Source organism: Zonotrichia leucophrys, chromosome 10 (assembly GCF_028769735.1).
Source record: "Zonotrichia leucophrys gambelii isolate GWCS_2022_RI chromosome 10, RI_Zleu_2.0, whole genome shotgun sequence".
NCBI lineage: Eukaryota > Metazoa > Chordata > Aves > Passeriformes > Passerellidae > Zonotrichia > Zonotrichia leucophrys.
In genome coordinates this window covers 9,324,764-9,609,431 of record NC_088180.1, presented here as the reverse complement: position 1 = coordinate 9,609,431, position 284,668 = coordinate 9,324,764, and the positions used below count along the sequence as shown (strand labels likewise).

At 40.3% G+C, this 284,668-nt stretch overlaps 1 protein-coding gene across 15 annotated transcripts; it reads right to left on the bottom strand.

Moving 5' to 3' along the window:
• Positions 1-43,626: 43,626 nt before the first annotated feature.
• On the bottom strand, positions 43,627-253,121 carry SEMA6D (semaphorin 6D). Of its 15 annotated transcripts, none has more exons than XM_064721737.1 (21): positions 252,605-252,675; positions 227,411-227,463; positions 173,130-173,210; positions 58,250-58,391; positions 57,759-57,870; positions 57,104-57,164; positions 56,936-56,998; positions 56,748-56,849; positions 56,437-56,527; positions 56,040-56,159; positions 55,503-55,591; positions 54,543-54,760; positions 54,303-54,434; positions 53,951-54,106; positions 53,696-53,869; positions 52,838-52,978; positions 52,661-52,738; positions 51,781-51,872; positions 51,380-51,436; positions 49,401-49,568; positions 43,627-47,313 (listed from the first exon to the last, which is right to left on the bottom strand). In XM_064721737.1, the coding sequence occupies exons 4-21, from the start codon at positions 58,356-58,358 to the stop codon at positions 46,010-46,012; spliced, it is 3,267 nt and encodes a 1,088-aa protein (XP_064577807.1). In that variant the 5' UTR covers positions 58,359-58,391; positions 173,130-173,210; positions 227,411-227,463; positions 252,605-252,675; the 3' UTR covers positions 43,627-46,009. The 15 variants fall into 15 exon arrangements, with proteins under 15 accessions (XP_064577807.1, XP_064577812.1, XP_064577806.1 ...); XM_064721742.1 differs by lacking the exon at positions 252,605-252,675 and adding an exon at positions 157,627-157,664; XM_064721736.1 differs by lacking the exons at positions 227,411-227,463; positions 252,605-252,675 and adding exons at positions 188,329-188,412; positions 209,907-209,973.
• Positions 253,122-284,668: the final 31,547 nt, after the last annotated feature.

Below are 284,668 nucleotides of genomic sequence, written 5' to 3'. Positions count from 1 at the left end.
CATTTTCGCTAAGACTGAGGACAGGAAGTATTGAGAGAGTTTAAGAAACTGTCCCTCTACAAAGCAGAGTGTTAAAGGTTTTAAAGTAATTAATGTCTCTGCAATTGTATATTCTTTGTGGAACAGAATGATGGATTTAGAAATGGCTATATAGAGTGTCAGTAGAGCAAATAATTCACTAGAACCTTTGTGCCACTGCAAATTCTAATAGCACATCTCCCCCACCTTTGTAATGTCCCACTGAAGTCAGCACGACTTTGCAGACCTGTGTCATAGAACTGAGTCTAGAAGAGGGATAAACACAAATATTTCTGGAAAAATGTTCCAAGAATAACATGGGATTACATATGGAAGAGGCATAGAGAATGAGGATTTTCATTGCACTTCCAAATAGGGTTAGACTTGTTCCCTCTCCTTTCTCCAAAACATCAAATTCTCAAAAGACTCATTGAAAACCCTCTTCCCAAATAACTGCTCATATTTTCATACTTCCCTTCCTTTATTTGCCATTAAAAATGTCTAATATTTATAGGCTGCCCAGAAGGTCTTGCCTCTTTGCCCGTGTAGCTTGCTGAGGTGTTTTTCATGTGCAGGGATCCAGGCATGATCCCTCCAGGGCATTGCTGCTATTCCTCACACTGAAAAGGTATCAAACGATGCTGGTTCCTTTTTCTTGTGCCTCTTGTGCTCACTGATATTAAAAGAAGTACTTTCCAGCCAAAAGATGAAGCCTAAACTCACCCCTCCTGCCCAGGCCACCTCTTTTAGTGTGGTAGGAGGCAATAGAGTGGGCTGAGGAGCAGCTGTGACAAGCTGTGCTTCAGAAGTGGATATTGCCCTTCCTTAAAGATAAGATATTTTCTGTCAGTTTTGTGTTTGTGTGTGCATTGTGCAAATGATAAATGTTGTCCATTTCCAGAGCATTTCCTCTGCTGAAGGATCCCAAAGCTCTTGACAAAATTGCTCACATGGAGGACTGCCGAAATTCAGTTAAACTGTTCTTGAGAAACTCTGAAGTTGTTGTCTTAAAACCCACATAAAAGCAAGTTTTCAGTTTTTCAGGTGTGGCTTGAAGATGAAGTTGGAATTACAAATCCGCAGGCACTAGATTCCCTCTCAAGGAAGGGAAAAAACAGATGGAGTTGCTTTTTGCGTGTGCTTGAAAACAACAAAATCTTGTCGATATTTTTCGTTTAAATTTTCCTTAATGGCTGGTGCCAAGAAGAAAAGTGTGGAGGGAGCAATGTTGGGGCAGGAAAATGTTGTGACTTTTACTGGCAGAGAACTATTTGAATGGTATTGACAAAGAACACAGTGCAAAAAATGTGCTTGAGCTAAGCAGAGTGAAAATGTTTGACATATTGGCAATGCAGCACAGGGTTGGGGGGGTGACAGATTAATGTTGTATTTCACAGTCCGAGCTAATGCTCTATGCATGCCTCCATATGCTCTTTGTTATTCCACACTTTTGGAAAGACAAACCAGCTCTGGGTTAGCTAAACCTAATCACTGCTTTTAGCACAAAACCGGCTTATTTTTGATTTAATTGGTTAGGTGCTAGTGGAGTAAGTCTAAGTAAGCTTTAAATAAACATCTTAGACTAAATTGAGAGCATCATGTAGGAATTTGCATTATTTTAATTAAAATCAATTAATTTTTTAACTGAATCAGGGCAGCAGTGAGTGCAGGAAGGAGGGAGTCATTCCCAGCTCAGTGATTCACAGCAGCCTGTGATCATGACCGTGTGGTCTAACCTTGAGAACATGTCATGGCCAGGCCTAGTGGCTCTGGGTATGCTTGGAAAATCTCAAGGCGTAAGGCAGAGATTACAAGAAGTTAAAAAAACAACCCATGAGCCCCTTAAAGCTCCACCTCTTGGCTTGATGCTCTCCTTGCCTGTCGGCTTCTGGCCTGCTCCCTGGAACAAGTAACAAAAATGAGTCTGCTTCCAACAGCAGAGTCTAGGAAGCCAGCAGATACTTTTCAACCCTCCAGATATGTTAAAAGAATGGGAGGTAGAGGACTGAAATGGAAAACAGATGATAGACAGAGGCTGGCGAGAACAGGAGGAATGCAGTGCAGGCAGCCTGTTTGTCTCGGAGTAGCTGGTGTGCCTGCCCGTGGAACTGGTCAAGTCTGTCAGCACTGCCATCAAATGATGGAATAGTAATGCACCTTCTGGAAGGTGCTGAGCGCTTTGGCTTTGTAGCACTGCTTCATGGCATCACAATGTGGTCCATTGTAGAGTTTTTTGGGAGGAACCTGCAGAATGCAGAATTTCATGCAGTCCCTGCAATGCTTGGTGAGATGGGCGCGTGTATGAGAACCGGCTTTGAGGGTTTGTGAAAGCAGAATGCTGCCAAGAAGGCTCCATGAGTTCTCATCTACAGACCCCCCCCTCCAGTCCATGGTTGAAGGTGGTTCTAAATGGATTTCATCTGTGTTGAAAAATGTGCACAGATTTGTGCATGTTTATATGTTTTATATCCAGAGCTGTTTGTTGTTTCTAAGGCAAAGAGTTCTTCTCCAGAGTAGTTCCCTATTTGTGCTTATTTCCTACATAAAGAGCTGACAACAGCAGATTAATGATGAGAAGTTTTCTTCTGCTGGCCCGACACCATATTCCTTAACAGGCACTGGAACTACATGTTAAATGGCAGCAAAGGGAGAGCCCACAGTGGGAATAGCCATGGAATTCAGATATCAACACTTTCACTGTCACGTTGGAAGTGATGTGACGCCTCTGACAGAAATAACATGGGAGGTATGGATCTGCTCTTTGAGGTCCAGGCAAGTGCAAACGTGAAGAGAACACAGTAAAGAGTTTATCTGAGCTCCTTTTAAATGCAAAGCAAAATGAGCAGTGCTTGATTACAGCCATCTGAGAGTGTGGGATGGATGGCTGACTGAATTCAGAAGGCTTTGCTTTGGAAAGACACCACCTGGTTCTTCAGCAAGAATAGCTGGAGCATATTGCAGTAACTACATAGCTGTAAGTGTGTGAAGAGGCTTGTAACCCCTTAATAACACTGTGTGTTTGTGTAGTGATCCCACCCTTAAGGAGCTCATGTGAGGAGAATAAGCTGTGATGACACTTTAAGGCCATTTTTTCTGTCAGTATAGTGCTGTTTCTGTGTTGGGAGACATCGTGGTGCTGCTCCAGACTGCATACCTAACTGCAATAGCAATGCTGGTAGAGAAGCAATCTGCAGTCCAAGCAAACAGCCAGCATGCAAAGTGGGTCTGCACTGCAGCAGGGATGAGCATCAGTCACTGGGGTGGGCTGCTGCTTCTCAGGGAGCTCCATCCTGCTCCACTCCAATGCTGTAATTGTAGTTCCAATTTTTGTGGAAAAATACACGTCTCTATCCATCCCCACTCCTCAAAGTCTCTTGGAGAAGCTTGAATTCTCTTCTTGTGCTTGCTCGACTCAGAAACCATAATGTACTTTATCACATACTATACCTTGTTTGAATGGAGACAATTTAAAAATTTTAAACATAATTTTCATTAAAAGAAAACCAATGGAATTAGGCAAGGAAATATTCTGTTTACTCTCAGGCTTGAAAGTAGCTGTTGACAGACAACGCAATTTAAAAAGAGAAATGAGCTTCTTCCCAGGACCTTTTATAAAGAGGCCTTGTCCAGCTCAGAATTTGGGAAATGAAGTCTATTTTCTGCAGCTTGCAGTTGAGGTCAGTCAGTCTGTGATTGCGAGTATCTCTAGACTTTGGCACTGTGCTGATTTAAGCCCTAGGGCATGCATTTAAATTGTCACATATAGTGTGTCTCATACTGACATCTTCTTCTGTAGAAGTGAAGGATAATACAGCACTTGTGCTGCAGAATAAGACAGTGCTCTCTCCTCAAGCATGAAAATTGTCTGCAAATTTCAGACATGTTTTCCTTGATTGTGGCGGCTAATCAAGGCAAAACCCAAAGTTCATTCTACTAGGGGATGAACAATGCTTGGCAGTGTAGTGAATGTTAATGCAGTTAATTATTCCTAATGCTGTGTCTGTCCTCTGAAGAGTTCAATATCTCTAGACAAGGCTTTAACGATCCACAGCCACCCTGTGGTTTCACCCAGGGAATATTGCCTCTTCAGACCAGTTTGCAATGTGCTGTCCCTCAGTCTGTGCTCTCCCCTTGCTTTGTGGCATGTCACATCTGTTATGGTGAGATTGGGTGGCTGGTTTTTAACAGGCTTTGTTTTCTTACAGAACTGTTATATTGTGCTTTCTATTGTCTCTAGACAATAGAAATTGCCTATAAGCTTTTGATACTGTTGATTTTGGGGAAGCTTAAAAAAAAACCAAACCCAAACATTTGCCTACATGGGGGAATGGAAATAGTATTTGAGGTCACCATGGTGCTCAGTGTTGGTGGAGTCCCTAGGACATGAGATAGCCTTTACAGACTTGTACACTGATGGGGATAAACTATCTTCAATAACACCTGTTTGCTGATACAATTCTACTGTAATTTAATCATTGTGATATCTTTCTCTAGGTTGTGGCTTCTATTAGATCTGCATAGTCTAGAACTTTGTGTTTGGGAAATCTTCATTTTAAAGTCATATGTCACTACGTATAAGCAACTTCTCTGATACTTAAAACAGTTTCTGAGAATACTAATTTTTAAATATTTCTCAAATCAGCTGCCTGACTGTATTTCTTTACTTGAAAACTCTTTGAATTTTCACTTCTGGGAGAGGTCCAAAATTTGTTTTACCCTGAGCATACTGTCTTTGCTACAAAATTATTGGCAGACCATATTTCTCTACCTGAGAGTCTACAGGGCCACATCCTGTAATCCTTTTTGTGTTGTAATTTTACAGCTGTGTTCATTGTTATTTTTGTTTTGAAAAAGCCAGTGATTGGAATTGCCTTAATTTGGGAAGTTGACCCCCTCAATGACTGTGTGGTTTGTTGACAGCTGAGTGTAGTTTTGCCTTCATCAAGAGCTTCATGCTCATGGAGTGTCTCAATTTTTGTGTTCTGTTAAAAACTACTACTTAAAAAAACATCTAGAAATGTCTCAGGCATCCTAGAGGAGTTTTTATTGGAAGCTCTCATGCAAAACTTGGAAGTAAAAAAATGTTTTCTTTATCAAGAAGTCATAGTTAAAAATTGGCTTCAAGGGATAGAGAATGATTAATGAAGCTCCTCTTCTTTAGTGCACTAATCCTTCTTGAAATTTAAATGTCTGCTATGGAAAATGTCCACAATTTGGAGTGAATGATTTATAAAAGAAATTAGGCAACAAACAGGGCTTGAGGTTTCTGTTCAGAGCAGAATTAAAAAAGCTTCTATAATTAAAAAGTATTATTATTTTATTTCTAAGTATTTTTCTTACTGATTTCTTGACATATGTACTGTTAATTAGGCAGTAATGATTTTCTTTCATTTGCACTGCAAATTACACCAATAATTATGCTTTTATTCACAGAATATATTTTGTTAACTGACCTTGGGTTTAGAGTGGAATACAAAATGAGAAGGAATTGTTGCGTTCAGTTGATGCTTTGATATTCCTAGGGAGTTCTGCTTTTGCTAACTTTGAATTTTAATTTTGGAGACACCAACAAAGATATACAACAGAAAGGTTTTAACGAAGTATATTACTTTGACAGAAGTCACTGGGTGCTACAATTAATTCTCACCAGTAGATCAATGCACTTCATAAGCTGCAAGTCATTCTGACAAGATGAAACAAATGCAATCGTTAGTGAAATCCTGATAATATGGAACACCGGGCTGTGAAACTGGGTCAGTTCGTGTCTTCTTTGAAATATTTTTTCCCTCCACAGTATTTCATACTTGGCTTGTGTTGATAATGTACTTGACGTCTTTGGTGAGTGATCATATGCTAATTTAAAGTCATATTGTATAGGCAAATTCAGAGTAACATTGAGAGATGTTTCAGCAGGTTGGCAAAAAACAAACCAGTGAAGGCGACTTCACTATTTTTCTGTTAAAATGTATGTTTTTTTCTATTCTGAAGAACATAAGAGTAATCTTATTTTTGTCCTTTGAAGATAGATATTTTAATAACTTCTCGCCTGTCCCATGAAACGCTGTTTTGAAATTTTTAGGGCACATTATTTGGAAGAATAAGGTCTTCTTTTAGAGGGCTCATCCAGACCACTACAGCCAAGTGCTAGGACTGCTTCCCTCAGGAACATCCATGGTAATTTATTGGCCCCAGTCTTCCTGGTGATGTCAATGGTAAAAGGATTGTTGACTTCAGTAAGAAAGTTCCATTATCTTCAGATGTTGCTATCTGGATTTTGTGATATTTCTTGGAGCATATATGCAACTTCAGGTGTTTGCTACTCAATTCTGTTGTGCACTTTCATTAGGAGAGCGCATAAAACTGCCATGCCCTTCTTCATATATTGTTTATCGTTTTCCATCCTTGCCATTTCTCTACCACAGGTTTCTTGCGGACTTTCAGAGGTGAAGAAAATGTTTATAAAGGCTTATTGCACAGAAAGGTTTCTAATAATTGCTAGTATGTTGTAAACTGTTTCAGAAAGTAAGAAATCCCTTTTTTGTTTCCTGTAAAAAAAGTTTGACTCAAGGTTAGATATCTGTTTTCCTGACTTACTGATGTATTCCATCTGTCTGTGTCTCTCCCTTCTCTCTCTCTCTCTCTTTTGGTTTTTTTTAAAGGTGTGAATTCAGTGAATATTTGCTGAGCTGGCTGCTGGTGAATAATAATAATAAGAGTGCCTGGGGTATACTATATATTTAATTAGACAATATAAAAATATAATATTCTGAAAGTTTTAGACATCTGTTTCTGTCTTATGTTTGCCTCTGATTTGCACCAGTTATTAATTTTTACTTACCACTTCGGGAGAATAAAAAAAAAGGTTTAGATTAAAAGTACTGCTGACTTAAGAAAAAGATAAAGATGTAGATGACAACAATGAAGATATTTATTGGCACTTGTCTGTGCTAATAAGCCTAAGGTATTAAACTGGTAGGACACGACCTAGCTTCTTGACTTAGCTTTTTAGAGGTGCTGACCAGTGAGGTCCCTCTTAGCCCCACAGATGAATCTGCTGAACACTTGGCTGCTTATGTTAAAAACACCCCAAACATGCAAACTCCGCATAGGGAATAAAGTCAAATTAAAATCCACAGATGAGGTGTTTTATGTCACCTTCTTTTTCTATCCTTTTTCTCAACAAGTGTTTTTGTGTGTAGTATAAAATGGCACCTAAGAGACATAATGAGGATAAATCTCAGGCCGTGTAACTATTTATTGTCCTTTGTAACACAACAGGAAGAGTTGGCAGCTGCTCAGTGACAGCTTTCCAGATCACACTGTTTCTGGTAGACTTACAGCCCAGGGAGACCAGAAGCAACCTGGCTCAGTAGGTTATGGCCTTTGCAGCATAATTTCACTAGGCAGAGATTGAATGGTGCAATGTCAGCAGTCGTGGATGCTCTTGGGAGGACCTTGTTAAGTACGAGGTACTGTTAGCATATTATCAGATTTGGAAAGAATAGTAAATAACATAGTGACTTGTAATTTTCTAGTGTTATGATAATATAGCTGCAACCTGATCATGTCCCCTTTCACAGATTTGCTCGCTTCCATGGCTGAATTTTTGGTGAGCCTCATGGGACTCTGGTTACAAACCCTCTTGCTTGTCACCTGCATGGAAGTCTAATTCTCTACTCAGTTACGAGTTCCAAATAGCAACTGCCTCTGACTTGGGATACTGGCATGCTGGTAATAACAGACTACCATTAAAATTCCAAGAAACCAAGAGAAAAGCACTTGCTTCCATTGCTAGAAGATGTTTAGGATTTTATTTGCTGTTTATTTTGGGGTATTTGTGGTGGGTTTTGTGTATGTTTTTTGTTTTCTTTTGGGTTTTTGTTTGTGGTTTTGGTTGGTTGGTTTTAATTTTTGTTTCATTTTCTTTTTTAAAGAAAAACAGACATTTTGCTAAGCAGATATTTTAAACCTTCCAAATTGTCCTGATAAATTATTACCTTCTCTCAGTACTCCTTGCCCTTCAGGATTTTCCACTGTAGTGTGTTGTCCCATATATTCACTGAACATTTGCGTTTCAGCCAAAGATATGTGTGTGCACTGAGGGAAGTGCTGAAGTGTTGCAAGCCATTGTTTGGCACCAGGAGAAAAATCCAAGTGCTGTGCTGTACTTTCAGATATAGCCCAAGCAACACAAACTCGTGTGAAAATGGAAGTCTTTGAAATGTGAATGGGTTTCTTTGGGTATCATTGTCCTGTCTGCAACTGAACTTCATCGGGGCACAGATGTGTGGGGCGGGGGGGCTGCACTGGGACGACTTCTCGTGAGGGTTTCTTTTGGCAGGCTAGGAAAAATTGCGATGTGAATAAAGGGAACTTGTTTAGTTCGGGTGAAGACTCTATTAATGAGACCCATTATTCCTATTTTTGGAGAGTGTTAGGTTTTTTTTAAGATATATACAATGCTGTATTATTTTTAATTACAACAGCATTCACTGGTCACTTTTATCTTAGTGTGTGAATTTCTAATTATACATGTTAGATGAGTGATCTTTACTGTAAATAGTAATGTGGTTTTCTTTAACTTGATCTCTCTGTACTGGATTCTGTTTCATTGTTCACTTTCTTCATCACAGTATCTTGCTTATTTTATCTTTCAACAGACATTTCTTTACATCCTCTCACATGGCCCTCCCCTCCCCCTTGTAACTTTTTGAAAAGGGCTTTATCTGAGCAGGCAGTTTCATTTGTCTTTTGATCTATTTTTTGATGGATGTGCATTCACTTCTGGTAGTAAGCCCAGTACTGAAGTCTTTATTCAAGGCTAAAGTGTGGGGGCTTGATAGTGGTTTCTGGTTAAGGCTCTTACCTACAGTTTCCTAGAGCTAATGGGAAACTTGGAGACCAGAGGTGTTGGCTGCTTAACTGCAAAGCTTTCGAAGGTTTTTCAGGGTGGATATTGGCAATTTCCAAAATTTGAAGTGATTCCGTTTGACACCTGAATACACAGCATTGGTAGCTGCTTGCCATTTCTAGAAACCTGTTTTTCACCCCTTGTGGGCCCTTCAAGATGGAGCATTTGCCTTGCTCCAGTGCTGGATCTGTCTGCCCGTGCAGCTGCACAGTGAGAAAAGGGCAACTGGTACCTCCTGATGGTCCCATGGTGCTTCATCACCCCTGAGCTCATCTTTCCACGTCCTTGCTGAAGTCTTCTGAAGAGCCAAAAACATGAATCAAGAATGTAGAAGCTGGGGCAGAAAAGTGAATTGTAAGGTTTGTAAACCCAAGTGGTATGAACACCAGCTTTAGGAGAAGGAATTGAAGTCCTGGAAGCAAACAGAAGAATCACTCATCACTTGGAGATGATAAATAGGAAAACCAGCAGTCATTCAGCCTAAGCTCCTCCCTGCATGTCTAAACCAAAATAAAGCTGAATTGCAGCATGACCAATGATTGGGAATTTAGGTATTTGTTTTGTTCTGGTTTTCAGATGCAAAATCAAAGTAAAATCCAGTTCTCCTACACAAATGCTGTACAAATGTGAATGACTTAAACCCAGCATTTGTATATTAAACAACTTGTTTAATATTGTATTAACATTTGGAGAGCTACAATGAAGCTTTGAGGTTAATATCCCACTAAGATGAATGGGAGATGTTCATACCTCGGGCTGCAGATTCAACAAGACAGCACAGCACTGATTTACATAGTGAAGGCTATATCTTGGCAAACAAGAAGGGCTGCAGACATCGTTTTTCTAAAGGGAAGCTTCAGTTCCAGGGAACACCTTACAGACTGCAAAAGGCCCCAGATCAGGAAGCCACTGGAGCTGGGTAGCCCCGGCTGTAACTTTAAACAGAATGACATCAAATGGGCCTTGCACTATAAAAGTCGAGATCTCAGCCAGGTGCTTCATACTCTTGTCTTGAGACTTTCTTTGCTTCCTCTTGCCACCTTTCCCCAGAACTGATTTTCAGATAGGAAATGTAGGTCAAGGATCTGGTGACCTTTACTGACCTTAATGTTATGCCCATTTTTGTTTCCTTTTTTTAACTGCTGTCTCCTTATTTGTGCTTAATCTTTAAGATTCTCCCATTCTTCCATCTGTTTTTTATTCTCGCTTATCTTGATGTATTGTAACATTAATTCTTTTTCTTCCTTAGTGCCACATTTTTCCCCACAGGACCTCTTCCACTAGCCTGTTTTCCTGTTTTTTGTCCTTGCTGTCTGGCATGCTGTAATTTTTTATTATGCATTGTCATCCTAAGGATCCATCCTCTTTGCACAGCCATATGTATAGATGTGGATTTTCTTTAGATCTCCCCCACATAAGCTCCCCTGCTGCAGAGTAAGGCTTTCCTGTAAATCCCAGGATGCTTCTGCCTTAAGCACACAGAGGAGCAAGACAGCCTGAATTTTGCAGTGAGGTCAAATTGCAGGCATTGTGCCTGCGTGTTTTGTCGCTGAAAGCCTTCATATTCTTTCTAGCACACACTGGCTTGATTTGGGCACCAGTCTGGAGTGCAAAAGATTGTGGCTGCATTTTAATTCCAGCTGGTTACATCACAAACTCAAAGCATCGCTGGTTAGCCTGGCTGGGGATTCAACAGAGGCTGGGAAGGGAATAGCAGAGGCACTAATGCTGAGGTGCATTTGATGGGGTTTCCCCAGTAGCACCTGCTTGTACTATGCTGTATATATTGTTTATGTCTTTTGTCACTGAAGTCAGTCAGTTCTTCTGAGTAGTTAATACAATTATCAGCTCATAGCAAGAGAGGCTAAACTGATTATTTTTTTAAAGGACTTCTGCTGGTGAATTTTTCTTTGCAGGGCAATGTCTTCATTTTTTACCAGTCCAGCTTGTGTAATTAATTACTTGGTCACAGATGAGTCATAGAACGTGAAGATTTTGTTTTTCTGACATATATTACTACATACCTTGATTTCTCTCTGTAGTACCTCAGTGGAGCTGGAATGAGGGTCACACACACTGTTATTGACTCCCTGTTGCATTGCTTTCAGCAGTTCAACCATCACGGTATGTCACACAGCCATGCATTTGAAACTCAATATACTGACTGTCTAATAAGCTTCATTTTCTGTGCCACTAGCTTGTGTTCTATAGTGTTGGTTTCCCAAGCATGGTACTAAGCAATTTTAGGAAATGCTAGTACAACTGTAGCAATTTTCCTCAATTTGTTCCTGACAAAGAACTCGCTTCAAAATTGAGTTGGCTTTCTTTTTGTTTGAAACACTGGTAGACACAATTAGCCTCATTAACCCTGGTTTCTGTTTCATAACAGAAAATTAGCCTACAATCACTGGCTTGCTGGAAAACACTGTTGTAATTAGTCCTCAGCAGTCTGATATGAAAATCCATTGCATTTTTAATTTCTCTGACATATACAGAAAATCTGCCTGATCTCTCACTTATCTTGGGGATTGAGATAAAGTCAAGGACCAAGTCCTTGGCTAGCTTAGAGCACTGTTGAACAGACTGGGCACACATCTGTCTAGAGAGTCAGAGGTGTACTGGTCTCACCGTGCAGGAGGGCGGGAGGTGGTTTCTGGAGGTCCTCTGCAATTCTGACCCTTCAAAGAGCACAAGACCCAAATAAGGACCACTTAAATCGTGTCCCCACTAACTGGATGTTTTTCCTTGCCAGTCCTCCCAAAATGCTGTATTATTCCAGATTTATTGCAGAGTAGAGTTCAACTTTGTTCCAACTCTGAGATTGTAGTGGCACTGAAGCCATTTTTTAAAATCAGCTTTGAGATGAAGCAGCTTAAAGGTGAAGCAGACTAATATTCTTAAGCCTCTGTAGATAATCTGAAACTGGTTGATCAAAGAGATTTATCATCACCTTTAGGACCTGTAAATATATCAATGAGTTTGATTGTGTTCTCCTGAAATAGTTAATTGTTTCAAGACTGTCATTCCAATCAGAGAAGAATGCAAGAGTTCATATGGGTTGCTAAGTCATTTGCTGGGATATTACTCAGAAGTTCACAGAACTAGTGCTGTGGTAGGGTGACGTGTACTAGATCAAACCGCTGTGAACTGGTGTTCAAATTGTGTCAGGTTCTTACCCAGACACTGTGGAGCAGAAATAGAGATCTGTGCACACCTGTATGTGCAGAAATGTACCAAAGGATTCTCCTGGAAATTTGGGTACCTCAGGCTAAATTACTTCCCGCTGTGAGATGGCAAAGGTTTGTGTGAATCCAGACACCTTCACTTGCCTTAAAAGCAAGAAGACAGCTTTCCTTATTTCGAATTCAGTGTGAAAACTCGAGGAGTAATTCCTAATCTAGGTCTGTCCTTTCCATGCCTCTTGTCATCCAGGAAAGAGAGATGGTGAGTGCCAACCTCTGACTGTGTCACGAGTGAGTTTAGTGAAGGACTTTGAATAAATGTTTAGTATTCTAGTGAAAGACAAGAGAAATTATTTGTATAATTAACAGCATCTTAATTCTAATATGCAGGAAAGAGCAGGTTTGCAAAATCTTCTAGGGCTGCTTGTACAGTGAGGAGCTGAAGACTGAACTGCGTCATTTGTGGAGGAAAGGGACTATCCCACAAGTCTCTAGTGCCTAGTGAATTTTTTGCCTAAGGGACATTTTTCTCCTGGATTAAAGGTTCCTCTTATTTCTCAGTTCTCTCTAAAAGCATGTGACACCCTGGAGGTGTCTCCATTTGAATTATCTCAATTGCTTCTGTGTCCACTTGGACAGTGAAGAGAAGCTGTTCTATCTTGATAGATATTATATCTTGATAGCTGAACTGCAAATGAGGAATTCTGTAATTCAAGTTCAGGTCACTGCATATGTTTATGTTCTTAAATAACCAAGCAGTAACTAAATAAACAGTAATTTAATTTATTAGATGCCCTGAGCATTTATAGAAAAATGTTAGGGAAATTAATACGATCTTGCTTATTCCACAAAGAAACACACAAGCACTGACAAAAAGCAAAGCCTTCAAATGCCATGTTCAGTTCATTCATGCATGAGGCACCCTGTGTGCACAGTGGAAGTGTTTGGAATGTCAGCCAATCAAGTAGTCTAATTGGCTGAACTACTTAAGTGGGTCTTCATATAGAAATAGGTTTTAACATTTTTGTGTCACACTTTAGCTCCTCCAAAGTATGCCTGAACTTTACTGTGCTTCCAGCATGCTGAAGAGTTTTCTAAGGCCTCTGTCTGGAGTTCTGCGTGATATGTTGAGCTGTTACCTAACACTTCATCTAGCTGAGAGCCCCAAGGCACACACCTCCCTCAGAACCTGATCTTGGGGGAGCTCTGGAAGTAGTCCATGCATAAGACATGGTAATAGCTCCTGTTTCTCCTATTCCAGTGTGGCATGGTTGTGCTCAACTGGACTTCAGGGTACCTGCATTTTCACATCTTCCTGCAAGAATGGATTTGGAGCCCCATTTTTGCTTGTGCCAACACAGCTATACTGCCACAGCATATGTGAAATAGCCTCATCACATGAACAGTAGGTGAGACGTTCAAGTACCAGAGGTCAGCTGAATGTGCCACAAATTACAGGTAGCAAGATGAGTGTGTAGGGCTTCAGTTCCTGCTTGCAAAAATACATCAATATGGGCTCCAAGCAATGTTCAGGTAGGGGTGTACTCCTGTGAAGGAAGCACATCCTTGCCAAGCACACAGTGGGGGATTCACACTGTGCAGTGTTATCAGTCTGCAAGGCTGAAGAGCAAAGATGATAATTAGAGTCTCATGAGCAGTGATTTCTATGTTGTACTCCCAGCTTCTTCACTGATTTTTTTTTTTTGTGATGAAGGATAAATCATCCAGACCATGTAAATCAATTCACTCTTCTGTAAAATGATTATTCTTGGTAGTTTCTGATTGCCACACTGTGCTGCATGTGACTGTTTGAAAGATGCCTTGAGATGCATGAACATTTCTATATAAAGGCAAAGCACTATTAAGTGTCTGTTTCAGAACAGAATCAAACTCTGCAGGGGAGCAGTTTCCTGTGCATGCACACACTCTATCACTTGGCCTGTATTTGTCAGCATGTGTTTGTCCATCCTCCCTTCTCTTGTCTACTCATTTGGTTATTTCACACTGCATTCACCCTAACCTGAAAATCAAGAGATTAGGTTAGATTATTTCAAAGATCTGCAAATGTAGTAGAATGCACAAGAGGCATTTTTGGCATTATTGTTCTGTGCATTTTGTTCAGATAATTAAGCATGGAAAGGTCACCTTGTGTTCTAACAGAAAGCATAGAGATATGGCAGAGAGAAAGGCCAAGTTTCAGCAAAAACACTTTAAGGAGAAAGGATCAGCATCTGACAATATTTATTACTTCTTTAGTGTTCCCTAAGATGCTGTAATACAGCAACCCTATGCCTATGCACTTAGTTTTCAAAAGCTAAATATAAAATATGAAATTGAATACAAGTTCAGGGCTAGGCAGCTCAAAGAGTGCACAATGGTGACAGCCATTTGGCCGTGTTTATCCTTTGGGACACACATCCAGATAAGGTTTGTTCAAAGCACATCAGCCATGGCACTTTGTAACTCTCAAGAAGAGGCCACATAAGGAGGTCCTTCTCTTGCCATGTGCTTATGTGCCTTGTCAATATCATGTCCTTAAATAAATTAAAAAAAAAAAATTAAAACCCCCAAGCAAAAAAACTTTTTTTTTTCTTTAAAGGAATCAGAACAATGGAGAGAGTTGGACTATGAAGTCCCAGCAACTTTTTTCCTGAAGCCTTTCCCATCTCAAAGGTGCTGCTCTGTTTTCACTTTGTACTTGTGGTTTTCTGTATGCAGCTTAACCCTGTTCATTATTCGTCTGGTGAATGCTCCCAGTGCAAGCCATTGACTGGACTCATAGGTAAGCTTGGTCCACCTTGCAACATCCAGAAATCCCTTCCTGAGTTATGAACATGGAGGAGGGATTCAGAGGGTTGATGTTCCCCCAGCAGCTTCGGGGTATGAAGTAGGACCAGATGTGAGCTGTTGTGCACACACACAAAACCAGTTTTTCCCTGTCTGACCCTTGCAGCAGCAGAGGCACTAAAATAGCATAGCTATAGTTTCTTGAGGGTGATCTGTGCTCTCAAAGTAGCTAAGATTGGAAGGTTGTATAGATTTCTGTTTCATGTTGGACAAATGAGTGCAATGGATGAATATAATAGGAATCCATTTTTCTTCTGTTCTTGGCTCTCACAGAAGATATTTAAAATTCACTCTTAGGAGACCTTCTTGCCTCATCTGTGATTGGCAGGGGGACTGTCTGTTCTATGCAGAGCTGTAATTTATTTATTCCTTCTATTTGTGACCTGGAGTTCTTTGAGCATTTTCCCTCTCTCATGGAAAAAGTAATTCTCTCTCCTACTTCAGTCTTACATCCTTTCTTATGAACACTTGGTAAAGATTTCATTTTTCTGCAATCTTTTTCATCTCTTACTAAATAACCCTAGCACTCTCTTAGAGTCCTGCTGACATTTTGCTCCTTATATACATGAAAAATTCTTATTTGTCTTTATTCCTTGAAAATATTTTCTACTCTTCCTTTCAGCCTTTCCTAGCCAGATTGTATTCTTTTAGTTTTTTTTCCAGCACTTGCTCACTTATCGATATCACATCCCTTGTCTCATACACCTTTCATATCTTTTAGCTACACATGCATTCATTTTTCTTTCTGTGTCTGTTTTTCCTGTATTTTACTTCACTGGATGGCCTTTGTTCTTCTAAATCTGCTGAATCACACAATGCTCCAGTCCATTTTTGGCTTTTCCAAGGCCAGGAAAAAAACCTATGAGAAAGGAAATAGTGAAGGCTTGGATTGCATCGTGTATCTAAAAGGAACAACTTCAGAAGGGCTGGCAGGGTTTCAGCAAGCAGTAGACCCTTGGTGATGCTTGTCCTCAGTGAAACTGTGATCATGTTTAAAGCTAAACTCCAGCACTTGCTTTTAGGGGTAAATGTTCCGAGAGGTTGGCTTCCCTATGAAACAGGAGCAATGTAAGTATCTGGGTTACTCTCCTAGATTCCTTCATGGAAAACTCACAGTTTGCTTGTAGATTTTTTTCCCCCCAAAAAAAGCCTGCTTGTTCTTCTTCTCCCTCTCTTTCCTGAGATGCTCTGCTTGAGTGCCCCTATTGACTCTGGCAAGACAGAGCTTCCACTTGGCCTTGTTTCACTCTGTTTCAGCCTTAACCCATCCCTGTGATTTCTGGGTCAGCTTGTGCTTGGTATGTGTGCAGTGTCTTGCCTGAAGTTTTTATGTCTCTCCTGATCAGGCCTCAGTATGTGTTTGCAGAGCTCTGTCACAAAACCAGAAATTCTTGAGTTAAAAATGCCAATAGAGCTTCTTTTTGTGACTCTATTCTCTTCAACCCTGCTACAGTGGCACAAGCAGATTTTCCAACAATGCAGGTAATTGAGCAGGTATTGAGGACTTTGAAAGTTCTCCTGCTTACCAGATAGGGAAGATTAAAGGAGGATGATGGTGCTTCCACAAACCCTCTGACAGTCATTACATGGTCTCAGGTGGGACTATCCCCTCTCCTGGTTTTCCATTTAACTTTTGGTTAAACCACTGTATTCTTGGAAGAGGACAGGAATGAAGCTACAGGGAAGCAGAAGAAGCCTCCAGTGAGATGCACTCCTCGCTGAAAAATCTTTTCCATCTCAGCCTCTGATGCTGCGAATTCAGAGCCGGAGAGGAGACAAGGCAGAAAGCCAATGGTTCAGGCTGATAGAATTTAGTCTTGCAGTAGAGGAAGAATCCCATTGTCTGCAACCACATAATCATCTTGCACGGTGTGTAATGTTTATAAAGAACAGGAGGTCACATATGGCTGGCTGTCAGCAAGAAACAGCAAGCTTGAATTAACATTAAAGGAGCTGAGTACTTAAGAAATAATATAAGTACATATAACAAAAGTAAATTGTTTCAGCTGTGATAAAAGAACAGTCTTTCCTTCCTTCAGACTTCACTCTGTGTTTCCTTCCTTAATTTCTTCTGTCATGTTAAATTATTTACAAAATGCATCCTGGTATTGAAAGGGTAGGACCTAAAGCAGCCAGATTCTTTACTAGCTCTGTGGATTAATTTAAAAAACCAACATAGACTTACAAAAGAAAAAACTCTACTAGCCTTTTTAAGTACTGCCACATCTAAAAAGAGGTTTAGGTTTGGAATACAGAGTGCTGTTGTACAAACAACTCATTTTGGGACAATTTCAGAAGCTCATGTTACTCCCTTACTGGCCTAAGCAGCCCCCATGGTCCAGTTGTATGATATCGGGGATGGGAACAAGAGCTGGATATAGATAACTAGGGCTGGCTAGCCTCAACTGTGTGGGGTAGTTGTAGGCAGGAAAGAAAGAGCCAGTTCTCAAGGAAAGAAAATCAGGCCAGGAAGAGCTGCAGGCTTCCCTCTTCATCTTCTGGTGCTTCCTGGGGCTTAGGGGTGTCAGTGTACAATGCTGTATTCTAACACTGACTGCTGATTATTCAAGTGACTATCAAAAAAATTACACTGCTGAAAAGAATATGCTGAAAATATAGTGCCCAGAAAATGCCATGCACTTCAATGGGGAGTTTTTGCCAGAGGACAAAAGGCCTGGGGGCTGCAAGAAAAGACAGAAGGAAGTACAGAGCCTGTGCTTCCCTGGGGGGAAAAAAATTAATTAATTTATATTGATTATATCCCTAAAGCACTATAATCTTTTTTCTGTGTTGTTCAGATCTTGCTCTTTCTAAGCCATGGAGAAGACAGAGAAAATGATGAAGAGCAAGGCAATGGCAGCTTTACAAGGAACAGACAAGATGAAATATGGACTTGTCCATCCCTTCCATTCTCTACCCTGCCTCCCACTTACCTTGTCACTACCCTCAGAGCCCAACACCAGAGGCTGGCCCAAGCTGAGGATGGCAAAGGGAATGGAGGGTGGAGAGGGATGGCTGGTGACTGAGGGGTTGCTTCCTGATAGCTGGGACTGGGCTCCTAAACACTTTGCCAATGATGATCAGAGCCCCCTCAGAGCACAAACCAGCTTTCTCTTCTTTTCTCTGCTGTATTTTCTTGATTATTCATGATTATCTTTATTGATTTGAATAAACTGTAAATATAGGCAAAGTAATGAAAATAATTTTCAGTTGAGATAGCAGCTAGAGAAAGCAACAAAAAAAGGGCTTGCAAGATCCCAGTCTGACAACTGGAGTGTGAAAGTGGCTCCCACATTGATGGGTCACACAGAAAAAATGCTGTTCCACATCACTGTTCACAAACCTCTCACAGTTATTCACCAGCAATTCTGTGTCCATATCCTTACCCCTGCTGCTCTTTCCCAGAGTCTCTGAGCCTGGAATAAGTTGGATTTCTGCTGATCCATTGGATCAGGGTGAATTCTGGCAGTCCTGCAGGAAGACTTCTTACAGCTTGTACTTTCTTGTAGTTTACTTCATGGCCTTTTCTTCCTAGCAGGGCAGGAAAGGTGAGGAAGAGGTACAAGGAGAGAGAGGTTCCTGCAGCGTGCCCGGGGCAGTGTGATTGCAGCTGTCCCTTGCCATATGAGAATGGGCATGTAGGTGACAGGCCTGATCTGCTCTCTTAGCACTGCTTGGCAGAGTGGAATTATGCTGTCTTGAGCAAGGCAATAACCCTTTGTGTAATTCTAACATTTTGAAAGTGCTCCCTATCCATGTTGCAGATTTGCAGGGAGCTGCTGTCTGCCTCCTCCAAACATGATGATCAGGACACGTTATTTGAGTGTGGTGTGATGGCAGATGCAGCAGATGCTACATTACTTTCTTATAGAAAAATAATATTTTTTTTTTGTGGTAGGGAGAAAAACTTCATTCAAAACACAAGTCACCAGAACGTGAAATAGACAGTATTTTAATCCTACCTTATGTTATCATTGTGGTGACTTTAGTTACACTTCACTAGATAAGTAAAACTTTTCCCATCTATTTAGTGTACTGGCTGACCAAGGTTCCTCCAGTCCTGGCTCTTCCCCATGGAGACAGTCTGCAGTAGCTTTGTTATCTGTCTCATCCTTCCTCCTCCTCCCCACTTTTGTCCCCGGTTTCCGGCAGAGCTCTGCCAGCCCAGCAGTTAGCCTGCCCCACTCTGCATCCCCAGCTGCTCTGCTCCCCTCTGTCCACATTTGGTTCACTCTGTTGAGACCAGGACCTTGGCATGTGTTTTACCCTGGGATCTGTACTTTTCTCCATGGTACTATTTATCACATTTTCTTTCTTTCTTTCCCAGTTCATTATTTATTCAAGCATACAATTCACATCCTCCCACAGTGGGGATTAGTGAAGGGTCCTGCTTGGTAAATGGGAGGGTTTTTTACCCATTTGCTTTGTATCTGTGGTGGTTCTTTCATTGCTGAAGTCACTGTTTCTGGCACTCCTGTGATATCCATGCTGTGATCCCATTCAAATGAACTCCTTCACATTCTTGTGCCTCTTCTCCAAATGTTGGGTGTTGTCTGTAGGTTCATGTGGTTTTTTTTTCACTCAGCTCCAGCTATAGGTTCCTTGCACCTTTCCCCTTTCAGTCTTGTTCTTCATGGTAGTTTACATTCTCTTTCCTGCCTGCAAAAGAAGAGGACTGTCCTCTCCCCATCAGTTCTGGTCTGGACTGACTGACTTCCTCTTGGCAAGTCCAAGAGGATTTCTCAGAAGCACTGGTGCCGTTATTGGATTGGTCCAAAATTTCTCTCTGTTGCCAGAAGCCTCTTTTGCAGACTGTTTCTAAACACAACTCTGAAATGTTTTAATCTTCCACGGTTGCAGCTCTGCTCCTGTCTCTGTCACCTCTCCCCACTCAGCCTTCTTTGCCCAGATTAAATGAGAGCTGTGAAAAATGTCATCTTCTTTATGACTAGCCCTGACCCAAAAAAGTTCCCTGCTCTGACAGCTGCTTTCTTTTTGGCAGCCACATTACTGTCTGCAGCACTTTTAAACCTTCTCCACTTGTATCACACATTCCCAGAGAAATTCCAGCTCTGACGGCACTTCTAATTGGTTTGTTTTTTCACTGTATGTCTTATCTTGTTTTACTCCAAGTGCTTTGTGTTGTCCTGAAGTTACCCTGAGCCAAAGAGGGTGGCAGGGATTTGCCTCATTCAGTTCAGTGTCCAAGCTCCAGTACCCTGGCATGGTGTAACATGAGAATTGGCGTAAATGGAAAATCAGTTTCAAATGGCTCATGCCAGTGCACGTAGCAATGTGTTGACTGCAGACAGTGTGTAGTGTGGATTGCACAGATAAGCATATTCTCTGCTATACCATCGTTCAGTGCACAACCTGCCATGACTGTAGGTATCTGCTCCTATACAGATGGACTAGTTCTTAATGCAGTTCTGTTTTCTGTAATGATCTCTAAAGTGTTCACTGTCTTTTTGATTTGGTCTTTTGTAGCCAAATCTGTCTCAAATATACCATGCTCCATAGGTATGTAGGAAAGTCAGATGGCTCTGTAAGGGCTCCTCACCAATTAAAAAATATCCCCTGTGGATCAATACAGTCAAGTGCGGTAGTTTGATCCACCAATACATTTATTTCCTGCAGCACAGCCACTTATTAAAGTTGCTGACCATAAGAATGGAAGGATTCTCTTTAGGAATTAAACCACCACCGAAAAGTCCTTTAGTGGGGGACATTCACCTCTCTCCACAAACAGCTCAAGTGACTGAGGAGGGCTGGAACTCACCTGCAGAAACGAAGAGCGGGTTCTCTGTAGGTGTTGTTCCAATTTAGACACTGAAAAAATGGCCTCTGGCCTCTGCCCTATATGGAAAAATAATGTGGGACCAGTGGATTTGTGTACACGTGGAGCCAGCATGGAGGAATAGAGAAGCATTTGTAAAGTACCTCCTTTACTTGCCTGGAGCTCGAGAGCTGTACCTGTTTATCACCACAGCCTGCACTTGGTGACATCTGCAAGGCACCATGCTGTGCTGTCAGACACTCCCAAGCTGGCTCTGGGGAGGCTTGAACCTGCCCATTGTCAAACTGCCCCAGATCTGGAGTCAGTTCAGAGCTGGCTGGGCTGGGAGGCTCCTCAGCATCCTGCCTTGCAGGGAGGACAAGCCTGCTGTGTTCCATGTGCTCTGTGCATCCCCAGGTGCTCCTAAAGTGTAAGCAAATGTCACTGCATGGCAGCGCCACAGCAGCACTGGCGAACAAGTCAAATGTCACTGAACTAGCAGTGATACACATGGTCTTCTGCTGGTCCAGAGTGGTTCACAAGAGAGCTATTCTGCCTTGACAGCCCTGAAAAGAGGACTAATGCCTACTGCTGATTGCCAGGGTTTTCTGACAGCAAAGCAAAGCACTTTTTAAAGACAATGACTTGTTTACTTTTCACTGAAACTTGAATTGAAGATATTTCATAATAGAATTTGAGCAAATTTACCAGATGTTTCATCCTACTGTGCTTTTCTGGCAGGTGTACAAGACATAATGCTGAGTAAGGCTAATAAATCAGGCTGCCTATGAAAGTCTTGGGGAAGGAATACAATATATATGCCTGAAACACTGGAAGATCTTACCCCATTGATCCTTGGGAATTCCTGATGTTTCCTGTGCTTTTCTTAGACACTGATCTCAGATACAGGAGGGGAAGGGGGTCCTGTTCTGTACTTGCAGCCTATGGTGAGACATAGCTTTGTCTAACAGCACTTCTTGTACTGGCATTGGAGATCACAGACATAAAAATGATTAATATATTTCTAGAGTCAGGCAATTATCTCTCCAGCTGGGAGAGAATGGGAAATAGGAGTTTAAGGTACATTCAAACTGGCTGTGACCCAGCGAAGTACTGTATTGCTCTACAAAATAATATTCCTTTCCTCATTTGTATCTTTCTCTCCCACTGCCTCATACCCTGTCCTTTTGCTTTGTTCAGTTTCTACTAATCTCTTTGCTTCCTTGCTGCCTTATCCTGCTGAGCTCTGCTGGTTCCCTTGGAATCAGGAAATAAAGCCACCCATAGAAGATTTTCTTCTTTTGGGGACTTGCATTGCATGTGCTTACCACACAAGGCTGTTTTAACTCCCCCTCTCTCACAGAACCCGATTCAGTTTACTGACCACTGTCTGTGCAAGTTTGGGGCATTCAGTCTACTCTTGCTTTCTTTTCTATAGGCTTGCTTTTATTTCCTCTTACTGCACTTCTGCCAGCTCTCTAGATATTCACCTCCTTGTTTCTCTCCCTACATATCCAGAAAAAGCAGATGAAGTTTCCACACCATCTCCCAAGCAGAGGAAGTAGTACAGGAAATGCTATTTGTGTTTGTCTGACTGCAGTAGGAAAACATATATCGAACTCTTCACTGAAACCCACAGAAGCAATACTTGTGCTAGTGATACCTGGTTCACTAGGGTGTAAGAGGCTTTGGGTGACAGCACAGCATCGTGTCATTCTATCCTTGCTTGGAGTGATTTAATTAACATGCCCCTCAAATCCATCTGCTACTGAAGGTTGTGCTAGCTGGAGTCTTGCAGTGCTGCTCCTCCTGCACGGTCATTTTTGAGGATTCTCCCTCACACCAGGGTGAGAGTGGTACCAGGCAACCCCTCTTTTAATATGGGAGATGTGAAATCATGATACTCAAGAAAAGTATTCATTAAATAAAAGCATGGTCAGATATGTACCCACAATAAACAGATTACCTTTGAGTAAAGTTTGTCCATCTGAGTAGCAGGGTCAGGGAAAAGAAGCTGCATTTTTAAATCAAAATCATACACTTTAAAAATGTTCTGTTATTCTGTGTGTTGCTTTTATCTGAAAATTGCAGGCATTTGTGATTATCTGTCATTTTATGTTCACGCAGCTGTTTTAATTCTTTTGAATAGGAATAGGTCACAGAAATTTGCCACATGGCAGTAATGGCAGCCATCTCATCCAGCATGTTACAGAAGAATGGAGAGACAGGGAGTGCTATGGCAAATTGACACACTTAGAAAAATGCTGTAAAGCCATTCCAGTCTGTTTTTAATGCTGTGTCACGACAGCCTATGCTCAATGAATTGTAGGATTTTCAAGTTATCTGTCTGTGCAAGATGAAGGGCTGAGCTGGCTGTGCAAGGATTAAACCTGTGCCTCTTTTGGCAGTAGGTATTCCTTGGCCTCTGCAGCAGCTTGAGGGTTAAGGGGCTGGAAAAGGCAACACTGACTATCTTCCAGCTCCTCAGGTCTTAAAACCATCAATACCCGAAGTTATTGTGATATTCAGCCTGTGTCTGCTGAGTGAGTCTGCACAGTTTGGGCACCACTCCAGCTGCAGCTGCTCTTTAAAGTTGAAAAAAAAATGCTTGGAAGGTGTTTGGGTTTTGTTTTGTTTTTTTTTTAAAAGTATTATTTTCTCAACTTTGAGAATAATTTGGTGTTGTGTCTCTTCCCCTTACCCCTTCCTTCAGCAGCAGTTTCAGTTTAGCTTGTGTCCCACCACTCATACTCTCACTGCAGCCCTAAAGGAGCACAGACCAAACCTCAGCAATTTTCAGCAAGGCCACAGAGTCGTTGGAAAGGTTCCCACTGCCTTCTTCAGTGAGCTCTAAAAGGCAGACTCCAGCACTTCCAGTACTGCTGTAAATAATGTCTAGAAGGGGCCGGGTAAGGAATAGGGGGTACACACAGCCTCGCTTCCAGCTCAGCTTTCATTTCCTTTGTCTCTTTTAAGAGAAACAAGGGAGCTAATTTCATGTAACTTGGCACATCATCTGATTGCTGGGCCTTTAGGGGTATGTTTGGGGCTGTCTCTCCCACCCACAGGATTTCAGGCTCCAGGTTTTACTTGGAGGAGCCAGAGAGGCCTCTCGAGTGCCTGGCGGGGAGAGCGCAAAGTGTTAACTGCAGAAGCAGCACTGGAAACAAGGGCAATTTTCTGGCTTTGATCTGTCGCTTGGCAGTTCCAGGAGACAGGCTTGTCTGGGGCTATCTCTGCAGCAGAGTTTGGAGGTGGCTGAGAAGGCTCTGCCTGGGGGATCAAAGTGCACCAGAGAGCAAGGGAGCACAATATTCTCTGAAGCAGGAGCTGCAGAATATAAATGCATTGTTGCTCTCTGCTGGGAAGCCAGCAGGGAGGATGAGCCTCCCTGTTGTCCCTCTTTCTGTGGATTTTTCAGCAGGTTAAATTGCATTTGGTTGTTAAGGACTGTGAGTACTGAGAACAAGTGCTGCATCTCCAGCTCAAAGGAAGGCAGTGTTGTTAGGGTGGGGTTAGTAGCCAGATGAAGTGGAAGATGTTAAGTTATTGATAACTTAATGTATCATTCCCTTAATTCAACAGAAGGTGACAAGGAGATGAATTAAATATGGAAAACAGACATGAAAGAACTCAAAGAATGTCTGTGTTCTTGTTCAACTCTAAGGTACAGAATGCATGATTTCATGCAAATCAGACTTCATTTATTTTCTCTTTTGCTTCTTCAGTTAAATATGAAATGAGAGCAAGAGTTTTTTTTCCAGCATCCCATACCTAGTAAATTCATTCTGGGAATGGAGGAAATAGAGTGAATATGATTCTGGACAATGACATTGCCAATGATCCAAAAATATTTGCACTGGGTGACCTGCATAGTCTCTTGAATATAAATGAGCCACAAGGGAAAATTTCTATTAAGAGCAAATGCAGTAGCTAAAAGGGTGATATAACTGAATTAGAAATATGCAGAAGGATTAAAGCTTGCTGGGTTGTACACAGGATTAAGTGAATTGACACACATGGAGAAAATAATTTCAATAATTAACAGGTTTTTGTTCTTCAGGAATTTTTCTGGGAAACACAGTCATAATTGTCATACTATACACAGTAAGTTACTACTGTAGTACAGAAAGATGGAACATATCCATGTGGTAAAGGGTGACTCGTAATCATATTGTTATGTGAGACAGTAAAAAACAGACGTGTGAAACAAAATTAAACTTAGCATGTTCAAATGGGTCTGTTACCATGTGTAACATACAATCTGTGGGACACCTTCAAAATGAGAGACTGCTCACTGGGTTATCACACAGCACGTTGTCCTTCAGGTTGGCCCTCGTTTACCAGTAATTGACTGAAACACATGCAGGGCAGAGAATGTTGCTGAGGTCATGCAGAAAGGACCTGAATTTCTTGGTTATCTTTCCTTTGAAACCCTCTATGCTGTTCCTTTACACAATAATCCTGATGAAACTGGGCCAAACAAAAGCAGTAGCTGGTGATCCTGTTGGGATGTAGGTGGTTGTGGCCATTACTGCTCTTCACCTGCAGTCTAATATCTGCCTAAGCCACGAGCACTCCTCTCAAAGTCAGTCAACCTGGGCCATCACAAAGGCTTACAGGGGTGGAGTTTAAAAGCCAGGAAGCTGGACCAGGCAGATTGGTGAGGGCTTGTCTGTCTTCTCACAGTTTCAGGCTTCTTGTATTGTTAGTGCTTGGTACTTTACTGTCAGTCAAACTGGTTAGGATTAATGTGCGTTGAAGGTTACACCTCTGTTTTTATAGCCTTACAGCTTTCCAAGTCACTCTCTGCCACTGAATGTTTTCATGCATGGTCTACAGCAAGTGTCACTCACCTCTTCATTGGCCCCTTTGAGTTCTTCATTGAAGCCAAGTGATTGAATCTTTCTAACTTACTGGGACAAGGAGTAGATCTTATTTCCCTTTTTACCATGACACAGTGTTTGCTTTTAGTAAATAATAACAGTGACAACTTGATCATTAATGGGCTGTTAGGTGTGCCTTATAAGACCAAAGCTGTACAAATTATGTTTAGTACATATGCTTAATCTTCCTATGTGGCACTTGAAGTTGTTAACCAACATGTAATCTCTGGTGTTGCAGCACCTGTGAGGAAGACAGTTTCTTGCTGAACATTTTAAACAGCAAGAGTTTCAATACCAACAATTCAGGTAAAGCATCCTTTCCAATAGCAGTAAGTATAAAAGATTGCCCTGAAACTGTTGTGACCTGCCTGTTTTGCATGGCTTGAAGGATTGGCAAAGTGTTTATTTGAATTGATAGTAATTAAAAAATGCTCCGTGACAAAACAACTGTTATTCACATGATTAAGAAAACCACTAATTGGGGGGGGGGGGGGTGAACAGCAGTCAAACAAAAGCGGTTTGACTCCAGCCCTGCAGTTGGTGCCAAAACATTGATGGGCAACATACAACTTTTAGTCACTGCATACAGGACTCTGGAGGAATGAAGGAAGGCTCTGATCCAGCATTGCCCAGTGCCTTCTTTGAGGCCATTGCAGTGGTGTGCAGAGAGGGTGGTTTGCTGGTTAAGGTGTCCTTGGTAGTACAGGTCCTTTCTGGTGAAAGAAAATGTTTATGATAGTGAGTAAGGATTTGATGTGGGCTTAGTTTTACAGTCTGTTTGCTTTAGTAAAACCTGAGGAATTGATCCTAAAAGTGCTAAAGGACAAAGGTAGAATGTTGTGCTAATGATCTTGCAGGATATGGCAGCAGTGCTCTGCTGTATAATTTTTTCCCCTTCCTTCATGTGCCTCCAAATAGAACCTGAAATAACTGTCTGTTGTGAATAGTATATTGTATCCTCTATTGCCTCCCAACAGCAGTCACTTGGGCTACAGGGGGCTGTTTAGGGTGTTTAAAAAGGGAGTTGGGTTTTTTGTTGCTCTTGTCATCTATGCAGGGATTTGGATTTAATGCTAGAAATGTGTTTAGCACAGACAGCGGGGCTGCAAGGCACTGTGCCTCTGGGGAGTTCTTTGCACAGTTTTGTCCTGGGTAGTATCCCACAGAGATGAGTTTTACTGTCATAGCCAAAGGAAAGTGTGAACCTGCTGGAGGAACACTGTTGGAAATTGCAGTTCTCAAATTGCAGAGAGGATGATCTTGAGCAGTTCTGTTGCTATGTTGGAGGGCATCAGGAATGGTCAACAAATGGCCTTGACCTATGGTGCCAATGCCTGCTGTTGAATAATGGTAACTGAAACTCAAATCACTTGAGTTGTAAATTAATTATAAACTATACTGCTGAAAGCAGAGTAGGAAACACTTTTCTTTATGTGAAAGGTGAATCAAATGCTGGTTGGTTGCAACAGAGCAGGAGCCCAGGTGAGTGCCTGAAAGCTCAAAAAACTATACAGAAGATGGCTGTGTCACTCTGAGTGTTGAAGCCCTGCTGAAGATTCCTGCAGCTTCATCCAGGATTTATGCTCCAATAAGGGATGGAGCTTCAAATGTGCATATCTGTGCTCTGGCAGTTTGGTGTATGGGGCTTTGGATCCCCTTCTGACATGTGCAGCCCTTTTCTGAATTTTGAGCACTGTGCCTAGATGGGCTTCTTGGGATGACACAGATGCAATTTATGAATAATTAATGGAATTTCAAAAATTCTGATTGTGCTGTCTGGGGAAATAGACTAACTACAGTTTGCTCCATTTAAAAACAGAAAGAAGTTTTTATGTTAAAACCCCAAACCATATTTGCATATTCCTGTGCTCTGCTATCTCACATCTCTTGCTCCCTGTCAATAAACAAGATCTTTCAGTAGGTTGCTCAGTAAGAAAGTGTTCCACATTATTTTCTGCAGAGGTTTCTGTTGAAGTGGGCTGGCTGTAAAGAAGCAGCAACTCCTTTACATTCAGTAACCATACCATTTTCTCTATCAGCATGGAGCATTTGACTCATGTGCCCTAGAAAATAACTCTTCACTCCCACTATGTGCTCATATACTGAGCTGAGATCTAAACCTGACCTTCAGTTCTGGGATGCAAACTCATGATCAAAGTCCCTGGATGCAGGAGGTCAGTGTTCCAGCATCCTTACTCTCTGGGGTGAGAGTCCACTATTTAAAGAGTAGTGTTGCGAATTCAAAACAGGTTAATGCTTTCCAAGGTCTAGTGAAGTTACAAAAACACACTACAAAAGAGCTTGTCTGCTTTAAATAAAAGCTTATTATAGAGCTCAATCTTGTTTCTATTAAGGTCAATAAGGGGATCGTGCTTCTAAATTTCACCCAGTCCAAGTTGGAGGCTTTTATAAGGGGGGAAAAAACTTCATGTGAAAAATTGAGATGCTTGTTTTCCAGCAAAAGCTGTAGTACCATTTGTACAGTAATGTGATGCAAGGATACTCTTCAGGGAGCCTTTTTCATAAAAATACAGAAATGGTGGTTCTGTCTACAGCCTTCTCTCCCACACAGCACCTTGGACTATGCTGAGTACTGGGCCTTATGAAGCAGAAGGTGAACCCTCCACAGGATTTTACATTCCCCATGGCTGAGGGACTGAGTTTTCATTGCAGTTAACAGCAGAGGGGACAAGTAATAGATTAAGTCAGATCTGGGGCTGTGAATGTGTAGCAAAGTTTTGTGTGATTTAATTCTCTTAATTTGATACTCTCAGAATGTGCACAATCCAGAGGTGATTTGGTTGTAAAGCTTGCAAATCGGCTCACCTCCTCCTGTAATTATCAGACAGTCTTCTGATCTATCAGCATGCATAAACTGGGTATTTGTATGTACACAGGCATCCACAAAGCATAAAACTTTTGAGAATTTTGGCTCCATTTATTAGTAACTTTTTGTTTCATGATTCTTGCTCTGATTTCTTGTTTGTTATTCCCTATTTTCCATACTGGAAACAGCTAGTAAAGGAGAAGTGTCTCCTAGCTTTTGGTATTCAGGGAGAGATTGTGATGAGGAGGCTGGGATTTCAGATTTCTGCAGAAATCTACCTCTGAAACCCATTTCTGACAGTGCCTCACTGTCACATGGCAGCACCCTTGGCTGCAGTGAGCTCCACTCATCCAGAGTGCCCTGACTTGTGAGTAATTTTTGTGTTCTCCTTAGCTACCTAGGGATTTGTTCAGTGCTGAGGAGCATATATTGAATGTATCCTGTTAGCCATATGGCTTCTCCACTGATTTTCATGGTGGCCCTCTGTTAGATCTCTTGTTGCTGTGGAAAAACTCAGTGCCTCGGAGTTTTGATTCAGGGATCATAAAGACCTAATGTCAATTTCCATGAAGGAGAGAGCAGCAAATGATTCCTGGCTGCATTTTGCCTTTCTTTTGCAGTGTATGAAGACAGGGAAGTTTATAAGCTTATTGTTATTTCAAATTACTTGGTTTGTTCTGCATAACATTTTTTATGGGTATTTCACAACATTTTTGGACATTCTCAGAAACAGAAACTAATATCAGGGTATGACCAAGTAAAGAAAATGCTTGTTCCCAAGTTCCTTTCTGTAGAAATTAATGAAGTATTTTATGGGGAATGAATTCTGAATGTGTTAATTTGCTGATTATCACCAGAGATTAACAGAGAAGTGTCAAGTGCAGTAATCCCAAGACAACAAGGAGAGATGGAGAACTCAGCCAGTGCTGTTTTTCTCAGCTCTCTTCAGGCATTGACTTGACTTGTCTGATCAGTAGTCCTGGCAAATCCAGAGGGACTGTGTACTCATGTCCCATGGTTCCTCTGAGCACACATGCACAGCAATATTCCTGCCCTAGGTGCCTCTTAAAATGTTAGGTGTTACCTTCAGAAGATTGTTTTCCTCCCACATAATCTCAGCTTTACCAAGGTTGGATCTCCTTCAAAGAGAGCAGCCTTCACAGTCCTAACAGGCTTTCATCCATGTGGCTTCTCGCTTTCCCCCTCCTCCTTCTGCTCTGCAGCTTGCTTGGATGTCTTGCTGCCTTGGGAGCTCAAGACCAAGGATTCTTTCAAGCCTTCTGTCCTAGCATGTAGCTGAATGCATTCAAAGACTCCCAAATGTGACTGGCTGTGAGTGTATTGCATGAGATGGGCTGAGGGCTGTACCTAAGCCACTTTCAACTCTCTCATAGTTCTCCCCATCCCTACTGGCCAAGGAAACCATACATCCTTTTCCTGGTAAGTAAGAAAAGAGCTCAAAGACTTACCCTGTGGTTTCCTTCCTACCATTAAATAGATCCATCTCTATACATCTAATACAATTTTCTTTTGCAGCTAGTCAACTCTCCTGATTGTGCTCTTTGCTGATCTGGTGGTTATTTTTGTTGCCTCTGTGGAGAGCTGCTCTCAGCACACCCAGAGCCAACGTTCCTGACAGGCAGCACAATCCTGGAGTGCCTTGGCAGGCTGCCTGCGTCTGTCCTGCAGGCCCTGGGGGGACTCTCACACGTTTTGCCGCTTACTTTCCTCTTTCCTAGAGATCTAACACAATTTTGCAAGTAGTCACTTGGAGCCATATTTCCCTTTGCCCTGGAATATTTTTTATTTATTTTTAGTAAACGTTTGTCAGTATTTCTAACATTGTGCCTCCAGCAACGTGGCCTGGACTGGAGCCACACAGCAGTCTGACAACCTGTTAGGCGAGTCTCCTATCAATTAGGCTGCAGCTGTCATTGGATCTATTCTCAGCCTCCTTGGTACGTGTTTGCAAATAACAGGGGCTGCTGTTTTGCAGCTCTTGATTTTTTTTTTTTCTCCACAGCCAGTCAAGAACATTTTGTCCCTAGAATTCCTTCTGTCTCCTTTGTTTTTGCTTTCTAATCATCCTCATTTTATTCTCCTAAGAATATATGCTTATCGAGGATATTATTGTAAGTAAAGTGTCCTCACTCTCTTTTATGTAATGCACAAAACAAGGAAAATGTCCCCCAAAGATACAAAAAAAGGAATATCTTACCCAAGGCTATACCTTGATCCTTTAAACATTTTCAGACTCTCCAAAGCATCCAGACTTCTTTTCTACCTGTGGGGATCTGCCATTTTGAAAGCCCATATTGCATGGAAGCTCTCCATGGGGGCTGCCTTGTTTCTGCTGATGTCTGAACTTTGAGGTGATAGTGTGCTTTATTATCAGGTTTTCCTCAGCTGGAGATAGAGTCCCTGACAATGTACAATCTGTTAGAATTTCTTCTTATACCTTCTGCAATTTACAGGTTTCTCTTCTAAAATATAATGAAGATGGCTCTGTAATTTTTTTTCCAGATGTTACACACTGCATGCTGGTACTTGATGCTAATTTTTCATCCAGCAATCTGTGGAGTACAGCCCAGTTTGTATTAGATAGAGGAGCCAGGCTTAGGTGTATAGTTTCTTCTGTTTTGCTTCCATGGGAAATGGGAAATCAGAATTAGGTTGATCAAGGAAGGCAAATGCACTCAGGGCATTTCGTCCTTGGGTTAATTGAAAGACAAATTTTGATATAATTTTTTTCATAAGCCCAGCTCCATTTTTGCACAAACTCAGTAAAAACTGTTCCTCCTTCCTCCCAATCCAGAGGTCCTAACAAGAGATCTCCAGCCAGCTTGCAGCTCTGGAGGCAGAACCAGCCCATCATAGGCAGACTGAAACAGTTGAGTTTAGATCAGCTCATGCTTAATTGGCTGAAGCCCCTGTGCCTGCCTGGTGGGAAGCTAAGGACAAAAGGGGCTTTTTTTCTATCCCCACAAAATAGCACACAATAATGCAAGAGCCTTCCCTATAATCAGTTATGTGTGCTCTGCAAGAATATCCACGAGGAGCCCACTCAGTGCTGTGGCTCTCCATTCAGAGCCATCTTGAAGCTCTTTTGTATAAAATTGTTCCATGCTGGCTGGGTGGCCCTGTGAAGCTCGTAGGCACTGTAGGTGTTTACACAACCCTGCCTGGCAATGCTGCGCCCAGGACAGGAAGGCTTCACCACGATCCCAGCTGCTTTGGGGCTAGTGCATCAAGGCTTGGGGCAGCTGGCTCCTTGAAGGGAGCCTGCAGAGCTCTGGGCAGCCACTCTGTAACGAGAAAGAGGGGCTTCTCTGGGGAAAATTGGGGAAGCCAGAGCACACAGAAGGGCTATGCAGGGCACTGCTGGATTGTCTAGGTGCATTGGCACCTCAGAAACACCTGAGAGCTTTTATGATCCTCTTCCTAGGAAGGGTGGCTCTAAATCCTTTAGGAAGCCTCTATTTAGACTAGGATCTAGGCTCCAAATTCAGGTGTTTCATGAAATACTTGTTGGAGATAGATCCTGATGAGCAGTGCAGACCTCTGGGCAATCTCCAGCTGAGATATTTAAGGTTTCTCAAGTACTTATAATGAAGAATGCATTTCATATGTATATAGAATTCCACATTGTTCCTGCTCAGCCACTGAGCTTTCAACTCCTTGAAAGTGTAAGCATAGTTAGAACAAACTGCCATCCTGCAGACAAAGCTTACTTGGCAAGAAGATGTAGTTTATGCAGTATTTATGTTCTCCTGGTAAACAAAGACAAGTAAAATGCTATACTTGTTAACACCAACTCAAAGGGAAAGCAAATGATGGCACTTGCTGTAATCATGTTCAATGTTCTGAAGGTGTCTCTGTTTTTCACCTTTATTCTAAGCTCTTGTTTATAATTTGCTGCTTTTTTTTTTTTCCTTCTGTTTTAATAGTGTGTGACTGCTTCTGAGAATGCAGCCTACGACTTTGTTTCCAGACTATATTTAAGGAGAAGGGTTCTCTCTGGATTTTACAGTGATAATATTGAGTGCAGCAGGAACATTGGTTAAATAAGCAGGAGAGGCCAGAGCTGACTGCTTTGGTGTTCATTTCGTTGTCAGCTGCCATTGGAATAGTGTTCAGATTAACGTGATTACTCTTTGCAGCGGCTGCAAGTTCACAGACCAACTGTGCACTTGTATCAAAGTCATTAGAATGATTTTAGTCCAGGTTTCCTACCAGAATTATTTATATAAAATGCAGTTGTAATTCTATACTGGCCATTTACACGTGAGGATTTCTATTTCAGGAAGCTTTGGAAATAGCCAGGATCTTCAACTGCACCCTTTCCAAAAGATACAAGATCCTTTTAACATTTAATGATGACTGAGAAGGTGCTTAAAAATAACTTAGAAGCACAAAGCACATTAGTGTGGTCCCACCAGTTATAGGACCAGACTAACAGTTAAATTTTGGATTCTGTTGGCTTTTTTTGTCCTTTCTTGCTTCATGACCTGAGGTGAATTGCCTGGTTTTCCTTGACAAATGAGCTTAATACTTATCTGTTGTCTATATTTACGTTATTAAATTTAGGAGGCGATAGGATCTGAATTCATCCTCTCTAAGGAAAGAACTGTAAAACTCTGTGGTTGTCAGGTAGTATAAAATATATCCTTCTACTTGACTGCACATGGTATTATCTGCTGTATAATTTGCTGGATATCAAGTCCATTTCACATGCACAAGGTCCCTGGTTAATGATGGTATAAGTTCTTTTGGGAGGGATTATGCTTAGGTATAGATGTGTAAAATAGTGAATATAATGACAAGCTAATCTTGACTGTATCATTTATGCTTTGCTAAAATTGATACAATATAGGTAATCAATTAGTCCCATTCTCCTGCGTGCTGCTAAATGGAACATGAACAGCTCATAATGGGCAGCAGTAAACAGACATTTGTATGTACACAGGTACCCTGTGCAGTGAAAGGGGCATGCAGGAGACAAGGTACTGAACAAAACAGCCTGCATAATACCAGGCTTTCATTTAAAGGAAGAAAAATGTTGCTGAAAGCTGCAAGATTATTAGCATTACTATGCATGAGCAGCAGTCAAAAAAGGTGTTACTAGAGGAAGAGAGACATTATTCAAGTGTCTAAGAAGATGGACCATCATCAGCAGTGGAGAGAGAAAAGCTTCCAAAGGAATAGCATAGCATTTCAAACATTAAATTATAAGGGGACTGAGGCTTTAAAAGGTATGTTGGAGTTTCTGCATTATTTATAATTTGAGATTGCCTTTCTCCCAGATGCTCAAGTTTTGTTCCATTCATACAGAACAGAAAAGTCCTTCTCATACTTCTCAGCTTCTGGACAGTGAAGCAGCTCTAAGTTTTAGGATGTAATTTACTCTAAGAAGACACTGATTACCTGCAGTGCTGCATTGGGCTGAAGCTGCTTCTTGGGAGGGTTGGGAAGTGAGGAAAGTTTGACTGCCATTACTCTGGAGCTTGGGAACAGAGGGCTTGAAATTCTGCATTATTTTGTATTTTTATTGCATCCATGCCTATGAGCTCCAGGCACTGACAGGATTTCACAGAGCTGGGTCCTGTCCTTTCCCCAACACAATTTAAGGTCTTGTGGACACCTTCTTTGAACCTAGTGCACAGCTGCACTGACAGTGCAATCACTTAGAGTACAGAAGCTCACACTAGAAAAAAAAAAAAAACCTGCAAAAATATAACTTGTATCAGTTGCCTGAGCAAAAGAAGCTGTATTGGCAAAAATAAAGTTTTTTTCCCCCCTTTTGCTCATATTATATCTGTGTCTACATTAGGGCTTTTGCTGGCATAGCTGAAAAAAATCACAGCTAGCTGACAGGGATATGCTGACAATTTTTTAAAATGGATGATGGATCAGTGTGTGTTTCTGTATGTGGGGAAGGGGGAGGGGTGAACCCAATTTAAAATAGAAGTTTCTAAAATTGGTTTGCACATATACCCTTTAAATGGCAAGTACTACTACCCTTGCCAATAACTTCCTGCTTCCTGGCCCTCCTGTCCTCACCCAGCTCAGACTCCAGCCCTGTATTCCCCTTCCCTTGCACCTTGTCTGCTCCACAGCCTGGTGTGCCCAGCTGGGGACTCTTGTGTGCTGTCCTCAGCTCTCCTGCCCTGGCATCCTCCCACCTTCTCTGGTGCCTCTGCCCCCACCTGCACTGAGGCTCTTGCCCAACACCTCTGCCGCCACCAGCTGCCCTTGCTCCCTGAAGTGGGAGTTTTTGCCTTCCTCCCAAGGCCTCTGTTGGGTTTGAGGGCTCAGGCTTTGCATGCAAACAGAAGTGCTCCATACACACTGTGCCATTGCAAAATGCTTCATTTCCTTCAGCCAAGCTGCATATTAAGCCAGAGAGCAGACAGATTTCAGTTTCTAACATGAAGACTTTCCAGAACATCTGGAGAATATCTTTAGGAAAAGATGGAGCTATGGTAAGCTCCCAGGACTAGAGGCACGAATGTTGGTTATGTTGCTGTTTCTCCTGACTAGACAATTACTATGTTTGTGTTGTTCCCTCACTCAGGTTGGTTGGTCCAAATGACATAAAAAGGTGTTTTATCTACTAGCTGCTGGGGAAGGAATTGATCCCATGAGGTCTTTCCATGTCATCTCTGGACAAAAGTTGCTGCTTTGGTGCCTCAGATTCTCTATGTAAAAAAAATGAGACTTCACAGTCATGGGGTATGAACCCTAATTTTATCAAAGTAGAGTGAAGTCCTGTGATGGTTGAGTCTGAAAGTGCAGGGAGCAGAAATTAGCTGTTTCTCAGATGATTAATACTCCTTTGGAAGCACAATTTTGTGAAAATAGGTTGCTAAATAGGCTTCAGATGGTGTGAGAGAGTGAGGGGTGAAAGGCAAGCATGCTCCTGAGCAGACAGCAGCCTGGGAAAACAGGTTCTTGAACCACTCACATGTGAGGATTTATAGCCAGCACCCCCAGAGTCCTTACTGATGGTTATTGAAGGTAATTCATAGGTTATGCACCTGGAAATGTAGCATATGTAATAATTTTTTTAAAAGAGCAGTGAGAGGACTTGTTTTATTTTTTTTTTTTTCTGAACATGAAACTTTAAGCATTTAAATAGCTTTTAAGTAACTACCCAAGCCCATTGGTATAAATTATTTGTTCAGAGTTTAAACTGACATTTCATAAGTATGTTAATTGATACCCCACTAACTTGCTATAGGTATCTTCCTAAGTGCCAATTATCTGCCTCAACATTCCCCACAATTTAAGTTTGTTAGTAAGAAGCTAATTATACTAGTTTATTGCTGATGGAATTACATGAAGAGTAGATTTCACTCTTACATACTTATTAGACCTCAGTAAGTGATCCTTAGCAGTCTGTTGCTATTCAATTAGCAAGTAATAACTTACTTAATGAATCTAATTGAAATGCTTATTTCAGTCAGGCACCTCATATAAAGTGCTTTACTTTGAGCACTTTCCTGAGTGCTAGTTGTGTTTACTTAACAAGAACTAAATGGGGCCACTGAGGAGAACTCAAGACTGTGATGAGAACTGAACCAGTGTTAGTAAATTCCTGCCAAACATGACTAGAAGCATCTGCCAGGTGATTTCTGTTTTACTGAAGTATCACAGGAATAAACCAAGACTTCTGTGTCTCTGAGGATTTCAATCCACGCAGAGGATTCTGCGGCATGAAATTCTGGGAACGCATCCTCCTGCAGTGGATGTAAACACACTGGCTGCTCTGCTGGGAGCTGCACAGCTCAGCTCTGCTGCTCTGCATGGATGCTGTCATTGAGTCCTTGTTCCAGTTCAACTCTCTTAAAAACTCACTCCTTCTCCCTGGGAGCCAGCACGTTTGGCTTGAGATCGATAGAAGTATGATGATGGGTACATTTAATGATCTAAAGCTATTGGTATAATTACAGCCCAAAAGGGGACACAACTGAAGGGTTTTATACTGTTCAATGTCCTTCAGTGAGACTGACACTAAATCACGGTAAATTTAATCTTAGCTCACAAGCATGACCTGCACTGAACTGTTGTGAGTGACCGCTCCTGGGCTGAGCAATACCCAGCTCCTGTGTAGAGACAGGTCCCTAACAGCAGTGACAAGGGGGTGTGTGCAGGGTGTTGGGCTGCACACACCGTGCCTGGTGAGCTGTTAGGTGGGAGGGCTGAATTCAACTGGGATTTTACAGTCTAGGAAAGGATAACCTGCTGTGCTCATTTATGGCATAGTAAGAGCCAACAATGGTTGGCTTCTGAAGCTGTTTTCTGCTTTAAGATTAAAAGTGTGCTTTCTTCTGTAATGAGGATTTAACAGACAAAACTTGTGTTTACGGATAAATGCCAGGGTATCTTCCCAAGCACTGCTAACAAATTATGCCATTTGGCAATATTAGTGTATGGGCAGTAACCTTTTCTCAAGAATTTTTAGCAGATAGATTTAGTGTCAAAAAAACCCATAAAAGCTGAAATATCTTCTCCAGTATATCAGGTTTGTTACCAACCTTTTAATGTATGCCTTCTACTCATTGAATTGAAAGACCTTATTGATCTCTTTGCAGCTGAACTGATTATTGGGGTAAGAGAGAGACTTCGTGAAAGAAGGCAAGAGAAATTATTCATTTAACATATTCTCATTTTAGTAAACTTCCATTTAACCTCCAGGGTTAATTAAAAAAAATTGCTGGTTGGCTGGCATAAATTTATTAAATCAGACAGAAACTGGGTTCAGGCTAGTACATTTAATGTCAACGTTTGTAATAATCTTAGGGGGAAAAGAATTCACATAGACTTATTAGTATTCCAGAATTGCTTTCTTTTAAAACAACAACCATAACAGCAGAAAAACTCAGTGAGGACAGTGACCCCCAAAATGGAAACAGATTCTGTAACCCTGGATAAGTAGAGAAATTCTTTAAAAAGGGACTTCGTAATTCTGTGGTTATTGGTTGGAATTCTGTTGTCATCAGGAGTCATTAGCTAGTCAGTGTCTGTAGGGCTGGGATTAGGGGATGTGGTGTGTTGTCCAGTGATGCCATGGGTCTTCCCCATGTCTACAGGGTGAATGTTACACATCAGAGCTGGCGACTTTGGTAATGTCTGAGCAGAGAGCAAGGATTAAATAGGCCTAACAGCTGAGGGGATTTTCAAAGGCATGAGTGGCATTTAGACATGGATCCTCTGCTGGTTTCTGTCAGTTTTCCAGATTTGCTTTCAGACCCCTGGTTTGGGTCTGTTGTCCCACTGCTCTCCCTGACTTTGTTATGGACAAGCTACTTATGGGTGTTTGATGGAGTTCTGGGGAAATTTTCATAGAGACAAATGTTAATACCTGAGTTACACTGATGAGAGGGAGGAGCCCATGCTAGATAGGAAGGACTTAATAGGGAAGCATCCTGGAGAAGGTTCTGCCTTGTCATTCATGCTGTGACAACCTTGGGGGTGAGACTGGGACATAACAAAGGTGCAGTCTCCCATTTTGAAGCTGAGCTTCTCTGATCCTGACTCCACTTTGCAGAGGGAAGTGGGGCTGGAGTATCCTGCAAAGCAGCTGTTCAGGAGAGAAGCCATCATTGGAAGGACTTGGTGAAAAAACAAACAACTACTAAAATAGTGAAGTGCAGCTTCAGTACAGGTTAGTTATTGTTCTGTGCAAAGCAAGTTAGACTATGTTTCAGAGAACACAAGGAGGAGTGTAAAGGCTCCAGTACTGGGTTTAGATAGAAACTGCTGATTGTTGGCTGGGTGGCATTTGTGCAAGATTGTATTAGAAGCCAACATCATAAAGCTGTCCATTCTGTCAACCAGAGTTTCAGGGCAAACATTTTCTCCTTCCTCCTGCCATCAAGGTGAGATGACAGGTTTCTAAATGGTTTTCATATGAAATGTGACAAAAAGTATGTTTTTGACAACTGATCTTGCTTTGTGTCCTATGTGATATTCTGTTCCTCTTGGTCTAGAATACCTTTTGTAGTTGGAGCCTTTTGAGACGTATCCCCTCCCTCAGAGTATCGGGAGCAATTCTACCTGGAGTTTGATTCCTGTAGAAGAGCAAATCCAGTCTTTTACCCAGTACTACAGTTTCACTGAAGCAGCAGGGACTGGCAAGGAATGCTTGTAATATGGAACATATCATGTATAGTAAAATGTCATTTTCAAGTACTTTCTGAACTGTCGTCCCAGTAATGAAGCAGCTCTGAAATATCACATGACTTTCTCAGTGTGTTGCACTCTGTCTAACCTTGCCTTTGATCGTGATGTCATTTCAGATGAAAGGCTCGCACGGAGAACCGTACGCTGTGCATTAGGAGCAGCAGAGATCCTCTGGGATCTGAACAGAGAAGGACTGTTTGAGATGTGCACTCTATGCTTGTCAAAGAGAAGTAAGTGCTGCAATAAAAAGAGTAGTTGGATATCTAAACTCCCCTCAGTCTGGGTAGAAGGAAGACTTCACCTGTCTGCTAGAAGACCCACCTAATCTGAAAGTTCTTTTAGGAAGGATTTTAAGGATGAATAATCATTTTTACTGTCACTCAGTCCAGGGTCCTAGCTCAGGTCAGTGATTTCCTGAATGCTTGAGTGGCTCCAGGTGGCCCTGCGTAAGCAGGGGGGCTTGAAACAGACGATCTTAGGTCCAATCCAACCTCAATCATTCTGCAATTTAGTGATTTTGATATTTAGATGTGCCTGACTTACCAGAAGAAGTGAAACAAACTCAAGACACCTTGTTCTGCTTCTGTTAGCAGCAGGAGTGCCCTCCCAGCAGTCTCAATGAGTTCTCTGGGTACCTTCACCTGGCTTTTCTCTTGTGCCTGGGAGCTCAGCATTTGGCACCTTATGCCCCAGTTGAGTCCAATATTTTATGGGATTTGCTAGTGAATTTAAAAGCAGACTTGCAGCCACACACACTGAGGTCCAGGCATGGCAAGAGAACTCCACACACAAAATGTCAGCTGGCCCAAGCAAGCCTGTTCAGTTCCCATGATGGCACCTGCTGGAAAACTCTCCAATGACCAGAAAAAGCAGGTGATTCCAACAGAGACATTTTTCTTACCCTGAAGCCTTGATCCCTATCAAACACTTGTGGCCAGAGATGATGTGGGGGGCTGCAAATGCTTTTCTGCAGATGTGCCTCCCATTTTCCTTTGGCCTTGCTCACACCTCTTTAACATTTGCTGGGGACAGCTGAGTGAGTGAGTGCAAAGGCCTGGCCCATGCAGCTCTGCCATCTCCCTGGGTGGAGGCAGGATGTCACCCCAGCAGCAGTGACAGACACTGAATGTCAGAGCTGCATGCACAAGCTTTCACAGAAATCAATTCTCACACGCCACATTAATATTGGAAGTGCTTCTCTCTCACCTAATTGTTGGCCAGGCACGATAACCTGTGACTGATGGCCATTCATAGTTATACAGCACAGCCTGATCATAAAAATTTGCCATTAGTCTCTAACAAAAAAAACATCTCAGGCTGTTAATTGACCAGCATGTATTCCTGAGGAAATCAGAGTAATCACATGGATATTCAGTGCACAGAAAAGGAAGGTGCAGCTAGCTTAAGCATTGCTTTTATGATTCATCTGCTCTGATCTGCTTCTGATTATTTTTTCCTCATGTGAGGCCAGTATTGTAAATCAAAGAATTTAGAAGTAACCCTGTGCTTGAAGTGACCCAAATTAAAAGCCAGTTGCCACCTTTCTTCTCTTACTAGGCAGCTGTCCATTTCTGTGCAGGAACAGACGTATGTTAGAGGCTGTCAGTACTGCTGCAGAAGCAAACCACTGAGCTCATGGACTGCCTCTGCCAATGGCTAAGGTCAGCTACTGGAAAAATTTACAAACCAGCTATTAGAGCCAGGTATGATCCTGCAGAAGGGCCTCCACTGAGAACTGGTATTCTCTGCTCATTTTTGTGCAGTTCAGTAAGTCTCTGCCCTGGAAAACAGCTTCTCATTCTCAAAACAAGGACAGCAAGATGTGTGCAGGTCAGTTTGGGGGTAGGGATTTATTTTTTTGACCATTAAGGTTTTCTGTCATAAAATTCCTTTTATGTTGACAAATGGGGATCATTCCTGAAAATAGTCAGGACAGCTTGTCTATGTGGTAGATTTTCTTCTCCTCCCCTACCCTTAAAGCATTACAGGAGCTTAAGCAACACTTCTGTCTGACATGGAGGGCAAAGACACCAGTCTGATAGGAAGGATGCAGTGCCACAATTGCAGACCAAGGAATTCTCAATCCTTACCTAAACATGGGGACTCTCTGACACCTCTGCTCTGGTCAGCAGCCTTCTCTGTAGGACACAGGCTGGGATCTAGTTACAATTTTAATGAGAAGAGCTCAGAAAAGTTATTAGTGACTGTAGGAGAAAAGCAAGTGAGGAGACCATAAATCAGGCCCTCAGATGAATTCAGAATGCACTAATAAAATCAGAACTTCCAATAAATTTTGTTTCAGGCAGAGTGGAAACAGTTTCTCAGTGGAGAGTTTGGGACAGATTATAATTTCAGATGTGTGTCAGGCCAATGCAATATGCCAGTGAAAATGTTTGCAAGCAGGCAGCAATGGCTGGACCAGAGTCAGGCCCTCACACCAGCTGAACTTTAGCAGGGTTGAATAAAAAGGTGAGAATCTCTACTTCTCTAAGCAAAGCTGAATCTAATTAAATATTTAATGTGTGGTTTTTTTCTCCCAAATCCTTTGCTTTCTTGCTCTTTCATACTGTGATGTGATGACATTTGAACAACAAATGCAGTCTTGGCATGTTGGTCTCCTGGTAGTACTTTTTATATGAAAAGCTTGCACATCCCAGCTGAAGTCCAGATGCTGCATTTATGAGGTATTTTGTCGTGATCAATTTTTAAAAAATATTTTTCCATGCCATGAAATTAATAGGCACCTGGGGAAATACCAACCAACTCTTCCCTACTCCTGCAAATACTAACCTTTCCCAGATGGGAAGGTATTTCTCTTTCCCTTTATTTACCTGCAAGATGTCCTTGCTAGCGCTCAGAATCACAGAGAGAGAAGGAAGCATTAGAAGAAAACAGTACAGAACACACCAACTGCACTAAACCCACTGCATTCTGAGGAGCCATTTACTGCATAAACCCTGCATAATCTTCCCAGGGTCACAGAGTGAGTCATTAGCAAGACAGCACTAAGACAGAGGCATCCTGATTTTTCTAACTACTGTGATTACTTTAAGACCCCAATTTAAAAGGCCATAGGTTTGTTCTGGCAGTGCAGTCATAGAGATAACTGCTCACAGCTTTACAAATTGGTTTTCTTGCAATCATCTCACTAGCACGGTCCTGCAGCCCTTTGGTGTTTTGCCTGTGTTCTGTTCAAAACTATTTTTTTCTACAAAACCCGAAGCAAGCCAGAGCTGAGCAGGAGCCTCTCCTCTTCTGGCCCGTGTCCACAGCTGCCCTGCCCCACATCCCTCAGCGCTGGGACCTCCCCTTGCTGGGGTGACCCCAGGCACAACAAGCACCCTTCATGTGCTCCTTTATCACCTGTGGCTTTGGATTGTTCCACAAGAGAGACCTTAGGATGCTTAAAACCAACTGGCTCACCCAGGAAAGCATTGAAGGAGAAAAACTCTTTTCTTGCTAAACTTTTCCTCAGTGCTGAAGTTCCTTTTCAGAATGGGGCTGCTGTAAGTGGCTGCTTTGGTATTGTCATTGGATACAAGCCATCTCTGTTTGTGAAGGGAGAGTTTTCTTGTACGTATTTTTCTAACAAATTCTAAATATTTATTTTCAGGTATTTAAAAATAAAAATAAATAAATAAAACATGATATTTGCATGCACCATGTAGCCCAACAGAGCAGCTGGGAGATGATGGTCTGGCTGCACCCATCCAGCCAGCACAGCACTGGTTAAGGGAAGGCTGGTTCAATACAGACCAAACCATGGAACCCCAGAAAATGGTCACTTGACATATTTTAGATAAAATAGAGACATTTTCTGAACAAAAATTATCCCAGGATTTGTGCTGCAGATGCACTAAAACAGCTATTTGTAATTTTCTCATGATGACCTTTAATGCCTGGCTGAAGATGACTCAGGCAGGTACAGCCCCTCCAGAGGGAAAGCCTTTAGCCACACTGCTGACACTGGTGCCAAAGGCATAGCTGATTTTAAAGTGGGAAAGCAGCATGTTGTGAGAGCTGTGTGTGTTTGATGCTTCATTTCATATAAGAAGACATCCAATGAAGAAAACCCCATGCTAATATAAAAAAGAGAATTTTTTCTGTGGTACTAGAAAATATATATTGAGCCATTATAGCTTTGGAACTTTTTAAGCACCATATTTCTTTTTCCTTCTGAATTTTGGTAAGATACAACTAGGTGCTGTTATAGTGTTATAACATGCACAACAATTTCAAATGATTAATACCTTGACAGCATAATCTTGTAAAAAAATCGTTTTTATCCACTATCTAAAATTAACTTTTAATTAAAAGAATGTTATATTTGTTTTCTGATACTAAATTACCTTGATTATTTTAAAATTCTGTGGGATGTTGGCACATACTAAATATACAGCATCTATTTTTCTGTTGGGCTTTAGCTGTCTGCCTGAAATGTGAGTTTTAATTATTAAGCATTAATAAGTATTTAGGAATGTCCTGCTATGTGAGTTAGCAATTAATTTGGCCAGGAATTAGCTCTGTCTTTGGTAATCTACATTGTAGAAGGAACACACTACCTCCTTTCAGAACTGTATATATTTGCACAAAATTGGTATTTTTTTGACCTTAATAAGAAAGGTTTGCAGGAACTAGAGCCCAGCTGGAACCTGGATGGAGCCCCAGGGATCAACTTCAGTGCATGGTGTTGGTGTTGTGTGGGCAGCCCTGACTCTGTACTGAGCTCTGCCACCACATGCTGGTTACTCTGATTTTTGTATTTACCTCAGAGGGCCAAAGGTCACTGACAGCCCCTGACTCTGCCCCAGGGACACGGCGCTCAGAGGGGCTGAAGAGGACACACAGGACCCTGGTGTGTCACCCCAGCCTTTGCAAGTCCTGCAGCCAGGCAGCGACTGCGCCCTCCTTGCAGAGCTGCTGCAGGCAAACACAGATTTCCCCCTCAGTAATCCCACAGCACATCTGCACCAATAATGAAATTACACACTCAGTACATGGGAATATTTTATTTTGACTTTACATGCGGTGTTAAAAACCCAAAGAACGTATTATTTACACATCCACAATACAAGTTTACAAGATATCTATACATGTTAAAGTACTCTATAGTAATAGAGCAGCTTCATTTAAGGGTTACTTTTTTTATGCCGTACCATTAAAAAAGATACAATCTGCGTTTACCTTTGCACAAATGGATAAAGCATCTTTTATTATTAAATTAACAGAATAAGGACTAGGTTGAATGTTAGAAATTTCAACATAAATACTGAGAGAACTCACATTACCATCTACAAGGCAGCACAATGTTACAGGAGGTTATCAGGGTTCACATACATTTATCTTCCGGGTCACACAAGTCTGTATTAATATTTGTAAAGTGAATTCGGATCAGTTTGTGTCTTCTGACAACTGAGTACATTTTAATAGTTATTAATCTGTAGTGTTTTAGTTGCAAGACAGAAGTGTTCAGGAAGAAAGATCATTGATTTTTGGATCCAGAGGTCTCAGGAAAGAAATGTCCCTTACAGCCTTACAAGAAAAAAATGACTACTTCTATCCTTTATTCTTTGTTCTGTAACAGAGATCCAGTTTTTAGTGACTAACCTTTTCTCCCCTTTGAACACATAATATAAATCTCCACCGTCTCTGAAACCTGGTGCAGTTATTTGTCCCACTAATTCATGAATATTCCTCTGCCATGGTTATTTCTATAGTTATGTTCAATAAACAATGTGGTAGTGTGTAGTTTGCAAGCTAAAATAGCCATCTGTGTTGAACATCAGCTGCAAGTGGATACTGTAAACCCTACTAAATAGCTTACACAACTTTAGCAGGTGTTCCATTACCCTGGAAACCTCATTTGATTTCACATTATAACTGTTTGATCCTTCAGAGAGCTGGAGTGGAATGTTTATCATGGTAAGGTGATTTAATGCTGCTGTCTTCTTGGATTGTAGGCTGCCTTTAGTTACCATTAATTATTCTTGTGTTTTATCTTTTTTTTTTTTTTGGGTGCTGTTGAGAGGTTTTACAACTGGCACTCGGGAGATATGTGCTATAGTGAGAACACTTGACAGATTTAATTTTTTTTTTAGTACTTTTATCATTTGCATGAATAAGGCACAAAATGCACAGATTCAGGTAAACTCACACATAATATTTACAGAATATTGTCATTACCTGCATGACTTTGGAAAAAAACAAACATTACTTTACACAACAAAAACAAATTGATTGCACTACTGTTGAGTTTTCACAGACTGCTTCTGCCAGGCCAATTAATGTTTCTCCTTTTTTATTGACAAGAGTCTATCAGCGTGTAGGGCGTTATTAAATGCAACAAAAACGTGACCTTCTCCAGTTACACCGGCGTTTGCCAAGTGAACTGACAATTAGCTGCCCTCAGTGAGAAGTACAGGGGCTCGAGTTCACAGTGGCCAGGTATTGGATGGAGGCACTGTGGAAACACAGCAAAACTCCCCCATTCCAGCCCAAAACACTGGATTTGAAATGCACAGCTCTGAATCAAATAGCAGCATAACAGAGTTATGAAGAATTAACCATATCTGCACTCTTTGACTGGGTGGCTCTTTGATCCAGGCGTTCCCCTCGGAAGGCTGTCAGAGATGCGCAGTTCATCCGTAGCTGGCTCCAGCTGAGCCCAGCGGGCTGCAGAAGGCAGAGTCATCTGTTTGTTCAGTCATGCTCAATGTAAACAATTCCATAGCATAAGAGATGCAATGGGAATCTAAGTACATCCTAGTGTGTACAGTACACACACACATCCACACACACGCACAGCTTTATCTGTGGCAAAAACAAAATGCCACACACATGGAGAGAAAAAAATAATGCTACAGTTGGGCCAGAGACTTAATTCCAGCAAATTGATTATTAACCCAGCTATTCATTGAGACATTACCATTTTCTGACATTTGTGCAAGAGGCAAGGTGAATGCATACATAGTAAAATGTTCACATTTAATGGGAATGACCACACTTAATGGCAGTCTAAAATGGAACCCATTTTTCAAGTATTTGCTTACTGATTTTTTCCCAACAACTGTTGTTTAGCTATTTAGAACAGTAACGTAGCCCCCACCCCATTGTGCTACATGTCTCCTTAGCTCCAAACAAAAGAAATGTAATGACCAGCACTTTCCTTTGTTTTTTTTTGTGTTTGCTTGTAGCAAGTACATGAAGTCTTGCTACAGCTACATGTGGCAAGACACAGATGTTGCTCAAGTAAAGACAGTTTCTTTGGCCACTTTGTTCTCCTTACTAACAAGCAAGTCTCTGCCTTATGTGTCTACCACAACATCATTTCAGAACCTGTACAGGTCAGTGCCACACTCATTTCAGCACAGACATGTCCTAGTAGCTGTATTTGTTCAGTGGTCTGACTGGTGTCGTCTGAGGGACGAATGAGGGTTTTGGTGGCACGTCAGGTTTTAGGGAGGGTGTCCTCTTTACTCCTGTGCGAGGCAGGGTGCCATTGCTCGTGTAGCTGCTTTGCCTGGACAAGGAAGGCTGGAGGTGAACGCTGACAGGCGTCCCTTGCATGTAGTCCATCTTAGTGCCTGCTGTGGGAGCCATGTACCCCCCACGATTAATACTTGGCTGTCTGGATAACAAAACACCATTTGGTGAGTTCAAGTTTTTAGGAAGGGCAGATATTGAGTGCCTCTGTGAAGAATTTTTGTGATAACCCCTCTGCCTTTCCAAAGAGGTCATTGGTACTCCAGGAGTGGTGGGAACATCCACTCGTTTTGTGGGACTGTTTCTTGGTAGAGTCGATGGAGGAGAGTATAAAGACGCCTCCCTGTTGGGAACCTTAGGTGGGATCTCAGACATATTGCCCATTGGATCCAGCATTAAAGTCTGGTGGGCCACTTGAATATCTCCCATAATTGCTTTGGGATTATTAGTAGTTTCATTTAAGTGTTTCAGAAAATCATTCAGGGTGTTCCTGGAATCAACAGATCTCCTGTGGTCTCTTTTGCTGGATGATTTTGTAAGTGGATGATCAATATGTTGCATCTTTTTGTCTGCCTTGTGTGCATTAGAATTTGAGAAAGATGTGTTGTAGTCATGGGTAGCATTGGGAAGAACAATAGCACTGGGAATATGTCCATGACTTAGAGGAGAGTGGGGTGGAGGACTAGAAGGAAAAAACTGAGGGCTTTTCAGGGGAGTTTCCTTTCGTGAAGCGTTGAGGTTACCGTGCGCTTTGTCCGACTGACTCTTCATAGCCTGCAGAGTCTTTTGTTGGAGAACTGGAGTAGATTCAGGAGTTGGAAGTGCAGCTAATTCTGGAGGCTGTCCCCTGTGGTCCATCATCATGGACTTGGTATCGCCATTTGGAGGCAACTCCTTCCTGCTGGTCAGCAGGTTTGTGTACAGTTTGGGTGAATCAATGTTCTGCTGATACTCCTTGACAGGGCTGTCAAACAGCCCATTCAGTTTGGCAAAGCTCCCGCTGGAGTCAGTGCAGGACTGAGCTGATTCCGCATCTTTGTGTATTTTCCTGGATTTCCGCACAAATATATCCCGGTAACAGTAAACGGCCACTCCCGCAATAAAGGCTCCCAGGACAAATGCAGCAAAGACACAAGTGATTAGGACATTCATATGCACCATTTGGTTGGACTCTCCTGATTGTACTTCCCACCTCACACCTGCAAAAGACAGGCAGGATATCATAAATCCACAGCTATTTCATACTGACACATTTCAGAAGAAGGCACCCTTCCTCATGGAAGTGTCTGTTAAGTGTTTTTAAGTGCTCTGGATGTGGTGTTGCTGTAACTCAGTAGGATCCTGCAATCTACTCCACTGGTGAATGCAAATAATTTTATAAAAATTATAAAATGACTGTGTGTGCACTGACAAGGCTAAACGAAGACTGTCCATTTTCTCTGTAATGAGGAATGCTTGTTGCAGTTTCTCTCCTTATATTGTTTTGTTTAGCCTGTCCCCAAATTTCCTTTAAGGCTCAAAAATAGGGGCCTTATGTTATTAACATTAATGATTTCTGCTGGAAAATTGAGGTTAGAAGGTCCTACTGGGCCAGACAGCAATTAATAACTCATGGATGGGTTTCTCTCTCACTTTCCTGCCCAACTCATAAATCAGTATCGAAGGAGAGACAGGATTATGCAAATGTTGTGTAAAAATGTATAACATATATACTGCATTGTTACAGCCACGCTAATGGAATACAGTAGAAAACTTGTAAACTATTCCACTCCCAGGCTGCTGGTCCTGGAGTGGCACACCTGCACTCATTATACATGTCCAAGTTTGAAGATAGATAATGTGATTCTGTTTTAGAGCACTGATTTTTATTTTTTACCAATAACAAACATAATACTTGCATAACATTATAAAAATAACTTAGGTTAAATTATTAGAGAATGTTAAAACTTTTAGCTTAGACCAAGAAATTGAATATTTGATTAATTTTTTTATTTGGGTATTAACAAGCTCCCTTTGATTTTTTTTTTTAGATTTTTTAAAGCAACCACAGACATCTTGCAGCTAAGACAATGTTAGTTTTTAATGAAAGTAATTCTGTTGCTATCCCAAGAGATGTTAAAATGAAAGAGCAAGAGGGAAGGAACAGAGTCACTTTTTGTTAGAGGCAAGGCCTTTGAATATTGTTAATGTTCAGGGTTACAGGTTTTAATGGCACTGTGCAGAGGCAGAAGGAAAATATGAGTAAAGTTCACTAATAGCTATGACACAAAATGTGATTCAGAACCAAGAGCAGATGATAATAAAAACTTAAAGCAAAACAGAAAATAACTGCAACAAATTAAAATGACAAATGCACGGCCATAATGGCTGATAGGAAACCTGATATGTTTTGTGAATGGTAATAAAACAGAAATGGTTTTTGGCTGGTGAGATTTTTTCAGTAAGTACAGAATTGTGCAAACATGTCTGTCACCTTGTTGTGCTATGCACTGAGAGAGACTTGTGGTAAATTTTGGTTAGGGGATTGGAAGCTTCTCAATCCTGTGGTTGACTGCAGTAGTCCTATTGAATTAAAGTCTCATTGCCATAAGAACCTAATCAAAGGCTCACTTAGCTGAAAGAATGGCTAGAGAAAGATGAACTACAGGGAGATTTGGTTTCTTGTGTTCAGCTTAAAACCTCTGGATGTCTCAGTATGTACTGAGATTATCTCTAAACTGATGCTCATATCCAGAGGATAAAAATTCAGCAGTTTCCTACTCTGACTCTTGCTCAGGACCATGTTCCAGCAAGCAGAGGTTGGGATATGCCCCATTTAACACACAGATGTCTCATGGAGCTCTGCTTTGTGATCTGTTTTGCCACCACCCTCAACCCAAATGAAAAAAACCCAAAACATAAGCAACCATTCATGAGGACTAACAGTCTAAACCAGTGTTTAAGTTACTGCTTAAACAGTTTAAGATTGGAAACAATAAATGGAGGCACAGAGGGTAATTTTTTAATGTATCCAGAACTGCCATTGATTTCAAGGGGAGTTTTGGACCACTCTAGGATTAAAAAGCTGAGCTTAGAATCTGTGTTTCCCATTATAAGCTCTAAGCAGCACTTTGTCCATGGGATAAGTAGGTATGAAAAACATGATTGCACTGTCTGCATATTCAAAGGAAATGGGTATAAAATAGAGCCCAACAATCATAGCTCTTACATTTAACTTAAGCCTTAGACAATGTTGAGACTATCAGGTTTCCATTCAGCTGCAATGTATTCCCTGGTAAGGCCTTACCCTTTGGGACACCTGATAATGGATCAGAATAATCAGAAGTGTTTGGGTCATCTTGAACTACAAATTTCCGAGAGCCAGTCACTTTAGGTTTCCAGGAACCAATCACTTTAGGTGATATAACTGGGATACTTGCCATTGTGGTAATGGAAGCTGAGGAGAACTCCATGTCTGTGGTGGCAAACAGATTTTTATTAATGTGTTTCATGGCACATCTAAGCTATAGCTGGACACAGTATTTTATGGGAGTTACATGTCAGAGCAAAATGTGACCCCCCCCTACACTCTGCAGAAGTACAGATGGCTGATTAAAATCAATTACTTCAAAACTGGAAGTATGAAAATAGTACATTTACACTTCAACAGCTGCTAGCCAAAAAGCCAGAGAAGTCAACTGTGAAAGCAGTGCAAAAGTTAAAGCAAGCAACTGTGGGGGTGAAAAGCACAACTTAGTCTACTTAATTGCTATATTCTTCACTGGAGACAACATACTTGGCTGCCTTTTAAACATCAAAAAAAAAAAGAAGTTACTTGGAACGATGCACACTCATGACAGGTTATGCCTGAGAAACCAGATCAGCTCCATTACTGCTATTATGGTATACCAGGAACTGCTGAATGAGCCATTTCTGCAGGTGGGGATAAAAGGAATGTTTTTAACCCCTATTTTGTAATGGCTCCTAAGGAACAATCCTGCAGAGATTCTGGCTCCTCTGTAATGTTTGCTGAACAGACCCACCACAGCCTATGTGAAAATGCACAGAAGAGGAAACTCATAAAATTGGGTTTACAGTCCAGTCTCATTTGCACCCTTGAGTATTTTGTGTTCACTGTCCCAGTAGGTTTAGGCAGGAAAGTCTATGGCTTGAGATCAGACTTGAGAAATGTACTTCAAAAGCACACTCATTCAGGACTTAAAAATAAGGTTCAATTGTATCTGTGTCATAAAACACCACTTTGAAAATTCAGTTGATAAGCACTCATAAAGCCAGGCAGCATTTCTGTGTGACAGTTTTGTTTTGTTTTGTTTCCTTAAGTGAGCTTCTAACTTGCATTGTGGGTAAATAGATCTGGAAAAATATTTGTCTCAAACGTTACTTCTTGTCAAGTTACAGAAGTGAAAATGTCAGAAATCAAACCACCAATAATGTTCTTGTGGCACTCTTACAAATTTAACATACAAATAGATTATTGTCCTATTTGTCAGTCAGAAATGTGCCCTTGGTTTGAAAGTGAAGGCCCAAGTTCCAAAAGCAAAGACTGGAAAGTAAGGCCTGAGTCTTGCTCCTGTTGAAGTCAACACAGGTTCTGCTCTTGAGTTCAACAGAGGAGCACTGGGTGTCCCTGAACACCAGGGCTGGTGGTGAACACCTTATTAGAAAAATCACTGGAGGAGAAAAGGATGCAAAAGTCCATCTGACAACAATGCACAACATTTTTTTGAAGCCACTTTTGTCTACACAATTTCTCATTCAGCTACACAGTTTGTGATGTTAAATTTTTTTCCACTAGCACAAACTACTTAAAGCATTTCAAAAATAAAGAAATACACATTTTAGAAAATGTGTATTTGTGCAAAAAGCTTGCTGGGAAAGAAGGAAAAGAGAAAAGGAGAGGTAAGGGGGAAGATGATGAAGTTCTGCCATTCATCTACTAGAGATGACCAAGAGGGGCATTCACAAACACATGGCTGGGGATCAAGAGTAAAGCTTAGTGGACTTCGTGCAGTGAAGATGTCATCTATGTTAATCAGGCTCTTTAATAAAAGATGTCTCAATAAATAATGAGCTGTTAACATGCGGCTACACAGGGTGAAGTGCTGAGTGAGAAGAGTCTGACTATCTTTACCATCAGTGGGAACATGAGTAAAAGCACAAAAATGGAGGATTGCCAACTGTGCAAAAGGAAGGAAAAAAGGGCTGAAAATGCTGAACTGAAGGAAAGTAAAGGTCATTAATTCAAAAAAATTAAAAAAAACTAACCAGATGTTGGGTCGCCAAATATTTTGTAATCTGGTGTAGCTGTAGTAGGCAAAATTTCTAAAAGAATTAAAGGAACAAGTAATCAGTAAAAAGTAACAAAAAGAAAGCAAAAAATCTCAAACCTGAGTAATGGAAAATAAAAACTAAAATATCACTGGTTACAAAAAATAAATTCTTCGATACTTTGCTGTAGACCCCAAATAGCTGTAAACTGGTGAAGGAAAGAGAAAAACTCTGCCACCCAGGACTAAAAAGCTCAGCTTTGTGAACATTCACAGTAACACCAGGTGATGTGTTCATCATGTTACTGAAAAGCTCATCAGAAATTTAACATCCACAGTGAGGTGTGGCCACAGACTATGGTGAGACATTCCAAAGGAGCAGCAGTGACTGTCCCTTACCATGGCAGTCCCCAAGCTGCGCCGTGTTGCCGTATTCGACATCTTGGACGTATCCTCCAGTGCTGTGGTTGTATGAAACAAACAAAGAGAACCTGCAATTAACAGTATTAGTAAGGATACAAATGGAGATTTTTTTTTTCCTGGAAGCAGCAGATGGAAATATATACAACAGCCAGTGTATGGCCCAAAGAATTGTACAAAATGTACAGGATAGTCCGGCTTTAAAACTATCTCTGTGTGCTTATGCCAGGAAAGAGAAGAAAAACAATCCCATTTTTTAACAACTACATCATGTCTTCTCCATTGGGCATGCTCTTGGGTTTAGATACAACCATCCAATTATACCAGTTAAAATTTGCACTGGCCTGCTACAAAGGCCTCTTTTTAAGATACAGCTGCTAGTGCACCATATATTACAGACTTGATTTGTGCAAAATGCCTTTGGTATGCATATATAACACCCCAGCTCCACTGCAGAGGCACAACCTTGCTCTTCCCACTGTGAATCCTGTGCTTTCATATTTGCAACTGCCTGTGCCCTGACCACGAGCATGTCTGGGAGGGGATACTGTGTCCTGTCCTCTTGGAGCTGCTCAGGTTTGCATGCTGCAATTTCTTGCCTTCCTGCTTCCAGCTGCTCTTCCTACAGGTCTGCCTGTCCTCCTACACATCTAAAACTCCCCCTGAATGCAAGTCTTCACCCAGTGGTTCCAGAATTAGGCCAGACTTAGTATTCAGTTTTCTTACAGATACAATCCACTGGGAAAAAAAATCTTTAAAAAACCAGAGATTTAGTAACTGTGCAAGGGAAGAGCACAGGGCATGAGCTCGTGTAAAGCATATTTAGAGATGCTGGGCTAACTTAGAAAGGAGTACTTACAGCATGCCTGGTGTCACTCTTCCACACGCCTCATGGTCTAACCAGCCACAGTATGGGTCCCGTGAAGCAATACACGCCCTTGCAAGAGAAAAACCCCAAAAGATCATGCATTTTTAACTTCCTTCCAAAGAAATGTTGGTGCCCTTGCTTTAGGGGGGATCAGGAAGGGAGCCATACTTTTTACATGACCCGTGACGCTCACACCGACTCAGGGGAATTCTAACGACGCAGCTGGAGAACGCCACGAACAGAGCATGGTGGTCTCTGTCCAGCTGGAGGGAAATGACTCTTCTGTCCTCCTCGCTTTCTGCATTACACCTGGTCAGCAAAAACAAGAGCAGGCCACTGCTTTAGTGACTGTAGTACTTTGTGCACTAAACATTTTATTTATTGTCTGTGTAGCTACTGAACAGAAACTTCTCACATACATAAATGTAACCTGTGACTCTTTGCTGAGACATTGCTAAACAAACCTCTGAGTTATCAAATGCTGGATTCTGGCTCCTGCTAACATCTAGGTGAGAAGTTTGCAGATCTATGTAGGAAAAAAACAATCTAAATCCATTTTCTTTGTTTTCTCAGTCAGCATAAGTATCATGAGAGAGCAGAACAGAAGTCCTGTATTGGATGGCTGTAGAGTTTAACTGGAATGCTTCCACTCCCAAATTCTTTGTGCCAAAAAATAAACAACTAAAATGATCAGATATTGGTTATACACTATCAGCCACTCTTGAGCAACCCTCAAGATAAGCACAGATCATTTCTTTTTAACATCACCAAAGACTTCTGAAGTTTCAGAAGTATTTGCGGGAGAATTAGACCATGTCACTGACGTCACTGGATAGGAATTAGATTGTTCATTCAACCCATGCAAAATGGCAAGTGACCAAATACTTTCAGGTTATTCAACATGAGGAACATGATGAAATGACAAATAAGTGGTGATGTTGGTGATAATGAGCTAGTTTACCATAATCTTTTTCAGCTAGGTTCCAAGGACTAGATGAAGAGCTTAGATGTTCTGGTAATACTTACTTTGCATGATTATATGCTTCAATCTCTTCCAGTAATATGCTGTCATTCAAAGAAAAAGGCCTGGTCTTTGCCAAGATTTTAAGTACTACTCCTGCTTCGGAGCCAACAAATATGACTGTGTAGTTCTGGTAGGGTCCAGCAGCGTGGTCTACAGCAATTGCTGTCAATCTGTATCTAGCAAGACCAGAAGGCACATCATTAACAGCAAGTTGTCTTGTTTTCCTTTTCACAGGTGTTACCTTTGAACTGTCATACCTGACACGTGTTTTGGTAAACCAGGGCTCCTCAGTGACTGAGGGAACAGCTGAGTCCATCAATGGATGAGATTTGATGAAGGAGAGCGTTTCGTCTGGGAAATCAATGGAGGTTTTGTAAGCCTCTGCTAGGCCATGTTTTGCACAGCAGCCAGGTCTGAAATGAGAACAATATTGTTTTCCTCTTGATATTTTAGTTAATGAGAGAAGGCAGCCGGTTAATGAGCATCCTTATGGCTGAAGCATCAAGCTCTGCTTTGGGTTTTACCCAGCGAGGCACTCAAGAGTGCAGCTGATTTAAGGTAGCTCTTTACAGGGACAATGTTATGACATTGTGAGTAAGAACCTTTTACCTTGGCTTTGGTACTTTGTCTTCAGGTACAGCTGTCCAAACAGAGTCAGGAGTCTTTTGTTCTTTAAATCTTCCTTTGAAGACTTTCTCAATGTCATCCATGCTGAAAGCACACACTGCTGAACCAGGGATGCTGTAAAATTCGAAAAATAGTTTCAAGAACTCAGATTACAATGGCACCAATCTCAGTGTAAGAGAGAACCTGAGATCTGCCTTTGATGAAAGGTTGCTCATCTCTTACCTGTTGAGCTGTGTGGTGAATACACCCACAACAGTGGGCACTCCATTGATTTCTATGATGTCTGTGATGGACTGCAGAACATCAAAGTAGAAAAATGAATCCCCAGGAACTGAGCAGTTGAGCCGAGCTTTCAGAAAGGATGTCCAGTGCTTCTCCAGGACCCTTTGGGAGCCCCCCATGTCATTTTTGCAGATGCGTGCCACACGGGAATACACAGCCTGTGAAAGGGAAAAAGAAGGAAAAAGGGAGAGAGGCTTGAGAGATGCAAGGGAAACAGTGCTTGTTTCTGAACTCTTAATAAAACACCAAGATAATGTTAACAGGAAGCTGCCATTTATCTGCACAGAGATGATGAAAGCAAATGGTGTTCAGCTTGTAGTGCACAGGCATCTTAATGTATCACCAAGCAAATGCATCTCCACAGTTTGCTCCCACCCTTTTCACCTCCAAAATCATATTGTTAGTGAGATTTAAAGACTTTAATTAACCATGTGTAAGGGATTTAATAATTTATTGTAGAATATTCTTCCATGGTGAGGCATGAGTATTATACTCTGTTCTGGCATGACTGAATTATTCAATATCCAGGGACATTAGAGAAACTTCTTTGAAGCTCTCCTTTTGTGTTGTTTTCTTTTGTTTCTTTAATAGGCCTGAAAACACCCTCAGCTTTTCCAGTACTTGGCACAAGAGTTAATGCAACAGCAGCACTGAGGCAACAGCACATTGAAAGACACCTGTAGCGAGCTCACTGACAGTGAGAACAGAAACAGCTTTTTGGTTGAAGAATGCACTGCTCTAGTTTGCTTTTTCTCCCCTCCCTGTAAATTATAACCATGGTAAAACTGTGCAAACTTTGTCCTAGTTCCTTCTTCATATTATGAACTGTACTTGTTTCTGATGCTGTTTTAGGATGAGCTCCTTCTGCTGTGACTCAACGCTCACGGTGCAGACACTGACCTTGCCTAAAGTGTTGTGCTCCACAGCAATTTCTCGGAAGAAGAAATAAACATAGTTCCCATATTCAATGGCATGGAGGAAGTGTGGCTCTGCAAGAAAGAGCAAGGAGAAGTTACTTCAAAGAACTGCTCAATGGGCACATGACAGTGACACTGTGAGACTTGGCAGCTCCTGCCCAGGTCCACACCAGCCAAGGTGAGCTCCAGTCCTACAGGTACTTCAGGATGTCCATGTACAGGTGTACTGGAGCTCAAACGAACTTCAAGTCTTTAGCATTGGCTAATGTACTGTAACAAGGCCCCACAGAAATTGTATTACAACTAAGGTATTTTGTTGCTACAAATTCATTTGTTGAAGGATTTAACAAAAATTTTATCTGGTTTTTTTTTGCATTATGCAGCTTTTTAATATTCTGAAAGCCTCATACATGCTGACATTGTAGCATATGTGTAAACCAGGCTGACTGTGAATAACCTGACCTTCTGTGCCCCTGAAATGACATTTGCCATGTGTATGGGAAAATACTCCCCAAATTACCTTTTATCCATTTGGAGTCATACTTTATTGTTCTTAAGGCAGATCCATCCCCCATGCTGCGATAAATAACAGCATCACTTGCCAGGAAATCTGCTACTGTTGCCGAATACAATTTTCCATCTAAAATGGAAGTTGAAAACATGGTATTAAGAGGCCTTTAATAATCTACAAAATTCTGACTAGCCTGTATTTTTCCCCATTTCTTTACTGTCACACTTCCCCAGACTGCTGTAACCTATTTATTAACAGGTCAGCTTCTAATCCTTTGGAGGCCCTTTAAAAAATTTAAGAGCAGGGGCACCATGACACCTTTAGCTTTCCTGTGCTTGCTTTAAAAGCTCTCTGTCTCCTTTGGTGTCATTAATCATTTAGACTCATTACAAGTAAAAGTTCTTACCAGCAAAGAGGGCGACATTGGTTTGTCTGGCATCAAATGGGCATCTTGCCAAACCACTAATTTCCTCCCCATCATACTCTAATGTATTCAACTAGAGAAGAAAAATAAATGGGTGATAGTGTCATTTCTATTTTGTGCACTGGCACAAAAGCAAAACATTGTCTTTCCACAAAACTTAATTCAGCACATTGGCTTCTGTCTGTTTTTATTTCACCTTGAAGCACTCTCCAGGCACACTGGATGTATTGGCTATGGCATAACCAGTGCAAGTAAAACCAGAAACAGATTAACGACATCTTTAGTACTCTTACCCGGTAGTATCTGCACATAGGGTTAAATGCATTTGTTCCACAGACAAACACCATCTCATCATTTCTTGGAACAAAGACTTTAATGAAGTTATGGCATTCATCCTGAAAAGAGAGTAAGATGTATAAATCACAAACTCCATGTATATAATAAATACTAGTGTCATTTTTCTATAATGTGCTAAACTTACTTTGTGTTTGCCTTTCATAGCACAGTTCTCTCTGTCCTGCTGCTTTGATCTCCACGTTAATTTCTGAAAGGAAATGGAACATTTGAATTCCTTGACACAGCAAATTCTTAAAACAACCCATTAAAATGAAAGAAAACACCTCTCCCTTTCCAGCAGGCATCTACTCACCTTGCTTGGGATAACTTCTGATTTTGGAACTTCATTTAAGTTTACAGTGTAAACCTGGTCCCTGTTTGCAGAGTAAAAAGACAGCAGTAAATTCATTAATTCTGTGCCTCTTTATTTGATAAGCCAAATCTATTTTCAGAATGTTATGTTAGACCAGCAACTTCTATGAAATAGAATTCTGTGTTTAATGTAAATGGAAGAAGGTTGTTCATGTGTAACATGAGGTGGCTTTGATTTTTATTGCTGTGGTCCTGAGATAGCACCTGCAGTGTCCAGCTGTCCATCCCTGTCTGCCCATTCTGCTGAGGACTAACCTGGGCTGTAAATATATAAGTGTGTTATCCTCACTTCCTACAGCCCTGATGTGTCAGTCCAAGTTTAAAATGATCAGGAGAGGTTTTTATCAGGCAGGGCAGTAATATAAAAGAGGGAAAAGAGCATTTGATCATTGGTTTAAGCTTAACTACAGTAACTGCAGCCTTCAAATCCAATTTTCATGCACTGGCCATAGATATGGTATATTTCTCTGGGAAATTCTGCCCCAATTCTAATTTTTATCATATTCTGCACACTTTTCTAAATGAATTTTACACATAAATGCAAAACCAGAAGAGAAAAGAATTTTAATCTAATGAACTGAATGAAGGAAAATTACCTGCCAGTGATATAAAGTGTGTCTCGAATTTTCAACATTAGTTGGAAGTCCAGTCTGTGCTGAGATTCATTGCCTGAAGGGCGTCCTCTAAATACTGGATATTGCCTTGAATCTGCAAGTAAAAATGGGCTACACCATCACTCAGGATTATAGAGCTAAAGAATCAATATATGGCATTGATTAGCTGTATATACTAGGTGTAGAAGGGTTTAAACTAAATTCCTTGAGTAATGTCTTGAATATAAATGAGGAAAAGATGGCTAATGTCAGCAAATGTTCTTTTTCCTGAAATTATTGCTGTATTTCTGATTGCTTTTTTAAGAAAATGATTAAGTGTTCTATTAAAGATACAAAGCCAGTAAACACATTTCAGTTTGAAAGGAATCAGATTTTTTTTTAATTTCCCATGGTGGGGGGCAAGGAAAAAAAAATAAAATCAACATTAGAACTTTTTCCCTGGTGTTTATCAGCACTTGATGCAGATTACTTACAGTGGTAGTCCACGACGTTGATGGGGTCCTCGTCTTCGGGGAAGCTGACGGCCCGGCAGGGGGACAGGCTCAGCAGTGTCACCAAGGCACAGAGCACGGGGAGCCTCATGGCTGGGGACAGGTGACAGCGCTGCTCAACTACCTGCACACAGGACAGGGACACAGCGGTGAGGCTGCGGCAGCATGGGACACTGGCAGCAGGGGACACTGCTGGGAAACTGCTGCGTGACACGGCCCCGCTCCAGGCTGCTCTGAGCCATTGATGGTTGCTAATTCTTAGCTGGATTTGCAGGCATTTCCAAAGAAATGACAACTGTCAGCCCATTTAATTCACAGAATCGGAAATAGAACATACAGGCTGCTGACCTGGCAAGAAATATTGTCAAACTTGGGATTAGAATTTTAATTAAACTGCAATCTCTTTCCATCCTCTCAATCACCAAATGTCATCCAACACACCCTTTTCCCATGCAGCACCTAAATCTCATCCACAAAGCGTCATGACACACACAATGTGTCTGAACATCCCTGCTGTGTTTAATGTCATTGCTTGTTTCCAGGCTGTGCCATCTCAGTGCTCAGCCCAACATCCCATTGTCACAGACCTGATGCCCAGAAGCAGGCACCTGATGCTCTGCCTTGTGCAGTGACTTACACATGTGCAAAGTAAATGCAAAATGCTGCCCCTGCAGTGTGACAGCACTGTCACACACTTCACAAGGGTGGCAAGAGACCCAAATGGGGATGCAATGCTGAACCACCTTCCCAAGATGCCACTTTCCCCCTCACTCCATCTCCTACTGTCAAAGGCTTCAGAGGCTTTCACCTGGGGGTTGTGTGTGTGTGCTCTGCAGATCAGACAGCACAGATCATGACAGCACCACAACATTAGACAACAAAGCTTTTAAGAGGGGAAGGGAAACATAACTTCTTCAATTAAACCACAGGGATATTTCAGTGAGCAGAATGTAACTACTCAAGTTGCCATTTGGGTAGGATGCGAGAAAACACATCTCAAAGTGAAATGCGATCCTTAATGACTGCAAGTGGACTGGGCAGGGGTCATATTTCTCATTAGAAACCTGGCAAATGTAGTATTATTCCCTCCTCCAACCTTTTGGAGGCATTCATTCAGCCCCGACTCACAGGTCAGAGCTCTGAGTCATCAGCTCAGTGCCTTGCAGTTGCTGAAATTGGTTATTAAATGCTTTGTCTAAACAGAAAAAAAAAACCAAAACCTTTCCATTTTAATGTTTTAAGACTTTCAGTGAGAAGAGTATGTTGCCAACACAAAGTGCCAGACCTGATCCAGCAAAGCACAAAAGTATTATTCATTTAATAATTTGAAAAGCAATTAAAAAACCCCTTCATAACAACACTTAACCTTTCAGTAATGCTTATGGGGGATGAAAATGCTGTATTTGTTCATTGATCCTATGGCTGGCTAGGGGCAGGGCTTCCTCCTTCCAGAGGCTGCTGAGCTGTCAGTTTGGGCTGCACTGTGAGGAGAGCAGCTGAACGCCTGGGAACATTTGGGGATGGGGTGGGGGTGTTGTCTGGATGCCTGCCCATTACAGACTGACCTGGAAAGCAGCATTTTCACTGTTAATGATATTTCTGTATCTCAGTCCACCAGTCCAGAACGAATGGGCTGTGCTCTTAGTCAAGATTGATGAGTGCAGTGGTTAATAAACACTAATGATTCCTGGCACTTTCCCTCTGCTCTTCCTTGTCCTGACATGGCCTCTTCAGCTGAAGCATCTTGCGTTAAATTACTAATGAGCAAACTTAAAACAAACTGGAATTAATAAAGTTAGTCAAATTAGTTCTTTCTTGTGAAAGCACCATTAGAGCAAAGTCCTGCAGCACTGTGGCTCCCAGACACAATAACAAATCATTAATGCTTACACAATCTTTTTTTTTGGGGCTTTTTGTAAGGAAAAGCAAGCTCCAAAGATCCAGCCCAGTCCTTTTCCAGTGAAAGAGAAAGGGGAGGCACATAAACTGCACGTTGAGTTGGTGCACAGTAACATCTATAAGGTGCTTAGTAAAAGTCTTCCCTGAAGCCTTGTTTTCTTGGAGAACAAATGAATACAAATTGCCAAAGAGCAAGAAGCTCTCCCAGACATGTAGGCTGCAGTCAGCATAGAAGATGAGGCTGCTTGTGGCCCAAATCATGACTCAAAGAGACCCTGGCCCAGCTTCAAACTGCACACAACTTGCAAACTGTACAAGTTCCACCTGTACCAAGCAGGGGCATGTAACAGGAAGCTTCTTTTCCCTTCCAGTGTTCCATCTGGGAAGAATAGACTGGGGGGACAATCACAAATCTTCCATGTAACCTGCCTTACAGAGGCAGATACTGACTTCTGGACTCCAGGAAATGGCTGCAGAAAAAAGGGCAATTTATATTTGTTTTTAGGTCACAATTGTCAAAGGGCAACTTGTTTTTAGGTCATGATTATCATGGCCAATATGCAGCAAACTGTCACAAAAGCAAACAGGAAACAACTGAAATGCCAGGTAAACAAAGTATCAGTTCTCTCAAACAGATTTAAATTTCAGGCAGGGTATCAAGCTCCCTAAAAGAATGCAAAGTTTTGCAAATGTAAATCCAGAGGATGTGTTTCCCCAGAGGTTGCATTCAGAGCAGAAACAAACTCACATTCCCCCCAAAACCCTCAAACACCTCAGGATACTCTAGAGATGAACCCTGAGAACACACAGGACAGGAATAGTTATGTTCAGCAATCTTTTCTAACTAAACATCATCTGTTGCAACTCTTTATCAAAGAAAATACTGACATGAAGAACAGACCTCGGTCACAACAAGACAGAAAAGCAGACAGAGAGTTGCACTAGATCAGCAAACCACAGGTAATCACTTCTCACCAGCCAGGCAACAAGTACAGATTTCTTTATTATTTTGCTTGGAAAATTACTAAAAGAATATTAACAGTAGCTCTGCTTTCCAGCTACATATGAAAAGAAAATTCACCTGCTTCAAGAGGCTCTTAAATGCAGCTTTTATCTGGTTGGACACAGGCTCGAGATCAGAACCACTGCAGAGAGAATAAACTGGGAAGAGCAGCTGTTTCCTGGATAATCAGAAAAATGGGCTCCATCTAGCCCTTGGAGCAGGGGTTTATGACAGCCAGGTGTAGCCTTCTGGTAGACACAGATAGACTGGTGTGAAAGACGTAATTCCTGCCACATTCAAACCTTTCAGTGGAGGCCACTACTGGGGACCACAAATAACAATGCTGAAATATCTGTTAGGCCTGAAATAGCTGATTACGAAATGCTGGCAATGTCTACCTTCAAGAAAATGCAGAAAACATTCATACTCTGGGTTTGATTATTTTCCCCTGCCAGGATTCAGCCCAGTCTTTGATTAATTTCTCTTATAAATTGCATTCCTAGCATTTCTGCTAGAAAACAATCCATGGCAAGTGCAATGTTTGGAAATTACCATATTGCTACCCTTGTTTTGCAGCTGGGGAATTGAGGCACAGATCAAGGCTGACTTTGTGGCCCAGGCCAAGCACCAAAAAAACTTTTTCAAAGGTTCTGAGCTGCTTGGGGTCAGATGCGCCCCTTCCCTGCAGCATGGGCACACTGAGCAGTGTCCCTCAGGTGAAAATGGGGTTACAGATCAGAGCTCCTCTGGCCACGTGGCCTGTGCCATAATGAGTTGTGTCTGCAAGGAGAAAGAACTAGAGGTATAAATGTTAACTGGTGGCAATGTTAACTGGTTGTTAACTGGTGGCAATGGCAAATGTTAACTGGTTGTTAAGGAGGAGAGCAAGCTGCCTGAGACAGGCCTCAGGGAGATGCTGTTGGTCAGATGGGAGGCAGGCAGTTGTCCCAAGTAATAAACTGGCTCTTTGTGGCTGCCACCTTTCAATCTCGGATAGAAATCCCATCCTTCAATTCCTGATTGGGGGAATCCAGAGAAGCAGGATATAATTCCTGTTAAAATATGAGCCTGCCTTCAAACAATCACACACGAAGGGGAACAGGCTGGTGTTTCTTGCCCATTAATCTATTCCAGCCTTTGACAACGTGCTGGTGACGCTCCATCAATCATCTTTCCGTGCACTGCCACGTAAAAGAGAAGGGGGAAGGGAAAGGGCATTCAGCCAGCTGGGGAGAAGCAAAATATAAAATGGCTCCAAACCAGACTGATGCAATATTTTCTACTTACTGGAAAAAAAAAATCTTAAAAATTTTCTTAACACGATAAATGCTTCCCAAAATGCTAAGCACAGACAGGAGTGCAGTACAGCAAACCCAGGCTCAAGTTCAAGACAGGTCAGAGCAAAAGATACATCCTAAAAGTGTGGAGAGTTTGGCAAGGAATGGAGGAAAGGGCTGCAATAATAAAAGCTGACTAAATGAATACATCACCTTCCTGCTCCACCAGACCCAGGCTGTAGGGTGAGACCAAGGATCCCCTCTGTGCTTGTAGTACAAGTTGGCCATAATGTTGAGGGGGGACAGGCAGAATTGATTAGTAATATGCTGAGCCTAGTCAATTTATGTTGATGTGGTTTCCCACAATCCCAGCTGACTGGACTTGGACAAATCAGGAAATCCCTGCTGTCCTCTGTTTCTTCCTGCATGCAAATGGCTCCCTGAGGGCACTAATTAGTGCAAAGGCACTGATTAGTGTCTTTCTCAGATGGCACCTTCTGAAATTTTGAGCATGAAACCACCCAAATAATAAAAGTCAAGACAAAACAAAAATTTTTTTACTGCTGCTTGTTCACAGATGTTCAACAAGTTTCTCAGGGCCTACAGCTGAGACTTCAGTCCCTGATGCAGAGCAAAGCTGATCTTGTGCAAAACTCAGCAACCTCCAGTGAGCCTTCAGACAAGCCCTGCTGAGGGGCTCAGGGCAGCCTTGGACGGTGGCTTCAGGCCCTGAGCCCTTGGCCAAAGCAGCACCTTGCAGCTCTTCAACCAGAAGAACACTCCAGCAACAAAGATCTATTGGCCAGGCTAGAGCAAGGCACAGATTCCACCTGCACCCAAACAAAGGCTGAATGGGAACTCACTTGTGTTTAGCATCTCTCCCCTTTATTTTGGATGCAAAGGACTAGTGCAGAAAGGATAAAAATCTTGTTTACTGCAGTCTCAGGGATTATCAGGGATTATCTTTTGATGTACAAATCACTTATGGTCTACAGCAGGTAAAAAACCCTACCTGGAAAGGGTATGGTTCAAGTTCTGGGCTTCATGAAGGTAGAGGCCTGCAGGCAGTGACTCTGCTTAGGGGGGCTCAGGATTTGCACCTGAGTTTACTTTACTTGCTGATGGTAACTGCTGCCAGGTGGGAGAAGTTCAACTTGAGCCAGCTGCGAGAACACAGCTCACCAGTGAGTGCAGAGTACACAAAGGGAGTGCTGCTCAATTTCAGATTGTCAACCAGGTCAATCCTTTCAGAAAACAAAATGTTCAGAAGAAAATACATGAAGGTGGTACAGGCTGCCTTCAGGGGCACCCTAGACTTGTAGAAATGTACACATTGGCAATCAGAGATGCACCAGAACATCCACCCAGAACAGCACCTCATCCCTGCTGTGACTGGAGTAAAACTCCAGAGCAGAGCCACACCTTGGGGAACCAGGCAAAAGTCTGTTTTAGTAATCAAAATAGGAAAATGGAACCTTTTTGTACCATCTGAGTTGAAATATAAAACCAGCATGGCCCAGGGTCTGGTGTTTCAAACTCTAGAGGGGGAGCCAACAATTCTTTTTCCTATCTTTATTTTTTGGTCTTGGTCTTTTTTTTTAATGTCTTACTGTGTGAAATGTGTATGATGAGTCATTTGCTTACAAGCCAGAAAGTATTCCACACAGAATGCAACATTTGCCTTAAAAATCTGTATCAGTATTTCTGATAGGAAAGGCAGGGGATTAGATTCCCATTTTAGGTCATATCTATACATAGGTTTTCCAATGATGCAATTGCATTATAGTGTGGTAAGTCCTCCCAAAACAGGGATACAACAGCATCAATGCAAGTGTGATTTTCTTTATAATGTCTTCTTTTTAATGTCATTCCAGTATGTGTTTCTTCTAATGAAGGCTGACTTCAATAAAGTTCCTGAAGGCAATGCCTGACACAGAGGTTTACAGTACATTCAAATCTCAGAGATTCTCTATGATGTGATAAATCCATGTTGTGGAATTTGGTAACTGATTATTTCAGCTAATTATCACATAACACAGGAAAATATTTGTGGCTATAATGAAAGAAAGGTACTGAATTCTTGCAGTCTTTCAGGAACATGAGGCATGATTTTGTATGAATGAATAGGAAATAACTCTTTCTGTCCTATAAACATACACCCAAATGTAAACTTGCAGTATGCAGCCATCCTTACTTTTTATAACAACTTTAAAGTCTGCAGCTCTGAGGAAAAAAAAATTAGGATATTTAGAGCTGAGATATTAATTGAGCATGAAAGTGCAAATAACAGGTCTGTTATTTTAAGATAATACTTGACTTCTTTTAAGGATTCTGCATTAACACCTCTTGATCTATGCCTAAGTAAAAAAAGATAGTTTAATATTAAAGTGATGAAACCCTACCAGTGAGTATCACAGCTTTCATCTTAATTGGCTTATGGCACTGCCAGCTACACTTCAGTTGTTTGCAGGCTTTGAACGTTGCAGCAAGCGCACCCCTCTTGCTCTAGAACAAGTTGACAGAACTTGCAAAATGGCTGGGGTGACTTTTAATGATGCAAGTGTTTAGTGGTTGATTAGAAGCACTTTGAGGGCTAAATTCTCCTGTGATCAGAAATTTACATGAACACCAGATAGTTTCAGCAGGAAAGGAAATAAAATGCTAAGCAAACTGTAAACGATTGCCTCAATTATGGTTATTTTAAGTTAATTTTTGAGACTGAATGTTAACTACCTTCTCTTACAAGGTTGACATGGAAGTCCTGCACCTGAAACCAACCTTGGATTTCAGCTCACATCTATGGTCACATCTGTTCTGTTTTGCAGAGCTCCTGCAGGACATGCTTTCCTTGCAAGCTTGCCAGGGCTGGGCTATCAGTGATGGAGTGCAAGGTGCTTTAATGCCAGCAGTGCTCTGGATCCACCATTTTAGCAGACTTGCATTTCATTAATTCAAACTGTTCATGCCCAGCTGGGACTGCCCTAGGATATACTAAATTTATTTGTGGAGGTGTCCACAGACTGGTGCAGAGAATGTCAGTACAGTGACCTCTGTTCCATACTCTGGGCACTGATCCTCCATTAATTCACAGCCATGGGCAGCAGGAATTCCTACCCTGGCTCTGACCCCAACCCCAGGAAAGCAAAGCCACCCTGCTGGGGAGAGCAGCTGTGGCTCATCAGGGTGAAGTCCTGAACACCTCCAGCTTCCAGTTGTGTCAGAGGTGTCTGATGCTTTTGATTAATGTGTTTTAGACCAAAATACTTTTATCCTGAAAACTAGGGAGAACCTTTAAACCATAATGGCAATAACCTAATTATCATCTGAAGTACACACAGGCTTGGATGTAGGTTCAGTAACACTCAAACTACCTCCCCTGGCCTGAAACAAAAGCCTAAAACCTGACCAAAGTATCACTTTTCCCCCCTCTAGGAGGGTTGGCTGCAAGTGTGGGTCAGTGCTGTAAGTGAAGGAAGTCAGTGTTCTTCCTGGAAGCCTGCAGATCATGATTTACATAGCAAAACTGCCACTCATTTCAGCATGGTTAGGCATCATCTGATAAGGTAACTCTGAGACAGGAATAAACCAGTACTTGCAGGTGAGGACACAATAAAGGTCTCAGGCACAACTTGCACAAGTCCAGCTGACGCCACAGCCCAGGGAGTTGCTGGCAGCCCCTGGGCCTGCTGTGTCCCAGCCCTGCAGAAAGCAGTCCAAGCAGTCAAAGCAGCCTTCCTTCCCCTGAGCAGGGCTGCAGCCCCATCCTGAGATAAGTGCTGCCCATCTGAGGCCTGGCTGGAGCCCAGGGTTTGCCTACTGCATGAGGTGAACGGGATGTTTTGAAATGGAAGGGAGGTTTGGGGGAAGGAATATGCACCAACAAGCAGGGCAGATGGAGAAAAAAGGGATTTGAACTGTGGAAAGGGCAAATCTGCTGTTCAACAGGCTGTGCCTCAGACAATGTTGCTGTCAACCTCACTCCAGAAAGCATCACTTCTTTCCACCCACCATTCTCCCCTGCTACAAACACCCCTCCAGCATCTCATCACTGTGCCTTGCTGGAGCATGGCTGGCTTGAGTTGCTGCTGCTGGGGAAAGGCTGCTGCATGTCACTGCTCTCACTCCAGAGAGAAGGTAAATGGCTGCGGAAAAGGGAGAGACGGGAGAGGACTCCACCGGCAAGAGGCACGCGAGAGATCTTAAACACTGTGCTGGTATTCTCTGAGTGCCATTCTCAGGGCTGGAACAGTCAGCCAGCCTTGCCTGCAGGAATACTGCCCACAGAGACTGGGGAACAACGTGCTTTTAACCAGCCTTGCCTTTTCTGCATGGACAAATCTGGTAGCTGGCCACCCAGTCACCTATTTGTATATGCAAAGCATGTGCTCTGCCCCTTTCCTGGGCACCATCAATTACATGCACAAAACACAGGCATGAAAACCTGGAGGAACCTTGAGCTCGAAGTTAACAATTGCTATTATCTTGTTAGGATTAAAGATTAACTATGCCAGTAAAAGGATGTGTTATGAAATGTCTTTCCCAGGCTTACAGTAAATAGAGAGTTTCGTTTTCTTGGTTTTATTTTTTTTTTCTTTATCTCAAAGTCTTCTCAGGATTTAGAGTAATTATTAAAAAGGGCTGCTTTTATTTACCATAACACCAAAATGTTGTCACTTGCCACGTGACTGCTCATACTTTCATTTGAGATGTCGTGCAGAAACACATGGAAATCTGGTGAAGGCAAACCAATTTTAGAACATGTTCCGAGCAATTGTTTTGCAGCACTGCCCTACAGTATGAAGTCTCTTCCATTTCTTAAATTGCCTAATCAAATGCAGACTCTGTTCCAGTCACGCTAAATTTTCACATAATGGCAGAAAAATACTTCTTTCTAGCCTAGCACTGAACAGTTGGATCACATTATCACATTTGCTGCCTTTGTAGTCTCCAAGTGTGTATGTGTATGTGTATGTATATACATATTCACAGGGGAGGGGGGAACACCGTGCTCATGTGACACCCCGGGGATGGTCAGAGGGACAGGGACACACCTTGAGAGGTGCCTGTGCTGAGGGTCTCTTGGGGGGTCTGGCTTACCAGAAACACAGAGCAGTAGGGAAAAATTTATTTTTATGTATTTAAAAATCAGATGTATTAGTGCAGCATTTGATCTGGCAGATTCCTGGCCCTGCATTCTGTTGAAGTTATTACACTGATATAAATGCACTAAGGTAAACTGCACCTATTTGTTGCCAGTTTGGGGCTGGAGACAGGCCTGGAGAAACGTGTGCCATGGCTCTCCCTGCTCTGGGTCCCAAGCTTGGGCACATCCCTGTGCTGATTTGGGGAACTCCGCACCACAGAACTGCCCCCTGTGCACAGAGCAAGCACAGCCTGCAGAGCCCACCCATGGCAGTGTCTGCAGCTGGATGCAGCCATGCTGGGCTCAGCTCTCCCCCCTCTCTGCTTTACTTGGGCTCCATCACCTCATAACAACATTCACTCTGCAAGACAGGGAAATATTTGCATCACAATACTTTGGCATTTTGACTTGTGAGCCACAGAGAAGTCACAGATCAGACCTTTCAGAGTAAAATGTTAAAAAAATATATATTCAAATCAGTAACACATGGACTGCAAGTGCTTGAATCAAGGTCAGAAGGAAATCTCTGCCAAATCAGGGAATGAGACTTAGGGCTTTAAAGCTTTCTATTACAGCCTGTTCCATTCTCTCTTCCACACTGGCCTCCCCAGATCCCCAATACAATTACAATGTTTCCTTAAATCCTTGGGTTGTCATAAGGAATATTAGCCAGTGTAACAACATGACAAGATAATCATACCTATCCCCCACACTATTTACGTCGCAGGTCTATTTTTCTTACCCCTCTGTGCCAAATATTTAGGTTTGTGCTGGCACAGCTTGCTGCTGAAGAGCACTGTTCAGCCATGAGCAGCGTTTGTTATGTTTTTGGTGAGGATGAAAACCTGATGATTTAGGGGGAGGAAAAGCCATAATCCACTCTCACAGTAAAACCTGTACAGTGGTATGCAAGACAAAAAAAATTTCTATCCATACCCTTGCAGGAAATCAGATTAATCCCCAAAGCATGAGATTTGATTATTTTTGTCTGAGGTTATCATCAAGGAAAAAAACTACATAATGCTAAAAATATCCACACAGCTTTTACTTTATGAAGAAAATATGATTTACTGAGCAAAAACAAATTACTGGCTTTTCGGTGTTAATCTTTGATAAACACGTGCTGGGTTAAAGAAACTGTCACAGAGAGAAGTTTGCAAATTGAAGGAAATCATTCAACTCTGCAAGATTATTTCCCCCCTCCCTTATTACTCCTTTCATGAGACACCTGGGGACATTGTTCACACACTGTTGACAGCTTTCCCACTACTGCTTTTCCTCTGTTATCTGCTCCCTTCTCTTCAGCACTCGTCCCCAGGTGGCAATACACAAAAGAGCTATATTTGCAAGGGGTGCCAAAGCTGGCTCTTGGACAGCCATTGAAGAGCAGAGGGCCCTCTCCTGCCTTCCAGGTTGGCTGCTTCAAGTTGTTTCCCCTGGGCCCTGACCCAGCAGGCAGTGCTCTGGCATTTCCCTCCTGGGAGCTGCCCTGCTCAGGGAACACCCGCACTGCCTGCACTGCCCTTTGCTGCTCTGGCTGGAGCACCAACAGGCAGAGCCACGCGCCCTCGTGCTGGGCTACATTCAAGGGCCATCTAAAATTGCAATACTTAGCCTTAACTATACATGGAGGTTTTTTAAAAATTAAATACACATTCTTCTTCTCTGTGGTCTCCCAAAACACAATGGTTACACAGCCCGATGGGGCATGAAGGGGTGCACACAACATGGGAAGGGGGTACCTAAATGGAGGTACAGCATAAACAAGGGTTTGACATACAAGCATGAAGATTTTCTTTCAACCCCAAAGTGCATCTGTCATGACAGACAGACACAGAAATAGCAGCAACACTTTGTGCTGGTGCTGCAGTCCCTGCCCACCCCCAGCGCCCGGGAAGCCAGGCAGCAGCACTTGAGGGAAATACCTTTTGTTTCACACCACAATAAAGCCCTGAGGAGGGCTCTACCCAACATAGGTGTGAGCTGGTTCTTTACCACTGCTTGAGAAAGCAGAGTCCCAGCTGCCATGACCATTTGGTAAAATAAAGATGAACTGTGTAGCTCACATTAAGAAAAACCTATTGTTGCAGTAATAGCTGAGCTGAGTGACCGGCAGATCAGCTCTCATCTCTTCTGAGGTTTCACTCCCACCGCTGGTGGGCAGCCAGTCTGTGATGCTGCTCCCCACCACTCACTCGTTACCCTTCTAGATGAGCAACTCTGTGCTTGCCTCCCTGCTGTCCCTCGCACACTTGAAGAGCCCCCTAGCAGGCATCTGCCAATTAACTCCTCATTCTCATCCCAGGCTCTCTTCAAAGCTCCCCTTTGCCTCTGATGCCAGAGCCCGAGTGCCCCCTGTCCCCGACACACACGCAGCTCGGCTGTGTTCAGGTGGCTCTGCCCCAGCACAGCCGCTGATTATGCAGGTCAGCACGGCTCTCCTGCTTCCAGAGGCCACTGCCCGACTGTACCCGTCTGCCATCTCTTCTTTTAAACCATCCACTGTGGGAACAGGATCCATCCCTTTCATTCTGTGTTTTCCCCAGTGCCCATCCAATTAGAAACTGAGCTGCGATTTGGCTCTTAGATGTAACGGTTAAAAAAAAGTAACGGCAACAACAAACCTTTCTGCAGGGAGAGTCTCTGTGTGCAAATACGACCTCTGTTATGTTACCAAGGTCAGGCAGACCAAGGCCAATCTGCTGTGTGAGAATATAAATCAAAGCTGTCCAGTGACTGATTTCGTTTACAAGGTTTGTAACCATTCTGGACAGAACAAATGTTACTTGCTTGCCTGAGCTCCTTGCTCCTCCTCTTCCACCGCCACTTCTTTGCTCCTCCACTCCCACCAAGCCCCTCCCTTCCCACTAATACCTCTTGACCTCCTTTGCTCTTGAAAGCAAAAGTTCTCTTCTAGCAAGAAAGCAGTGGATCACACATGACAGACAGCCATGCTAGGTCAATTTATTTAAATTATGCAAAAATCTCAACAAGTAAAATTAGCATAGAGTCACAAGTACATTCACCTGCTGGTTACCTGCCATTCAAAGCACACGTCAGAATTAAAACAACAAATGCCGTAACAACTTCTTTCCTATTGCATTCATAGATCTGCAAAACAAACCAAGGAAAGCATCTGTAGCAAGTATTAGAATCTGGGCACAGATCCTGTGAAATCACATGGTTTCCGTTGTGGAACTAAAAAGGCTTCTACAAGAATGTGTGAAATACACAGCCGAAATTCTCCATTTCTTTCTGTGCTCCTTGGCAGTTTGTGTGGCTAAGTTAAAGTGGCAAGTTCTGTTTCTGTAGCTGGCACTTCCCAAGCTCACCCCAGTCTGCACACTGAGCACACACAGGATGCAGCCAGCAAGCTCCCTCTCGAGTATGGACAGAGTTAATGTCATCCCACTCCAAACAACAGGTTGCTGTCTCCAAACTGGACCCTTGAAAAGCAGGAGTCCAGCAGTTGCCTCACTCCCCCCAGCTATTCTGCAGCTCTTCCTTCTGCAGGTGTGCACACCGAGCTGCAGTGGGGCTGGGCAGCGGCACCAGAATGAAAGAAACTTCATGTTCTGGATGTTAACTTTAGTTACCATAGCCAGACAATGCTGCCAGTGGCGTGGAAGAAAAAATTGCTGTAGCCAGCTGTGCTGTTCACAGTCGGGTGGTTTCTGTGTAGCTCCAAATGGTTATGGAGCCAGTAGCCTGTTGTGGCCAAGGACAGGATGATGGATGGTCTACACACACTGTCCAAGCAGGGAGAATGGCAGAAGTTCACTTCAGGGTTGTTAAAATGCTAATCTGGGTTACTTAACAAAAGCCGAATGGAAAAGAAAAGTTATGGAAATCAATACTACTCATATGTTGTATATATGCGCCGCAGATTTGATTTCTGTGGTTAACACAAACATTTGACTTTGGAAGTGGGACAATTCAACAGTCATCCTGTCTGAATAAACTGAACCAACTTCTGATATTAGCTGTACTGTAATTACTGTCAAGCCACGACGAGGGAAAGCAGGCTATGGCAACAACACACGGAGCTCCACAAACAGCACGGAAAGGGCAGTAACACTGTTCTCACTGCACACCTCTTCCATGTGACACGGGAACAAATCACACCCCACTTTCTTTTGAACTCAAGGCTGGCAGCTATTCACAGAACAAATAACAGCTTAATAAAATGGCTTAGATGGATTTTAACAGTAACTGCAGTAGCTTATCGGATGCATAAGAAGGGATCATCTGTTCGAGCAGCAGTTTTGACGAAAGCAACATTTGAACTGTTTTAATTACATACAGAGTTGCTAAGACTGAAAATAACTTGTGCTACCCAATGCCAGTAATATGCCTTATTCCATCTTTTCTTAATTACTTGTGGAGCAAATTGTTACTTTATCAAGTGGAAAGGTATCTGATTTTATCAATCTGGAATTGGAGGTATGTTCAACATATGAGTATGTAATCAACCATCATCTCCTCTGTTCAGTTAGCAAACACACAGCCTAAACCTTGAAAAATATCAGAGACTGCAACATAAGTAAGCTCCACATAAGCTTATACAGGCACAGAAGCTGTTGAAGTACCTGTTTCCTTTGTCTTACCAAAAAAGGCCAGAACTGAAAGAGTCTCTGTCATACCACTTTCCCACACCTGATGAAAACTGACCATATTCACCCCTAATCTCCACTTGACTTCAGATTTCAAACTGCTTTTTATTTTTCAGAAGGACAAACAAACATAGCATTTCAACATTTCCATGCAGGTTCTGTCCATCTAACTGGCTACACCTGACTTCAGGGGGATACTGAGTCCTGTGTTAAGCGCACTAATGTTTTGAAAGAATTAAAAACCCATAAAAATTCAGAACTGAAATCTGAATGCGACCAACTGTACTTAGACCGGAAGATACACTATTACAAATGCCTAACATACACTTTGAACTGAACTTCCAAGGTGGACTTTTCCTTCACACAGTCGGTCCTGTCCTCTCATGACAGGACCGACTGGATCAAAGATCAACCTCGAGTGAATTGCATCTATAATTAAGCATTCCATGTAAATGTGCTCTTCATAAATAGACAGCAAAGTTATGGCGGCTCCAGGGGCTGAGATATCTGCTCTAACAGTCAGCTCAGCTCCGGCATTCCCAGAAACGTTCAGATGGTCCAGCTCAAAGGGCGCGGGAGGCTGGGGGGAAAACCCGCAGCCACACAGCTGGTTTGTGGAGCTCTGACAGGGCCATCACTGTATTCCTGGCACACACTCCTGCATCACACAAAGCACATTTAGAAAATGATGTTATCTCTGTTGCATCTCACCATAAAGGAGAACAGGTAGTGACAGACTGCAGGATATGGGGGAGGAAGGTTCACTGTAACTAAAGGTGCAGATGAAAGTGAGAAGCTGGTTAAATAAACCAACGTAGAGCCTCTGGGTTATACTTTTTTGGCTGTCTTTCTGAAAACAAATCTGAGCTACATAATTCAGAATGCTAATAAATTCTTACTACAAACTTTTCCTTCCCAATTTAAAAAAACACGGAGCTTTACATTAGTTAACACAAAAACTGCTGAAGTTCATAATTATATAGAGAAGAAATCAGAGCACTAAGCTGGCAATTTGTTTTTATCTAAGCCAGAGTAAATGTTTATACAATATCTGCCAACATAACAAAATATGCCCGTCACTTACAACATTAAACATGATTCCATACAGCTTAATTTACTGAAAGGAACTCAAGTAGACTTCAGAGGTGCACAGAATTTTATAGTGTGAATAAAGCAGGGAAAACGTCCATTCTCTTTTGCCACAAAAGTAATTGCAAAGCTTTACAATGAGCTTCCTGTTGGACTTGGGAAAAGGAGAGAACCTCAGAAAATTCTCTGTGAAAGTATTTGTATGTGAGAGCAACAGACCAGCAGTAAATGCCTCTAAGACAGTAGGAAGCTGTTTCTGCAAATAATATTTAGGGAACATTAGTAAGACCAACAACTTGAAGCACAAACATATCCCAGCAAAGATGCATGGGTTTTTTTCCCCCAAAGGGAATAACCAGGAGAAAAAAATGCCACACATTTACAGAGCACTGAACAGCATTCTGGAGGAAGTTTGCTGTAATTCCTGCACATTATGTGTGAAGCGTGTGTGTGTGTGTACATGGATAAGCTACAATACCATCTGTACAGCAAGTGCCACATATGTGAGCATTATGAACCATCATTGCTGCTGCTATGCTCAAAAGTAAATGTATTCTAAGCCACACACAAATACAAATACAAATGACTTTACACACTGAGGGCTGAATTTTGCTCAAATTACTCACAGGCTAATGCCTGTGCTACAGACATAATCTTGACCAGAAGTAAGAAACAACCGAGAGATTGGCAGAAGCCCACTAATTTAAGACCAGTTATATTCATGCTAACAAGTGGGATTTCCACCGGAACTACAATTTTTTCAACACATCAGCCTAAAGCAGTTAATCCAATTTTTCAACTCACAAGGTAAAAACACAACAAGCATAAAAAAAAAAAACCTCCACAACCACCCCACAGCCTTTTAAAATACAGGCGTAATAGCCACCTAGATATATCTGTGTGACCTTTCATTTCCATTCATCCTTATAAATAATAAAGAAGGCTTTAAACCCTTTCTAATTACTCCTTGAAAGCAGCTGTATCGGTTTCTGCAAATGAAACGCCCCCACCCCGCCAGAAAAAAAAACCAAAGTTTCCCCGCTCTGCACCTGAGCATTGTTTTCGACAGGAGGGCGGGCGCGGAGCTGCCCCTGCCGCGGCACGGGGATAAGTCAGAACTGACTCCAGTATTTGTTTCCATCCATTATTGATGGGGAGCTGGAAACGCGGCTCCCTCTGCCTCCCAGCGCCCGGCTGCTGCCGGGGAGCCCGTAAATCACGGCTCGCCAGGCTCCCCGCCCCGCCGGCAGCGCCGAGCCCCGGCCCGGCCGGCTCAGCCCCCGACGCGGCGCCAGCCCCGACTCACCCCAAGCGCCCCGGGGCGACTTCGCCGGGGATAAACCCGACAGCTCCGCTTCGGCTGCCCCGTCTGCGGCCGGCGCCGGCTCCCGCCCGCTCCGCTCGGCAGCGCCGCCGCGCTCCGGCCGCTCTCCCCGGTACCTGCAGCCGCCGCACCGCTGCCCGCGGCCGCCGCCCGCCGGCGGGGCCCGCTCCGTCCGCCGTCCCCCGCCGGGCGCCCCATCCCGGCGCTGCGCTGGGAGCCGGGGCGGCGCGGGGGGGAGGCGCGCCCGGCAGAGCCCACCCCCGCTCCACCTCCCGCCAATGGGTTTATTCTCGCCCGCGCCTCGCACCGTGGCGGCCCCCGGCCCGCGCCCCGGCAGCACCGCGCACAACTTTTCGGGCTCACCGCAGCGGGAGCGCGGCCCGCGGCCGCCGGCGGAGCTCGGCCAGTCGCGCCATGGCGGGGCGGGACCGGCACCGCCCCGGCCGCTGCCCCCCGCCTCCGCCTCCCCGCCGCGGGCAGCGCCGGGCGCCGCCTCGACACCGACAAGGGCCCCGGCCCCGCCGGCTGCGCGGGGCGCCGGCAAACTTCGGCCGTAGTTTTACCCCTCCCAGCCCACCTCGGCAAACCTGCCCCCGCCCCGAGGCCGCCGAAGTAAACAGCTGGAGCGAAGCCATCGAGAATTTGTTTTGTTCATCGTCGACGCCACCTTCGCTTCTTAAGACAGAAATTTTCATTTCTATTTGGGAAGAAAAAGTCATTGCGAGCAATGCAATTTTGCGAGCTAATGAGACTCGATTTTGCAAACGAGTACTTTGCGTGTGGTGCTGGGGGGATGTCCTTGAAATGACATCTTTTTAAATGCCTGTCCAAAATCCCCTCAGATATTCCAGAAACAAAGGGTTTAATCCCAGAAATGAAGTCCAGGAAATAGCTGTCACTAATTCATTTTTCTTCACATGAAAGATAAATTAATTAAGGCTTAAAGTACCATGGAGTATTTTGGATGCCCCTGCAAGGGAAAAAAAAAAAGGATTACTTGCCAAACTGTTTCATCTGTGTTTTTTTAATGGAAAATAAGAAAAAAATCCAAGTAAAAGTAATTCAGATTTTTGCTGGGGAGTATATTTGCGCAGTTCCCAAATTCCTGTGCCTTAGCTGAGCACTGGCTCCACAGCAAAGCCTTGGGCTGGTTGCTTCCCACAGCTCTCCTACCCCTCTGGAAGACAAGCACTGATACTCCCAAGCAGCATTTTGGGCTGATCTGGCAGGTTTTTACACACGCACCACTCACAGCGGGAGCATTGCCTCTTGAGAACTGATTCATCTAAGTAAGGGCGCCAGGATTTGGCCCATAGTAAATTCTCTTTAGAGATGGTGCCAACAAAATCTCCCAGCCATGGGAATAGGACGTTTTTGGCAACTCAGTCCCCCTTGGCTGTCTCTCTCTGATGTTTCCTAGTGGTGACAGGCTAAAGGCAAGATCATTATGGGCTTCCTCACAGAGAACACAGCACAGCTATGTGGCACCCCAGGAGCTGCTGCCTGGTTAAAGGTGTAAGGACATTATTTTCTCTTTCTGATGAACAGCCCTAATCTGAAAAGCATCAAAATTTGCACAGTGCATGAAAATGCCACGATAGAGACCACTCGCTTGGTTAAGAATTGAATCACAACCTCAGGAGAACAAAGCTGGAAGTGTTTCCAAAAGAAGGATTTGTTTCACAGAATAGCTCTGTGGCCTTTGCACTGGAAGTGAGACACCCAGAGCAGACCCACTGTGGTGGGGATTTGTGGTGGGTATAGATGGGTGCCTAGGTGTAAGCTACCCACACCAGGACATTAAAAATGTGGAATTTGCTCCCTGGCTTTTGAAACTCCTGATGGTAGTGCCAGCCAGGAAAACTGCAGTGCTGGAAGAGCCACTTATATTTTCATTCAATGCACCCCTTTTGTGACTGCCATGTAGAAATTGCTCCTTGAGGTTGTTCTGCTGTCCCTGCTGGGGAGGTATCGGGTGCCCAGCCCTTGGCACTGCTGGGGCTGTGGCTGTGTGCTCCCCTCTGCTCTGACAAGGGCAGCCTGTGGGAAGGGACCTTTCTTCCCTGCCATACCTCCGAGCCACAAGCTCACTCAAGGTTTCCATATATCAGGATGAAAGATTAATATGGTTTAAATCTCCTTCTGCTTCAATTAGGCAGGTGACACAATGTTGAGAATGAGATCGCATTCCCGTAGGGCAAAGGGTTTCAGCTAGAAGTAGAGCATTTTAGAGGATTTTGGTACAGCCAAGACTAATACCTTGTGTCTACACTTATATATGGTAGTTTATTATCATTTCAGAATTTGCTGCATGGCTAGGAACCACTTTATGTAAGGATTTAAAGTATGTGCATTTACAATATGTGTGCAGTCAGGGAATTACACAGCCACAGGTTTTTAAACACAAATATATGCAGGCTCCTATTGATATGATAAACTATCAGTAACATGTGCTGCAAAGCTTCTTAAATCCTCATTGACACAACAGACCACTATTGTGTCAATAGTGTGCAGATTAATGGGGTATTGTCAGGCTATTTTAGGCCTTAACTTTCATTTATTCTAAAACTTGTTCTTCATTGTAACTCTTAACCTTTGGATTCTGCCAACACATTTCTTGTCACAAATATACTAATGGAATTAAAAGAAACCTGGCTTTTAAATGTTAATTACCCCTAGAATGATTGATTTGCAAAAGAAACACATCAGCAGGATCTGAAAGTACAGAGGCAGAATAAAATGGACTGAGTGTCAGCCCAAGAGCCTGGAATGCCCGGGGACCAGCTTTGGCTTCAATGAGACTGTCCCTGTGTCCCAGGTGGTAACAGAGCACTCACCCACCTGGTCTCATGGGCAGGGTGTACAGGTGATTCCTGTCCAAAGGACTCTTCACCCTCTAAGTGCTTTACAGACTTAAGCAACTCTTGTTCATGAATTTGAAAATATAAGCAAAGTGTTAAAAATTTACCTACTGGTAACAGAAGCACCCTGTGTTAGAACAACATACCTATTTTTTTATTTATTAAAATAAGGATAATACTAAACTGGTTTTAAATCAGGCATTTAGTTCTGTTTGAATGCCTCCACTGGGTTTATAACCAAAGCTGAACTGATTTCAGCAAGTAGGTGTGTTGATTGACATCACCACTTCAGCCACATGGTGATTTGGTGAGGAAGTGCCAGTGCACAGTGCAGGGCAGTTAGCAAGTTGGGGAAACCACCTTCAGATCACGGTAGCTCAGGAAGAGTTAGCTCAAATGGCACAACCCTAGGAAATACCAAATACTGAGGGAAATGGAATTGACAATTTACCCCTGGCTGAGCCAGAGCTCCATCAGTGACTCAGCATGCAAACGCACGGACACAGTGGTTTCTGAATGAAATATCAAACTTATATTTTGAGGACACGTTCATTTAAGCTGTGTCATTTCCAATAAAAACAGCAAATGTCATTTACAGGAGGATGGTCAAATCACAGCAGTGCCAAGAAGTGATGATGTTTTACCCTGAGTCATTTTGTTTTAGCTAAATATTTTCTTCCTCCCTTCTTTTTTCCAGTGCATACAGACATCTGCCTACTGCAAGGCATTGCATAGAAGAACTGGGAGGTAATTTAATATGGATCGATACATAATTCCTGATGAAGTAGACATGCAGTTTTTATATTCACTATCCTTAAATCTAAATTGCAAAGTGCGATGTTATGACTTACCTTTACTGTAATTAAGTTTGATAGTAAAAGAGAATAGAATTTATTTATTATGAGTGAATAAAATTAGTTGGACAATTTAAGATGCTATTCAATGAGTAATGCTCCCATAGAAAGGGTAAACATTTGTCTGCCTGATAATAGTTGTTCGTATTAACAGCCTAGAAAAGTTATTTTCATGCAGCTCTGGTTTTATGTGTCTTCTTGTCTTCTCAATATCCTGGGAGCCATTGCATGGGGCAGGGCAGGCATGTATAATACGTGAATAAATGTAGGACAATTTCCAAGAAAAACAGGCTTTTTATCTCTATTGATTGGTGGAGAATTCTCTCCTTTGGACTTTTAAGAACATAAATGAAGAAAATAGGAAGATCAAGCTGTAATGCCTCACAGCTCATGACCAGAACAGAGTTAAAGCCACATAAGCTGAAACTGATAACCCATTATGGTGTCAGCCTGCACAATGCAGAATTCCATGTTTCCTATTGCTCACCTCTGTGAGAGGGATGCCAACCATTCCTGGCTTTAGCACCCCATCTCCATGAGCCCTTTCTGTAGGTGTTGCCCTTCTTTAGCCACTCATTCCCCATGGCTTAGATCCTGAGAAGATGGGTCTTTAATCTGCCCCGAGTGCATTTAAATCATATCCCTGTTCAATCACCCTAAACCTTGTTGCCAGGGGGGATATTGGTGAAAATCCCAGTGTTTGGCTGGCAAAGCAATATAGCTGAGCCAACCATTTTCCTTCTCTGAGTCCTGAGCTTGCAGCAGTATCAATGCAAGTCAGAAGTGAGACATTTCAGAACACTGTTGCTCATGATTTACACCAAGTGGTTAAAAATAGCAAATTGCTAATATAACAAGCCTGTGCTGTGTTGATACAGACAAATAATTGTTCATAAGTCAAGTTTTATTTAAAGAGGGGTAAGTTTAAGAAAAGATGTAATAAATTTATCCATGTAAATAGTATCCAAGGTATCACATGAGGGTAGTTCTTTATAATGCTTAAAAGAGAGAAGATAATTTTCTCATATTTTCCAAATGATGGGAGACCCCTCTTTTCACCCTTGACAGCTGTCAGAAAATTATAGGAGGTGCTTTTAAGCAATTACCATTTTGTAAAATATAGGGAAGAGAGAAAACAACTCCAGCACTTTTTTATAGCATCTTCTTGGGTGCTGTATTGAGAGTCGTGTTTAAAGCATTTCTGACTGTCAAGAATTCATTTTAACATAGAATCATTTAGGTTAGAAAAGACCTTTAAGATCACTGAGTCCAACCATTAGCAACATCATTGTTCCCTTTTTAATATTTTTCTAATCTTCCTCCTCATTTAGAGGGATGTGCAGAAATCTCAGGCTGTATGCCTGTCACTTGAAGGTGTAGTGATAATTTTTTTGCCAACACTGATGCTGGGCTGTGCACCCCAACTTGGCAACTTTGTCCTGTCTCTGTAAAGGACCAGCATGTGCATGTGCTTTCATTCCTGTGATTTAGCTTCCTGGCTGGTGGAAGAAATGGGCTCACACTGTTATTCATGACCACCCACCATGATCTGACATCAGTTTGCCTTGAGAAGCCCACAGAACTACCTCTATATTGAATATTTAAGCGATAAATCTAATAGCTGCTCTCAGGCAAAGGTCCACCCCAAATTCAGTGCGTTGGCTCTCCAATTCCCCCATCTGTACTCTGGGGAGACAGGGGAGATGTGCCAGTAATGAATAAAAATAATTGGAAAACAAATAATTTTTTTAAAGCTTTGTCAGTATGCTGCATGGGTCAGACAGCAGGGATCCTGCAGGATCCTGTGCAGATGAACCTGAGACAGTGGAAAGCCAGAGACTCCTCCTCTGCTGAGGTTGTGGAGAGAACCCCATGTCAGCAAAGGCAGAAGAGACACAGACCCAATGTTTGCAACATGTTGTCCTGTGTATTTTACAATTTGAAATGTGCCTAGAGTGAAATCTGGATGAAATGTGCTTGGAGTGAAATCTGGATGACTGTATGTCAAAGCCAATAAAAGGGATTCAAGCATAAACATAACTGGGCACAGTCCTGTAAAACTGGTCTTTCCTGCCTGTAAGCTCCCCATCAGGCTTAACTCTGAAAAACCAACTCTTTCAGGCCAGTGGTTCTTGCAAGGATCACTGCAATAGTAAAACATGATTTATTCCTGGTCCTTGCAAAAGAATCATTTTGTAAAATAATCCCAGTGAGGGGCAGCTGTACAGGGCAGAGAGCTGCCAACACCAAAGCCAAGCTGAAGGCATTGCCATGGTGCCCTTTGGGTCCAGGTACAGAGCTGTGTATTGCTCACTCCCCTCAGCACTTTAAATGTCTGCAGGAATGATTGAAAGCAAACCAAACTCCATTTTCTGTACAATTATTAGCTTTTCAGTTTGGTGTATTACAGCACCCGTCTCTTGATGGGGAATTAATTCAAAACATCTAAGGTAATATCATCAAAATACTGTAATTAGATTTAATGGCACACTTCCAAGATTAATAGGTGATCTTCCTCACAGCCTACAATTTTAATTTCCAAAATTTCATTTGTCATACTGCTACTCAGTACAGATTCACCATCCCAGTGTTTACCTACACTTTTCCTCACTAGTAGTAAAATGTGCTGCCTTTTCCAGGCATAGACAGATGAAAAGACGTATTAGTAACAAATCTGTGTTCATGGCATATAATCACAAGATGACAAGACACTTAATGTTATCTATTTATATAGTATGTATAGCAACTTCTGTTACACAAAATCACTCTTCAGTCCCATTTTAGGGGATTACCTAATCCTGTAATTGATTCTGTGTGATGAGTCCCTGTTGTCCTGTGGAGACCCATTGACCTTCAGAACAGGAACAGGCCTGAAAACATTCCATTATTTCACTGGTTTTTTTAATGTGTAAATTACAAGAATATATAGGATGAGAGCAGATGTTTTTATCTGTTTATTTACTTCACTGGGCTCAGAATTCTAAGTGTTTTATGACTTGACCAAGAAGAAGAATTACTCCCTATCAGTAAGAATGACCAAAGACATGATTGATGTTTTCTTTAAGGTAAATCAAATATTCCCACAGAAATGTAGCCAATCATACACGTTCTCAAACAGCTAAGAGCTACAGTAAAGCTACTTTCTACTGTAACTGTCACATCTCAAAACTTGCAAAGGGATGAAGCAATTGCTCACTGGTTATAAATACCAGCAGATTAGTTTATCTATAGATCTGTATCATGTTACTCATTCCAGAGTCCATAAAATCCAACATGAATCAGCTTGACTTCGTACACAAACAATCACATCCTACACAAAGGTGCGTCCTCCACAGGTAGCATCTCATGACATTTTAGAGTCATGGAGGTTTTAGTATTACAGAAAACAAGTAATTGGACATGTGTGCATGTGCAGACAGACACACACAGACACACATAAACCTTGCTCCTTCACTGTCCCACCAAATATAACTCCATGGATTAAGGCCTTAAATAAGTCTCTAAGAATGTAATTTAGTGCAGTCTGAGTCCCCCTTGGGCAAGCCTGAGGGAGCTCCTTGGGCTGTCACAGCTCAGCAGCTGTCCAGCCTAGCAGTGACTCAGGAGCCAAAACCCTGCCTCATTTGGGTGGCAGTGAAACAGTTGTAAGGGATCAGACAGACATTATCCTTGGATGAGGTAGGGAGGGTGCTTAGAAAATAGTTAATACCAGTAATTACTAAGAATAGAAAGGTAAACAAACTGCTTGAAAATTTGTATCGGAATGAATTCTGAAATAAAGCCTTACCACATGGCATTCCTATCCAGCAAGAGGGTAGACTCTTATCCTAGGTAAGAAGAAAGATGATCAAACTCTTTACTTTTACCTCTGTGATCCACAGTAAAGTCCATGTCCTCCATTCAGTAATGACAGGAACTGCTGCCTGTGGCATATTACTCTGAGTTTCTGCTTAGTGTGTGCCCCTTGACATCTCAGTATCTGACTTCAGCCTAGGATATTTTGTTCTTGAGACATAGGTGATTACCTTCAATTAGTCTTTCGACACTTACAGCCTTGTCTAACATTACTGTTTGTTTGAAAAAAATGACTCCTAGCTTTGATGTACCTCAGTGTTCCTTCTTGTGTGCTGGCTGTGGGCTGCAAAACCCTTTCTGTTGAGTAGCTGTAACAGAGCCATCCATGAAACCTTTCCTTTCTTCTGTTCTGTGCTTTGCACGTTTGTGCAGAAGAAAAATTTCCACTTATGGAAGGTGAGCACACACACTATTCTCTGTATATATTCTCATACTACTCTCTGTATATTATATCTTCTCTCTATATGTTCTCTGTGCTGCTATTCTCTATAGTAAGAGGCAGAAGTGAGTGCAGATTGTTTGATCCTTTGGAGTTACTGTTGCTCCTTCCCCCCATCAACATTTGAAATGTGCGCAGTGTCTAAAGTCACTGATCCAGGGACATATCCTACTGCTTTCCTTTGGAGAATGCAAGATGACACATTTTCACCTTTGAGGTGACAGCAGGTGACAATGAGATAGGTGGCCCATTTCAGCCCCACATTGTCTCACTGATCACAGTATGCCAGCTGCTTGTATGACTGTGCATGTCAGCCCACTAATCTTGAGTGATGCAAAGCTCCACAGAGTCTGGGGAAATACCATTGTCTGTGACAACTCATGCAGGAAACAGTCATGCAAAGGAGCTGTCAAGGGAGGAGGCTTGCTCTAGGAGAGGGGGGTGTGTGGGGTCAAAAGTGTAGAAAGCACTTTGGATCCAAGGCAATATAAATTAGCCATGGCACCTATTCTATCCTACAAAATCTCCTATTTGCATCACATGCTGGAAGAATTAACATTGCAAAACCATACAACAAAGCAACAGCCAGTAATAATCAAGTTATAACTAAATACTCTGGATGGTGCTTGACTTGGAAAAACAGGCTCAGGTAGGAATGCCAACAATATTATCTGACATAGCTGGAAAAAAGAGTAAGCTGTGACATCTCCATTCTTGGCAAATCACAGAGACTGCTGCAGGCACTCTGTTCCCTCTGCTGCTTGGAGTGATGCAGTCGTAGCTGCTGTCGCTGTTAGCTACAGATCTCCTCTCTTCTGTGTCTTTGTGGGGAAGAGGAGGGCATGAAAAGTGGTTCACTACTTGGGAAGCAATGGAAGAAACAGTATTTGTGGTTCCAGTCAAAGTTTTCCAGCTCCTTTTATAGATTTGACTTTTTTTTTAATTAGTTGCATAACAGGGTGCCAGGATTTAGCAGCCATGTTACAGCAAATAAATAATTTTATAATAAAGTCTCTTCTGTCCACTGGCCAAAGATAACTACAGGTTATTCTCAGCTTTCTTATCAAAAGCTGTTTCAGACTTGGATATTTTATCTGAGTACTTCAGATGCTGCCTGAACATCTTCCCACGTTGAGAAAAATCTCAGTGATTGTTTATTTTGTGCATATGTACTTTGCATGCTGGCAGAGAATGCCTAGCTGGTAATTTCTCTCCCTGCCATTATTACCCATGTATGTGCACCAGGCCAAGAGCTCAGCACCAAACCAGAGAGGGATGGAAAGGTCTCCCCCTGAGTGTGGCCAGACCATGCAGAAACACCCTCCGTATGTGAGACCAGCTGCATGAGGCACAGGCTTAGCAGGCTCCCTGCCACCTGGCCAGCCCTGCTCTGCCCCAGGCACTGCCAGGGCAGGAGGGGAGTGCAGAGAGGGGGAGACAGGAAAGGGGGAGAGAGCAGGCTGTCCATGCTCAGCCAGCTGACTGGGGATTTGCAGAGCAGATCAGGGCCATGGCCAGCCCTGGACTCCCATCACGTCACACTGCCAGGACTCAGGCTCAGATGAGCTTTGGACATGTCAGAAGAGGCCATATGACTTCTTACTACAGACCCAAGCAAGGAGCTCTCTGCAAGGTGAATCATCTATCAGTCCTGCCCATCAGTAATGTCATGGCACTGATGTCAGGCTGACAATTTAGATTCCAAATCCTTCCTAGAAGGATCAGGATAGCACATGTGCATGTGTTCCTGGGGTTGTTGGCCATCTGGGCTGCTCTTAAAGCCATGTGGTTTTACACCCTGCCCACGTTTCAGGCGTCCTGTATCTAGAATGGCACTCGGGAGAGCTGCATGTGTTAACTTGCTCTCTGATCTACACCCCTTCATGAACTTTTGACAGTGACTAAGTCTGTGTTTTCCCTAGGATCTTCAAAAACCTTTCAAACAGACCTGATGACAGAAAGCCTCTTGATTTTTTGTTGGGACTGAGTGAAGATCCCTCTGTTCTCTCAGATGCCAAAAGAAAAAAAAAAAATATGAACTGTACTTTTCAAATGTCATCCTGGGGAGCCAACCCTCAAACTCTTCCTCACATATAAAATGTCCTGGCAGGATTACCATATAATATCCATTGCAGCAGTGGAAAATATCAAAGGATCATGGCTTAAAATTAAACAAAGCAGCACCCTTTCTTGTCTCAAAAGCAATACTATTCCTCTTCCTCTTTTTCCCTTCTCACTTGCAATTGCCATGCAGTTTGATAAAGTGGGATTAGGTATCCACAATAAACACTCCCATGTGAGGCCAGCAAGAGCAAATGGAAGCAATCACTTTACTTTTTAGCCCAAACCTTCTGTTACTGTAGCAAATGAGATTTTTCTTTTTTGCAGCTGACTAGCAGAAACTGATTTAGGCCCTTTGCACTTGCTGCCAGCAAGTGTTCCCACTCCAAAAATAGCCTGCTGAAGAAAGAAGTGTCAGTTGCTGTCTTCAACAGGCTGCTTTCTAAACCCATTGTTAGAAGACACCTACTTCAGCTGAAACCTGGCATGTCACCACGCTGTGGGCAAAGTGCCATTCCAGCAGATGGGCAGGGGTAGGCAGTGCCAGGAATCCAGTCTGGATATCAACCTTGAGTAACAAGGTTGTATTCCCATCTGAGGATGTCAAAGCCTGGAGCTGTGCTCTACCTTAACCTGTGTCCTTACACACCTTGCTGCTCACACACATCTATGCAGTATTTGAAAGGTTTCTGTTTGATTTGCAGCCCATTCTGCTCTGTTCCACTGGCACCAGGTTTAGGTTTGGGATGGGTGAGCCTGGCCTGCCATGCTCTGCAATGAAGGTGTGGGCAGGACCACGTGAGCAGTGCTTGGCTTTCAGTGCTTTTCTACCCACTGTGGCATTTAGTAGCAAATACGTGGAGAACACCTCAGGGTGCTACAGTCAAGGCAAAAACTTCCAGAAAGACCTCAACAGCTGTGGAACAGTGAAAAACCACAATGCAGGTACCTCTGAGTGGAGCTGCAGGAGTCCAGCAGAGGTTAATCACAGTGCTCCAGTGCCCCTACAGTTAGAGTGAACAGGTGCCCACGTGCCAGGTGCAGAGAGCAGTGCTGCAGTCTCACTGTTCCAGCCTCAGAAATCCCCACTCTCTCAAGTGCCTCACAAGAGCATCTGGCCTCGATGAACTGGGATTCATATGCCACAGCCTCGTGAGACTGACATGACAATGAAGTCTCTACCTTTCAATGTGTCTTGTACCAGAAAAAGCCTCTTCTCTCTAGTGAAATGCCAGCCTGTGTGTGGAGACTTTATCTAGGTTCTTCTGTGGTACCTGTTTGTGTTATATGTCTTACAGTGTCTCAAATTAAAGCCTGTAAACTCTACCTGCATCTTTTCAAAATCTCGTCTTATATGTCCCATGAAACTATTAGTTTAGCTATCACTTGGTATTAAAATTTAAAAGGGTCACTAAATGCATACTGCTAGAAGGGAACAACATTAGTTACACATTACCAGAACAAAACTAAATTAAGAAACAGCTCATTTCCTTTGTACCATCAATATTTTACTCAGCCATAGCCTGGATGCTTGTACTCACAAAAAGGAATTAATCATTCATGTGCTAATGTACATCCATTTTTTAAAAATCATCACTTAAGTAATCATTTTTGTGTGTGCTCAGATGTGTGATGCCTGCTTATGAAAGTGCAGGAAAAATCAATACAAATTAAATAAAATTTAAAAGGTGGATATCAGTGAAACAGATGCAAAAGAGTCCTCCATGCAGTAAAATTGTAATCAAATTGCTGTAAAATTCTGTTAGTGAGTCATAATTTGAGAAAGATACCGGTCTAATGCTAAACTTATTTATATGCCGTGCTATCCTCTTCATTTTGGTGCAAGCATACACAATGCAGTTCATCACAGATTTTGTCTTAAAACATGCATAAAACTGAAACAACAAAATCTTTACTGCCATCTAATTGGGTACTGCTGTTTCCCAGGAGTTTATTTACCGAGCACCACAGTGATTGTATCCTAACATCATCTGTGTCTGCATATCTGGGGGGTTCCCAAAGCCCTCCCCAAAGTGAGGTGCAGGAAGTCTTGTGGAAAGGCTCCCACCCAGGGCAGGGCAGCACAGGGATCCCTGCCTGGTGTCCCTGTCACACGCCAGGTGTGGGAAATGAGGCACTGAATGGCTCAGCAAAACCAAACTTCTCCTCTCCTGCAAAGTGTCACACAGCCTGCAACATGCACCCAGCACACATCCCAATAATCAAGGTTTCATTCCCCCAGCTCCCTGGAAAGGACTAACTGTATCTCCTGGGCTGGATTTGCTGCTGCCTTGGGCTTGTCATTTACACCCATGGAAAGTGCTCCAAATCAAGAGGCCTGCTTTGCTCAGATATAAATTACAGCCACTTTACTCAGCTAGAAATGTCTGTCTAAGGTGAAAAGTAGCAAAGAACAGCAGTTAGTGCTGGCTGCACTAAAAAGAGTTAAGATGGTCCTAGCAGATTGGAGCCCATGGTCCCAGGGAAATTAAATCAACTTTTACTAAAGATGTGATTGCTTCTTTTGGACTACCTACATCAGTGAAAGAATATGGAAAAGCTGTTAAATCCCTGCAAGAACACTGAATTTCACAGAAGAGCAGCACAATACTTAAAGTAGAATTTGGGGTAGCAGTACTGTAGGTTTTTTCTTCTATTGCTTCAGTAATTTTACCGTGATGTATTTTGATGAAAATATTTTAAAGAAGAACACAATTACAATTAGAATACAATTTAAAGAATCTCTGTGTTTATGAGACAATAACACAACCTGCAAAATAAATTCCAAGGCCAAGTTGTCTATTAATATATGGTATGGCTTCTTGTGAGTGACTAGAGATGAGCTGGAACAATGCTCAGGGAAAAGCATGAGAATGTGCACCTTGACTCCAAGATTTGTGCTCCTTTTTCAGGTAAGAGCTGACATTTGGACTGAAATGGAGAAAATGATCCAGCAGGCAATACTTCTATTTTGCAGAAACTTCTGAGAAACTAAGTAGTGGGTTCCCACTCATCTCTTCACCAAAAGCCATGCTTTTGGGTATTTAATTTTGAATAAAGGATTTTTTCTTTTTTTCTTTTACTCTTTCCCTTCTTACTAGTTCAAATCTTCTCCAGATGAAACTTTTGTGATAACCACTGTGGCCCTCTGAACTGCTTCTCCCTCAACAAGACATCATACTTGCAGCCGTCTCATCTGCAAATGTCTGAGTACATGGCAGAAAAAGAGCACAGCAGTATGATGAGCTTACTCACAGTGGAAAACAGGAGCAACATGAGCTGACCATGATTTGGAGATGCACCATGAATGGCTGTATTTTAGCAAGGAACTGAGAATTCATCTTTTCTTTTGGAGAGGTACCTGGTGGAGCTGGCTTTGGCCACAGCTGAGGAACTCCCTGAGAAGCCAGCAGGAGCTCAGTGCACACTGCTCAGGCAGCAAACCAAGCACACAATGTACAACCCCTGGCAGTGCAAAGCAGCCTGGTGCTACAGTCCAGGACGCAGCTAGGAGTCCATAACCTGGGAAAATTGGATTGGTTCTGCTCATTTTATTTCAACCCAATTAAGGGGCAATGCATCCTGAGCAGTGTACGAGGCAAAAAAGAGTTGCCAGATGAAGCATCCACCACGTCTGAAAGCCACTGCCAGTTAGACATGCAGGACAAGAACTTTTGCAATTACACAAACAGTTAAATAAATATGGATTTAAATTTCTCATTTTTATCAAATTCAGCTGTTGACAAGACCTCAGCCAGAGGGAGGAAGGGGACATCCAATGGTTTATAGTGGAGGTGACACAGAATCTTTGCATGAGCTGTCTGCATGGAGCTACCTGACTGCTTGAGACTGAAGTTGCTGATAAGAATGTAAAGTTTGACCTACAGTAGCTTCTTTTTCTGAGTGTCTAATGGACTGGGTTTTTTTCCCAGTTCAGAAGTTGCAGGTGGGCTGGGGATCATTTGAGAGAGATTCAGCTGTGGACCTCCACCACTCCCTGTGCAATGAGAGTCCCTGCAGAGAAACCAGAGTGGCAGTTTGCACAGGTGTAGAGAATTGCCCCAAATCTATGTGTGTGCCTCCACTATCTCAAAACACATACACATGTGCCTTCTTTTGCTTTTGCTTAAATTTAGTAAAGTGTCCTGAAATGCACTTAATATGGTTTGAAAGATAAAAACGTCTCTGTCCTACTTGTGCCAGTTTATTGCTAATGTGGGCAGGTGATTCATCAATGGATGAAATGAGATTTTCAAGTTGTTTTAAAATGATGAGGTAGTTTTCAGAGCTCATGCAGTTTGTTACTAGATACATGATTTATTAATATATTTGTCAAATAATGTATTTGACAAGTTTTAAAAACATTTCTGGATAATTGCTTTTATAACTCATCAATCTTAAAAGCGGAGTAGCAAGATAAGGTTGTATTTTACAATCCGTATTTTTCCATCCGTATTTTTCCAGTCTCTCCCTTATCTTAGCCCAGTGCAAGGGATGGAAATGTAAACACTGGATACATGATTCCCCAAGATTTTTCTTTGGTTTACTGTTGATTGTCTTTGTTCAGGACAGACTCAACCTTGCAAGCTAAACTAACCAAGGAGATTGGCCAGTTTCAAACTTCATAATTGATTGGTGTAACTGTGATTTCTTTCAGCACCATGGGACCTGTTAATAGCACTTGGAATATTTTGGTTTGATCTCACTCAAAACCATATATAAATGTGCATCTATTCCTTACTGGGTCCTGTTCAGAAATATAACTTTCAGGATTAAAGTTGCCTATTAAAGACTTGATTGAAAGATGGGTTCAGGGCTCAGACACATGCTCACTTAACAAAGCAGATGCAGCTTTCCTCAAGCTGTTTGTTACCACCTGCTTGTCAGACACTGTGTCCCACCAAGGGGTGGATGGAGCAGGGTGTGTGAGCCCTTGGTAGCTGCTTCAGGGTGATGTCCTGTGGCTTAGCTGAATTCCCTGGATGTTCCCTTCCATCTGCAGGTGGCTGAGCCATGAACATGCACTCAAGGACCACTGACACAGAGTGAGCAGTTTTCACATGAGCCAGAAGACTTCCCAAAGTGTGCTGGGCAGCCCTGAGGTTCTGCTGGGGCAGAGGAGTCTGCCAGAACCAGGGCAGGCCCAGGTGCTCAGGCTGAGCACACACATTCCCTCCCACGTGCTGATGCTCATTTCCAGGCCCAGCTGCTTTTTACTGCCCCTCTGCCAAGCAATTGCTCCCCATAACTGCTGGCAGAACACAGCACGTGCCTCTTCCCTGTGCTCTCTGGGCAAAATCAGGCAGGCAGCTTAACCACCTGCTAAACTATTTAAACCTCATGTAGTTTCAAAGCCGTAACAGCCTAGCAGAAAAACAGGGATGGCCTTGGAGACCATTCTGCTGAATAAAAGTGGGGGAATTTCTGACACTTGATTGGTAGCTGGGAAAAGTGAAGCAGTGATGCCTTAACCACTTAACCCAAAGGAAGGGTTTGTTAACTGATATTGTGGGTTCACAACCACTTTTCTGAGACTACTGGGCAAGGGGGGGAAGAGAGAGATGGGTTACACTCAGATGTAAATCTCTGCAAGATCAGCATGTACACACCCTTCACAAACCTGCTCATGCAGCTTGTGTATCAGCCTACAAGGAGTTGCTGATTCAGGGTTTTCTTAATAACAAAACCATATTTTTTGGAATTTAAGTTTTGGAACATGATGCAGCCTTCTAAACTCTCTTTTATTAAAAAATAAACTAGAACAACATCGAAAGCATAGCACCAGCCAGTGCTGAGAAGGCAGACTATTATATTGAGAGCAAGAGCATATACATTGAATAAACTTCATTTCTGAGATGTGCCATACTCAGACCCAGCCCTGCAAACACACTCCCACCAGGTTTACTGGCATGGCAGAAAGATCCTGCCTGATCCAGTCCTTACAGACAAGGTCCTTCCATCTGCAAGAGCTGTTTTCCTACCACTCTTTCTTAGTATTTCTCAGTATTATTCACCAGTCAGTTTGATTTGTGACAGTATGTTTTTATATTTTTATATACATTTTAAAGTTACCCTTGTCTTTAGCTGTGGTATTGTCATCCAAACAGCTCAGAAACACCAGCTACAGCAGGAAGGGTGAACAGAGGCACTTCGGGAACTAATGAGAGTGGGGAGATCTGCATATTGAGAGCAGGAGCAGCACACACAAACTGAGCCACCACCACCAATGGGCAAGATGATTGCTGTTTATTTGAGGGGAGAGAAATGAGTTATAACTGGCTAAGACACTTTTGTTTTCATGAAATGCATATTTGGCTACAGCAAATGGCTTCAAATCAGAAAAGTGACATTTTTGTGCTGGCTGTTTATAAACAGGATGTAGTTAGTGTAAGGCACCACAGCTGCAGTAACTGCAGCTTTTCAAGGCCAGACTGAAATGTATCATACTTTATCATTATTTTTCTCATATTTGCTACACTCAAGGCCCTGCAATTTTATAGGAAGCCAAGAAAATAACTTGTCTGTTGGCACTTAACACTATATGGCAGTTCATTGTTTTCAAGAGAGTTTGTATTTTCACCTGAAACTTCATTCACAGCATCACAGACCCAGCCCTGTTTTTGATAGTCAATGTCAGTGCCATGAGCTTTACTAAGTTCACAACTGAACTCAACAAAACTGAAAATATGAAGAGTGAGTTCAGCATTAAGAGTGCATTTAGCTGAGATGAGAGTCAGAAATTCAAAGCCAGCTGCTGACTGCCAATGGGTGGGAATGGGCAAGGAGAGGAGTAGCAATAAGGCAATGGGGCAGCAGCACAGGTACAGCTTGCTGGAAAGTCAGATGCAGCTTCAATCCAGATGTCTTCCCAACACTCATGATAAAGTTGGTGGGAGTGGTTTGAGGAAAACGCCTTTTTTTATCTCTTGCATAAGTGTTTAACAGTAATTCTTGTTTCCTACGAGAAAAACATTGTGGAGACTAGTGGTTTTCTACAGGAACCCCCCCCAAAGATGTGGGACTACAGTACTGAGAGCTGAAAGCAGTTGCTAGAAGTTGTTTTCCAAATTGGTATACACAAAGTTTGCTTTTGACTCCAGTAATAACTAAAGCAACTTATCTCCTGCCAGAAAAACACATTTCTTTCCAACAGAAAACTGCAATGAGTGTGCTGTGGTCTTCATCATTCTCCAACTTCCCCTCTGTGGACAACATTGAAAAGGCCAGCTTTTCTCAGTTGTTTTGGTTCCTTTTTCTTCCCTGTATCTGTCACTGACACTACTAATAAGTTTTGAAACAAAAGGACAATTTGTTACTTTAGAATTAGCACCATGACTGCTCTTTGTATGGAAATAAGGTTATTCTGCTCTAATGAAATTGCTGAGCTGAATGCTCAGTTTGAAGTTCATGACCCATTGAAATTATGATTTATGGAACTTTCTTGAAAATTACCTGTGTTAACATCATATGTAATGTATTTCTATCACTAGACCTTTGGAAAGAGTTTTCTTTTGCAAGATTCTTCTTGTTTGTTGGAAATACTTTATTCCCTCAATACTGTCCCATAGGAGGGTTTAAAATTCTACAGTACGCTAGAGACCTCTGAAGTTTCTGCTTTCAGATAAAAGCTTGACAGTGTCCATGCTCAGTGCACTTGTATGGGTGCTACAGTGGAAAGCCTTTTTTCAGTACTATCACCAATTTACATTTGGTCTCAGCTTTGGAAAGACAGGTCATATTGTCAAGATCTGCACCAAGATGTGACACAGAAAGTGGTAAGAAAAAAACCTGCAAGAGCTACCACAACAATTCCCCTTGTCTTCTAGTCTGTGCCAAATGTTAAACCTGTTACATGAGAAGACAAGGAAAATCAATGTGGGATCAAAGAGTCAGGTGGGAGATCATGGTGTATCAAGAAGCATTTTGTTTTGGAGGATTATGATATGAAAAGCAAAAATAAATATGTGGAATGAAAAATGCTGGGGAATGAGAATAGTGTGGTGTGGAATTCCCTCTTTGTCATTTTCACTGAATTTCATTCATTGAAAGTGCTCAATATATGGCAAATATTTGAGAGACCAGTGCCAGAGCAGTATTTTGTATATTCTGTAGATGGAAGTGTACTGGGAATCTGGTCAGCAGTGTAATTGTTTATATTCATTATAAACAATCTGTGTTATTTGGCAACAAAACCTGCCTTTCTGAGTTGACTCTCATAGCTGCTGAGATAGTTCTATCAGCTGGTTGTAATTTTACTTTGGGGGCATGCAAAATACATTGTATTTCTTCCAAATTATCTGTGGGAAAAACATGAACAATACACCGAAGGCCCCTCAGTCTTGTGGGACCTCTCTTGGCCCTTTTTCAATACTCTTTAAGGGCCATAAGAGGATGCAGAATAGGTTTAGTTTGCATGTGTCTTGTACCACTGTTACATACATCTGCATCTTCTTCCCTGGCTTTAATACCAACTAATCTCATCTCGAACAATGACAGCAGATAAAATAATTAAGAAAACTGCTACTGAGGGTAGAATAGGTCATAGAATAGGGTGAAAAGATCTTACTGTGAAAAGTTAATGCCCTACTTGGGTTAAAAGATGAAACAAATACTATAGAAGCCCTTTTCTGAGCTTTCCACACAAGGCTGAGTTCCTCACAGATGTGTAAATGTGGTTTCTGCAACATGAGACCTTGTGTTTGTCCAAGCTACCCTGTACCTGAAGGACCTCTTGTACCCCATATAAATATGTACTTGTGCTCCTACCTAGAGCAAGGGGAGCATAAAAGGTTTTCTCTCAGGTGTTTGGGAGGGAGATTCCCAATTATTCTCTATTATATAAGGAGGAACTACATCTTCTCTCACTTTTAGAAGAGTATAGAGAAGGCCTCACAATGAGTTACCCAGTAAGTTCATGGTTAGGATCTTTCACCTCATGGTCTCAAATCTGCTCAGAATGGGTCAAAGCAAAAACTCAAACCATGAACTTTTACATCCCACATACCTGTTCTAACTACTAAGAACTGGTCACTTGAAAGGAGATTTTTCTGTCACTCTTGAGCTGTTCCAATTTGTAGGAATAATTAAATATTATCCAATTTAATGAGAGATGGATTCTACAATCCAGCAAGTTTGAGCATTCACCTTTGGTGTTGATGATGCAGGTTTGAGTCTCTGCTCCAGTGACTCATCAGAGTGAACAGGCACAGCTGAATTGCTGGATGGGGATTGCTTTTGCTTGATTGACATTTTTCTATGAAAAAAAGAAACCCTAAACCAAACTGTTTGTTGAAAGAGGGCAGATGAGCTCTGAATGAGCCCCACCACATCCCCACTGCCTCTCTGGCCACAGACCTGTTCATACTCATGCACAAATATTATGAGAGCACGTCCCAGGCATGTGTTATCAAAGAGCATTTCAGCAGCAGGAGCAGCTTTAGCTGCTCTCCCGTGCTGGCAGCCTCCTCTGTGGGGGAATGTGTTTGTGCTCACACCTGTGCCTGCAGATCACAACTGCACACAAACATGAAAGAATTTTTCCACGTACATTAGGTGCTTTAAAGAAATTCCTATAATCTTCTGTTTTCCAGTCTTTCTCCCCTTGTCTATTTTTGCTAAGCCTGTGCTTGTCATGCCTGCAGGCTTCAAACTGAGGAAGACTTTTATTCTGAAAGCAGCTGTTTCTACTACAGGAGCGCCTTCACTCTGGCTGTGATCTTCCCTGTGCTCTCAGCTTACACCCAGGCTATCCCAGCTCCACTGAGTTGACCCAAGGACAGAATTTAGCTCTGGGGGCTGGAGGCTGAGCTTTTGCTCCCTTTTACCAAGTCTGACTCTCTTGTCATCCCTCCTGCTTTTGGAACATGCAGCAAGAGCTTCTCTAACTTTTAATCGGGCAATTTCATTTGTTCAGTACTTGAAGAGCAGGATTTATTTACCGAGGATTTAAATTTCTCCAAAGTAGAGAGAAACTAAATAGCGCTGCTCTTTAAGCATGCCTCCACATTTAGAAAGCATTGGGTTACACTTTCCATTTGAAGCTTTTCTTCTTAAAAAATAATTCAGCCACCCCTCCTGAGACTTTCCTGGCACTGCCCGCCCGTAACCCAATCCTCCCCCATCAGGGAGCACAGCCCGCTGCCTGCCAGGTGTGCAGGCAGGTTTGTCACATGAAAGACTTGAGGCATAACTGCTGGCAACATGAGCTCTGAAAAGGGATTCAAAGAGGGCTTTATATATACTTAAGTGTAAGAGATGTGCTATTTTGCTAATGGGATTCAGTACCTATATTTTACTGTAAATGCACCTTTAAAAGCCCTGAATAAGAAATTAATTTTATTGACTTTATGGATGGCTTTGGGTTGTAGATAGATCTCCTCCCACATGCATCCTTTGACATCTTTCCTTTACCTGACAGCTATCAGATCTAGTAGGAGAAAACCACCATTTCTATTTGAATGAATTCTCTTGTTATTATAGTGTCAGGCACTCAGCATTGTCTGACCCTGCAATCTAGAGGCCCAGAGTGTCTCCAGTCCTGGGGAATACTTCTGAAAAATAGTGATAACTAAGATAATAATAATTCTCAGCACTCCTGTAAAGCTTTTAATCCACTGATCTCAACCCGATACTGGTACTTACTACTAGAGGAAAGTTAAATTTGTGGCATGAGGGATCCTATCATTTGAAGCAGGAAGCCTGCAGAACAACATGCACTGGGCTGTTAGAAAGGACAATGGTCAATTGTTTTGGGTAACACGCTGATCTCACTGCACTTAATAGCAAAATTACTTCACTGGAGCCATAAACACAAAAAAGCTTTGGCAAAAATATTGTCACGGTCTCTGTATTCAAAATATGCCTTTTGTAACAAAGCACTGCACACTGTAATGCAGATGTTTGCTATTTGATGCTTATTTTGTATGTCAGACTATTTTTTTACTATGTGGCTTCTTTGTCTAGTTTCTTTCAAATTTGAATATACAGAGATACAACTTTGTAAAGAAAGTGAAATATTGTAGAAGTACTTTGCAAATATTGACATTATGTCAAATTGATTTACTTCTACATCAGATTTTTTGTTTACATTTTAAAGAAATTCAAGAAATGTCACTTTTTTGGCACCAGTATTCATGGCAAATAGCCTTCAAAGTGTCATTGTTGAGATTGTGATGAAGAAAAACTTTACATTTGCATGTGCACACGCTGGTATTTGCTCTAGAGAAGTAGGCAAACACATCCAAGTAGGAGGAAGACAGCTAATCATGTAGAATTCTGACAAACTAGCTAATCAATGCTATATGACTAGCAAGTACCTTATAGCCTCACCAAAAAATTACAATCAATCCAAACAGCTAAGAATTGGGGGGAAAAAAAAATCTTTTTTTAAAAAAATAAGTTTGCATAGCAAACACTTCTTAAGCAGCTGTGATTTATTTATGGATTTTCTACAAACAGAAGGAAAAACTAGATTTCCTTGATAAATGACTTATTGTTAATTATTCACTGAGTCCCATTCTCCCATTTACTTTAATGAACTCTAACATAGTGAATCTTAACACCCAATATAAAGAAAGTAAATTTTCACCCTTAGTGCAGTGTGAATGGCACAATTGCTTTATTCTTTTATTCACAAAGTGTCAGTCATTCATTTCAGCTCTGCATCATTCAATAGAACTAAGATGTGCAGTGAATGTGATTCCAGTCATGTCATCCTGTTAGTGCAAAGTGATTCTCAATAGCACTTGACAGCACACTGCTGGATTGGCTCAGTGCGTTAAAACAAACCAAATTATTCTGGTTTTATGTACATATCACTACTTGTTGACATACCAGTAAATTGTTTTAATAGCCTCTACTTATGAAGGTGTATATCTTTGTAGTTAAATTCCAATACATTGTAAAGTATACTTTTCATGGAAAATATTACTCTCTCAAGGAAAACTGTAAGCACAAAGTTTAGACTCAAAAAATGCAGTGATGGTAACTGTTTTATGTGCTCTTTGAGCAGCCATCACGAGCTAAACGTGTGTGACAGAATCGGGAGCGAGTGGCCCGAGACAGCTTTGGAGCAAGGGGAGTGTAACGTGCTGCCAGCTACAGCCCAATTAAAGGGTCTTCTGCTAAGCTACTTGTGGCCAGAACTGCAGCCTTGATGAAAACCAAACCAATATGGTTTTTTTACACAATCCTCAAAAATAATTTCGTTTAAGCATCTTGAGATCAGATTTTATATCTTATGTCAAACAAAGGAGATGATGAATACATGCCTCAGTTAATACCGCCTTCAAGAGAAAGGTGTGCACTGGCCTAGCAAAAATATAAATAAATCCACAGTGATGAATACTGACACTCTTTACTCCGTTTTCCCTGCCTCTGCTTTCAGCTCCATGCTGCTATGCCAAGTCAGACAGAAAATATTATGTGTCCTGTTTAGGAAGATTGAGCAGTTTCCCCTACTTCGTGGTGGTCCTTAAGCAGGAAATAATTCATCTCACTAACCTTTATGGACTTCAGTGCACAGATGACTTGCTGATGTTTTTAATTGGTTCAACAGTACGAGTTTGATGTGGTTTGCTACACTTGCTGCTTTTGTTATGAAGTATCAAAACACTCAGAAGTCTTACACTGATGCACATCCGACCTCTCATCTACCCACACAGCTGTTACTGGCTTGTGGTTTTCAAAATTTGATCAGAGGGTTCTTTCAGTTACCAGATGAATTAAGATTCATTCATTGAGTCCCAATACTGAGGGGCAAAACATGTTGCTGATGCCAGACAGAAACTCTGGCACTGGTGTATCTCACGGAGGTACCTATTCTTTGCTTGATTGAGTTCATATCCACCTCTCTATAGGACTTGGTGTCATCTCCCAAAACAGCTGCACCTTTGCCACTTAAGCAAGTGATCTGACTCCTTTCAGAGCAGAGGTAATCCTAAAAGCCCTAGAAAACTGCTGCCACAACTCTGAATATATTCAGCATTAGAAATTTCTGAGCTACATCTACTTTGGAAGGGAAAGAAGGGAATAGGGTGATGGGGCATTCCCAGAGTGGAATGGGTCACTTAGGGTCCTTTTATTTTAATATTGTGCAGCTTTTAGCTGGAGAACCAAAGTCATGATACAAGGGAGACATATGTGAAAATCTTACAGAAACAATCTGCAGGGTGAAGGAATGCTCAAAATTACTAATTTTAGCTGCAAGCCCATTGGTATGTTTTATTCTACAGCATTGATTGGGAATCACTATGATCAGGGAAGAGCTATAGAGCTACAATGGTTTGTATTTCACTAGCACTGATCAAATCTGGTCTCAATAAGCAATTCAGGTATCTAAATAGCACTGTTGTCCACTTTGCCCTTCTCGCCTGAATGTTTATTTTCTTAGCAAAGCATCAGACATCTGGAGAATTCTTAGTAAATGCATGCTTTCTGAACTTTTTCTGTTATTTGAGAATGTATGAAGAGAATATCAAATAATAGAACTGTATAAGTGATTGTGTTACTGTTTTATTTTATTTTCAATAAAATGATAATACAAGTCCTCTACAACTGCCACAAAACTGAAATCTGAGGATTTGAGGAGGTTTGCAAAACACCCAGAAATGAAACCTGATTGGTTACAGTCCCTCATGTGATGGGCTCTCTCCTTCAGACCTTGTGGATGCTTTATAAAAGACCCTCAAATGGCTAATGGTACATGCACAAAGTGCAAGATTCACCCTCTGCACAGAAACTATTCATTGTCTCCTAAAGCCCAGGCTGGCTGCAAGGATGCACTATAATCATTACAAAGAGAAAATGGGATTTGTTTACATTTCAATCACTGATTAAACAATACTATCTAAGATAACAATCTCACCTGGACTAGGGAAAGGGTAGAGGGTACACAGCTCTGTACACAGAATGCAGAAATCAGAGGCCCTTTTGCTTGCATTTTTTATGATGGGAATTAGATAGACAAATAATAATGATAGTGGCATAAGTGCAGTGGAGAGAATTCACTTCTGCAAGAAAGAAGCCAGACCACACCCAGCTTCTCTCATGCTATAAGCACAAATTATTAGGCACATGCAATTCTTGTATGTGTGAAACAAAGTGGATACATGAGCCAATGCAAATATTATATTTGCATTAGTATATTACACTTACTACAGACCAGTTGTGGCAGGAATATTATTATTTCTTTTCCTTTACATTAAGTATTATAACATTCTTTGAAGAATACCTAACTGATTTGGCTTTGTTCTTATTTCTGTTTTTCAAAGTTGAAACTTGTTCCCACTAAAATCAGTACATTTTAATTTTGGTTTCAGTGGTATCAGTGTGCAGACCCAGCACACTCTGCTTGCAGAATACTGTATTTATCCAATTTTTGCAGGCTAGTAAATACTATTGATCTCCTCTGCATAAAACATGTGGCCAGCTAAAGGGTGCTCATCTTTATTTAGAAATGAGCATACTTATTGGCTGAACTATTTAAAGGGTAATATATTCAAATATGTCTAACATGTACTTAGCAGCATCAGAGATTTTACAAATTTCTTAGTTTCTCATTTTTTAAAATGAAAGCACACATATACTGTAACAGCAGCAATGCCAACATCAACTGCTGCATTCCAAACTGCTCCTGTTGAATAAACTGATGGAAGGGAAGACTGAAGGAAAAGGGAATAACAGGGTTAGGCACAGGGGGAATGACACATCCTCAGCATGCTTCTGGTCTGGTCACTTAGACATGGACAAGCTTCCACTCCTGCTTCCAGAGGTAATGGCTTACTCTGATCAACCAGCTAAGCTTCTTCCACAGTCAGCTCACACCTCTAACCCCCCAAGCCTGCACATTCTGCACAGCAAGGATTTGCTTTGCCTGAGAGGAAGGGGGAGGCACTGTCACAGCAGCTCCACTGGCACACTGGAGCACTTGCAGTCGGATTGGAACAGAAGGCTGAGTCTATAGAGAATGTGAGCCCAGAACTGTGACTTTTTAAAAATCAGGATGGAAAAACAAACTAAATGCAAAAAACTTTTTTTCCTCTCCAGATTTTCACATAAAATCCAGTCTGAAGTTCATTAAAGTAAATAGCTTCAATAATCATTGACTCAGGCAGTCTTTATATCCAGAGCTGAATTACAATTCACTATTAAAAATTTCTGGAGTGGAACCAACCCCAAATCTCTGACCCACTGCTAATAGCCTGCCTGAAAATATTAATCCACCCTACTGCTCCACACAGATCATACAACAGGGAAGCTGTTCACGTGAAAACAGAGCCTCAGAGCAACCTCCTGCTTGCATCCCTTTCTATTGTTTGCTTTTAGTGTTGGCTTATTTTGCTTGCTCTATTGTTCACTAAAGCTGTGACAAATTACTTGCATCTTAAAATTCTCTTGGCTCCCGAGTGTGGTTAGGAGAAATTAGTCACTCTTCCCATGAGTGATGAAGACAAAAGGTGTGACTCAGGTACCTAACTCCAGCCACAGGCACTGGACTGGTACATGCAGCTGCAGGGGTTTTACAGAAACACAGAGCCCAGTGCTGGTGGGAGAGATGGGTGCCCTGAGCACAAATCACAAAGGTCACTCCTTTCCCTCTCCTGGAGGCTCCTTCAGGTCAGCCAGCTCAGCTGTGCCTGGGAGCTCCCCAGATTTATGCCAATCAAAGTGAACTAGCTTAGCTGGGAAAGGTTCATTTGAGAAGGTGCCTCTTTCTCCTGCAGATGGAGGAGTGCTACAAAAGTGAAGGTACTCCAGGAGACTGAAGCATTACAGCTGATATTGAAATATGGCATCACTCTTGCTAAATTATGAACAAAGCCTCACTGATGATTTTAATTTCCGTAACATCACTGTGAACTGAAGAAAGCTGTCTTATCTTTGTGGTCAGCATAAGTGCTGGTTTTCCTTTTTTTTCTTTTTTTCATTTTCCTAACTAGTGTATTTTCACAATCTGTTAATTCCAACTCATGAATATTTATTTTAACTCCACAAAACCAGCAACAGTTGCTTTCTGTTGCAATTACTACAAAATGGTGGATGGAGAATTTGATGAAGAGGAAAAGGATGTGGAAAAAAGTAGTTTCTCACTTATTCCAGCTTGATCCTTTCTCAGGCAGGAAATGGAGATCTGGGCATTTTTTGTGGACAGCTTTAATTGCATGACATGAACAATGTGGTCAGTCTCTGTTGGATGCATTGTTCCTATGAAAATTTGCAACAGTGCAAAAATGTAGGGATTATTTAAACATAATTATCACTCATCACAAATATTTAGATATCAATTTCATAAATCAAAATGAAATGTGTCTATGTGGATCTACTGCTTTCAGTAGCCTTAGAAGCTTTTCAGAGAAAGATGATAGGGACACACATGACCATCAGACTCCAAGCACAAAAATTACAAAATGCCTCCCAGCTCAGCTGTGACCAGAAGAATGGGATGTTTCTGGGAGATCTTCATCCATGGCCAGATGTTTTCACCCCCATTACTGAGCAGCTTTGCAGCTTTCAGATGGCCTCAGCAAATCCCTAGATCGCCCTCAGACTACTGGAGGATGACTTTAATTTGCATGTTAAAAGATAGGCAGGCTTGCTTTATGGGTTGTTTTTTCTGCAGTCCCTCACAGTTTGTCCCAGAGATAAGATCTTCCCTGCAGATGGCAAGAAAGAAGAAATGGGAATTTCTTCTTTGCAACCGCCTGTTTGTTCACCACACCATCTTCCAAGTGCCCAGTAACTCTCTTGGCAAGCAGATAGACACATACGTACACAGTTAAGTGCATATATATATGTACACACACACACAGACACACAAAAATACATTAATGGAGAGGTTTTTTTCATTCAGTTGCTGATCAGACCTCCAGGGGAGCCTGACCTCAGAACCTTTTCTTTTCAATGAGCAGGAGAATGTCTCAGGGCTATAAACATGCACTGTATAACTGCATAATATTAGCTCAAGGGCCTGCATATTGCAGTAGGAGTGGAACGAGCACCTAAACGTGTCTGCTTTTGGCAGCAAAAAGAGCAATTAGAGAGGCTGCTGGGCAGGACACATCAGGCAAAACAACATCCACCAGAGAGACAGTCCCCTTAAAAGGACAAACCTGGCTAAGGCGACGGCTGAGTCAATCACACAACATTCATCTAACTGGATTCATCTGCTAATAGGACATTTACATTAATTAAACAGTTTGAAAATCATTTGTGAAGTTTGGTTATTGACAAAGTGAAAAAACAGAACCTACTCTGTATGCCTTGTATCTTCCTAAATTAGCAACTAATGAAAACAAATTGTATTTAAAGGATTTTAATATTAATTAAGTTAATGATGACATATTCCAAGTAGTACACTTAGAATCAGTCTGTAATAGCAATCTAACAGATGTTGGCATTTTTATTATTAATTATACATTTCATTATCATGCGATGATTGTCAAACAACATTTGACAGCAAAAAATGTATAAATGATTCACACGTTTTATATTGTAAAGATGATACTGTGCTTGATTTTATAACATGCTGGCTTTAATATGCCAGATGATACAAAATATTCTTTGTTTTAGCAGCCTGGAATACAGACAGCTTCTGCAGAACACCAAAGACTGACTAATCTAATATGGGTTGAAGCTCTCAAAGAAAAACAAAATGAAACAGCTGTCACATTTGAAAGTGAAGCATGTACTTTAAGATTACCTCAAGTAGCAAAAGAAGGTAAAAAATATCAATGTGTATATTTAACAAGCATCACTTGCCTCTGTCATTCATCTGGTTATGAAACAAATATGTTGAGAAATATTGGCGCTAACAAGTTGCCATTCAGTCAAGATAAAATTGGGGAATGATTTATGCAATATTTGCAGTGTGAGTGCGTTTTACTTAGAATTTGTTTAAAATTCACAAAGTTTCATCTTTAAAATGAAGCACTGGAGTTATCTTATTGATTTCAAATCACATTACATGTATCCTCGAGAATGCAATTTCAGCAAAGTCTGCTGTAGGTACAGTAAATATCTTCAAAAGAACACTTGGGGAGGCAGAGTAAATCTCCACTGCATGTCTGAGCAGACACATCAGAGCTCTCCAAATCAACTACCAGCACACTTATCTTTATAATCACCCAGGATTTTTTTGTTTTTATTTTTGCTTACTGTTTTCTAGCTCAGCACAATCTTTGTTCATTGAATAAGTGTTAAATACTGTAAATGACAGTTCTCTGAGGGCCATGCAAGTCTCCAGACATCATTCAATCTAATACAATCAACCAGTAGTAGCATCTGAGATGTTACTGAGTCACAGTCTGCTTGATTTTTTTAACAGAAAGGCTCATTTAGTAATTGTTAAACAAGTCATAAACACTCTTGCCAAACTCCATCACTTCAAAAGGCATGACTGGTAAATGAAAATGGATCCAAATTACCCTCTCTGCTTCTGCAGGGCACGAAGAGCTCGGACACAGTAATAATTCTGTCTTCCCGTGTTCCTCACGCACACTCGCCATTTCAGAATTAAGTTTTTGCAATGATCTCTTTTCCTCCTTTGTTCAAGTTTCACAGTTAGGCTATCTTTCCCATTCTGTATTAGCACAGTTCACAAGAAGGCTATTTCAACTTCGTTTTTTAACACTTATCTGCCTAAAGTGCACATAATGTATGTCTGAAATACAGCCATTATCCAGAGCTCTGACTGTAGCAGATTACTCTTAGCTGACTCACTGAAAATTGTTTAACCCTAAAAACCTGGGGTTTAGTCACAGAAGTGTTTCTAAAATTTTATCAGATTTAAATGTATCAGATTGATAGAATAAACTTAATTTATTTTCAATAACCAAGGGACATTGTCTCATTGAAAATATTGGATTTTTAAGGTCATGGCAACAACACTGTGGTTGCTCCTCAGCAAGTGGCAACTAAGCCCACCAGAAGGACAGAGGCTGCATCAGCTGGTCATCTGTGTTCACACCCTTTTCAATTATTACTGTGCACAGATGTTAAATACCGAATTTCTGTTTCTCACTGCTATGAATATGCTCTCTTCATGTCTCTTGCATAGACAATGGAAAGTGAACAATCTTTTCCACACAGTATTTTCCATGCAGTACCATGATACTGAACCACTGGGCTTCCAAGTGCCCTGGAGGCAATTTGATTTGTGGCCCCCACTCTTTTAGCAGAAGATTTGCTTAAGGCTGAAGATAAGAAGAAAAGAATATTTGCACTGATAATTTCTAAGTTGTACCATTGCCTGAATGTTCTGTATTTGGAGGATTACTCCTAGAGGATCTATTTAGAGTTTGTTCTGCTCTGGTCTTTTTATGTTTTATTTACCCTGTGCCTGTTTATTATTTGCAAAATACACAGAGCAGGGAATCTCCAAGGGTCACTTTCCATTGCTGCCCTCTGCTGCATTAGCAGCAATCTGTTCTCCAGCCCATGCAGAAGCTGGGCATGATTCAAGAGCATAAAGAGAAATTTCTCAACAGCTGGTGGCCATAGCTTTCTCAGGCCATGAGGGCCTGTAATAATCCTCTTGGAAACATCCTAGGCCATTCCTTGTTTCTGTTTGCTGTGTGGGTATCACTGTTCTGTCCTGGACACTGGTGTTTGGCACAGGGCACCACCCCTCAGCCTGGCCCTACTGGTGGCACACATCCAGTGACATGTTCTGACCTGACTGCCCGCAAGCAGCACTGAAATTCAGTGGGGAGCACATCAACATCTACTTTCATTGCATTTGACTCTCTATCATGAGGAGCACTGAGAACCTCTTATCATAAGCAGTTACAAGAGTTCTTCTTGCATTTCTGAGCCTCAGCTGTACCAGGACCTGTCAGATTTCCAGCATAACCTATAAACTGGCTGAAGCTGAGTAAACAAATTATAGTGAATTTATAGTGCACAAATGTAGCCTCTCACTCTGTTTGTGATCTGTCAGTGAATATTTTACAGCTTGTTTTGCTTCATTCAGAAGATTTTGGCAAGTAATTCCATGCTTCTATGTGGTGAGTTTTTAGCAAGTCTTTGGGATATTCCAGTCTCAAGGTGTTGACAAATTTTCATGAAGGTTTTCATCCCTTTCTTTTCACTAGGTGTCAGTTAGTATTAAGCTTGCTCATATTCAGCATTACACAGTACTTTCTGCCTGCCTTTTTTGTGGGTAATGAGAAATGTTTCCTTAAAACATCATGAAGACACAAACATACATTACAGAAGGAGATGTCAAAGGAAAAAAAAAAAAAAAGCCCAACAAAACCAGTGGCCATTGTAGTAAGATTTAACTGCAAAATTGAGTCAGAAGCACAAAATCAGGCTTGTAACCTTAAGGTCTTTCTTAGAGTGAGGTTTAGCTTGTTGTGAAACCTATCTGACTAAACCTTAACAGAAAAAAGTGCTTAGATATTCAGTGTAACCCTGAGTATAGTAGAAAAAACTCTCTTATTTTTTCCTTTCCAAGCTAAAATCATATTCCTTACTGTGTAAACCTAAATCCTTAAGTCCTACCAGACAAAAGGTAGGACTGAAAATCCCATTGACAACAGCTTGGACTGAGTGAGTGCATTTCAGTGCAAAAGTTACATTCCCTAATGACAGATGTGGCTTTGCTGCCCAAGGCAGGGTGATGCCAGTCCCCAGTGAGCAAGGCAAACCCAGAATCAGAATCCACCACTGACTCTCCTTCATGCTGGAGCTGTTGGAAATCAGATCTAATGCAAGAGCTACTTCAGCTCTTCCCAAGCTCCCTTCGCATCCTCTCCTGTAGCAGAAGCTAAAACATGAATACTTAGAAATAACAGAAAAACAACTAAAACCATGCTGCTTGCTCTTGGTTGTACAATGCAGAAATTTTCTTTACATTAATACCCTAAATGCATCCTTACAAATAGGCACAGACCCTTAAATGTTCCTCAATTGCTACTATATCCTTCCTGTAAAGAGTCTGTCATTGGTCAAAATGACTACCCCAAGTTTCTCTATTTTACCAGTGAACCAGGGAATAATCTGCTTTCTGCTCTGCTTTACCTGAATTCTTAAACATCAAACTGGATAAAATACAGGTCAGTGTAGAATCAAAGAAAATACTGAGTTGCAAGGGAATCATCAACTCCTGCCAACAACGTAGGGCAGCCCCAAAAGTCACATCAATGCCCAAGAGTGTTGTCCAAAAGCTTTTTAAACTCTCTCAGGCCTGGTGCTGTGACCACTTCCCTGGGGAGGCTGTTCCAGTGCTCAGCCACCCTCAGGGTGAAAAACCTTCTCCTGATCTAACCCAAACCTCTCCTGACTCAGCTCCAAGTTATTTCCTCAGGTCCTGTTACTGCTCACCAGAGAGACGAGATTGGTACCTGCCTTTCCACCTCCCCATTGTGAGGATGTTCATCTCAAAACCTGCACATCTCTGAAGCTGCATTTAGATGTCACTTCAGGTCTATTTCGAAGACAAACACAATACTTAAATGATGCAGACTTTGTGATGGTCCTCTATACAGGATAAATCTATCTTAGATAATTTGCTATATCTTGAGCAAAGTGATTTATGTGGCTATCTGTGTAAAGAAAGAAGACACTGGAACATTTTCAAAGAGAAATCCTTTTAAAAAAGCTGATGCAGGCTAATGCAAGTATTAAAAGCAATTATCCAAATGTTTCTGTATTTGCTCAGCTGTAAACTTAGCAGAAAGATTGGTATAATACCCAAGTAAAGCTTTAGAAATGTTTTAATGACATACAAACCATGAAATTTTCAAATGATCACAATCCAGATGGTGCAATGCTTTGGAACATGGTGGTAGTAGTCTATCACAAGACACGACCATCCATCCTGGCTCTGTACCATCTGCATTCAGGAAAATCTAGCAGACCTCTCATCCTGACTCCCTAACCTGCTGCCAGGCATCCATGCCTACAGCAGGATGCATAAATCTATTAAATGCAGTTTTTGCTTCTCAAATTCTGCAAATACTATTCTGCCTACAATGGATTAAGAGGAAAATGTCACACTCTCCATGTCTGAGATGGTTGGGAATTCTAGAGGATCTTGAGTTACAGCCAAACTTGATTAAAGCTCTCATTAAGCTCGTGGCAACCCCGGGTCCAGTTCTTGCTCCAGATACATATAATTAAATGGTTTCATACATTTCCTTCTCTCTCTCACACATATGCAACTGGCAGAATCAGCTGATTGCTGTTTGGAGACCTGGGAACTGAACATTTGCTGCTGATATACATTTCAGAGCTGGAGGACAGAGACTAAATGAACTGATTAGCTTTTTAGATGTGCCTTGGAAATGGACTCTGACCTGAATTCACTTTTTGCTTGAGATTATTTTACTTATCTCCCTAGCCTACCATGAACAATAAGTAAATACAGTATTTCTAACACCCTTTCCCTCTAAAGGCAGATTTACAGAAAAATCTCATTTTTAGAGAAAATAATTACTTCAACAATATTGAAAAAATAGCATTTGAGTAATGACTTGAAAGGAATTGATACTATCCACAAGACTTTTTAAAGTTGGAAACTAAATTCACAGACTGAATATTTCCTTAAAATTAAAAGAGTCCTTTTGCTGTGTTAACATTTTTCCTTCTGTGCTGTTGCAACCACTCTCCCACTCCTTTATCTGACTGATATGGTAATAACAGGTCCTAGGGCCATATGTTCAAATACATTAGAATTCATGATGGCTTTGTTCTAGTTGCTTAGCTCTTATTAAGACTGACAATCTTCAAGGAAAATGGGCTTTACCAGCACAGCTTCCTCAGCACTGTAAGAGATGAACATACACAAACGCAGTGCACAGGTGTTTGTGATGGGGCTGCTCCTGCCCACACCCACTCCTGCTCACACTGGGAACAGTTGCTTTGCCTTCAGAGGAATCTCCTGGCAATGAAATTTACTGGCATGAGCAAGAACTTCCAGGATAAGGCCCTAGATGTGTGTAGATATGAGGGAAAGCAAAACCTTGTGGGGAGATAAGAGGATCAGAGTTGCAGAACAAGCTGGCTCATGAATTCTGAGAGCAAGAGACCCTACCCTGGCCTGATCCTGCCTGGCTGCAGACAAACTGTCTGGGATTGCCCTTGTTCAGAGCCCTGTGGGCAGCCTGGGGCAGCCCTCACCCCTAAAGATGTGCCTTTGCAGAGGGATACTGAAGCTCATACGGATCTTAGCAATGCCTGCATGTTAAGTAGAGGGGGTTGAAAATATTTTCAGGGTACATAAAATTTACAGATATGCAGTCTCAGAGGGAATGAAACTATTCAGAAAGTCAGATCATGTTGTAAAACAGTTTGGCCAAAAGAGTAAATTCGGAGAAGTATAAATGTTATTCATTGACATTTTCTAGGTGAAATATTTTGACTTTTTGCTCCAAAGTAACATTGCATTTTGAAACTGACAGACCCATTTGGCTTTTGGGATGAAAAAACCATAAACAACTCTCTTAGAAAATCAAGTTCTTTCTCTTAGGTCAGGCAAAATGTTTTGTGTCAGCTGAGACTGACATTTAAATATATTCTTTCCGGCCTAGACGCAAGCAAAAAAATCCAGCTCTAATTCTGACACATCCTGATAAATGTATAAAACTGAACAATTGCTTCCAAATACATACACTATTGGGAAAAGCAGCAGTTTTTGCTTCAGCTTTCAAGCAAGGATGTTGTTATTGAATTGGGTTACTTAAAAAGCACCCACCATTCAGTTTCATTAAAAGCTCTTTCCAATTAACAAAACAGATGTGTTTAGGATTACAAAAAACCAACCACAGACTTCCTTAGAGGTTGTCTAGTCATAAATATGCCATTAGACATGCAAAGATTTTCACCTCTCCTCATATAAGACATTCCAAGGTTCTCCTGGCCAGCCTTCAGGACTCAGGATCCCATTTTATGAAGTTAAACTACTTTAGTCTGTGACCTTTAAGATTAACTGTTTGGGGATTTTCTTCTCACACACATTTTTAATCTGTTATCCAATTCGTGCAATTGTTTTAGAGCAACTGTGCTTGTGAAATGCACTTTGTAGAGCTTGAAAAAAGAAATAAGTGCTAAGGAAGGCTTCTTATTTATACACCAAGGCTGTGTATTACATTTGCATAATATGATATCAGAAGAAATAAATGGCACCAGAAATAAGTGTATGGAGGGAAGTGCTAATGAGCTGTGCAGAACAGGCAAAGACAGTATTTTTTTACAGATGATATGGATCTGCATTTTGGGAGAAAGGAAAGTCATAGAATTTTTCTCAAATGAAAACCTCAACTAAGAGATACTGGAGCACATTTCAACCCCTCCTTTCCAGAATGTGTTAAGATGTTTACCGATCTCATTCTGAGTATCAATAAAACATGCACACTAAGCTGTACAGCCAGAAAACATGCACAGTGGAGCATGGCATGGCAGAGGCAGTTTAATGTGGTAGCTGTGCTCCACTAACATTGTGCAGAACACTGAATGTACCTGAAAAAGTCCAAGACACAGGTGCATTTGTAAACACTCAAGCATGAGACAAATATATCACTTAACAGGGTTAGCCCAGTTAAAAGAAAGAGAATCTAAAGCAGAGGAAATAAAGCCAGCTAGAACTGTCCTGTGCTGGGGACCTCCAAGAGATGGTGGTTAAATATAACACTAGCACAGGCTCAGCCCTGGGTTGTCACATCCTTCACATGTGATTTTTTGACCCAATCTATCACTGTGCTGTGTACAGATATTTAAGAAAGGGAGCAAGTTCATGCATCTGCTTTCTTCTCTTTGGAAGAAGATATTCTCTCCTGATAAGCATGCCTCCATCTCTGCTGAAGTCAATGGGAGTTCTACTGTTGACATGCATAGAAGCAGAACCAGCTCTTAGCAGCTGCCATCCTTCTCCTCTGGCAAAATTAATCATTGTTCCCCAAAGGCTCCAAGACCCTCTGACTGATGCTGCAGCAGCACAGCAAAGGGTCAATCAGGGCAAGGAAAGGCTGCACAGTTTACAGCAATCACACCTCTAAGGTGTCCCTATTACAAGTCTTCTGTATACAAATGTAGGAAAGCACAAAGATCTGAACGGATGTCAGAACACCTCTTTATTAAACCCAGTTGCTCATTGTGCTGCTCATTGAAAAGCCAGGAAACATTTCTTAAAATACAGCTACCACCACAGCACTGATTCACTGCAAGGCTTTTCTTGGACAAACACATTCACCGAAGAAACAAAACAAAACCAAAGCACAAACCAACAAGCTGTTCTCTCAATTTACAGCCCTTTTACAATACCTTGTATTATTGATGGGACATGGCTTCACAATTCTTTTTTTATACATTTGGTTTTTTGTATTACACAGAGATGACTGCATAGTGCACAGCCAGTGACTGCATCTGGTGGATAATTTTATATCCTGCTCAGATGCTGGAGTATATATGGTCCCACGGTGAGTACATCCAATAGACTTTTTTCTTCAATGGGGCTATAAATACAAGTAAAGGCAAAGTACTGCACATAAGGTGCCTATATATTGCTTTAGTGAGGGGTGAAAGATGCTGGTTGTGTGGATTCGTTCTGTCTTACAGCCTACCCAATAAATTGATATCTTTGTTCATGGAAAGGTAAATTTCTCCATAGCCAATGTGTTCCAAATTTTTTTCTGAGGCATTCTCTAAGGCAGACATCTCTACCTTCAGTATTTTCTGTCCTGCTATCACTACAATTGGGGATGCAGTTAAGACAAATTTTGGATCTGCCACTTTCTTCTGTATTCTTCTGGTGATATTCTGGAAAGAAGTTTCCTGGTATGTGTTAAGCCTGATTATGAACTATTTTGTAACTTTCTGGCCTCAGAGTTTACAGCTGTCACTCTCATTGTTAACACTGGTATAACGCCCATTCTGCATATCTTAGAGTGGTTTAGTAAGATCTAGATAAAACTGTGTGAGGAAAAGATTAAATTGTTCCAAACCTCTCTCAAGATGTAGTTTTGGAAACTAGGAAAAATTCTGAAAAGAGAAAATCTCCTCAAACCCTGTATTTTTTTCCTAAAAAGCCAGAGAGACAGAAACACAAAACTTTAGCCTACCACAGCAATACTTTAATGTCTTCTGAAAGAAGCAAGTATCAAATATTTTTGTTCACTTACATCTTTATGACTTGTTTTTACACGAAGTCAGGAAGCCTAAGTACATTATATTCTAACGGTCCAAGTTGGAATTGGAAAATTGCCTGATACAATGAATGCAAAATTCTTCTCTGTTATGAAAAATTTAGTCTAAACCCACTGAAGAGTGCTTTATTCCTCAAGTGAAATCACTATGGGCCCCTGTGATGGAACTGTTACCCAGTTACATAAAACTTGTCATCCTAAATCTGGAGCATAATATGGTGGCAAGGCAACAGTTTGTAATACAGTGGGATCTGTAACTGCCTATAGGGAAGTTTTCAGCTGCCTTTGAGTTATAGCACAGAAAGGAAACAATTGTACTGCAGGATAGAGAAGGAAGTTGTACTCTTGTTATTAAACCTCTGAAAAATATTAATATCCTTTTGAAGAGGCATCTATTTCCTTTCCTGGTCATAACTGAAAAGCCTTCTGGGTTTTATTTTCCACCAAGTTTAAAACTTACACTTTAGGACTCTGACTTACAGACTGAGATTTGTCTTCCTCTTTAAACAATTTAGACTGTGGTGTACTGATGAGTACTTAAAATCAACTCTAAGAAATCAGTCTGCAGAGAGAGGAAAGAGAGGTAATATCTGCACTGCAGCTGCACTGGGAAGACCTTAGCTGCAAGGGACCCCAGGCTGTGGGTCTGACAGGCTTGGGGCTCCCTGCACCCCCCTCTCCTCACCCTGCAGACGTGCCCTCTGGCAGGCAGTGCCTCCTTCTCTGCACTGCCCTGCCCTTGTGGGGAGCAGGCACATCCCTGAGCTGTACTACACAGGAAGCAGTCCTGCCCCTTGCTTCACACCCAGCCCATTTCTGTAAGGGGTTGCCTTCATTTTCATTGTTTGCCTTGCAAGGTGAGAGTCCCCAGTCTGAGGATGAAGTGAAACAAGACTGCGCTTTCTGTTTTCTAATCCATAATCCACAATATTTTTATCTACTTTTCAAGCACCAGTGTTTCTACAACCAGAAATTCTCAAAAACCACAAAACCCCCCCTTAAACAGCAATCTGGGTTTAGGCAGAAAGCTCTGTCAGCTCTGGCTCAGCAGTTTGTTATCCTGGTTAACTGGATCAATGGTGACAGCTGTAATTAGTAGAGATGAGATTGCCTGCACTGTAATTACACCTCAATCTTCAGTGTGAGATGGACTGTAGGACACACACTGCAGATTCTCCCAATTACAAACAGGTTATGGAGAGCATGGTACTTCTGTGCTAATCATGTTTTCTATTATATAGAATAAAAAAAAATATGGCACCAGCTAAAAGAATTGTTAATCTGAAGCAGTTTTGCTGATTCAAAGGCATTAATCCACAAATCTTTACAGCTACATGGGTTTTTAAGGTAGCCACCCTATAGAAACACAAGGGTTTTTTTTAACCTAAGTGGTTACTAACTCTACAGCACATTACATCTGCCAGTACTTGCTCCAATATTCATGTGCAGAATATTAATAACACATTTTTGTTTACTACAAAAAGGTCTTCCTTTCAAAACCATGCATTAAATGTAGGAATAATTCTTTAGATTTTTCAAAATCCAACGTAATATGGAAACACATGCTGTGTCTGTAAAAACTTAGTCAAAGAGCAAGGACTAAGAATAAGGAAATTGTATGCATTTGACCTTTGATTTAGGTTTGAATACATCAACAATGAATGTAACTTAAGGAAAAAAGGGTGTCTGAAGGTAAGAGGATACTGAAAAACTTATTTTCAGAGACAGTGAAACTATTAAAGACAATATTCTGTTCTGCTTCTCTGAATACTCAGCCTTCTCTGGTTGTGGACTCTTGTTTTTGCTTTCCTTGAGGAAGGATTATATATTTCTTTAATTAGGTTTAAAAATGTTATTGCTGATTTCAAACCACATCTACATACACATATTAACAACTTCTCTCTCCCAGGAAGGCCACTTTACCTTGTTTTTATGCAGCTCTTATTCTAATCTTGTTTATTTTTCAGTGCACAGAAACATCTATGATTCATGTCTGGGGGAGAGGGGACTGAGGGGAATGAACTAATATAACTTTTTCTCTTATTTTCTTTCCTTTTTTTTTTTTAAACTCCTGAGGCTCAACTATGTCTGATGTATTAAAGACCACGTAGGTTTAATGAAATCCATTTATGATTTTATGAGTAAAATCTGTCCCTCAGCACCACTTAAGCTCACACACAGGCCACTACAACAGAACTGAAGTGGCTTGTTCTGAAGTGGGGGGAGAGGTCCTGCTCTTTGTAGAGAGGTGGGCTGGGTTTCCCAGCACTGAAATCCAGGTTTCCATCACACTCTGCTCTGCGAGTGCCAAGGGATGGCACTGCAGGAGAGAGCACCATCTGTCTCACTGCACGGGCTCTCCATGGGATGCTCTGCACTGGAGGGAGGCTGCTCCTTGCAGGAGGCTCCTGCTGTGCCTCTGCTGCCCCTGGGCCGGCCCGCAGCAGGCTCGGGATCGCAGGAGGGCTCCAGCAAGGAGCACTGCGGGGGGGGAGCTGTGCCAGGAAAGGGCAGGGGCACAGCACAGCACCTCAGCTGAGTGCTGAGAGCTGACCTGACCCTCTGCATCAGCACACACCCCTGCATCCAGCGTGCTGCCTCTTGTAGATGGTGGCAATTGCACACACTGTCCCCAGATTTTGGGGGAAATCATCTGTGACTATTTCACAAGCCAGAATTTTCCAAATAATGCAGCAAACCGGGAGGGGAAAAGGGAGAGGTAAATTTTATAGTTCAGCTAAAACCTAGTTTGAATCTACTTAAACCATCACTTCATTGCTAGTTTAATAACAATCCTCAGCAGTATTTTACTGTTCCAAATAGATATTAAATGTTTGGATATCATATATTCTGGATAAAAATTATTTCTAATCATGACCATTTTCTTTCACTCTTATTTTTTGTGTATGACTTGCACAGTTTTAACACTTTGACTGAACACAGTGTTATGTAGTTTTGGAAGATTTTTGAATTAAACTTACATTATCTTATCAGGCGCTGTTACTGAGCCTTATATCATACAAGCTATTGGGGATATTGAATTTATTTAAGCTATGATTTCCCGAATACAAATAGGTTAATTCACAGCTGTCTATTTTGAAAAGTTTGTTATTTCAAAATGAATCTACGAAATCATGATGAAAAGAAAATACTTAAGCATAGATTCAACCTTAAGCATGTAATTCCATTGAAATAAATGGCTCTACTTTTGTTTTCAAAGGTAAGCATGTGCTTACTGCTTTGAGTTGGGACCTCAGACATTTCCAGAGATTTTAATATCACATTTGCAAACCAGATGGTAGCGCCTTAGTTTAGCAACAATGGAGCAAAGTGTCCTTCGTTTATACTTTAATCTCAGAAAATGAGATCAAGACATTTTCAGCAACTAGTTGATTGATACTATGTGAAAGCTGAACAACCTTGTTAATTAGGCAGTCCTGCTGGAGTGTCTGAAGGCATGGCAAACCATAATTAAAGCACACCAACACAGTGATCTGTGGAGGGAACCTGCCTGAGCCCTCCTGGAAGAACTGGCTTTCCTGAAGGCGCACTGCGGCACCAGAGGGGCAGACAAAAGAGCACTGCCATGTGATCCAGCTACAGAGGTTAGCAGCTTTCAGTTCTATAAAAGGATTAATCAGACTGGAAAACTAGACAAAAACTGGTTTCCTCCAGCTAAAGATCTGAGTATTCAGCAACCACATTCCGTTTTATTTGTTTGGATCCCCCAGTTCACAAACACAAACAAACGGAGTCACTTTGGGGACTCCAGAAGCCTCCCACTAAGGCCTGTGAAGAGATCATTTCTGGCACAGCAGAAAGACATGGATGGCTGAGGAAAGTTTCTCATCTGCACTAGCCCGAGGCAATGAATATTCAAGAGGTGCTTACCTTACTCAGGGAAAGAAATCTTCAGGGAGATTGGAAGCGGGAAAGGAGAGGCAAGGGGGTCAAGTTCATATAATCACTTGTCTTATAAACAGTGAATTTGTTGAGACTGCCCTGGAATAGTTTCATTTGGCTACAGTCAGAGCTGCAACGGGAAACTTCAGCACACCAACTTTATCTTTAGATAAGTTTTCCACAGCTACTTAGTATCTTGCTTGGTTTGCAGATCACATTCTGTATTTTCAACTCGCTCAGCAAGCTTAGAACAAAACTCACAGATGGATGCACTATTTTGATGCAATTAACAGTATATTTAGATATACTTGTATTACACTTCTGGAGTCCGTATAGAAATGTTTAGTTTAAAATAACACTGAAACAATTGGTATTTCCATAGTTTTAATTACTGTCAAATTTTGTATCCACTTTCTGAGATCTGGAGGCTGATTTTGGCTTGGACATTTGTTTTGTCTTTATTCAAAGACACTTTGTGCGATTGAAAATATCCTTTCCAGAGATGGCAAAATATCATGCAATAAACCCATCTCAGTCAAAACTCTGAATACTAGAGAAACTATAAAGTGTTAAAATAGCTGGGACTATATAGAATCAACCCCCTACATGTTCCTAAGTTTAACTGAGCAAATCTTTCTCTACAGCAATATCAGTCTCCTGTAGATAATATTGTTTCTAATTCATCACATACCAGCATTCAAAACACAGTCTATTTCAAGAACTGCAAAAGCAAAACAATGGAAGCATGTTAAAACCCTATTATTTATTTAAAAGCAGTAAAGAATGTGTCTTAAGTTATACAAAATTACCATATTTTTATTGGTTTTAGGCTCTGGGAGGAAATGTGTGTGCAATTATAGTATGTCTTCTACATCTGTCTGCAGAGTTTATAGTAAGAATAAATTGTGGTTAATCATGTACAGTCTTGTATTTGCTCATAACCACAACAGTGATATGTATGCATGGAGCATCCTGCTGTTTGTTATTGGATTTTTCCTAATTCATATAGTATTTCATGTTTTTGCTACTGACACCATAAAGCTTTCATTCTTGCATATATTAAATAAAATACCATTATTAAAGTGACCAGAGTTCCCAAACCTTACTAATTCTCACAATGTACATACAGATCAATTTGCACAGCTTTGGAGTGGGGGGTGTGTGTGTTTGTATGTTACATAAGTAGTAATGAATATTAGGCATGCCTCCTGATGAAATAGCCCAAAATAGAAAAGAATATTCTTATTTACAGGTTGACATCTGTGGGTTTTTCTCTCAATTTCCATGTCTAGATTTTTAGGACTAACCTTGCACTCAGTGAGGAAAATTCCCTTAGGCACTATGTGTTCTGAGGCTGACTCCCCTTTGTGGGAGTTAATTTGTGGGGTTAATTTTTCCCTCCCCCCATGCTCATGTCTTTTGAACATCTTTGATAGTTTTAGTGAACAGTTGAGAAGTTTGTCTTTTTAAAAATAAAATACTAAAAGGAAAAAATTTATATTCTCTGCTCATAAAATTATTTCAGTATTAAACATCACAGCCATGGCGTTCTTTGAATCTGGACCATGTGAAGGGCCAGGCAACCCACCAGGTCAGAGCTCCTCTAGCTCATGGGTAGGTAGTGGGAAGGACATGGCTGCCTTTCCATGAGCTGTGAGATGAGGAGGTCCTGGTTTCATTACTCATTATCAGGATAGGTCCTGGGAGATTAGTACTTGTGAGTGTAACCTGTCACAAACTGTGGTGCTACCACACATGTTCTACTAGATCCAGAAGACTTGTGATGTGCCAAGTGGTTATGGCCAATAATAATGGAATGTAAGATCTGACTCAATTCACATTTCAATTTTCTTGCTGGGAGTTTGTATATATAGAATTAAAGTATTTGGGGCTCTAGGCCTAAACCCATGGCACTGGAGGGAGGCTTGAGATCCACTCACTTTCAGAGCCACCTTCCTGTGTCTATGGATACACTAGAAATGCAAACACCCTCTTCGCACAGAAATGCCAGATGCAGAGAAAACAGTTTTCTACTGACTGAGTTTGCACTTCTCCAATTCCTTTTTTTTAAGGATATATTTAGATAAAGAATTAATATTCCAATTGGTTGATTTGCAGGGAGTTCTGCATGGTATTTAGATGCTAATTACTGCACAATTAGAGGGCTAAGGTCAGGCACATCTTCCAGTAATGGAGCACAGAAATTTACAGTGTTAAAATACCAAAATTATCCACAAATACAGATACAGGAAGACTTTTAAAAAGACTACTGCACATGGGTTTCTGCAGTTCAGAGGGCAAACCTTGCCCTTGTTAATCACACTTGAGTCAAAGGGAGCAGGATGTGACGGTGCTGCCTGCAGAGCAGAGCAGGGCAGGTTACATGCTCCTCACACTGAGAGCCAGCAGGCACACATTTGGGGTTTGGCACTCACGCTCCCTCTCACTCTCTTCTCTGGCCAAGCACCACATGTCCCCATTCAAAAATTTCACTAACTACCACATGACAGACCTGCATGTTTCTTACTCAGATGTTCAAGGGGAAATTACTGTATAAATAGTTAATAGCATATTTATCATGTCTTACATCCTGCTCTGAAATCTGGATGGAGGAGAAGAATTTCTGCATTACGGAATGCTGGCATCAGAACACAAAACAATCATTAACCATTTGAGATTTGGGTGCACAGGCAGGGCACAATCTGTTTTATTGCCACCACACCGTATGATCAGAACCTTTGCAAAAGCAGGCTATTGGAAATGCAGACTTTTATTCTTCAATGTGTTACAAAGAGGTAACTCAAGTTCTTTCCTAGTTTGAAACATCTAAAACCTGTCCTACATTGGGAACAGGGGTTTTGTTTCCTTCCCACTAACAGGCTAGTCCAAAGGTGCTACTATTTCACATTCAATGCCCCTGAAATTGTATCTGAACTGGAACGTCAACGAAATTATATCAGAAGAAATACTTTTTTTTAATCCCTGAATGGAAGATAACTAATGAGACCTGCAGAAGGGAAGGTGGTCTCATGCCCCCTGCTTCTCCCTGAATCACTTATGGGCAAAGGCAGCAGCACCTGGCTCAGGTCAGGTGCCAGGGCTGCTGCTGCTGCCCCAGTTCTGTACGTGTGGGAGAGGAACCAAGGTCTGGGGAATCTTCCTTCAGCCCAAGTGATGAAGGAGCCTTGTCCTGAATAAGAGGATTAGCTTCGCTACTCAAATGAATGGTGTGTGCTCTATTCAGCTGTGACCACAGCAACATTCATCAGCAACTGCAAAACACCTTCTTTGTCCTTCTAGGGAAGGAAACGGTCAGACTAAGTGGAACTTTTCCTTGGTAACTAAGGCCATGCACAACTTGGGAAATCAAAGGAAAGTTACACTACTTTTTGTTCTCCAGTATTCCCTTTTGCAGGGGAATGAGAGCATTTCCATTTCCATAAATCTTATCCAAAAAAATATCAGCAGGAAAGTAATTTTTTCTTTTCCGTTAAAGACCCCAATAATGTAAAGCTCCTTGTCTGACTGGGTGGGATTGGTGTTCAGTAGAGACTGGAAAAGGGCAGCATCAATGACATGAAAAGACAGCCTAAAGTTTTCCAAAATTCATGACTCCCTGAAAGTTTTGAAAGCACATGATCAGCCCATGCCTGTGAGCAGCAATATTTCTTTTAATTCACTTCAACTCACCAGGAACCAGCCTGTTTTTCTAAGTACCCTTCTCTTCTGAACAGATACTATGCAAAATTAATTCAGGAGAATCTTCAAATACTCATGGGAACAACTAAAAGACACTTAACAACTGCTGATATGTTCACCCAGATCTGATGGCAAAAACAAACACATTTGCTCAGCTCCAGCAGTACTGACCCCTTGGTGCAGGCATCACTGGCTGGGATGTTTCCCATTGCTTTTGTTAGATAAGATGTCATCTTATCCAGCAGCCCTTGGATGTCACACTCTCCAGGACAGGCAAGCCAAATGAAATAGCAGCAAACACACATCCTCACTCTGCACCTGCCCCTTTCCTCTCTTTCCTGCAGCCTCCTCTCTTTCAAAGTGTCACACTTTGTTGGGTGCCATCTCCCAACACATGGCCAACATATTCACCCCCTGTGGGAGCCAAGGCTTAAAGGCAGCTTGCAATATCTGAGCTAACCTCTGTTCCCTGGATCGTTCCCAGCTTTTGGTATCCAGATGTCTTCACCTGGGCCTTGCTCCTGCAAGAAGAGGGTGAATTTTCCCACCCTGCCTATGAGCTCTGCCACAGGAGGTCCCTGTGTTGTGTGGCCCCTGCTCTGCAATTTTTGACCCTTCACTGACCATGTCCATATGAAATTACCAAGGCTGTTTTTTCCATTTTTCTGTGGAACACCAGTCTGCTCAGCCTAGCACTGTCCACACTGCAGGCTCAGGCCAGCTCTGCTCTCGAGGCTTCACACCAATGTTAGCACAATGCTGGTACCAGTACCAGACTCAGAATAAATCAAATTTCTCTGGGCTTAGAGCTCTGCTTTGACCTTTCAGAGTGGAGCTGGGCTGCAACTGACCAGCATGGGCAGTGCTTGTGGCATACCCCCAGGCTCACAGCTCCTTGTGGAGGACTTTTATCAAATAGCACAGAACTGACTGCACTTGTTTCAGCTTTAAAAAAGAAGACTGATGTCTTGGTTCTGGGGAATGATAGAACTGAAAATCCAACAAACTTTCAATGCCTGCCAAGAATAAATGTTTCACTAACAGAAATATTTTTCCCTCTTGATCTTCCATAACATGGCTGCTCTGTGGCAGTCAGGAGTATGATGAGCTCAGGGCATAAGAGTCCTTTTAAAATCAGCACTTATCCACCAAAACTGGGGCTGCTAGGAGTTATATTGGACACAGGAGCCATTTTTAATATGTAGTCCACGACAAACCTGATTTACAGATTAAAATAACAATATTATGGCATTTATAGGATATATAAATTTAAAGCTGAACTGTACTAGCCATAAAATCTTGGATGCTTTTGTTACAGCTGCAACTAGCAGCAAAATAATACACCAGCAAAGCTCTGCAATTAATAATCTCCAAGTTTAACATACTAAAAAATCAGGGTCCCTTTCAGAGTGCATTACCAGGTGACATGAACAGGTGTCATGTCACATCAGGCTTTCTTCAGGCAATAGCTCAGTGCTGACATAAACAGATGAAAAAGACTAAGATGAGAACATTTAGTAATATGGATTCAAAGAAAGGCCACGTGATCTTATTATTCAGGTTTAATTATTGTTCTTCATTAAATATTTATCACAAGGCTTCCACCTTCCTTTAGCTTGATGTACAGGAAAAAAATGGTCCCTCAGAACTCTCAGTCCTTAAGGGAGTGTGTAATTTAACATTTCCACCCTGTTTTGGATCAGCACTTGTCCTGTGCTCATGCACTTTGGTACTCAGCCAGTTACAAACCCCTAATTTCTAGCATGGCCTGCTCTGCCCTGGGCCTGCAGGCAGATACTCCTGACAGCTTCCCTGTGCTCCAGCAGCCAGTCCTGCTCCTAAGGAACCAGGGAGGGCTGCACTGCTCTCTGCCTGCCTGCACAAAGGGGCAGGGAAGGCACTTTACCCCCTGATGGAGAAATGAGAGCTCCATCCTTTTGTACTACAAGAAAAGTGACAGTCAACACTACAAATACATAGTTTACAAGACATATTTTAAAATGTATGCCTTATTTATGAAATACTTTTTCCAGGCAAGCAAACAAGGACATTTTGGTATGCCAGTTCTCTCTCTAGCACGACTGAAGGTTCTCAACTCACTTCCAATAATGGGTATTACTGGATCAGTAATTCTCATTCTGGTTTGAATAAATTCACACTGGAAAACCCAACACTTGAAAAATGCAAGGGGTCAGCTGAGGAAGCAGACCCACCGTGCAGGATCTCAGCCAGGGATAGGTTTTAGTTCCACTGGCTGCTTCCCTATTTAGAGACCATAATAATTCTGTGTGCACTCTGGTCCATGCCAGGTTTGTGAAATTAATGATAAAGCTGGGTGCTGCTGAAAATAAAAATCCCCAGAAGAAATTCTCAGAAGAACATGCAAATTGATTTCAGTTAATTGTGGCTACTATGATGACTGTAATTTGCAGCTTCTTTAGATTGTATATGGTGAGGGATAGCCTTAAAATTAGCAAGTCAGAGAATTTGTCAATTCAACTGTTGTCAATCTGGCATTTCACACTGAGTAATTAAGATCCTGCTCACCTCGTTCACCTGAGCACTAACCACTGGCTCAGATTCAAAAATCACCCATTGGTCCTAAACCCTCTTCAGCACAAGGCACAGATCACCATCCCCATTTTGCAATTAGGGAACCTGAAGCCCAGGTTTAAACATTGCTGAAATGGCAGAGATGAGAATAATTACTATCATGGTCTTACACAATTTCCATCCAAGTCAGAAAAGTGAGAGCTCTGTAGTGAAGTTCCTGCCCCGCAAAAATCAATAGCTAAACTCCCTCCTTGCCCCTGTTCCTATTCAGTGAACCATAATAATGACAAGAGAGCTATTTGCATGTTTAAAGAAGCAGAACTGAATGCATATAGACTCCTTATAATTAGTTTCACAGCAGCTGACTGCAAAAACACGTAATTTAGGTTCAAATAATATATACTTTTTAAAAACCCTGAAATGCACCTTGGTCTGTTTACTGGCTCTGAAGCCATAAAACCCAGCACGGTGTGACTGAAAAGTGTTCCACGCAAAAAGGTAGAATGCTGGGCTTTGGATGAACATATTGTGAGTCTGAAAGCTGGATAATCAATTAGCATCCTACTGGAAGCCTGACAGCCTGTCGTGACCCATTAGGAGATATTCGGTGCTCTCAATAGCTGTGGCTATAGGGACCATTTACACAGATACCAGGTAAACCCCTACAAAGCTGAATATGGTAAGGTCAGCTCTTTGTTTTACTTCTAAGTGCTTTTCCAAGATGATTTTCTCTGGGGTGGAATGAACATTGCAGTTGTGCTAAAAATGGCAACACTGCATTTCAGGTAAGCGGGTTGAAAAGTCATTCTCACTGGGAAATGAACTCACGACCTTTTCAACGAAAGGTAAAGCTCAAGTTGTAAAAGTTTGCATGCAAAATGCACTAAATATATAGTTGAGTAATAGCTCAAGAGGGCAGTAACAACATAGCCTGCCTAACAGCTCATGCTAATGCAAACATAATGTGCCATGTAAAAAGAGATTAATCAAGTTTTCCTACAGGAAAACTGACAGTCTGTCATGACCCATCAGGAGGTATTCTGTGCTCTCAATATCTGTGGCTACAGGGACCATCTATGAACTGACAAATTTGGGTGACTGGCAATGCCACACTAGTACAAAAAAAAAAAGTCAGAGATGGGTGCCACATCACTGGTCCTTACCAGCACTTTGCTCATAGATATTTCCCTTTCATTCATATTCTTCAATGTATGTACATGGTGTGCACACATACACATACCTTGTGCTAGCTAAACATAGGGAATAACTGTGCAGTTAAAGCACAAACCTTTCCTAGTTCCCAGAGCCACTGCTTTTGGTGTATGATCAGAGGCTCATGGGCTCAATTTTCAGCAAGGAAGCACAATTAAAACTGGTAAGGTTGTTCAAACCATATCTGATTCCCTTCACAAAAAACAGAGAAAAAAAATTGTTCAGATTATAATTTAATGTCAGAGATGAGTAAATACGATTTAACAACAATATCAGCACGCTTTGATGAGGGCAACCTCAAGTCTCTGGCTCATCTCTTCTATAAATTGGAATGCACTGTGATTAGGCTCCATTTGGCATTCTGCTGTGCATTAGTCAGTGAATGCAGAGCTTATCCCAGCTATATTTAATGAGGCAGCAGGCGTGCCTTTCTTTGCAAGAAAGAGCTTATCTACATGTCTATAACTGATTTTGTAAGTGAGGCAGCAGATCCTCAGGCCCTGTTTGCTTTCATCTGGATGTTTGAAAACATTGTGTCCTGCAGTGGAAGGTAAAATATTGCTTCATAAAAGGCTGCCACACGTGCTATGTTTTAAAAAAACCCACAACAACACAAATCCCCACTCCCCTCCTGCCTTGCACTGAATAATAGTTTTAGAGTAATAGTTTCAGACACCTTGGTTCTTTGCTGTGTTTATGATTGCAGTGTTTTATCTCCTTGTGCATATCACATTGTGATTACTTTATTAGGGATTTACTGGATGAAGTAGCTAAGTGAACACTAAAAAAATTGAAACAATAGTTTCACCTAGCTATATTCTAACATAAAGAATGTTTCAATGAATTAGAATCTCTTGAGTTAATTTATTTAATGACTCTATATAACTCCAGTCCATCAAAAAATACTGGGAGTAACCCCCTGCCACTGCAGCTATTTACCCTATTGCAAGGCCAGTGTCAAATGCTGCCAGATCAGAATGAGAACCCTACATGTTTATTTCTGTAGGATGACAAGATATACTGGTAAGATGAGTTGGGATCTCTAAGTCAATCTATGAGGCCCATCAAGCCTTAATTACCCTTTTTATCCCAAAGACTCCACAAATCCTATTTTGATTAAAGCCAACATCATGCACTCAATTAGAAATGCTGGCAATGTAGAGGCACTATCATTGTATATTTTTCTCGATTTTTTCCTGACAGAAACTGTATAAACTTGTCTTAAATGTAACAAAGCACAAATGTAACAAGTATGAGATCACTCCGGGTACAGACATCTCCAACAGTAGTGCTGAGGCAGCTTAGGTGGGTATTTAGCACTGGAACAAATTCCTGGCTGAGTTTGGAGCCTCTTTTGGGTTTACATCTATAGGTATACAGCTATGGGGTCACTTTGTACCTTAGCTGAATTGAACCACAGAAAAGAAAAAATGAGGTTAGAAGGGGCCACTGAAGATCATAATCAAGTCCAAACTCTTGTTCAAAGCAAGTCTAACTTCAAAGTTATATCGTGTTTCTCAAGGATTTGCCCAGCTGTGTTTTAAAAACCTCCAAACAAGAGATCCTGCAGCCTCTCTGGGCAGCCTGCTCTCTGCTCTCACAGTGACAATTATTTCCTTATGCCAAACTAAAATTCCTCTTGCTGCAACTTGTGTTTACAGCTTCTTGTCTTTTCCCTGTGCACTGTGAGTGGGATCTGGCTCCATCTGTTCTGTAGCCCTTTCTTTAGGCAGTGTAACACTGATTCCAGCCCCTCCTCAGCCTTCTCCAGGTCAAACAAACCAAGCTCCCCCATACATTGTAGGCTCCAGCCCCTGACTGTCCTATCCTGGCTCCCCACTGGACTCTTGCTGTCCTCAGGCACCCAAACCAGCTGCAATGTTCCAGATGCAGCCTCAGAAATGCCAAACAGAAGGGAAAGATCAGTTCTCTTGTCCTACTTGCTCTCCAGCCAGATGTCCTGCTCTCACAGGGCAAGAGCATTACATCACAACCTTGAGCCTACATTAGCAATAGTTTTTGGGCAGTGTGTTGTTTATATGGAAACCAAGAATCTTCTGTAATCATATATATTTCATCCATTAGTATATTACCTTATTATTTTTTTCCAGTAAACTCTGACTGTTGTGACATTTTTGCAGGAGTATTTTGTGGGCAGTTCTTTCCCAATTCAAAGCAATGTGATGAGAAGCAGAAGAGATTGCAATATGCTAACATTTTAAATGTGCTTTTGAGAGGGCCTTTGGGCACAGATGTTTCATAAAACTGTACTTATTATTATAATAATCTGCTGAAGAATTCAGCTGTTTTTTCAGGGGTCTGAATATTGAAGACTCCCTAAATCTAATGATTCTGAGTCTGCCCCATTTACTTCACTTTCAACAGCAATAAGAAATACAAATTTGAAAAATCTGTATATACCAATGCATTTTTGAACGCCACAGAATAAACACTGACTTACAGTATAGATACTGCTAGAAGAAATCTTTCAGATGGAATCCCTTCAAATTGCAAGTGATGTCAAAAAAACTTCTAAGTAAAAGACTCAGATCCACAACACAGAGGTACAAGTAGAATTCAATGGCTAACCTACAGAAGTATATTAAGAGTAGATGCCTGTGAGTACCTGACTTGTAACAGCACCAAAACAGATGAAAGACTGGTTCATCAGCTTTCCTTGAGACACTGTGGAGATGCTATTTTAACTCCATGGGACTTTTTGGACAATGTTATTTCCTGATACTAGTTTGGAGAGGGGAACAATAATGGAAACAATGATTTGAACATCAGAAATGTAAAAAAAAATCCATGACAAAAGTATAAATATCACTTAGATATTTGGCAACTCCTTGCTCAAACACCTCCAGAACTGGATTGAACATTTTTCTTTCAGTCAAGGCAGATATGAGAGCAGAAGAATTAGAAAAAGTTAGTTTTAAGATGTGAACTATTCGGATCTGGACCCACAAACATTTTGCCTGACTGTAATTATCCATTCTGATTTTGTCCCCTGGAAAGTTGAATGAAACCCAGACCCCTCCTGTCATTGCAATGGAAATGCCTCAGTGAGAGCTTCCTTGGGAAGCTTTTCCTTCCACGCTCGGCTCTTCCCCAGCAATGAGCACTGGAGGTCTCTGAGCACCTGGCTCTTGAAACAGATGTTTGGCACAGGAGGCTGCGGGTTGCCTGCTGCAGATAAGCCTGAAAAACCCAAATCACAATAATTATTTACCTTTATTAGCCTCAACAGGGTTCAAACTGGCATCTATTTAATCATATCATATTTACTATTGTCAGGAGCAAGCTCTGAGGAGTCTCCAGAGGAAACTGCCTGCAGCTTTACAAAACTCCTTGTGAGCCTGTTCTTTTTATACTGTCACATTCTCAGCCCTTTCTGAAAAATTCTGATTCTCTGTATCCAAACAGTAATGAAAATGTGTTATTCTTAGAGATATTAAATTCATATGCTATTGCAATTCCAAAAACATTGTATTCCACTGTGGAAAAGCATTATTTGTTCATCTGTTCATGAACTCTGCAATCTGTAGGTTCACTGGGAGACTAAAATACTGCTGAAATCCTTTACCTCTTCCTCCTCATTTTTGCAGAGAAATATAATGGAAAACTGTTATTTTTTCACTTCACTATTTTATTATTAAATGCTCTAATTACCAACAATGCATGAAGAAATATTTCAATTATTTGCCTGCAGATGATTATGACAGAGGAAGTCACTATTCCAAATGGGAAAGGGTCCATGTCAGATTGTACTAAGATCTAACAATTCCCACACTTTGTGTTCCCAGGGTCCTGGATCTACTGTACTAAGATTCTCTGTGGAGTTGCTTGTGCTCCTTCCTGGTTTGGTGTGGAGGAGGTTTCTGTCCCAGCCAGGCTCTGAGGCGCTGCCCCAGGAGGCTGATCCATGTCCCAGGCAGAGGAAAACCCCTCAGGGGATCAGTGAGGCTCTGGCTCGCCTCCATCACCAGCTGGGACAGACAGCAGGACTAACAACCAAGTGTTCCTCACACGTACAGCTGTCCTCGCTGCCATGTGTGCACATTCCCCAGGATATTCATACACTTCAAGGAGGAAGAGGCCAGAAAAATAAATGAAGTTAGTCCAGGCAGAGGTGTTTCTGGCTACAGTATGTATTCTGTGCTAATAAAAGATCCAGAAACCAGCAGTCATGTCAGCAGAGCACCAGCTGTCTCCACATGCTGCAATAATAAGCTCTGCTCTAAAAACCTGGCCTTCCATATTCTGTGTGTCAAATATAAAATCAGTAATGGTCTACAAACTGCCTACACTTAGAGTTGTGCTTCTGAGTTACCACACAATTGATACAGAATAAAACAAAACTTTTAAGTTCTGTCTGCTAGAGCAGTACAGTAGTGGCTCAAATTTCAAGAAGCTTTGACTTGACAATATTTTATGCAATATTAGTGAGAGAAACATGCCAGGCATGGCTGGGTAGTATAAAATCATATTTAGCATAAGGTCTGACTCCACAGTAGATTAAGAGAGGGAGAGCTGAAGAAGCAGTAAAAGTGGCTGCAATGAAATGCATCTCTACTTTTTCTGGTACATAAATTTATCATACTTTCATTAATGAACTTGTTTTTCACTGGCCACAGAGCCCATTTGCTTTGGGAACATCAGCAGAGAGAGAAGGCTTCTGCTAAAGGACTTCCGTGAGGGAGCAATGGTTTCCAAGTGCTCAGCAAAGCAAAATAAACTTTTACCAGAACAGCTGAAGGTACCTCTTCCCCCAAACACCTGCCAAATTTAAGCTTCCTAGCCCTACTGCTGTGGCTTTTGTGTTGTTCATTAACAGTCCCATGCAATTTTTATAATGGGGAAAGTGTCCTTTATGCTTCATCTCATTCTCAAAAACAATAAACTTTATTCTCTGAAACTTTATTCTAATTAATTTTTAAATGTAACTAAAAACAGTGACCAAAGATGGGAAATTTTTGCTTGAAAAGCAAAAGGAAGAGATCCAAAAGATATAAACAGCTGCTCAAATAACCCCTGAGTGGAAATGGTCTTGGTCTCAGAAGGTTGGTATTTAAACTGGCATGTGATTTTAAGCACTTGAGTAATCCCTAAGAAACACCAAAAAAATTGAAAATCATGTGCTGCAAGTTACATGTAAGTACAAAATCTTGCTAACCTGGGACTGTGGACTGTAAACACAAGCCAAAACCAAGTAAGTTCCATATTAATGCTGAAAGTTACCCTCATTCATGAGCTTGGAGTAGACAGAACCTAATGCTGTTCTCAAATTGCTACAGTATTTCTGAGTGCTGTGCTAATATATTCTGCTGTATACAGTGTGATGTTAATTTTTATGCCTTGCAGTAGAATGTGCAGTGAAGTTGAATTACAATTGCTGTGGGAATCATAACACTGGAAAACATGTCTAAATCACAGCTTTAAGGCCGTGCTAATGTATCTTTTACATTTAATTTCCTTTAGGAAAGAACAAAAAAAAAGGTAAAGGCTGTTGTTGACTTTGCCAGTAAAAAGAACCAAGATATTTCAGTGTGGAGATCTCTGTCTCTGGTTTGTTGTCAGCAAATGCTGCTGTTGCAGACACCCCAATGAAGTGTGCTCTCTGACACTTTCCTAAGGCTTTATGGAAAGGAGGAACAAAGATGGGATAAATCTTTTAATCTTCACACATATCCTCAAGGTTTTCTGGATTCACAGTCCAGAAAAGAAATGATGTGAAGCAAAGTTATATCTCTCAGTAATCAGAGACAACTCAAGGCTCCTCCATGGAAGAATCAGCAGAGATACACTTAAAGCAAGGTGAAAAAAGGAGAGAGAGAAGGAAACCTGACATTCCCACTGAAAGGAGCCTTTATCATTCCTCATGTGATACAGGAGCAAGGTGCAATAAAGGCTTTTTACAGCCAAAATGTCATTTTGTTGACTACTGACCTCCTGTCTTCTTTGAACTTTGGAAGTGATTTCAACTGACTTTTGGATGCTCTCCTTTAGCTGCCTTCTCCTTTTCTCTTAGACTTAACAAGTGGCCTTGTTAAACCTGTCCTTTTCTTGGATTCCTGGGTGTTTCAACAGAGTATTACCAAGATCAGAACCCCTCTGAGAGTTTTTTAACTATAATTGTTTCTATAATTTCTGTATATAACTTGTAGAATAGTTTGGTGCCTTTTTCCTTCATAGGGATGAATTTCCATAAAAGGAGGAGAGCACCAAGGCTGAAATGGGAAGATCACTAGGTTAGAAAAGAAAGGTGATATTGTGCTCTTAGTAGCTAAAACTGGCATTCCCAATTCAGTTTGGTGCCATGAAAGATAGTGCTAGGAAGAGTCAGAAAGAGAGTGGGACAGGCCATCAAATTTTCTTAATGTGGACTCCATCTCTCTGAACCCTTTCATGACATTGAATTAGAGCAGTACAAAATGGGAAGAGGTGAGCAGGTCTGCATTTATATTTCTGAAACACCAAGAGGATTATACAACTCCTGTGGTTTTCACCTGATGTCTCCTCACGGGAATCTCACCAGTACCATCAAGCAGTTGTGCCTGCATCTACATGAACATGCACAGGTGCTGTGCATGTCTACTTTCCAAAAAACCATCTGTGAATATCTCACAGCTCCTAAAAATACAGACATGTTTTTGGAACTTGGTATTTTTACAGTGTTTGCCATCTTTCATTTAAGAGTTTCTTCCTTTTCCAAAAAAATTTAAGTTGTTTTGAAAAAAAGTATGAGTATTGAGGGTGGTCTCCCTCATAAAAAGCCACAGGGCTTGGGGCCAGCAAGCTTTTTTCAATTATCAGGCCCAGGTGGGAAGAGATCAGGTGGTTCCCACAAAGGCTGAGGGACTGCATGTGGAGTGGGAGGTTTCTGTGAAGTCTGTTTTGGCTGAGGGGAAAAGAAATTATATTTTACTAAGTTTGAAAATAATCTGACTCCTGAAGGTGTGGTGTTCAATGTTGTTGGGCTGGGGGCTCTTAACTATAGGGTCCTATGTGTACCTTCAACGAGTCCATTAGACTTGTTTGCATTATTTTACAAAATCACAGATTATGCTGAGTTGGAAGGGACCCACAAGGATCCTCCTTAGTAGAAAAATAGCAAAACTCCCTTTTCTCCCCCAAAAACCCACCTCAAACTAAGCAAAAGCAACCACTCAACTCCAAAGAACACACCACATACATATTAAAAATTCTGGCTAATGTACACAGAGCAGAAAAATAAGCAAGCAATCATCCAAAATGACTTCTGTGTTATAGACTGCTCTTGAATGAGGCCTAATGGTGGAAGCATCATTGCAAACTGTTTTCCATTGTCAACATGCATTTATGAGAACCATTTTGTCCAATTTCCTGTCCTTTTGCTGGCAGAAAGGGACAGAGCCCCTCTCCCTCACACCAAGCTTCCCCCAGGCTGCCTGGGCTGCACTGCACACGTGCTCAGTCCCTCTGGGCAGCTGAGGAGATGGAATGATGATTGCCACACAATAACTTTTTTTCCTTTATTTTTCGTGGTGGGGGAAAAAAAGTACAAAACTACAGGGCACATCTGCAGTGCACCAATTAGAGATAGAGAGGACAGGTATTCAGTCCCCATGGATGGTTCAAGGTTAGAGAAAATTACCCACTTTTAGCAGATAACAGAATCCTAACTATCTGCCTTAAACTGGGATTGACTGTGCGCTATCTGAGCTGATAGAAGGTACAATATTTCATCCAAAGACAGGCCTATTTGCCTTCTGGTTTAACCACTATGTAATACTATTTTGTTGACCTTCAGCCACACTGGCACAGGAATTGATGTAACATGAAGGGGTATGACAGAAGGCAATCAACAACACAACAAGATACGAAAAGCCTAAAGAAGAACTTATGTTCTCAAAAACAGGACACTGACTATCCAGCCACATACAGAGTTTTGAGTGGTGAAGAGCTTACAGAAGATACAATGTAAATCAATATATGTCCCCTTTATTCACAAAAAATGATGGATAATGTAGCAAGCCAGGTTGATCTACCTTAATTTGCAAATCAATTTCCTACACATTTTTTTTTTCCTTTAAATCCCACTAATCAATTTCAGATCAGAACAGGCTGATGCACAGGAGGAACTGCCAGAACCTTACAGTTCTGTGGGAGCTGTCCTGGGCACAGCCAGGAGGGCCCAGGAGCTGTGCCATGCCGTGCCACTCCAGGCCGCCTGCAGGCAGGACGTGCATCCCTGCACACACAGCTTCATCCCATGCCTGAGCTCCTGAAACCCAGCACCAGCTGTGCACTGGCTTTATCCCTTGGGAAGAAGGGAGAGAAGCCCAAAGGAGCATGGCACCAGCAATGTCAGCAATGTGTTAGTACTTAAATGACTGCAGTGTGCAAATTCACCTTTGGGAAGCCATGGATGCTGACTGGCACTGGCTGAGAGTATTTATGGATGAGCTGGAATTGCAACATGTGAACTTCTCTTTATCACTCAAAGAAATGACTGCAATGCAGGCAGATCTGAACAGGAGCCAGCCCTCAGGCTGCCCTCATCCCTCCCACCCAAGCACACAAACCATCCCAGTGCCTTTAGGTTCCCACAGCACTTTGTGGTGACCTCGTGTGCAGAATGTCACGTCTGGCCTGTGACACTGCACAGAGCAGCAGGCTTGTGTGGCACACAAGCTCCTGGCAAAGGGCAGCAGGCCAGGGCTGTCACACCCTCCTGGGCCAGGACAGCCAGACGGAGCTAACTCATGGCTCCCCAGTACTCTGGCTTTGCTCTGCTATTTCTATGGCTGGGTCTGCAGCTGAGGCTGCTCTTGCTACCCTACCCTGTGTTTTTATTTTAACAAGGGGCAGGGGGTGGCAGGCTGTGGACAGTCCTCTCCTACGTGGTGCAGGCTAGCTGACCTATGTAAATTATTTTTTAGGTCAAAGTTATTTTAAGACACAAAATTACAAGACTTGTTACATAGGGCTCTGTGGGATTTTACACTGGAAAACAATCTTGGAAATGTCCTCGAATATGAACAGAACCTTTCTGTGGTGAATCTTTATGGGAGCTACACCTAGTCTCACCTATCATGGTATTGTAGCAACAAAAGTAATTACTGCATAGACTTTTAACCAACACAGCCCTTAAAGGGCTTGTGAGGGTGCAGAAAGAAACAGATTTCAACAGACATGGAAAGTATTTCTTATGTGAGGATTTTAAAGGGAAAGCAGCTGTAAGAGTGAAGATATTCAGGAAGAAGAGCAGATCTGTTAAAATACTCAGATACCCTTCCATGTCTATACTCACAGCAGCACTTTGCAGAATACATGCAAGCCTAACTCCATTCATTTGTCTCATTTCACACTTGGCTTCTCTTCTGGGGGACTAGGAGAATACAGCTGCAGAGTAAAACACTTTAAAGCCTGAGCTCTTGAAACAGACATGGGTAATACTTCTCCATTTTAAAATACAGACAGATTATTTCCACAGATGATTTGCAGATGTAACATTTAGCTATTTAAAGACTAGGGTTTTTTTTTTTTCCACACTTTTGGAAGAGCAGTAGAAAATCATGTTTGTGGCAGGACTTAAACTGAAATTGTAGAGCTGTTCCAGTAGTACTCAGAGCACCCATCACATTTTTGGTCTTTGTTTTGGTCAAAGGTTTCCCTTTTTCTGTCTTTGCCTTTTCTGCCTGCGTCCATTGCAGCACCCTCTGGAGGACTGCAATGATGCTGAGAATGATTTGTGCCAGGCAAGGAACAGGATCAGTGAGCAACAAGCAATGCAGTTCAAGGTCATCCTGGCTTTTCCCCTCCAGCACCCAACCATTCTAAGAAGCAGTACCTGACTGTTCTTTCAGTCCTGATAATCTGGGTGAAGTGGGGCCCAGTCTGCTTTTTGTTTTATCTATTGTGTCAGTGGGATGCCAGTAAAATCCAGCTAACTAGTCAAAGTTTACTGCAACATGTGCTAACAGGTACAGCACTCAATGCCCAACATCTGTATTGCCTTCACATGCTTCTAGGAGCATTTAAAAAAGAATGAAAATGTTTGCTATTGTATAGAGCAGAGAAGGTGCACTGAAAGCATTTATATTTCTTACTATTTCTGTGTCTTAAGGAAGACAATGTGCAGGCAATTGCTGCTTATTAGGAGATTTAATCCTGCCTCTAAGACTCACAAAGAGATCACTGTGTAGACAAATACGTAGAGAAAATATACAAAGAAAACATGAGTATTTCTAGCTATTTGTAGACTCCATGTATTATGACATAAAAATAGTTAAACACTGCTAGGTCAAAGCTTTAAAGAACCTGGGATCATTAGAATATGTCCATATGGCTGAGTTGAAGATTTTATATATCCACATTGTAATATTTTGTATATAAGCAAAAAAATATTTGGGAAAGTGGGTGGGGTAGATGAGTGGTGAATGGATGTTGGTCATTCTTGGAAGACAACAGGCATAGAGGCAAGGGCACCAAATCAAATCCAAAAGTAAAATTAATACAAAGAGAACTAGTGGGACATGCCAGAAGCAGTATGCATAAAGAATGTCTTGGTTAGATGTAAGTACTAAAACATTTGGGGGTGTGTGAGATTTGAAAAATATCAGGACAAAAGGGATGAAGTGTGCTGTCACCCCAAGGAGTGGAACAGAGCCAAAGGAAGGATCATCTGAGGTGAAACAGCAAGTAAAGCTCACTGACTGTGCCATTTATTTGCTTCACATACTCACTTCTAGTTACAGACATCCATTCATAGTTGGCATGTGTCCAAAGAAAGATTTGTGAATCTCACAGATTAATAATTAAACCTTTTCTTATTCAATCACTGCAGCATAATTGCCAATAATATTCCACCAAAAATATCAAAAGAACCACTGCCTTCACCTACTACATAAAAAAAAAATCTAAACAAAAATCCAACTCCAACCCTTCAAAAATATCCCAATGCTCAGAAAAAGAAATCTTAACTATGACACATCCCTTACAGGCCTACTAATTGGATGTTTCTCAAATGGCATGAAGCAAATACTCTGAGACAAATGGAGTTTAGCAAAACCATTTCAAATATGGTTTTTTACTACTGCAAAATCTCCTCTGTTGAACTGTGACAATTACTTCTGAATTTCAAAAATTATCTCAACTGTCTTGAAATGTCAAGGAGAGAAAAGGAAATGTAACTTGGGTAGCTGGAGCTTGGATTGATGGAAAACATAAATAGGGATGCAAAGGGGTGGTTGAAGTAAGGACCACATGAAGTGGGTGTGTGATGCTTTCTCTGAAATATTCAGTTTAATATACAAAGCAGTGAGCAGGGAGGGGAGGGAGCAGTTATACATACCAGGCATTATCTTCCTTTAAGTATTTATAGATGGAAAATTGGAATCTACAGACATTTAAGGCTAAACCTGATAATCCCACAGTTCAGACTTGGAACATTTTCAAGGTTATCAGAGTTAACCACCAGCCAGTTTATCAACCACAGACTTGGCTCACTTCTTGCTTAGTCCCAAACCATTATTGCAGCCACTGCCTGTGTAGTGCTGTAAAAGCAACAGCAAGTTTGCTTTCAACTGCTAGAAACTCTGACAGTTCTGCAGGAAATGGGTAGCCCTTTAAAAAAAAAGAATGGCATGAATAAATTTGCAACTCAGCTATGCTATCACAGAAAGCAAACTTAAAATGATGTGACCAAAGGCTGAAAATAATGGCTGAGAAAAAAATTGTGAAGTTGCTATGGTAACTATTAACAATTCAGACAGGCTGTTGATATGAGATCGTATTAAATATGTCAAACTAAACATTTTATTTATAATTTAAAACTCCAACACTGACACTTTACAGTTAACAGAAATTAAAAAGAAATTCAAGATGTAACTTAATAAAGACTTGAAAGTTACGGCTGCGGCAACACTTTCATTTTACCTTGTCACTTCACACATTCTAAAAGACCTTCAGAAGTCCTTTTATGCTAAAAATTTCTATGCTAGGCCATAGCCTGGAGAAAGGCAGAAGCAAAACCATTTGCCTTCTTTTGAATTATCTACTTTGGAAGGGGGAGAGATGGGAACATCTTGATTTTTAGCCTTGACTTAATTGCTCTGGTGTTTAAAGTTCACATTGTGACTGTGCACTATGCACTGCTGCCCTTACCTGGGATAATTTACACTTGCTGCATTGCTATTTCCTCAGCGAGTCCAGCTAACTTCACAGGAAAAACAGCAGAAACCTTCCCAGAAAGCCAAACTTTCTCAAGCCTCCCATACTGCAAAGCACTGATACCTTCACCAGCATTACTCATGTGCTTGAAATCAGGTGTGAGATGAGTTCAAAGCCTGGAACACAGTGTGGACCCACAGCCAACTAGCTGGAGGATACCTAAATATCAAGATGTATCAGATGTTTTTACCTTTCAGTCCAAATAAATTATCTGTAATGTTACTGGGTTTATCTATGTGAATTGTATTCTTTTGAGCAAGATGCATTAGTAGAGAGTTTGGATTTCGGTTTAGTGGAATGTGCATTTTTCAAATGTCAAACTGCATTTTGCTTGAGCCTCAGAGTGGGCCCTGTGTGACAGTGTTTCCACAGGCAAGGCTAGCTTCAGAGATTTCCAACTCCCCCTCTCCTGAACCACCATGCAGTCATGACCTTGGTGCTCTAATTTTCACACCTTCAGAAATTCTACAGATATATCTGCTTGTGGTGTCACCCACTAGTTCAAGCTTTAAATAAAAAATGCAGTGGAAAACCTCTCATATGGAGACCTCTTCTAACCATCATGAACTTCAGCTTTCCCCAGAATAAAGTACAGAAACAAACAAAAAAAACCCAACAAATATGTTTTCTTTCATGACCATTTTAAATACAGCCATTCATTCCTTATTGATTTAAAACTCAGCAACTGTATATTTCTGCAAAGGTTCTGATTCTGTTTACTGTACACATATGGCAGGGCAATGCCTGCCTCTCTTCAAACAATTATTTGCAGGTGCTGTTAAATCCCTAGCAATGAAATAGCCTACATCTAACATTTCTAATTAGCTTATTTAGTAATCATGAAGGAAACACAGGAAACATTTAGTGGTGTCCTCTCAGATATCCTCAAAAATGAGGAATGTCACTAGGGGCATGTCCTGATGTGGGTGTTTTTTCAGCCCAGTCAGTATGCATCATTTTAATGTGACTGTGATCATAGCCCCATTGTGCCTGCCAATCCCAATTAACAGAATCAGCCATCCTAGGGCACAATTTATTGCTGCATGTGCAGCTTACTGGGACATGGAGCAGCAGCCTTGCAGGCTCCAGGCCTCTGCAAGGAGCCCTGCCTCTGGGAACAGTGCTCAGCTTTTCCCAGCTGTGAAATCTCTCTGTTGCAAGATATGTTCCTGTCACATACTTTTCCTTATGGCAGGCTGAATATTTCCCTTTTCTGATGATTCTAATGTCATCAGTGATATCTAGATACAGGAATATATTCAAGACACGGCCCTGCTGTTAATCCTGAAGTTACCATTCAGCCTTGAAAACTAGGGCAGGTTGGCTTATCGCTGAAGACATTTGGTTTGTACCAGCACAATGAGTTATTACATCTGAAAATAAAATGGCAACAGGCTTTTTTCACTCCAAACTGATGTGTATGCCATATTCCATTTGTCAGCACACAGCTGAGACATCCATGTTGTACCACACAGGTACAATGTAATTCACCTCTGAGGCTCCTCTGGCACAGCACCAGCCTCCTCCTGCCAGTGTCAAGCAACCTTACTTTTGGTGAATAGAGCAAATAAGTCACTTTTATCATACGAGACCTTTTTGGCAAAAAGATAGCACCAAGAATTTCAGCAGCAACTGTGCATAGTGCAAAAGGTATTTCATATCTTTTTGTATCCCCAGGGGCTTCCCCTACATTTTGTGGCAGAGTGCAAAGAGATTGCTCACAGTTCTTTTGTTCTTTGGTCTCTTCTCACCAACTTTCATTTAAAATCTAACACTTTTGCTGGAGACAAAAGGTATATTTTCTGGCTTCATGTCCAGAATTTCTGTAAATTGTTCTTGCACATGTCTGCAGCTGACATACAAAATATGCAAACTCTTCTCCTGATTTATGTTTTATGCTCTGCATGGAGCCTGTATAATTGTGGAAAAAAAAAAAAAAGACCAAAAAGTAGTTTTCCTTGAATTTCAGAAAGTAATGTACACTGTTTGAAAAAGAATCCATAGCTTCTTACTGCTACTCTCACTAGAACACTTCATTTCCACTGTATATCTTGTAAAAAAACCTGAAAGAAACCTCAGAACTTTTTTCAAAAGACCTAGTTATGAATTTTAGCATTAGAGAAGGCTTCCTGTTCCTACCATTGCACTTGGTAACAAGAAAAGATGGGAATTATGTTTAGGAAATTCATTAAAGGCCACTTTTCCAAATGGATTTGCAACCAATCTTTTAACTACAAAACTCTGGTCCAAATTATCAAAAGAGCTCACCTCCCATTTGGCACAAGATTAAGGACAGACTTTCAAAGCATTTAACCACTTGAAGTTCTCAGTGTGACACCACTGGCCAGATTTCCAAACTTTCCACTCACTTAAGGACCTAGAAATGAGCTGAACTCCTTTGAAAACAGTTATTGGTTTTGGACATTTCAAACCTATATTGTATTGAATGCAATCCAGAGGCTACACTACTTGAAGTATTCATAATTACTTGATAAAACACAAATGTTTCCTTCAATTTCTCCATACATAGTTTTTCTGCATTCCTCAGAAAACTTATGGATCTACAAGCAGAAAGTTTCCTTTCTCTTCAGAGCTCTTATTCAAGCTCAGATAAAAGGGCCCTTGCTGGTTTACTGATAACTCAGTAACTTCCACCCTTCTCTTCCAGATTCATAACGACCCTACAATTAACTCTCTTCACAAACAGTAAATTCCTTAATTCCTTTACAAAGACTTTGAAACAACACTTCTGCTAGGAACCATTTTTATCACTAAAATTACACTCATTAGAAGTTAAAGATACTGAATGAAATAGAGCAATCTCAGATCAAAGTAGCCTGCTCTTAACTACATAAAAACAAATTAGAGCAACTAATGAGAAACAGGCTAAACACATCAAGGACCAAAATTATTAACTTACATTTAGCAATTATTTTGACAACTTACTAAAGCAGGACTGAATAATACTGACCAGCTTTTTCTAAATTAAAGCTTATTATATTTACATGAAGGAAGAAATAATGGTTTGGTTATTTAGCAAGATCCTCCTTAGCAGCAAAGAAAAAGGAGAATTCTTATCAGAAATAAATTGACCATGAAAAAACATGAATCTCTAAATTATGTTTTCTGCATATCAGTATGGTGATACTATTGATCACACTGCAGTGTGATCACAAACCCAAATGTTTAGGGTTTGACTACATGCAGTATTAATTCATTTAAAATTAGCAAGACTACACTAAGCTTTCTATTTCACCATGATTTATCTCTACTATCAGGATGATTTTAGAGATAAGCTTCTTTTATCTGCAAGTTCAATAATATTTTTTACTTTTTTTCCCCTCCTGATATGGTTTCAGTTATTAAAAAGGCAATGGAAGATGAAGAGAAAGTTTGAAAGTACAGCAATACAAGACCAGAATGAATTTCAAACAACAAGAAATTAGGATTGAGACACAATAAGAGAGTTAAGAAATCCTGGAATTATACAGGTTGGAAAAGACCTTTAAGATCACAGAGCCCAACTGTTAACCTAGCATTGCCAAATCCACCACTAAACCATGTCCGCAAGTGCCACATCTACAGGTCTTTTGTACACAGGGAACATCATCCAAGCCACAAGCAGACAGTTTCTCCAAGAGAATGTTCATTCTTCATTTTTGGCAGGAGAGATTAGGGTTAGCATGTTAATGCTATATGGAATATAAAGGTCTATAGCCTCCAGACAATTCTATATATCCAAAGACAGACCTGCAAGTATATTTAATGAAACCAAGTATAACATTTAAACACATTAGTGAGCCCCACACTAGCTGTACTCTGTATTTTTAACAATAGAGTTTGATAGATATGACAGTGCTGAACAAACAATTCATACTTATCACTTGCTGCAGTATGAAGATTATTTGTATTCAGACTCAATTCTGTCTAGGATTTAACACACTCATGGACCAAATAAAGATATCTTCTGAGTTATCTCATAATATGCAGGAAGAGGCATGGTAATATGTATCTGCTGTTGAATGTCCACAGGCTGTCTATGATGGCTGTGGGTCCTGTGCAGTCTCTATCAATATATAATACAAAGCTATTTAATCTTGATATAAGAAATGAATTTTTTTACAGTGAGAGCAATCATTCATGGCAGCAACCTCCTCAGGACAGGCAGAGCTCCTGTCACTGGAGAATTTTAGGATGTGATTGCAGAGGGTGCCAGAAAATCTTACTTAGGTTCCCTTTACCACAAAAGGTTGGACCAGATGATCTCTCAAGGTCACCTCCAATGTGAGCTGTTCTGTGGCTCTCAGTGATAATGACAATGTTCTGCAGGTATCCACAGAGGCTGCTGTCACAGAGCAGTGTCCCCACTCCTGCCTGTCTCCCTCATCACCCTTCTGAAGCCCTGTGCTATCACAACAATGCTCCCTATCCCCTTACACATACAGATAAATTTAGTGTTTCAAAGATTTCTTTTCACATTGCAAAAGCTGAAGGTTTAGAGTTACAGAAAACCCTTAGGTTCTGGAACACAGTTACAGGAAATTGGAAAAAAAAATCCAACACCCTAGCAGTTAGGTGGTAGTTGGTATAGCAAATTACCATAATCATCTTAAAAATGCTTGCAAATACATCACCGCTTCTTTTCTTCTTGGTGTGCAAAACTACTCTGAGCCTTATAATTCTGGGATACTGATGAAACCTTTCAAAGAGTAACTAGAGCCTCAGAAAATACTTGAAGACAGACATGTTCAATTACCCTCCAAGTAGAGAGTGGCGTGCATCCTGAACTTAACAGTGAAGCTGAGAACTGAAAAAATCCAGAGGGTATCTCAAAAGGCTGGATGATTCGACTGATCAGTGAGGTATAGCTCCAGCCTGTGGCCATGTCCTAGAGGATATTCATTTTACAGATCAGCTACCAGTAAGAAATAGCTAAGGCTGATGAAGGGGCTGTGTGTGATAGCACAGACAGAATTAACTGCATGAACTCTTCCATGGAGGTGAAGGTTGTGCTCACCTTTTTCCCTGCTCCAGCACTGGCAGCCTGCAGAGCACTGTGGGCTCTGTGCAGGCTCCCACAGCCCTGCTCCCTTCCTGGGTGCCCAGGGGCAGTGGCTCAGGGCACTTTGTAGATTAATCCAGTGGATGCTTTAAAAAATGCCAGTAGCTGTCAGCAGCTCACCAGTCTGGCCAGGGCTGGGGCTGGTACAGGCACCTTGGACAAGGTTTGGGAGCCTGTCCCTGCTGGAAGGGCTCCCTCCCTGCAGCCTGTGCCCCACAGCACAGCAATTTCCCACTGGCAGGATTTTCCTGCTGCTGTCTCACGAGCTGCTGCACAGACAGGAGGATGTTACCCCAGTGCTGACGTGGAAGCCACACATCCCTTCCTGCAGCCAGCATCTGGGGGATGCTCTACCTTAAGAGAGCTGATGTCTGGATACATCATTTTGTATTTCCTCTGGTTTGTATTGTATTTTTGGGCCCCTGGCCCAGACTGTGTCTTGAGGAGACCTCAGGCCAAATTCTGTTTTCAGCTACAATGCAGCTGTTCTGAAGGAATTGCTTTGACTTTCACTGCAGTGTTCTGGATTAACACTGTAGTAATAAAGGGTAGAATTTGGAGCATTGCATTCTTTCCCTGCCATTCAAAGAAAAAGCAGGTTAACAGATCTGCATCACAGTGCATCAGATGAGGAATTCTGAAGAAACACAGAGCCCTGACAGATAAAAAAAGAATGCCCAAATCCAGGTAGCTCAATTCAAATGACAAAATCTGCTTTTCTGACTTTTCCTGGTTTCATCCGTCAACAAAATTTAACTGTACATACATTTTAAAAATAACAACTTTGAAGAATGCAAATATTTTTAAGCAATCTGGGGGAACTTTAATCACATTCAACTAAAATGCTCACTCAATTCTCAGATCTAGTTTGAACCCTTATTTTCGTTCTTCTGCAAGATTTATGTGAAAAGCAACTATAGCCTGGGGTTTTGAAGTTGAAAGATTATAATTTGGCTTTCTGGCATGTATCTTTGTCAGTTTTTTAATCTCTATATGCCGTCTTTCAGCTTTAGAGAGAGACCAATTGATGTTCCCTGAAGCATGTATATTCTTTCAACACCATAAAAGAAGTCAGCCATTATAATTTTCCATCTAAAAATTTTATTCTCTTTATTTTCAAATTAATTTGGCTTACTAGTTCAATTGGCCATGTCAGATTGAAAAAACAAGAATTAATGTAATCTGATTGCTATGGCTATCTATAGGCTGTTTGTCATACAGCCTGATATCTGAATGTGATACAAATATACTCAGCAAAACCAGACACCTCAAATGGCTTAAGAGATAAAACCCTTTAAATAAGCTTGAGACAGATCTGAATTTATTTAAATGTCTGATTCTAAATGTACTTATGCCTGGTAGTAATGTTTACCATCTGCCTGATTCTGTCTGATGAGGTAATTGTAAATCTATAAATAGCTTAACATATGTTGCACATATTCTGGCCTTATATATAACAGCCTTTGTGTAAAACAACTGGAAATAATAAGAAGGGATATTAGCTTGGGCATTATTCAGGGTAAGACGAGAAAGAAGAATAACGTGTTTTCACTTAGTATTATTTGTATCTTCTCCTGCAAAGGCCTGGTAAACCCAAAGCATTGTTTATAGGCCCAGTTCTAACGAGCTGTCAGTACTTCCTGTGATTCACACCTACCAAAACAGGCATTTGAAATGTAGAAAATCAATTACAGCCAGAATACTGTATACTGGAAACCAACATGAGAACTACATTTGTTTAAGATGAACAAATAGTTTTGATTTTCTTTCGCATGGCAGAAGACGGGAAAATGATGTACAGGCATGGTGAGCATTAAAGCTTATCTCGAAAGAATTGCTTTACAGCCAGATTAGGGGATTCTTGACACTACTGCACCTACAGCCATTGTACAAGCAGTCAAAGTGCTGCTTCATAATTACAACTAAGAATACCATTAAAGCCAATTATCTACTGAAAGAATTGTAATTGCTCATGTGCACTCACCTAGAATGAAACCACAGGAAAGGAACAAAGCACTCTAAAATCACACAGCTTTTGAAACCACACTTACTGGCTCAGCTTTTTGCCTACATGGAGGTGAGACCATGAGATGTAACCACAGAAGGTCCATGGTTGGGTAACTGGCTAATGCTCTCTTCTGGATCATTTAAAAAAATAATTTCTTAGTTCTTAGAATCATTTAGTTAAGAGAGATCATATTTTCTCTTGCATTGCTCCAGAATTAAGACTGCACTGCAGATTTCAATGAATTAGCCTGGGAAATCTGACATTATCCTGCTTATTCAAGCAATCATTTCAGCTGCTTACAATGGCACCCTAGTGCAGGTGGGGGAAAATGATACACTACCAAATTAGAAATAAAACAGTGAGTCACTCTGCAAACCTCACTCAAGTGGCATGGTCAGTCTCTATCTTGTCTGTACTGTTGATACAAAGCTAAAAAAAGGGCATAAATATGCATATGGATTCAGCTGCCCACTCCAAACAAAATTCTTAATGTGGAAAGCTACCAGCAGGGCTATTCTAAGGCTTCTTCCTGAACACTGGGTTCATTGAACAGGATGTTGGCTGTTGTGCTCTGAACTGTGTGTCACATGTGTAGAGAGGCAGTTATTGTATATGTTGCGCCATTAATTTGTCCCTGATGCTTCCACAGTCCTTTGACTTAATTCACTGAAAAGTTTTGCTCTGTTTGTATTTAATAAGGGTTCTTCCCAAACATCTGTTTCTTGACCTTCAAAGCCCTCACCTGGCCCAGGATTCTCCCTAGGTTATTCTGTATCAGCATGAAACTTTTGGAAAGTAGGTGAGAAAAAAATGAACCAATTTTCAGCTGTGTGCAACTATTCCTGGCCAGACATCTTCATACCATATGAGTGGCTGGACTTCAACCAGGCAGGACTGAGAAGCTGAATGGAAAAAGGAATTCTCTGAGAAAGCTCATCTCCCCTAGAACTATCATTATTTCGAGAGGGCTTGCACATATTATGTAAATCTTTACTCTGCTTTCCAATGCCTGAGTCTGGGCACCAGGTAACCTTGGATGAAAAGGTGCCCAGATCTGCCTGTGACATCACACAGCTCATCCCAGCCCTCCCAAGGAGCTCCCTGTCCATCTGCACACTCACACTGCCAGAGCACAGCAGCTCTGAGCACCTGAGGCAGCCCCACAGGGGAGCCACCACAGTGAGCAGGACAAACAATGAGAACAGCAGCAAGAAGGCAGACAGAGCACTGCAGAGGAGGAGAAAATTAATGAAAAATAAGCAGCAAAGGGGAATTTTATGGGAAGGCAAAGCAAAACATGGAGTGAACCAAAGGAGAACTTCAGAGCACTACTTATTATTTTTTAAAATACTTAAATTCAAAGCACTATCACAATACCAAGTAGTGCACTAAATTATTTGTTCTGCAATCATAAGACAAGGATACACAGATTAAAAAGTAGCAGATACAAAATGGTTCCAGAAATTCACTAAGGGTATTCCTGGCATCTTCTGTATCTCCATTTAGGGGGAGGTGTGAGCTCTGCATTGCCTGCCTTGGCAAGTGGGTGGGGGGTGGTGGAGGTGAAATAAGGAGGCAGGGTCAGGTGCCCCTTCTTCAGCAGTAAAGGAATAATTCAGTTTATACATCACAGAATTCATGTCAATTGAGCTCAGATTGTCATTCTGTTTCCAATAAAAAAGATTGTATGCAACTTTTTTTTTTCTTGACTCTTACAGGTAAAAGGCAGCCATCTAAGTATGTGAACCTCCTTATCACTTCCTGTAATTTTTTTACTACTTCACTATAGGGTCAAAGCCACTTTTCTTTTGTATGAAAAATTTCAGTGATTTTACTTAATTTGCAACTGTGAAGAGATTATGGCCTTCATTTCTTTTGTATCCATTGTTATGTAGCAATTTCTAAAATAAAGGCAGAATGGAGCTCATATCAAAGCAGACTGTGCTTCCTGTCCCTCTAAAATAGTGACATATACTAGAAAGAAAGTGATGAGGGCTAAGAAAATGAACAGACAAAACATGTGGAAAGCAAAATACCAAACAGTTCTAATTCAGTTGTGTGTCTCTACTGGCTTCTCTGTGATCTACCCATATCCTCAAGAAAACAAAGAGTACTAATTTCTTACATAGCTGGAGTGTCAGGAGAAACCCACTTTGGAGTAGGATGCTTTACAGAAACGTAATTAAAAGCCTTTATGATCTTTATGCTATGTTCAGATTGGGGAGTCACCATCCAAGACACAGTCCCAAAGGAATCATGATAAAGTTCAAGTGGTATCTGTCTCGCTGTCTCACTTTAATCCCTCAGTAAAGTCAAAATTTGCTGTGTTAGAGAGTGTTAATGGATGCAACATCCAGGCAGATCTAAAGGCCTTTTTGCCACATTGCCAATCCCTGATGTGAAGAAAAGCTCCTGGAAGATCCATTCAGTTTAAATCACTGTTGGTCCAGTGAAATCAACAGGATCACCTCAAAACTGAGCCAGTGTAAACAGAACATGAACTCTGGCTAGAAATGCCAGAATGTCTTGACTGTATATTCCCAATGAGTAGACCTGACCCACTATGATGAGGGAAAAGGTAGAGGATGGATTTGCAGGGTGCACAGCAATTCCTGAGGCCAGTGCCATTAAAACAAAATATTACTTTATTTTATCATAACTTATCATTGCCTAAATGCCTACACAGCAAACATTTGCTTCTGTCCTTAGTTTATCTGTCCCTGGGTAATTATTAAGATAGCTGTGGTTACAGTGCTGATCTAAGGTACTGGGCAAACATTTTGAAGCATTTAGAATGGCTTCATTTATGGCAGAAAGGAAGACAAAATGACTTCTTTCCTTGTTCTCCCCTATCAGTGTAATGATATGTGCTGGAACAGCCTGAGGCCAGAATATTAGATAACTGCTCTAACAGAACAATGACTTAGTGTCAAAGCCCAAAAGTGGGGGCTGTTCCACCTTCCTTTTTTTTGTAATGGCATCACAAAATGTAAGGTATTTAAAACAAGGCCATAAAGAATGAAAAATATGTGTCACTCTTTGTATTTCACACGCATTCCCACTTCACCTTTCCTTGCACAGTGACTCCACTTCTCCTTCAATTATCTTTTGAAGCCGCCTTCTCTAACCCTTCTCTGATACAGATAAATTTCACTCCATCTTTAGGGCAATGTGAGCTTGTTGACAAAAACCAGGGGTTTTGCAGAATCCTCAGGGCTACCTGCTGAACTTCCTTACACTAGTAAAGGGTTGCAAGAGTACAAGAATCCATCCTTGAGGGAGGCACAAGAGGAAGCAGAAAATGTTATGTGCAGTGATGCAAGGAAGCAGAAAAGTGTTACATTTCTGTATCAGTAACTAAATCACACTGTACCATGGATCAACTGTTGCCACTTATAGCACTCTATTTCAGCAACAGAGATAAGGATTTCAAATAACTATTACCAAAATCCAGATTGTTCATAATAACTAGGACACAAAAGATGAAATAAAATCAAGAATTTGTCATTGAGTTTAGAAGGAATAATCTAGCACATGAGCTATCTTGCCTTTGCAATACTTTGGGTGGAATTTAATAGAAAATTGTAGATCTCCCCCTTGCCATTTACCTGAATCTACCCTGACAGTTGCTTAAGGTCAAATGAAAAATTTGACTACAATAAATATTAAGAAGATCATTACATTTAATTAACTTCTAAAGTACTTCAGTCAGGCCTCTAACTGAACAATACTTTCCTTTTGAAGGAATATGGCAAATATTACCAGAGCTGAGTTTTGTTGTACAGTTAAATTAAGGATCCCATAATTCTAACATAATTCATAGAAACAACACCATGGCCTTTCAGCTGATACTCAGGGATGAACAAAAAATCAAGGATAGACTATGGGCTCTGGAAATAAGAGATGTATGTGTCGTAGAGAAACTCAGATGCAAACCAGCAAGACAGACACTGTGCTTGGAGGGGGCAGGAACAGATTTGAATTAAGAATTTCAGCAGCTAGAGGGGCTGGACAAACTAAAATGTCCTTCCTTAGAACAGCACATGCATCAGCTGTTGGCATAATCAACAGCCAGCCAGGGCAGAAATCTCTCTGCACACAGGCTGCCATAAGAATGGTAAATGACATTTGGTAGTCACATAAACCAATTGCTCCTGCAAGAACAGTTTCAAGTTATGCCATTTTGTGTTTGGTACATTCTTTATAATGAGCAGGTGGATTCAAAGTTTTAATCCTGCTAGCAGGTGACCTTTTCAAAATTCTGTATTTTTACTGCCTATCAATTTTGTTTCTTTCTTCCAGGCTCCTGAGATTGTAATCAAAGATGAATAGGAATTGCCAGAGAATTACTGAATACTGAAAAAGCCAAAGCCTTAAAGATGGCATTCACACAGCAAATGTCCTAATGCAGCCATGATATCTGATTTTTAATAGATTAGGTGCAACTATGCACATTAGCAAACTAAACAATGTAGTAATACCCACGGAGAGCAGGTTTATTGATTAAATCATAAATATAGTATCTTATTATGCTTTTGGGGAAGCAGAAATATGAAAAGCAATGCATGCATTTCTGAATTATAAGAGGAGAGAATATTGGCAAATCTTTCAACAGCTGTTTATCATGAAAAAGAAGTTACAGTTACCATTCCCCAGCCATGCACTCTGAAAAACTAAAAACTGTACATTAATAAATTATAACAATGATGCATGAAGCTAATATAAAACTTTTGAAGGCGGTTTCTTAGTCCAGAGGGAGTTGTCAAATTTGCTATTTGTGACTTTAATGTTACTTGAAATTTCTTCTAGGGCATTTAAAACTCCTTTTGTGACTCTTCATCAGCAGTTTCAGAGACAGCAAAGGCCTTGACAATATACATTTTCACTTTCTGCATGGCTGACGGACTTCATATGCTATATCCAATTTAAGGGTAAGGCAGTAGATTACACTGCTAGAATATAGAGAGCCATTGCCATTGAGACTGAATCATTGCTGTTTATAGTAATTCTTACTATTTGGTTTTTGACAGCCCTTTGTGACCGGAATAAAAGATGATGCTGAGATTATTGTCAAGCTACTGTAATAGCTAGCAGTGCATGAAGTCTGCAGCAGATGGACTTGAACTTATGAGCTCTCAGATTCTCAATAGCCTTTCAAATGAGCACTGTTCTCCTTGGCCACGTGTAAAGCAGCTGGCTTTGACAAACCCTTATTTCAGAAGATGAAATACTATTTCAGCCAGCTTTCTTTGTTCTATTTGAAATGTTTTATAGAGCTTAATTTGAGAGGTAGCTTAGAATTGAAGAGAACAAATTGATTTTCAGTTGCATGAGGTAAACTATGTTACAGGTACACCCAAGCTGAACAACAACAAAGTGACTTGGCATAGTCTGAACGCTTCCACAAGTGCCCCCCATTTCCATTACAACATACAATTTCTAGGTATCTTCCTTTGGCTAAAGTTGTGATTTTTCTCATGAATCCCACTAATTCACAGACCTTTAATCTGAAAAATAAGAGGCTATAGTAAAAATTTGTTTGGCATATGCTACCCTAGAAGGATTCCCTTGAAACACAAACAACTGCTATTGACTTGGATGCTCTTTTAGCTGCTGTCAAGAGCATGGATAGACAGCAATCAGCTTGTATTGCTGCAGGAATGTCTTACACCTGATTTGTCTCACTAAAGACCCCGCAAAAAAGCACATTTCTCTCAGGTCACCAGTTTACTGATTCTTCTGCAGTGCAAACTGTGTGTCCTTCATGCACAGTCAGCTGTTCATGCCAAAATGGGGCAACACAAACCCACCAGAGTGAGCTGAGCTTCAGCTGTTCTCTGGACCCAAACAATGCACACCAACAGCCCCAAAGTCAAATGAGAAATGTTCCAAAGGCTGGTTTGAAACTTTTCCAGATTATTTCTTTCATCAATATTTAGTATCTTTGTATTAGGATCCATTACTACTGTAAACTTTTTGCTCTGTTTTGCATATCATGATTCTTTCTTTATAACCTAGCATCACAGTTTGATCTTTTATTACATTGCTGCTGTTCAAGATTCTATAGTTAAAGTTGTGTCAGCACTTTTACTACAAAACTCATTTATGAGGGGTTTATAACACAGCTATAAAGATGTAGTATAGAATTGAAAGGTGGTGTACAAAGTCTCAGCATGGGGCATTGTCTTTTTTTATCACTTTTTAATAAACAAATTAGACTTGCTATTTTAAGCCTTTATGAGTGTAAAGCAATTCCAGTTTATAGGTTATTGCCTATATAACATGGCAATCAACTGTTATTAAAAAAAAGTAAAATGAAACAACTTATAAGTACTATGATTAAAACTGATTATGGAAAAAGTGGAACTTTGCAACAGTAAAGGCAAATATACCTTTACTTCTGTGAGTGAGCTGTACACTGAGAATGTGCTGAGCTTTACAAACCCACTTTCCCCAAGGCAGTGGGGGAGTCCAGCTTGGGATGCAAAGTGTGAACCTGGAATGAATTCCCCTGGAATTTCTTGTGCTGTGTTTGTGTTGCGAGGACACTGGCTCCCAGTGAGAGAGCACAGGGTAATGTATTCTTCTCTCCCCAAATGTCATTGGAGCTGGCTTCCTGAAAAAAGGTTTTCAAATGCTTTCAAAGGGCAGTGTGCTCATGCTCCTCATGGATGTTGTGTGTTTTAATAAAATCATACTCATGAGGGTCAATGAAGGTTCAAGAGTGCATGTTTTTTGGACTGTATTACTTGCCCTTCTACATATAACTTAGTAGTGAGAACATTACCTATCTGTTGGTTCTGCTTAGTCACATCCAGCACTATTTTTTTGAGGCTCCCTGCAATACCCCTCCATAGCTCAGAAGGTGCTACCTGGTTGAGCAGCTTTCCTTGATCAGCTGCTTCAAGACACTGGGGTTTGGTGAACAGCCTCAGCTTCTCACCTCATCCCCAGAATGAGGTCCTAGCAGCCAGCTCAGGACCCACAGGCTTAGAATAACATGGAATAAAGAGTCCAGAGGGACTGCCAGAGAAAGCTGGTCATACTGCTTGCAGTACTTGAACCAGCTTGGACTCTGTCTCTTCTGTGTTTCACCTTGGAGACATCCTTAGATACACACATTTCCCTAGACAGACTTGGTGATAGACTAGGAGTGCCCACTGAGTCACTACATCTGTGAGTCCATTCATGGCCCTGGACTTGGCTGGAGTGTGATGAGGCTGGGAGAGTGGTTTCCAAGTATGCTGACTACAAAAGGGGATTCATATAAAAAAAGAGCACTGGCTATGTATGTGGATGGGTGTTATCTGCAAAAAATCGACAGTAAAACTCTAAAGCATCTCATGGTGTCTCTACACTGGGACCACATGTAAATGTAAAGCTGCACCTGTGAATGTCCTGGATGAAACACAGCGGCCAATTCTGATACCAAGAGGGAATTGCACCAGCACAAACTTCAGCCCAGGCTGCTCATACCTTCCAAAGGCTTTGGGAGCTTCTCAGATGAAGTATGTGCTGCCAGAGTCTTGGCTATTAGCACTGTTACAAGTGAGGCAACAGATGTGCTACTGCCTGCAGTGCAGGGAGCCCTGAAGTCCAGGTTCTGCTGGCTTTTACTGAATCATGGATCTGAAGTCATTTTAAAATGTTAATATCTTGCACTCAGTGAAATTGGGGCTGTCTTGGATTCTGATCATGCAGGCACTACACAGATAACTTTACACATGGGACCTTCTCAGAGCTGCCTAAATTACAGTATGTTATTACAAACTCCAGTGAAGGCTGGCACAGAAATCAGGAATGATTTTTAAAAAACAGACCACAAATTCCAAAGGAATAACTAAAGGCAATGAGGGGAAAAAATTAAAAATCAGGTTTTACAATGGCACTAGCCACACATTAACAGAAGATCTCTTGTTGTCCCTCTCATAACTGCTGTGTATTAAAAAGAATTCATATAATACAAATATGCCTTCAGAGGAGATGAAACTTCAATTGTCTGTGATGTATTTAAATAACCTTTTAACACATGAACTACTAAATATATTTTCCAATATACCTGGGAAGGAATCACTAAATTAGTGATCTTTTCCTAAATATTTAAAACATCACTGCTTAGACTAACAATGTATTTCTACCAATTTAAACGGTTCTGCAATAATTTAAAACAAGCTTAAGTACCAAACGTAGAACTGCACAATCACCTCCCAGTGACCCTGGATTTTTCCTCTCTTTTGCAAGGAAGGTTGCTGGCAGCGAGGTTGTTACACGAACTGACAAAAGCAAGTGGAGACAGCGAGCTGTGCTTATTTAAGTCTCTATTCTTCCATGCCACTCAGCTTCAATCCTGTGCCTGGCAAAACATCATCAGTATTCTCTGCCTCTTTTAACTAAAGGAAGCAAATCAAGAACCAGACAGGCTAATGGGAACTGAACCTCATTTCTTGGCCTCTGGCTCAACCTGGGCAGCCAAACGGAAAGCAGGCACTCCTGCAGGCCCCGCGCTCCCCTTGCCAGCTGGGCAGCGAGCAGCTCCCTCCCTGCTCGCGGCTCCGCGGCCGGCAGCACGCAGAGCGCTCTCCCGGCTGCGCGGCCGCCGCCAGCTGGGAATCTGACTGCTTCTCCAGCTCTGCTGTGCACTTGCCAAACGGAATCTGCAGGGCTCCTTTTCCACTTGCCCCAGCCAGTTAGGAGGTGATCTATAGTGGTATTATCACAGCGAGCGAAACAGGCCAGAAATCTCCACACAAAAATGAAATTTTGGTACGGGTCCACAAGAAGGGGAACCAAAAGAATTTAATAAGGAAAGGGCATCCTCTGCACCCATTTTGAGTTCCCTGTGAGTTGAGCCATATTTAGGGGCTGCATTTCCAACCCTTTTCCTGTTAACACTTAATCTGAGGCATATTCAACTAGAAATACATGAAATAGAGACATGTTAAAGGGAGGAAACTGAAAAAGCAACAGCTACTGACTAGAGCTGGTTGAAATGTTTTCAACAAAACCTGAAACTCCATGAAACCCACCTCGTTTCATATTTCACTGCAACTTGAAACTCCAACCAGATTTGTTGAAAGGTTCTCTGAGGATTGTGGTTCCAGTCACAACTGGCCAATCCATTTATAGTACACAACTTAGACAAACCGAGGGCCAGTACAGCTGGGCTCTGTTTCACAATTTGGAAACCTAAGGGAGAAGGGCAGCTTGTCCTGCACACTGTCCTCTGTGGCCTTGCCAGACTGAGCCCAGGGAACAGCCCCACCTCCCTCACTCAGACATGCAATGGCAAGACAGGACACAGCCCCTCTTTTTCATTTCCTTATGGGATAACCAGACAGCTAAAAGACCCTCAGAGATTAGGAGCCAGGGAATGCACAGATGCAGAGAAAGTAGGATCCTTCTTCCCCATTAGGAGAGGACAGATTGTTCCTGCCATACACAGGCCACGGCAGCCTGGTGTTCAGCCCATTTCTCTTGCAGTTTGTCCAAGATTAAGTTACTGTAATCACCTGAATTAGCTGCTGCATTGAGTGACTTGACAGATGCAAGCACATAAATTCTGCCTCTGAACTTTTACAGACAGTTCCCTGTTGTCACTCATGCTCTGCGTCTGCACAGCTTCAGACAGTACAAATCAGACCATTTCTGGTCAGTGAGTCACTGGTCGTAATTTTTACTGTTTTGTGTTGCCACTGCTCATACACATAGGTGCTAGTAAACAAAAAAAAACCCCACCCATCCAACCTCGAGTACACCCACAAGCTTCAGCTGCCCCAAATGGCCACAAAGAGCAAATACACAATCATCCTGTCTGTACACAGATCATTTCACCAGCTTTAGTGGTGTGGATATTTAAAACTACCTTTTCCATTTCCCTTCTTTCTTCTCTCCCTCTGTGCTTTTCCAGGTCCAGTTTGAGTTTTGTTGTGAAGCACTGGATTCATTCATACATCAAAGGGAAAATTGAAGGCATCAGAGCCCACATAGACAAAAAACAAAGGCACAGTTTACAAGGCAGAAACTTGCTGAGAAAAGCAGCTGAGTTTTTCAAGGCTCACCCGCTGACTACCCCTTTGGAGGTACATCAAACACCATTACTTGCTCCATACAGTCAAACATTTTTCTTTCAAAGACTCCATATAATGGATGATTTGTATTACTGTAGTAATGAAAAGTCCCAGTTCTCTGTATGGAACACCTTCCTCTTTACTGAGTTTTGCTGGATGAGACATAGTCCAGCTCTATGGGCACAGAGGTCCCTGTGGGCTAACCTAGATGAAATTAGGCTGGAAGGAGCTGCCTCCTACCACAGCATCCCAAAACTAGGCACCCATGTTAAGGATTAACCACCCCTTTTCCAGGGTCTGTACCAAGTCCAAAAACAAAAAAAGGATCTTTTTTATGCTGATCAGTTTCTGTCATACTCATGATATACTTAGACTAACATATATTTGGCCATATTTTTGAGGTCCTATCTTCTATTTCTCATTTAATAAATGTTTTCCTTTTTGAGCAGGGTCAAAAGAGACTCTGGCATAGGCAAGCTGGCTGTTTCACACACAGAATTGCACTTTCCAAGCCAAGTGTGGAAAGCCACGGCATATTCAAAACCCATCTCCTCTCCATCTGGCAGAGCAGGAGCTCAGTATTCTTCTTATCTTGTAGTTTCACCAGACATCAGCCCTTGTCCTTTAGCATAGAATTATTAATTATTGTTAGAATTTTGCTTTTGTTTTTGCAATGTTTTTGCCTGTATGCCAGGCTGCATACAATGTATCCAGTATTCTGGAAATGCAGCTGAGTCTACCAGCCTTGCACTTTCCTTTGCTACACTAACCCTGACATAGCTGACATAAAAAAGACGGAATAAGTATCTAAAATTGCACTCAACTCAGTTTCCATACAATATGAATATTTTTCCCTCATTCTGGATAAATGTTTTAGCAATTAAGTGAAAAAACACACAAAATCCTAACCTTGCTACTCCAGAACTACAGAGTGCCTTGAACTGCAGAAGTACAGTGGACTTCCAGTCCTTCAGTCCTTTGCAAAACTTGGAAGAGCTCCTTGACAGCCAGAAACTTTAGTTGGTAAGGTTAGGTTAGTATCAATAATAACAAAAAGGCCAACTCTGATCACAACTCTGAGCAAGCAGACTCGAAGAATTTTAAGGATTTTTTGGGTACTATCAGTGCTATAAATGAGAACAAAATGGAGGGCACATAGCTGCTAGCTCTGGAGAGTTTTAGGAATTTGTTGTTAGTGTTTACTATACCAGATAAATAATGATGGCTTTCCTATTAGACTTGATTTTCTCCACTTTTGAAACAAAATCCAGAGTGTTTAAACTCAAATAAATTGTTCCCTTTTAAAATGTGGATACATGAATTTGGCTTACAGACTAATTGCTTTATTCAAAGAAATGCAGAATAAAGTCTAGTTCACAGAATGTGATTCCTAAGGAATGTTGGATAACAGCATAAACCACCCCAGTGCCTGGTGACTGTTCACACTGAGAAGGGCATTGCTTACCTTGCTTATACTTTCTTTAGGAGAGCTGATTACTGTTTGCAGGGATGGGGATGTTGTGTTGGCTTTACTGTGCTAGGTCAGTGAGCAAGAAGATTTGAGGCTTATTCAGTTTGCACTTTCATCAGAAGCAACATGTAACAAATAGCTATGAGGAGGAAATACAAGGAATGATGAAGAGGAATAAATGTTATATATAGAAAAAATCGCAAGCTAACAAAATAGCTGTTTCACAGTTTAATGATTCTAAAATAATCTGAAAGGTTTTAACAAAAATCTCCATCTTTGATTTTAGCTATCACAGAACCCCTGCTGTCCTTGTGTGTCACTACTCATGTATCACAGCAGACATTTCTTGAAGGAGATATTCAGAGAAGAAGAGCTTTTCATATGTTCATTAAACTAAGGCACTTTACTTGAAAAGCTATAGAGTGAAAATAGTGATCATGTGAGGATAAAGAACCCTGTGCTAGAACAACTGGTGTAAGGAGAAGAGCAAGGGGGCAACACAGCATTTTGAACTATTTTGCTTTGTGAATTAGGTCCTGTGGCTGGGAGGGAGAACCCAGCAGAGTTCACTGACTCTCACTAAGAGACTGCTGCTGGACACAAAGGAAAGCAGCAGGAAGCTGGAGCAGTGGCACCCTGGGCCAGCACCTCAGAACTGGATGTGCAGCTCCACTTCAGAGACAGACACACTCAGAGAAAGCAAAAATAGGAAACTGTTTTTTGTTTCATCAGGAAAAAGCAACTGGTATCATGGAATTGTTAAGGGAAAACTGAAAAAATCAAATCCCATCAGATCAATATTTCTGTGGATGTCTAAAAATACAGGTGTTGCAGCTTCCAAAAGCTTTAAGCCTACTTCACTCAATTTAGTATTACAATGCCAAGAACCTGACAATTAAGAGCCATCTTTTCATTCCTTTCCAACAAATCTGCTCCTGGGCAGAGAACCATGGGAAGAACAGGAACAGAGGTGGGGTCTATTGAACCTTTGTCCCTCTATGGCAGAGGACTGTGTAGGGGCCCATGGTCCCTCCTCTATCCAAGACATGGACTTAAACTCTCATTCTCTCTTTTCAAATATACACCCAAATCTTGTTCCATATGCATATCTAAAACTACACAGGTAATCTCAGATAGGTTTTACTAATCCTGATTTTACTAATCAGAGATGGATATTCAAAATTCTCATTGCATCAGGAGTTCTACTTCCTGCAATAATTTCTCCTATGATCTTTTACAAACTTGTACACTAAAGCCCATGTTTTCTGTAGCACCTGAAATAAAACCTGTATGAATCTGCTTTTCTTAAGAGAAAGTTATTGCTTTCTGTTATGGAAAGAAAATAAAAAGATACCACACTGTTTGAATATCCACAGTGAATACAGCATATACCGAGCGAATATGAAGTTAAACATTGACTCTCCCCTGAAATTCTATTACTTGGCTAAAAAAATCTAGCCATAAATATCTTAGTTATCCAAGATATATATATATATATATATGAATAAATATATATATGTGTGTGTAGGTATGTATAATCCATGTTTAACAAAGTTGCATTTATAACACTTATCATGGCTATTAAACATTTTAATTATTGATTTCAGCTGAAAAATTCCTGAGGCTGAGCATAAACAAAAGAAATAAGTATCTGCCTGATGGTTAATGTTTTCATTCAAGTGTAGAGGTGAAGCTATAGATCCAAGAGATGGAAAAAGCAATTTGCTATTCTCACTCATATTTAGAACCCTGTTAGTGGATTTGTGGAAAAAAATGTCATATACTTCAAAAAAACTGGCCATGAATTAATGTTTATAGATTTTATTGCTTTTTCCAGCTCTCTATATTTTTATTCTTTATTCATTTTAATAGTCTTAAAAAAAACCTAGAGTTATATTTTCTCCCTACAGATGCTGTCTTTTTCTATTAAACAAATATCGATCCCTTGCTTTTTCCCTTTTTTGTTCCTCCCTCTGTTTTTGTTTCAAATGGATGTAAAATTACCTCAGATATTTTTGTGCTTAACGCCAACAACTTCATTTCACATGGGTCTGATACGGAGTCCATAATCATCACACTGCTGTATGCCACGAAAGACTTGTTTTTTTCATTGCATAAGATTTCCTTTCCTATTGGTTTTGGGCTACACTTGAAAAGCACAGCCTGCTGTCCATCATGGGCAGCCCTGCAGGGAGCTCCAGCCCGCGCACTGGGAAGCACCAGGGAGGAGGCAGAGCTGCTGATGTGCTCCCAGGACTCTGCCCAGCACAGATGACCTTTCCCTGTGTGCAGGCCTGTTGTGAGCTAAGAACATCAGCAGAGAGCAGACAAACAGGTATCCATGGCTCTGAAAGCCTGGCCAGAGGCGCTGTCACCAGCAGACAGGGGCACATCAAACTGCCAGTTGTTCTGCTCCTGGAGGGTTTGTGGCATATTGGATTCATACAACACAGCTCACTTTATCAGTCATCGTTTTTGGGTTTTGCATTTGGCAAAGACCTTGCTCTGAAACTCAGGAAGGACAGCAAGGGTATGGCTCTTCTCAAATGCATCAGCATCAACACTGGGACAAACTGTGTGGGCCATATCTACTCAGATTAGGATCAACAGAAAACCTGATGGGGGATGTACCATAATCTAACAATTTAGGTTGTATTGAAACATCTTTAGAGAACCAGATCAAGGCAACTGAGCCTTCCTATGGAACAAATGTATTATGTTCCTGGGCTTTTGTTATTTTTATGATAATAAGCCAGGTATGATGATCTCCATGAACAGAGAACACACAGGTTGCTGAAAGCCTAGTTAGACAAAAATTCCAGGACTAGCACCATCCTGTAAAAGTTCTCTTCCTCTTTTAATTGTATTTTCACTAGAAAAAATTTTCTATTCAATTGAAATAATTTGCATTACACCTTTCCTAATCAGACAGGACAAGTTTAGTTCAAAAATGTGCTGGTGTAACAGGATGAAATAACTGGAGAATCACACCCCAGAATGTTTCTCTTCCACTCCTTTTTCTGCACCATTATTCTGAACTTATTTTGTGACAAGACAAAGACAACAATGCCCCTGGATTCACACTGATAAAACTCCACTGACTTCAGCAGTTAATGCTCGTTTAGTTGTTATTAAGTGCCCCGAGGGTGATATAAAGTCCACACCTAACATCTGAAACACATTCCAAGATCAACAATAGCAGTCACCAGACAATTTTCCTCTCTACTGAAGGTCACTCTAAACTTTAAATGCTTCTCCTCACCTCATGTTATACACATTACAAATGACTGTTCAGTTGCTCTTATAAGCTTAAATCCATATACTCCAACTTTGGACCCAGAAGGCAATTTACAGATTATAAAAGGCAGATACCTCTTTTGCAGCACACCTGCTCATTTTACCATTCAGTCTGAGAGAAGGAGAAACAACTGGGAGTTAGAAGATCCTGATACCAAGGATATACTGGTAATCAGTGAGAGGAAAAGGTGGATCTTTAAAAAATTTCCTTTTAAGAACAATTGAAAGCCAGCTGACAGTAACACCAGACCATGGGGGCCACTCGGATGGCTTGGGACAGACACAGCCCCACTGCCCAGGTAGCACAGAGCAGCACATCTGCTCTTACCAGGTGAGCAAACCAGGAGTTTCAGTAAATGCTGGGCTGCTGTGCATGCAGCCACAACAAACCCTCGAGTTTCCCCACACTTACCCTGGGTGCTTCCTGCACTTGTTTGTTGATGCACCCCTCCCACAGGGCTGTCCCAAGAGCAGCAGGTCAGGCTTTGGGGCAGAGGTGGCTTTTGCAGCACACAGGCACCACCCAGCTGCTGCTCAGAATCCTGAGCCTTGAGAGCACACGAGTCCCACGTGCACCCAGCTCTGCTGGGCTGCCCCTGCACTGGCTCCAACAGGGAGTAAAATGTTGAACTACAGCATCCTAATCATAAGCAGTGACACAAAGTCAAGATTTTTAAAAATAAAAGTGCATTGAGAACTTCTGGGCATGTGTGACAGATCATTACTTACCTACATCCCTTGCCTAAAAGAAATATGTTCATGTGTTCTCTCTAGTGAAATATTTATCATTCCATAATCTCATTTCATACATGCTCACAGTAATTAGGTCAGACTATGAGCATGAACTAGACAATCTTTTATATATATAAGGAACTAGACAATCTTTTTTTGTTGTTGAAGCAAATCAGAAACTATTCTTAATTACGTTAGATTTTTTCTTCCCTTTAAATAGTTGAAGACATTTATTATTCAACTTCCTGCTTTGACAGAATTTTATTAAAAGAAATTGATTTTACTAGCTCAGACTATTATATTCTGCTGAAGGACAAAGCATCATACCTAATTTTTGTTCCTGATTTTTAGTAAGAATATTTTTTAAAATTCAATGAGCCATTGACTGCATATCCAGTGTCACAAGTGCTATTGCTTTAAAAGACTAATAATCTTTCTTGTAATCAGATTTCAATATACTAGAAATTCTATTAAAAAAAAAACCACCAAAACTTACTTTAAAAATATTCTTTCAGGAAAATTACATTTTAACAACTAAACACAACAATATGTTAGATTACATTTTGAGCAGAATGTTTACCTTTCACTGAGTTTCTCTGCCAGCTGTGTCAGCATTGGCTGTATAAAAAAAAATTAAAGGAGCTGTTTATTTTTTTTAATTGCCATGATCATGCCAAAAACCACAATGTGTGGGCTGGAGACCGAGTGCTGGGAGCAATATTATTCATGTTAAAAACAGTTGCCTGATTTGCTTTCTTTGAAAATTAGGATACTATAAATAGCAGCCCAGTGGGATTTGTCGATTGCAAGTTATGTTTTAAAAGCTGCTAGGATGAAACTTTTGAAAGACTTACAAAAGATAAAACAATTATTGCTTGTCATTTACCTTTGGCCTGCATTAGACCTGTGTTTTTGGAGAGGTATGTATTTAACATGGATGTATGACCTGTTTCTATGCATATGTCAAAATACAAAATTTTAAAAAGAAAAATTATATATTTCTTTTCTATATGTCTTTCTATAAACCAGGTACCTTAACTCACTGTTCTGTTAATCATCATTAAAAATGTATTGCCAAACTTGTATTAATTCTTCGTTGCCAGGTTTGTAAAAATCCTTCCCCACAAATCAACTTTGAACAATTTGGAAATTATGATACAGCAATTCATCACCACAAGTTCTGTCGAGCCTCTGTCCCACAGCAGTACCACAGCCGTCTTTCCCTTTATTTATTCTTACTTTAGCACCTTGGTGCCTCTCCTTTTCTGCTTACTTTACAGATGACCAGAGGCAAGCTTCCATTACAAAAACCCAATCCACCAAACACTACCAAAAGCCCGAGGAACCAACAAAGCCTGAGAACACATAAACCCCTAATATGAATAACAAAAAACAAGAAGAAACAATTGCAGAGATTTTATCAAGCACTTTCTTTTCTATGAAAAATTATACATGACATTCACTGTTCGAAAGCAGGCAGTTTGACCTGTGTTTAGAATGGGAAGCAATGGGATCTATTGGGATACGCCTATTTTTTTAACAGCAAATACAAAGAAAGAAATAAAGGGTAAGCTGCTAATTTCATTCTGAGCAGAGGGCCAACAAAGCAATGACACAGATTGTAAGACCTACTTAAATTCCTAGCTTTGCCCACTGAATTCTGTTGAGTAAAAAGAAACAATTTTTTCCAAACATTCAGTGTTTCTCTAGGAGAAAGAATTTTCACACAAGCATTTTCATACTGCACTGCTTACAATAAACCATACATCTCTGAAAGTGGCGTGGGATTTTGGTGTGCATCCTAAAGCAGGAGGCAAATGGCCCAATGGCCATTTTCCTGAAGGCACAACCTTTCACCAGGACCCTGCTCAGAGGGGTTTTGCTGCGCCCCTCGGCAGTGCTCAGAAGCTGACAAGCCAGGCTCGATGCCTGTCTGCAGGTCCTTCTGCAGCTCCTCTGTTCTCTGACTGGGCCTGACCTTTGGGTTTACTCAGCTCCACAGTCTCAAACTTGGTTCAGCCTGACATCTCGACTGCAGCAACAAATTTCAGAAGAGCACAGCAGAAAACGGGAAAAGAAGGGGAGATGGGAAAGAGGGATGTGGTAACAAAGAGAGGAACACAGGTCAACACTGTCCCAACAAACTTTTAACCAGTGCCATATTTTCCTTTGGAAGCTAAGTACCTCATGATGTGTCTCACACAGCCATCCCTAACTAAAGACGTTTTTTTGTCCTTATGTAAAGCTGTTCTTAGTAGAATTGTACTTGACTAAGAAACAAAGAGCTAAATCTGACTTTAAAAATATATTTAGCATTAAGAAGAGGTGATAATTATCTTCTGTCCACCATAAAAATTCAATCAAAGTATGAAAGCCTGGGTTTATCCTATACAAACCATGGAGAAACAATTAAGAGTGTGACAAAAAGCCATCGTATTTCTCAGGAGAGCTGACCTGTTCCAAGGATAAAATGATAACTAGTGTCCTGAGTCCAGCTCGGTGACCTTCTGGAGCTGGAACTTTCAATTATGTCAAATTAGCTGTGTCACATGAGCCGGCTTTGTGAGTGAGGCTGGATCAATGCAGTGCATCTCACTGATGATGACAGTGATCTAATCAATCTCAGTCACTCAATGGACAGCAATGAGGTTGTGAAGTAAGCACAAAAAAAAGAATGCTGGGATCTGTCATTGTCAGGGTTACCTAGAGGCTCCCCATTTGTGCTTTTCCTTTAAATGCTAATTTTAAATGATGAAAAAATAACACTAAGTAGCAATTTCCTAGAAGGGGTTTTGTCACATCTATTCAGACTTACATTCTGCTTGCCAAATTGCAACCTGATGTTCAATAATGCTGTTTTTGACACTTCTGTGTAATAAAAGTGAAGATCCTTCTTTGCTCAAGGATGTCTATGACACTTTTGACACTTCTCTCCCAGAATTGCAGGCAGCCCAGATGTTCTTTGCATTAAGAAGAGCGTCGCTACAGCTGCCATGGAATGTCAGAAGATATTGGGCTCTAGGCAAAAGCAGCAAAGGGCATCCTTCCTCTTTTTAAGTGAGGAGTAATTTTTGGAGAGTAAAACCTTTTGATTGAAACTTAAAGCCTCAGAGGGACTTTGTAGGCAAGAGACACATTGCATTTTCTCTGCTCATGTTTCAAGGTAACTCAGAACCATTACATAGCAGCTGTTTCCACTTCTGTTCAGAAAAAATTCCTTACTTATCAATGCCAGCAAGGCACTACTGTATCTGCTGGACATCTGGATGCTAGGATATGGGCAAAAATGAAAATAACAGTAAGAGTTCCTGGTGATAGATTCAGGCCTTGATTTCTGGGAACTTACAAGGCTGCAAGACCCAGTCACTCCTGGATTGTTTAGGCTTCTCAAGATTTCAATCCAGGGATTTACATTCACAAGTGTCTCCTTCCCCACAAGTGACAGATAAAGAAGCCCTGGCTACATGAAGTCTCTGTACCCCAGGATTCTCTGCAGCTGGACTAAAGCAAGGGTTTGAACACCATATCATGTTCCTGAAGTGTCCCTGGGTAAAACGGACCATATTTTCTACATCATCCTCCTTATGTCTGTCCTTGTACTGTCCCCAGAACAGCTGCTAGTTGGACTGGGTAATAAACTGGACTATGTTTTTTATTTTAAAAACACACAGGTTCTGCTCTTTACCATGGGCCACACAGGCAGCGGTTCTGTGCACAACAAAGCGATCTAGGATGCAGGGTTCCATGGGAAGCTCCCTCAGAAGAAACACCTTAAATTTAAAGTAAAGCCCCAGGGCTCACACAAGGCACCGCTCCTGTCTGTGGGTGGGCTGATGAGTCACGGTGTTTGCCTTCATCCTGCTGCTCTTCAGCTCCATCTCCTGGAGTCACCCACTGCATTGGACGAGCCACCTTCCCACACCATGCCTGTCCTTACAGGTTAGCACAGAGTCTAATTATTAGGTTTCCTCTGAGAGGAAAAAAAAAAGTGCGATGGAAATAAAATTTCTAATTTGGAAATTTCAGTGCATGGATCTATTTTCAAGTACTTGCAACAGAAGTTTCTCTGCTGGATTTTTTTTTTTTGTTGTTTGTTACAGAAATCTGTGTGATTAATACAAAATTTAAAAGGCTTAAAACAGCTCAGAGAGCTGTTATTTATACTCTTTTATAGACACTCCAAAAGTTTAAGGTAGTCTCGTAATCTATCTTCCTTAAAATAACATGAAATGGAATTGTATCTTTTTTCAGAAATGGAATTGTATCTTTGTTAAGTCTTTTCTGTCATATCCAGGGAGCTGCACAAGTGGCACAGAAATTTCTTAAACAACATTTTACTGGGATTACTCCTTGCCTGGCCGTCCTCTGTGCTGCACGGTGAGCTGGGAGGTGCAGGCTCTGTCAGGTTTTGGTGCTGGTTATAGTCACAGCAGGAACAGCAGCAGCTAAAGTGAGTACTGGGGAAAATGAATGTTTTTGCCAGATTAGAGTTCCTGTAAAACTCCTACATAGCATTCAAAGAGCAGTTCCTGTAAGACGTGTGGCATCCATACTGTGATTTTTGTGCTGTGCTGCCAGGCCAATTGTATCAAGCAGCCATCAGCCTACCCAAGAAAGGCAATGCACAGCAGCAAGTGCTGTTGTACCCGACTACCAGGTCCTACAGGATACCTGAGATCCACCTGGCACTCCTGATCAGACAGGTGTGGAGGAAGACAGGACCACTACCTAACACCTTACTCCAAACCCACAGCAGCAGTGGCCTGGTGAGCTGCAGGGCCTGAGCAGGCTGAATTTTTGGTCCATGCTGCCTGTTTGGGGTAGAGTGCTAGAGACCCACCAGGGATGATGCTACTTTAGCAACAGTTGCCATGCTGTCTGCTCCTTTCCCAGACACACTCCCTGGTGTGGGTGTCACTTTCACAGTCAAATGCCACTGGACACAGACTTATGGCAGCGATTACTATGGAAAATAAGAAACACAAGGACAAATCATTTTAACTGAAGTGTCAGCAATGGAAAATGGCAGTCATCCTTAAATGTCATAGTGCCTCCCAGTTGGGCCTGGGCTCTGTGAAATGGGGAAAGGACTCCAGAATTGCATAGATCCATTATCCTCAATGGTTCAGGAGGACAAGCTCATTAGCAGCTGCAGCTTCATTAGGTAGCAAGAGCTGCCCTCCTGTCAGGCTATGATCTATTTCTTATCTTGGATTGGGCCACAGGTTTTCTCCCCCACATCCCAACCACAATTGACTACCACACCTCACTGCTTTTGGTGATGGAGCGTAGATTTTGCTTTAAGAATTATAAGCTGGAGTTTCAGTAATACCACAGGAAAATCTGCTAAACATTACTCAGTACAACCCATGTGCAGCTTTGCCCTTACCTCTTCACTTGCCAAATGGCTGCAGCTATGAGGAGCTCCCATTACAAGGCTAATCTATGCTCAGGGACTACACACACCTGAGTGCACAGCAATAACAAAAACACTGAACCACGCCTCTGCAATATATATTTACCTTTGAAGAGATCCAATATATATATTTACCATTTAAGAGATGCCCCCATTTACAATGCAAATCAAATCGTAAAATGAAGCCACAAACACCAATTAAAAATACTATTTAAAAAAAGTCACTGTTTTGGACATGCTGGAGGCTACAGGGAAAAAGGCAGGACACTACTTTTTTCTATGGTAATCCTTTTTCCTTTTAAATTTTGTTTTTTAAATGCTACATGAATTAACATTTAATCTCTCATTATAATGTTATATACTATTTACAAAGAATTGAAAGAGTCAGAAAACAAAAATATTTTAGAAATTTCTGTTATTTCTTAGGCTTCCGAAAGAAGTGCTCAGATATAATTGCTTAAAGCAAACTTCAAAAGACTCAATGCACCAGCAGCTGCAGCAAATACATGGCCTTTTCTATTTTAATTATCTGTTTCTTCTAATAGGTTTTACAAGACATATATGAATAGAGATCAGAGGGAGAGACAGATTTGACATTTTACCTACACTATTCTGAAAATGGCGTAATAATTATAGAAATAGCTAAAGCATGCATGGTGGTTTGTTTGTACTAGAGAACCCCCCCAGTGTTTCTCTTCTCTGAGTTCAATGATTAACTCCACTTAAAACCCAATCCTCGTGTGTCTGTTGACAAAAATCTCTGCAATATAAAAGATTTAATAGCAATACTTGGCATAAAATATTTTGGCAAAATGAATTGAATATCACATCAAACACAACTGAAAGGCAAACCTCCCAGCCAACAGAACAGTTCCATCAAACTCCAGATTCCAGTGTCCTTTTATTCTGGCAAAATCAAAATTACTTCTATCTTACAGAATTTCTACAGTCAAAGTGAAAGTGCTTTAGGTATTGATATTTGTCTTCTCTGCAGAGATGTTGTACATATTAGAATATGGCAAGACTCTGCTTCCTTGCTCAAAACTGTAAAATATATTGCTGTCCTGTTTCACAAAATATAAAGCTGTTCTGATGAATACACAACTTTCATTTGGAGTTTAAAAAAAAACCTCTTTCACACCTCATTTATTTAGAAGTTCTTTGCCTTATCACTGCCCTAGCTATTTAAAGCACTGTTTTTCTGTTTATCAAAGCCAACTTTCTTCTTTCTCCTTTACATTTTTAAAGAAGAAAAAATTAAAAAGCAACCTTTCCACTGGCATTATTCTCACAACACATACCAAATTGATTTGAAAACATTAGATTTGCCAGATTTCTCCTACATGTTGAACTGGAATCTAAATATTGCTCCTTTATTCATGTAAGTAGAAGCTTATTTATTCAAGAAACAGTTTTTTGGGGATTTTTGTAATGAGTACAGTGAGAGCAAAATTTGAACTAGTTTTTTTGAAGTGTTTTTTTGTTTTTTTTTTTTGGAACATCGATTTTCAGGCAATTTTTGGGCATATAATTGAACATGAAGTCAATTATCGGTTTACAAGGACTCCCTTGATGCATGGCTCTCACTGCAGAGGCTGTAATGTGTGCCCAGCATCCCTCCTGGGTGGGAGAGGGGAGAGAGTGACCATCCTTCCGTGGCCATCCTTCATCCTGGCAGTGGGCAGAGCTCTGGGCCTTTCCATGGAGGCTCCTCCATGCATGTCTACCAACATGGCAGAAACTGGGAATTCCCTCACTCAGAGGAAGATTTTCCCTGCTTGTTATAAGAGATGGAAGTCCAGTTAGAAATGTATCCCATAAACTGGAAATACGATCTCAGCAAAAATCCCCATTTTCACTCATTTTTAAATTCTCAAAACCTTCAGCTTTTATGCTGGGCTGTTGTTACATGGTTCAGCAGGTATTTCTAAAGTTTGAAGGAAAATCCCTGGCGATTTTTTTTTTAATGTTGTGAAAATGGCTGAGCCTCTCATTTGCCTGGTAATTTACCCCATGCCAAAGCTCCAAGGGTGTTGTGCCTCCTGCAGTGAGGGCAGAGTCCCGAAGAGCTGTGATCACACACTGGGCCTGACTGACCCGCTGAACAGTCCCCACTCAAGAAAAATTGAATCAGAGGTAATAGAAATGTTAAGGGCTCCATGGATCCTACAGAGAGTCCTGCACAAAGCCAAAGGCCTGTCTGTTTGGAGTTAATTTTAAAAAGTCCATTTTTTTAGCTGAGCTAACACCACAGAGGTAATGAATTCCACCAGTAAACACAGCCAGAGCACCAAAAGCATTGCACACGTCCCCTGAAATGTTCTCTTGTCAATGAGCTGGAACTACATCTGATCACTGCTCCCCTCCTTTCACACTCATTTCAGTCCTGTGCCCCTGTCACTCCACTGACTACAGACAAAAATATCAGGTAATTCCCAACCAATTTCCTTTGTGCACACACAAGCCCTCATCTCTTCCAGCCACAGGGTATCATGGACATATTTCCTCTTGTTCATTCCACCACGATTCACACAATTCTCTAGTTTAAAATTATTCCTAATTAGTACACACTAATGTGAAAATAAAAATAAACTAAAATAAAATTATGAGCATGCAATTAAACTTAGAACACAGGCCAGAGGGTAAATGCTTAATCCTTTATAGATACAGTGGTGTAAATGTGAAGTTGACTTGTGACATGGGTGGAATACCTCCAAATTTATACTGGCAGAAAGAAGACAACCTAGCTAGCCGTTCCTAAAATAAATAACTGAAATAATGGCTCTTGAAAACATTATTTGTAACATAGATAAAAATATGAACATGTTGCAAGATCTCCAGACAAACCAGGCAGGATTATACTGCAGTTAGAAGTGATATTCTAATGAAAATATAGACATGAGTTTAGTTTAAGTGAGAAATAAGTGCCTCAAATATCAAACATTCTTTTCTCTCCATGAAATACCTCTGTATTTTCAGTACTTGCACTGGTCTATGCAATGTGACATCTACCTTTGTACAGATGTGAAAAACTGGGATGATAGAATTGGTTTTGAAATTGTTTCCTACCAGAGGTACCCTATTCCACTAAAAAGGATTCTGTTTCTACTTGAATTCTGTTTTAGGCTAATTCTTGTTTAATTTTATTGTTTATGTTAAGTTGCAGACTTGCACTAATATCAGCTGTTATTTTCACAAGAACTGTAATATTCTGACCTCTGGTTATCACAAAATCCTGCATTATGCACACGTCCTCAGTTAATGTGAATTATTTGTTAGCTGTTAGGTGGATTTATGCTTTTCATCTTAGCCTGAATGTCCCTCACGAGCATTCAGATAAATTATTCTGAAGGCATTCAGGAGCTAAACATCCAATTGTATTATGTTAATATTACACAATATCTCCACACATGCATCAAAGGACTGTGCCATCGTTTACTCAATATTTTGCTTTATTATATAAATATGAGTCTTAATGCCAATGCACAAGTTCCTTTTTCTCCACAGTGTTTAAGATTTTTCTCAAGTCCTGTTGATGCCATAATTGAGGTTGAGGATGTGCCCAAGTGCTGCCTGAGATGGGTCCCTATTCCCCAACGTGCTGTTTGTCTCTGGTAGCTGATGGAAGATTGCCTTACTCTTTGCTCATTAATATAAATAGATCTCATCCTCTCTTTGCATGAGCTGTGTGCCACAAAAATCAGGCTTCTGATTCTGCTATTTTCAGTCACACACAGTTAAGAATATTCCACGCACCTATTTGTGGAATTACACCTACAAATTTAGTAATTCACATTTCACATATCTGGGGGGAAATAGAGACTTCTAACTTTAAAGTGCATATCAGTGCACACAACAGGGGTAAATTAAGATTAAGCACTGAACTTCAGCTCTGTGTTTCCTGTCTTTGAGCTTCATTGTGCCACCTTAATATCGGGTTAACACAGAAGTACATAGAATATTTGTTACAAGATTTGTGAATAAGTGATTCTCATCTCCTCTGTAAGGAAAATTGACTCCATTACAGGAGAGGAGAGACATCAAGCTAACATTACATGAAGTCATAATCCTCTATTGAGACACTGCACAATGACATTGTTAACATTAGTATGCAATATTTATTATAAATAAAAGAGGCTATTGAGGCTTTCAACCCATAATCAGCTCTGTGTGGATGACTTCACTGTAGGAACACAGTGGAGTTATAATGAGGATAAAAGATTTATTTATACCTAAACATGTTCTCATTAGTAATTCTGCACTAGCATGTAACAGATACAATTGAAGGACCAGCAGGGTTTTTGTGGGGGCTTTTTTTTTTGTTTCTTTGGGGTTTTTTGTTTGTTTGTTTTAAATTACTACTTATTGTTTGTACTTTGACTATGAACATTTAGTAAGAAAATAAAGGAACTCATTAATGATTTGATTGTACTGTGTACTATTAATTCTCATGAATGAAGAATGATTCCAGTTTTATGGAATACAATATCATCCCATCACGCCATAATGTGGAAATCCAATGAGCCATTAGCTCAGACCTTGGTAAAAAGGCGGAATTTTTTCTGAAGTGATCCTACCTGCAGATGTAACATACATCCACAAAGCACCAGTGCCATGTAAGAGTCTTAGTGATCTGCCTTTATATTGTACTCTTTTCCAAACACCCTATTTCATATTTCTTTTAAAAGGAAAGGACAAACCCTCACTTCATGCAAGGCACCCAGTTGCCTACAGACCCTCCCAAGATCTCTCACAGAGTTTGGGCTGTCATCTCCCAGTCTGTTTGGAGGAAATGGAACTCAGCTTAATGCCAAATCCTCTGCACTACCTCTCTTTGTCTTACTGCCATAAATCTCTCCCTCCTCCCTGAGGCCTGGGTTTACTTTCAGACCACAGTTTTATTCACCTTTGCCAGGTGAAACCTAGGAAAAATAAGGCAATGGTTCAAATATATGTTCCAAAACCACTGATTTGTTCAAAACCAAATCTTTTCCGGCTGGTCTAATTTGTCGCCTTTAATTATATTTTGATGTTCTCAAAGAGTTCTGTTGATAAAATCTCTGTTAGAAAAATCTTGAAGATATTTGGGGATATTTCACTACTACTGGACTTACAAGAATGTCAGTATGTTTATATATAATTTGGTGAACATGTAACAAGAACCCAAACTGTAACACTACTTAACAGAATCACCAGGAATAAATGTTAAAGTAATGCATTGTATTTTATCTTGGAAGAATGAAGTTCATCAGATATTCATTCCTCATCCTGGGAAATACACTGACATGGTTCATCTCATTCTAAAACTGTGTTTAAGTTGATTGTATGTAAGCTAACTGATAAGAAAATCTTATTTATATTGAAAAACAAATAATTTAATTTAGAACCACTCAGCTCAGAAGGGAAAGCTCTTAACAACAATTACTGAGAGATCTGAAGAATTCTACTCCACCTTCAAATGTAGATTAAAAAAACATTTACTTTTTCTGTTAATTTCAACTGTTCATTTTCAGCAATAAAAGATCAAACCTCTTTCTCTCGAATAAGATCAACTTCTTGAGAAATAACCTTTCTTTCTTTCTGTGGCCTTAGCCTTCTCCTTTTATGCAGTCTTTTTTTGCATTAAATTTTATTCATTCTATTGAAAGTGGGATTAAAAAAAAAAAAAAGCTTGAATTTTGAAAACCAAGACATTATTCCTAGCCAGACCTGCTTAAAGGAAGTAGCTGCAAAAAATTAACACAGCTGACATAAGTCTCCTTCATTTCATATGCTCTGTCACCATACTTATAAACCCACAGGCCCCATTGAAACAGATAGAATGCTGAGAGCAATTAGCTTCCTGTTACCATATAATGGAACAAAAAATACAGAGATTGCATGAGTTTCATATAGTAAATATAATGTCCTGTTTAGAGCTCACTACCCTAGGGGTTTTTGCTTCAATTGTGACAAAGTGCCTGAAGTGAACAGAAAGTGAGTTTCGAAATTCAGATGAAACTCTTCCCCCTAAAAAATTAAATATTTGCATACTTGTAATATTATACAAGTGCACAGTGTAGATTTTCAGACTATCCATTTGGGATACAGATTATGAGCTTCAGCACATTAAGTGAAATTTTTTAGAAGTATTTTTATATTCATAATTTCAATTATTTTGTGCTAATGATGCACAACACAACCAGGCTTGGAAGGTCTCTACTACCAATTCAGCTCTTAACTCTTTAACCTCCAAGGGCTCAGGCCAGGTCCTACTAAATGCAGTGGAAACAGCGCCCCTGATTCACCAGAAACAAGATCCACAAAGACCTTAAATTCAACTATTGAACTAATATTATTTTCTTCTAATTCATGCATTTTTCAGGCATAAAAATAACCCAGTTTTGTTTCTTTAATGGGTTTTTCACAGTAATCTGGGTGGCTGATGCATCTGCAATCTGACAGAACAGATATCTCTTTTTGCAGTATATGTAAGTTCCTCCATCTATCTCACAAAGTGTCTTACAAAGCTGTTCAGAACTCAGTACACGTTCTTTCCTCTTCACAACTCATTTTCTTTTTTTTTTTTTTTGTGACAACCTAGGCAATAATTCACAGCTCACTGGGTCTCCTAAATAACCCCCTTTATATTTACATGGTAGGCATTCCCCCCATTACCCTGCGGGATTCAGCCGTATTGGCAGGCAGTCATTAGGAATCCTTAAAACCATGGAGGTTTAACATCCCCTTCTGTAGAGTCTTTGCAAACACCCTGTATGGTTACAATCCCTGCAAATCTACAGAAAATCTCGACAATTTAACAATAACATAAAATGTGTCATTTGGTAATTTCTAAGTGGTTCCTTCTTTGGGTCCCATCCAGACTCACACATGAAGCCTTTCCAGCTCAGAAGCATTTCACCCAATGGAGGATTGTTATGTTTCTTTCTTTTGCTAGAAAAACGAGCAAATCACACCTGCTATTGATGAATGAAGAAAAGTCCTTTTAGAAAACACAGATGAATTAATATAAAGGTAGTAAAATGCATTATGAGAAAGATGCTGAAATCTAACACTCAGAGAAGTGAGATTTTCACTAGAAGGTCATTTTTTCACCAGAACGACATGATCTAAGTACAAAAGAAGAGCCAAATTTCCAGGGTTTATGGTCTTGCTCTGACTGAGGAGCTCCCTGCAACTGACTTCCCCCACTCCTATGGAAAATCATTAGAGACACAGCTCTGCAGACTTGCCACTGACATCTCCCAGCTGGTCACTCAACCCTTCCCTTCCCTAACACAGCAATAACAACACCTCCTCAAATCCTCTAATCAGTGCCAAGTACTGTTGTGGAGCTTGGAGGAATATGAAAGGAGAACCTAGAGAAGTTGATTCATATTAGCATTGCTGCTGCTTGCTTCTGGGAACTCCACTTGTTCTGAAGAAGTCTCCAAACAAACCTGGAGCAGCACATTGCCAATCACACCCCCAGCAGTTTGCATCCCATGAGCCTTGAACTCATACAGATGTTCAGAACTGCATTTATTGACTGCACACTGATCCAGTTCAGAACTGGATTTATTGACTGCATGGATAAATAGTTCAAATTAATATATCAGAAAAAATCTCAAGGAAAACTATTTCATTTTGAAGGAAAAAAAAAGAATACAACCACCCTTTTGTTTACAATTGGACTATTCTCTTTTTAGCATTATCTGAAAGTTTCATTGGGGTATTTGTTTCTTTGATGAGAAGCAGAGCCTTCGTGATACAATGCCTCATATGTGTCACATACAGAGTTATTAGATATGTCCAGATTTAAGGAGCAGATTCTGGGGAATTCTTAAAATTAGAGCCATTCACATTGATCCAGAAGCCATGACAGAATATGAAAAGTATGCAGTGACAGTTTAATCTGCAATGCCTTTACTCTTGTTAGTGAAATGAGTAAATCCTAACAAATTAGTAAATCTTAAATATTTAAGACCAATAGGTACTTCAGTTTCCCATGCTTATAAAGTCCAAATAGCATGCTCCAAACAATTTACCACTACAGTTGTAAGGAGAGAAAAGGGTCCAAACCCACCTTCCCAGATAATCTGGAATTTTCTTTAATCAAAGTGAGTCATTCTTACATTTTTTCTTATGGAATTCTGTAGCTTCTGAGGACTACTCTTTCACTTTTGAAATATTTGTAGAATTCAATATATATATTTAATTTAAAATGCATTGATAATGCTTTTTAAAAAGCTGATTGTTTGTTTAAAATTCAAGTAATAAAAGTAACACACTGTTGAAAGAAGGCCTAGGTGCAGAGTGGTATTTCTGGATGCTAATTGGTCATATGTACCAGCCAATCATGGAACACATGCTAAAAACACTCAAAAGTGTTCAGAAATGCCTCTCTAAGTCATAAATCTTTTACAGGTAAAATTATGTGAGAGAAGGAATAGAAAAATCACATTCAACATCTGGAGTCAGATGAGTTTACTGAAGTAAAATTGCAAAATTAAATTTAGATGAACTTAATTAAAAAAGGGATCCAATTTAATATGGACATTCATCAACTTCTGATTGAAAATCTTTCTTGCCTCAAGAAAATAATAAACTATGAACACAAAACCCATATAAAGGCTGAAATGAAGTGTGAAGGGATGGTCAAATAAAGAAAGGCAGGAAGAAGGAACAGTTTATTTTTTTCTCATCTAACAGACATCCATATACACACTTTCCTTTAACTGCACAGAATATTGAACTATTTTTAAACTCCATAAGAGTTCAACAAGCGAGCTGGTCATCTGTATGCCCTGAAGGTCATTACCCTTCTGAGGCATATGCTATGTATTTACTCATAACATGAATATGCAAGTTCCTCTTTCTCTTCCCCTCTATGTCTTTCTAGTCTGCCAAATTTTTCTCCTAGATCCTAAAGGACTCCATCTAACCCAGTTATAGTCCTTAAATGCCCATTACCCGAGTGGCTCTTGCTGAAGTGAATGGGAGTTTTGTCACAGGGCTGGGATTCAGATGACTTCTAATGGATTTTCATTTGCCTCAGCTAAGAGACAACAAATGCAGCTCTCTTATTCTCCTTTGCCACTAGGTCATTACTGCCTTGCTTTTTTTCAGGGGAAAAAGATCTAGTAGTTTAGTCCAGTCACTTCTGGCTTTCATGAATTCTGTCTGTCAGAACAGCATTGACTTTCAACTCTCTGAGTCACAGCACTTATAGATTTTAGTAATGGCAGATAGCAATTTGAAAAGTTAAGAATAGTGTTCTTAGGATCATATTGTTTCCTTAGAAAAAACTGCCTTGATAATTTGTTGTTCTGCACACTGGTTATGTGATCAAGAAACATGATATGAATGCTGTATTCTTTTATTTCTAATAAAGAACATTGCTAGAACAGTATGCACTGAGGGAGATACTGTCCTTTATTAGAATCACATTCCCACATTATAAAAGTCACCCAGCAATAATGAAATGTAATCTGTCTTGAGGATTCATGATAACACAGCATTATGCTCATTTTTATATGAATAGAGCATGACTGAATAGGAATACTATTGTTGTTGAATTCATCTTTAAACAGTAGCAGTGATTTTATTGAAGTATTTGGTAAATGATAATGCTAGAGGAATGTTTCCATGTCAGAAAAGTTCTTGCTTTTGCAGTGTAATCTAACTCAAAAAAATATATCCTTCAATAGCCTGTAACTGTAAGAGCTTGGAAGTGCTGGTACTTGACATCTGTATTACAGTGACCTAAGAGCAGCACGAGCACGACTGGCCAAGCTGAGTCCAAGGGCTGGCCAGGCTTGTGCAGGAGTGTCACATGGAGTGAGGTGACTTCCCACACCTCCTACCTTGCCAGGGCCCAAAACACTCCACGAGGTATATGGCATAACAGGGAGAATCATTTGGACCAAAAATATAATCACAAATAATATTATCTAAAATTTGGCATTTCTTCCTGAAGAAGCTGAGCACTTAGGCACTAACAGGGGTTCCAGTTAAAGTTATTCCACTCTACCCAGCTACGGTAGAAGGTCTATTCCAAATGACACAAAAGTACAGCAGGATGCAGCTACCCTGTCTTCCCTTTCTCTTACAAAGCTGGGAAACCATCTCTGCAGCAGGATTTCTGTGCTTCAAGATGCAGATAGATTATATCTCCCTACAAATTTCTCCACAGCAGTATTTGAAAATCTGACTCAAGGTTTGATGAATCAGACTAATTACAACAGAGAGTGCATTAGAAGAGAATTTGTAATTTTACAACTTATTGCTTTGTTTTCAGCAAGAAGAAGCTACCAGATTTCCTTTTTGCACATTTTACTTTCTCTTTGGAATCTGCCCAATGGTTACATTCTCCGAAATACAATGTCAAACCTTCTGAGAGCAGTTACATTAGTAGAGAGGACAATAAAAAAAAGCCCTTTTGATTTTAGTCTGAGGAAAATTGCTCAGAACTTGTGTTCTGAGCTCCTGAGCTCAATCTCCGACAGATCAATACATGTTCTTGTTATCTCTCTATTGTTGTATTGGTCAAGGGGAAGTGCTTCATTTTTCACACAGATTCAGTTGTAATATAACCTGACAGACACCAGTAATATTCTAACATGGAATAGAATATTCCATAGGAATAAAATTCTAACATGAAATTCTATGGCATCTTTAGAACTTACCACTGAGACCGAATGTGAAGATCCTTAAATTGCTGGCATCAGTGTTCCTGTAAACTCTGGCACAACTTCAGATGCGTTACCCTGCCAAAAGTCAGAGGAAAATATTCATCAGACAGATGATTATTTTTAATCACACTTAGCCAGTACCCATGAAAGCCTTATTTCATAAATGCCTACTGCAGGTTTAATGATAAGACCACTACAATAGCTCTGAATGCAACACACCTGCACATTGGCTTTTCAATGTGAACCTGAATACTGATTCTCAGAGGGTACTTTCTGTAGAAAAACTGTCCTTTCATGAAAGCAATCCAACATATTTTACCAGAAAAAGAAATAACACCATATTGCAGTATTAGTTTTAATAAAATCTCAATAGAAGGACGCCTCCCAGAAAAAAGCAAACAAACAAAAATGCACAAAATTGGCCAACCCTAAATTAACGAAGCGTACAACTCATATGCAGTTCATTTTCCTTTCAGATCAAAGGGGTTTTGAAGTTCAAATAAATTTGCCTCCTAATAGTTTTAGTACAGGACTATCTCTCTTAACATCTGAAAAATAACATTCAGAGTTGGCATTTAACAGCTTATTTGTATTGCAGCACTTCAGGAACAAGAAAACTTGTAATTTCTACCATATGTGGAAGGTTTCTTTAATTAAAGTATTTCTGTTTCTCTCTGTCAATTTTTTTGTCGAAAAACTCCAGCAAAAGGATTATTTAAAAAAAGACATGTGTAACATAATTATTTTTGCATAAATTTGCATATGTTACTGTAAATACAGATATGTACATGTATACATTTGTTTCGTTAATGTTTGTATGGTTATTTGATACATGGTTTAAATGACTTCTGTTTAGGAGAACATGAAAACTATCCCGAAGTGAGAGCAAAGAAGACACGGGATTGATAACAAGAAGTAGGCAGGTGGTGCCATGTTCTTGGGTCAGACCAGTTTTATGATCTTGTAACACTCAAATCCAAGTTGTCTCTATAATGACAGAACAAATTCAAAACAAGAAAAAACCTGTAAGGAGACGGCATCAAGCCCTAGATGAATACACAGAATGTCCACATCTCTCCTTTCCTCTTTGACTCAAGATACCAATGAAAATATCACCATTTTCACTTGTAACAACAAATTCCTTAGAGTGAGCTTTTCAAAGACATGTAGGGAACTGGGTGTCTAATTCCCCCAGGCAGTTTTGGAAAGTGTATAAATATACTATATGGCTCCTTATACATCAAACAATATCCCAGTGCACTTCACATTAATCTTTAATCTAGACACTTTAATCTTCAAATCTTCATACAATAATCTTCAATGAAAGATTCTTTCAGGGAGTTTACAGTATATTTAACACAATTTAAAAGCTAAAAGTGCATTGCCCTAGCTTTTAATATCCAGAAAATGTTTTATAAATTAGATCGACCACAACCTGGCCAAGGTTTCTGTATTTTTAATAACTTTGGAGGAAGATTACAACAAAAGGGTGCTGGAGGGAATGACTTAGCTGGTTAAGCACCCCAGAACCATAGCTGCTGATCCCAGAGTTTATTCAGCATTTCACTTCTTTCAAGGTAAGGAGTTGCACCTCTTCATACATATGAAAACAGCACACGTTACATACATATTACTCTGTTTTGGCAGCTCTCTGTATGCACATCTGGACGTGGACATAGTTTCCATATCTGTATTTCTGCCAAAAATATTAACTGTTAGAATAATGTGCCAGGCCCTTCTGCAGGGATATAGCCATGACTTCAACTGCTCCTGGCCTTTACTGCTCCCTCCACAGCACCTCTGAGCTCTACCCATGGAGCAGGACTCCACAGCATCAGTCCTTGCTAAATGCACAGTGGAAACACTCCTCAGAATTTGTACGGTGAACTGAGGACAAAAGGCAATAGGTCAGTATGAAGTAAGAGGGGGAAAAAAAGAAGAGAACAGCCATTACGACAGGCAGGAATTTCTCCAGGGAACCTGGTAAAGGCACATTTTGAGGAGAAATTTGAAGAATCAGCTTAGCAGAAGCATCTGAAGTGTTCCAGAGAAAGCACAAAGGTGCTGCCTTGAAAACAAGAGTTGAGGAGGAAATTGACACCGAGTGGAGAAAGGACAAATGAGCTGCTGAAAAAAAGGGAGAGTCACCTGAGAATAATGGTCAGTAAACAATACAGCCAAAAAAAGAGAAGAAACTAAGAAAATGACTTTTCTAACATCATTATTTGAGTTGTGTAAGGTAATCTTTGGCTTCCCTGTAACCTCCACAACTGGAGATGTGAGAAGGCAAATTCACTAAGGAGCACATGGAGGAGAGAGGAGTGCTATGGAAGCCAAAGGAGGAGAGCATTGCAGTATGATTATTGAAGTTAAAACAGCTGATTGATTCACAGGGTCAGAGGTGGAGTACCCACTCTGATTAGACTGGAGAAAGTTACTACAGACTGCTTTGAGCACTTCCCATTGACTACAAAGAGTGGGAATTAGATGGAAATGACTGTATCATCCTCCATGCATTCAGGGACGAGAGCCTCTCAGAAGAACAGGTTGGGTAAACACTGGGATATTTTGAATAAGGGAAAGGCTAAGGCAAGCTTGAACATTTGTAACAAAAGGGAAAGAAGAGAGTGACAGATTGAAGGATAAAAGGGATCAGACAGGGAAAAGCATAAAGAGGGTGAGCAGAGGACAGCAGCAGAAAACTCTATAACTTGTGACAGGCCAGAGGACTGCTTCAGACACAGAGCAGCCAGTGAAGGGAGCAGTTATGAAGATCATTTGTTTATCAGTTCTCACAGGGAAAAAATTGTCAAGATCCTTCTCAGAAAAAGAAATTGTAGTGGGAGAAGAGGCTTTGAAGAAGGACTCAAAGGTGCTGAAGAGGAGATTAGGGCTGTGGTGAAGATTTCAATTACAGTAGGTAGCAACGGAAAAAACTGAGAAAAAAAGAGTATCTCTGCCATGGAGGGAGTTCGATTGGTCACAAAGTTTCTCTGCTGAAAATATCTATAGGAACAGTGGCCTTGGTGGCTTTGAGAGATTCAGAGAGAAGGCAGAAGTTAAACCAATCAGTTCAAGAACACCACTTGCTTTTGGGCAAGGAGACTAAGGGAGGAGAGACAATAAGTTGCTGGTCATGTTCCACCCTTGCTAGACCACGTAGTAAGTGGGTCTTTATTTAAAACTCTCATGTGCCTGTCACAGGTGAATAGAACTTGATAAGAACTTGACAAGTGGATAAATTTAATATACCATGAAGATCCAGCACTTCAAAAATGACTTCAAAAATCTCTGAATACCTGGTTTATATTCAGACATGACACCCAAACTGGCTGAAAGATACAGGCATATTTGTTCCACTATGCTTTTTATTTCAGAAAAATACCATGGTTTGTACTTTGAGGAAAAACATATGAAATATTTTATATTCATGGGACATATTTCAGAGTGAGGACATGAAGAGTTGGTGATCTGGGTTAAAATTTCCATTCTTTTCATGGTCAAGTCCATTCTAAGCTAGAAAGATGCATATCTCATTTCTGGCAATGCAGATGGTTTTCAGCACAGAGTTTTGAGCAGAGGCAGCAGTGAGCCCCTCAGAATATTGTCAGACAAATGGCTGGTACAATGTCTGAGAAAGCTAATGCTATGATTTCTCTGAGGCAAATTTATAGTCCTGGGAAGCAAAGAGAACTTGTGGATAATAGTGTTTCTAATGGTCCAGAAAGCTTAGTGAAAGTAAACTACTGTAAGGCATTGAAAATAGATATTTTTTTTAATGAAGACATTTTCATATTAAGGATTCAGATGAAATTTTACACTGTTTTGACAAAGTCAGAAGTTGAGACTAAAGGAGTGACAATGAGAAAAATGGTCAAAAATTTAAGTGAAAGCTTTTTCACTTAAATTTTTGACCATTAAAGCTTTTTAAGACATCCTCAAGTGACATCCAAATGCATGTTTAGAGGGAAACAATCAGCTGAGAGGACATAATTGATGATTCCCTAAAAATGAAATCTATATTGTAAATGAGAAGGATATGTGATGGTAGTCATGACTCCAGCTTGCTGACAACCTGTCACAGACAGTATCCAGTACAACAAAGACAAAAAGCAAGAGGAACATTATTCTCAAGCAAACATTGACACTTTCAAAACTTTAGAGATAAGAAAGATAAACTAATGCTTAAACTGGTAATGCCCTAGAAATTCTGTAGGAACCCAATGCTTAATTTTACCCTTTAACTTGACTGAATAGATTATCATAAAATACTCATTAATTTACACATCATTACTCTGTGGAAACTATTTTCACGACACAACAGAAAAAAATCCAGTAGCACCAAATATAACAATTAAGAATGAGATTTTCCACCATTTTTCCTCTCCTCTGTGAATCTACTCTTTACCTATTTCCATGTAAACACATGGAATTTAACAGAATTTTCCAAAATAGTAATAATAATTTTTTAATTCTTTAGATGTATATGCATACATCAAAAAGCTGCATCTATCCACCTTGAAATGATGTTCATGCTTCACTAAGAAGAAATGCAGCTCTGTGTAGCAACATCTGCTAGTGCATCTAACAGTGCAATGAAACACTGGAAAACCACTACTGGAGTTATTGCCTCAAAATAATGTCAATCCAATATCAAACTGGTTACGTAACTCAGCTGTCACAAGGTTTCACAGTATAGAAAAGCTGCATTTTAATGTTTTATGAGGGAAGGAGAGGAGGTGTGAAGAGATGTGAGTTCTGTTTAACACTAAACTGCTTTAATGCTGTGAAATATGTGGAAGCAAGGTTAATTGAAAACCTGAAGTAATATAAAAATAGGTTCAGCCTTTAACAGAAGTACATATGGTATATAAAGCTCCATTGAGCCCAGGTGGATAAGTGAACATTTTTAATGCACATTAGTTGGAGAAATGAAGAAGTAGAAGTGAATAATAAGTATTACTGAACTAATATTCTGAGGGTCTGGAAGAGAGATAGAAAACCACTGTCATGGAAACATTTTATGGATTAGTTTTCCCTCCCATCCAAAGAGTACTGAGTGCCTCATTTCCCTGCAGTTGCTGGCTGTGGTTATCACTGCCCCAAGGAAAAGGGAGTGGCTTTCAGAGACAGACTTTAGGCAAGAATATCTGGAGTCCCCCATAAAGACAGAACATGGGTGAGGGGTTTCACACAACAGCCCTTTTCTGCCTCAGCACTCCTACATCCTGCAGGAGAGAAGCCCAGGACCACAGAACAGAGGAACATGCAGGTCTGTCCTGCAAGGAGAGTTCTTTCTCCTTGGGCATGCTTTAATTAGGCTGGAGTTATTCATGATCCCCAAGAAACTGTAGGAATCCTGCTCTGAATATGCATTATAGCACAATGTGCCCCACATAATTCTTAAAAACCATTTCATTATAAGCATATCTATCTCTCTATCTCCATAAAGACATATATAAATGTTTACTCATTGCCACATAATTTGATTCCTGCATTTGGTTCATCTATTACTGATGCATGTGGTGAATGCCCATGTTCTGTTACATTGTCTCAGTCAGCATGAAGGAGCTGACACCCCAGGTCAGGCACACTTGGACCTACTGGAAGCTGTATTCCCTTCCAGTTTAATAGTAGTAGTCTTTTCCAAAATGTAACTGTCCCCAGTTCTACAAAAATCGTCCCTTTCTACCATAACACAGCTTGTTTCACTGCTATTGCTACCTAGCCTCTGTTCCAAAAGGATGCAAACTTCACAACTTCTCACCACCAAATGCATGAATTTAATGCAACTCCCAGCCAAGCAGTCAGGATGATGGAAATACACTAAAATATCAAGGCAGAGAAACCTCTTTACAAAGAAAAATTCCTGAAAAGGTACATTTTATCAAAAAGCACAAACCCTCCAAAATAATGACACATGACAGATTAATGAATTACTATTACTTACTTATTTTGTAACAGTGATATGCTACAATTTAGAATTTAAAATAATAGCTAATCAAAAAGCTTTTCTTTTATTATGTCTGATTTAAGATCTCTATCTTATGGCAATATCATGCTCTCAAATGTCTGAGACTAATAGCCAATAACATCACTCCCATATTTGAAGACCATGCCTTAAGCACAATAATATATTAAGGGCTGAATGCTCATGAGGATATGTGAAAAGCAATGCTTGTATTTCATTAGCTGCACCCCAACCAACCTAATTGCATGTGTAGAACATACTCATTTAAATGCAATTGCATGTGTGACATAGCTTGGGAAACTCTAGCCTAAATTAATAATATTTTTTTGTACTTTCATTTTTCTTGCCACTGAATTACAAATCAGTGGCAATCTTGCCACTTGATTTGCCAATTTACAAAGGGCAATTTTGCTCTTTGATTTCATAGTTTAATAGCAGCATGTTTTACTGTTAACAGGATCTGAAATATGTACTCAGGCAAAGATTCAGCATCTTCCATACCCCATTTTGTGAACTAGAATACTTCTGAACTGAAACCATTTCTCCCTCTTCACAAGGCAGTCAGATCACATAACCACCTGTTGATAATCACATTGAATTATAACTACAACTTATTAGGTTAACAGTTAGAGAAGAAACACCCATCACCAAAGCAGCAATTGAAACTTATTTTTATCTAGTGATTTGCTACAGAAGGACACACTATCTACTACTACCACTTGTTGTTGCAGACCTGTCTGTAGCTCATATTTGATGTAACCTTTTACTTTGAAGACATTTGCCCAAACCAGTGAAGCCAGTGGAGAGGGGTATTTGCTCCAAGAAGGATATGCCCACATCTCCATGTACCTTCGTCAGCAACACTCAGTCCCACAGCCTCAGCACAGCAGTTCTTTGCTATAGACCCAATTTTTTTCTCCAAATCTATCTTTCCAAATCTAGCTCTAAACATAAAGACATGTGCTTTGGCACAAAGACACATTGGTGTAAGTATTTAACACATCACTTTCATTCTTAATAAAATTATAACTCTACAGCTTGAAACAGTATGTCAACAAACACTTATTTTTCATCTAACATCTGCATATATAGTTACTTCAAAGGCATATTTAGGTAGTTTGTCCATTTCAGAAGATTCCCTTTGAAGATGCATTTGAATGAACGTTACCCTTTCCTAGATGGATCTGGCTAAACGTTTTTGTTACAGCAATTTTGTTTAGCATGGTAATGCAATCAGTATCCCAGGAGGCTCATCCTTCAGAAGATGCCTGCCTGCAGCTCTACCTGCAAAGCTATATTATGGCAGTCTTCACAGATAACAAAATACAGAAACTGTAATGCATAAAGCAGCACAATTGTCTGTCAGAGGCTGTCTAGAAAAATCCAAGCAAAAATCTCTCCTCCCAATTTTCAACAGAAATATTCATGCTATGACAGTGCTTCATTTCAGGAACCAGTGGGCATAAGCTGTATTGCTCATTCACTTAAAACAAATAGTGAGGAGACTCCATGAACAATTTCTATTTCCTGGACAAAGCAGAGAGCATTACTGCTTTTCAGAGGAAAGGTGAAACAGCGGTGATCAAGCTGTGAACTGAATAAATAGAAAGACTATGAAGTGATTTACTATTCCTACTGCAACCAGCTAGCAACAAAGTCAATCTCTTTTGCTGAGGCAGTGATTAGTGAGCGCAGTTGACCTGTGATATCCACTGCTTTTAATCCAATGGTTTGCACATTATGTTAAAGGCTGAACTCGCAAAACAATATTTATTCCTTTTGAAACCATTCCATTTTTTTTCCAAAGATCTTATTTGTACAAAGTGCTTAAGTAAAGGACTATGTATAATCAAATAATAACCGAAAAAAATTACCAGCAAAATCATAATATGGGTCATATTTGCATGTGTTTACATACATATGCCAATGATAAAGAACCATGAGTCTAAATTAGAGTCTAGATAAAGTGGATTTGTAAACAGGTTTTATTCTTTTTTTTTCTTATCTTGGAAATAATTTGGAAGACAGGCACCTATACTTTTAAATAGCCAGGCATTTATTTCCATTTTTCAGCTATCACATGAAGCTCTTTTTATGTTCTTTTTACAGTCCAGCTCTTCTATTTAAAGATAACTGACAGGTTTCAGAGGAAGTGGAAATCTAGAGGCTTCACATTTACTATCACATCAGTTCAGTTCTGGGACTGATTATCATCACTATGTTACACCTTGTAGCGTCCCATATGTGACAGGTGCCTTCTGAGCACCATTAAAGGGTTCATCTCTTAAATTAATTGTGTCAGATAAAAGTAACAGCAGATAGATACTGGAAAGGCAGAAGGAAAATGGACACGTGCCATCATCAGATTAGCAGTGAATATTTCCCCCAGTAAGAAAACTTTAATGGTAGTGATATTGTATTTTTACATGTATAGTTTCTAGAATATTTTTCCCCATGTACAAGTATGAAGATGTATTTACACTGCCAAATAAAACCACAACAAGTTTTCAGTAAGAATCAGGTGTCCTTAATAATCCCTTTATGAAAATAAACTATTGGAGGAGTCTGGGATATCTCACAATTTCCTGCTCAGAGCACACCTTGGCTCTTCACCATTTTTGCATATGAATGAAGGCATTGCATTGTGGTTCAAACTCTACCAGGAGAAGCTCATACCAAAAACAAGGCCCCAAAACGTCAGCACACAGTGTTAACCTGTCAGCCTAATCATCTCAGTATGAAGATGTTATACTGAAATCATTAATAAAATTTTCAGTCTCTTAAATCTTTATTCACAGTAGGCAGTCAAATATAATTTTTAGTTCAACAATTTCAAACATGTTTGTACATTGTTGTGGCTTCAAGAGTGCTGAAAGCTATTTACTTATGTAAATCTTAAGATTTGCTACACAAAGAAACAGATGCATGTGGCATTTGCAAGGCAGTGAAAATGAAGTGTCACATGTTGGACTAGGAAACAAAGCTAGAGGGGAAAAAAAGGTGTGCCCTATTTCACCCAGCCTTCATCCCTGAAGGGCTGAAGGATGAACTGAAAAGGAAATCTTGGCAGCTACTGCAAATCATAAAGTGAGAGCAGCAGTATGGTTCTGGACAAACCTCACAACTATATTTGTCATCAGAGTACTTTCTGCACAGGGGCACTCACATATATTAAAGAATTAGATTTTTTTTTCCCCTTTAAGACAAGAAATCAATGAATTGTTAAGAAACCCTAACTTATCGAGAATCACAAAAGAAAAGAGAAATGTTTTCAGGCCTCCTCTATTCCAAGAGCTTTATCTGTTAACTGTATGCAAAAGAAGATTGGTGACCATAACTGAGAAAATACTTGTTACAAAGAGGTGCTTTAATATCAAGAAGAAAAGGATAATAAGATCTAGTTGCTAGAAGCTGAAACAAAGCAAATTAAGATTTACAAATACAACTCCCTTTTTCTTAAATTACCCATTAGAAACTCTAAGGAGGAGCAGTGCATTCAGTAGTAAATTGGATTGGGTATGGCTTGGCAGCTTGTTTTAGTTAGAGAAACCTATTAAAACTCATGTTGCTGTAACCAAGTGGAAGACTATGATTTATGATATACCAGGAGATCTGATCCAGCTTTTAATGAAACTGGTACAAGCTGTAGGCTACAGATGCCACGGGTCTGAGGATTTTGCCTTTACTACAAGACAAGTGCATGTGAACCTGTTAATGCTGGAAGTGGTACTGCCTGGTGCATTTTCCACATACATTTAATAAAAACATCTGTGCAGGAAATGAGCTCTTACTCAGGCTTTGACCATTAATATATATGATTCCATTATGCTTTCTCATTAAGTAGTACTAGAAGCTCTCTTTGCTAATGCAAATAATACACGGCAGACGGGACAACCCTATCAGGTCCTTTTGGGAGGACTGAAACCCTTTCCTGATTAGATTAAGTACCCTTTGAGAGATATTGTTAATCTAATTCAACCATTCCAAATGGAGGAACAGGAAAAAACAAAAGGTACTTCTAACATCTAACAACTTCTAACACCATGTATCTTACTACTCACTTCTTTTTTGAAAATTAACATTATTTTAGAAGAGTAACATATTCAAAGGTAGGTGATAATATTTTCTGAAATTAATTTCACTAAAACATGTAAAGACATAATAAATCAACTTTTTTATATTAATCAAAGTTTTATACTCAAATTTTAATGAAATTTCTCTAACAAGAAAACAAATTAGGACATTTGAGATGCTTGTCTGAATGGCACACATAAGTACTTCTGCAAGATTTCTCTCTAACCCCTACAATTTTTCCATGCAAATCAACAGGAAGCACACAAAAACTAGGCATTCACCCCTTACATAGATCAAAATTAATATTTAATATCTACAACACAGAAGCTCTAATACTGATGTGAAATTGGGGCCTAATTGAGGAAGATCTGCTGATCTAACTAGCTGTCCTATCCCTAGGGAGCTGTTAGAAGCATGTAAGTGACAACACTGTAATAATCTTCAAAATATTTATTAATTAGCTATGGGGATACTTTATTGAGTCATCAGGAAGTTGTATTTCATGTAAATATTAACAAAAATAGCAACATTATTAACTATTTTCTTATGTAGTAGCCATGCTGATAGGTTGCTGCTTTCATTCTTCCATCTCTAACCATGTCATTTCCCTAGAAAAACTCTATGGTCTGAAAAAAAAAAAATCAAAGAAGTTTGGCATCATCTGTGAAGTTGTTATTCCTCCAGGTTTAAGCTCAGCTCTGTGAAGACAGGTCTTAAATTCCACTTGGTGTTGCACAAGGGTGAATTTCATCCTTGTGATTAAAGTCACCTCTGAGTTTCTGCTACAAGGTATTGACTGGAGGGTGACCAACGCACTCAGCTGGACCAAGAAGGGAAAAGGGTTGGAGGAAACCATTATCACATCTCACAAGCCTCCCTCAGCACCAATTCACAAAGATATGTTGTTAGTGCACCTAAGTGTGGCTTGTCAGATGCAAAAGGTTTTGCTTTTATCTATGGGAGTCCCTGACTCCATTTCAAACCTCCAGACAAAGGCAAGCTCTGCCTTTAACACTTGTCTGAATGTTCTGCTCTCACACACTCCATGCTTCGAGCCCTCAGAGCAGCCCCAGCCGCAAACCCAACAATTCTCCCAGGCCTGTGACAGATCCTGCTCCGTGCTCTCTGCTCCAGCCTGGGGACAGCCCCTGTGAGCAGCAGGGCTGCTCTGTAGCACAAGGCCTTCTCAGCTGCCCTCATTTTCCATTTGTGCTGCTTTGAATGAAGTCGTAAACCCCCAACACTCTTTGTGCTGTGAGCAGAAACCACAGACATATTTTGATGCAACATCAAAATGTTTTAGAGCCCTGTGTCAAGGTAGCTGTGGTGAGTGACCCAGCTGGTCACCAGTCAGCCAGTGCCACCCCCTCACTCCTCCCTCAACAGGGCAGGGGGGAAATGAGACTGAAAAGCTCATGGTGTGAGGTAACGCCAGGGAGATCACTCAGCAACTGCCATCAAAGGCACAGCAGACTTGACACAGGGAAAATTACTTTATTGCTAATTAGAAGGGTTTGACGGTGAGAAACAAAGACTAAAATACCTTTCTCACACCTGTTTCTCTCTGTTGGGTGCTGCCAGGGCTGTTCCTCACACTTTTCCCCTCATACCACCTGTGGGGCTCTGTTTCCTCTTGCACACATTACTCAGAGGCTGCAGCAGCCTCTCTAAGGGCCTGGGCCGTGCCCCATGGCGGGAACCGGGGCAGGCCCACACTCCCCCCTCACAGGGTCCCTACACCCCACTCTGCCCCTCAGCCCCTGCAGGGCCAAAATTACAATTCCTGCAGTGACCCAAACCAAGGCAGACCTGTGCCTCAAGCTAACACAGATCCTGCTGTACAAGAAGCACCTCCTCAGACCACTGTGTTCTCTTCCCTGCTCAAAAAAAGGCTTTGCCATGACAAGCCCTCAAGCTACATCCATGTGGCCAAAACCTCCTGCAGAAATTACAAGTTATTATACATAAATTGGGCCTTAATTCTGGAGTAAGTGTTCACACACATATTCTAGTGTTGCTATTTTGAAATGCATAAAGGTAAAAAGGTTACTTTAAAAGCAGCGCCTCTCCACCAAACCTAACAACAGCTTTAGAGTTTCACCATCTCTCAAGCCTTTGCAGGTGAGACAGCCTTGCCATGCTGGAGGCACTGAGGTGAACAAGCTCCTGGTGAGTGATGCAGCTGCCTCTTGTTCTGCACACTGTGGTTCTGTCAGCAAATACAGAAACTGCACCCATTTAAAGAAGGAAAAAAATGTAGAGCTACATTATAGTACTCCTCCATCCTTTTTTTTGATCAGTGATAGCTGTCAAAACCAGTTCACTTGTAAGTACAACAGGAAGCTTGCTGCTCTTTGTGTACTGGATGCCCCCAAAAGAGCTGTGACAGTCATGAGACGGGCAGGATGCACAATTCTGTGGAAGCATCACCAGTTCCTGGGTCAGTAGATGAACTTGTTGGCACAGGACTTGTACCCCTGGCACCAGATGCACAGCTAAGCCAGAAGAGCAGCCTGAAATCAGATTTTTGATATATAGGAAATATATATTTATCAACATCTGGAAATATATTTATCAACATCTGATTTCTGCAGGATAACATGAGGAACATGATTATGGTGATAAATTAATTTTGTAAGAGTCTTTGCTATCTCTAGAATTTGTGCCAGCACTGGTTACTGCTTCAGAGCAGGAGCTACAGCAACAGTTCCTAATACTGCATCACACATTCCCATGAATGATTTGGGATGGAGACATGGGAGTACAATCAGAGGATGAGGAAGATGCCTTGGACAATGAACAGAAGGGTCTGACTCTGAAAATCATCTGTTCTTCCCTCCTCTAATGGAGATTTCTGAGATGTACCGATGCACAGTATGCTAGACCAGATGCAGGTTTTTTATAATAGGCCTGTGCTGGTACCTTTGACTCCTGAGAAACCAGTGGTGGAGTTGTAATAGTTTGTCTGATGCCACTTAAGTAGCAGAGAGATGTGCTAGTCAGGGATACATGAGGGTTTCTCCCAAGAACCAGAGATAGGTACAGCATCTGCTTTGAATTTGTACAGATGCTTTGAAAGGACAAGGCTTGTGGCCTTGATAATACTTTCACAGATCTAATGAGATTTACAAAGGGAAAAATGATGCTTTATATTAAATATATGAAATTAATGGTGATTAAGAGAGAGAAGTTCCATGGTAGAGCAGAGGACCTTTTGGAGTCCTGACACAGGCAGTAAAAAGCCTGGACAAGGAGAGAGGTGGGAGCTGCCAACACACAGGAGGCATCCTTGGTTTTCCACATTTCCTGCATGATTCCCCTCAGAGACATTGCTGGCAACTACACAAGAGAAAAAAACATCTGAAATATGACCTAGTAGAGGTACAGGAATATAAAAACTGCTTGAAGCAGCAACATAGTGCTAAACTGATGTCTCATAAGTCTTTATTTTCTATGTTTGCTCATACATTGGCTTCATAATAAATATCCAAATTCTATGCAGTCTTGGGCAATGAAAGCATTGACCTTTTATGATAATTTTGCGTTGTTTCTAATAATATTTACTAGCTAATTTGAAAATCTTTCAGTCATCAGTACAAATTAACAAAACTCTTGTGTGGGCATTAGGGTTTAAAATTTGTAATTAGCTCTTACCTACCTTCAGCTTGAAATAAATTCTGACATTAATGTAAATAAAAATCATCATCTGCTCTGTATTAGCAGAAAAATCAGTTTTCTAGAAATAAATGTAGACTACAAAAGTTTTTGAGTATTTCCTCTTCCTATAAACTTCAAAACCAATCTTTTATCACAAAATTCTAAGTATAATCAGAAAATAATTATATTCTAGCTGAGTTGTAAATTAAATCAGAACTGCTAAACACGAGTTCTTATCTCAGACTGGATCATTACTGTACTAAAGAATATTAAGATGCAGAGGCCCCCTCCTGAGCTGAGCATTGTCATGCAGGACCCCATGTGTTCTGCCAGTTACAAAAGGAAATATGGACATTTTGTTGGATGCAAGAGCTTTGTAACCTTCTCAATAAAAGCCTCCACATGCAACAGCTTTTTCAAGTCATCAGAAAAATGGGTGGGCTCACATTAACCTGTGAATGATTCACAAATGTCCAATATTTTCTGTACCACCACTCCATCGCCTCCTCTCCTCACCCCACAAAACCCCAACCAGCCACAAAGCCCCACCTGTTTCTGAATCAGTATTTCATTACTTTTTGTGGTGTCAAAATTACAATTTGCTTTTCCATCTCTCAGGGACAGCACTGTTATTGTTTTGGTATACCTGCTGCTCAGTTGTTTATTTCTTTAGGTGTTTCCCAAATTCTTCTGTTTATTGAGCAGCCTTTACATTCCCTGATGCTCTGAGTACAATACTGCAGAGGGCTATGCATTCTTCACAACACCATTCTCTCCATCCACCTTTCCTTCCAAAATACAAGCCCCCAAGGAGAAGGAAAAAACCAAACTCTCCTCCTCCTACCCATCCCAGACTTTTTCCCCAGAGTCTCTGTAAACACAATTTCCCAGACTCTTAGCCCATATTTTAGTTTTATTTTGTGGGTTAAGCATGAAGTCATTGAGCTCAGTGGGATGGAGAGTATCTCTGCCACTTTATCAGAAGAATTAGAATCCAGTCAGAGATTACTTTTTGTTTCCAAACCTTTTAGTACAAATGCCTCAAAAAATTTAATTTGGAGTTTAAAAAAAGAAAAACAACAAAAAAAAACCCAACCAAAATAAAACCCTGCAAAAATATATTTGTATATATTGATTTGCTACAAATAATCATCATTTTGGATCATTTCATGTTTGTGTTTGAACATAAAAATTCGTTTGCATTTGAACAAAAAAATTAGTTTAAGTTGCTCAGCATAAAGTTCCTTCCTGTCATCTGCTGTAGAAACCACCAGAAGACTTGGGAGACAGAGAGAGACAGCATATCTAAATAGAAAAGCCATGCATGTTTATACACAGTGGTAAACAAGAGTTACTTGGAACACAGCTGTATTTCTGTGGTTTCCCCATTTTCTCATTGCTGGGTGCACAGCACAAGAGTGTTGGATGATCCGAGCTGCTGACAGCAGTAAAAAGCCCCATTACTACTGCTCTAGATATGTCAATACTCACCCTTTGGAAGATGGGCACATCTGCTTGTCTGAATGAAACAAGGCAGAGGAAGAGGAGACTATTGCAAATCTGGCTCTGCAGAGTCTAAGGAATGAAGTAGGACGTGGCATAATCAGGACAACTGCAGAGGAATGTCACATACTGAGCACAACTAGTCAGCACAAGAGGAGCAACCTGACCTAATCTCTCCATACAGTTTAGGAGGGGAAAAAAAAGACTCAGTGATCAGCAGTGCAAGCTGGTCTCTACATTAAAGCTAACCTGGACCAGTGAATAAGAGGGGAAGGAAACAGCATGATCAGAGCAATGTGCATGAGGGAAGGCAGAGCAATGTAAAAAATTCATGGCTAGGACAACCACAGGAAACGATGTGTAGCTGGCAGATGTTTGCTTTAAAGTCTTCCACAACTCTGACTATGCACAAGAGCAGCAGCGCTCTCAGTGTGCTCTGAGCCACAGCCAGAGGAGAGCAGGACAGCCCTGAGGAACAGCCACTGAGAGAAAAGCTTCTGAAGAACACCCCTTGAAAAGCCAGCTGCTTACTGTCCTTGTAGTGCCAGCTGGGCATGGCCCCTGTGCCAGCCTCACCTGCTGCCTCCTTCAGCAGAGAAACATCTTGGCTTTTGCCTATTGTCTTTCAGGGACCAAAACAGATTTTCAACTTCCTTTCCCCCTCTCCAAGACTAATAAACTGCAATATTTTAAGTCAGAGGCATTTATAAGACCTTGTATACCACAGGTCATTACTTGCTCCAGTATTGAGCTTAAAATCTCGTATGTGACTTCCCAAAAAGGCACCTAGTCCTGACCAGAGCTGCCAAGAACTGGAAAACCTCTGCACTCCCTTAGGTTTGTTCAAGGTTAATCAGCACCACTGTTCATCTTCCATTTGATTTCTCATTTGAATTTATTGTTTCAGTTTCCAACTGATGATTCCTGTTATGATTTTGTTTCCTGGATAACTACACAGAATAAAGAGTCTTTCTTGTGGAGAGGAAACACTACAACCATCTTATCTCTTTTCAGCACCTTTCTTGATTTGTCACAGCACATAAATTTGGGCTTCTGAACTAGACAGAGGATTCAAATAGCAGAACCGTGGATACTATATAAATTATTTAGACCTAAATTATGGTTAATATTTTCATTGGTTACTAAATGACTTCAAACTATTTGTTTTCTTAATGTAATGAGCACATTGTTCTGCATACTTCCAAAGACAGAAAATAAATAGCAAAAGTACACTGCATTCTTAAAGCTTTATTGGTGATCGTGCAACTCCTGTTAACTAACAGGCCAAACTACAGCTGGGATGTAACCTTTTCCTAATTGACCCATTTTTGTAGCCATGTCAACTATATCTTTTCTCCAGATAACTCTACCTTTCCATTTCAATTTTCTCTTTCATGAATTCTTTATATAGATTGCTATATTTTTTTCCATTATTAAAAGGTTTGCTATTAATTTCTTATCAGTTCCAGCTGACAGTTCAGACCTGAGTTAGAGCAGCCTTTAAAGCCAGATCTTTGCTCATTCTTGAAAGAGCACTTGGAACTTTTTGGACACTAAATGCATTCTTCCTGAGCAAATCCAGATTTAAACTTCTGTTTTTGTCCTGTGTCATCCCACCACCCCCACATCCTCTAAAATTTCACATTGACAAATACTTAGCAAAACAGCCTTTTGGAAAGACATTTTCCTATGACCAAGGCTGCCTCCTTTAGTGATGTGATATTGCAAACTGCCAAGATTTGCGATTAATATTTCTAATATAAAATAGCAGTTTGACATTTTGGATACACAGCAATATGTCTCAAAGGATCATAAATATAGAGGGAATCGCATAACACAAATGAGTACATTTGCTTCTAGAATTTTCCTGCCATTTTTTGCTGAATAGCACATACAAAGGGTAAAGTTAAAAAATTACCTTCCTGTGTATAAGCAGTACAAAAATGTATATCTGACACTTGCATATAAAGCCACAAGTTCATTGTCCATGGAGCTTTTGAAAACTCTGATTGTATTTCCATGCACAAGCACACACATTATTGCACACATGCTCCTATACAAATGGGCTTTGAGGCTGAAAGGCTTTCAGACAAGGAATATAAATATAATAAAGTATAATCTTTAATTCTTTGCACACATTATAGCAATATGTTCTATTACTTCATGCCTAAATAATAGAGCCATTGCATTTGTTCGAACTGTAAGTGATAGTGGCCAATACTATATTGAATTCAGCTTTGGTGTTTCACATTGAACACATGCTATGTTCTAATTCAGTGTTTTGAAATAAATCTTTTACTTTCTAACTTTTCTTCCTTGTATCATCAGAGTAATTTAACACATGTCATTTCCTGCAATGCTATCCAATTCACACATCAGCAGGTGGTATACAATTTTTCTTTATTTTCCCTCTTTTTTTTACTGTATAGCTTTTTGTGTGTTTAGATAGGACCCATCTTATTTAAAAAGCAGAGTGGCACTATAGAACAATGTCAGTTTCTACAACATGCATCTCAGAGTTTTTAATTACTCCTGTCACTGTACCATTTAGTAATTGTTTTACTTAGAGATTATGACCTTCAGCTAGTGGTAGATTTAGCATATGGCCCATATTAATACATTCAAAGAGCAATGACCAATATCAATCAAGCTAACGCTATATGGACTAATTCATGGGAATTTGCTTAATGCAAATAACAACAAAAAACCCCATAAGTCATGATTTGCATGATCCCATATGCCAGAGACACGTGTGTACTTCTGCACATTCTTCTACTGCCCTTTAGAGAGACCTTTTATAGCTGTTCCTGGCTACTTTGCCTGCTGCAAATCATTACTTCTATCAATATAGTGATGATTTTTCTCAGATTATTTTTTTCCATTTCTTCTGAACTAATCTTGTCCACATTTCTAAACAACAGGAAATACAATGGAAAAAATGCATGTAGACACAATGATAGAAGGTTTTTGAGTAGGACCAACACTCACTAAACGCCAAGATCAGTACACTAACTACTTCTTTCGCCCCCCCATGAAAATGATAAAAACCAGAAAGGTCCTAAAAGAAGTCAAGTAAACCAGAGCCATAGTGTCAACCATCACTGAAGTTGAAAAAAAAATAAATCTGTGGTGAGTCAATCTTGTATTTCTGTATTCTTTAAACATGCAAGTTTTATAGTCCTTTAGAAAACTACACATAAAGCAGAATAATAGTTTTGCACAGCTTAAATGAAGAGTTTGGTTTTTCAGATGAACATTTTTGTTTCCTACAGTAGCAATTATAGGAGACGCTAGGAGTTGGCTAGAAGGCTCAGTACAATCTATAAACACTTATTCATAGAACCACTGGGTGGACACTGTATTGGAGCCAAGTCTTACATTCAACATTCCCGTTGTGAAACAAGTCTGACATTTCTGTCTGTCTCCCTTTTTTAAAGGACAAATCAATTTGTAACAGAGAGACAGCAGTTTGCAACCAACTGTGCTCAAGATCAAAATGAATTAATGATATTGAAATAAAGGTAACAGTGCAGTAAGGAGCAAAAAATTGGAAATAAAGAGTAATATAAAATGGAGATCTGAATTAGAAAGGCGTGCAAAAAGAACATGGATTAGCCAACAAAGCTCCTCTACTTTTCCTAATTTCCTCCTACTAGTTCTTTGTATTGTAGCAAATTGATCAGCTGTTAAACATATGGTCACCTCTTTTAAAAAAGATTGCTATCATTTGTGTTTGGCTTGAAGCTAATGTTATCTAGTCTTTTAGAAAATGTTACTGGATATCCCTTTCAAACAACGTCAAATCTTTATCTCTGCTGCACTTTGTTGTTATCCTGCTCAGATGTATCTCACATTTCTCGCGGGCAGACATTATCTGGGGATCTGGCATCACTTCTGAAACAATAGGATTTGTGCATCTCTCACCTCCTCAGAATGAAAAAAAAGTTTGCTTGCAACCTAAACACATTCATCTGAGGGCTTTATCAGCTTACATTTCTGCATTAGCAACTTACAGTTATGTTCATGAATTAAACTAAAATATCCATAATAAATATTGGCAACATTACTAACAATAAATATTTGCCACAAGGAGAGACACCGGCTGACTTTCAACACGAATACTCACGCGCCCCTTCTAAACAGAGCGCTGCCCTGCAGCTGGGCTGGGCAGGCACAGCAGAAGGTCAGCACAGCCCCGAGCTGTGATCATGCCATCAGCTCTCAGGGTCCCACAGGCAGCCAGCAGGCCTGACTGCCTGCACTTTGAGGAGCAAAAGCAAGCTTGGAGCAACAACGCAGCCTGCAGAGTGTTCCATTTGTACTGGGATTGGCCCAGGATGGGTCAGTCCAGAGAACGGAACACACAGCTCCGGCAATGGTGCAAAATGGCTTTGCCCTGCTTATGGGCCAGAGTGGGACTTCTCAAGCCAGGTTTTTTAGCCTCCCATGACAGCTGAGGTGCCTTTCATAATACTGGATCCATTATTTTTCTAAGCTGGTGCTCACGTCAATCACACTCGATGGAGAAAACCCATCTGAAAAATCCCTTCTTTCCTAACTTGGGACAGATCTAGAGACAAGCTGAAACATCATGTTAGGAAAACAGAGAGAAATGAAGTTTTCCCCCTCCAGCTGTCCTCTGAAAGGCACTTGCTTTTTGTACAAAACATTTAAACAGTCATAGAATTAGCTGCTGGAGTCCTGATGTTCTGAAAAATTTCTGTCTCCTAAACTACAAGGCTACCCTTTTTCTTCTGCAGAGAATAAAAGATGGTACCACTGTCTCCTCCTCTTCCCTAAACGATCCCTATAGCCTAATACCACTCTTGCAGAGATGTCCTAAGTTAACCAAAATGTTTAGATTGCAATCAGCACTCAGAAATTGTTGTTATTGAGTAACTCCCTGCAGAGCCAAAGCCTCAAGAAACAGACAGACACAAATACCACAGAATGCTTCTAAATATAGCAGATCTAAGTTGGGTAGAAACAGAGGGATCACAAAAATTCTTTCTTAGCAGCCACTTATTTATGCTCAAAATTTTTCACTCAGGTCCATGTCAGATGAAAATCTGTAACCAAAAAGAGGCTGCAGGAAAGATTGGATCTTCTTTTTAGGCACTTCCTGAATACCTGTTAATGATACTTAACTGAACTAGAAACAACAGCCTATGTAATTATGGATGGCCACAGATATAACAGCTGAGTGCCTCTACAGGAGACAAAAGAGAAGGCTGAAGTAATATAATCATAAATTGATTCTGACCTGGCTGTGGAAGACACACACACCATGATGTGATGCCTATTCCAGCCAGGCTGGAAATGCTGCACTGCTATGACAATGAAAAGTTTTGATTAAGAGATTAGAAAGAACACTACATAGGGAGTAAGGGACTGACATATCTACCTGATATATAAACACATCTTTCCCCAGTATTTAGCAAACTTGTGGTATCAGTATTGCAACATGTATTTTTTTGCAGCAGGTTCTTTCTAGCATTCTGTATGGCCCAGAATTGTGCAATTTCTTTGATGTAAACCACCTAATTTTTAAGTTCAAAACCCATAAAATCAGAGTTATATAAAAACTATGGCACAGAGTGGAAGCTCTGGAAATTTTGCAGCATCCTATGTCTGGCTGAGCTTACTCAATTGCCAAGGAAAAAAAGACCTTTAAAGTACAGGATTAGCACTCAGCCCTTGAACAGTAACGTCTGTTCTCTTTAGAATTTAATTGCAAATAAAAGCAGAAGATAAAAATAAATAATTTGAACACAATTATATGATGATGAAGCCTTTCCTGAAAAATGCTTAAAACAGAAATGGTGGAGGTATTAATGATAATTTAGATTGTTGTCTGGAAGAAGCTTCTCTAGAGTCTATGCTTTTATTACCTGCTTAGTCACATACATTTTTCCTATTAATATTCTGTTAGTGAGCAAAATAGTTCTTTGGGATATTCACTTAACCAGATTAATACAGAAACTGGAAAAAATGAATGCAGGAACACAAGTTGGGCATTAAGAGACTCCTTGGTTATTTTACAGAGAAGTTCCAATTTATAGGTCTCGAAATTATGTGACAGATACTTTCCTGGAAAATGTTCATTTGACTGTAGTGCATTTCAGCATGGTAGTGAGAGTTTGTCCCAGCACAGAACTAAGCAATGTTTAATATATCCTCATCACTGGAATCTTTCCCCTCTGCAGGAACAAGAATCAGTGGCTCTGCTCTAGAAGGCTATATATTCTTTAAAACACGGGCTGCAGAACAGGTCACTTCGGGTGGATTACCCAGATTTCAAGTAATTTTTTAAGGTAAGTCCGTATGCCCTTTTCCTCTTTGTTGCATGCTACATGGTTCCATGTTTCTCTTCTGGGAGTTCTCATGAACTCCACAGGATGAAACTTCCATTTCTCCTTACATGGAACATTATGGTACAACTTGTGCCCTGGTCACTTTTCCAGGAAAAGGGAGAGTTGGACCTGTATCATCTGAAATACACCTTTGCCCAGGTTCCTTTCAGCTACTACATAAGGCTGTGGCTGAAATAAGAAGTCCATAATACACACACAGAGTTTGCTTAATAATGAAGAGAAGTTTTGAGCATTTCAGCTAGGGCAATCTGGTTTTCTGCAGATTTCTGTCTTCAGCTTTTAGCTGCCTGGTAAGGTGCAAGTGCTGATTGATCCCTCCCATAAGTCAGGACATGGAACTTAGGAAACAGAGAGCTGTCCTTTGAATTCCTTCCATAGCTTTCCACTTTGTGTCACAGAGTACCTATTTTACCCATCTGAAGAACTAACTTATCCCAAAGTGCTCCACTTTTGCTTCTTGCCCCCACAATTGGCCCATTAGCTCATAGGTCATGAGGGTAGAAGGAGAGACAGAAATGCAGACAGATGCTTTCACAAGGCCCTGGAAAGAACTGTGGGCACACAACACAAGCCAAGGCTGTGTTGTCAGTATTGAGTGCAAAGAGCAGCCAGCCCACAGCACTGCATTCCTGCATTACAGGAACCCAAAAGCCTTTTACTGGACACTTCATATGCTTCCAATATACCTGTGAACAACTCGTATGGTGCCTTTGTGTCCTGCCTATATTTACAAATCACTTACCTTCTATAAGGTTATGAGTAAGGGCTGTATTGTATTACAATCTTACACAGTTATCTGGGTAATTGGATACTTCTGTGAGCTGCTGTAATATAAATACCTAAAAACATTCCTAAGCATGGCTTTATTAAGTAGCTAATAGCTAGTGGGTAATGAATAATTTTTTCATGCACTGTAAATTACCAACCTGGATGGCAATCCCTGTATACAGTAAAAGCCCTTCACACACAGCAGCTCAGCAGGTACAAAAGCATTCAGCTGGGAAATGGATGTGCCCTCACCAGTTCCACAGAGCCCTCCCTGGCAGACAAATCCTTGGTATTAGAACAGGTAAGACTATAATGATATTCATTGTAGAAAATAAATACTCCAGTATTTTTGTTTCACCACTGTATTGATGCATCACAAACCCTTCTGGTGTGATATGCATCTCACACATATCCAGGTCAATGTGTACAACAAATATTTAAGACTTCTACTGCCTCTAATAAGAAAAAAACTTAAAAATGTAAACTGCTCATCTTAAAAATACCCAAAGATTTAGTATGTTCAAGACATAAGTGAAAAAAAATGTTCTAATATGCTTACTTTATGCTCACATTAAAATGCAGTGTGATCTCTTGTAATCATCAGCAAGATGCAGTCTGAACCTCATTTCAAGATAATTGCCATCTTTTAGTATTAAAGAAAAATCTACCTTTCCAACTGCAATTGAAAAGAATTTAAAATCACAACAGCAGTTTTTGATTTGCTCTTTAAGTAGTGTGGGTGAACCATCATGGAAAATTAAAACATAAGGCAAAGAAATTTGCTGAGAAGGTACTACACCTTTGCAAATTATTCAGTCTTTTCTTAGCAAATCTTTAATATATTAGAAAGATATCAAAAAATTTGAAAGAAATTATATAAAATTCCTTATCATGTCAGAAGATCCTATCTATTCTAGGAATAATGGTGGCTTGCTTAAAACAATCAAGGCATTTTGCTTATGTCTTCATACCACTGTAGAATCACTCTGCAAAGAGGAACACAGGTTCTGCTGAGATTCTTTGCCATTACACTGAAGGATGCCCAAGCAGTTGCAGGTGGGCAGCAAACACACAAGTGCAGGAAAGCTGGATATCAAGCTTCCCAAGATTCCTGTTCCTGGAAGTAATAGTTCTTGTTTTGTTAAACGGAAGTGGTAATGAGCCAAACACTTGTCACTGGCCATAAGACAAAGGCACAGGACTGCTTGCACTTATTTAATTGAACTGTTTGATGTATATTACTGCTGTCAACACAAAACTGGGAAACACATTCCTCCTCCCCTGAACACGGTGAAACACTGACATGGGAAAGTGACAGATCCCAGCTTCAGATCCTGCTTACAAAAGGGAAGGCACTGGAGAACACCACACAAATGCCTGCAGAGAGCTTCTATGTCCTTTCACCCCAAGCAGACATTGAGGCAGCCAGCACTGCACAGGCACAAATGCAGAGAGGACCTGATTCCAGAGGAATCTGCTTTAAAAACAGAAGTAATAATTGATCACAGCCTCTGGAGCTCCAGCAAACCCAAAGCAAATGCTTATCTAATACTGCACTTTTTCCATGCCTTAACATGGGAAATGCTGACTTCTACAAGAAGAGGAGCTGCCTTGTATATTCAGAGTGAGTTACAGCATTCCACTCTCTTTGCTACACGAGCAGCAGAAGTGGCTTGAAAATCAACAGTGGAAATAGCACAACCAGTGGCCTGCACGCAAGCAAAGCAAAGAATGGGAATTTAAACACATGTACCAGTTAAACCTGGTGAATGCCATCCCAAAAGGCAAGGAAAATGTACCAAGGAGCCAATGCCTGCATTGCTCTCAATGCAACACCTTTTTAGCCTGGGCTGTGAAGGTCAGCTTTGTAGAGATATGAGTACAAAGGGTACTTGAAGGTTTGGGGGTTTGGTTGGATTTTTTTTTTTCCTAAACTGAATTGCCCATTTAAAAAAAAAAATAAATTAATTATTTAAATCATGGCACACTTAATGGATTTGTTATATCATATCCTTTGGCTACATTATCTCAACTATATCTCATTTGCAAGTTTGTTTTTCTTGATTAGATACAAGGCAATGCAGCTCTGAGGTACAAATGCTTTTTTAGTTATAAAATACATTATCTAGATAAGTTTTTTTAATAACTAATATACCTAGCTATTGCTTTTTATCTTGGGATTAAGAAATTATTTTTTAAATTACTTTGATGGCCCCATTGCCACATAATTAATATTTAATTAAAATCCCAAACAATAGCTATTATTTTATGCAAGCAATGACTGTCACAACAAGTTACTCTTGTACTGACATGATGTTAATGAAAATACAGCAAACCTCAGATTTTTTGAGATACCTTATGATTTCCAAAAGACAGAATTAAAAGAGTAAAAACATTTGTTCAGCCCCAGGATATGCTCCCTTTGGGTTTTTTAACTGAGACACAAAAAATTACTTAAGATGTGAACAAATGATCCCTGAAAATCAGGCTTTTTGTTTAAAAAAAAAATCTATAGATATATATAAAATTTTCATTTAAAACCTCTTGGTTCATAGAAGTTATAGACTTTAAAAAATCCATTCTCCATGTATTATTTCATAACACCTTTTATTTTTTTAATTTTCTGCTCTTAAGTATATCATCATCAAGTAAGAGTGTGGAATGTTTACTTTCTGTGAATTTGAACTGAGGGCCTGACTTGGAGAAGCTACCAAGCTCCCAATTTATTTCAGGCTTTGAAACAGCAGTGTTTTTCATTGCTGCTCATGGCTGTCAAAACTGCCAAAGTATTAATGATATGATGTGGCTCTTTAATTCTCTCCATTTTTCTTTCGTTGTCTCCTTGCCTTCCATCTGTAAGAGGCTAGTGTATGATGGATACAAGAAACATAAAGAAAAGGTTAATTTCTTTCCAGGAATGTTTTTCTCTTTATCTTTTGTAGTTTTATTTTTTGTAGTTCAGAGTGAAATATTCCTACTGTGCAGCCAGATGTTCTATAATCCTATTTTTATAAAGCCCAAAGGACTCAAATCCCAGGTAAAGTCTCTTCCATGATGACTTGAATGATGGGTAAATTCAGGCTTTAAAGTCAGATAAGAGTTTAAGGCAAAACTGAAGTGTGCTTTTGCTAAAACAAAACCACTCCATCTAATACCACACATTTATAAATATACTAATGTTCCTTTGCTAGGAAATGATGGCATATGTTTGTTTCCACACTGCTATGAAGAAGAAATGACATCTGTTAGATGTTCTGCCACAATACAAAAAGGCAAAATATTTAAAAGTTGAAATTTTGTATACAGGTAACTTCCAATAGATAAGAATGAAACCAAGAGCAACCTAATTCAGTGGAAGGCCAGAAAAGTGCAGGTGTACCATAATCAGGGAATTTACTGGCCTAAGAATTTCAGGACCTCCTTGTCCTGAATCTGACTTGTGGGGCCAAATTAGTCACATAATGATACTAAGGTACAAAGAACAGGTTCAACATTACACATCAGAAGTTTGGCTCCTAAATAAGAGTAAAGATGAACATGTGCCTTTGTCCAGACACACAGGGCTGTACCCAAAGTCTGTTGGCCAGGAGCAGGGTGCCACCTGCCCCAGAGGCAGCTCCACCCGGTGCCTGCCTGTTCTGCAGGGCACACAGGGAATGAGAGCACACAGACGCACTTGCAAAGCCATTGGCTTTGGTGGCCCTGGTGTCTGCACATAACAGCTCCCCAAAACTCCATCAATAAAACTAGCAGGAGGCCAGCCATAACATATGCTGCCCTTTCTAGTGTTGAAAAAGTTGTTGTTTCACTCTGTAAACAGCTGATTCCACTATTTACTCTTGAATGATGGGGTTAAATTTCCCACAAGGAAAATCAATATAAAGACCCATAAGGCAGAAGCACTGCTGCAGTTAAAACACTAAAGAGCTGCTATATGGCAGTAGGGTTTCTAATGACTAGAGAGATGTGTTTTTAGTAGAAATCTCTTCCTACCACGGTACAGACTGAAAGGAAAACTAGGTATCACAAGTCAGTAAGGAGAATGGATAATTACATGCTTTCAAACAAGAAAGAAAAAGAGATGAACATAAGAGAAGTAGATCACAAAGATTCAGGCAACCAAACTGCGCTGGCTCATTCAGCTCCAGCTTTTACCACCTTCAATTTTCACCCCTTCCTGAAATGGAAAGTGGACATCAATTATCCAAACCTTGCCAATGAGCAGCCACTCAGCCCCAGTGGGTCACACAGTCCAACTGTACACACCTGAATCAGCTACAGTTCAAGAACTTCATGTTCAAAGGAATACACACCCCGCTTTTGATCTAGTACTATTGCCTCATATATCACATTACATTAGGCCACCCCCAGAATGATGACGCTTCATCCTCTTCCAGAATACTTCACTGATTTTGGGATAACTGGATCTCAAACTATTAAATTCTAGTTTCTGACTGCCTAGTCTGAATACTTAGTTCTTTCCTGAAAAAGCAATATCCTGGCAGCAACTGACTAAATGAGAACTTCTGCTTTCTTAAAAATAAAATCCTAAACTGCTCAAGAAAAAAATCCAAGCATGGAATTATGAGCTCTTGTAGTTTGATGCAAGAGCTTAAAAACAGAGCATACCCTAAAAGCTCAAATGCTGGAATGCAAACAATTCATATCTTGAGGTAAAGAACAGAAAACTTCTGATAAATTGGGGAATATTATATATTAGAATTGTAAGAAAATAAGCATTTTCCAACCCTCTCTCTGGAAATACTGCAGAATATTAACCTTTAGTCATGGCTGGGTTATCCCACATACTCTGGCGACCACCCCTTGCAAAAATTTAAAATGCTAACAACTACAAATATTCTTATCCTATTTTCCCTTTTATATCCATTTTTGTCTACCTATAAATTTCTCTTAGTCTTCATCACATGGTAAAATCTTTCAAATGCAGAGTATCTTATGTCACAGTTGTCACAGTGCCTGACACAGTAAGACTTGGAGCTGTATGGAGAACATAAGAGCTTCTCCTACAACCAGCCAGCCCCCATGAAAGCATTGGAATTTGCTCTTAAGCCTCTCCAATTATTCATCACCAGTATTTCTTGGCAGAAAGCAATGATATCTCCATCTCATCTTGAAATTAAAATAAATTAAATCAGTTTCAGATTAAAATAACACCAGTTTAAACTATTTACATATCAATGGACTTTTAATGGGACAGATAGAGAAGGTATAGATATGTGAAGATAAACTAAAAATTTTAGAGGTATCTAAGACAATCTCATTTTTTCCAAGTTTGTTTTAAATTGTTCTTCCTCTGCCTTTTTGTGCGCTTCTTTACAGCCATCAAAGGCAAGTTTCCTTTGCTGGCTGAAGACCCACTCAGACCTTCGAGACTCAGGGGAAAAAAAGCCACTGTGGCAAGTGTTGACCACACTGGTGTGTTCTGAGGTTTAACAGAGTAGAAGCAGTTGAAAACTGTCACCTGCACTATCTGTGCCATTTTCTCAACTCTTTTCATTCATCTCCGTGGAAACTACCTTTGAACAGCAAAATTAGCACTTTGTTGGTAAGTCTGGATTTTTTAATATATAATCAAAATAATTAAACAGAGGTGACACATTTAAACCCTCCATGTCACACTCTTGTACAGCATGACTTCACTTCTGGGCAGGCTTAATCTTAAATTGGTGCCCCATATCAAGTCAACAGCTGGCACCTCTCCTCAGAAACAACATTTTAATGAATCTTATGTCACATACTCAAGATTGCACTTCTCATGTTTTATAAACAAATAAAATTTTCCTTACAAAATAAAGATTGGTTGAGCTGCTGCAGACTTCAGAATAAATGGATGTCCAATCAGCTACAAGAGCCCCAGTTCTCTATGCCCTTCCTCAAGTTCTTCTCTCAACATTACATGGGATATCCATTATCACCATTCCCACTGATCTAAAGCACACAGTTCAGTAATTTCCACTTTCTTTCAGCCTAAAGATGCAAGAGCAACAACAAAGTGGCACATACAAATGGTGTGCAAACGTGTTCAGCAAGTGTGGGCAAACAGGGAAATTACATCTATCTATTGCAATCTCTCTTCTGCTTGCACAGATCTATTTTTACATTTGTGGCCTGTTGAAAATCTGCATCATGCTGCTCACTCACCTTCTGGGTTACATTTCCATCAGTGATTATCTAAAATACAGTCATCTCAAATGGGTAACCAAGCAACCAAATATGCCCCCATTATGAAAGCCAGGGACCTGCCTAAATCAGGGCAATTCATTCAAATCACTGTCTTCCTAGTAAGACTCAGATAGTTAAAGAAAACACTATACAAGTCCCAGTCTTCCTTTAATTGTGAGAGAAATCAGTATGAAACTACAGTATCTGAGTATCATTTACCTTGGCAGGTAACTGGATGGATTGCTATGAAAGGTCCAGCAAAACAGCTTATTATGACTAAATTGAATTTTCATCCAAATCAGATTTGTTCTGCTTTTTAATTTCTGTAGAGAAACACAAAACTTCAAGTATCAATTCACAGACAGGACCATGGAGATTTTTTCCTGTTGCTCTTCCATTACGGCCTTCCTGGGAGGCTGCGTGCTCCAAGGAGGAGACAAACCCAGAGGGCACCTGGAGTCATGGAAGTGCAATCAGAGAAAGTGCAGTCTAACCATGGAAACTACAGCTGTAGGCACTGAAGTTTGGGGTAAGAACCAAATGTCTACAAATAATCTATTTTGTGTTGCTTCACTTGAGCTGTGCTAGCCTGGTGCCCCGGACCACAGAGCAATCAGCAGCTGAAGGCACAGGGTCCCCACCTGCAGCGCATCCTGCGAGTGGCTGCAGGCAAAAGGTGCTCAGCCCCCACTTGGCAGCTGCTCCGTCAGCAGCCAAAGCACACGGAGAAGGGCTGGCAGAGCCACTTCCAAAGTGTGCTCTGGGCTGAATGCTAATGTAGGGCATCCTGAGACACCAAACTGCTACACAAATTCACCACCAGAACTCACGGGTCAAAAATAATTTACCAGAAATAAATGTCAGCATTTAGTCAAATAGTGCCCTGTGACATGAGCATTTTTTTAAGCTTATGACTTTTATTTTTCATTCTCAAATAATATTGCAATAGCTAGACATTTCAACAGCAGACATACTTCAGGTCATTGTTTTTTTAGTCTATGCAACAAAAACCTTTGGATCATTTCTTACAGTGGCCTGCATTTACAGCCCAGCAATGATCAGCCTAAGCTTTGACTTCCCATTGATTACTTCCATTTCCACAGTTTCCCTGCTTGCAGAAACAGGATTAATTTTTGCAAGCACAGTCATACAGTGAATTTGTTGCTCATGCACTGGGCTGTCTATGATCAATGGACCAGCGATTAAGTCATACTTCTTTAACTGATTAGAATAAGTATAAAAATAGATTTTTTTTTTCCAGGCTTGCTCACACTGCATATTTTTCAGCCTGGATTCTAATTTCAATACGACAATTTCACAGACTGAGGTACTGTTCAGTGTGGGAAAACAATCGCTGACAAAAAACATTATTTTCCTTTTGCTCCAGAATAACCAGGGAAGGGAAAAGAGAGTGCAGTAAATCTTAAAATTAATAGATATTGCAAAGGAGACTTAATTCTTTATTCATATTAATACTAGAAATCTTGAGATTTTGTTCTCTCCAAATGTCTGCCTTATCACAAACTCACTCTTTATCACATCTTACACATATTTGAGATTATTTCTGCATGAAAGAAGAGTACTCAGGTACTCAACATGGGAAAATCTAAACCTTTGCCATCTTTAATCAGTTCAAACTATGCTTTCATTCCTGCTATTTCTTAGCTTAAATAGGTTTTCAGGGATGTGCAGAATCTTGATGATAAACTGGGAATGAATTCAGAACCTGCTTTCTGAGCCTTTTCATTCCAAGGGGATGGACAATTGGACACACACATTTTAGGCAGATTAAACTCTTAAATAAACCTTCTTGGTTTCTCTTTCCTACACTGTTGCCAGCCTTAGAGGTTTGTTCAATGTGGATTTTAAGCCCTTTAGAAAAACAACACAAGTTCTTCTTTTAAGCAGAATGGCAGGAAGCCATTTCTAACTGTAACTGCTATCTGCCTTTATATCAGATGACAACCATACAAGATATCTCCTGGGTAAATAACATTATGCCAACAGTCAACACTTAGGCAAAAAACCCCATATTTGAGGTAAATCTTTCTTTTCTTTGGTAAAAGAAAAAAATGCAGGGGACATCTTTAGAAAGCATAATTTTTAAATGTGTGTTCTTTTGCATATTTTATGTTCAAGGTATAATTGCATATTAGATATGTTCTTTACATTAAAAAGATTGTAGAAGAGGAGATAAAAAAAATCACTTCAGCGAGATCATAGAATGCTATGAATCATTTTTTACATACTGTTGGACTAAACCTATAATTTTCCTCAAATGTAGCTTTCCTATTCAGTTGGTTACAAAACTACAGAAATACCTCAGACATCCAGAACAAGTTCCTCTTGCAGAAATGGGCTCCCAGGCTCAGATGTGGTCCCCAAAAATCCCCTTTCTGTCATTTGTCTATATATCCATTTAGGTTCTAGCTTTGCTAACATCATTATTAATGATGTGCACTGCTGTTTTAGACAAAACAAACTCCACAGTTATTTACCTCCTTTAAGATTTTAGTGTCATGTGAAAGATGAGCAGTAGAGCAGATAATATTTTTTACAAGTGTGATGAACCAAAAGAGTGAATATTGGCAAATGTTCGACCACTATTTAATTCTGCTGTACAATCTCATTTCCTGCTTCACACCAATCACTGTACTGTCGTACAGAGTACTATTTCAAGCTTTCAATAATCTACTCAACAATTTGTGCAAAATTGTTTGTGCAAAACAAAGGTTATGCAATAGCCATCATTTTTTTTTTTAAGCAATTGAAAATAATCAGGATTGATTTTTTTTTTTAAGGTCAGAAATCACTGTATGCTGAGAGATACAAATTTCCCTGCCGGGAACTGCAGGGGAAATGGGACAGGACTTATTTAAAAATACAAGCACAGAAGACTGTGGAAGAACTCCAAGAGAGTGAGAACTGTCTTAGAAACTGTAAACAAAGAATGGTTATCAGTGGGAAATACTTCAAGAATCCCATGGAAACAGACCAAATAATATTTTATGAATTGGCTCCTTTAGGCACATTTTGTGGACTTTCAAATAGCCTTTGGAACACATGTCCTTGAGACCTGCTATTCATAACAGACAGCTTAACCTTTCTCACTGTGCTAATGGCCTAAATTAAAAGAAGTAAATCTGAGCACAATGGTTTAGAGATGAAATTAGTGTCACACATCACCTGCATGTGTTTGGTTTCACAGGTCTTACAGTCACCAATCCAAGGATCCAATTTATTTGCTTTGCCCAGTTTCCAAATGTTGCAGAAGTTCATAGAACTGAGCAGACACTTCCTCCCTCACATCCTAGAGATATTTTAGGATTTTTTTTTTTTTTTTTTTTTGTGAATAGAAACACAACAGCCCTGGGTCACTCATCCTGTGGTGGCTGCAGGGTGGGCACTTGCAGCCAGGGAGGGCCCTGGCAGACACTGCTGCTTTCAGGATCACAGACACTGCATCCTCTCTTGTGAAATGCCCAGCTTTCACCCACACATAGGGCTACTGAGAAAAACAAGCACACCTTGGCTTTTTGACTAGATTTTGTACCGTAACACATCATTACACACAAATGTTTTCTAGTATCACATATTGCTCATAGGAATGAGGGAGCTTGACTTCACTGGAGGAGATTCTCAAGATGTGCATATTTTAAAATATGATGGTGGCCTTCAATGAAGGCTTCCTCTACAAGAGCCAGCAGGTAAGGACACAGTAATAGAGCATTAAGAATGCAGAAATACTGCATAGCTGAAAAGAAGTAATACTTTTAAAAGATCATGTGGTTTCTAGAAGTTCAGGAAATTTACTTGCCTTTGGGGTTTGATAAAGGCAACGTGCCAAGTGCATGCAGCCCAAGCTACCAAGCTCTGAAGTGAACGGGAAACCTTCAGCTGCCTTGAATGTTTTTTTTCCTGACTGCAGATTTAGTTTTAGAATGGTTTGAGCTGCCGCCTTTGAATAACTAAATTTTCTAAAAGTAAGATCCTAGGCAAGACTGAGCCAAGATATAAAGAACAGCTCCTGTCCTGGCTGCTTGGGCACTTGGATTGCAGAGGAGGAGTCTCGCCTGAAAAACTGAAGGAAAAACCTGCCACATTTTTCACTTTACTGATTTTCTACGTGGTCTGAAACTCTGTAGATATGAAACTTGCTTCATGTATTTTTGACTGCAATGTGTATGTATGTCCTTATCAATTACTGTTTTTATACTTTTTTAATCCCCTGTTCTTCACGGGAGGACAAAAAAGGAACCTCTGTGTGCACAGTCAAGTAAATTGCTCAGAAGAACTGGTACCAACATCATCTTCTCAACTGTGGTGCTGTCACAGAAGCCTCTTTAAGAAAATCCCTGTCCCTCAAACTAAACATAGCAGTCCAAACTAAGTTTTTAAATGATACTGTTTTAGGGGCACTTGCTTATTTCAGTAGAATAAAGTTTATTTAAGAAACAACAGGGAGAAGAACTGGAATGGATTCCATTGTTTTCAAAACCAACTGCCAGGAAACAAGAACAGAAGCATTTATGGGGTTTTTTTTCCTACCATGCTGCTTCTGAGGAACAGAAAGTTTGTTTTGATAGCCAGTGAATTCATGGAGTTGTAACTTGATTTCTAGAGTTACTGCAGAAATACATTTTACCAAAACCTGAAATTTGATGAAATTCAAGTCCAGATATAATCATATCTATTCTAAACCACAACAATTTCCCATTGCTGCTGACCTGGAATGAATTTAAAGCCTCCTGTCTTTTGATGACAGGGCCATGATGACTACATTTCTTTGTAAAAAAAAACAAACAAACAAAAACCAGTATGATCCCACTTAAAAAATTCTGCAAGTTTGGCAGGTTTGGGTTTCTTGTTTACATTTTCCAGGGTTTTTTGTTTGTTTTCCTTTAGTTTCACTAAGTACACTATGGGAATTCACTCTGCCCATTTTCTTTTGCAGGTTCCTCAGGTGAAACAGCCCCACAGAGCAGGGGCACTGAGCAGACCTCTGCAGCAAAGGAAACAACAAAGCAAACCCAAATAAAACAGGTCTGGAATGACCAAGAGAGAAATCCCTGGTGTTCAAATGGTTTATCAGAAGAACTATGCTGGACAAGACTGTGTCCACAGTGCCCTCTACGCACCAAGTAAAACTTTCCACCAGTACTTTAATTCCCCAAAATACTGCCAAATGCAAGAAGTGGTAAATTCTTCTAGGTAGGAGCCAAAAGTTACAGGACAAGAAAAATGATCTGAGCCTTTTCCTTATCAAGTACAGAAGCAATGTGTGAAATTTACTGTTTTTTTCTCTGAGGGACTCATAATACTTATGCTGTCACAAGTATTATCAGCTTTCTTTGCTACTAAGAGTCCTTTTTTCCTAACTTTTCAATTGGATGATTCACAGAGGCAGTCAGTGTTGCCCACTCCCAGCCCACAGCCCCAGAGTAAACCATACCTGCACAAATATGCCTGTCAGCCAGCATTATGAGAATTGAAACAAGAACACTGTTTAAATAAAGACATATTTTCTAAATATATAACAACCAAAAGTAATAATATGCTACTATTTAAGTCACTCTAATGACAGCTGCAGCACCATTTGACCATTTTAATAAAAATCAAACCTTATAAAAATTCTGTGTTCATAAAAACACTTGTCAGAAATAGGCTGTGGTAAATTTCAAGGTTGAAAATTGAATTTCTCCTCCCCATTATGTTTTACCTTTGCTTTGACTGGGTTTGGTGTTTAAACTGGGTGTGGTGTTAGAAAAAGGGAGGAACTGAACACTCCATCAATTCATCAGACTTTTCATCTCTTCGTTCTTAGCAAAAAACCACCCAACACAACATTTGAGTTGTGTAAAGTCTCTTAAGCACGTCCGTATCCCTTGTGTTAATACCACATTTTAATGAAACATATAATTGTCTTAACAGACTATCTATTACCAAATAAGGTCCAGTAAATAAAATGCATTCTTAAACTCATTTGCAATGACACACTCACATGAATTGCCTAAATAACCATGTTAAGTACAAAATGAAAGTGTGATACAATACATGAACACTGATAGAGAAAATGGAGTCTTTTCTCCAGCAAAGCTCTGCAGCTATCAGGAGTGATTTTCAAGCAGAGCTTCTCAGTTAAAGCTCTTAAAGGAAGTAGTTTTAGAGCAAAACTGCTCTCTCAGTTATTACAAATAACAATAGATAGGCACAGACTGCAGAGAATTTATAGCTGTGTCTCACTCTTGGGACTCTGCTTCTGTTCATAAACAACTCAGATACACTCTCATGGTTTGTGCTGTTAGCAGAGCCCCTAGAGGGACTTAAAACTTTGTATTCATGCAGCAACTATCCATTATGCTATATATTTTAGATGATGAAATTAACACCCAGGAGATACATTCATGAAACATTACATGGGGCTTTAGCTCCCTGACTCCCTTGATTTGAATGGCATGTGTGGTTAAACCCTTTGCAAACCTTTGAGAATTTAGCCTAAGATACTTATCTCAGTGGCAACAACACAAATATTAAGGTCTAATGCTCCTCCCCGAAGCAGCATTGCTTAATCCTTGTTCTTGATGCTGCCATCTTAGTCCTTCTGAAGAAAGCTCTTTTCCTCCCTTGTTCATCAAACTATTCAAACAAAGCAATAGGACTCTATGCATAAAACACCAGTGTTCAGCAGAAGAATAGTGCCAGCATTAGCACATGCATTCATACAGTCACCAGGATTGTCTTGTGGAAGATTATCAGTTGCAGTCCTTAACACAGTATGTGCCAATTCTACAGAAGATGTGTTTTGATTTAAATTATGCATCTCAGCCTGCAAAGGGCTATTATTTGCCAGCTCATGGAAATTATGGGATTGAAACCCGTATTCAACCATGGCATATTGTTCCATTTTTCTGGGAGCAGCCCTATGCCAAGAAAACAATGTCTATAAAGCAGAGATTTCAAGACCAGTGTTAGAATAACAGTAAAGATCAAGGTGATGAACTTCTTTAATCTCATGACACCATGGTACAACAAATGCAGGGGCAAGAGAAATGTCACAAGACCAAAACAAAAAGACATTGCCCTTTCAGATAAATACAAACCCAGTTTCAGTTCTGCTATTCCCAATGAAAACAGCCAATGCTAGCTAGAAAGGAGCCCCCACCTAAAGTACAAAGCCATAAAGCTTGAAATAGTTACAGGAATTCTTGGAAATAATGCCATAATTCTCTTTTGTCAGTGCTTAGCTATGGTAAGAAAACAATCCTTCCTTACTAGAAAGTTGATTACCTGTTTCCTTCTTTCTAATCACTCATTTTTTTAATGAACTGCAGTCTTTACTGCATTCTGACCCAGCGCAAAGCACTGTGACACCTGTCAATCCTCAGAGCTGCTCTGACTTCTGCTGGCCAGGGCCAGTAAATCCCCTTTTGACTTCCCAGGGTTGGGGGTGAAAGGAGGGGGAAAACAGAGAGAGAAAGAGAGATTGCCACTGACAGAAAAGATGTCTGCAAACAACATGAACTCTATTGTCAGCTTTAAATAACTTTAAAGTGGGTCTGGCCCTCTGTGTGTTCTGTTACCCCTTGCTCTTGCACCACAGCCATGCCTTGGTGGCAATATTGCCCCAAACTCCCTCTCTCACAGCTAATGCTGTCTAAATAGAGGTGAATAAAAAGCAACCCTGGAAGAGGATGCAGTAAAGACTGAAAGCAATTTCCATAGGAGGACACTCCTGAGTTCAGCGACAGCACTTCTCAACTCTTCCTGCTATCTTCCACACAAGTCTTTTGGCCCATTGGACAAGACACTTCCACTCCTGTTTCTCTTATCACACAGCTGTGAGAGGATGCCAAGTGAAAAGCCCACCCAGCCAAAAACAAGGGCATTCCAACAATATCCATTTAAAACCAGGTTGAATGGACTCTGGCAGAGTCAAGGCATACTCTTCAAAATTAAAAAGAAACCAAAACCCAACAATCAATAAAACCAATAAAACAAACTAACCAACCAATCAACAGCCCACACACAAAAAACAAAAACAACACCCCCCCCCCAAAAAAAAAACAAACCCAAAACAAAACAAAGCCGAACAAACACCCCAAAACCCAACCAACATTAAGAGTTTGGTTTAGATATCTCAGTCTACATACAGAAGAACCAGAGATTTATAGAGGTCAGTGTTGTCATCTTATCACAGGGGTTCCACACTGTTGTATCCTCATCACAACAAAAGTTCCATACCTTCTTGGTGTTTCTCATGGGCAGCTCCTCAGGGCACTGACTCTTTCTTCATCACAAAGCAGCCAACTGCCTCCAGCTCCCCTCTCACCCAGCCACCCCACTCTTTATAGCATCTGCTTCTCATTGCTTACAGCTGTGGCCTGTTAGAGTCAGGCCTGCTCCTGATCTTTGATAATTGGCCCAGCTGCAACTCCTTAGGGGTGAGATTAGTTTCTACACTATCTTTATTTTCTTATATTCTATCCCCCTACAGGTAAACAGAAAAACCATTTCAATAATTAGAGAAACACAGCAAACCTTCACAAGCCAGTAACTAAACAGCATTTCTTCCCTCTTCACAGAATGCTGTGAAATGCACAGCATTCCTTATTAATTCAAGTACATTTTCTTTGGTCAACAATCAAAACAGAATTTACTATTAAATTCTCTGAAGGAATAAGATCACAGTGGCTGCTGACTTCAAAATTTAAGTATGATCGCATAGAAATTTAGTTCCAGTGATTTTTCTGCCCACTAGCTAAGAAATTAGTAGCAATTGCATTTGAAAGTCTGTTCCCCTTAATGTTTTTCACGATGCAGTGCCTCTCTGATGCTATACTGCTTATAGAGGCTTTTTGTAATGGCAAATGGTCAGCTGCACTTGCTTGTACCCCTAATGTTCAAAGTAATTTAATGCCAGCTACAATTTCTGAAAACCTTCAAAATTTCCTACAAATCCAATTCAATTGTACTGGTAGAGACTAATCAGAGACTATGTGAGTACTCTCTTGGTATCTGGGACACCATTTAATGCCACAAATGTAGCATTTTGAGTCTTTTTCTTCAGCAGGGATGCTAAACAAAGTAGAAGAATCACAGCAGATAAACTTCCTCTCTGTAATTCTGCCCTCCGCTACATTTACTTTACCATCTACAGACACTGAGCAAAAGGCAGACAAAGCACAGGCTGAAACCCAGAAAGGAGAAGAAATGCAAGGGCAGCTTTGGATACCGAGGGGACATCAGGACTCTACAAAGGCCCAGGGTTCATGACTTGGATTTCAGGGATGGGAAGTGGAAGTAAAGGAAATGGAGCCTACGTTGCAGCAGAAGGGCAACACCAAGATACCTGTGTAGTAAGCAAGCAAAGAGGAAAGAAATGGGAAAAACCCCCCAAACTATTGGCTTGTGCAAAGTAATGGTTTGGGGGAAAACCACGGCCATTTAAGCCACAAGCACGCGTTCATTTGTACCTTCAGCTGCAGCGTGCCTCCAGCTCCTGTCCCTCCTTCCCTGGTGGCTTGCAGCTCTCTGGATCTGCTGGTGCACTCACCCATCCATCAAACCCCTGTACTGCTGTTCTGTGAAGGATAATGAACTTAGAGCAGCCTAACAAAGAATATTACATTATCCAAACCAGTAAGGTAACTGGAGGCAGGAGACAACCGTCAGGCATGGTCTGGCATTTGTCACTGTCTACAGTCATCAGTGACACAGGATTATAGGAGAGAATTATTGGAAGACATTAGGGTTTTAGTCAAACATCCGAGAATTATATTAAAGTCATATTTGCAGCAACACACTTACAGAAAATTAATGTTCTCTCTGTCACTGCAGGGAAAGGATAGGAGAGGCTGTAGGCACTTCAGACAGAATCATCTATCACTCAGTATCAGGACCTGGTTTGGAGGCTAATTCTGGGCTCCCTCAGTTCCCAATAAAAAGCCAAGGGTCCTTACCCATTTAAGGCCAAATCTATCACAAAGCTGGCAGCAGCTCTTCTTTACCCAAGGAGTGAGAAACCATTCTGATTTTTCCCAAAAAAATCCAAAGCACCCATTATTCTTCTCCTCCAAGGAAGCAGAAAGAGATGATTGATGTATGGAAAGGGTAAGTCTCCCAGTGCAAGAGTAAGCAATGCAGTCATTACATACAAACTTAAAAAAAATAAATCTTGTTCACTCTAACAATTTTACAAGATTTAATTGAATACTTTTTAAATAGCCTGGAATTCTAGCAATTGCAACTTATCTGATATTGCAAATTTGAACCTGGAAAAGGCATTAGCTTTGTAAGAAGGGCAGAAAATGAAAGCCTCAGATGTTTATTCAAGAAGAGCTGCTCCTTGTTCCCTCTGATTTCATAGACAGGTAACACACCATTATTAATTTAATTCTGAAATCTAATACACTGCTAATTTTCCAAACTGTCATTAATTACACCTTGAATGAATAGCAGGTGGGGTTGTGGCCTGTGGATTTGCATTGTCTGGAGCTCTGCTACACTGTGCTCGACAAATGAGCATTTTAAACCCCAGGGATTCCCAGCACCACAGACACCAAGCCCCTCCTCAGTCAGGTACAGGTGTGCTGAGCACAGGTATGTTCCACAGCACTGACCCTCCTGGCTGTCAAAGGCTCTACTTAGTAGAAGCTTCAGATGTCCAAATACAACCTTCAAAAAAGCCCTCACCATACAATTTCACAAGCCTCAAGGAGCCCAGCATCTTTACTTCTAAAATATGCCACTATGCATGATGCTGAGAGAAAACACACTGCATTAAAGTGCTGAAGAAACACCAATGTAATTAATATACATTATATATGCAGCTGGGCTGGGCAATCCCAAGCCCAGATACAGTCCGGGGGGAGAATGGCTTGAGGGCAGCCCTCAGAAGGACACAGGGTGGATGAGAAGCTCAACACAACCTGGCAACGTGCACCCACAGGCCACAGAGACAAACGTGCCCTGGACTGCATCCCAAGGAGAGTGGCCAGCAAGCTGGGGGACTTCAAACTGACAGAGGGCAGGTTTAGATTAGATATCAGGAATTCCAATTTACTGTGAGGGTGATAAGGCAGTAGAACAAATTGCCCAGAGGAATTGTGGCTGTCCCAGCCCTGGAAACATTGAAAACCAGGTGGGATGGGGTGTTGAGGAACCTGTTCCAGTGAAAGGTATCTCTGCCCATGGCAGGGGGTTGAACTGGGCAGTCTGTAAGGCCTCTTCCAACCCAAACCATTCTGTGACTATGACAAGTTCTTGGCTTACTCATTCTCAAGAAATTCAGTCTTGTCAGCCCCAGCTGCCCAGCTCATGAAACCAAACCCTTCTGGTTTCTGCCAACTGAGAAATTGTGGAAAAGGCTTTGGCTCCTACTGTGTCAGTGGCCTTTGCCTGCTGCAAACTGTGATAACTACATTTCTGCCTTCCTCTGAGAGCTTTCAGCACCAACCTGAGTTTGCCACAAGGAGGGCCCTGTCCCTGCTCCTGGCACAGACATGATCTCCCTCCCACCCTGGGAATTCTTGGTCTGGGCTCCCTTCAGCTGCTTTCTTGACTGGAGACCCTTGCCAACATTGAGCAGCACTTCAAACTCTGAGCAGCAATGGCACAGAGACAAAATACAAGATAAAATACTTCAGTGTGGGTTTATGTCTGAGAGTAATTTGAGGGCAACACAAAAACATGTGGATGGGGTTTTAAAGGTAAAGAGGTAAAGGTAGTTGGCACAAAGCACTAAGAAATTTGTATAATCAGGATCCTACCTGTCTCTTTGAAAGAAGATAAGCATGGCTACAATACTGAATAATTCAGATGCAATTTTCTAGCAGGGCTCCATACAGCTGTCCTTATTTAATATCACATTGAGCATAATCTCGGTCTTAAGGGATTAAAAATGTGCAATTATGCACAGGTCAACGAGTTCTCCAACAGTGTGAGTTTTTAGATTGTACAAGGACAAATGGCTGGTTTTATTTACTTGCTTGGTTTTTTTGTTAATTACTATTATTATTAATGTAAAATTGGTGGTAGATACAGAAGTTTTCTCTGTGTTATGCTCCATATTTAGAAGCAATTCCTGGGACCTGGATATTGGAAATACAAGAGTGTCTGTGTAGCACTTGAAGCTGCCTCTTTTTCTTTGTATAGTTGCATGTAATAAAAGTAAGTTACAAAAATTCTGCATCATTGATTTCTCGTAGGGCATCAACCTGTGATGTTATCAGGAAGCTGACAGACTTCCAGAAAAATGACAATATTGTTAATAGAAAAAAGCAGCAACATAAATCCATAACAGTTTCTACAGGAAATGGGAAACTTCAGCTTTTGACTCAAAAAGACTTGTACAAGGTAAGAGTAAATTGAAGAGAAAAAATTAAATTTACTCTCTCCTTTCCAATCTTATTTCTCTTATGCTTTCAAGCATTACCATCCTTGGTGTTCACACTTCAGGTTCCCAAACCCAGCAAAAGAATTTTCATTAAATGTTCTGACTGAGGTTTTTGTTGTTTGTTTTTGTTTTTTTTTTAAAGTGATTCCTACAGGCTCTAATTCCATGTGTTGCTTAATCAGCACTCTTGGAAACACCTCCTGCCAGGTGATTGACAGGGAGTATTACTTATTGTTTCCAGGAAAGCTAATTCAGCAAAACCAGGGTTTCACTGAATTAGAATGAATATGATGAACAAAACCACTATAAAATATGATTTAGGCAATCACACTCCCTTCCTATGCAATGCTAAGTGATAAAATCTTTAATACAGGTAGTTTGTCACAGAAAGAAAACAGGAAAAGTGCAAGCAAATGAAGCCAAGAGCCTCCCTTCTCTTGGAGGCTCAGGTATTAATGAGTGCACAGTCTTGAGCAGAAATAGTCTCTTCACTGATGCCTTTTTTTTCCTACCTTTAGTAGCTATATACAGCTAAACCTTGGCTACTGAACTAAAATCCCACATATTGTATAAACACTTAAATCTAAGAAAAATAAAAATAGAGGCAAAATACAGAACAAGGAAAAAGACTTTATGGAAAACTTTACAAAATTGAAAGACACAATTAAAAAAAAATCTCACTGGGATCTGGGCTGTGTGATTTCATGTCGACGCTATTTTTTGTTGAATTTTGTTTGCTAAAGTTTACATCCAGCTGTAGTGCTAGTAACACTGATACCCTCAGCAAGAAACCTCAAAACCCACTGGGAAATCTGAGTTCCTTCATGAATTCCTTGGATTGGGTTGATAATCTCTTCCAGGAAGAATTCAAGCTTCCATTTGGCTGCTTTTAAAATGTAAAATATGTAACATCTCAAGTCAGTGTAGTGTATTTTTTGTCACTATGAATTCTGACACACATGTACATCTCTCATACAAAGAAAGAGCTACAGAGCCCCTGTGCTATGCTAAACACCACTTTTATTTTGTGTACAATGCTGATTCCCAGCACTGAAGCTCCAGCAAATGCAAGGGAAACTGTCCTAAAAGAAATTGTTTCTGTTTACTTCCAGTCACCATCTGACTTTTCAGCCCTTCAGTTTCTGGGCATATTTGCAACAAAAACTAAGTGCCACTTCAACCATTTGTTATTTTATCAATTCTTGCCTGATTGAAATCTCAAACAAAACCTCTTGTAGCAACACTCATAATAACACTGTATTTTCATAAACATGGGTGTTCTCGTTTTTAGAGAAAATGTTTAATCCTGTCTTGAATCCTGCTAAGCTTTTTGATACAATGATATCCACTGCTACAGCAGTGAATGCCAATCCACCAATCCTTATCTTCTTTGCAATATCATTTTTAGAATAGCTCATCAGAACTGAATACAAGATTTAAAACTGTGGTAGACAATTGATTCTAAATACAGAACTGCAGTATTTTCAGATTTATTTTCCAAACCCCCATTCTCTAGGTTTATCCAGTGTTGCGAACTTTACTGACCATCATGTTCTGCTTCAAAGATACATCTATTTAACCTTTCCACGAGGCTTTCCCCCCCCCGAGTGATTACAGGCAATTACATGCCTGTAATCTCTATGAGCAGTTGAAACTGCTTTAATGTGCAGAACTTTGCCTTGGTCAATATCACATTTCACTTTCTATTATGCTGACCACTAGCAGAGCTTTAAGCCATGCAATCTCCTTCAGTCTTCACATTTCTAAATAAAAGCATAATCTGAAAATTAATTACTTTTTGCCCATTTTTCCCACAATACAAGAAACTTTGACCCACCTAGGAAAATATTATTCATGAATATCAAAGCAGGCTAAAGAGCAAGGAGTTGGAAAATAATTTGGTTGCTAAGCTTCTGAGGTCATATTTGACTTGAACAACATTGCACAATAATCAGAAGACCTAATTCTTTCCCAAAATAATTTAGTGTTCATTAGTATGCATATAGACAGGAGTCCTCCTTTTACATTTTGCCTCTCAAAACATGAGATGTGAGTCCAAATGAGGTCCAGATCCATGAAATCTGTATGGTCATTTACATCACAATTACTTTGCAGACTTCTATTAAAAGGCAGTAATCTAATTAGAGAAGTACTAATATAATCCTTGCCTGGTGTAGGAATATCCAGCAGTAGAATTCACTCAAGACCCCAATTTTACCCCACTGAGGTTTCTGAAGTGTCTCTATCCCATAACTTAAGGTCATAGGAATAATGGGATCTGAACCAACACTGAAGCATAGATGGACCTTTCCAGCTGCTTGGTCAGCAGCTGAAGCATTTTTGTAGTTACAAAAATTCACTTGAAATGTCTGTTAAAAAAACCTGTCCTGCAAGAAAGTTTTAATATTGGATGTTATATTTTAAGAAAACATCAGTCAATAATTTATTTCTTTTTATAAGTCATTCCCTGTGCTAGCAGTAACACATACTTTGAGCAGGGAATCTCACCTAATAAACAGCTTGGCATAGCCTGTCTCATCCCAAGAAAAAACTTAAATATTGTCTAGGACAAGACTGCATCATCATAACGTCAACGTTTCATTTTGAAACTAGAATATCTTATGGTAGATAACTCAATTACTTTTCATTACAAGCACTTCTGCTATAACAGTTTTACCCCAAGAAGCCACCAGATTTTCTGTACTGAACCACATTCCCATTACTATTTTAGAGGCAGATGCAAAAGCTACAAGAAGCAAAGCTCCTGGATGATTCTATAATCAATTTTAAATGTATATTAAACTCTTCTATGTTGATACTTCATACTTTTAGTAGTGTATATAGAGATGTAGTAAGCCAAATGGGATTGGAATAAATTCTCAATTTTCCTGTGAGAATTCTGAAGAGTGAAGAAAAACCAGCTTTTGAAGATTGTGTTTTCAGACTGTGCTGCAAGCAAGCACTGCACCTCAGAAATGTTCTAGGGATTATAGTTTGGAAGCTTAGAAAATTACTTAGAACACATTTTCCACTGGAAGCATTCTGTGATGGGAGTCTTTTGAACCGGGCTGCTAATTTAAACCATGAGCCATATTGTCATGTTCCTGTGGGCTTTTCAGGATGGATTCAAGCTCACTGAGTCATGACTCTCATTGCTGTGTTATCTGGCAATATCAGTTCACTGTGCATGTTGTCTGTGTGTCAATGGCCAACTTTCCAACATAACAATGCAGAACAAAGTTGAAATTAATCTTGGGTAGGACTGCAAAACTCCAAATGGACATAATCCAATTACTGCCATATCCTGCCCCACCACTCATTTTCAGCTGATCTGATAACTTTATCTGATAAATAAACAGACAGAAGAACCAAATGCTGCCATAGGGTCCTCATAAAAAAAAATTAAAAATCCATTGTTGTTTACCCTACCACCACTCAGAGGATCAAATTTATGTCCCAAGCTTCAGCTGTGAGATCTCAAAAGCAGAGGCAGAAAAGCTTCAGTGTTTTTGCAGATTATCTTGTGTTCACTTTTCTTTAAATTTTCCACTTTGAACAAGAATCACGTGTTGGTTCACACGAGTGTATCAATCTGCATGTAGTTCTTGATACTATTTTTAGCTTCCACTCAGTGTTTGCTCATTTTTACCTTTTCAGCTAGTGGAAACTGTTGCACACACTGGTGGAAACTGTGATCTCAAACACTCACAACACCTTAGAGCAAGTCACAGTAATACAGCATTGCTTTACTACTTTAGCTGTTCAGAGAGAAAAAAGTACAATTTTGAAAGCATCTTCAGGCACAAACTCATACAGAAACTCATTAGAACTTCTCTACTCATCACAAGAATTCTGATTAAGCTGGAAAACATAAAATGCTTCAGGCCAAACAAGCAAGTGTGTCATTGTATATAGATCTCTTATGTAATTCTTGTAAATCATCTTCCAGAAGATGGCTTTAAATGCTGAAGCGTAATTAGGATAATTACTGCTTTGCAAGTAGAAGGAAGTTGTATCCAAAAGGGACAAACGAGCCAGTTTGAAGAGATGGAGGAGGAATATGAAAGAAAACACATCATCCCAAATTCTGGTGTTGAAAAGATTCAGAATTAATTTCAGACTATTTAAAGAGTTTGCTTCATGTTGGAAATATTTCATTTTAGTGACAATATTCCCTACAGGGCTAAGAGATCCTTTTAAAAATATGCTTGGCTCCCTGAGAGTCCTGTTAGGTATCTTAAAAATTGAAGCATTCAGTACAGAGATGAAATGGGGTAAAAAGCTGCAATTCAGTGTGACCCTCTGAGAAGAGCAGGGTTGAAGAAAATGACTGGAAATGGGACATTATCACAATATAATTAAAAAGACTGATTTACAGTACCAGATGATGTGAAGCCATAATATAGACACCCTGACATGATATACAGTGAGATTGCTGCATCCTTCCAGAAAGTGCAACCTTCAGAAAGTTGAAAAAAACCCCAAATACAACACCAAAAAAAACCCCAAAAACCAAGGACACCCCCCAACTCCCACCCCAAGCACTGTGCTAAAAAAGCAAATATGGAAATGAAAACACTTAGAAGCCCAAGACTCACTCAGCAACTTGCCTCCTTTCTCAGGTTTGATCCTAACAGATGCATCAGCTGGAAGCAGGTCCCCTACAGCTTTATAAATTATTCTGTGAATTTGAAGATTAGTACAAAGTAATAAACAGGGGGAAGGAGCGTAGGGACTGCACCCCAGGGGAAAAGAAGTATTTTTGAACTCAGCTAGCCTGGGGGTTTTGACAAAGCTCAGATATATTCTGCAGCCCAATTTATGTACCAGGATATCACAATCTTTCGAGATTCTTTAATAGCTGCATCAGTGCTAATTTTATGCTAATCTCTTACTGTGCACATCCATGATCATTAAGACTTCTGGAGATTGGATATTACACACAGTAACTGATAATTTGTTAAATACAGAGTTAATGGAAAATATCTGATAAATTTAAACATTAACTTTGTATTTGTTTCCTGTACAGCTGTACACAATAAGAAATTATCTGGCTGCATTAATGTACTCTGTTTTTGCATGATTGCTTTTGTTAACTAATACATTGCAATATGAAAGCAGAACTTTTTCAGAGAATACACAGTTATTCCGATGAGGAGTCCTGCTTCTTTCCAGTTCTGTATTACCAGAACAAAACTGCAACATAATCTGTGACAATAAAATACTTTTGCCTCTTTGGTTTACCTGAACCTTATGAAATCACAGTTTAACTTGTGCCGTTACTCCAGATCAGTCCCTGGAATTATTTTTAAATCTGTTGCCCATAACAAAGCTTTCATGGTGATCAAACTGAAAAACCTGTTGTTTCTTGGCTTCGCCGATCAAATTTACTCCTATTGCCAAAGATAAATGACCCAAAGCAATCCAAACTGCATTAAATAAAATTATGGATGTGCATAATTTGTTCTTTAATCAAAGTAAATGCAGCCTTCAAAGATTACATACTCATGTGGTAGTTAGCTTTATAGAAGTAGCTTTTATGTTTTCACAACACCAGTATATGTCTGCCTTTCTTGGAAGCTAAAATACAGCTCTGCTTCCACAGCAAGAATTTTTTTTTTGTTGTTGTTCTAAATTCATTTCTGCTTAGAAATCTGTGCTCTGGAAGTAAATAAAATAATTACATTGAAAAATATTGTTTTGTTACTTCTGTAATTCCATTCACATGCTGGGGACCTGAGGGATTGCTCTGATTTAGTTTTATCCCTCATGGTTCAAGGCACAGGACTCTCTTTTCACTGTTCACTGCTCAACCAATTCTGCCCCTGAACCAATTCCAACAGTATTTATCAACATTATTTGGCTGAAAATCTTAATGTAGGATACATTGCAATGAATCTCTCAGGACAAATATGAGGGCACGAACTAACACAAGTTTCCAGCTGCAGCTAAGTTTGATTGCATGGTTACACACCACAGAGCTGGTGTGGAGAGGCTGGAGCCTGAACCACACAGCGTCCCCACGTGGATCCCAGCCTGAGCCCTGTCACCCTGCCACCACAGAGCACCTGCATGGGCACGATGCCACCCAGCGTCCCCTGCAGGTCCCTCTGGGCTCTGAAGGGGTTTCGGCACCTTGGGAGGGAGCTCCCGCTGTGCAGACTCCTCACTGGTCCCACCTCACCCCGTGCAGGCTCACTGGTGTTGGTGGGAGCAGCTGTCACCAGCCTGGAGGGTCCAGTGTCCCCATCCCCTCCTGCTCCCACAGAGACGTGCAGGATGACAAGCAGCAGTGCCCCAGAATGTTAAAAACCACCCTAAAAATTGCATACAGTGAGACCTTGGAGAACTCAGAAGAAAAAAAAAAACATTTCTATCAATGTGTTTGAGATGTTTGCTCATGACTCGTGAACCTTGATTATGCAAATACAGTGTCTTCCATTTCTTACTATTTACTCGATTTCTCATTACTACCTAGGGGAAAAAACTCCCATGTTTTAGTATTTTCAGTTTCCTCTCCTTTTCTCATCATTCATCCTCTTTATCATTTACTATGTTCATGTCTGTTAACAGAAAAATGAAGGTGCTAAACAAACCCCTGTAAGGATAATTGTCTATTCCAGGTTTATAGGTTGTACATCATGACAGTTTGTGTCAGTATTTACTCATCTTTTAAACAAAAGAGACTGCTTCTTTCAGAAGTCTTGCATTTTGATAATATAATATCAGAGCAATATATTATTCTGTTCTAAAAGAACATTATCACTAAAATATTGCATACAGCTGTGGATTTCATATGTTGCTGTAAACTATAGTGACACATAAATGGTTTTATACTTAAAATTTTTCTCTCAGATTATTTTTTATTCACTATCTCAAGTTCCAATTAATTACACTTAAGTATTACGTGGCTATGCAGCTACTGGGCTTTCTGTGTTATAAAACCAGCCCTGCCTGGTTTCATGTGTCCTGTCCCTTGGAAATACATATATTATATATACAATATAACTGAGTAACAAGGTGATCTCCCCACTGCCCATAACTACACCCCCACCTCCCTCACTTATTGCTAGATCTGGAAATGAAACTAAACCAGGGAAATCAAATTAGGCTCATCAGATTTTGCAGACTCACAGGGCCCTCAGTTATTGGAGCTGCTGCTTCACCCCCAGCGATGCAACTGGACCCCCACCATCTTCAATGCCAACAGAGGCATGAACTGAGATGAAGGAGCTTTACAGGTGATTCTGAGAGGCAAAGCAGCTGCCAACAGCTGCTCAGAGAGAGACCAGGTACAGGTTTGTGGTACATGCCCAGGACCACCTGGCATAATGGCAGCCGCCCTCTGCCCACCTCATGAACAAAGGAGTGAAAAATACCTCTGTGGGAGAGGAGACTTGCTGAACAGGAATCTATTTGCACACATTCCTTCCTCAGTGTAAAACCTTTTTACTCTGCATTGGCATTGCTGTACCAGCCAACACTGTGAACACAATTTTGAGGCTTTTGCATTTAGAGTACCATGAGAGCCAACCAACAGTATTGCCCTGAGTTAATTTCATCCTTTAAAACTTAAAAACTCCAGAGGCCAGAAGTGACTGGCATGTTTGCAAGGCCAGTGCTTTTCTACACAGTTTCAGATAAATGTGTCAGTTTTTCTGAACACTGTAGTGCCAGGCCCATAACACTTTTTTGGTTGTGTCCTTGCTGCTCATTTGGACACAGCCAGCTGATAAATGGTTGTGAGGAGAAAGAAATGGTTGTGAGCATTCTGGACTATGTATCTTTGTTGGAACTAAAGTTCATCTCTTTCCCTGCATAAGGGACCTACATAGAGAGAAAAACAAATCTTGATTACTTTGTAAAAAAAAACCCCAACCCCAAAGAAACGTTGTTTTTTAATCTCCCTTAGATCAGGCAATTTCCACATGATGGTTTCTTTACTGCCTGAATTTCTAGATGGATTTCTGCTGGGCATTCTCTAAACTCTCTCACTTTTAATAGGTCATCCACAATTTTTCTTATGACAGCTGCATACATATAGATGCATTATGGCACTAAGGTATACTACAGCTCTATCTTCAAATGTTTTGGTAGAATTTAGTACTTCATCACTCTCCCAGCTGCTCAGTGGCACACTCAGGGTTTTTTTCTGCCTCCCTTTCATGACATCTGTTCCTTCCTTGCAGGTAGCCTTTCTGAATTATAGGCTATTTGAAGCGTTCACTCAGTCCTAAAGTCCCTTTCTTGTTTTAGTTAGTCTTCAGAATTGCTTCCTTCAGGAGCTGGAGGCAATTATTCAGTGAGCCTGCCTTTATATTTGCCCCTTGCTTTTTAAGCATCTAGAACAAAATAGCCAAGTGTACAAAAAAATCAAGTTACAAAGTTTTGAACTTGTCCTGTGGTAAATCTCTCCCAGGGTGAGGGATGCTCACACATAGCTGGAAACATTAACTCTTAAAAATTCAAGAATCTAAAGCAACTAGTGCTTGTTAAGATAGGTCACATACTACATTATATTTAATGAATAGAGAAATAAAAGTCTTAGATAAAGATCTGCACAATGATTCTGTAAAGCTTTTTAGATCCAAGAACCTTTTCTTGATAATATATATACAAATGGGAACACTTACTCAAATAAACAGTTATTCATAGGCACAAATATTTAAAGGTTCAGGCCATAATGAATAGAACATCAGAGATTCAACACAATTTTATTTAAATGTTGTAGCAATGTAAGCCTCTGTTAGCTTCAATTTTATCTCTTTTCATCTTGCAGGCAGCTTTTCAATTGGCCCAAGTACTGTGTTTTAGAATTTCTAATACATAAGAAACAAACTGTTGTTTTTAAACACAGACCTAATCAACTTTCACAAAAATCTCCTCGAGTCACCACCAGTATTTATGTCTCAAGTGTTCAGTGTATTTTCCTCTCTTTTGTAAACAAATTGAAAACTGTATTTCAATTTGAAGATGAATAGATTTCTCTCGAAAAGTTCAACATAACAACATACTTATTATGAGTAAAGCAATTTACAGCAATAACAGAAACTTTTCAAAAGAGAACACATAAATAATGATAAAATTAGCAGCAAAGTAAAATAGCCTGCCCCTGGTGCATCTGGGAAAAGACTGAGGAACAACCCAGGAAAGTCAGTAACTCCACACATCATCTTTATGATCACAAGGAATTAGCTTAGTTCCAGCTGAACAATGACCTCTCCACTTGAAGCACTTCTCCACAAGTTTCACTTTTTAACATCAAAGAAGTTACAAGGCTGCATTTAAAGAAAGCATTCCCTTAACGAGTCAGATCTGAAGTGCAGTCCACTATGCAGTCTACAGCCTTCAGCCAACTCAGGCAGCACTGGTACTAAAATCTGTCTTTCATAAAAGAGGGGCAAAACCCCACCATGAAACAACAAAAAACCCAGATGAAATATTTCTTTTCAGTCGGAAGGTAAAGATGGCAAATGAAGCAGAACACTTAACTTATGTGAGGTTTAAGCTAAGACTCCACTAAAAGGAAAATTGAAATCCTCTGTAGAATCTCATAGGTATACAAAATTAAACTATGCTCAAATAGTCCAAGTTAGAAAGAAAAAAGAAGTCAAGCTCTAGAATAAAATTTACTGTAAATTTTAAAATTGACTTCAACATTCAAAATTCAATAAGGAATCCAAAACTACAAAAAAAGATGGTTTTACGTAAAGACAGCAATACTGAAAAGTACCCACCAAGCACCTTTTATTAGGTAATTTCTCTTAAGCCTACTGCCTGTGTTCCTCTGAAAACACTGCTCTGTATTTGTAAGGTCTATATATATTTATTTCATTTTTCCAATGTTACCATCAAGAATGGCAGGTCAGCATACAAATCTTTTTATTGACTTAATCCTATACCTATGGAAGAGGGTAGCATAATATTTTGAATAGTATATCTAGAAAATTGTTTTGCCAGTCCTGGCAAATGAATGAAACCTGTTTAAATCTAAATTTCTTCATTAAAGTAATGGGTGGAAACGACTAATTAGTCCTAAAAAAATATTTCAGGAAAAAAACCTTTTGACCTGTCAATACAGCCATTCATATTTAAAACCCCTGCAGAGTGACACTTCAGAAAAACTATTATTTTCTATTATTTTAGTTTGTGAGGCTCAACAGCAATAATTCAGTCAGCACAGTCCCTTTCTCATTAACACTCCTCAGCAGAGCACGGTGCCCGTGTCACAGGATGAAAGAGAAACTGTGCCACCTCTCAGGGCCCTGATTACCCCGGCTAACCCAGCCAGCACAGCTCCTTCACTAAACCCACACTGAACTAGGTCACAAACTGGACTCCAGGACACTTCCCCCTACAATTCATGATAGCTAAATATGATCAAAAGTTTCCAAAGATGTTAAATGTAATCACTGGTTTTGGGTCTAATCTGCTTAAAATAAAAACTGGAAAACTGCCAAAGGCTGAAAGAAAAAAAAAAAAAAAAGAAAAAACTCAAACAAGCACAGCTTATTTCATTTTTACCTTACTGCACAGCTGCCAAGTAAATTTAATAAGTCTTTGTTTTATGAAGAATCCTAAAACCAGTCCAAAACCAATTTTATATAGCCAAAAGGTACTAAATAAATATACTTTCACTATAATACACAACTCCTTTTTTTTTTTTTGGTCACATAAAAGCAGCTCTGATCTTACATTTCATTTTTTTGGTGTGTGTTAACACATAACTTGTCCCCAAATTGGAAGGACTCTGACAAAATACCCACAATTTTCTTAATATTCAAAATGCTTCCCCATTGCACCTCTTTCATACTCATCTGTGTAACTACTTCCAGCTTATGCACAATGCTGACTTCTCTTCTGTTCCAAATATTCCCTTTCCTATTTTTCTTCAGGTCTATTTCTGTGAACTTCTGGTTTTCTCCAGGCTCTGCTCCTAACCACAGCTCTCTCTTAATTCCCTTCAGAAGGAAGGCTTGGTTTGCCAACCTACAGGCACAGCTCCTCCACAACATTTGCTTTCTCCACTATTATGTCCTGCTGTGGGCATTGCTGGCAGGAGACAACTGACCAACTTGACATCTTTTACTATAAATGTTTGTATCCTTCAGCTCTGACATCTTTCTAGTTAAAATACTCTTGTTTTCTGCCCTGGCAGAATTGTATGCTTGTAATCCTAGACTTCTTTATGCTAGTTCTTTTTGATTTTAACTATTTCCTCCCTTTTTTTGGTAACATTTTCTCATTTTTTTCCTGTGTATCTAATGATTTCTTCAAACAATATATGCCTAGAAGCTGACTTTCCCTATGTCATTCTTTGTTGCCTTTCGTGTCTTCAGCATCAACTTACATCAAAATGTAAGTTTTTCATCACTTTTCATACTTTATCCCCTGTTTGCTCCAGTAACTCTTCCTCCTCAATGTCACTGCCATCCCCATGCCATTTTCCTCACCATGTCACATCTGTCCTGCTCTTTGCCTTTAACACATGCAGCTCCTTCCTGGAAGGATAACCTAATTCCTAGAAAAAGCTTAGCAACAGTCAATATTCCAGCTTCTCTTTCACCCTCAGATCCAGCTTAAAAGCACTGATCAGACCCTGCTCAGTGTCTTTTCCCTCCCTCAGCCCTGCCTTCTCCTGATTCCCTCTCTACCTCTCTAATTCTCTGAAGGATGCCCTTCACAAGAACCCCATGGTTCAGCCTTTGGACCTCTTTCTTCTGTACTTTGTCTCTGAGTTGTTACATCTGCACTTGGGGCTGAGTAACCCCACACCAGACCCAAGGGGTCACAAATAAACTACCCAGCTCTAGATACTTCCATTTAAAAATAGGGAAAACCTATCTTCCTTACCCCAAATGACAAAATCTAACAAATACCACCAGCCAAAAACTTTCCAAACCAAGTCACATGCAAGTTTAATGCAACATCTACCACATGCTGTTTCTCATTCACTAATTAAAAATTTGAGCTTGGACTTCCATGTTACATATTTCTCTTCCTGGTGGGTTTATGCCCTTTCTGAGCTTATTCATTATTAACTCTGCAGCAAAAATAACTTTTATTGCTTTTTGCCTTGGTCATGCTACTCTATTCTTTGATTTGGTACCCACATTTTCTTTCACAGTCACATCCAACTCCCCTATTCCACATGAATGCACCCTTTGGAGGAATGGGCAGAGTTTGCAGGAGTTAGAGGCATTTCTGTGAGGCATCTGAGGCAAATCAGGTGGTTTATTCATTTCAGTGTGCACATGTAATTCTGATTAATGTTAACAGGAATTTAACATGCATACAACCCCACAGTCTGTTTCATCTGTCATATGCTCTGGGACAAGTCTCCTTTTCCTGGCAAAATGTAATTGAGGAAGGCATTACAGCATCCAAAAGGCATGTCCCAGACTTAGCTCAGAGTACTAAGGGAAGTCCTCTAAATTGGCATTCTCTTCCATCTCACTACAAGTTAGTAGAATTCTTTAACATTTTAATACAAAAAAAGGGAAGCATCAGTAAGACCAATAATGCAAGTAATGAAAAATTCATGTTTAGAACCACCCAGAACTACACATATTCCACTTTTCATAAATCTAATATAAAGACAGTTGAAAAAATCCCCAAAAAATTCCTTGGGGCTCCACCTCTAAAAATTCAAATCAGGCAACATCATTCTTATGTTATATGAAAGTACAGCCATGGTGTACCTACTCAACAGTTTAAATGAAACTGTTATTTTATTTATTAGTAAATAATAGGGCAAAATAATAAGAATTCTACAGACAATTGTACTTCCTACTTACTTATAAATAAAATCATTCTAATAATATCAGTTTACCTGTGGTAGCTATAAAGTACCTCTCACTTAGGCCTTGCTTCAGACAGCAATTAAGTGTTCAGCATGTGACTAAGGCAGCCCTAATTAAAGTCAATGGGAGCTTTTCCACATATTAAAGTCTGTTGGTGGAGGCCCAAAAGTAATCATGTAAAGAGCATAGCACATTACTTAACAAGGCTTTGAAAGGAATATCAGACATGCAATGCAAGGTTCCCATTCCAGAGCCACGTGCTGAAATCAGGTGTCCAAATGGCTGCCTGAGCCTTTGGATAAATTGTGAAATGATTCAGCACAAATCCTGCTCTCCCTGAAGGTGATGCTGAGGCTGCCAATGTCCATCTCCCAGGCACCACACAGGGCACACACACAGCACTGAGAAATAGCCTGCAGCAAACATTGCTGCACAATTTTTCTACAACAGCAGATCTCAACACCTCTGTAAAGACCCTGCCCAGCACCACAGCCAGTCACTCACATGAGCAGTTGTTAGGATCTAACTTTTCTCAAAATGTCACTTACAGCTGCTCTCAACTTCTCCCCATAGGTCAAATCAATGAAGAGCAGTATCTCACCTGGATGTAAACAAAAAGGAAAGAAAAAAATAGATTTGAAATGAAAATTTTGGTTTTCTTAGAGAAATGCATTTCCCACACAACCCTGATAACTTCCATTTCTACTCCACACTGTGGAGTGGCTGATTTTTTTCCCCTCTTTGCCTCTGGGATGATCTAGTTCAACTTCCCAGTCACTTCTAGTTGCTGTAAGAGTTCTTGGCTGCTACAAACTTGTTTCTCAATTGCTCAATAAGGCCAAGAGAACATTAGTTTAAAATTCCACTTAGATCTTCCTAGATTTTAGGATTTTCCCACTCTCATAATTTTTTTTTGTTTAAGAGAGGTACTGCTACTACCATCATCACTTAGAAGAGCTTACTGCTACTACCATTTACTCATCTTAGAAGAGTTTTAAGCCAGAAAGGCCATTAGCTATTTAAATCTGACCTTCATTTAATTCAATTACGAGTCTAATAACCAAAGTATCTGCTTTCCAATTAAACTATATTGAGCCTCATATTGAGTAACACAATGGTTCCTCTGCTGTGATCTACAAGGCCATGAAAAAGTGATCCTTAGGTAGTGTACAAAGCCTAGGACTTTCTTTTCAATTACAATCTCTTTTCAGCATTTTCAATTACTTTCTCAAGCAAAGGCTTCCAAGCCAACATCACCACAACCTACAAAATTCACTGCATCTACCAATGTATCATTTTAATTGTTAATCAGACTTACTACATAAAAACAAGAAACCCACCACAATAACCAAAAAACTCCCTTTCAGACGTGAACTTTTTTTGCCCCTTTTCACTGAATTGAGGTACCCTTTCTATATATTGTTTTTTTCTGCCTACAAAAAATTTAGACATCTTAAACTACCTTCTAATAAACTTGTGATTAAATGTGCTGGCTTATCAATTGTACACTGCAAATATTTTCCCCACTCCTCAAAGAGCTTTATGCACCACTTAACTTTTTACAACACTCATTTTTGAAAAAAAACATGGATAAACACACAATAACTGCATGCTGGTTTAGGGTAAGGAACTACCATTTAAAAATTATGACATATTAAAAACTGGTGACAATTGAGGGGAGGTTGTTTGTGTTGTTTTGGGTTTGTTGGAGTATTTTTTGGTGGTGTTTCACTTTTGGTAAAAAAAAAACCCCAACACAAACCATAAATGCAGCCACCCAGCCAAGCACTGTAAAGGCACAACTGATGAAGCAGTTGAACTTTACACTGGGAGACAGGATCTTCAATGTGATTTCTCCCAGAAAGAACAGTACACAAAACTGTGCCAAACGTTTCACCTTGCTGAGGTGACTGGGAAGTTCAGGGCTGTTCCACTGTGGCCCTGAATGTGGGGCTGGCTCACCCTGGAAGGGGCTGGGTCAGAGCTCTGGGACAGAGGAACCTCCAGGCTGTCCACACGAGCCCCTGTCACACAGAGGGGTCTCAGTGCTCTTGTGAGGCTTCGGTTTTTAAGTGACAGCCAAATAATAAAGAACAGTGAACATCTCTCGAAGGGTTATACTGGCCACTCCTCACAGCTCTGTCCCCTAGGGCAAACTAAAAACATCTGTAGCTTGCAGCAAGTTACCAGGCTTTTAATTCGGTTAAAAACACCACTAAAACCAGAGAGAAATTCCACTTAGTGTGGACAGTAGCATCTGCTACTGAAACCCATTTCAACGGCTTCACGCAGCCCAGGTCTCTGCAGGCAGCTCACGGGGCTGGCACACGGCTCCTCCTAAACTCCGTGTTACTCCTTAGAAGGGTTTAAATAACATCAAGGCACAGGAGGCAGTGGGACACATGCACCATCTCCTTCTAATATGAGCACAGCCAGGGGAGAATTTTTGACCCAGAGTATTGCCCCAGTCACTTCCCCATAAAAACCTTGCACCCAATCTAGCAAGGAGTGTAAAACACATCATCAGCATGGGAAGAATACAGAGCTGCACAGCAGCCCTGGCTGCACAAGGCTCTGTCACTGCAGCATGCAAGCCCCAGGGCTGTTTCCCCTCTCCAAATCCAGCTCGTGGCACTTGCTAAAATGGGCACATACCATGCAGGGACTGCAAGGCACCACATAAAATAATGCAACATTATGCAGAGAGGATGAAAAAAATTATCATTTTTGTCTGTTGGTTTTGAATCAATGCTATCCATGTGACATTTTGGACAAGATTGTAGGGGTAACTGTAATTTAATGACTAATTAGCAAACTTCTGCAGGAATAACATGGCAATGTACTAGACAAAGTGTCACATCATAGCCATGCCAGGCTTCTCCTGACACTTCCATTGCACTCACTGTCTCTTTCTGGGCTGGCAGAGCAGGGAGGTTGCTTATGCTACAAAAACTCATTATGTTTCAAAACAACAAACAAAATACCAGAGCCATAAATATTTACAGCGCAAAACATAAAACATGAAAGGCACAGTCAGTGGAATAATCAATCCCCTTAGACTCAGAAGTATTTTCTGCTCCATCTTCATATCTGAGTCTCTTGGTAACATTGGTCCCTTTCTCCAAGTGACCTTCCTGACAGGCTTTCTCCCACAGTTTAATGGACTGGTTCAGAATGAGAACACCACAGCTATCACATGGAACTTCTCTTTTGCTGTAAAAGCAGTGGGTAAATTATGTTAACTGCTCTGGCATCTATAGAAAAATCAAGACACACATCCTGCAGATAATCTGATCGACAGAGATAATACTCTCTTTGCAGCTGAAGCTGGAATCAAGGTACTTCACTTCTTTAACAAAAGTTGTTTGCTATATGTGGTTATGTACCTAATTGTATTCTATTTATTGCAAGTAAACAATGAAAGTGGCCTAGAAGAGGCTGAGTATTCCACCAGTTAGCATATCTGTTTGATCAGACAAGAAATTAGCACTTATACCATTACAAACATTATGCTTTGCCCGGCAAAAATTTCTGGGACATGTCTTAAGGACTAGCAAAACAGCCACCTGGAAAAGCAGCAGTTTATCCCATTCTTGGGAGTTTTTCTGATGGTTCAGACACAGCGTAACAGTGAACTTCACTGATTTTAATTGTAATTTTTAAAAAAATAAGCTAGACACTAACTATTTCCACCACTGAGTACCCAAACACTAGTAGTTTGAGAAAACTGGTGACAGGATAACACTATCAACACCCTTCCCCAACTAAATAATTCACATGCACAGCTCCCAGCCACCTGGGGCTCACCTCTGTGGCTGCATGTGCTTTGCTAGGTGTGATATTTGTTTATTTAGTACACATTGCCACAGCCTGAGGAAGAAGTGTTCAAAAATAATGTCAATAGACAAAGGATCTTACTTAAGAGTCACCTACCTAACCTTGCTGTTCTTCCTGAGGCAAAAGCAAATATGAATTCATTCAGGGCTGCTCTATTATATATGCAGGGAAGCATTTATCAAACTCAGAATGAGGAGGAGTTGCTCCCTACACAAGGTCTGAAGGATCATGTCTAATAACTAAAGTTTAATTTCAAGATTTCAGAAATTCTCATTTAAAATTACCTGAAGCAAAGCCTAAGCAGGGGATGATAAGAGAAGTAATGGGTGTACCAATTTGGGTAGTGTGTCCTTTTTCTGATACGAAGCACAATACATCTTGTATTAAAGATTAGGACAACAAGTGTTACCCCAGTAACAAAGCAGTACAACAGCCAGTAGAGATAGTGTTAGCATTAACTCTGAATTTCCTGATTGCTGTCAGCCATTTTCACAGCATGTCTTTTTGATGTATTCTCTAATTTCCTTGAATTTAAAAAGCAATTCTTTTAAATGCAGAGGTTCAGGAGTTATTAGTTCAAGAGACTCAAATAACCATTCTCTTTCAATTTCTCTTTTTTCTTGCCTTCCTTCATTTTACAGGTTTCAGAGTAGAACTCTTCATACAACTTTTTAAAAATCATATCTCTTCCCATTATCACCTTCTCTTTCCCTCCTCAATTGTAACCTTTTTATTATTTTCCTTATGTCTTCTTTGCTCTCCTATTCCTCATTTCTCCCCTTGAAATAGTCCTTCTTGTTCTCTATTTTCTGTCACCATGTCTCCTCCATATCATACCAAAGATATTCACATCCACCAAATATTCAGGCAAGTTCCTCTATCAAATATTTCAGCACTGGTGGCAGAGGATCTCAAGGGAAGAATTCTCATTCATTTGTTAAACTGCTGTGACCATCAAAAAGACCTGTACTAGACTTTTGCCCTTTCTTACACAGAGAGAATAGCTGGGAAATAGAACAGCAACACAAACCTCAATCATGCAGTCATTTAGTGATATTCATAAATTCTTGGTTTGGTTAAAGCAGGTCAGAGATGGACAGTGAAAGGTTAGGGAACACTTACAGGACCTATTATCTAACCCTACTCTTTCTTTGCAAATCCAGCCAGAACAGTTCATCAGCTCTTTTTAAAGCAAGATCCATCCTTTCAGGTCTACTGACTAATGACAGAACTTCTGCACAAAGATTTTTAAAAAATAAAAAAATGTTGCAAATCAACATATCACAGCAGCACCACTCAAGTAAATATTTCTATATTTGAATGACTGCTCCATTATACAGGGACATTTAAAAGCATGCAAGATTGGCCGGTCCCACAGTAGGACAAAAGCTACAATGTTTCAGTAGTTTATTTCTCTTTCCCTGTTGCACATCATGAATCAGCAAGGTGGTGTGTTTACCATAATTCATAAATTTTTAACTTTGATGTGCTAAATGTTGAGCATGATGCAACTGAAACGTGATCAGCAAGGGAAGTTCTGTAAGGAAAGCATCCTCCACAAGAATCCATGCTTCTTTTTCTGATGGGGAAAATAGTGTGCTGCCAGTCTGCATGACTTTTTATAGGCAACCACATATGCACTGTGATATCCTGCATACAACACATCTTCCTTTGCTCCACTAAAGCGCTGCTATTGAAGAGTTGCATATTTTCATTTTGATTGCCTGGAATAAGAATGGAAATGTGTAAGGAATTAATGGGTTTATTCAGTCGCAGGCATATGTTCGGACCTTTTCAAAGCCTTGTTCTGCTTGTGCAGTCATGCTTTTAAATTACCTTTCATTATTAATATAGCTCCTATTAGTAGCTCTGCTTAGCAAAATACCTCTTCTAATTTGCACCTAATTTGAGAAATTGACAAATGTTTTGACGACATTAACCAGTTCATTTTGTCTCTTGAATGTAGGAATTCGCTTCAACAAGAGCAGAGTAAAGATCACGCCTGTGGTGACTGACAGTGGGAGCAGAGGGACAGCTGCCAGATAAGGGACATGCAAAAGATAAATCTACCTCGTGATAAAAGAAAAAAAAATCCATTCTGATAATTTAAGATCCGAGCAGTTATATTTTAACTCTAATTTTAATTAATAAACCAACATACAAGTTACATGATTGCATCAGACTACACTCAATGCACTGACACAGCCAAAGGTAAATAATAAAGAGGAAAAAAGTCTTCTAAAAACACAAGAAAATGTATCAAAGAATTCTAACAATTGTTAGAACACTAAGACTCGGTCACCATCAGCTTCAAATTCAGTACTTCATTCAGACAGGAGCTTTTTTCCCTAGAAACTAATTTTCCCCCCTTTCTAGCACCCTAGAGATTCCATGTGAAAAATTACCCAATTGAAGTCAGCTTGTCCTTCTCCTTAAAAGTAAACTCCCAACTCAGATTTTTTTAATTGTATGCTATTTCTATAGCATACAATTTTTAAGCAAATACAGTCAAAGTGATTTATGACATGTGAAGCCTTTTTTCGATGAAGACCAAATTTCCTGAAACTCATATTTAGTGAACATTTCCTTAGAATAGAACTCATTTAATGAAAAATTTCTGACAACATTTTAATGTTTCCAAGTTACTGTGAGAACACAGAGGAGACACAAATATTGAGATTAGCCCAGTGCCTCTCCTTTCTTCTTAAGTGTATGGGCAAATTCCTTAAAATGGCAGCACTGGCATGCTCCTTTCTTCCCCCCCTCCCCAGGTTTTCTGTGACTTCGTAAGGTTGTGTTAGATGCAGGCAATCTTTTCTGAGACAAAGAGCTGATTTCTCACAGTCACAGAGATATAATTAGGTTTACCAGGGATAGATTCTGCTACCTTATTCCACATACACGAGAAGTCAGTAAGTAGATGAGACCTCAAAATGATTTATCACCTGAAAGAGAGCTGATGGTGGAGCACTGCACTACGTGAGGCTGGGAAGAAAGAAGCAATGTGTACATGGAGCTCTTCCAGTATGAGCAGTTTTTCACTTGTCAAAAATCAATTTCATGTGCCGCCCTGCTCTCTGCTCATCTGGCTTTGTTAGCTCCTTTCAGAGTTAACACCAAGCCTCAAAACTACAGCTCACAATGGATGTGTCTGTGGGATTGTATCTGCCTATGTCAATACCAACTTTGGTCTGCCATCTTTACACGTTGCCTTAAAGTTTACTGCGGAATTCCTTCCTAAAGGAGGACCTGAAGTGTGCCATAGTCTGGATGCCATGCAGTGCTCTGCACAGATAACCACTGACCTTAAAATACACCTGTGTACACCTCTCTGTATTCAGCTCCCTTCCCCTGGGAATGTGCTCCCTTACTTCCACTGAATGTAATCTCTAAGCAGCAGTTAGAACTGCACACTTGCTTTCAGCAACAGAGCAAGTGTTGAAAGGCACTTACTGATTGCATGCAAAGTGTGCAACTACAATTTCTATATTTTAGTCTAGGATCTAAACTTTTTTTATTAATTCTTTAGCAGACTGATAAGTGCTATGGAAGTCTGAGAAAAATTCAACACCTGCACATGCAAAAATTACTACCTTTCTGGCCAGTCCATGGTGTTGCCCACTGGCCATTGAATTTTCCCCCTCATTTAGCAGTGTATGTGTTACAGGGGACCTGTGGACCACATAAGCAATTTCTGCAGTGAGTCAAGTAGTTATGAGAAAGGTCAGTTCTGTGCACTAAGTTAGAAGAATAGAATATTTATTCCTCTACTTCAAATACGGCTTTCCCCCACCCCATAATATCCATTACTGCCACATGGAAGAAATGGGAGATTCTTCTGTGCTTACAGTATGACCCTACCCTTTTCTCCATGAGATGGGTGCTGTGTGTACATGCAAGTACAAAATAAAACACAGTTCAGACCAACTTGCTCACCATACATAAGATTCATACCCAAAGGCTGAAAGAGCTTTTTGGTCTTCTACTTCAATAAATATTGCAATGACAAACTCTGGAGAAGGTCTCTAGCATATGGAGTCACAATTATGATTCAGATTTTTCTTATTTGTATACACATTTACATGCATAATAAATGAAACTGTTGAATAGCAGTATGTCTGTCAAAATAGGAAAATCCAACAGTTAATAAGAATTTTATATTTACAGAAGGAATAATGCATATTCTCTTGTACCCTAAATTCATTTACAGAATATGCCATGAGAAGAATTATTTCATATACACTCATATGTCTTGAGAAGCATGCCAAGTTATTAATTCGACAGCTTTACGTCAGAATACTACAGGATGGATTGTGTAGGATGCCTGGATCTATATTTGTAAAGATCAGGAGTTTCTTTCTCCTCTTACATTTCCTCTTTTAAATGTTTCAAAACCTCTCACCACTCAAGCACTTAGTGATGCATAAGCTCCTCCTAAGTTCCTTCAGCACCTGCAGCATCATCAGGTGTGGGGGAAATGAATTAGAGCTTGCTGAAGAACAGCAAAGAGCTGGCACTGCAAGCTGCAGCTAATTACACTCAATAAATTCCAGGCCTTGGTTTTTTCTCCCTGAGAGAAATATCCAATTCTCTCAAAGCAAAGAACAGTTTTAATAGCCCTCAAACAGTTTAAAGGATTAATTTGACATGCGTTAGTATATATGGTACAGTGGCCTCTTTATTTTGGTAATTATTTTGATTTCACTTTACACACAACAGTTACAAAAAAGCATTTACTGAAATATGGGGTATAAGGTATAAAACTGATTTGACTGCTTAGCCTTGCAATGGGTTTCTGCAGACAAAGATTTGGCAGGCTTTAATCGGGTCTCTGGTAGAGTCTATAATAAAACTCTGCCGCCTATCTTGTTTCTCTCATCCTGAAAGACAAAGTATTTTAAGTTTTATAAGCATTAATTCTGCTACTTGTGCAGCTCAGAGAGGATTTGAAAGGTTTAAACTTCACTGAAGAAGCAGGACCAACTGAATTTTCTTGTTCTGGAAAGAGTGAAGGAAAAACAAAACAAAACTTGAAAATCCCATCAGTGAATTGAATTAGCAAATGGAACATGCTGTTCTTATCCTAACTAGTTTTCTGGTTTACTATCCAGACCCTGAGCAAGTGTGCCATGAGCTCTTTCCCTTCCCAAGTATCCCAGTGTGGTTACCAAGGCACAAAGAGATGAAGGCAGAGTGACATAATGAATTGCCCTGTCTCTGTAGAAGACATGGTAAATTGTAAAACAAACTTGTATAGCAAATTAATAAGCTCAAGCACAAGGCAGGGCACTTCAGAGGGAACAATGTGGACTGCTCTCTGGCTGCAGCTGGACAAAACCAGCCAGATTTAACAACTGCCTGTTATCAGGGAGCTTACTCAGCCCTCCCCTAGCATGACCTCTGCAGTTAAGCCAGTTCAGAGATACGAACAAGGAAAAAGAAAATATTTTGCACATGCCAGTTTTCCACACTTTAAAGTCCTTGATGTTGCTCACAATGGGTTTATGAGCAGGAGGAAGCAGAGAATCCAGGCCAGGAAAATTCCTCAAGAGCTCCTAGGCAGCACACCAGCTGGAGCTGCCAAACTGCGCTGAGGTGGACTTGGAATTGCCAGTGACACCCCCAGGGTCCAGCAGCCAGGAATCAAGAATTAGCTCCCTCCTCCTGCACTGGAGGTGGTTTTGGGTCCTGGCTGAAGTCAGAAGGAAGACAGAGCAAGGAAGGTGTGAAAGGCAGCAGAGGTTGCTGCAGAAGGTTTTTAAAGGAGGTTCAGAGCCATTTGCTAGAACTATCCCCTGCACAGTCCTGCTTCCACATCAGCTTCAATCTGAACTGCAAACACACAGGGGAAAAGTATCAGCACATGGAGAAGCAGAATAAACAGTGAAAATACAATAATGCAATCACACGAGTCAACACCAGAAAACATTGAGGAGGTCCAGGGATGCGCAATGAAATGATTAGAGGCAAGGAAGAAGGCTTAAAAGGCCAGGAATATTGAGTTTCCATAGGGGAAGAACATACAAGGCCTGGCATACTAAAGCTATGGACTAAGAATCAGATAACTAACTAAATAAATAAATAGGCAGCATTGTCTGTTTAGCTGAACACCAGAAATTTACCGTTGTTATATAAATACCTAAACTTCAGGTATATAAATACCTACGCTTCAGGAAAGGATAAGGAATAAATTTTGTTCTATTTTAGATTAGCCCTTCATTACGAGATATTGCAAATTTTTAGACAAACACTTCCGTTTGCCATTAGATTTAATGTGAAAATTCCTATCTATCTTTCCTTCTTCACCCTTATGATTGTCACAATACTGCTGGCTGCTTTGCTTTTATTTTTTAACACATTTATTAGATGCTGCAGGACTAGAGCACAAAAGCAGGAAAAAAAGCATGTGGCTTCACAGAATCACATGCAACTTTTAAGAGACACTATCAAGCCAGTTCCACAAGGGGATCCCCTTCCCTAGCTTCCTTTGAGGCCACAAATACAGAGATAAGAGAAAAATAAGATTTTCAGCATTAAAATACCAAACGTCAGAAAAAACCCCACTATATAAAGTAAACCAAAGGCTTTTTCTGTATTTCATATTCATATGCAAATAGCCAATTAAAAGAAATATTTTAAATAGCTCTAGGAAACAGATAATACCCCACAATAAAGACAACAAGAACAATTTCCAGTGGCCCTAACAGAAAAGACCCTTCTCAAATCCATACCTGGCAAGACATTACTTGACAAGGAAACAAAATGAATACATTTTTGCCTGCTTCTTAATTGTGCCATCTCTTAACAAAACATTATCTTTCCATGTTGATTTTGCAGTCATGGCTTCCAGCCTATGAAATGCTCCACGTCACTGCTCTGCAGCTGATCACCACACAGAGAGCAACCAAAACATGGTGGGATGTGGATAAATTTGTTTTCCTTCTCAATGTAAAATCAAATTAAAAACAATTTCTGCACAGAAACAGTCATAACTAATGGTTACAATGGTTTTCCCCATCTGTCCACATTCCAGGGCAAGATTAGCTTTTAGCCAGAGAAGATGAAAAACAGTGAACCTGTGTAGATTTCCTTTAAGACAAAGTATAATTATAAAGTCATTAAAGTCAAGGGAAAGGAGAAATTCACTAATATTTCTTTAGAGGTAACATTCTGTATGCCCTGAAAAAATAAGCTTTCTTACTAAAAATTTTAATAAGCCTTTGGGTTTTCTCTGAAACATTTAAGAATAGCTGGTAAGAAAACAATTAGAAATGAACAGATGTTAAAACCTATGAATATATACACTTCCATATTTTAAAATAAAAACATCTTGTACTAACTGTGGTTGTACAAAAAAACAAAAAAAAACCCCAGTAAACAAGTCGGCTCCTATTTTTGCTTGCTCCTCCTGCACTGTGCAATAATGCACTGTTAGGTAGATGTTCTGTACTGGAAAGTGTCAAGCGCTATTAAAAAGAAGAAAATGACTTGCACTGCATTATGGTTTTCACCACTCAAGCTGTTTTTAAAGCACAAATTATTTCTGGCTTTGCTTTGAATAAATCATGGATAGCACATATTGGAGAAGTTACTTGGACCACTGAGTGCAGTGTGTGTGTGCTTTGCAGCTTTGATAGCTCTGGTAGCTGGCACCATGGCACACTGGTCTGGACATGAACGAAGCAAAAACTCACATGGAAACAGAATGCAGCAGCAGGGAGGCCAAACTTCAGTCAAAATCCCCTATAAACTGCAGAGCAACTCCTCAAGGATTTCATTTATTTATTTAAATTTCCATTTCATAGCAGCAATGCGATGCCCTCAGAAATGAATTCATGAAAGATTATTGTACCGCAGTTACACTACCACACTCCTCAGCACATTCCCAGGGACACCTCTGACATCATGACAGGAGTATATTTAAAAGGGATTAATGCCTGTTGTGCCTTATTGTTTAACTACACATTGACTACAGAGAACATTAACACACAATATAATACCAAAACATTGCCTTTTGATCAAAGAGCTTGATGGGTAACTACTGCTTCCAGAATATGCCATTTAGAAGTATTGAATTTATTTAACTATCTGCATTACCCAGCTAGCAAACCCCTCAAAATAAGAGATGCTGCACAAACGTCTGAACTAACAGCACATCCAGGGCATGGGCTGTGAGGTGAGGGCTCCTCAGAGCACCTCTGCTGCAGAGAGAATTTCAGTCTGAGCTCTCCCTGTCCCTGTGACCAGGGGAGGGCACAGCAGGGCAGGTACAGCTCAGGTGTGTGAGGGCACTGCACAAAGGGCACTGCTGTGGCACAGCTTCACCTCAGCGCAGCCTGCTCACAGCCCTGCACTGCACAATGCACAGCCTCACCTCCACAATGGCCCCAGCTGCATGGGAACAGTCATTTTCTGTTCAAACTGCTGGAAACCTGCCTGATCCAGTGATGGGAGTTTGACACTCGTTAGCTTACAAGCGGCAACCTCTGTAGTTCAAAACACAACAAGCTTAATAGGAGGGATTATCTAGAGCTTTGTAACCGATCATTTAAAAAACAAAGCCCCTGCCTCACTTGTTGTACAACTGCAAATTTGCGTAGAGGTTGTACTACAAGCGAGTTTTAAAGGAATTTAAATGGATACAAAAGAAAATGTAGAGAAATCTCACTTTTATCACTAACTTTCACTTACCAATTACCCCTGGTTAACCACATACAAATATGCCTACACAATTGTTTAAAGCATTTTTACCCTGATCTACTTCATTTTACAGCAGAGCATTCAGGAGCCAGGCAGGTACCCAAAGAAAGACATTTGGTTCTATTTTAGATGCCTGAGGGCTTCCCACCCTGGCTCTCAACCGCTGCTAAAAAAGGCATTAAGTCATCTGTCACACCTGCTAGCCCTGACAGATGTCTCAGGTACCTAAAGCATTTAAAATGGCATTAGATATCTATGTTTAGGCTTCTGAATCTTTTCCTTGGTGTCTAGAGAAAGTGCAAACGAGGGGGAGAATTGGTGTCCTGGAGTCTGTCATTTATCTCAAACACAAGCAGTACGGAAGCAGCAGGAGTGTGAAATCTTTACATTGTCTCACTAATGTATGTTTCCACTCTGCTCCCCCAGATCAATCTGTGCCAAAAGGATACAGTATGTCGTGCATTATTATAAGCAAAAGCTACTGCAATGAGGGAAGCTAGAACAGGTTTGGAGGGTAATAGCATTTCCAAAGAAATCAAACTGGATTTGCATGACAGAGAAGGATGAAATGCCCTTCTTCAACCACAATTCAAGTTGAATCAGTTTTTTGCTCATTTCTCTCACAATTTATTTGTGGCACAGCACAGGGAAAAATAAAGATTTTTTTTCTCTCCGCATTTTTTACATATTGATGCTTTCTGCAATAAAGCACTATGTTGACACCTCTATCTGGACAAACCATAAAGAATCAAAAATAAGGTAATGGCAAAGAGTCTGAAAATCTACCATCCCAAATGTACTTTCATCTCATCCAGGTGAAATGAAAAAATGAGCTCAGAATATTATAGCAAATAATCCTTTTTCCATATCTAGAGTCTTCAGGCATACAAAAGGGTTTCTTATAACATAATACAAATTCTTCCTGGGCTTCTACTTTGAAATTTACTTATGTGGAGTTTAATATTCAGACTTGAATGGTCTTCTAAAGGTTGTCCCAAAAGAAGCCACAAAATGTGCCTATTTTACAGCACCTCTGCCTCCAATTTCTTATGAGCTGTAGCTCAAGGGATTTCCATGTTAATTTTTAAGCTAATTTTAAATCACTATAAAAAACAAACAAAAACTCCAAACAACAACAAAAAACCCCCAAACAAACACAAAAAACCCTGAAACCCCCCAAAATAAACACCACCCCCCAAAATAAACACCACCTCCCAAAATAAGCTCCAAATAAAAGTAAAAATAAAGGGTATTCTGAATTCCTCCAATTAACAAAAATTTCTGTGGCTTTATTTCAGAGTCTTAAAACTGTGCCTCTTTTGTGTGTTTATTGTACTATATTTTGACATAAATGTTCTTAATAGAAATACTTTTTGCCAAAATTAAAGCTATCATGGTTTCATACCAATCATAGAAAGCACCCAAAGGAACGTTGTAGGAAAGAAAATATTCCTAAATCACAACAGAAACAATTACCTCAGACACTTTCTTGGTCACATGAATTTTCTCCAAGACAGTACAATAAATTGTACTCCAAAGTGGTTGTGAACAATTGACATTAACCTACCAAGTTTGGCAAGCAGTTAATTAAGTCCTGTAATGAAATGCTTAAAAATAACTCATTCAGTCTCAGAATCCTCACAAGTAATTGCACAGCTCCATATCCTTTTCCTGGTTTTACAGTTATTTCTAGGTATAAACATATTTGGTATATCCCTTTAACTTGGCACTTACATTTACACATACAAAGCAAGGAGTTTATTTCCAAGATAAGCTAATTTAGACATTAGGAACTTGAGGAGAACAGCATGTGTCTGTTGTGGAAGCAGAAATCCCAAGCTACTGGGAAAGGTGCAGTGGTCAGGAGTTATTTTGGAGCTACCCCTCAGCCTTCAGTCCAAAGATGCTCCACATGAATAACCCTGAGCACCCCCGGGCTGTGGGGCAGGCAGCTGGCCCGAGGGGGAAGCCATCTTGCCATGATGGTGAGTGGATTTTTACCACTTTAAAAAGCAGATAAGGAAATTGAAGTTCTTCACGTCCATGCCACGTCATGATGTCACAAAATCAGTGTTAAAACAATTCCCAAAAAACCAAAACCACCCTGGCTTCCTAGAACATAAGACTTGAAGATGGCCCTAAGCAATTTCTCTAGTTTTTGATGTAATCACATGTTCCACTGTTGAGGATGGAGGGAAAATGAACTTTTCCCTTTGGACCACCTGTTTGAATTTAACTAAGCTGATTATTGTTACTGTGCTTATATTGCAGCAGCACCTAGCTGAAGGATGTATATAACCCTTTAAGGCTTCTAATCTAGCAGTCATTTCACGGCTTGTTTAAAACAAGCTGACATTAGCACAACAAATGAAATCCCCTGAACACCCCGTACAAACAACAGCAAAGACTGAAAAACCTGCGGGCTAATTTAGGATGTTTTTCCTTGCACCTGTTCCTCTCCCCAAGAGCACACGTCCAAGATGGACATACCCAGAATGCAGCCTGTGAATCTCAAAAATAACCCCACAACTAGAGGAAAATGTAGAAGATGCTCAGTCTGAAGTGCACTAATGCTGTTGTCACAAACAACTTCTTCAGGCGAAAGCTTTACAAATATTTTGTTTGTTGAAGGCAGTACTGATTTTCGTGCAGTCTGGGCCTGCGATCAAGATGGACCACTAACCTTCTTCAGCTTATTTTAGCCATATACAACTCCCTCATCTAAAAACTAAATTTTAGGACAATAAATTAAGCTGTATTTCCTTTCATTAAACACATAATATTATTACTATAGCTTTGCTTTCTTCCCTTCTCTATTCCCGACAAAGTTTTAAGAATCTTCAGCAAAATTACTTTTTCCTACTCACCTGCACAAATTTAGGGTTTACAACACAATTATCATCATAAAGAAAAAAAAAAGAAGTACCCCAAGCTTTTCTAAACTGAAAACTGAGAGGTTTTTGTTGGGGTGTTTTTAGTCTGGGTTGTTTTTGGAGGGGTTTTTTTTGTTTGTTTTGTTGGGTGTTTCTTTCAAAAACAAACACAAAAATGCCAATCAGTGTTTGCTACTAAAAAGCAATTCAGACTTTCAGCCCACCAGCCCTGCTGCCATCGTGGCACTATTAAAGTTCAGGATTTCCAACATGACAGAAATCCTGATTCAGACTCCCCCTGCTTCCCAGCATTCCCTGCACAAACACAGGAGTGTTTCCCCAGCCCACAGAGCCCATCCCAGGAGAGGGACACAGCCCAGTAATTTGGGGAGTCCAACACTGACTTGAGAAAGCTGCCAACACATCCTGATCTCCATCAAATCAAGGCTGCCAAATGCCGATCACCACACTGAGCGTCAGAATGAAACCTGGAAGCACCATGAGGAGATGGAGAAGTGAGAGAGGTGCCTAACATCCAGCTAACAACATTTTCCAAGTTTTCCATCCAGGGTTTCACTTTCTTTGCCCATCTCTCACGGGTGAAGGCTTCCAGGAGAACCCCACTGAAGAGCACTCCATGGCCAGACTTTAGCAGCAGCCCCACAGGGTAAATAAGAGTGAGGTTAAAGCTCTTGGCAAAAGCAAAGGTTCCATGTTTCCCCAAGATCTACCAGCATGACCTCCAACACATGTAAATGAAACATCATTCTCATTCAACAGACTGAGCTGGATCTGAGTATTCATTAATATGAATAATTCATCGTAAAAGACACTCTTATTTCCATGTAATGATTTAAATTCCATACTAGACACCAAGTTTTCATAAAAATGTGTTGTTTAGTAAGTTACTGGTATCACCAGCATTGCATATTTTGTGGCTTTCTGGATTTTACCAAAGTAAGAAACAGCTGATCAGCTTTGCCACTACATTTTATAAATTTTGTAAACATAAATTCAGGAAACAGGGCACCTATTGCTATGTTTATTACAATTTTGACAACAATAATCTGGTCTTTTAAAATATTTTGCTATAAAAACACCTATAACTTTAGTTTTTGTTGTTGAGTTTTTCCTGGAGTTTTTTTTTTTTGTTTTCTACATCAAGAGGACAATATTAAATAGGAAAACAGTAATGAATTACAGACCAGACAGATGAAGAAAGTTAAGTGAACCATTACAGATTTTATGCTCCTTTATCAAACTTTTTTCTTTTATTTCAGGGGATATAAAATACCCCAAAGCTGTTTTATGCAGCATGGGAAGCTGTTTTCAAACAGTCTATTTTGTTGCCTAACCAACTCTTCCACCTTTCAGACTAATCCTTCACATCACCAAAACCAGAAGATTTACAATAATGAAGTGACAGTAGAGGAGTTTGTATCAGCAGCCAGAGGTGCACATTTCAAGCAGTACAGATACAGTTAAGAGGAAGGCTTCGTTGTAAAGAAAAATAATGTGCATAATTCAGCAGCTATGCCATTCCACACACATATAATTAACAAGTCTTCAGCTCATTAGCAAGCTGTATAAAATACATATAATATGCTGTGCAAAACTGATTCTGAATAAAAAGCTCCTCATGCATTAAAATAAATTATTTAAATTGTTTTGAAAGATTGCTATCAGTAGCATTCAAGGATATGATTCCCAAAACTACTCATGGCTCCAGCTTCTTGAGCCTGGCATTTTCACCAGATATCTTGCCATGCTCATTCCAGCATGACACATTTGATCAGAGACTGCTGAGGTTCTGCTCCAACCCTGGGAGGTGAACGGGACCAGGGCAGCACAAGCAGCTGCCCCAGGCAGTCCCATGCACACACAAATTCCCAAAGGCAGGAGGCCCCACTAGCACTGCACTGCATATTCACCAGGGATGCAGAAAGGGCCTTTTTGGGGTGCAACACACTTAGTACACATTGATATCTTCTCTTTACTTGTGTATATATCAATTAACAATCTGCACAGTTTCAGTGCTGCTCCTCCAGCCACGCAATAAAGGGCCAGGCCTTGCTGCACCCCTCGACACCAGCACTCAGAGGGGACCCCAACACCACAAAAACGGGCCTCAAGGGATGAAATAGTTACTCCTGAGCTGCAGTGACACCTCCTGGCAACAAATCGAGAAGGTTTTTTCCCACACACTGTGCTTTCTCCAGAAAACTCTCGAGTTTCAGCCAAAATGCAACAATCTTGGTGCTCCCTCCAGCCTGGCTCCTCAGGCACACTGCCCAGAATACCAAGCAGAACCTCCTGATTTACAAGGACTGCTGACATTTTAGAAAGAGAGAGGCTAAGATACAGGAATATCAGCCCTAAGATCTCTGGATTTATTGTACCACACATTGGCCTTTCTTGAGTGGCTGGAAAAATTGCTGCAAAAGCTAATCAACTAGCAGTTTAATTCATACCATGAATCTTGCAAAGTGTTTTCTCACTTCACTATGAAGCCCTGTCTGTTTGCTAGGAGTTTATACCTCTGCCCTCCACAGATTCCTGACAAATATTGTAAGCATGATTTTGGTAAGAAAGATATAAGTTAACAAATAATAAAAAAATAGCTTAAGACTATCTATAATCTAAACATCATAATATGCAGAAAAAAACGTTTCTTCATTCTTCACTGGAAGCAACAAACTCAGTGTAAGTTATAAATTCTGCAGAAAAACAGAGATGATAATTCCATACAAGCCTTCTAAAATACATTAAATATCACAGTAGTGGAAGTGAAATTGATTGTAGCAGTTTTGAACAGTGGACTTGGAGGTAGAGGGATGCCCCTGAACTGTAGCAAGATCCCCCACATGGAAGAGTCCTGCAGAACTGACAACTCAAATATTTATATTCAAGTGAGTCAGATAGTGAATGCGTTTGAGTGTCTAAGTTTAGTTTGTTCAATGTTTTACACAGCAATCTGTGTTCCCCTCAACCCTGGCCAATCACTGCACACAATTCTGAAGGATTTGATTGCTGTCATTATATTACCCCTGTTGTATTTTTTGTGCTGCTTTTATACAGCACAATTTTCTTTATGCTTACATAATAATAGAAAGCTGGATTTTTGCTTGTTTTCTTTTGTGTTGTTCTCTTCCCCCACCCCAGCTCTTCAGAGGCAATTACAACAATTTTAAGTACTTTGCATATGCTGCAAGGCAATCAAGAAAATTCATTTGACAAACTGGATTACAACTGTCTGCCAGAAAACAAAGTGGTAAAAACATTTCCAACGATTTCTCAATGACTGTCTGGTAGATGCTCAGAGCACACTGAAATAATGCACAAGGAAGAAGAGTTCAACATTTACAGTTTCAATAAAGCAAAAAGCCCCATGAAAATTATGTATTTCCTCTCATCACATCCAAAGTTAAACTACAAAACTCTTTTAAACAACTGAACGCCTAACAAGGTAAATCCCCTTTGCAAATAATTTCCATCTTCAGAAATTCTGTACTCACAGATAATGAGCTGAACCACATTTCTACTAGGTGGTGTGGTTGCAGAGCAGTGTTACTTCTCAGACTGCAGTGCTCTCAGGTTTAACTGCATTTGCTCTTCACTCCAGCCTATTTTCAAGCCAGTAAATACCTACACACGTACCAATCCCTTCCACTCTGCACCCATCCATCACCACTGTGAGTAATGCAGTGGTCCTAGGCTGGATTGCTATGGGAATCTCTGCTGCCATCACCATCAGGTAATTTCTCCCCCTCACCCATGCACTTTTAGCCATGCCAGCTCCATGCCCACCGTGAAATGGCTTCTCAGTGTACAGCTCCATCCCCCAGACAGAGGCACTCACAGGGACACTGTGTACAGAAGTGCAAGGTGGGGAATCTCAAACTATGCAGGAGTCCTCGCAGCAGTGGAGGGCCCCAGTTGTGTTAATTCACACTGCTTTTCCTACTGAACTGGCTTTCAAGCACAGACACATCCCTGCAGGCCTGGGGATCTGCACACAGAATATTCCAGACTACCCATGGTGTGCCCAAGGCAGGACAGGAGCTGTGTGCCTGCCCAAAGTTGCCCAACATTTCCTGTTACAAATGTCATCACATGGACATTTTACATAAAGGCTTTTTCCTTCCCTTTTTTTTTTCCTTTTTAAATAAATTATTCATCAGTGATGTATGATAAAGCAAGGACGTTACTATGCTGTATGTGATTTGTTAAGACAAAATGGGAATGCTTTAGCAGGGACATGTTTTCCTGGGAAAATCTGAAGGTTTTCCTGTATTGGTAAAAACACTTGATATTTCATCAAAACAAAACAATTTTTAATGTGTCCTCATGACAGAGGCTAATGATTCATGTGGAAGAAGAAAAACTTGCTACTTTATAAGTGTGGGAAATACTCCATTGAGTTTAGAGTTAAACAGCTGTTTTCTCTGGAAATTCAGCATGTGTTCAACACATTTTATCTTACATTTTCAGGGACATGGAAAAACTCTCCCCAGATTTATTTAGTTGTTTGGTTTTTTTAAAATTTGGTGGAGCTATCCAGGCAATGAGCAGGAAAAGCTTCTCTCCTCTGGCAATTTGGAGAAAGAGTGGAGTTTTGTCCCTTTTCAAATAGGAAAAAGATCTGACTCACTGCCAGAACAAGGGGACTGTCTAGAAAACATTAAGCTTTCGTTTAGAAAAAATTTGGATTTGGATACTTGACTTTTTGACTACCATTTATATGCTGTGATTTTTCACTTTTATTGTTATTTTATGAAACAAAAAGACACATTACTGCATTAGAATTTGCACTATAAACACACATTTTCATGCTAATAATGTTTATGTAATTTCTCATTTATAGCTGAAAAGTCTCATCTTGATCTTTTGCTTTATGAAGTAAATGGTTGATTTCTAATCCTTCTGAAGGCAATTTTTCTTTTTAATTTTACAGCCTTAGACAGGTTCATTCACCTGCTCTTTGATTATGGGAAAGTGAAAACAGTAATATGTACTTGAAATGACAAAGTGGGCCTCCCTCACCTCAAACCTAATTCAAAGATGCTGAACATTTGATTTGCTGAACATTGATCTGACATTTTCAGGTTGGCTATGTCTGATTCTCTACTGTGCATTTTCATTATATGTGAAGAACTCACTCTTTTCCTTAGCACACATCAACAAACAAATGAGGTTAAAGCATTTTAAAGCAGATTTTAAAACTTTGGTCAGTATTGGAATTGCTATAGTATTTCCCATTATGAACAAGCAAGACATTACTAGTCAGGAAGAAAGGCAGGACTACTCCTTTTTAGAGCAACTACAAAAAAAAAAGCCAAAATCTTGGCTTTGGGGAGGCTTTGACCTCTCCCAGAGAGACCTGTAACACACTGCAGACCAAAACTAAGCTCTGTAGAAGGGAACAGATCTCAAAGTTTTGAGCCTTGGAAGAGTGGCAAGGAAAAGGAGCAATGCTGTTGCTCAAGAAGATGGCTCTTTTTGGTTTAGAAGCAAACAGAATTCATCAGCAGTTTGTCAGTTACCTTTTAACAAAGAAAATTAGGATCACATGTCTCAGCCATTCTGTGCAATGGTTCTGCTCTCACCCTCGGGATGCAATTCTGCTCATTTCAACAACATGGATGTTTCATCTGCTTTCACAGTAACACTACTGTCAGGGCAAACCCTCTTCACAGAGAAAACTTCATGTGTGGTGTTAGTGGCATGAAAACTCAAGTTCAGAAACATAATACCAGTCACAGATACATGCTACAGCTGGACACAGAAAATATGTCACATTGTCATGACTAGCTTTGAAGTGGGAGAAAAAGTTGTAGGTGTAAAGAGATCTTAGAGCTAGTGAGCAAACCAAACAGTTGGAGAAAAGGAATTGGGTTCTTTGGATAGACTAAAAGAGATAGAAGTGGTGTGTCAGCAGGAAACATAAGGATTAAGGAATACGAAATATTTCTGAGAACTGAAGGAATATGATCAAAACCAGAAGTCACAAAATAAAGGTAAAAGTGGACTTTGTAAAGGGAATTACAACCCAGCAGAACAGGCAGGGTGGATTCAGCAGAAGCTAAGCTAACCTCACTGAAAAAGGTCAGATACGCTGAAAGGGGAGCTCCCGCTAGTGAAACAAAGTTAAGAATATGTAATTGAAGCTGCTTAAAAGTACTACTGCAAATCTGATAGGAACTCCTCCTGCTCTGGAAGAAAGGACTCAAAAGCTTCTTTCCAAGTGGAGATCTTCCCTACTTACGCTAAAGAAGCAGACCCTTGGCTAACAGCAGCATAAGCACTTACTGCGTTTGCAGGCCTGCCACAGGAGCAGAGCACACAGAAACACAATGACTCTGGCTTGCCAAAGGAGGCTGGTCTCAAACATCTGAATTGTGTGAAAAGTCAAGTGATCTTCAGCTTACAAGGGAAGAAATAGTTGTTTTATACCATCAAAGAAACCTTCCCCAAAACCCCTCCTTCATTCTCTCACTGAATAACATTCATTTCTAGCTGTGAGACGCTGCCCAGTATCAGCCTTCAAAAATACTTCATCTTTCTTTGATTAATAATTATGTTGAAGATTTGTCTGATTTTCTGGACACCATTTACATTAATTCACAATTAATGTATCCACAATATCACCATAATTTGAGACACAGACTTTTCTCCCTTAAAACTTCCTGTACCTGCCATGCTTACTGACTGATTCCTTGTCTGGAAAAGAGATGAGCAGTAAGCACTTCCTTGAGGGACCAACAATACTTGATTGCTTCAGATCAAACCCAGGACTGCCTTTATGACCTAGAGTTCTGCAGATGTGCACTTTTGCAATTTTCTGTTTCACCACAATGCATTCAAGGAGAATCACCTGGAGTATCAGGAATAATCAATGTAGCTGTAGTATGGCACAGAAAACCAACAGATAAATTGGTATGTATTCTCCAGCCTGTGTTTCATCATCTGTCATTAACACTGTCATTTATAAAAGGGTCTCCTGCATTTTGAATCCACCTGGGTTTGGGTTAATTTAAAAATACAGTGCCAAGGCAGGAATTGATTCCCAAGATAAAGGTTTAAGAGAGAGTATTTAAAAATAAATTAAAACCAGCTCTAAAGAGCAGGAGAACTCAATAATAAATTTTCAGTACCTCTCCTTGTGAACAGCAGAGGATGTGATCCTCCCACTCCATTCACATCCCCAGAGGAACCACCCAGTGTTGTCTCAACGCTCAGCACATCATTCCCAGTGCTGGAGCACAAGGGACACGAGAGGGGCTCCACTCGCTCTGTCCCTGGCTGTGAGCACCACCTCTGCTGGGCTCCCATGGCACCCACGAGCATGTGGCATGAAACTGAACTCCAAAGACCCACATGTTTTAAAGAAATGCATTTTTGGAAAGTGACAGTCCACATGTACAGTGCCAAGTATAGCCATGAACTGAGGCATTCAAAGGCTGTAAATTGCTTTGGGCCTATAAATACAGACCCTTTCCAGTGGCTCATTCTTGAGTCCACACAGAAGGAAGCAGCATTAGAAAAATGATAACTGTGTTACAAATACCATGCTTAAGAAAGACTAAGTTGTTAAACATTTACATAAAAACACAGACCAAGAATTTTTTTTTCACATTTTAGCATGTTAAGAAAAGTAATATTTATGCAAGATGTCCTTTAAAATTAGCACATTGCTCTTTTTGACCTTTGAAATTTCAGCTATTTTCTTTCTCAGACATTTGGCAAACCTGACCTTCTGCTGCAGATTATATGCCCTTAACTCTTCCAGGATCCAACAAAGAATGTTCTCAGACTCCTCCTATAGCTTTCCCACACTTCCCAACAGAAAGTTCCATAACCTGAACACAGTGAGGTATTTAAACATCAATTTCCAAGACAGAAGAAGACCAATCAAAGATCTGCAGCTAGGAGAGAACTCATTTCAGAACAACAGTTGGGTTTTTTTTATTTATTTCTATTTTTACAATGACACCATAATCAGAAAACATGCAAATATGAGCATATAAATAAATCTCTATTTTGGGGCGCTGAGAAGTTTCAGCAATTGCTTGTAGCATAATGAATGTTTGTAATTCATTAGATTCTATTTAGAAATGCAAAGCACACCACAACAGCAGTGATGCTCTCTTTATCTTAACAAAAAGACTACTACACTTAAGGTTCTTCTGACAGAGCTAGCATGTTTTAAAATATGTAATTCTTTTCTACAATAGAATGTTTTCAATGGTGTGTTCCTATTTGAATTAAATTTACTGTAGTAATGTCATATTTCAGGCAAGTTTCTGCTAATTATCCCAAAGAGCTTCAAAATCTTTACAGTATATTCACTGCATTTACATCTTCTCCACAAACTTACTGGTCTTGTTTATATAATTTTGCAAATGACAAGATGTGTAGGATAACGATCTAAATGAACTAAAAATTTTGTCATGGGCAGATCCTTCATAGATTTGCAATTTGTAGCTGTCAATCTTCCTACAGCTGCTAGATAACAAAACAACAGTTCTTTTCTTCATGCAGACGAGCAAAGTCAACAAAGATTGGTAAAGGCTCTTTTCCATAAGAAATCTCTGGTTCTCCACTGCCTATTAAACCTTTCCTTATACACATCCTAATTTCATTCTTGTTTTTCTTGAAGAAAGAAAAACACCATAGCAATTCTGTGTATTTAAGCATCATATTAACCAAATTTGACTTATGTGAAAAATGGGCTTGCTGGTGGCTAAATATTTTGGTGAAAAGGAATAATACAAGGGGAGAAGAGATCTAGAGACTTACAAGTCACATCACACTGTAACTGGAGAACACACAATGGCAGTAATCAAAATGATCATTAAAGGGAGCCAGTGTGTTTTTATATCACCTTCTCGATCAAGCCCTGCCTGAAACGGGCCAAGTTATATTAACATTTGAAAGAGAACACAAACAAACAATAAAGGGAAAAGAAAATCTTACAGATTCAAAGTTGTGAAATTAATAGGGATGCTGCCTATAATTGGGCTTTTTCTTTTCCTTGAGATGAGGGCATAAACTGAACTGTAGTTACAAATGCTGTTAAGAATTAGATCAGAGACCAACGTCCACAGTGCCAGGAAAGAAAAGGAATTGAATCAAGAGAAAATCATTACAGAAAGAGAAATGAAAAAAAAGAAAATTAAAACAAATTGCTGCTGTTGTAGGGAGGGACTAAATGGCTGCATTGAGGGATAATGCAAGCATTTTATTCCTGTAAAAACCTTGTATTTCATTTTTAAAACCACTATAAGGTCTCCTGTTTCTTTAAGGAAAATCTATCGTAACTTTCCATAATCACAATGCCGGTTCCACATCATGAGCTTCCCTTTGAAATCAAACTCTACATTAGACAGAGGTGTTCACAGGATGTTTTGCTCCCCAGGGCAAGAAAACTCTAAGCCTCAGCAGACTAATGCACTTAGCAAGTCCACCAAGGATCATCAAACAAAAAGCGTTCAAGGCAGGCACATACATTTGGTCGGTCCACTGAGATTAGCACCCAGCACCACCTGATGCACACAAGCAGTTGGGTGTCACGAGTTCTACCACTTCTTACATGAGATATTTTGAATCATTGCTGCCTTGCACAGCTAAAGAAATACACCTTTGTGGGTGAGCAAACAAAGTGATCAGGACTGACTTGTAAGAGGAGAGGATGCTCGCAGGTGCCGGTGCTCAGCGTCCCTGTCACAGAATATTCGTGCTCCTCATACATCTCACTGATTACTCGAGATGCACATGTCTTATGATGGCAAAGGGGATTCATGAATGCTGCGGAGAGAGACCTGCTCCAGCACGGCCGCTTCTGCTCCGAGACAACCGAGAAGGGGTAACATCATTTAAAACAAATAAACCTTTCCTCACTCAACGAGTAAAAACGTCTGAGGCTCCAGCTGGGAGCAAAACTGGAAAGAAGAAACACCTGAGAAGAATTAACGGGAACGGCAGCCCCGGCAGTGCCGAGCTCGCAATCGCCCCAAGTGCCGGGCGGACAGACACACGTACCCCGCGGCAGTCCCTGGGCTCGGGGTTCGCGAAAGCCCCCGGTAATCACCCCGGCAGAGGCTCCGAGCCGCCCCCGCTCAGCCCCGGCCCAGCTCGGCCCCACCTCGCCCCCAGGCTCAGGGCGCCGCAGACAATGGGCGGGCGGCGAGACCCGCCCGGCGCAGCCCCGCGCAGCGCCCGCATCCCCCGGCACCGCCGCTCCGCGCCGGGCAGCGGCACCGCGGGCGGGCACGGCCGGAGCCGCGGCCGCGGCGCTGGGGCACGGAGGGAGGGAGAGAGGGACGGACTTACGCGGGTGCGGCGGCGGGCGCTGCGCGGCTCCGGGCGCGGCTGGCGGCGCGGCGGACTCGGCGGCGCGGCTGGAGCCCGGCCCGCCCCGCCCCGCTCCGCGCCCCGGCCCGCCCCGCCGCCCCGCCCCGCACCTGCGCCCGCCCATTGTCCGCGGCCCCGCCCGCCCCGCGCACCTGCCCGCGGCCCTGCCGCGCCTCCCCGCGCTGTGCCCGCGCTGTCCCCGCAGCCGTGAGGCGGCCCCGCTGCCCCGGGCCGCTCTCCCGTATCCCTGCAGGGAGCGCGGCCGCGTCTGAGCAACCCCGCGGCTGCCCCAGGCACCTCCCGGCCGGCCCCAGCCGCGCTGCGAGCGCTCCTCAGCGATCAATGCAGAAGGCACTTGACCCAGCTGCGGGGAAAGGTGGCAGGCAGAGACCGTCCTCTGCACAGTGACTCTTCCACTTTTCCTGCTCTGCCCCGGAGAACTTTCCCGTGGCACACGGACCGACTCCCTGGGCTCACCTGGCTCCCGGGGACTGCCGGGTCCCGTCCGGCCGAGGCAGCGCCGCTCGGAGAGCGCCTCCGCCCCTCGTTAGCACCTGCAGCACAGTTAGAGCAGACAGCTCAGGGTCACTCCCCACGGGCTCCAACTTCTCCAGCAAAAGCCCCAGTTTTTGACTTTAGTATGAACCGGAAATCTTTCTTTTCGGTTTGGGTTTGTGTCGTTACAGATTTTGCATCACTAACTTCTCAGAACACCCTCAGCCAACACCAGAGAGAGCTGGCTTTGAATTTAAAAAATAAAAAATAAGCTCATTTCTTTGCACGCTCTGAGTTTTAGTTTTTGGTTTGGTTTGGATTGCGTTTTTTGCCATTGTTTATTAAAGACCAACATTCGTGGAGTTGCAACCTAATGTCTAATCTGAATGCTTCACTCTCACTTTTACTGAAAAATAAAAATAATTTGGTTAGTCCTGAGTTCAGAAAACAGATATTCTCTTTGGAAATAGTGGAAACTAAAGCATATAGATGAAATATTTTAAAGTTTATCTTCATGCATAATCTATTGAGGAAAACATCACACCCTTCTCCAGATACAGGTTCCTCTACAAATAAGTAGTAGGTTTGCTACGGGGGAAAGTGATACTTGTGTGGGGATGAGGACACTATTATATAGTGGTGGTTTTTTTGGTTTTGGGGGTTTTTTTGGTTACAGTCCTGTAGTGCAAATTTTGTTTTTCAGATTCTGCAACAGCAGCTTGGCTTACAGCCATAAGCAAGGGAGCTGACTTTGATATCTTCTCTGAAACCCTCTCTCCTTCCTTTTCTATCGGTGGCAGGTGCAGGTCCAGTGCCACAGCCTTTGTCACTTGTTCTTCTGCTGAGCCCTGCCCGCCCGGAGCCCCCCTGAGGGACAGCCCGTCCCGCTGCCTTTCTCAGCCTGAAAACCCGTGTGCTGGGTCGGTCTGACACTGGGGGATTACTGTGCGGGGAATTTGCCCTCAGTATTTTTGCTGCTTTAATTCTTGGTGGCGTTTTTCAGGTTTCCAAACCCCATTTCTTCCTACTTTTCCGAGGGAGCTGAAGCACTCAGGTCCCTGTTCTCTCTTTGGTTTTGGGAGTGGACTCACTGTCGGCCATTATTTTGCAACTGCACCTAATTTCACTGTCACGGTGACCATGAACCAGACCCAGCCAGGAGGACTGACCTGGTGGCAGTGCTCGGGTGGCTGCCGAGTGGGAAGGAGCCCGGCTTCCTCCCGCACCCTGGCACCTCTCGGCCCTGTCCGGCTGTGCTCACCCTGTCCGGCTGCCCTGCGCTCCCTGCTCGGTCCCGGGTGTCGCTCTCCAGGCGCGGGGCGGCCGTGAGGCGAGCGGGGCTGTCCCGGCTGCACTCGGCCAGCCCCGGCTGGAGCCCAGCGGACCCCGGGCAGGGCTGAGCCCCTCAGGGCACAGGAGATGGAAGGATCAGGGCGAGGCAGTGAAGGCTCCGCCGAGGGGAAAGGTGGTGGTGGCGGGGAACGGAGTGTTTTTAGCTTTGTTCCGGTCTATTTTAAATTGGAAATAAATTAAATAAATTTATCCCAAATCAAGCTTTGCCTGTGGCAGTCACTGGTCAGTGTTCATCTTGGTTTTATCTCGATCCATGACGTTTTCCCCTCACTGTGTTCCCTGCCCTGTGGAGGAGGACAGTGCCGAAATGGCCGGGTGGGCTCGGGGCCGTGAGGCACTGGAGAACAGACAGACAGACAGACAGATAATCCTGTTCGGAGCACAGCAGGGCCGGCTCAGGCTCTTACAGACCTCTGTGTGCTGTGACGGTCCAGCACTGCCACAGGGATCCTTTTCTGTCCATCCTGCCATCACCACCCAGCTCTTGGCTGCCTTTCCCACTGACTCTGCAGAAGGCATTGAGGGTACCGCGGTCAGATTTCTTACACTGAAATGCCCGCTTGGCAGGGAATCATCCCATTTCACTGCAGTGCAACACTGTCTGAACGGGGCACTTTGGCAGACACTAGCACCTTTCAGTTTTCTGACTACAATACTTGTGTGAATGTCCTGGAGCCAGGTCAGCCCGTGTATTTGTATCGTGCAGTCTCCTTTGTACAATTGCACTGTGACCACATGGGGCAGAAATCTCTATTCACTGTCAATCAGTGTGCTCTTTGCACTTCCCTTTCTGTCCCACACATGATCGCAGTTGAACATTCGTTACTGGAAAAGAGAATGTTCCCCCTCTCTTGCTTCTTCTTGACAATGTCTGCCTCAAGTTGTGAGCATTTGTCTGTCTTATAAAATCAGATATTAAATTGCCTGGAATTTATGCTTAGTTCCCTTTAAACAAAATTGTAGATAAATGGTGGGTGATCTTTCTTCCTATACACTAAATTCAACAAAGATGCAGTTTCACTTAGTCCCCTCAAATACTTAACAGATTTGGATTATCTTTGCTGAATAGTTTTTTGGTGTCTCTTCAGGAAAAGATTCACAAATGGGTAATTTTCATCAATCTTCCCTTTTCTAGTATCTTAAAGGCTAGGTAAATTTTGAAGCATGGAGATTCAGATCTCATTCTGTTCTCTGTCTGAGTGAATTTCAACTCTCATTGTCATCTACTAAGTTGTTATTTGGGGGTGCAAGGAAAGAGAAAATATTATTTTTCTGCCAATAATTTTTCAATATGTACAAATAACATTAACTAAAGGGGGAATTAGATCAGATCTCCTCTCAGGTAAGAGCCAGGAGACTAAAGTCCTGCTCATACTTCTCAGCCAATTTTTATTTCCACATGGAGCTCAACAGTGCTCCAGCCAGTGAGGTGGGAGGAACTCTGCTTTGCAGCCTGGTGAGAACACTGGTCCCAGATATGGGAATGTGGGTGTGAATCACTAACAAGAAAGGGAACTAAGTCCAGAGGGTTAAGGGGGGTTTGATTCTTGTGGTGATAACTTCCCCTGGTAGCTTTCTTAAGCTTTGGATGCACAAAGAAATTGTCCAAAGTAGGGAAGCTTATTACCAGCTTTTCTCCACTCAGCCTTGTGCTCTCTCTTTTCTTAGTCAGCAGTCACTGTAATTTGATGTCATAGCACTGCATAACTTTATCCTTGCCCTTTCAATTTCCTAAAATAAAAGCTATTATCTGCTCTGATCTTAATGCCTCATTCAGTTTGGTGTAAACTAGAATGCTTCCTGGAAGCATCCATAGTTACTTGGCTTTGGAGGAACTTACCACAAGATGAAGAAGACTTTGTCAGATGACAGAAGAGCCTGTAAAACTGACCACAATATAGTCACTCCTGAATGTTGGCAAAGCTGGCAAGAACCCTCAGAGGTTGTTTGTGAGAAATCATGTTCTTCACCGTTAAGAGTTTCTGAGCCAATGCCCATGTCTAGTTTACCAAAAGACTTTGTCAGTGCTGTTTGGAGGCAGATCCATGCCGTGCTGCTCTGAACCTACCAACCCCTTTGGAGATATGCCTGCTTCTTCTTCAATAGTTTTCCTAGGGCTGCTGGAAGAGGAGGATCTCTATCAATGCTGCTGTCCTCGATATTTCAGTTTGAAGTACTTTTGATGGCCCTTGTTGGGCAAATTGCTCTTTATGCTTCACTGTTGCTCAGTAAAGTATTTCTGCCTGTCAGCTGTTACAGATGCTGAGAGATAATGTTGCTTGTTTCACAGGTTTCTTATTAACAGCTTATTTTTGCTTACAGGACTCGCAGTACATATACTGTGTATCACCAGCTCTCAGCTACATTTCTCTAGTGTAATATTTGTAATATTATCAATATTTCTGAGGCTCATATTGCATCTGGTCCCATGATTCAGCTGAAATTGAATTGGTTTGTGATCTAATAACTCAATTGCAAATATAGCAGCCTTTTTTTGCTGCAAAGCATTTAAATCAAGAGCTTGTGAAGCAATTCAAGTCATATGGCAGATATCCTCTTATTCTTTGGAAATCTCACTTTTTTTTTTTTTTGGATGGTTATTACAGTGTTATATGAAGTCCTTAGTTTTGCCTCATGACTCATCACCGATATGCATTTCTATTTTATTTCTCTTGAGTGGAGATGCACTGAATTAGTCTTTGTGTCTCTGTCCCAGTCCTCCTACCTGGACTTCTTTTGGTGGTACTGTATCTATTTAACACTGCGTGGGTTTTTTGACATGATCTTTTTCCTGCAAAATTTTGCTGACCTTGTTTTTGCACTGCCTATATTTTTGTCTTTATAGTAGTACAAACCAAACAAAACCTCCTCTGCTTTAACCAGGAAACAGATTGTCCCACAGACAATCTGATCTCTAAGCAGAAACTCTTAGGATCTCCATAATTTTAAGCAGGAATGGCAGATTTTTTAGGCCTGTAATTTAAATATGCCTTCCCTCATTACTAGTTCTTATTGGCTTCAGGAAATAGACACTTTCACGTGAACTTTCTATCTACACTTGCCATTTCAGTGTCTCAAATATCATTCTTCGTAATTCCATGTCCCAGCTAACGTATTCATCTATTATATCCCCAGCTGCTTCTCTTCTAAGTTGTCTCTACATTTAAATATCCTATTACATGTCATCCTCTCTGATAGTTTCCTATTAACTTTATATCTCTTTGATTTCAATCAGATTTTAATCATACAAATTATTTGATGTTTCAGTTGTCCCTCCTTTACTGCCTCCTTTGTTTCAGAATCTACACAAACAGAACATTCTGTTACACTCACCTGACATTTTAAAACAACCATAGTCAAAATAACAACCACTATTTCACAGTTAGTTATTATTATTATGAATGGTTCATGAAAATGTATATCCTGTAGAGTAAGACAGAAATTAGGGAGAGTTTATATTATATAGTGTTTGATATACAAAGAGGTAAAAATACCCTGTATAGTAAGAATATGAGCTCAATTTTTAGTACATCTCTTGCACCCATGAAACACTTCCCACTGGAAGAAATAGTAATAATCTTTCAAAATATGTCACAGTTCAACTATGGTAAAGGCAACAGATACTTTCAAAAAGTGCATCACAAGGTTGTTCACTTTCAGAAAGGGGATGATTCAATTGCTGGATGCATTTTTTCCTAGAGCAAAGAATACTATTTAGTAAAAAAGAGTAAAGGGAGGAAACGAGGCCTGTAGAAGAAGAAAGTCAGACAGAGTCAAAATGATCCAAAAGGAATGAAATTCTTCACACAAAGAATGCCATGTGCATCCTGTTACATGTGCATCTATTGTATCAGAGAAATGCATGTGTACCATAGCAACAAGCACATTTCATAAAGCTTATATGTGTTAAATCATTAAACTAAAGATCACTTACTTTCTCTGAATTGGCAAGCAGCACTTTTGTTGTTCTTTCAAGTAACAGTTAATAAAATATTCATAAACTACTCATAAATGGTTAAACATGCTGAAGGCTTGAACTTTTACATAGTTTCTTTCATGTTTCCTAATGCACGTGCAGAAAGATTTCTTTAAAGTAAATACTACTCTTAGAACATGTTTTAATGTGCTTTTGTGCACAAAACACAAAGACAAATGCAATCATGTCAAGAATTTGACTGCATAGCATAACTTATATTCCCACTTCCTCACCTTTAACCCTTCTGAGTGTACAATGGGGTTTTCTCTCTTGTTAGATAAATTATTGTCTGTGGAAACACTTCCTTAAATCTCTGAGCAATTATATTCGATTATCTGTAATGTTACATTTTCAAATTATGAAAGAATACTGTGGCTTCCTATTTTTTCATGCCATCATTCTTTAATGAAATCCAAAGTGACCAGTAACAGAGATCAACTAAATTGCAGATTTTCAAAAGATGGGATTAAGTTCCATTTAAACATTTATTTTCCTGCCCTGCAAATGCAAATGCATCGTGGTTCTTGAAGTAATGAGCATTAAATTAAAAATCTCAGCACACTCTCTAGGGAATTCAACTCTTCACAAACCTCAACTCAAGTAAAAGCTTGAGTGAATATACAGGTATTCAGTATGACAGGAGGGACAAGCATCCATGATTTGCTGCAATTTCAAACTTCCTTTCTTACCATCTATCTTCAACCAAAGATGCACTCCTACAGTGACCATCTGCAGAACGCCCCATTTAAAGTGATTTACCAGAGTGAATAAAAAGAGGGAAGCAATACATGATATTACAGACTGAAGCTGAACAATCAGGAGAAAACAAGAGTTAACAGAAGGTCCTAAATCTAATGGTGAAGAGGTTGTTGAGGATAGTGTGTACCCAGCCATCCCTGTGAGTGCTCTACTCACATGGATCCCATCAGCCCTGCTTGGACACTGTCCCACGGGAGAAACAGAGTCCCAGTGGTGAGACAGCGCAAATCCACAGGAGTTTTAACGGTTTCATGAAACTGTATGTCCTGTAGACTAAGACAAAAATTAGGGAGATGTTATATTGTTTAGTGTTTGATTGCTAGGAATGGCTGTGGAAAACGATTTTGAAGGAGTGTTATATTTTTTGTCAAACAAAGGTTAAGGCACAGGGAATTTAATAATATTTTCTGAAGTGATAGATCACAGAGGTGGAATATAAAATTATTATATGTACAGGAATGTATTATATTTATGTATATATATTTACGACATCAGCAAAGAATTTGTGACTAATGAGTAGGTTCAGTTTTTTCTCTCCACAATAATTGATAAAGAATGAGATGGCGAAGAGGATCTCACAATTATTTCAAGCAATTACAAACTAAATTTCATAAATATAATTTCTTGTGCAATTTCTTTCCCAAGCTACTCATAGGATTAATAGTAGCTTAGAAAGTGTTTAGTACAGGTAAAAAGAAATACCATTGACTGAACTGCTCAGCTTCAGCTAAAATCTGCACTTTGGTAAGTGAATAACACTATAAACATATATGTTTTATTTTATTGTTGCTGTTGTTATTGTCTAAACAACTATAATTTATTGCTTTGGAATGTGTGGTACTAAGTAACCAACTTTCTGTGGGGATAATATCTATGTGTGCATAGGGTGGTATTTATTTCTGCGCAGAAAGTGATTTCACATAAAAATGCCACGTAAGATGAGCTGATATTCACCTGCTCTAGTGAGTTTCCATTGATAAAGGTAACAGCAGCAGTAACGTGAGCTTGGACAACTAATTTGTGTGGTTGTTCTAGCCTGCAAAAGGGCTGAGACCTGCAAATCAAGGATGGATATTTAAAGCCTTCTCTTTGTCCCCAGGAGAGCTGTAGCTGCACCTGAGATCTTGAGGTCTTGCCCTCAGTTAGCTTGCCTGAGAAATTATCCTTGGATTACCTTGGATCATTGATTCCACTAATGTATGGACAGTAGACATTATCTGCTGCCAGATTTAAGATTTAACTGAACAGTTACAAGCAAGTCTGAATCTTGCAAACGGCCATACCACATTCTTTAATGAGCAGCTAATATTTCTGTTGAGCAGAAAATGTAGATTACTCTTCTCAAACAGAGACTGTTTGTAACTTTACATTTTCTGCTAAGTCTTTCTTCTAAAGCAGATGTTTTCAAGCTTGAGATTAGTAATAAAATGATGGATAAAAAATAGTACCCTTAGAAGATCTGTTTCTCCTTAACAGCTTCTGTAAATCTAGTATTGGCTGTATTAATCTGCACAAAAGATTTAAAAACAGCCTACTGCAGACTCTGCTTTTGTGTGCTTGGCAGAATGAATTATGAATGATTGCATCATTTACATTCCAAGTTTAGTTTTCAAGTATGGTTGATTTTGCTTAAATGAGAATCCTGTAGCTATTTAGTAATTAGGACTGATAGTTCTATGAAGTTCTTAATTGGTCCCCAAACAGGTGTTTCCTTTCTTATTGAAAAAAAATTAGGTGTATTTTTGCCCTGCTGCATGTAAGCTCATGGAAATTTCCTGAATATAAAAGCATACAATATTTATAGCAACTTTTTATTATAAAATAAAAATTATCCTTTGGTTTATGCACCCACTCTGCTAATGCACTGAATTTGAAGTTCAGTCAGACATTATTTTGTAACAGTGCTCTGCCCCCTTGACCATGAACACAGTCACCAACAACTGCAATTGCTCACTACAGATGGTCTGGTGATAATATTTTTTGGCAGTCTCAATAATTTGGCATTCTAAATAATAATTATGGACAAGTTAGATATATAATGCTGTTTTTTGATATAGATGGTGTCTACTAAATACAGAGAGATGGTTTTTGGTGTATTGAAAATAAGCCTGTTACTGCCTATAAAAATCAGGTATCATTTACATTGACTGGGTGTCAGGGATGACACAATACTTGAAGGGGTTGCTCCTTTGAAGTTCCTGTGAATTGTCTTAGTTGTATTATCTCAGCTCTTTGTCTCTACTTTGAAAATGGCAGCAGCTGGCAATCATTTATCATATTTGATTGTTCTCCAATGATTCGAGCTCAGACAAGTTACCTTATCATCAGTGCAGGCAATTTTTATGTAAAGTACCAGTATTGACTACAAGACATCTGATGGCAGTTTTAAAACATTTCTGCATTAACAGCCTTCTCACTGCATTTAAGCATCCTGTCTCTTAGATGCTGTGATGAATGTGACACTGCTACTATGTGCTCTAAGTACCCACTTTTAATGGTGACAACATCTATTCTTCAAAATGATGATTGCCTAGTGCTAACTATCTTTGCAACTTATGACCACTTTGGAAAAATACTCCTCTAAAATTGCACAAGTGTTTGGATAGAAATACATAATTAACCAGTTACCTTGTTGGAAATAATTTAGGGTGGAATCACAGAATCATAGAGTTGTTTATGTTGGAAAAGATCTCTGAGATCATTGAGTCCCTCCACTAACTCAGCACTGCCAAGTCCACAACTGAACCATGTCCCTAAGTGCCACATGTACGTGACATTTTTATACCTTCAGTGATGGTGACTCCACCACTTCCCTGGGCAGCCTGTTCAAATTCTTGACAACCCTTTCAGAGAAGAATCTTTTCCCTAATGTCCCATCTGAATGAACCTCTCCTGGTGCAACGTTAGGTCATTTCCTCTCATCCTATCACTTGTTCCTCTCGAAAAGAGACCGACCCCCATCTCTCAGGGGGTGTAGAGAGTGAAAAGGTCTCACCTGGGCTGAGTGTCCCCAGCTCCCTCAGCCAACCCTTGTTCACTGCAGGGAACATTGAGACATGGGAACTCACAGAGGGGGAGTGAGTAGGGGGTGAACTCAGAGAATTAGCCACTGGAGCTAAAACAGCTAAAAACCACAGGTCCTTTTATCCCCAAGAAGGAGAAAGAATTGATGAAATCTAATCACTCGACATGAACCAAACGTATCTTTCTTTGTAAAGTGGTTTTCTGAAGAGGTTTGAGGCTCAGACCTGGTCAGCAAATGCTGCACCACCTCAAAATTTAAATGAATAAGAGAATTTAACTTAACTTAGATTATGTTTCATTATTGACAATCTTTTTAATTGGAGAGTAACAGTTTCAGAAAAAAACATGTAGGAAGCAGTTACTTTCTATGAAAAAAACCAGCTTTCTGTCCTAAAAATGACAGTTCCTTTTCCACTTGTTTTATTTGAAATTCAAGTACTTTGGATTAAAAAATAGATTTAAAAATCAAATTTTGCTACAGATAATTTTGATTTGTTGAAGCCAATTTAACAGTCACATATGGCCTTCTCTAAAATCCTTCACAGTCCCCAGAGAGGCTCCAGAGATGATTAAACTCCATCTATCTGTGCTCGGCCTTGAGTGCCATACTGCCTTTCTCCCATTTTTTTTTCCTGTGTTTGTGACTGATTGTTAACTAAATTGTTGATACCTACTCGATCAAGGCAGAATGGTGTTTGAGGCACAAATGTCTTACAGCTCTTAATATGACAAATTCTTTGCTGAAACAGTATAGAAAGAATTTGCATTATTTTGATGGAGCAGAAGGTAGCAACAGTTTTAAAACATGATTTGTGCATTTAGATAGAGAGTGAAAGAGTGAAGAGTGAAAACTTCAGATTTCAAAATTTGTCAACAAGTCTTTAAACCTTCTACAACAGATCCCACTGATTTTGCAGACCTGGAGGTGGAGTACACCCTCTTGAGTCTCTACAGGGCAATGTGTGTCAAACTCCAAATCCTCTGTGAGAAATACATGCATAAATGCTGGAAGCAATAGTGCCCAACCCATCTGCAAGAGAACAACTCCAGGGTGCCAACACTAAAGTTGTAAGATCTGAGAAGAGCTGACCTGAGAGGGCGTGCACAGTGCTACAAATGAGGTGTCACTCCAAAACTGAGTGTGAATGATTTGCAGGATTTTTTGACTTTAGTATCACAGTGTGTCACTATACACCCCCTCCCTTTCCAAATCATGAAAATACTATTAAACACACAAAAAGTCTTAATGGGTTACTGAGGATTTTGGTTAAGATTTCAGTATGTAGTTTTATAAGGATTTATTATGTAAATGAATGTATACAAGCAAAATTAATTAGATGTTTCATGCATTTTATAAAAAACAAGAAACTGCTTTTTCATTTTCAGAAGAAAACAGGTGGTAGCTGGTTTACAACACAAGTCTCTCCACATGTAATAGGAACAAAAGAACTTATATCATCCCAGACAGTCATTCTCTTTTTCCTTATAATATTTGTGAAGGAAAAACAATGTGCCAGGCAAGGCTGCAAGCAGAGGAATTGCCCACAAGATGTTTTACCAATTGAAGTAGAAAAAGCTTTTGAAAGGGAAGCAAAATACAGGAGAGCAAAAACAATTAGATATGCAGCACAGTGAATTCAGAAGTGCCAGCAGGTGATGTGCAGTTCTGCAGAGTTATGTAAAAACACATTTGTCAGGTTTATTTATTTATTTACTTCACAGGTTATTTTTTTCCAAAGCCGAATTGCTTAGCAAAGCTTTTAAAAGCAACAGAGCCTTTCACTACTAGCTTTATGTACATCTAATGAAGAAACTGAAAATATGTTGGATGGCAGAGATGAAGGGCACTCAAATTCAAAGGAAGTGCTTTCTTTTGTGATTACAGCCTCTGTGCTCTCTCTGTAACTTGGGACCAGGGGTCCAAACCGTTGCAAGTGTATAACATCCATCCTGCTGAAGCCAATGATCTTCCTCTACATCACTCTCTTGCCACCCCTACTCATCCCTCCTCTCATCCCTCCAACTTTCAAAACAGTGAAAGGGGAAGGTAATATTTTGCATTTTTCATACAGAGGGCATTTGGTGTCTCAAAGCCATGATGAAAAATACCTTTCAAAATATTTGCAGCAAATAAACTGGGACACACTGAGCCCTCAGCCCTTCCCTGCCAGCCTCCTGTATACAATTAAAGCATTCAAGGTTTCTGACAAATTCTGTTCTCTGTCGAAATTAATATTACAAATGATGCAGATGTTATCAGGTAGATTTGATCAGTCTGCAAGTGCCAGAGTCTTCAAAGTTTTAGCAGAAGATTTTGCTCACTTGAGTTCATCAAGGAATCAGCTATTTTGACCTAAGGATGTGGACCCTTCTAATGATTGTTCCCTTTGCCTCAGTAACTCCTTGCCAATGTAAGTGAATGGGGCAGAAAACAGCCTTTTCTCCTCCTGCCATTTGCTGCTGTGTCCAAGTGCCCTTACAGAGCTGGGACTGCCTTGCTAATGCCTCCTGCTTGCTAATGGCTTTTCCAAGGGCTTTGCTGCACAGCCTCTTTTCCTGACACCAGTCAGTCTCTGACAGCTCTGGGTGAGTGTTTGTGCCCTGGCACCTGATGTACACTGCATCTACCAAGTGTGCTCTTCACACTGATGGAGACAGGCTGCTGCCTGGTGATTCTGATTTCTCATCTCTTCATGTTGATTAAAGGTGTATTTATCCAGAATCGGAATCTCTTCTAGACATTTGGTCTCTAGGGTGTCTGATTTTACATTTTGAGTAGCTCCAGCTCTCCAGCCATATGTTAGCAGCAAGAATGCGCTGGAGTTTAAAACTCTCGTCTTGTTGTACTGCAGTATGACTTTCACTTTTTCATATTTTGCTACCTTTCTATTTTCTGCTACAACTATATTTCCTATTTTTAATATGATTCCTCTTGAATTCTTTATTACTAGCATGACTGCTAAGGCATGTTGCCTTCCAATGTGACTATTTTGCTGAGTTTGAACAATTTTGATTTGGCATCAGCGATTTCAAGTTGTTTGGCTGCCCAATTTTATGTGTCTTCCCTAACATATTGACCTAAAGGTTGATGGTGGTTTAATGTCTATGACTTTCCTACCAACAGAGAAAAGAACCATCATCAGTCAGTCTCTTATAAAAGTTTGGGCCTACAATTGCTCTGGGCAAGAGAAAGATTGGGTTTTCTTTAATCTGATGGAAATCTCAGGTGTAACAGAATTTAGGACTTGAAGATCTGCACTCAGGCTGAGCACACACTGCAGAGAGTCCCTGAAGAGACTGTTAAGGATATGCAGTTAGTTGGATGTACTTCTTTTCTGAGCTTTCATACCTCACTCCTAGCCAGCTGTCTCTTCTGGGAAGAAATGTCAAAACTGCTCAGAAACTGTTGAACCCTGCATATAACCATGGACTCTGTCCACCTGAATTCAAGCACTTTTTGGCATTCTCCCATTTGGGAGATATGTATACTGGCCAAAAAAAACCATTTAAACAATAAATGACCATATCCATTAGCAGTGGAAATACAGAGCATAAAATCCCAGGTTCCCAGGAATGATGAGCACTTCTTGTGCTCATCCCATGTACTTACACCTCACCAGCTTCAGGCCAACACAGGCAAGGGTCCCTTCTTCATGAACAAGCCTCATGTTTTAGTTTGGTTCCCTGATAGGCATTTTTTCTGCAAGAAGTCAATATCCTCCAGCCACAGTCAAATCTTTTGTTAGTCTGTCATGGGATTTTCCATTAACACAAAGCATTTTTTGTAGGTTCACAGCCACAGCAAAAATAGCAAAATGTATGGCTTTGGTATTAACCTTTAACTCAGCTTTGCAAAGAGATGGCAATCATGAATTATTTTCCTTCAGATGCAGACATCTCCCCACTAAGCTAACTGTACTCTGCACACAGTAAACATGCCCAGTCTCAAATTCTCACAGGATGACTCCACATTTACTGCAATATTTTCACAATACACAACATGTCCTTCCTCAGTTCATGTCTGGACAAGCTTGTAACGTGTCCTTATATCTGTTCTTTACAAATATAAGGACACATCACAGTTTTTTACTTTCCATTGTCTGCTCAGGGAGTCCTAGCACTGATCCTTACACCAGAGGATGCAGATGGGGCCTGGACCAGCCTCTGGCAGAAGAAGGCTCCTTGCCTGCTGTCCTGCTCATGCATAGCAAACTGACCTGGGGCACTGCATGTCCTACATGTTCCTGTGGCTTCACTTTCAATATAGGACTCAACACAGTTGTACATTTAAAAAAGTGATGGTGAAAAACCAGCCAAATATTGTAAAACAGAAGGAGGAAAAAAAAAAAGAGCTTGAATACTTGACTCGTAACTAATAGGATTCTTCACCCATTGTATTTAGAGTAATTATCTTTGAAATGCCTGGGGAATTGAAGGAAGATTTTTTCACCTGATGTGACAGATGATGTGGTAGGTGCTATAATGCTTTTTCTATAAGCTACACATTTCTGAGGTCTCCCACAGATATTCTACCAATCATCCCTCAGTCTATTTAACCTTCATTAGTGCAGTCATGACCCCTCCAGAAAGTAGAAGAGATTGAAGAAAATTGTTCAATCTTAATTTTATGAATGACTTTAGTTGTGTAATCTTTTATCAGACAAGAATACTTTCTTGTGAAGAGCACTCCTAGGTAATGCAGGCACCATAAAAGAATACTGTGCTGTATTTTCAATTTTATTAGTGATTCTCTGTGAATCAGTATTTCAAACTGGAAAATTAGTTTAAAAACCTTTGAAAAGTAACAACATTAGTTTCTCTTGGTGAATAACATATAGAATTTTTGGTTTTTTAATAACTTGTAAAAGGAAGGTTTAGAACTTTATAGCAAGAACAATATCTGCTGCATTAATCAAACTTAGTCAAAATACAAATCTAGAATTCTGCTATGGTTGCCATAAATTACCTCAGATGTATACAGATGTAAATCAGAACAGAATCAGAGTATTATATATTATTCCTTCTTTGTTACATAATTTTCAAGCCTTTTTCAAGCTCTTCTTTATAAATCTGTGCAGATCCTCGGTACCTGTCAGCTCCTGACTGTAGTGTGTCCCTTGGGCATCTAAGTACAACAAATATTATACCAATTTCTAGTAGGCAAAAGTCTGTACAACATTTTGTCTGGCTACATACATACATACAGAAAGCTCTTCTATATTCCAGATGTTTGAGCACATGGGAAAAAAGACTTGGTGAACTGGAATCTTTTAATGCAATTTTTCTGTGACAAGCTCTCCAGCTGTCTACTTCACTGAGGATTTTGACAATTCCCGAATTGTCATTCACAGACCTGTCTACAGCAGCAAAGCCAGTGCTGAACAGGATATTTCTGATACTGGGTAGGAACAGTCTGGGAAATGAGCTGTGTGCTTGTGCTGCATCTTACCCTGCTGATGGGCAGCCTACAAAGGTAGGGAACTCCCATTCAGAGAACACAGCAATGAGAGAATTGCTTGTGCTCTATTTTTGCAGTAATATCATGTTTTGACATTTAAACTTTCCATTTGATTCATGAGCTTTTTCTGATGTTCTAGAAAATGTTGGGTAAAAGGTTATTCTTAGTAGCATAACTTTCATGTCTAGCTTTATCACTATTAATTCAGATCAATACCTGATTTTCTGGTAATTACTATTTTCCATAGTAATAATATTATTACCAATATTAATATTAACAGTAACAATTCAGCAGACCTCCTACAAACATGGCTGTCCATTTTATCAAAACAGCTAAAACTTTTCTTTAGAAAATTTTAAAAATTATGTTAGAATTTTTCTTTTGTGCTTCCTAGATAAATCTGCTCTAGTTTTTCTCTTGAACATTTCTGTTCTGGACCCTAATATATTTAATGAGATTTTAGATGTCCTTGAGAGCCATGTTATCAAAACTGATACAGACAGATTTCATAAGTTGAGTCTTTTTAGAGAGAAGGTTTTTTGAGAAAACTTGAGTTCTTCCATCTCTGCATTTTCCTCTTCATTACTGAATCCTTTCTTTTACTCTGCCTAGAGTGAGAGTTTAGCTGAAAATGATGTTTTGAAATACAGGCTGTCTTGCTCTTTCTTTTGAATACAATACTACTGAGAATCATATTCGAAAAAAAGAGCCCATGCCAAACTTGCTAAGACTCATGTGATAATGCCACCTTCCTCAGAATTAACAGAAATCCAAGCCATTGATTCATTCAGGGTATCCTTGCCTAGCAGACAATGCACAAAACTGGCTCCTCTCTTTGTCCTTCCAAACCAGACAGTTCTGGGCAGGTTCCTCTCTCCCTTTCTGAAATGAAGTCTTTGCTTGTGAATGGTGCCTGACTGACAGCCCCAAAAGCTCCATTTTTCTGTACACAAGACACCAAACTTGCAGTCAAAGTTTGCAGTGTGAGATTCCCCTTAGGGACCCATGATCTGAGCCCACACTGGCTCAGGAGCACTCTCCAGGCTGGACCAAGCACTGCCTCAGTTTGCAAGTCAGTATTTCCCTGGTGAATCTGACAGCTGAAATGCAGCTGTACAAACTCCATTAATTTTTATGATATGACAAGAGTATACCAGGAACTATGTTGAAACTACCAGTTGATGCACAGAGAGATGGGAATGGCTTCTCTGTTATGCTTAAAATCCTTTTAATCTAAGCCAAATCTTTGGTATATTATTTCTACGTGAGTAATCCCCCTGGAACATAAGAAATACCATTTACCATCTCTGTTCTAGGCAACCAAAAAAATACATTTTTACTCTATTTTGATGATTATGATACAGAATTGTATCTCAAATTAGGGCATTTATGCACCTGCAGCAATTCTGGGCTCATATGGACTCATTTTCTTGTCTCCCCAAAAAGGCTGTTTACTGCCAGAAGCTCATTTTAGACCCCTGGTAGAACAGAGTTCAACTAACCAAGTGTCACATGCCCTTTAAAACTGGTGGTTTTCAGGTGCCTCTGTGTGCCCCAGGTTTAATTCATCTCTTTGGAGACCTACACAACCAGTCCTTACCTGACAGGTACCTTTCTTTCACAAAAAGTGAAAGCACCTGTGAAATTTAGTGAAAATAAATGAAAAACAGACATCCAAATCTGACTTCAGCAGTGAGGCAAAGCAGAAAATTTTTCCAAAAAAAAAAAAAAAAAAAGGAGCTGAAAACAAGAGGAACTGTGCTAAAACTTCTTTTCACCAGGTTACAGCAAGGGGCATTATGAACTTTCATTCATTGTGTCCTGTTAGCAATGAACTAAACGTGTGACTGTTTCCTACCTGCTCCTGCAGTCTCCCTGCTGGAAGGGATGGCCAGGATCCATGAGCTCCAGGCCAGCTCCTGTGGTCTGGATCACAGCCTCTGTCTGCAGACAGTAAAAAATTGTATGCTGTCATAGTCAATTTACAGATTTACCAAATCCTTGAGTAAAAATCTATACAACAGAAGTAGATCTATTATTAAATATAATGAATGGCATTATCTCATAAACTGCACAAGGAAGAATTTAAATCTAATTTTTCTGTATCCAGCTCTTCATCACCATTTTGGGAAGAGTTAAAAGCTACAAGTCTCCTACTGCCTGTTGTCTTTTAATCCTTTTATTCCCAAGTCACTCACTATAGCATCAAAGTACCATAAACCTAATGCTGTTTTATGTCCTTGCAGGAAGAAATCCTAAAAGCAGGAGGCACACTTGTTGCTCACACACCCCCCCTAAGCTTTTGTGCAAGCCTGTTCCCCTATTCCTAAATGCACACCAGCTCTCTTCATCTTCCCACTGTTAAACTCAGCACAAGGTGGGGCAGATGGCTGCATAATTCAACTATAACACAAAGCAAATATGTCTATTGTAGCCACAGAGAGAGGAAAAGCAATGTTAAAAGTAGCAGTTTCATTTATTAATTGTTTTGGTTTAAGATGGGGTTTATGAACTGAGTAGCTCAAATTAGGCTCCTGAGACAATTCAAACAGCATGGAGACTTTGAGGTGCTATGGGCAGGCAAGGTTGTTTGAATCCCTTGGACTGAGAACAATCACTTCAGAATGCTATTTATTTTGTAGTGTGCTTTGTGCTGAATTGCAGATGTCATTAAAAAAAGAACTTGAGATACAAGAGCCTTCTCTTTTTTGGGGTGCACAATGCAAGGCAGAGCAGCTCCCCTGGGATGCCAGCATAACTGGGGAGTGCTTTAAAAAACCTGATTGCAACTGTTCCATACAAGGGCCTCCAAATGTATCCCCTCAAATTTACTTACTTGTTCTTCCTTCTCCTTCTGTAACCACCCCCCAGCATCCACATCTCTGTAAACAGAAAATGGAGCAGGTCAGAAAAAGTTGTACAATGAAACATTTCCCAGAACACCAGGCTCAGTGCAGAGCTTTGCACTGATTGGCAAACAAGTCACTGGAGGCAATGTAAGAAGAGAGCATTGTGCTTCCTTCCTAGCTAAACACTGCATGAAGATGTAACAAGCCAGTCTCAGGTAACCTCTCCCTTAAAACAAGCCCAAAGGATAAAAGCACTGAGTACAGTATTTATCAGTGTACATAGATGCGGTGGGGGAGGAGGAAACTGCAGTCATCAAAATTCTGTTACTCAGCAGGAATCAAGATGAGATCCAGGCTATGAGACATGGCGGTCAGAAAGCAGAAAGTGCTATCAGATCCTTCAGAAGGTATTTGGGAAACAAGTACCTTAAAGTTATCCTGAAGAATCATTAGCCTGGATGGGGAATACCAACTTTTGAAGAAACATTAACTTTTGAGGGAAAAATAGATACCTTGTGAGAAATGAAGACACATTCTACTATAGTCCTTTCTCCAGCACTGTTTTCACTCTGACTGCCCAATATTCTGCCTCCCTACAGCAATCTTGAATGGTCACCTGGGTATTTTCTGTCCCAAGTGAATGTGAAGTGTTGCTGTCTGGCATCGCTTTAATTTCAAAACCAGTTGCATTTTTGTACCAAGGAAACAAAGAGCATCACCTTGGCTTACATTTTTTTTCACCTAATATCTACAGAAATGATATGATTATTATTATTATATTTGAATACCCTGCATTTTCATAATTTTCCTAAATGTGAATTTCTTCCAAATTAAAAAAAAGATACTTAATTCATAATGCATAAAGAATCTTTTAATCGTCACTCCTGAGCATATTTTAATAAGCCAATTTAGTCACTAGGCAGTATTATGATTATATTTCAGAGGCAATTACTAATTTACTGACCTTTTCTGTTATTAGAAAATCTTCAGATTGCTCATGATTTCCATTAATTTTTTCCATTATCTTTACTCAAAAAATATCTTCTGCAACTTACAAAGAGCACTCTCTGTCTATATGACAAATTTCCTTGAGAATATTTAAGATTCCATATCCAAAACAGGCTGGGTGAAGCATCATTGCTGCCCTGAATGAATTATTTTAAATCAGGAAGATGGGTCAAAGAAGTGACAGGGTGATTTCTGTTAGAAATAAATTAAAATAAGCAAATTTAAAGGAACAACAGATGACATTAAAAATTTTCCTTTCTGAGTTGCAGAAACCTCATCCTTATATCTAAGGGGAAAACAGGATACTGCAAAGTTTATTGGCTTGCTGAAGATTTTGAGTTATTTCATCTTATGATAGTCACAAAATATAACTTTAAATGGGGTAAAAAAGGTAAATAGAGCATTTGCATTTAAATCCTTCACTGTTTTCTTTGCCTTTATGGTTTGACTTAGAGCACCTGGCTTGGCAACTCCATCTCCCTTTGCTGATCTCTGAAAACATTTCTAGTTCAAATATCCAAACATCTGAGCCAGACACTGAGTTATCAGACTCATTGTGGGAGTGTTTGGTGAAATCAAGTGCAAACATATGTTAAAGTAACAACATAAAACTCAGAAAATGCTTGATATTATTTACCTAGCTCTCTGTTCCAAATGGAACACAGCAAAACTATAATCTGATACCTTCAGAATATTAGAAAATTGTTGAATTCTTGAGCTCCCAGTACAGGTTGTTGTTAATTTTTTAACTTGCCCTCTATACGTTCTCATTCCCCAGGCAAGGAAAGAATGATGCAGTCAGAATTAGAACAAAAATTTCCCAAACATCTGTTGATCATAAAAACTAAACAAAACAAAATCTCTTCAATCAGATTCATGATATTGTAACACAGCTTCCTGCCCTTTTGAAAGTTCCTTTTATTCATAAATATCCATCCTTTTTTTTAAGGAAAAATAAGCAGGTAGACATTCCAGGCAGAAGCAGCATAGTGTACACATCTACATTTTAACCTCTGTGCTCTTTGCCACGTGGTTGATCAGTATTATTTTTTTACTGCCTGATATAAATACTGTATTAAATAATTAGCGAGGAAAAAAATCACTCTCTTTTTCTCCTTGCATGTTTTAAGCTCCTAATGAAAATCTAACAGAAGGTAGAACAAGGTACTACAATTGCATGTTCATATCTTTTCTGTAACAGACATCCCATTCTTCTCTTGCATCCCACTATGAGCAGTTCATCTGAGCATAAAGGAATGGCATACATTTCTCTGTTTGTCAAAGGAACTCCATTTACATTTCCATGGTGACATACACAGCTCTGTTCTTTGTTACTCAGGAGTAAAATGTGCAGGATCTCTGCCACATACTAGAAATGCCAGTACATGCAATTTTAATTGCAAGAAGTCCTTCTCTCCTTTAATTCTATTATTTTGGGTTTGCTCACTTGCCAACTGTCTTGGCATTACTGACTGCCTCACAACACCCAACTTCTAACTGAGAGGGCAGGAAGCACAGCCTTTTCCTAAGCATTTGGTACAGATCCAAATCCTGCCATTCTCTCTTTTTACTAAATTCTTGTTCTCACACAATTCCCATTAACTGATGTGAGAATTTTGACCGCATAAACACGGAGCCAGGTTGTTCAGCCCCAGCCCAGCATCTGTAAAGTGCAGAGCTCCAGTTGTCATCAATAGGTCTGTGTAAGAGAGCAGGAGCCCCTGCACCTGAGCACTGCCTGCAGAATCAGCCTTCAGCAGCTCAATCACTGCCTTCCCCCGGAAAGAAAATTTTCCATCCTTTGACCTGACATGTTCGATTATGCAGACCTGTGGAGTGGAAATAGGAGAGACATTGCAAATACAGAATCTATTTCTGCTTCTCACTAAGAAATCATCATATTTCTCCACTGGGGCGGTAAGATCTATGGACAATAAAATGTTGTTGGCTTTACTTTTCATGCCTCTCTCAAGTTAAAGACTACAGAAAAATTCTTGGGGCAGATTCTCACCTTGCAGAGCCAGCACATCCCAAAAAGAATTCAACCTACTCTTTTTCATGTTTCATCATGATAATTCTTTTCAGTACAGCTTTTCATCTTCCTTACAAGGCAAATGCAATAGTCCCTTTCTCTAACAAGGCCCCATCACTTTTCTGCAGTTTCAGAGGAAGTGAAACCTGGTTCCTGTTGCCTGTCTCAAAACTAAATCAATCATGTGCACATTTTAAAATGAGTTTTGAAGAAATACCCCAAGGCAAAGCAGAAAGAATGTAAAATACCATAAAATAAATATTTAAAAAGCTAAATAAGACAAATGGATTTTTCATTTTGACCTAAAAATAGAAAACGTAAAAAGAATCATGTATCACAGCTGTGGAGACCAATGAATAAATGGATAGGGTCCATTAGGTACTGTCCATACATGTGGATGAGCTAAAAGGCTTTTAGAAACTGAAAAATGTCTCTTGTTTAAGTGTTCAAAAGGCAGAACCAAGAGATGCAAACCCTTGTAAGCTGGGATCAAACTTTAAAGTCAAATCTTTTATTATAGCAGGTCAATTAGGTTCTTTTCAAACCAGGCTAATACAATAGAAAAAATTTCATCTGTGAAGCTATTTTCAGGACCTGATAAGGCTCTGCTCAAAGGTAACATCAAAGTCTGGATGTTGGAATATTCACAAATAAAAGAAACCCAGACACAATCAAATCAAGATAAAAGTTTCAGCAAGTACTTTGAAAAAAGTAGTCTGCTTCTCAAAAACTGAAATACAGCAATACAGTTAAAAAAAAAAAATTCCACAGCCACTGTATAAATGTAATCCTATCCCCACTGTCCCTGAAGAATCAGTTCTCATCCCACAGTCTCTCTCAGGATGGGGTTTTGTCTCCCTTTTCAAACTGTTTAGCTTTATTTTCCCTCAAGTTATGTTAAACTTCTGGTCTCCTGGCTGTGTTGCTGGAAGTGTCTATTTTAGTCAGTAAAAACAGTAAAATAAAACCACTGTGACTATCCCAGGTAATGCAGATATATCCTGGGTTACAAAGTTACATTTAAAAAGTGCTGTAATCCTCTCTGGAGCTCTGTGACCAGTGTGGAGAAGAGATCAGAAACATTCTTAAAGCACAGTTTATTTAGGAATAGTACACAAACACAAGGAGTTTATAACAATGGCTGCCTTTTCCTGGACTTGTCTAACCCACCTGAGTCTACTCAAGAGGCAAAAACCATCAAAATGAATGTTTTTGAGGCTATTCTTTACTGTTTTGCAAGTAACTGTAAAGATGGAGTTATTTTGAGCCATTGATTTTGTTGTTGCTTGTTTTTTTCTAAAAAGGAAAGCAAAACTTCTAGCAGATTCACTACACACAGACGTATGGGGTTTAAAATAAGAGTGGAGTTTTTACGCTCATACCTAATAGGACATTTATTTTTAAACAATTTCTTGTTGCTATTTTCTATTTAAATGTATTTCCATTCCTACTGGATAGGGAACTTGTTCCTTTATTTTCAGACATCAAAGGTGTTGCCACTCCTGTCTGTTCTGCCTATGCCTCCTGGTTCTGCTTTTGCCTCTGGCTCAGTCCTGTGATTCCTGTGTCCAACATTATATCAATCCTTAGAGCTGTTAAATCTCTACAGAAAGTGCCAGGTCCCCAAGCAGGCCCTCTCATACAAATCTCAAGCTGTGCTGAACAGCTTCATTCTTTCTGTGATATCTCTGCCACAATTTTCACTGTCATCCAAAATGTGTAACAAAGTTCTTCACTAGAGAATTTCAACTGTACAGTTCCTAAAAAGGATATATCAATATTATGAAATTTCCTTTCTTCCTGAATATGAAAAGGTAACAATTTTTGAACTTCCCATGGATTAAATAAATTTACAAGAATATTTTAGAGAAATGTCAAATTATTATGTAGAAACAGAAAAATGAAATGAAGGTTGCTTTTAAAGCTAATTTTTTCTATTATGATCGCAATTACTGATAAAGCAAATAGATTACTCTGAAATGCTCCAATAAACTTAAATCCAAAAAAAATGTTGCAGTGGTAAAATGCTGCATCATTTTTTTCCTTTTTTCACCCAGTTTTAATCTTGATCGGGGCAGTACTGTGCTAGAATTGAGAGATACCTGATGGATGTTCTCAATTATATCCAATACCTGTGGCTACAACAGGCCACACTGACAGTCAGGAATAATCAGCATTTAAAGATGCCTGGATGCAAGAAAGAAATGCATTACACCTTCTGAAGCAGTGACACAATGGATGATCCTTCTTGTACTTATTGCAGGGATCCTCAAGCATCTGCTTAAACAGGAGTCCTGCAAAGCCACCTTTATTTTGGGTATTGCAAATATAGGCTCTCTAAATGGTCATGAATAGACTAAATATTGCAGTACCTTAGATTTTATGACTTGGCAAGAAGCTAAGTAGAGTGGAAAGCTGTAAAAATAAAAACTTTCAGCTCCACTAAGCTGAAAACTGGTATCTAAGATATCAGAATATAGCTGCTGGTTCACATAACTAAAAACTTCACCCTCCCAAAGGGTTCTTCCACCTCTCCCCACCCTGACTTGACTAAAGCTGATATGATGCCAAGGGAAGTGACTGTTAGGGATGTGTGTTATCAGTCCTCTGAAGTGACTCAGCTCTACATCTTTTAATCAAACCTTGATTTTTTCAATTTCTAATTTCTTCCAGAAAAGACTCTGAACAGAAGGTCACAGCCTCAGGCCTATTGAAGGTAGGATAGAAATAATGACTGTAGGAAAAGCACTTCTGTAGGGATTTATCAAGAGTTGCAATTACTCTCATCATGCGAGACATGCCCGTTTGCAAGGGTAGAAGGGTTCCTGAATATTCAGGCACTGTTGTGGCTGAAGGTTAAACCTGGTCAAGGATATTTGCTAGGTTATATTTCCACTAGAACAATTTCTGAAGTTTGATGTGGAATGTGTGCCCTGGAAAAAATAGCAGGAAAAGCCCAAGTAGTAAATAGCTGTGTGGCTGAGGCACCTAGATGAGACTCAGACCATTCCTCTGCTTTGGATTATGTAGAGCAGGGATAATATTCCAGGTAAGTACCCTAACCAGCCACATGGGACAGTTGCCAATCTTTTACTCTATAAATATGTATTAGTTCAGAGAAAGAAGGATGGACACAATAGGTGGTGGTTAGAGCAGAAGTAAGTCAGGGAATCAAATAAAACCCTGCTCTCAGACATTATTTTTTTCTCCAGTCAGAACTAAATGCAAACTGTGATCACTCCAGCCAAAGAATGACCTGAACTGAAGCAAGAACTAAAACCTGTAGAGGTTTGACAGTGCAGGAAATATACAGAATGGACATAACCCCTGCTCTTGGTTGAGTCCCACATGCCCTGCACCACAGAGACAGCCAGGAAATCCAGTACAGACAAAGCCAGGATAGCTGGATTCCCCACCTGCTAACAGAAGTGCCCTGGGAATGACAGAGGCCAGCAGGGGCAGGGCCTGAGAGGCCTCCACGCTGGCTGCTGCTCTGTCCTGAGTGCTCTGGCCTGCAGAGAACCTGCGATGTGAGCAGTTGTTACACTGGATTACACTCTCCTTTGCTACTCTACCTGCTAAGCCAAGAGGAGTTTAATAAATACAAATAACTAGCCCAACAAGTTTTTAAAGTATCCTATGTGAAAACTGGATTTAAACAATAAGAAAGAAAAGGGATTTGATTACTGAGGAATGCAAGTTCCATATAATCAATAATCCATATAAAAAGAGAGAGGAAAAATATTTCAAGGCCATTTTTTGTTTATCAGAAAATTAGAAAATGTGAGGCCACCTACAGAAAACCTATAACAGCAGTTATCAGAACAGTTTATTGTGCACAACAATTTAAAATGTGTCTCTAACATTATTTAAGCTATAAAGGAAAGAGAGCTTCTAACATCAGATAGTTGACAGCAGTGGAAGTAATAAAAAGCAGAGTCAGAAGATCATTACTGATATAAAGAAGGGTACTTTTCAAGACTGATTCTATAGCTCTTTGATTCTCTTTTTTTTATGAACATTTAAGATAGGCTAACTACAGCTGTATAATGAATATATCCTTCCAATTGAAAAGTCAATATTTAACATCCATTATGTTCTGCTCTTTAGGACATGGTCCATTTAGACATCAGTGTTTTAAATCAAATTAGCCCCAAAACTATATGGAAGAAACACTGAGTATGTGTCATGAATCAAAAGCCCATGTTTTACTACAATAGAGCTATAACAACACTCACGTCTGCAGACGCCAGATCAGTGTATTTTCACACTGGGTCTATCTTAAAAAGAGTGACATAAGTTCCTTTGCAATAACCCAGAAAAACTTTTGTTTTCCTTTTTCACAAATATTTTGAAGACTGCAATTTAATAGTTCCAGGCTACTTAATGCTTTGTCATTATGACAAACTTTGCGTTTGTTAGTTGATAATAATTTAGCAACTGTTTCATCCCACATTTCTCCCACTGTCCCTTCCAAATTATGGATAACAGTGGCTCCATATTTTTATTTTGTAAATTTAACACCCTAATTGAAATTAGCTATGATTTGAGTTATGACTCAAATAATAAAGGTCTCTAATAATACCATAGAGTCTAATTCTGATGTTGCCCATGTGTAGCTTTTAAAGTGGATTTAGATCAACAGGACAAAACATTTTATTGCTGAGACAATGAAAGCATGTTAATTGAGTTCTGTAACACCATATTGAGGAAGAAAATATTCTTATTCCTGTTTACACATGAGCAAACAGACATGGACAGATAAAGAACTTCTTGAGCTGGTCTCAGTTCTCTTCAAGCTGTTTAAAAATCAAAAAAGTTATCATTAAGTTCTTCCAGACAACATATTCAGTATGGAAATTTATTACTGATTTTATGCAATTATCCTGCAACTCCCATTTTCTTTGTTGATATTCTATATTAAAGCACAGATATATTTGATCAGCATATACCATGCCAAATGTTTATCTGATTTTTCTTCTAAATAAAATTTCATCTTTAAAATTACTAGAATCTGACCTTAAATGTTTTTTTTTAATAGAAACATGGAGAGCTTTGACCTCATTGAACAGGGGAGGAAAGAGACAAGGCAGTGGTAAGGCACACAACTGAAGTTTTAGTCAATGCTTATGAGGGTAAAAGCACAATACCATGTGTGTAAAATAAGAGTAAGAAATATATCCTTGTTTGGTGGGCTGACCTTGGCTGGATGCCAGGTACCCACCAAGCCACTCTATCACCCCCTCCTCAGCAGGAGTGGGGGGAGAAAATAATATGGAAAAAAACCCCTTGTGAGTCAAGATAAAGGCAGTTTAATAAAGCAAAAGCAAAGGTCATGTGTGGAAGCAAATGAAAACAAAAGATTTATTCTCTGCTTCTCATCAGCAGGCAATGTCCAGCCACTTCCCAGGAAGCAGGGCTGCAGTATGCACTAAATCCAAGTGATCATGAACAGACTACAGAAATTAGAGGGTGTAAAAGAATATGAAGCCATCTAGCTGTAAGTATCTATCAGATAATTATACAAAGCATCAATTATTTTTCAAGATTGTGAAGCCTGGAAAGTGTATTTATGTCTTTCCTGCATGCCAATGACACCAGAGATGATGTATATGATTAATGTTACTATGCTATTTTGACCACAAATGGCATTCAGCAGTTGCAGTAATAATTTCTCAGAGAAATGGCATGAGCTAAATATTAACAGAAGACAGAAAATCAAAATTTGAGAAACCAGTCCAAATCCCAAGTGAGGCGGAAAAGGCCACAGATACCTGAATCATGAAGAAAGAAGTTTGATAAATGGAAAACAGAGACATCAGGTAGAGCAACTGTTTGCCTGCCCCCTACCAGCTACTCTGTAATTTGGTGCAAGTTAGACAATCCATAAAATTTTACCCAGCCTGCACCAGATTTACACAATTGACTCTCATGAATTCAAGGCAATCAAATTAAATAACCAGGCACATGAAGCCCTCCCATGTGTATAAGTTTTCTGCCCAAACAACTCCTGCTTTACAGTATATTTGTATTGCAAGAATGAGAGCTGATTCCATCAAGCCAGGAGACAGTCCCTGCCTGGCAGCAGGTGAAATAAACAGCACATCCATGCTGCAGGTGTGAGATGTGATTCCATCAACCTGGGAGACAATCCCCACCTGTCATCAGCTGATGTATATGGCTCCCTCTGTGCTTCCTCCAGTAAATCTCTTGGTGCCCATGACATTGCCAGACAATGGCTGCATTCTGGTTATTTTCCACTGCAGCTGAGCTTCTGACACCCTGCAGAAAGGCAGATAACCTTTAAAGTAGCATTATCTGCACCAGACCCCCAGTGCCAAGCTGAACTTACTTATGACACAGGGATAAATTAAACTCACTAGATTTAGAGAATTACTTCTGAGCTTTTCCAATGAGCAATCAGATGTGGGAACTAAGACTTACTGATAAAATCAAATATATGAAGTTGCTGCAAAAGCTATTTCACTACCACCTTCTCAACTGCCAGTGAAATAAAAGGAATGGTATAGATTGGATTAAGAATCACTGCATTTAACCAGACTAGCCAAGCTCTCTTAATTCCAAAAGTAATTGCACTTATGTTCTAGCAAGCTGGGAACTGACCTTGAGTGCAAAGAAATATTCAGCAGAGGTTGATAGCCTCAGGAATGGATACAGGCACTGAAAACAAGGCAAATCACCAAAAGACAGCAAAGTAGTCTAACCTTTTTTATTTACAGAAACACAAAGAAGTAAATCTTAATTTTGTAGGGGGAGGGGGAAAAAAAGCAATAAATATCAATACAAGCACTGTGTGCTTGGCAGTATATTGAACCAAATGAATTAAGGGAAAGGAAATTTGAGCAGGAATCCCATTCTGCTGAGGGAAGGAGGAGACACAGAGGAGACAACCAGAGGGGAGAAAGAAAGGCCTGAGAGAGGGCTTTGCCTGGCTCTGAAAGCTGTCTTCATGCAGGGTCATTGATTTAAATCTACCACTGAGCCCTGGGCAGCTGGTAAATACCAGAGGTCAAGTAAAGAAAGGGAGAGAAATCTTCAGTTTCACACTGAGGAAACAAATACGAAGGAAAAAAGAACAGTATATTACAGTGATGAAGATTAAGTAACCCACTCAATTCTAATGTATGGCCCATTCTGCAAGAAGGAAAATTAACATAATGTGATAAACTGAGGAGATTCAACAAATCCTTAAATCTTTGTAAGAGTGGATGTTCCAAAGTATCAGAATAAATTTCAAAATCACCCATAATGAAAAGTATTAATGAGCGAAGAATCAAATCAGGAATCAGCTTAGGTCATTCAGTAACAAATCAAAACGAATAGCTGGTTGTGATAGAAAACCCAAAGGGCATGAGCTGAAAAGCATGCCAAAGGAATAACAGTTTAAAATGAAAAGCATGAAAAAAGCAGTAGCCAGAGCAGCTCAGGCAAACAGAGGAGGAGCGTTAAATTTGAGCAGACAGATCTCCACAGAGAGCACGCAGTACGAGGAGCGTCTCTTTTAGCTGGAACATACAGTGCTAATTTCTTTGGACTTGGAACGGGGAGAGAAAATTCAATTAAATTGGCTGAAAATTGGATGTGCCTTTAGTAGTGCTTCCAGGATGTTCCTGTTATTTCATGTACTTCAGTGACAACATTGCAGGTGTTGGACTCTAGGGGAATGTTCCAAAGAAATTACTTTTTGGTTTGAATTATGGTAAAAAAGAATCCTGAAGATTAAGTTATCCCCTTTATCATTGGGATTTTATCAAAATACAGTTTGTCCTGGACCCATGGTCACTTCCAACAGCAGAGGGCTCTGTGTCAGTCCCAGTCTGGCTGGAACTGATGCCCTTGAGCACCAACAACCTGCACTGCTAGTGACGGTGGACCCCAAAGTAAGCTGATAATCACAAACATCTCTGAGATGGATGGAACATTGTACAGATCTGACATTTTTCACACTCCAAAGAAAATGCCCTCCTGAGCGATTAAGGACCAAATCTGCCATCTTCTTCCTAGAAGGAATATCAATCTACTCTGCTCTATCCACACCATGGGATGAATCCCCTTCCAACAGACACAATTATATTTCCACATCCAGGGAGCTATATTTGCCTCAGGCACTGCACTAAGAAAGTACAGCCATAAGATTGTTTCAAAACTGCATGTATTTTTAAAAAGAAAAGGTAAATATTTTGGTTGAGGAATCCTCCAAAACATCAAATTTCCTTAATTTTGATATACTTAGAGATAAAGAAGAAGCCCTTTAAAAGTTAAAGAAAAAAGTTAAAAAGCTAAAGTAAAAAGTAGGAGTTTCTCTTTAATCATCAGAAAATTTAAAGCCTGTTGCAGCAACTTCAGGTGCATTATTTTATTGGATAATTTTATTTATAAATAGTTGGCTGATTCAGGTTCATACTATGGAGAAATGTGTTCATAGTTGATGTAGTGAGGCTGCAGGTATCTTAACTGGTGTCTGCTGCGTTTTTGATTAACAATACTGGCAGATTTAGATAGTTAATTGGACAGTTTTGCCCATATTTGAGTAGGTACATTTGGAACTACTAAAAAAAGTAGTAAAAACATCTCTGGTAAATATTATTTCCATTTTTAGCTTGATCTGCTGTGAAAAAACAGATTATTCTAAAACAATCCAACCCTATACAATTGAGTCTACAGAAAAATAGAGTACTGTATGGGAGAAAAGAAAGACTATAGATCTGTTTCAAAGCAGTATTTTAAAAGCCATTTTAAAATTATATTTTTGTAGTAAGTGTTGGTATTTGGTAACAAAACCTTGCTCCAAGAGATAAAAGGTTCCCTAAGAGTACTTTAATTGAAACTTTTTATCAGAATGTTGCCTGAACCTTTGCTAAATGCTACTTTCTTGCTTCAATTCAAATTTTCTTAATCTTCATTTTCACGTTGAATATTGGTACACTGTCTGCCTCATTATGCTAAAGAAAGATGAAGTGAGCTATTAACATTCTGAACAGCCTACGAGATGTTATGATATAGAATGTCATTCATTTTTATGAGTTGGCTGTCAGTGTGTGCTGCAATAAAGTTATAATTTCTCACTGACAATATGTGATGTCTGGAGTCGCTGCACAATCCTTATTAAAATTTCAATAATTGTAAATCAAAGGAAAGCAAATACGACTTTTATGAAATGGTCGCTTCTGAAAGTCAAGGAGTGCAAAGTGGGGAAATGCAAACCCAGGAGATTATTCCTGTGCTGTTCCAAGCCATCACCACCACCCTACAGTTTTCCTCCTCTGGCACAAGGCAGGGTGTGCTGAGCACCCAATATTACATTCCCAGGGGTGGCTCAGGCTGGGTTACAGTGATGGTGAAGCACTGCCTGTTTGTTGCTCCTAATTGACTCTACCTTTATGTGGCTCCGAGTGTCATCATGTTTATTGGAACAATTTATTATTATAGCTCTTCATCAGCAAAGTCAGGTGTCTCTGGAAGCAGTTACAAGTTATAATTGCCTGACAGTGAGGGAAGCCAGGAGAGATTTATGTTCATACATGGGTGAGCAAAGGTTTCAAAGCCTGTTTTCTCATAACTTTAAACTGTTGTGGAAAATATCAGGGATAGAATTATGGTATGGTGTTTTAAATGCCAAACTGTCTAGGACAATACACAGGAAAGTGAATTCTGAATTCAAAAGAAATGTTTTTTATATATATATATATATATTGCTGTGTAATGACTGTGTCTTTATTTCTACTGCTGTTAGTTTTGTTTTAAATCAGAAATGTAAGAACTTTCTATCACTGTTCAAAACCTGCTGATCTTTCATTTTGAGCTTGACATAAGCTGGATGTTCAGAAGTTAAAATTGTAAAAAAATGCCCCTCAGAATAATAGCTTTTTGAAGTTATTACATACAGTCCAAAGTATTCCAGTCACTGAACCAATGAGGTCTTAATGTTGTTGGGCAATTGGACCTATTCTAGCACTTTTCCCTGCTATTTTCAGTTCCTTTCAAAGTAATTATTACTTGCAAATCAGTACATGACATGCTGAATAAATGCATTCATTTAATGTATGTAATCACTGTACATGGGATAGATAATTATATGGGTAGGTTTTGAAATTTTCTTCAGCAGTTTTTAAGTACTGAAAATCAGTCAGACTCCTGGGGCTAGATATAGTTATGCTACAAAGGCTGTGTGCCCAGGAATGTTTGCACAGTGCAGTGATTATGCCAATAGGCAAAACATGCTTAGATACTCCAATACATAACATCACTCTATTTCTATTATTCTGACTATTTGTCATTATTCAAAAGTTAAGTCAAACATATTAATTTCATGATTGCATCTGACATGTTTAGTAAATTTTAACTAATAGCTTTATTTCTAACTCCACTCCTCTTCTACTGCTAAAATTTACAGCATAACAGCAACACTCACGTCACATATGATGGATATCCTTCACCGTCAGATTTCCAGTGTAGCAAAATCTCAGATGTACCTCCTCAACACAAAGCAGTCAGCAAGTGCTCATGCACAAACAAAAGTAAAGCTCTGCTTAAACATGAAGCTCAGGCTTTGTTCCTGCACAGAAATGCTTGTGCACAATCCCAGCCATGGTATTTGAAAAGGTGTCCCTTCATGTCAGTAGCATACAAACACCCCAAATCATGCATGCCCGTTCTCCTAAACTTGATTTATCACCACAAATGTCTTCCCTTTGCTAGAAATGCTTTATGGCTGGTAGCCTAAGTCAAAACCCAGCTGTCCACATCCATCAGAAAGCTCCCTGCTGGAAAAAAATAATGACTGATCAACTGAACCATGGGAAGTAACTTCTAAAAGTATTTACTTATTGTTATGCCTCCTCATACACACAGACTAGCACATAGTGGGATTCTGTCTCACAAACCAAGACAAAGTGAGAAAGAGGGATACAGAATTTTATACTGGGGCCAGACTTTCACCTAAAGAGATGAGGTACATGACTCAGGATGACTCAGTACCAGTAAGAAATATTCTATTTTAAAGAGGTCAGCTGAAGACAACTGGTTTAAAGAAGGATAAGGCAACTCCAGCCTGCAGAAATACTTCAGC

Excerpts from the sequence above, each read along its gene's own strand:
- SEMA6D (XM_064721741.1), bottom strand. The coding sequence starts at position 58,358 with ATGAGGCTCCCCGTGCTCTGTGCCTTGGTGACACTGCTGAGCCTGTCC. Across the intron at positions 57,871-58,249 it reads CAACGTCGTGGACTACCACT|ATTCAAGGCAATATCCAGTA; the intron begins GTAAGTAATCTG and ends TTTTACTTGCAG. Across the intron at positions 54,107-54,302 it reads GACAAAGTACCAAAGCCAAG|ACCTGGCTGCTGTGCAAAAC; the intron begins GTAAAAGGTTCT and ends TTCTCATTTCAG.